General features: G+C 42.4%; 2 protein-coding genes across 11 annotated transcripts; one reads left to right on the forward strand and one right to left on the reverse strand.

Annotated features, from left to right (window-relative positions):
- Window positions 1-49,508: 49,508 nt before the first annotated feature.
- Window positions 49,509-148,505, reverse strand: Ktn1 (kinectin 1). Of its 10 annotated transcripts, none has more exons than XM_057786781.1 (44): window positions 148,196-148,505; window positions 127,473-128,025; window positions 124,019-124,156; window positions 118,372-118,542; window positions 116,620-116,750; window positions 112,054-112,170; window positions 109,959-110,099; window positions 108,822-108,928; window positions 107,354-107,486; window positions 105,945-106,032; window positions 102,043-102,209; window positions 101,445-101,513; window positions 100,010-100,047; window positions 98,775-98,865; window positions 98,349-98,417; window positions 97,852-97,889; window positions 97,659-97,740; window positions 97,053-97,121; window positions 93,041-93,075; window positions 92,541-92,631; window positions 91,895-91,963; window positions 90,814-90,851; window positions 89,785-89,875; window positions 89,583-89,651; window positions 88,294-88,331; window positions 87,612-87,702; window positions 87,466-87,534; window positions 86,735-86,772; window positions 83,528-83,618; window positions 81,234-81,302; window positions 79,320-79,354; window positions 76,862-76,952; window positions 74,606-74,692; window positions 71,201-71,290; window positions 65,151-65,231; window positions 64,523-64,612; window positions 64,303-64,395; window positions 63,127-63,198; window positions 62,821-62,904; window positions 62,579-62,662; window positions 54,887-54,970; window positions 52,630-52,725; window positions 51,911-52,027; window positions 49,509-49,785 (listed from the first exon to the last, which is right to left on the reverse strand). In XM_057786781.1, exons 2-43 carry the CDS (start codon window positions 127,993-127,995, stop codon window positions 51,923-51,925), a joined length of 4,053 nt encoding a protein of 1,350 aa, XP_057642764.1. In that variant the 5' UTR covers window positions 127,996-128,025; window positions 148,196-148,505; the 3' UTR covers window positions 49,509-49,785; window positions 51,911-51,922. The 10 variants fall into 10 exon arrangements, with proteins under 10 accessions (XP_057642764.1, XP_057642758.1, XP_057642767.1 ...); XM_057786775.1 differs by lacking the exon at window positions 148,196-148,505 and adding an exon at window positions 147,562-147,703; XM_057786784.1 differs by lacking the exons at window positions 118,372-118,542; window positions 148,196-148,505 and adding an exon at window positions 147,562-147,704.
- A 59,221-nt stretch (window positions 148,506-207,726) lies between these two features.
- LOC130885037 (rho GDP-dissociation inhibitor 1-like) lies at window positions 207,727-208,575 on the forward strand. The gene has a single exon (XM_057786414.1). The coding sequence runs from the start codon at window positions 207,756-207,758 to the stop codon at window positions 208,368-208,370; it is 615 nt and encodes a 204-aa protein (XP_057642397.1). The 5' UTR covers window positions 207,727-207,755; the 3' UTR covers window positions 208,371-208,575.
- The last annotated feature ends 12,744 nt before the right edge of the window (window positions 208,576-221,319 follow it).

Genomic DNA, 221,319 nt, shown 5'->3' on the forward strand with positions numbered 1-221,319 from the left:
TACGGACGGAGCCATCTCCTGGTACCCACTAAAGCGTTCAGAGAAGCAACATAGAAATAAATAACCAGTAGCTTTAACTAAACTGTAGAAATTGCAAATCTATGCCCTACAGCAGACAGCAGTCCTAGATGGGTCCATTCATGTGAATTCTTTTAAATTCAAGGACATGATGTCTACAGTGTCACCTGCTCCAGATCAGGGAGGAAGGGGTGAAGCTTTACAATACTTTTAAAAAATTCTGAAAAAAAATTGTACATGGGACCCATAAATATATTTATAAAAGGACTACAATAAGAATGTTTTACTCTAAGATGTAAAATAATTCAATATTAAGAAATATGGAGGGCAGGGAGATGGCACAGTCAGTAAAGTGCTTGCAGTGCAATCATGGGACTGAGTTTGTTTCTTTCTAACCCACAGAAAATGCTGGGTACTATGGCATGCACCCATACTTCCACTAGGGGGGGAGAGACAAGGGCATCCCTGAAGTTCACTGGCCGGTCTAGCTCAATCAGTGAGCTCCAAGTTCACTGAGAGATTCAGATTCAAAAATTAAGATGGAGAGTGATTGAGAAAAAAAAAAAAAAAACAGTGTCAAACTCTATCCTTCATATGCACCTATACACACACACACACACACACACACACGAACACATAGATGCCTACACCCATGTCGCATACACTCATGCGTGACCCCCCCAAAAAAATATTCATGTAGGACCCTGTGTTATTAAATCAAAAGAGAAAAATCAAGTGGTCAGATAAATACATGTTTAAAGGAGAATGTAAGACACAGTACTCAATCTTCATAAAAACCCTTAGAGAGATAGGAGGATATGATATGGGAATTTGAGGTTATATCTATAAATGATAAACATTGAGAAAGACAAAGGGCTAAATCTGTGCATCTCAGTTGAGATGGGAGTCTTCCTGCTGACACCAGAAAGATGGAAAACCCCGCCTCCTCCCCTGCTGCCTGAGAGCGTTGTGGTGACTGATGCACTTGGCTGGGGGTCAGATATGAGCACTAGCCACTGTACAGAACTGTGTCAGCTGTCATTCTGGGTTCTCCCATAGACCAACGTGGTGCCAGCTAAAATCTTCATGACCTAAGCTTCCTCTATAGGTCTGTGCCTGTCACAGCCTAATAATCAGCACAGTTGTGACCTGGGGAAAGTTAATCTCATGCCCTTGACACTCTGTTAGCCCGACATTCCCCTAGCCCATCCTCCCAGAAACTCCTGGCCCCAGCCTACCTTCTCAGGACTAAGTTCTCCGGCTGGCCAGGTAGATATATAAAGCATATTTGCTTTATAACATACAGCTTTCGTGAAGACAAAATGTCTTGCTTTATAGGAGCGAATGGATGAAGGAATTTTCAGTTGATGGTGCTCATACATGAGAATTTCTGACCTAGCTGGGCACTTAGAAGCCCTCTAGTTACCAGTACTTCCTGTGCGGACAGGCTTTTCTGCATCCATCTGAAGTCTGGTTGTTGTTGTTCATTTATTGATATTACACCTTGTGTTTGCCTCAGAAATACATGTAATCTATAATAAGCAAGAAAAAAATTACCAAAATCAAATAGCACAGGACACTGAGCTTGCTGGAAGCAAAGGCAGGAAACAAAATGTATTTCCCAGCATTAAATGCATGCTAGGTACACACATGTGCACACACACCTCACAAGCATGCCCAGCATTAAATGCCTGCTGGGGTACACACATGTGCACACACCTCGCAAGCATGCCTCAAGTGTTCCTTCTTCATGCTAAATTACATGATAAGAAACCTTCCATGGGGATAAAGAATTTGCTTACACATTCAAGTCCCTTTCTTTCTTTCTTTCTTTCTTTTTTTTTTTTTTTTTTTTTTTTTTTTTTTTTTTTTGGTTGTGGTGGTGGGGGATGATATTGCATCAGAGATGCAATGACTTGCAGAATACAAAGACAGAGACACAAGCTGGCTGAGCTTGGCCCCTGAATGAATGGAGGGTGAATCAGTTCATAGGCCCAAAGCACTGTAGAGCCTGAATGGGGAGGCTCCATGATGCACTCTTCATTGATTCTATTCATAGGCTAAACACAAAACTTTTTATTCTTCTGTGCTGAGGCCAATGAGACATGAGTTCCGAGACTAAGTCGAATTCTAGTGCCTCTTGTTAGAAAGCACCGTTTGTCCTTTCAGGGTCATGTGCCACCATTTTTCTTATCCATTACTGATGCAGCATCAAACTATTCTGCAGGGCTGGAAATAATTCATGCAATGGATCTTCTTTAACAAACCCATCCTCTCTCTCTCCTTTAGGTAGTTCAAGACAGGAAACTTCTGTGAGGTGTGTATGTGTGCATGTGTGTGTGTGTGTACATACACACAGACATTTGTGTATGTGTGTGTATAATACATCCATACACATACATATAAATACACATGAATGAATGTCAGCGTTCCTAACAGTCCATTGAGATTCACGTTAGCTTCATCATAGCTAAGGAAACCTTGACTCTATTTAATAAGCTTCCCAACCCATATTCTCACTGACAGGCAGAGCCCATCACAGCAACTAGAAGGGGATAAGTCCTCAAACATTAGGTCCTCAAAAAATTTACACTTTTGAAAGATTGTTAAGCACCAGACAGCCTTCATGTATGTTAGAAATGAAATGAAGTGTGTGTTTGTTGGTTTATGTTTAAGGCTAGGGATATAGCTTAGTGGTAGAGTACTTCCCTGGTGTGTGCAAGACTTTGGGTCTGAGTGTAAGCACTGGAAAATATCAAATCAATTCTAAACTGTGTTACACACTTCCATTTTAGCTCCTTAGGTTCACAGATTGTTGAGCTTACAGATTAGCATTTGTAGCTAGTCTGTATTGATATTATATCATTAAGTGTCTGCAAAGAGACCCAATACAGGAGAGAATGGAAGTGAAAAAGACAAAACCCACTGTGGTGACGTGAGTGAAAATCATTCCCACAGGCTCATAGGGAGTGGTGCTATTGGGAGGGGAGCCCTTGCTGGAGTAGGTGCAGCCTTATTGGAGCAAGTGTGACCGTGGGAGTGGCTTTGAGGTTCCAGATGCTTGGGACAGGCCCAGTGTGGTGGTTTGAATAGGAATGATCATCATAATTCATGTGTTTGGGGGCTGGAGAGATGGCTCAGTGGTTAAGAGCATTGCCTGATCTTCCAAAGGTCCTGAGTTCAATTCCCACCAACCACATGGTGGCTCACAACCATCTGTAATGAGGTCTGGTGCCCTCTTCTGGCCTGCAGGCATACACACAGACAGAACATTTTGTGGGAATGCAAACTTGTGCAACCACTTTGGAAATCAGTGTGGCGATTTCTCAGGAAATTCGGGATCAACCTACCCCAAGATCCAGTAATACCACTATTGGGAATATACCCAAGAGATGCCCCATCAAATGACAAAAGTATCTGTTCAACTATGTTCATAGCAGCATTGTTTGTAATAGCCAAAACCTGGAAACAACCTAGATGCCCTTCAATGGAGGAATGGATGAAGAAAGTGTGGAATATATACATATTAGAGTACTACTCAGCGGTAAAAAACAATGACTTCTCGAATTTTGCGTGCAAATGGATGGAAATAGAAAACACTATCCTGAGTGAGGTATCCCAGACCCAAAAAGAGGAACATGGGATGTACTCACTCATGGTTTCTAGCCATAAATAAAGGACATTGAACATATAATTTGTGATCCTAAAGAAGCTAAATAAGAAAGTGAACCCAAAGAAAATCGTATAGTCATCCGCCTGGAGAGGGGAAGTAGACAAGATTGCCGGGCAAAAACGGGGAACTTGCAGGTGAGGTGGCATGGGGCAAAGGGGAAATGGGATGAGAAACATGAGAAGGGGAGGATGGGAGGAGCTCGGGGGATTGGGATGGTTGGGATATAGGAAGGGTGGATACGGGAGCAGCGAAGTATATATCCTAACTAAGGGAGCCATCTTAGGGTTGGCAAGAGACTTGACTCTTGAGGGGTTCGCAGGTGTCCAGGGAGATGTCCCCAGCTGGTACCTTGGGCAACTGAGGAGAGGGAACCTGAAATGACCCTATCCTATACTGATGAATGTCTTACATATCACCTTAGAACCTTCATCTGGCGATGGATCGAGGTAGAGACAGAGACTCAATTTGGAGCAACGGTCTGAGATCTTAAGGTCCAAATGAGGAGCAGAAGGAGGGAGAACATGAGCAAGGAAATCAGGACTACGAGGGATGCACCCACCCACTGTGACAGTGGATCTGATTTATTGGGAGCCCACCAAGGCCAGCTGGTCTGGGACTGAATAAGCATGGGTTGAAACTGGACTCTCTGAGCATGGCGGACAATGAAGGCTGATGAGAAGCCAAGGACAATGGCACTAGGTTTCGATCCTAATACATGAACTGGCTTTGTGGGAGCTTAGCCCGTTTAGACGCTTACCTTCCTGGACGTAGATAGAAGACCTTCGTCTTCCCGCAGGGCAGAGAATTTGGACTGCTCTTCAGTATTGAAAGGGAGGGGGAATGGTGTGGGGGGGTGGAGAAGAGGAGTGGGGATAGGGGGAGGGGAGTGGGGGAGGGGGCAATATTTGGGAGGAGGGGAGGGAAATGGGAAAAGGGGAGCAGGTGGAAATATTAATTAAAAAAGAATAAAAAAAAGAAAAAAATAATAATTCATGTGTTTGAATGCTTGGCCCATAGGGAATGGCACTACTAGGAGGTGTGGCCTTGTTGGAGGAAGTGTGTCACTGTGGGAATGGGCTTTGGAGAATCATAAGCTCAAACTACACCCAGTATGGCACACAGTCTCCTTCTGCTAGCTGTAGATGTAGAACTCTCAGCTCCTTCTCTAGCACCATGTCTGCCTTCATTTGCTGTCAGGCTTCTCACCATGACAGTAATGAACTAAACCTCTGAAACTGTCAGCCAATTGAATGTTCTCCTTTATACAAGTTGCTGTAGTCATGGTGTCTGTAATGAGTCTTTTTCTGTCCCATAAGCCAGTTCCCAAATAATGACATGGAGACTTCCTATTAATTCTGAAAGCTCAGCCTATAGCTTAGGCTTATTCCTAACTAGCTCTTATAATTTAAGTGAACCCATTTATATTAATCTATGTTCTATCATTTGGCATTACCTCTCTTCTATCTTGCACCTCCTGTTTCCTCTCCATGTATCCTGATGTCTCCGGTATAACTAGATTACCCCCCTCTTTCTTTCTCTCCCCAGAAACTCTACCTATACCTCCTACCTAGCTATTTTCTGCTCAACTTTTTATTACACCAATCACAGCAATACATCTTTACACAGTGAACAAGTATCCCACAACATTTCCACCTTTGGTCTAAAGAAAAAGGAAAGGTTTTTAACCCTAACAGAGTAAAACTATATGCAATAAGAAAAATTAACATGTAAGAATAATATTAACAATGTCCAGTCTATCTATATTTGGCAAATTCAGAGAAATTATTTCATTATCTATCCTATATTGCTGAGACACCTAATTTTCTTTTTACCCTAACTTGTATTACCAACCCCACACTATCTTTTTAGACCTCAAAACATTTTCTTAAGCAACTTAAGCTGTTATGTCTGTAGGTGCATTTCATTTGTATTTTAATAAATAAAGCTTGCCTGAAAATCAGAAAGTAAAAGAGCCCCACTGGTTAGCCTTACAGACCAGGCAATGGTAGCACATGCCTTTAATCCCAGTAGCCACATTAGTTGCCATAGAAACCAGGTGGTACATGCTTTTAATCCCTGTGGTGCACACCTTTAAATCCAGCCCTAGAGAGGAATATAAGATGGGAGGAGACAGCTTTCAGACTCAGTCTCATTCTGAGATTCTTGGAGGCAGGATTGCCATTTCAGACTGAGATAGAGGTAAGGGCCAGTGGCTGGCTGTTTTGCTTTTCTGACCTTCAGGTTGAACCCCAATTTCTATCTCTGAGCTTTTATTAACTATGCTTCCTATGTCTCTCAACATTGTAAACTTTATATCTCCTATGTAATGTAAGGTGTTTTTCTGAATTTGGTAACAAGGAAAACTGTAAAAGTATAACTATCTGGTGTTCAATCTCAGTAGAGACTTGAGAAGGATAAACTATTACCTGAGTAAACAGTAAATGCAGAGCAAGCAACTCCCAAAACTACAGAAATGGCAGAAACAACTGGCTGCCTGAACAGTCACTCAAGGTTTCTCTGCAGCATTGGGGCATCCATTCTTGGCCTACAGGCCTAGAATATCTGACAGATTTTTTTGTGTGTGAAGCAGGAAATTTTTGAAGTATTATCTCACCTTGTCTTGGAAAAGTTTGGCAGTTGCTTTTCTATGTGCCCTACTGTCCAGTTTAGACAACATACTGTCAGCAGTTGAGGCAAGGGCAGCTTCTTTCATAGTTGTAAACTTTGCCACAATAAAAGCAAACTCCATATGGAGGTTTTTGATGCCCATCATCTTTTATGAAGAAGACTGATGTTGCCAGGAACAGACATGTCTCACTGTCATGAAAAGCCTTGGATTATTAAAACATCTTAAATGTCATATCTTGTAGGTCTCTGAAATGTTTGAAGACCATCTATCTGTCTAAAATATATCTCTGCTTACCTTAAAAATAAACATAACATTATTATAAGTTTGATTGTTATCCATGACTAACTACTAACTAGTGTTTCTTTTTGCTAACCTAAATAGTTTTTAAGAACTAAAACTTTACATTACATTTTTAAATAAGCTGCATAAGTACCATGTTTTAAACAAGAGTAGAAGTATATATAGTAAAATAAAAATAACCTTAAATTTGTATCGATATACAAAAATCTATACCAATATAAAATATTTTAGACTAGTAGTTGTTTTTTAGTTAAAAATAGACTCCACAATCTACCCTTTTATCCCATCATTTCTATATCCCCCCTTTTTTCCCTTGAGAAAGAGATTCCTGAATATAATCTTCTTTGTCCAACTTTTTTCTGGCCATGAACAATAACAATTTTTAACCAATCCCTTAAATGATGACAAACATTCATAACCTACCAAATGACCAAAAATCACATATCTCACCTCTTGGGAATATGGGCATAGTATTTCTCTAGATTGCTTCCTGTTCTCTAGAGCAGATAGTATCTTTAAAGGATCCTGATAATGTTGAGATAATGGTCAAGTCCTGGGAGAGCCAGCTGTATTTTTTTCTGTTCAGTCTCTGTGTGATGGGAAAGCATAGAGCTTTTCTGAAGGCTTGGCTACATAGTCTATAAGGCTGGACCATCTCAGCTAGCAGTTTTGAAATTGTTATTGATGCAGAATTTTGAGGAAACTGCAAAAGAGGCATTTTGAGAGACTGGATCACCTGGCCTACTTGTTTTTATTAGTGGCTGGTCCTTTTTTCTGAAAACACATACACTTTTAAAGGTAACATGTGTGTCTGCATTGACACAAATATGGAATGTTCAGTGTGAACACATATGTTAGTTAAGATGATTTTTTGTTTGCTTTTATGTTTGAGCAAGTAAAAGCCATCTGTTAACTTTACCAAACCACTATCCATGCCATAGGAAAGGATAGCATATAATAATACATCATAGGACTCTGTAATCAGCAAGATTTATCACAGATCATCCAGTCTCAGAGCTGTTCCCACAGCAGAGGAGCAGCATTTATATCATCTGTCCTCTAATCTTTCCTGGTTTCTTTTTTCATGTCAGTAGCCAAGATTTTAAGGAGGTCTCCCTCGATCAAATCTGATCTTCATTAATTTTAAAGAGAACCATAACTCTCTTTCCTACGGAAACGGAGTCATAACCTCTCCCCTAATAGAACGCATTTTTTGACTTCCATTCTGAAGTGAAAACATTCTTGAAACATATAGGTTGGTTTAATCTAACAATTTTGATAATCCAATGTCTCTCAGCAGCCATTTTTTTTGTACATGAGCATTTTAAAAATTTAAAATCAACAAAGCACCATACAAGATCCACATGCCTTGTGTATTTCCCATACTTACATGGCTTATTCTTTTTATATTACTTTACTTTTTCTTTAAAGACTTTATTATTTTTAAACTATTTTTCTACGACTGTTTATACCCTTTTTATTTAGCCTCTGTGTACATTGTTCAACACAGTGTAGCCCGTTCGGAGGTTTTATTGGCCTGGACCTGGCTTTTATTTATTTATTTTTGCATGTCTCTTATGACCACATGAGATAAATCTTAAGCAGCTAGGCTACCATCATGCATCTACACTTAGCATGTGGCCCTCTGGCAGCTGGCTCTGCCCCACTCAGTTCTTGAGAGTCTAGTCTCGTGTTAGTAGGTACTGCCCCAGAGATGCATTTGCTCACTTCAGCTCAGGGAATGTGTTGTGTCTGCCTGAAGTGGGAGTTTGTGTCCAGTGCCAGCTGTTCCACTGCTCAGTCATACAGCAGAGCCTCTTAAAAGATCCCCAACTCTGTACACTGAGCCACCCCAGGAGTTCTCACCCTCCATGTTCAGACGTTTTTTTTTAACTTTCTCTGGTCTTATATGGGTGCCACGTTGGATGTCCATTTGGAACAAGTCTCTTTCTGTCATGCTAGCCAGCTCCCAAGTAATGACATGGAGACTTCTCATTAACTATGAAAGCTCAGCCTATAGCTTAGGCTTGTTCCTCACTCACTATTATAACTTAAATTAACCTATTATATTACTCTGTGTTCCCTCATGTGGCATCACCTCTTTTCCATTTGCACCACCTGTTTCCCTGTGTCTCCCGGCATCTCCTATGCACCTAGATTCTCCACTTCTTCCACAATGGAGCTTAAATCCTGTGATTAAGGAGATAAACAGACTAAGAAATGAAATAAAAGGAGTGATGGTCTCAGGGAAATACCCCCAAGCAGCTAAGCTTCCAACTTGTGAGAAGAAATTAAAGAACAGCTTAAATTCAGACATGGTGATACACACATTTAACCCCAGCACTCAAGAGACAGAGGCAAAGAGATCTCTGAGTAAAAGACAAGCCTGGTCTACAGAGCAAGTTCCAAGACATCCAAGCTTAGGCAGTCAAGGAAACCATCAATACTAGAAAACTGATGAAGATGTACTTGAACAAGGGACCCATGTTCCAGTCACAGCAAGCAGCAGAACTTGGCAGCTTTAGTCATGAGGTTCTGGTTTTAGAATCAAGGATAGAAGAAGTGGATTATGGAATCTCAATCCATGACTAAGGAGAGAGGCTGAGGCCAGTTTGTGTCCCTGCACGGAGGCCCAGAGAGGCCACTGTGCAAGCTGTGAAGTTGAAGTATGGATTTCCTTCGGAGACCCCAACATGTTAGAGATGCCAGAGCTCCAGAGCTGTGGGATGCCTGCTGAGGAAAGATACTAACAGGGGGTGGAACCAGCCCAAGAGAGAGAAGTGTGTTGCAGTCAACAAAGCTGAAAGGACTTGGAGATCTGAAGAGTGTTTTGACATCAGACATGGAGATGCAGAGTTTGAGGTTTGCCCAGCTGGTTTTCAGTCTTGCTTTGGTCCAGCATTTCCTCACTATGCTCCCTTTCCTCCATTGTGGAATAGTAAATGTATACCTTGTGCCATTGTATGTTGGAAGTATGTGATCTGGGTTTTTTAAATTTTATTTTACAGGGGATTATAGTTAAGAGATTGCATGAATGCTACTTTTAAACATTGTTGAGACTGTGGTAGACTATGGGGACTTTTGACGATGAACAGAAGGCATTTCGCATTGTTATGGTTTCAAACCTATGGAGGCCTTGGAGTGGTAGGTACTGTTTTGTATAGGAATGGCTCCCATAGACTCGTGTGTTTGACTGCTTGACCCATAGAGAGTGGCACTATTAGGAAACGTGGCCTTGTTAGAGGAGGTGTGTTACTGTGGGGGCAAGCTTTGAGGTCTCATATGCTCAGGCTATGCCCAGTGTGGCACACAGTCTCTTGTTGCCCACAGATTAAGATACAGAACTCTCAGCTCCTTCTCCAGCACCATGTCTGCCTGCATGTTGCCATGCTTCTTACCATAATGATAATGGACTAAACCTCTGAAACTGTAAGCCAGCCCCAGTTAAATGTTTTCCTTTGTAAGAGTTGCCATGGTCCTGGTGTCTCTTCACAGCAATAGAAACCCTAACTAAGACATATGGTGCTTCTCTCTTCCTGCTACTTGCCAATCCAGATGTAGAACTCTAAGCTACCTATTCAGCACCATGCCTGTCTGCATGGCACCATGCTTCCTGTCATGACAATAATGGGTCACACCTCTGAAACTGTAAGCCAGTCCCAACTAAATGTTTTCCCTTTATAAGAGTTGACATGGTCATGGTGTCTCCTCACAGCAATAGAAACCCTAACTAAGATGTGGTGGCGCAAATGAATGTAGACAGATTATATAGATATATACAGCTTTAATAAGGAAATAAACTTACAGGACCAAAGGTTCCCGCGGTGTACCGGAAAAGCGGAGCAAAAGAAAAGCGCTGCTGGGCTCACGCCCGGCAGATTTATCCGTAAACATTAGCCCGAGGCGAACACGCCCCCAATGGGTGGGGCTATGTCCCTACATCTCCCCCTTTTGTCTAAATAAGATAGAACCAAACCAAATACAACTATATACAATAATAACAAATAATAAATATAACAAACAATATTGAGAACAAAACTTTTGCTAAACATTCTATCTCAAGGAGTCTAAATAACATAGAGAGTAACTACAATTATATAATCTTCAACTCCATCAAAGATCTGAGAAGGGAATAAATATTACTTAACAATCGAGAGATATCCAAAAATGTGCAACAATTGACAGAGACAACTGACTACCTGGGCAATCACCCAAAGTCTCGTTTGCAATGTTGAGTCAACCAACTTTGGCTAAGGCCTAACATAACTGGCATACCATTATTAAAGGCAAGGAACTTTCTTAGGACTATCCTACCCTGTCTTGGCAAGATAAGACAATCCTGTTTCATCCACTTAGGGATATTCTGTATCTTTGTCAGAAGTTGAGGTATGGGCTTTTCTTAACCCAAAGGCCAGTTCTGCCAAGAAGACAAGCTCCCAGTGGAGTGTCTTTGGTGCTCAACGTTCTCTCGGGAGTAGAGTGGTGTTGCCAGGAGTAATTGTGTCTCTTTGGCATAGAAATTTTAGGTTAGATTAAAGGCCATTTTCTACAGCTCTTCGAAGAGGCTGAAGATCATACTATCTATACTAAATATAATCTCTATGTAACTAAAAGACCTGATAAACTTAAAAATAAATATGACAAACATATAATTCTCAATACCTATCTAACTTTGAAGACTAAAAGAATAAACAACTGTGCAATATATGAAGACAATGATCTTCAACTGTAAACAATGTCATAGTATCAGAGGTAGAAATGTACAATGTAATATGGTAGATGTATCAATACAATATAGACAAAGTTATAAGCATACTCATACAAAAATAGAGGTAGGAACACTCACATTCAATATTCAACATATCAGTATACAAGAAACAGTACCAGTACAATTTTCTATAAACAGTAATTCACAAATACCAATCATCCCAAAAAACCAGTTACCCCCTTCTTTTCCTCTTCTTCTTTTTTTTTTTTTTTTTTTTTTCAAAAAAAAATATCACCCCATCCCCTCAACCCTAAACCAACCATTAAAAGATGTCCCCAACCCTGAGGGCAAACTCTGTTGGGAGAGGGGATGTCGTCCTCTAAGATTGCTTCTAGCTGACATGGGGGCGACGTTCTTCTTAGGGGGTCCTGTGAAAGCAAATGATGGTAAAATTCCCAAATTAACCTTTGACCTAAGAAAATTATAACTAGTCTCAGAGCGTTTTGAGAAGGTCCGACCAGAGTGTTGTCAAAAATGTGCACCATTCAAAATTGTCTCTTGTAGTTGGTACCAAAAAACAGGTCTAATATTAGCGCTTTAAAAAAAAAAAATTCATGACGTCATAAAAACCAGATGGAGTTGATGTTGTGGGGCCCCATCTTCATCCTGGAAACTTCAAAGATTACTGTAGGAAAATTTGTTGCTTGTTATGGGAAATGTAAACATTAACAACAAGGACATATACTGACATATAAAGAAAGACACAGATATGAGGAAAAGCAAAGAAAGTTTAAGACATATATATATATATATATATATAAATTAATACTTACAGAACAAGTCCCTCCATCAGTAATTAAATATTAGGGGTACCTTAAATTCTTTGAAGATGGATATTTTCCTGTGGAGATAAGAAGAGAACCCTACCCCCAACCTATCTGTATTACTTACCATCAGTATGATTGCCATCCATGTGATTGAATTGTTATTTATCTTTCCCAACTGGCTTCTCTTCATCAAAACGAACCTTTATCAATTTTGTTGGAATCCACAATTTTTCCTCACCTGTGGAGACAAGAGCAAATCCCCTTCCCCAACGCAGCACATCTCCTGGCTTCCATTGTGTGGTCAGCACGTCCTTGAAATAAACTGGTTGATTTAGTTCAGTAGACTTTTCCATTATCCAATGTCTTTCTGCAGCCGATGTTCCCTTCTCATTAGCGTTGAGGAAATTCAAGGTTAACAAAGCATTATGTAACCTATTTCTGGGGGTGTTTTCCACCCCTTTCTGTTTGTTCAACATATCCTTTATAGTTCGATTTGATCTTTCTATGACTGCTTGACCTGTAGGATTGTATGGTATACCTGTAACATGCTTGATATTGTAATAATCAAAAAACCGTTTCATTTTCCTAGAGACATAAGCAGGACCATTATCTGTCTTTATTTGTGTAGGTATACCCATGATAGCCATGACTTCTAATAAATGAGTGATAACTGAATCAGCTTTTTCTGAACTTAAGGCCGTTGCCCACTGAAAGCCTGAATACGTGTCAATGGTGTGATGAACATATTTTAATTTGCCAAATTCTGCAAAGTGGAACACATCCATCTGCCAGATTTCATTCCTTTGGGTGCCCTTTGGATTAGCCCCTGCAGGCAGTGGCGTTTGGTTATAGAAAGAGCAAGTAGGGCATTTCTTTACAATCTCCCTAGCTTGTTGCCATGTAATAGAAAACTCTTTCTTCAAACCTTTGCTATTAACATGATGTTTTTTATGAAATTCAGAGGCTTGTAGCACACTACCAATCAATAATTGATCAATTTCTGCATTACCTTGTGCTAGAGGACCTGGCAGACCCGTATGGGATCGGATGTGTGTTATGTACATAGGGCAAAGCCTGTTCCTAATCAAATCTTGCACCTGGATAAACAAAGAGGTTAGTTCTGTATCATCAGGTATAAATTCAGCAGTTTCAATATGTAAAATAACTCTTTCTGCATATTGTGAATCAGTAACTATATTAATAGGTTCTTTAAAATCCCTTAGCACCATAAGAATGGTATATAATTCTGCCTTCTGGACAGAATCATAAGGACTTTGTTCCACCTTACCCAAGTCTTCTGATTTGTAACCTGCCTTCCCTGATTTATTGGCATCAGTATAGAACGTACGGGCTCCAGTTATTGGAGTATCACGGACGATTCGAGGAAGGATCCAAGAAGTTCTCTTTATGAAGTTAAGCCTCTTGCTTTTTGGATAGTTGTTATTAATGTCTCCCAAGAAATTAGCACAAGCTCTTTGCCATGGTTCATTATCTTCCCATAATTTCTTTAGTTCATCAGCAGTGAAAGGCACTATAATTTCTGCTGGGTCTATGCCTGCTAGTTGACGAAGTCTCAACTTGCCTTTTATAATTAACTCAGAGACTTTTTCTACATAAGTTTTCAGTTTCTTACTTGGTTTATGTGGTAAAAAGATCCATTCCAAGATAATATCATCTCTCTGCATTAAAATTCCTGTAGGGGAAATTTTTGATGGTAGTATGACGAGAATACAGTCGAGCTCTGGATTTACCCTGTCCACATGTGCCTGTTGTAATTTTTCCTCAATCATCGTCAGTTCCTTTTCTGCTTCAGCTGTTAATTCTCTGGGACTGTTTAAATCTTTGTCACCATCCAAGGTTCTGTTCAAATGAATTATTAGATCAGGTGTTATCCCAATAGCTGACCGTAGACTGGAAATGTCCCCTAATAGTCTTTGAAAGTCATTAAGAGTCCGTAGGCGATCTCTCCGAATTTGTGCCTTTTGTGTCTTAATTTTTTGTAAACCTATTTTATAACCTAAATAATTAACAGAATCTCCCTTCTGAATCTTTTCAGGAGCAATTTGCAATCCCCATTTTGGTAAAAGTATTTTTATTTCTTCAAACAGTCTGTTCAAGGTATCCATGTTTGAATCGGATAACAAAATGTCGTCCATGTAATGATATACTATCGATTTGGGAAATTTCTTGCGTATTATTTGCAATGGTTGATTCACAAAATATTGGCACAGGGAGGGGCTATTTAACATACCCTGGGGGAGGACGGCCCAGTGGTACCTCCTCGAAGGTTGAGAATTATTATAAGTAGGCACTGTGAAGGCAAATTTTTCTCTATCTTCTTTTTGTAAAGGTATAGTGAAAAAACAATCCTTTAAATCAATAACTATGAGAGGCCATCCTTTTGGCAATAAAGAGGGCAAAGGAATTCCAGATTGCAGAGGGCCCATAGGTTGAATAACCTTGTTGATAGCCCTGAGATCTGTCACCATTCTCCATTTACCTGATTTTTTCTTAACCACAAATACAGGAGAATTCCAAGGGCTGGTAGATTCTTCTATATGTCCAGCATCTAATTGCTCTTGTACCAACTGTTCTAAAGCCTGTAACTTTTCCTCAGCTAAAGGCCATTGCTTTGTCCATATTGGTTTCTCAGTCAACCATTTTAAAGGCAAGGCTGTTGGTATCTCTGAAGGGACATCAATTGCTTGTTCTTGTACAGCCCGAATGGCCGGTTTTCTCCGTTTGTAATATCTTTTAATATTATCCCCAGAAATATAGGCTCTAGAAGTAGCAGGAATGTTAATTTGGGTATTCCATTGTTGTAATAGGTCACGACCCCATAAATTCATTGCAATATTGGCTACATATGGCCTTAATTTTCCTATTTGTCCCTCTGGACCTATACATTCAACCCATCTCGTGCTCTGCCTTACTCGAGATAGGGTTCCAATTCCCAGGAGCTGAACATTTACATTCTGAAGAGGCCAATATGGATGCCAAGATTCTGGGGTAATGATACTTACATCTGCACCTGTGTCCAGCAGGCCAGTAATAAAAATGCCATTTACACACACTCTCAGCTTTGGTCTTTGGTCATTTATAGAAGTTTGCCAAAATACACGGAACTCATCTTTCTGATCATTATTGCTTGTAACAGTAGGCATGGGGCTTTCTAATTGTCCTGACGAGTCATGTTCTCCGTAGTAACTGGAAATGACTGAACCATGTTTGCCATGGGGGCCTGTGAGGCCCCCCCTCTCACGTTTCCCGTCTGTATCAGGTTGCCTTGTCTATCTCTTGTAGACCTGCACTCATTCGTCCAGTGTCTGCCCTTTCCACATCTTCTACATAAACCTGAAGGCTGAGTCCTCCTATTTCTGTTATTTCTAGAAGATGCATTATTATTATTTCTGAAAATCCGTTGTCTACAATTCCTTTTCATATGACCCATTTTGCCACAATTAAAACATTTGGTATTCTGATGTCTCCTTTTACCATTGGAAATTGCTTCTTCTACCCATGCTTCAGTGCCATAGTCAAATGTATCAACATCTAGTGTATGCAAGACCCATTCTTCTAATGGCGCTGATCTGAGCTTTAAAGGTCCCAAAATCCTTTTGCATTCCACATTTGCATTTTCATAAGCCAAAGTCTCGATCATTATACGTCTTGCTTCTGGGTCAGATATCCCTATTTGTACAGCTTTAGTTATTCTTTGTAAAAAGTCACTAAAGGGTTCTCTCTGACCCTGTTTAACTCTGACAAATGATTCCATCCTCTGTCCTGGGTCTTGCACCCTGTCCCAAGCCCTTAAGGCTGCTGTAGTACACACGGAGAGTATGTTTTCATCCAAATTAGCTTGTTCCTGAGGCTCAGAAAATAGCCCCTCTCCCAAAATTTGATCTATGGAAATCTCAATTCCCTTTGCTCTTTCCTGCTGTTCTAAAAGTCTAGCCTCTTGCCTGAATAAGCATTTCCATTTCAATTGCGTTCCACTCTCAAGGACAGCAGAGCTCAGTTGAAACCAGTCAGAGGGCGTGACTTTATTCGTGGTGGCCCAAGATCTTAGCATCTCTTTAACAAAAGAGGCATTCATTCCAAAAGTCATTACAGCCTGTTTAATTTCTTTGAGATCATTCATACGGACAGGTTCCCATGTATCTTCCTTGATGACCCTAGGGTTTCTGGAACCAACTACTTTCTCAGTTGTTACAACTGGAAAGGCAGGTAGAACTGTAGGTAGAGCTTTGTGGGAATTGTCCCGGAGGGATTTACCCACAGATTTAGTTAAAATATGCCTTTCTACCTCTTGCTCTTCTTCCTCAGAATTTAGAAATTCCTCAATCTTTTCAATTCTATTCACCATTGCCTTCTTTAATGTCTGAATCTCCTGTCCAGAATTATGTTCTAAAGCCTTCATCGAGGATTCTAAAGTATGAAGTTTGTCCATTAGAGATAATGTCTCATCTTTGGACATAAGTTTTATAGCATATACCGTGCCTTCTTGTATAGATAATCTTTCTGTCAATCTGTCATAAGCTTTAGACAAAATCCGATTGTCACATTCAGCAGTTTTGATTCTCTCAGTTAATGTTTCTGTTCCTACTGAAAGGGACTGAAGCTTACGATCCAAATCAGCTGTTCCTTCTTCCACAGTAATGAATTTCTCCTTAATATCAGCCGTTAATGTTTCAGAAAGGGACTGAAGCTTACGATCCAAATCAGCTGTTCCCTCTTCCACAGTAATGAATTTCTCCTTAACATCAGCCTGTACCTCTTCTAAATTTTTTTCAGTTTGTCGAGTTGTGTTAAACAAAGATCTGTTCCCTGCCTGGAGAACTTCAAACTGATTTTTGAGAAGATTGTTGTCATTCTCAATTGTTTTTAAACGTTCAACCTCGTCTCGTAAAGACTTTATCATATTTCTATTATCAAACCATACAGTACCAAGGAAAACTACGAATCCCAGAAAGATCCATATCTGTGGGCTGACAGACACTTCTTGTAAAATCTCCCACATGGTACAACTGAAAAGGCTGTTAAAGTCTTGAATGGTAATGTTTTCAGACATTTTTCTTATTTATAAAAGAAAATTATGTACCTGTAATGAAGTTTTCCTGCCAGTGGTGGCTAAAGAAATGCACCTGAGTCCACGTGGTCTAAGCCAGAGCCGGTCTGAAACAATTAACTCAAAACAAAAATTATTGTACTGCCTGTTAAGGGAAGGGGTTTGGTGGCTTTTACTTCAAAACCGCGGGTGCTTCACTTAAATCAGGCAGTGAGGGTTTGGAAGAAGCAGGGAGCTATTAACTGCTCTGTGGGGGGTCGCTGCTCTGCGACTGTAGTGGCCTGGAGTGGGGGGAAGGGAAAGCGAGCAGGGAGCGCGCTGTAAATCGCCTTCCTGAGCTCAGGCAACTAGCCGGGAAAGGTGGAGCTTGCGCCCCCCCTGTGCCGGGTCGGGGGCAAAATAGCCCGACGTTGGGACGCCAAATGTGGTGGCGCAAATGAATGTAGACAGATTATATAGATATATACAGCTTTAATAAGGAAATAAACTTACAGGACCAAAGGTTCCCGCGGTGTACCGGAAAAGCGGAGCAAAAGAAAAGCGCTGCTGGGCTCACGCCCGGCAGATTTATCCGTAAACATTAGCCCGAGGCGAACACGCCCCCAATGGGTGGGGCTATGTCCCTACACTAAGACACCCATCTTCATGTTCTAATTTGTAAGACTGAACACGCAGCCCCACTGAAAATACTTCAGGGTTTTTCTAAGGTTCCCTTAACATACTTTGGTAACTGCTGATTCTAAATGAAGTTTAAAAAGTTACTACTTTGAAAAGAAGATGCTTGGGTTACAGAAAGTTGCATTCTAAATACTGAGCCAAGTGGCAGTAGGAACCCCAGTGTCTGCTTCAAAGAACTTAGAATTGATTTGTGTGTAGTGGTAGATTATACTGCATCACTGTTTGATACACTTGCTACCTGTCTTGCCACATATTTCTTGCTGGACTTTCACGGACACACTCCCATTGGAAGACTAAACTCTTCCCAAATCAGTGTGTTTGGTAATCTGACTCACTGGCTTGTGGAATGGGAAAGAAGGACAAATGGCACTTTTGAGCAAAGGTCGTTACAGAGTTTCCCCCAAGACTGAAGCATTCCATCCTGCATGGAGGCTCCTTAAGTAGGAAGGGAAATGACTCAACACAGCTCCAGGAAGTCCCTGAAACTGACCAGATTCTCTAGACCTAAGATGATTGTATGAGTTGATAGCAGACAACCTGACACACTATCATGTCCAATAAAGGCTGTTTTCCCTGCTCCTTCATCTCCCTAGCTCTCCCTAAGAGTTGGGATACTGATCTTGGCTCTATGTAGTAGGTTTCCAGTTACTTCTATAAAATTTAGTATACATCTTGCACTCATCAAGTGATTATTGAATGCCATTATCCATATTTTATAAATAAGATATGCAATGAGAGACTGAATAACTTCCAAAAGTCCTAATATTGGCACATGTATATTTATCTCATTTTTAATATTTTATGATGTTCAACAATATTGACTTATTACAATTTACCTCGGCATTAGCATTTTGATGGCTATTTTCAAGTTATGTTTTTATCTTTACCACAAACAAGAAATACCCTCATAAAACCATTTTTATATACTACGAAGTCTAACTACATCTGAGCATAAATTCTTGGAATTGAATTGCAAGGTCAATGAGTATAGCAATTCAAATTCCAGTTGGTATTATCAAAGAGTCTTTGCAGAAGTATCCTCCTGCCCCTGCAGCATGAGGTTACCCTTTGCACCATAATCCTGAACCTTCCCCAACTTGTGCCTCCAGACCAGTTCCCTGGTGCAGCCCACGGGGCACTGTTTTAGCCGGGCTGTTAGGTAGAGGGGCCCTTTGGTTCATCCCTGCTGAGTTAAAAACTTCTTTCTCTGCATGTTTCTTTGGATGAGGTGACCGGAAGTGGGTTTTGTTCTGCTCTGAGTTGCCCAGGAATAAATCATCTATCTCAAAGGTAACTTGTATATTGATCCAGAAACATTGCAGTAATGTAGCTTTTTCATTGATTGTTTGATAATGCATTATTTCATTTTTATCTACTCTAATCTAACTCAGACTTTAAAAAAAAAAAGGTAGGTAACTCCAAGCACATAATTTAGCTCATTGGAAGGCATTTTGCTGGCCAGTTCACATTAGCTCACAGGGTGACCCTATGAACCTCCAGTTCATTCAGAAACACTGCAGGGATGGCGCCTCTAACCTGCTTCATTTTTGTTTAATATTTGGGCAAGAAACTAAAGGAGTGCCTGGTTTGAAGCAAATTGCCTCTCATATCATCTTGGAATAGGGCAAAATCAAGTCTGCAGCATCTTCCAGTGGAGGGAACACACACTGGCAGCAGTGCCTGGAATCACTGCCCGTGCCTCTTAGCCAGCTTCCAACAGTCAGTGAATTAATAACCATCAGCTGGGACTCAGAAAGGCCCAACAGCCAGGGCGCCATTCTGGGGCTGCTGGCCTGATGTTAAAATATTTATTGATGATAACCGGGTGACAGATATGCATGAGCTGAACTAGAAAGAAATCCAATCTGCCTTCACACGCGAAGCCGCATCCTTGGCAGGATCCTCCTCAGGCCACAGAGCTGGAGGACAAAAGACCCTGAGGAACTTGACAATGAGGAAGTTGGGCAATGGTTAGTTTTCTGGTTGGAAAGACAAATCATTTGCTTCATGTGCTTTTGTCTGCCTCTTTTACCAGATTGTCAACTGAAGAGAGAGAATTTGGAACTCAGTCTTCTGCCTCCTCATGTTCTGCATCAATCCCCTCCTCCCAAAAATAGCCAAGTGCTACCATGCACCGGGTGTTCGATTGGCCTACAGGTCACTAAGATTTGGAAGCCAACATCTGCCAGGCCCACAGGAGACATGTAGATCAATGGAATAGGATAAGGGACTCAAAATACGTCTGCACAGCTATAGCCACTGAACTCTTGATGTCAGCATCAAAACCATGCAGTAAAGGAAAGTCTCTTTCACAAATAGTGCAGATTACTGGAATCCACATGCAGGAGACTGAAATTAGACCCATAGCTCTCACCTTGCACAAAAATCAGTTCAATGGATCGGACACTTTAGCATAAGACTTGGAGCTTTAAAACTATCAAAGGAAACTATAGGCAGCAACTTGAGTGTAGACGCAGGCAAGGGTTTCTGAACAGTAATCTAGCAAAGAATACCATCACTGGGAGGATTGCCGGAAATTAAAAAGCTCCAACACAACAAACGAAATAATTGAGTGAAAAAGTGGCCTACATAATGGAAAAATCGTTGTTAGCTATACACTAGATCGACGATTAATATCTAGGGTATATAAAGAACTTCAAAAAATGAACCTCACCGGGCGGTGGTGGCATACGCCTTTAATCCCAGCACTCAGGAGGTAGAGGCAGGCGGATCTCTGTGAGTTCAAGACCAGTCTGGTCTACAGAGCTAGTTCCAGGACAGGCTCCAAAGCCACAGAGAAACCCTGTCTCGAAAAACCAAAAAAAAAAAAAAAAAAAAAAAAAAGAGTGGGGATAATACTTAGGCTACAACCAAGAAGTAAGGCAAAAGTGGTACACAATAAAGCACTAGACAACAGAAAAAAATCCAAAAAACAAAAACAACAACAACAAAAACAAAAACAACAACAAAAAATGAACCTCAAAAATCCAAAGCTGCTTACCTATAAACAGATTAAAGAGTAGACAGGTCTCAGAAGAAGAAATACAAATGGACAACCAATATTTCTGAAAGTCTTCACTAGGGGAATGCAAATTAAACGTACCTTGAGATTCCATCTCATTCTTGTCAAAATGGCCATCAAAAAAACAAACGGCAACGAACACTGGCAAGGATGTTGGGAGAGAGTAGCTCACATACACCCCTTCTTCGGTGTATGTAGACACTGGTGCAGTCACTATGGGAACCGGTGTGGAAGTGTCTCTAAAACACCGTAACAAGCACTGCCATATGACCTAGCTATATCACTGCTGGGCACACGCCCAAAGGACTTTGAGTCCCACCATAGTGATCCTGCCCATCCATGTGCATTGCTGCTCTGGTCACAACAGCTAAGAAATGGAACCAGCCTAGGTATCAATAGAACGGGTACTGAAAATGCGGTGCGTATACACAATGGGATTTTATTTAACCATAAAGAAACCATGGCATTTACAGGAAGGTTGGTTGAACAGGAAATCACATTAAGCAAAATGAGCCAGACTCATAAAGAGAAATAATCTCCCTTGTATTCAGAACCTAGAACCTAGATTTAAATTAATGTGTGCATGCATGCATGTGCATGTGTGATGTGTGTGTGTACACATGCGTTTGTGCATGTGAGTGTGTGCGTGTGTACTTATGTGCATGTGTGCATGTGTGTATATGCACGTGTATGTGCATGCGTGTGTGCGCATGTGTGTATGCATGTGTGTACAGGTGTGCATGCGTGTACTTATGTGCATGTGTGCATGCATGTGTGTGTGCGTGCATGTGTGTGTGTGGTGATGAAATGAGAAAGGAAATCATGGCAGGGTAAAGGAGGGAGGAAGAGAAACAAAGCAATATGTGTACATGAAACAGAAAAGGTCTGTGTGTTGGGATGAAGAGGCCCAGCAACGTGCCCAGGAGACAGGGAAGGTGTCGAGGGAGGGCACAACCTGGAACAAAGCATAAATGGAGATGCCACAGTGAAACTTGTTACTTTGTATGCTAACGTAAAACAAATTAATTTTAGAAAATACTTAAACACTAACAAAAAAAATCTTCCAAGCTCGGCTGCAGTAACAACTCCAGCATTGGAGTGAAAGCGTGAAGGCTCCCATCATTGCTCCGTAGGTCCATCTCGGGCATGGGTGTCAGTCAAGGATGCAGCCTGAGGTCAAAGGTCATGCTCTGTGGGTCCATCTCGGGCACAGGTGTTGGTCAAGGACACAGTCTGGGGTCAAAGGTCATGCTCTGTAGGTCCATCTCAGGCATGAGTGTCAGTCACGGACACAGTATGAGCTCAAAGGTCATGCTCTGTGGGTCCATCTCAGCCATGGGTGTCAGTCAAGGGCGCAGTCTGAGGTCAAAGTCAGTGGGGCTTCAGAAGTACTCGCAGAAGTGTTCTGGCCTGGAAGCCTACAGGGCTGGTGGCTTCTCTGAGTCAGGCTGAAGGTAGGGTCTGAATTGCAACACCGCTTCCCTTATGAACTTGAACTATTTGCTAAAATTCTTAGAGGTTGAGTCTTATCTTAAAAATGGGAATAAAATTATTTACTCACCAAGCTGCCCTGAAGAATAAATGACGTGATAAATATATAGATCCAAGCACAGAAGGGCCTCAGTAAAAAACAGGACTTGGCTTTGCGCTGTGTTCAAAGCTTCCATGGAAGTTGAGCCTAGTGGTGCACGCCTTTAATCCAACACTCTGGAGACAGATATAGGAGGATCTCTGTGAGCTGGAGATCAGCCTGGTCTGCAGAGCGAGTTCCAGGACAGACAGGGCTGCATAGTGTGAGTCTGTTTCAAAAAATCCAATAAAAAAGCTTCCGTGGAGCTCAATGGGCTGACGAGGGCTCTGCTTTTCCTTGTCTCCTTCATTTCACACAAGGATGCTGGAAGTGTGCACCGACAGTGTGGACATGCACCTCAGCACACTCACTGTCACAGGCCGTGCTTTCTACACAGGACGGTAAGCTGCGAGTGACTCATGAATCAACACCAAGGCTGCTCCTTGGTTCTGAAGATGCAGCAGCCGACTCTACGTCCATGACAATCCTCCAAGGCATTCTGTATGAGAGGAAAGAAGGAAGAAGAATGTGCTGTGTCCAACAGGAATCAGTAGATTATCAGGTAGACCTGCCGGCAGACATTTGCTGTCCCAGCTCTCCAGAGGCCAGCCTGTACTGTATCCTGAGACCCTTTCTCAGGGGGGATAGGTGACAGTATTAGTTACTTTTCTCACTGTTCTGACCTGACTGACAGTGATGTAAAGGATGATGGCTAACATTCTGCAAGCCTTTGAAGGATCATCTACCTCATCTGAGCTGCTCTTCCGGAATAATAATTTTGTACACTGTAAAAATGTGCTACTGATTGGTCTAATAAAAAGCTGAATGGCCAAAGGGTAGGCAGGATGTCCAGGTCCACAGGACTCTGGGAAGGAGAAGGCAGATAAACCAGGAGACGCAGAGCAAGCAGGATGGGCAATTCGGTGTGACAGGACGGTGTGACAGGACGGTGTGACAGGATGATGGTGTGACAGGATGGTGTGACAGGATGATGGTGTGATAGGACGACGTGTGACAGGACGACAGTGTGACAGAATGGTGTGACAGGACAACAGTGTGACAGAACGGTGTGAAAGGATGGTGTGACAGGATGACGGTGTGACAGGACAACAGTGTGACAGGACAACAGTGTGACAGGATGACAGTGTGACAGGACGACAGTGTGACAGAATGGTGTGACAGGACAACAGTGTGACAGGATGACAGTGTGACAGGGCAACAATGTGACAGGATGGTGTGACAGGACGACAGTGTGACAGGACAACAGTGTGACAGGATGACAGTGTGACAGGACAACAGTGTGACAGAATGGTGTGACAGGACAACAGTGTGACAGGACAACAGTGTGACAGGATGACAGTGTGACAGGACGACAGTGTGACAGAATGGTGTGACAGGACAACAGTGTGACAGGATGACAGTGTGACAGGGCAACAATGTGACAGGACGGTGTGACAGGACGACAGTGTGACAGGACGACAGTGTGACAGGACGACAGTGTGACAGGACGACAGTGTGACAGGACGGTGTGATAGGATGACAGTGTGACAGGATGATGGTGTGACAGGACAACAGTGTGACAAAACGGTGTGACAGGACGGTGTGACAGGATGATGGTGTGACAGGACGACAGTGTGACAGGACAACAGTGTGACAGGACAACAGTGTGACAGGATGACAGTGTGACAGGGCAACAATGTGACAGGACAGTGTGACAGGACGACAGTGTGACAGGACAACAGTGTGACAGGACAACAGTGTGACAGGATGACAGTGTGACAGGACGACAGTGTGACAGGACGACAGTGTGATAGGATGACAGTGTGACAGGATGATGGTGTGACAGGACAACAGTGTGACAAAACGGTGTGACAGGATGGTGTGACAGGATGATGGTGTGACAGGACGACAGTGTGACAGGACAACAGTGTGACAGGATGACAGTGTGACAGGGCAACAATGTGACAGGACAGTGTGACAGGACGACAGTGTGACAGGATGGTGTGACAGGATGACAGTGTGACAGGACGACAGTGTGACAGGACAACAGTGTGACAGGATGACAGTGTGACAGGGCAACAATGTGACAGGACAGTGTGACAGGATGACAGTGTGACAGGACGGTGTGACAGGATGACAGTGTGACAGGACAGTGTGACAGGACAACAGTGTGACAAGACGGTGTGACAGGACAACAGTGTGACAGGATGGTGTGACAGGACAACAGTGTGACAGGATGGTGTGACAGGACAACAGTGTGACAGGACGGTGTGACAGGACAACAGTGTGACAGGACGACAGTGTGACAGGACGGTGTGACAGGACAGTGTGGCAGGACTGTGTGACATGACTGCAGTATGACAGCACTCTTCTTAGCTTCTGTTCAAACTGCTTGCTTCAAATTGCATACTTCTGTAAAGACACGCGCAGCTGCTGAGCCAGACACCAAGATGTGGTTTCCACCTTTTAAAACCCCATGTTCTGGGAACTTGGGTCTATACCCAGGTCCCTGAACCCTGGGTGAGGTCACACCACCTGGAGTAAAGACTTTCAGTGACTACACAGTGTCCGAGTGGACGTCTCTGGTGGGCTCCCTGTAACAGCAGAAACAGGATCGAGGCTGACTGTTTATGAGGAAGCCTGTGTTCTTAGCTTCCTCAGTACGGCTGTCACACAGTCTGTATTCTGGAATCTTAGTGAATGGAAAAGGCATGTTATGAAATGCAATTGGCCCACGGTTTAAAAGGTTGTACTAGGAACTGTCTGTTCATTCAGATGTACTGTTTCACCCCTATCCAGGGCCACACTCAGCATCTCTCTAGCAATAACAACTAACTCAGAGATATGCACTTGAACAAGTAAAGACAGACCAGGAAAACAGGGCAGATTCTAACCCATGGCTGCAGCTTGGTGAATGTGATGGGAAACCATCACCAGCTGAAAACTGGTACTTAACAACATCCCTTTCATCACGAGGGTCATTATCTCATGTCAGCACTTTAACACAAGATACTCCTGCCAGTCTGCACATCTTAAACCTCATTACAGCACTGCCTTCTTCTGGACCAAGGTCTGAACACTATGGAAATGTCCAGAGAGAAGCACAGAGGGATAGGAGACACCCTGCAGGTGGAGTAGAGACTCCATCCTGTCCCACAGTTGCTATCAGTGTTAAAGGACCAAGGAATGGAAGACACAATTTAGTACATCTTATTTTAACACACACTAAAAAGGATTTTAATTCTGTATTTATATATTTGTCAAGAAGGACCCAGTAGCTTACACAAGCCCCAAGATGTCAAGGCTATATTCTGTCAAGCAAAACAAATCTCTTCACAGGTGAAAAACATATTTAATGTAATGTAATTCTCTGTGTGTTTTAGATGCAAAACCATTAACAGTTACTCAAGGGTGAAGTAATAGAACTTTCTGGGTTCCCCCTTCCTGAATTCTCAGAAATATTTGCAATTAAATGGGATGGAACTTGTTAGAGTAAGCCCATAAGCCATTTCTTTTTTATTTGTTTGTTTACTATGTATGCCATGTTCTGGCTGCATGTATGTCTGTATACCGTAAGACGACACCAGATCTCATTCTAGAGGGCTGTGAGCTACCATGTGGTTGCTGGGAACCAAACTCAGTACCTTTGGAAGAGCAGTCAGTGTCTTAACCCCTGAACAATCTTTCCAGCCCCCCATAAGCCATTTTTAACCATGTGGCTGTATTTTTTCTCTCTCGCATGACAACGTGAACAGTTTTGTCATCATAAAGAATGTCACTACTGGCAAACAGAGACCGCAGGGCTGACGGCAGCTCTCCAGGGCAGTCCCTTTGCTGTTGCGCGAATAATATTTGAAGCTGACCACCTTTCAATGACAAGAGGCTTGCGATGGTTTTAGAGATTGACAGTGTCCATCAGGGTGGGAATGGCTGTGAAGATGAGATGGTATTGTGAGACAGGAAGCCAGAGACCCTAGGAAGGGAGGTGTTGCTTCTTTATAACAGCTAAGAACTTTCTAGACAGACTCGGTGCCTGTCTGGGGCAGTACCCCAGGCAGTACCCCACCACCCGCTGCCACACTAGAGTGGAAGCTTCTTACGCATCAGCATCTAAGATAAGCTGTCGACCATAGCAGCTAGAATCCCGCGCAGGCCTGCCAGCCAACAACAACATGGGACCTACTAGCTGCCCTGCCTCCCTAGCTATGCTTGTAGAGAAAGCCTCAGTAACCAGCGAGGTTCGTGAGTAGACTGTGGACCCACTAGGACTCAGGGGTATGGAGAACTCTTGCAGGAGGTAGAGGCATATCCAAACTCATAAGCCCTACACTAATTATGTAAGTCACCAAAGCTCCCAATTTGCTGTCAATGCCCTTCAAGGCATCCCCGGTACCAGAGAGTCAGGTGACACACGGAGCTCCAACAACTTTTGACCGTTACGGATCCTTGGTTCGGAAGTGATGGAAGAAACTTCTGCTTGTGTCCAGAGCAGGTTTGTAGCTTCCAAGAAGTCACCCTTCTGCTTCCTGTGCTGTTTTGAGCTAGGGCAGAGGCTGTGGTGGGAATGGGTGCCTCTGTCACCGCCATACACATGTTCTCCATGCCCGTATAGAACAGAGCTTGTCCCTTTCTTCTAAGGAGCAACTAGTTCAACATCAAACAGCTTTGTAGAGACAAGCACTGGGGTTGGTGATACCCCAAAGGCTTTTGTGAAACCAAGGTCTCTACCTAGACTTTAACAGTGTCATGTTCTGGATGGCATCTTTACATTACAACTACCGTTAGAGCTTTTCACTGTTCTGTGGGTGCAGAGTGCTCTGGAAGGTCCTGCAGAGCACCGCCAAGAGAAGGGGGAGAGAGAAGGTCAAAAGGATGGGGACCCGTACCACCCCATCCCTCTAACTTCTCTGTTGAATACGCAGGACTGTGGGCTTCCACCTGGGGAGATGGCAGCTAAAGTTGTTCGAAAACTCGCTGTCCCAGGAGCTGCCTGAGAGTTGGGGAAATGGACTTGTATTGAGTGTGACCTAAGACGGAGAAGAGCTCTCTTATGGAAATGCCTTGGGTGTCCTTTGTGAAGAACTTTCTTTTCTCATCACTGATCCTGGGTACTCTACCAGCACCCCAGCTCTCCCGTGTGCCCTGTCAGAACCCTTACCCATTAACCCACCTGAAAAGGAAAAGAAACAGGAAGGAAGTCAGAGAGAAAAGAGAACATATATGTCAGAAAACCACCAAAATTGGGACACCGAAAAAAAAAAAAAACTATCTGTCCCTTGCTTTCTGGGACTTACCCAGTCTCCATGGCTGAAGGGATGACCCAGCCCAGCTATTACAAACACACACAGAGTGGAGCAAAGCTGGAGGAAGGGGTCAAGGAGATGCTGTGTCTGCATTTAGAGGGCCTTTGGGGACCATCAACTCCTAGTTCCGCTGTCTACTAAGGCAGAGAAACCAGACCCGGGCTGAGTAATCCGTAGTTAATTCTGGACGCAGCTCCCGACAAAACAGCAGCCAGACACCCTGGCACCAAAGATATGACCAAGAAAATGTTGAGGACACGTCTCTGTTTACAAGTCTGTGGTCCCCAAAGAACCCTTTAATAAAAAGTCTTCGATTCCAGATGCATCGGTTTGCTTTAACCTTGGTTGTCCCTGGAAATAGACATGTGCCTGCATCCCTAAAGCAGAGAAGTGGTAACCACCATGGAGGAAGGGAATTCTCCTTCCAAAAGAATCAGACTCCGGGTCCTAAAAGAATCCTCTTCATTCTAGAAACCTCTGCATGGGAACCATTCTGTCCCCAAGGCTCCCAAATCTATCCCGTCTCCTTTAGAAATCAGACAAAGGCAGAAAGTTAAACAATCCAGAGGGCCAAACTGGCATTAGGGTTGGCAAGTAGATGGAAAAAGAGACCCAGGGCTTGGGCAGTGGAGCCTCGGAACTCAGCCTGCTTCTGAGAAGCTCTTTCATGTAGAAACTGAGGTTTAAGTCTCAGACACCCTGGGTCATCACTGTTTTCTATCCCTTTCACACCTTCTACTGCTCAGCGGGTGCCTCTCAGACTGGGGTTTTTTAGGAGACCCCACAGAGGTCATGGCTTCCAGAGATGCTCTGTTCAGAGGGCCTGATCCCCACACAGCTCCTTGGAACTGACTGATTGATATTTTCAGGTGGACTGTGTACTGTGGTTCACTTGCTCTGATCATCAGGACCTTTTCTGTCTCGCCTCTTGTCATCATTCCCCATCTTGCTCGGACCATCAAAGACCTATTCCCACCCAACCTAAGGTACCCTAAAGTCATATATGAATCCTTCTTCCCCAAATAAAGCAATTTCTTTCATACAATTGCAAAGGCTTGGAGAGGAGGTTCCACAGCTTGGTTACAGGACTCTTCTCTGTGATATTTGCAGAAGAATTTGGGGACATTTTCTAAACTCCAAAGGCATGTACTGGGTTTTTAAGATTTATGAATTCATAAGATCTTGGGTTATGTCACTGAGATCTGAAATATAGGCCTCTGGTAACCCCATGGCTTCTCACAATGCGATTGCTCCATAGCCAGGGGCCAGTAGACGGCCAAATGCCTAGCTAAGAGGGGACAGTGTCATCATGTTCTACTCTTCACATTCCTCTAGCCCAGTAGGTTCAAAGTTCTAATTTTCATTTCTCTCTGTTGACAAAAATACTCAGCTGTCTGGAACTCATCTGGGAAGAATCTTGCAGGAACTTGGCAGTCACATCAGAGCAAAGCAACTCAGAGCGATTAGAATGGAAAGTTATGGCCATAATTTTCTAATACCACCAATTCACAGCAGGGATTTGAGGTCCCAGGAGACTGAGTCACCATTTAGCATATTAGGATGGAAAAACACAAAGCTCAGCCAAAGGAATGTGGATAGACTCAATACAATGCCATGTGAAGGCCGAGGGCATGCCTCCAAGTGCACAGACAAAGAAGAAAAAGTGAGGCTACCAAACCAGCACTGGGTAAGCAAGGGATGAAAGACAGTATCATGATTTTTTACTACTGGGTTCTCCATCCCACACAACTGGCCATGAAGAGAGTAGAAAAAAAGGCCCCATGAAGAGGTCATCCCTCATCCTTGAGCTCTACTGAGCTCTGCTGTTTAGCCAGCCTTGTCTTAAACTGAAATGTATAGAACACAATAGAGTTGAGACAAAACTTCACTCTAAACACTAAAGCCCATGCCAGTGATCCCCACTCTGGATTCCTTAGAAACACAGGGACATACAGTAGCAGGACAGGGAGAGGGGGTGTCAGGCTAGGAAGGGAGTTAGTGCGCTTGGATACTGTGATGTGCTGTCCACTATTTCCAAACAAGTCTCAAGGAGGTGCAGCTATTTCTTGATGAGTACACTTGCTTGGCCACACAGGTCATCACTGGCCAGACTGTAGAGAAGAAAGAAGCATCATCTGATTAATCTATCCAAGGGAAGACTGGAGAGAAAATGTATTTACCCATCTTCAGTCTTGTTGAGTAATTGATAAGGGATTCCCCACTGTATGCTGTGAATATGTTTTATTACCATTGGTAAATGAATAAAGCTGTTTCCAGTCAATGGCTTAGCAGAGCAAAGCCGGATGGGAAATCCAAACAAAGATATAGAGAGAAAGTAGGCAGAGTCAAGGAGACACCATGTAGCTGCTGAAGGAGAAAGATGCCAGAATAGAACCTTTCCCGGTAAGCCACAGCTCCGTGACAACACACAAATTAATAGAAATGGGTTAATTTAAGATGTAAGAGTTAGTTAATAAGAATCCTGAACTAATAAGCCAAACAGTGTTGTAAGGGATAGAGTTTCTGAGTGATTATTCAGTCTGGGCAGCTGGGAAATGAAACAACAGTCTCTGCCAACAGGTTATTTCTGAGTTGCATCAAATAACCCATTGCCCTAGAGAAGCCAGGATCCCACACCCTGTGGTATGATGTTCAATCATGTCCAGAAGGTAGCAGAAGCAGAGACTCTAAATGTTCGCCTCAGGCATCAGCTTTACATCAGAGCCTTGCCAGAATCAATATTCAAGACCGAGACTGTGCAGTCCTTGGAGACTTAAGGGAAGGCAAGAGAACAAAGGCACCTGAGATGTGTCCGAGAAAATGACAGGATACTTGGTGAAAGGAAACCATTTCCCCTCAATCCCAGACAGTTATTGTCAACATAGTTGTCTTCAGCTTTTAACCCATCAACGGGATGGACAGAATCTGAAGATTAGGGACCAAAGGGTCCTTATGTGTCTGCCTCTCTAAGTGGCTGATGCTTGCTTGTCTGTTACTGAGATAAGCACCAATTTAAGCAACAAAGGAGTTCACTTCAGCTTCCCATTCCAGGCAACAATCCATTAGTGAGAGATACTGGAGCAGGAACTCAAGGCAGGAACCTGGAGGGGAGACCGTGGTCTTTGCCATCGCCATCACCCATTAGCTCAGGTGACTGGGAACAAACTGAGGCTGGCCATTAGGTGAGGATGGATGGAAAGGAACCCACTGTAAAACATCCTCTGCCCTTGTCTTCAGTAGGAATCCAAGAGAACAGGGAGCCATAAAGGGCGAGTCTCACAATCCTGAGAAACCAAGCAATCCAAGCAGGCAAAAGCACCTTGGTCTGAATACTGCCATTTTGACCTCAGGCTCCATTTTACCTGCAGGGTGAAATAGAGTTCAGGTTCCCAAGCCCTAGGGGAGCTGAGGACTTCCCAATGCCTGACCAGTCTCCTCCCTAAACCACAGGAATAGTCGGTATGCATATTTAGTTCTTTAGGAACATCATGGCTGCTCCTAACAACTGAAGGAAGAGATGAATTTGATTGGTTGAACTGAAAGGCGTGCATATCAGCTGACAATGATGGAACATTCGAGGAAGCCCTTAACATCTAAGTCCTGATTGGTGAAAATTGTAACTATAACTTGGCAACAACTATTTGTGGGTTTTGTGCTTATGAACCCCCACTTCTGCCCCTGCTCAGGGCTGTGAGAACAAGGCTTCTGAGTCCTTATCCTGCAGCCCTGATCCATCAGTAACCTGCTAATGTGATGAGTTATCAAAATCTTTGGAACCCATGGGTGTTGTCTCTCATAGTTACTGAGGACTAGGGGTAAGAATATACATAAATAATGAATTATGTTTTGTTTATTTTTAATTTTTCCTTTATTAACTAAACTGTGATTTTGAGTATGGATATACTACTGTGATTTCCTCAATTTTCCTTACACTGTTCTGATAATGGCTTAGACAATAGTTATTGAATGCCTTGCTGATCTCTTGTAATCTGGGACTTTTATACTACTGACTTTTTGTGTAACTATATCATTTATCCTAACCCTCTCCTCCCTCCAAACCCTCTCATATACCTCTCCTTGCTCTCTTTCAAATTCAAGGCCTTTTTTTTTTTCATTTATTGTTGCTATAGGCATAAATGTATATACGTATTTTTTCTAAATACAACCTACTCAGTCGGTGTAACTGTACATGTAGGTATATTATAGGGACGGACCATGTGGTGTTGGGTATAACTACATGAGGTATGTTTTAGGGACAGACCATTTGGTGTTGGGTATAACTGTACATGTAGGTATGTTTCAGGGACGGACCATGTGCTGTTGGGTATAGTTGTACATGTAGGTATGTTTTAGGGATGGACCATGTGGTGTTGGGTAACCAGTTGCCATGCTTTTCCCGAGGAAGATGGTTTCCACCACTCCCAGCATTCACTCCTTAGTTGCCTGCATGTCTTTGTGCAGGGTTGCCCCCATGGGCTTTTCTTTATCCACTTTGGCCGGTCTGTTGTTGTTGTCTTTGTTCAGGTCATGTGTGAGCAGCTGTGTGGTTGAAGCATTATGTGTGTAGCTTCTGATATTATTATGAGACACACTCTCATAGCAGGCTCACCAATCCCTCTGACACAACCTTTCCGGCCCTTCTTCCTTAATGTTTCCTGAGCCTTAGGTGTGGGAGTGTTCTGTAGGTGTTCCCATTGGGACTGTGTTCCACAACTTCGCATATTGATGGGTTGTGATTTACCAATGACTTTTTGAAATGTCTAGGTCAGCTGTTTTTCAGAATATCCCTTCATTTGGATTTCTGTAATTGTTTCTTCTCTGTTAGGTTCAGATTTGCATTTGGGGCAGGAATATTATGTAGGCAGTGTTGTATCCACACACAGCCACCACGGAAGTGAAGTCTGGTCATTTAAGTAAGCAGTGTTTGCCAGATTTCACCAGCACCAAAGGGCACCTTTTCTTGTGTACTTAGTAAGCTTCTATGAGACAATACTTTGAGACTGAATATGCTCTTCTAAACAGCCTTTCACTCAGTGACTTTAGTATGTACTAAAATTCTTTCCTGAATTATTATAGAGATGACTGAAATAGCACTTTTCAATTCTACCATTCCTTTGTATTGATTAACTGCCATTCTTCTATTAAAAAAAAAAAAGTGGTGGGGGGTGCCTTCCAGGGACTGATGGCTCAGTGGCTGCGACCACTGGCTGCTCTTACAGAGGACCAAAATTCAGTCCAGTACCCACAAGGTGCTTCACAATTGGCGGGAAATATAGTTCCCGGGGATTCAGCACCCTCCTCTGGCTTCTGTGTGCACATGTGGTGCACACAAATCTGTGCAGGTAAAATACCCATACACATAAAATAAGAATACCTATTTTTTGAAGAAGTTGTTCCATTCTCTCTTTCCTTTTATTTTGTATAAGTATGAACTGAGAGTTTTGTTTGCTTGGCCAAAAGAACACCTTAAGTAAATCCTATATCCTTCAGTTTTGAGCACAGTATAGTGGATCTTAAAATAGAAGGAAGAGCTTGAAGAAATAAACAGAAAGGACCTTGAAGGACTGATAACAGAAAGAGCTATAAAAATGACAAGCCAACAGAGACTCACCCTTGGCCAAGCCATGGTCGACATACATACGGTATCTACCGGTGGCTTAAGAATACCATCTGCAGCCGGGCGGTGGTTGTGCACACCTTTAATACAGCGCTCGGGAGGCAGAGGCAGGCGGATCTCTGTGAGTTCAAGGCCAACCTGGTCTATAAGAGCTAGTTCCAGGACAGGCTCCAAAGCTACAGAGAAACCCTGTCTTGAAAAACCAAAAAACACCAAAAAGAATCCTATGCCTGGCAAATAATCCAGAAAGCTATGGGAAGCAAGCACAACTATTACTACTGGATTCTCAGATGTTGTTCTAGCTTTTTTTCTGTTGCTGATAAAAAACATTCTGACCAAAAGCATCTTAGGGAGGAAAGGGTTTGTTTCAGTTACAGTCCATCAGGAGGAATTCAAACAGGAACCTGGATACAGGAACCATAGTGATGTCCTTCTGTATATGTGTTGCTTTTATTGATTAATGAATAAAGCTACTTTGGCCTATGGCAGGGCAGAACATAGCCAGGCTGCAAGAGAGATAGAGAGAGAGTAGGCAGAGTCGAAGAGATGCCATGTAGCTGCTGAAGGAGAAAGATGCTGCCAGAATCATACCTGTAGGCCACAGCCTCATGGTAATACACAGATGAATAGAAATGGGTTAATTTAAGGTGTAAGAGTTAGTTAATAAGAAGTCTGACATAATAGGCCAAACAGTGTTGCAATTAATATAGTTCCTATGTGATTATTTGGGTCTGGGAAGCCAGGAATGAAAGAGCAGGCTCCGGAAAGGGTACCACCTACAGTGGGCTGAGCTCGCCCCCTTCAACAGTCCCCCCAGAGACACAGCCACAGGCCAATCTGATTTAGGCAGTATCTCAGATGAGGCTTCCTACTTAGAGCTGCTATAGCTGTGGTGACACCATGACCAAAGCAAGGCGAGGACAGGGTTTATTTCACTCACATTTCCACACCACTGCTCATCACTGAACAGTCAAGACGGGAACTCAAGCAAGGCAGGAACCTGGAGGTAGGAGCTGACGCAGAGGCCCTGAAGGAATGCTGTGTACTGGCTTGCTCAATCTGCTTTCTTATAGAACCCAGAACCACCAGCCCAGGGATGACCCCATCCACAATAGGCTGAGACCTCCCCCATTTATTGCCAATTAAGAAAATGCCTTACAGCTGGATCTTCAGGGGCATTTTCTCAATAGAGATTCCCTCTTTCAGATGGCTCTAGCTTGTGTCAAGCTGACATAAAACTAGAAGCATTCCTTCAGGTGACTCTGGGCTTTGTCAAACTGACAATTAAACCTAACTAGGATAATTGTCTGGAAAGAGCAGGGGTTTTCAAGAGAAATCTGGGGCCACTATGCAAGCCGACCTCTGCTAGCCCTGATGTAAGAGAGGCAACCAAGAGGGAGCTGGGCCCTGCAGTTCATGGAGGCTCAAGCAAACTGACTCACTTCACTGAAATAAAAAAAGGAAAAAAAAAGAGAAAAAGAACAGTCATGCTTCCCTTGGGCAGCCTGTTAGGGATTAGATACCAGTGTTCCCCAGATTCTAACTCCCGGTGTGATGTGTTAAGAGGTATAGGCCTTGGGCTGGGTGTGATGGCCTTGGGACTGGGTGTGGTGGCACATACCTTTAATCCCAGCACTTGTAAGGCAGAGGGAGATGGATCTCTGAGTTTGAGGCCATCCTGATCTACACAGTAAGTTCCAGGACAGCTAAAACTACATAGAAAGAACCCGTCTCAAATAACAAAACAAAACAAAAGAGGAGAAGTGTGGGCTCTGGGAGACGCACAGGCCATGAAAGTCAAGCCCTTATCAGTGCGATTGGTAGCCAAGCAAAAGGGGCCAACTGCCATCTTGCTTTCTTTTTTAGCACAGGAAGAGAAGTGGGCAGGCACCTACCTTCATGGACACAAGAAGCAGGCCAGCTGCAACCCAAAAGAGGCCCTCACCAGGCCCTAGCCAGGCCTGCCCCAATCTCAGGTGTCTCACGCCCAGAACACAGTCCTGGTGTTTATACCTGTCCACAGAATGGCCCTAAGAGCAATAGCAGGCCAGACATGCTGTGTGGCTTTAGTCCAGGAAAACCACAGAGAAGCCACTGAGGCTGCGATGGGGGTGTCACGCTTACCTGGGGGAGTGGAGCATTCCCTGCAGTGAGGGCATGGTCACAGAACTTTTGAAGAATGGAGAAAAGAGACTGTGGCCAACCACAAGAACAACTGAGCCAAGAGACAGCAAATCAGTGCTACAAAGTAAGCAGCCCTTTCCCATCAGGGGAGCAGGTCAGCCTCTAGTTACGACCTCTCCTGGCATGGCAGGGGTCTGCCATACCTCACGGCTAACTAGGCATGAGCTGGTTGGTATCACAGGCCTGGAACACGGCCTGGCAGTTCTTTCCACCAGGTAGAATGGAAATGAAAACAGATGTGGAATTTCAAAACAATAGAATGAGAAAAGAATGAATCACCACAGGAAGAGAAGTGGGGATGAAATGACCTGGAATCATCCAAAATAGAATACACAGTATCCAGACAGGCTAAGCTCAGAGACCCCATGCGAGCCACCACTTGGAACCTTGCAGGACTGTTGCTCAGATGGCAACGGAGTGGAATGGAGACTGAGGCACCCCAGAGAAAGACGAAATGGCCACGGGTAGCGCTCCATAGGGAGACAGGCAAAAAGTCAGAGAATAGGAAGGCTGCAGATCTAAAACACTGAAGACAGTGGAAGATGCCTTTGTGTGACCAAAGCTCTAACCTTGATAAGGAGAGCAGCAGCCCTGAAAACAAACCTCTGCTCCCCTATGCTAAGTTCCTAAGCATTATTTTCAAGAAAACTATTTTCCAAGACCAAGTTTGCTTATATGCATTGTCTCTTACCTCCCCCTAGTGTCTGAACACGGGAATGTTGGAGGCATTAGAAGTTAAAGGACCCTAGGACGGTGATGCAGCTGGTGGCGGTAAGAAGGCTTCTTTTCGCTCCTGTGGTGTTGTAGAACCCTGGGTGTGCTTCTGCAGGTAACCCCGTGTATCTGGGCAGCTCTGGAGAACAGGAAACACTCTCCCACCAACACATCTCACTTGGGCACTGCTTTAGACTCAGGCTCCTTCGGTCTTTTGATATCAGAAACCAATGTTATCATCTCCAAATTGACACTTGAGAACTGTGTGATCAAGTTCCAAGAAAAAAATGACAAACATGGGGCTGGGAAGATGGCTTCATCATTTAAGGGCACTTTCTACTTTACAAAGGACCCTAGCTTGGTTCCCAACACTCACACCAGGTGTTCCAGCTCCAAGGGATCTGTGCCCTTGTCTAGCCCCTGAGGTGCAGGCATGTGCATGGTATACATACATACTGCGGTAGTTTGGATGAAATCGACCCCCCACAAGCCCATAGGAAGTGGCACTATTAGAAGGTGTGGCCTTGTTGGAGGAAGCATGCCACAGTGGGGGTGGGTTTTGAGGTCCCTTTGCTCAAGCTTTGCTCAGTGTGACAGTCAGTTCACTTCCCATCGCCTTGGGATCAGGACGTAGACTCCTCAGCTCCTCCTCCAGCACCATGTCTGCCTGTGTGCTGCCATGCCCCACCATGACGATAATGGACTAAGCCTCTAAACTGCAAGCCACCCAGTTAAATGTTTTCCTTATAAGAGTTGCTGTGGTCATGGTGTTTCTTCACATTAGAAACCTTATACATACATATACACACATATTTATCTTACACATATTCATACATATTTCACATACACTTACACATATAAGGCACATACACATTTTTAAACGGCAAACAAAACCTGTTAGGATTTATTTGCATGTGTATATGGTGTGGTGTGTGTACTTGCTACTTTTAGTGTGTGCAGGTGTGTGTGGGTGCACGTGCGGCCAGAGGTGGACATCAGGTGTCCGTTTTTTGTTTTTGTTTGTTTTTGTTTTGATCACTCTCCACCTTTTGTGTTATGGCTGTTAATTTATGAGTATGGACATTTTTCCTGTATGTGACTCTGAACCGTGTGACTGCCCTTGAAGGCCAGAGAAGAACACTGAGTTAGACAGTCCTAAGCCAGCCATGTGAGTGCTGAGACTTGAACCTGGGCCCTCTGGGAGAGCAGCCAGGGTTCTGAACGAGTCCAGCTCTCCAGTTCTTCCATCTTCAGTCTTTGAGACAGGTCCTCTCACTGAATTTGAACCTCATCAATTGGCCTAGGTTGGTATAGTGCTTTTGTTTGTTTAACTTTTTATTGTTTGTGAGTTTCACACTGTTCACCCCATTCCCACTCATCTCCGCATCCCTCCATATCTTCCCTCTGCCCTTGCAACCTTCCCCCCAAAGAAAACAATATTAATCAATTAAAATTCAATTAAGACAAACAAAAATCTAGCCGTGGAAGCGAGGGTGTGTCACGGTGTTTCACACAGTCCCGTCCCCCCCCCGCCCCCCCATCAGCCCAAACAGTTTTCCTTGCAAGCGTTCACTGCGATGAGTCATTGGTCCGGCTCCAGGCCTCTGGCTTCTGCTGCACCATCTGTACTGGGTCCTCACTGGGACTCCTCTTGAGTATCCCGTTGTTGCCCTGTGTCTTGGAGATCTGTAGGACTGGCCCCTTCAGTCAGCTCCAGCGGTTTTTAGACGAGGCAGATATTGGGGTGGATCAACTCAAAGCCCTGGATCTGGGCCCTGGTGAGGGGCAGGATCAGCTCACCCGCTCTAATGCTCTTGGAGCCAGCTCACCCCATCAACAGGATCAGCTCCATCGTGCAGGGCCCACTATCCTGAGTGCTGTAGCCAGTGAGGGGCAGGGCCATCTCTCCACCTAACACAGGTAAGTGAGTGGCATCTCTCCCACCTAACACAGGTAGTGAGGCACATCTCTCCACCTAACAAAGGTAGTGAGGGGCATCTCTCCCATGCCCACACATCACCACCCAGCTGACGAGGGGTGAGACCATTCTGCACAGCTCCCTGATATCAATATGGGCAGCCTAGGCAGGAATATCCACATGGCCGTTGATGGTAACGTGGGCCACGGATATTGATCCAGACCCCCGCTGCTGCAGGGTCATGGACCCGGACATGGCTCTTAGTGGCAGCACAAGCCAGGGCAACTCCATGGCCTCAGGTGGCAGCATAGGCTAGCACATCAGGCTATCCCTTATCACCCTCTCATCTCCAGCTCCACCTCTCCTCATAGTGCATAAACCCTTCTTCTTCTCCTCTCCCATCTCTCTAACACATACTTGCTTATTAAAGTGGCACCCATGGGCCATGAGGTGTAGATAGAGGGCCTCTCCGGTGTCATCTGCTCTGCTCAAGCCAGATGGCTGTGGGTGGGAGCCTCTCAGGTGGTGTAGTGTCCTTGCTCCATTCAAGTTTTCAGTTCTATGTGTGGAACCCACTCTCACTAGTGTAGAGTATTAGAAAAAACAGCCCATCAACTTAAAAGCTTGTCTTACCTGGGCTCACCCTCACAGCAACGCCCAGAATAGTGTGCCCCATGTCTCGCCTCGTGTGTGGCGGGCTTTCTTCACTGAGCTCTGCCTGAACGTTCCCCCTGGCTTTCTTGTCTTCAGCTCAGGATAGCTGTGATGCTCTGTTCCTTCTGATTAGCAGGCTTCCAGATGAGTGTGAGGCAGGAAGGTCCTTCTGAATGCAGATGCACGCGCACACTGCCCAGATGAGCGTGAGGCACGAAGGTCCTTCTGAATGCAGATGCACGCACACACTGCCCAGATGAGCGTCTGTGCAGCGATACTACGCACTGGGTGACAGAGGAAGAGGAGATGGCTACATCTGGCAACCTTATGCACCTGAACCCCGATTCTACCTCCTACTGGTTGGTAGGTGTTAATCTCCTCCTAAAAATGAGCACATAATCGGGCCACCCCACAAAAAAAGAAATCAAGATTAAAGCAACACTTGACCCCCTGAGGACCTCAGTAAAGAGGGGTTTTGTCACTGTCCCCAGTGATCCGGTAAAGGAGTGGCCTCCCCTCTGCTGTGTCACATGCCTGGCCCTGCAGCATCCTTTGCTCTCTTGTGGCTGATGGCCCTCCATCACAATTCCTGTTATCTAGCTGTTGGGCTTCATTAACTGTAGAAATCTGCTAGGCACAACCCTCTCGAGACTTCTACTGTGCCCCCAGAGTGGCGTTCAATTCTTCATATTAAACCTGAACACATCTGACTCTTTTTTTTCTGACCCCAAGCCTCCTAGGACTCGTTGAAAACTATAATCAAAGCCGTATAAGCAGTTGGCACAAACCAACAAAGAGCAGGCTGCCTCTAATTCTGTTTCTCTGAAGCTCACTTAAATAGTCTTTCTTTCCAGGAATAGAGAAGGATGCTAACATCTTGAAGTTACTCTGCACACTCCCACCAGCTGGACTCCCCGCTCCTGTGAATTTTTACCTTCTTCTCTCCATAACCTTCACACTTCCCTACTATCCTATCTTGTCTTGGATAGACGGTCGGAAGATGCTTCTTCCTTCTCTACAGTCCGGCCAGCGATGACCTGTGTGACTAAGCAGGCCTACTCTACCACAGGACGAGCATTCTGTACACATGTACTCTAACACGGGACGAGCGTTCTGTACACACTGCACTCTAGCACGGGATGAGCATTCTGTACACACTGCACTCTACCACAGGACGGGCATTCTGTACACACTGCACTCTACCACAGGACGGGCATTCTGTACACACTGCACTCTAGCACGGGACGAGAATTCTGTACACACTGCACTGTAGCATGGGACGGGCATTCTGTACACACTGCACTCTAGCACGAGATGAGCATTCTGTACACAGTGCACTCTAGTGCGGGACGAGCATTCTGTACACGGTGTACTCTATCACAGGACGAGCATTCTGTACACATGTACTCTAGCACGGGACGAGCATTCTGTACACAGTGCACTCTAGCGCGGGACAGGCATTCTGTACATGGTGCACTCTACCAAAGGACGGGCATTCTGTACACACTGCACTCTACCACAGGACAGGCATTCTGTACACGGTGCACTCTAGCACGGGATGAGCATTCTGTACACACTGCACTCTACCACAGGACGGGCATTCTGTACACACTGCACTCTAGCACGGGACGAGAATTCTGTACACACTGCACTGTAGCATGGAACAGGCATTCTGTACACACTGCACTCTAGCACGGGATGAGCATTCTGTACACAGTGCACTCTAGCGCGGGACGAGCATTCTGTACACATGTACTCTAGCACGGGACGAGCATTCTGTACACAGTGCACTCTAGCGCGGGACAGGCATTCTGTACATGGTGCACTCTACCAAAGGACGGGCATTCTGTACACACTGCACTCTAGCACGGGGCGAGCATTCTGTACACAGTGCACTCTACCACAGGACGGGCATTCTGTACACGGTGCACTCTAGCATGGGATGAGCATTCTGTACACACTGCACTCTACCACAGGACGGGCATTCTGTACACACTGCACTCTAAGAGCACGGGACGAGCATTCTGTACACACTGCACTCTAAGAGCACGGGACGGGCATTCTGTACACACTGCACTGTAGCTTGGGACAGGCATTCTGTACACGGTGCACTGTAGCACGGGACGAGCATTCTGTACACACTGCACTCTAGCACGGGACGGGCATTCTGTACACACTGCACTCTACCACAGGACGGGCATTCTGTACACACTGCACTCTAGCACGGGACGAGCATTCTGTACACATTGCACTCTCCTGCTGTTCACTCTGCAGATGACAGAGAAACTCACAGGGCTGAAGGGCTTGCCCCAGTCATAAGCTAGTGGATTCCCAAACCCACCTCACTTTCAAGATCTGACAGCAATCTCCATCCTGTAGTGTCCTCCTTTACTGGCCTCACCCATCCATTTCTCTGATTGGAGGCTGGTTCCCTCTGGCCTGGATTCTCAGTTGCTACTGTCTCTCTGCTGGGCCCCCCATTCCTCCCCATCCCCACATTCACTCATTGAACAAAGTACCAGGAAGTTGTTAGTACGCTCTTAGGATCCAGGCTCAGCAGTAGACTTTGGGGGTCACCGAGATGAGTAAAATTGTCTTTGGCGCCAAGGTACTCACAGAATTAGAAAATCTAAGACAGCTGAAAAGAAACGAGTACCATCAGTGACCCTGGATGGAGAGCTGTGCTAAGTGTGAAACAAACCGCAAAGATTGTTTTTCTAGTGTGGCATGGCAGGACTTGACCAGAGTGGAAATCACTGTGGTGTTTTAGTGGGTTTTTTTTTTTTTCATTTTTCTTTTGCATACCCTGAAGTCTGGAGGTAAGCTGTTTCTAAGATGGGACATTTTCAATGGCTGATTATCCTGCAGATTTTGGCCCTTTCCTTCCTGGACACAGGATGGCTGTTGCATCTCTAGTGGCCCTTCTTTCTTCAGAGTTTTCTATCGTCACTTAACTGTCTTTGAATTCCTCCTCCCTCTTTCTGCATTTAAAGGACTCTTATAATTTCATTGCCCACCTCACCCCCACCCCGATAATCCAGAATAATCTGTCAAACACCTCAATTCTACCCACAACTTTATTTCCTCCTCAGAGATTATAACACACATATCTCTGGGGCCATTATTCTGTCTGCTATACTAAAAGCCAGGAAACACTCTTCTACCCTGGGCTGGCCAAAGGAATGCCCACCATCGCCTGGAGAATCTTCCTGGGGCTGGAGCTGACACTCAGCATGGCTGAATACCAGGGATGATGCCCACCATTGCCTGGAGAATCTTCCTGGGGCTGGAGCTGACACTCAGCACGGCTGAGCACCAGTGTATGCATCCCACACATGCTGTTGACAGCTGTTATCCAGGAGCAAGATGGAAACCTCCAGAACAAGAAGGTGCTCCCAGGCCACATCCCTCCTACACTTTGTGCTGACACAGCTTGGTCAGTGCAGCAACTTCGGAGAAAGCTCTAAGACCCAGCTCTCTGTTGGCGCATGTGTGGGCGAGCTAGCCCCGAAGATGTAAACATGGAAGAGTTGTCCCCATTTCTCACTGGGAGACCAAACTGACAGCTGCTCAAGCCCAGACCCAGAGTTAGGACTTGCTCCACCCCTACATCTACCCCACCTATGACCTGCTGGAACACGTGAAGGAACCTGACCCGCAGACCCAAAGCTGCAGGGTCTCCAGAAAACAGGGCAGCAACAGGAAGAGTCCTAGTGAGGGCCCAGCATCGACAGTGTAGTAGAAACCAGAGGCCTTGAAGCAGACCAATGACTGCAATAAGCACTTATAAGATACCTGGAAGAAGGGGGTTTCGGCATGACTAAGTCACACTGCAGCTTCCATGACAAGATTTTTTTAACTTTTCCCCTTTATTTCTTTCCTTTTTTCTCTTCAATTTTGTTTTATTGGGGGGGGGTGTAACAGGGGTAGAGGGCAGATGCAAAGACACATAATGTAAAAGACACATAGAATAAATAAATTAAAAAAAAAAGATTCCAGATCTACCTTCCAGTGAACAATGGAAGGCATACGTAGAGCTAACATGCAGCAACACTGGCAGCAAGGGCCTGGCATTGGGGCAGTAGGCATGGAGGATGCTCCACGAGGCTGGTGAGCTCACTGGTCTGAGCTGGAGGCTTTGACGGTGTGCAGCTGAGCCAGCCACCACCTGTGGATGTCATCTGGTGTACCACAGGCCAAGCCATACCCAGTCACACCTGAAAACCCAAAGGCCTTTGGCTAACTGGGCTCTGGGGAGCATCAAAGGCCAGACTTGTGAATAAAACCTAATTCACTAAGGACTTCCAGATACCCCCCAACACTTAAAGAGCCTAAGACATCAAATTACACTTGCTCTTCCTTCTCCTGGACTCTATCCCATGTGGACCCGTCTAGACTAGCCAACAATCACAGGGAAGGGCACTGGCTCTATCCCAGGATACAACAGTCCCAGCCTCCAACCCTCGTGCTCACCATATGCGCTAGCTCACCTTTCACCTAAATGCTCTGGCCAGGAGTCCTCTGGCCAGCTCCAGGTGGAAGCAGGTAGACAGGATCCCATGAGACAGGGTGGGAGTCAGGTGCGTTCATCAAGTGTGCTATGACACAGACCACTCAAATACTGAAAATCAAAGACGGTGGCTGTCATAAAGATGGTGGGAAAAGAATCTGCCATTCAGACTCTGTGCTGCCCAACTGTGCCTGGCTGCCAAAGCTCCCGCTGTTCTGTCAATTACTTAGGCTTCCTTAGGAAGTTCATGAGGGTCCATTTCCCCTCAAGCCCGTGTGCCTGGCATCTGACAGTCAGGATCAGTGGAACGATACTGAAACCCTAGTAGTTAGTTCTACCGTGGAGCTGGTGTCTGCGTGGTCAAGAAGTGGGTGTTGGGACTTGAAGTAGGAAGGGGAGCGGAAATGACACATTAGTGCACGGACTCGTGATGCAGGCAAGCATGGGGAAGGCTTAGTAGCCCAGGCCACTGCTTGCCTTATGCTCTAGACATCATTTTTCGTCATCATTTATGCCCCAGCAATGCTTAACACACATGGGCAGCACGTTTATGGCGGTTCTCCAGTTGTTCCTGTCCTGGGCAGTCCTAGATGCTTGGGTTATTGTCGTACCCAAGGTTCCACAGTCTTCCTTTATACTGAGTGACTATCCAGCATTTTTTTTGGGGGGGGCCTTCCTCTTCGCCTTATCCTGTGCACTCCTCCAAGCTGTGCTCTTCAGGTATCTGCTGTTACTCATTCTCATAGCATGGTCAAAGTATCTCAAGCACCGTTGCTGTATCCTATAGTTTACTTCTGTAGATGGAGATGTTTCTTATCTCTTCATGTGACGCCTAGAATCCTCCTGAGACATGCCATCTCAAGCACATTCAGCCACTGTTCCGAGGAGCATTGTACTGTGCAGGTTTCAGACAAGTGTCTCATATACTTGTAACTTTGTTGTTGTTGATATGCAATAGTGCACTCAACAACCTTGGACTCCATGGGAAAGGAGAAACAGTACACCCCTCTCCAAACAAAGCAAGCAGGTCACTCCAAGCTGTAGCTCCCTTCTTAGAAATCCTTTTAGTAACTCCCCTTTTGTGGTCAAACAAAGCCTAAAACATTCCCGAAACTGGGGATAGTAAGCTGGGTGAGGGTACACGCACAATAAGGCAACATGAACTTTAGGAGAATGCATATTTACCATCTTATGCCTATGCGTAACAGGCCATGAATTCCCTCAGCGATGGCCTGGGATTAAGTCGTGTTAGCTGGGTTTGGTCACAGTGTTTACCATAGCAACAGAATGCAAATAAGAATATATTCAAACATTCATTCCCAAAGTGGGCCAGCCGATTATAATATACAGTGTACATAGTACAATACACTCAGAAATATAGAACTATATTTATTACCGGGAGTCAAAGAAACCAGACAAAGCTGTACCTGCTATATGATTCCATATATACATTTGAGAAAGTTCAAAGTAACCTCAGTGACAGAAGCATATGAGCTGCTGGGAACAAGGAAGCAGAGACACAGAAATGTTTTGCAGTTAATGCTTTTGTTCATTTTCTCAGCCGTAGTGCTATAGTGTAGGGATACAGCAAGATGTATCCAACGGTATACATGTACCACACAGACCGCTGTTAAACAAGCCATAAGGTCTCTGAGTGCGCTCCCATGTTGCTGACGAAAGCAATCTAGATCAATCTGTGAAGTCACAGAACAAGCAAACTCCTATTTATTTCCTGTGGAATGCAAACTAACCAGTGAGCGAACCTCCTGAGGACCCAGAACTGAGCATGTGCACACACCACAAACTAGCTTCAGCCCTGGGCAGACAGCCTTAAGTCTGCTGCTAAACTACAAATGGCACAAAGACCTACACACATTCTCAAAGCATACAAAGATACTGTTAGGGTATGTGCAGCTCTCTGGATACATGACAACATGGATTACATGTTCACATGACATAGTTCAAGTACAGGCGTGTTGTTTAAGTCAAATAAACATGCTAATAACTGATAAATGAGGAGGCTGTTTTGCTTCTTATTTCCTATAGTGTCAAGTGCCGTTTTAATATATTCAAAGACAACAAATCCTTACATATCAAAACTTGTAACAAAGTAGTCCAGAGAAAAACAGCTTAAAATTAATTTATTTAAAACAAATTTTACACAAAAGTTGTCAAAGAGCAAAATGAAAATTATAAAAATACAAAACAAGATACACTTTTTAAAGTATGGATAATTGCCAGCTGCCATCAAAAAACTACAGGAAAGAAACAGGATGCAGAAACAGTGGCTCTCGAATTTTTTGGTCTGAGAATTCCTTCAGATTTAAGAATCTATTTTGTATCAATATTTAATGTACTAAAATTAAAACCAAAAAATTATTAAAAACCTTTTTTTCATATAACATGGCTGATCATGCTTTTCCGTTCCCCTGATTTCTTCCAAATCCTCCCCATCTCTCCACCCACCCAACTCCACACCCTCTCTTAAAAAAAAAAAGTCCCACCAAAACACAGAAACCAAAATATACAAGCAAAAGATCAGTAAGACAAAAAACACCCAAACAAAGCAAACTAAGAACACCACTGAGCTCATTTTATGATGCTACTCCTGGGCATGAAACCTACCCTGAGGTGTAGTTTATATACTCAGTGAGACGCCATTGGAGAAAGGTAGTTTTTCCTTTGCCAGTGGGTATCAAGTGCAGATTGCTTCTTGGTTAGGGGTGGGAGCCGTGTCCACCTCCCCCTAGCAGTGCTGCGACTCCATCTGGCGAGAACTGGCGCATGCCGCCGCCAGTCTCTGAGTCTCTACGTGCATCAGTCCGGACATGTCTGGAAGACAGTTTCCTTGGAGTAACACAAGTGTCACGGTGAAAAGGGCAGATGGTGGCTTATGAAATTGGTTTTGACCTTCAAGGCCCCTGGTGCCGCACTTGGGAGAACCACTGAGGTAGGAAGAAGACGAGGAAGGCACAATGGCACCAGGAACAAACTTCTTTTAAATTGACCTTTCCTACACAACCTTAAATTTTCTCTAGCTACAATTACATACACATCATTACAGAGATGTGTATGTAGATATGTATATGTTCACATGTCAGACACAGGCCAGAAGGCTTAGGCTCAGGACTGGCTCTCCTGAGAAGCCAAGCCCAGGTGTTCACATCTACAAGGAAGAGGGTGACAGAAGTCTATCCCTCGCCTACCTCAATATAACCTGGTGAAAAATAAAACATGCACTCCAAGTAAGTGCTTTTAAGCCAGTTAGTACACAATAAATTGGAGCATATTGCTAGATAATAGAACTCTACCAACGAACGTGAAATTATTCCAGGGAAGCAGAAAGCAAAACCTGAGTGAAATGAGAAACACCTACGAACCAGTCTGTCATCACCTAAATTTAAGTCTTCTTAGCCAATCTCCACCTCGCCCTGTATTTTACACAAACCCTGACCTTGCCAGCCCAGCTCTGGTAAGAAAGACTGTTCTTTCCTTCCTACACTCTCTTGTCTTCTGTGAGGAGCCAGATAATGGAATCTCTTTCAGGAGGGTGCTACCGGCAGCCTTCTCCTGGTGGTCTCTGCTCCTCTAGTGTATACACAACAACCACCTTCCACTGCTGGACATGACAAAAACCACTTACGCGGGATTTATTGTGGACAATGGTTTCAGTCTATAATTGGGTGAATTCATTGACTGGGGAATATTAAGCCAAAGTGAATGTGTGCTGGAGGTAAGAACCTTTATGATACACCTCCTGCTGGAGGCTAGAACCTTTATGATACACCACCTGCTGGAGGCTAGAACCTTTATGATACACCCCCTGCTGGAGGCTAGAACCTTTATGATACACCACCTGCTGGAGGCTAGAACCTTTATGATACACCCCCTGCTGGAGGCTAGAACCTTTATGATACACCACCTGCTGGAGGCTAGAACCTTTATGATACACCCCCTGCTGGAGGCTAGAACCTTTATGATACACCACCTGCTGGAGGCTAGAACCTTTATGATACACCCCCTGCTGGAGGCTAGAACCTTTATGATGATACACCACCTGCTGGAGGCTAGAACCTTTATGATACACCCCCTGCTGGAGGCTAGAACCTTTATGATACACCCCCTGCTGGAGGCTAGAACCTTTATGATACACCACCTGCTGGAGGCTAGAACCTTTATGATACACCACCTGCTGGAGGCTAGAACCTTTATGATACACCACCTGCTGGAGGCTAGAACCTTTATGATACACCACCTGCTGGAGGCTAGAACCTTTATGATACACCACCTGCTGGAGGCTAGAACCTTTATGATACATCACCTGCTGGAGGCTAGAACCTTTATGATGATACACCACCTGCTGGAGGCTAGAACCTTTATGATACACCCCCTGCTGGAGGCTAGAACCTTTATGATACACCCCCTGCTGGAGGCTAGAACCTTTATGATACACCCCCTGCTGGAGGCTAGAACCTTTATGATACACCCCCTGCTGGAGGCTAGAACCTTTATGATACACCCCCTGCTGGAGGCTAGAACCTTTATGATACACCACCTGCTGGAGGCTAGAACCTTTATGATACACCACCTGCTGGAGGCTAGAACCTTTATGATACACCCCCTGTCACTAGGGCCACCAGCTGGGGACAAGTCTTCAACACACAGACCTCCCTCACTTGTGAAAACTCGAGAGCGCTGAAGCCTAGGCTTTTACATAGTGTCACTGACTTCTAGGAAACTGATGCGCTTTCTCACACCAAGGGAAATGGGCTGCTTCATGGGCATTCCCACCCACCCCTTCCATACCTCGCCATTCTCTTTTGGAGTATCGACAAATCTGCTCCCAAACACATACGTTGTAAGACAGTGGAAAGATGAGCTCCCTAGGTCTGTGTGTTGAAGCCTATTACTCCAGAAGCTATTCCCAAAACACAGTTCATTTCCTGTTGCCGGCAGATTAAGATGTAGGACTCTCAGCCCCTTCTCCAGCCCCATGTCTGCCTACATGCCGCCATGCTTCTCACCAGGAAGATAATGGACGAAACGTCTGAAACTGCAAGCCAGCCCAATTAGATGTTTTCCTTTATAAGAGCTGTCATAGCCTCAGTGTCTCTTCACAGCATAGAAACCCTAGCTAAGATAGGCGTACACCACTAGACCTACTTCGAAATAAAACAGAAAGAACATGAAGTGCAAAGCCTCTGTGTGGGAGAAGCATGACTGCTTTGTCCAAGAAAACAGTAATAAGGGCTGGAAGGATATCTTAGCGGTTAAGAGAACTTCTGCTCTTCCAGGAGACCTTGATTCCCAGCACCTACATGGCAGCTCACAAATCTTTAATCTCCAATTCTAGCAGACTCAGTATCTCCTGCCCTCCATAGGCACTATACACATGTGTTACACATACATGCATGGAAGCAAATCACTCATGCACAAAAAATAAAAAGCAATTTTTAAAAAAGAAACACCAATAATACTAAAAAGTACTTTAATGCTCGATGGTACAAGATAGTTGTCAATTGTTATTGCCATCTGAAGAAAACGGTGCCCGCCCCTCTCTCTCTCTCTCTCTCTCTCTCTCTCTCTCTCTCTCTCTCTCTCTCTCTCACACACACACACCCCTTCCAACAGCAAAGAGAATGCATGACAATATGACAGAGTCTTTGGACAGGAAAATTCCCCAGATGTTGCTTTAAAACAATAGTAGTGATGGTAAAATAAAGCAGAGGCACCCTCCCCCATGGTGGGTGGGACCTGCATGCCTGCACCTTCCTTGTCTTCACCCACACCGTGGTACCTACAGCCCTGTCCCACAGAGGACACAAAGGTCTAGACAGGACTTGTCTTGTTTGGTGGCTGCAATTAGAAACTGCATTCTAAATGATCCCAAGTGCTAATGACACTGTTAAACTCAATGAGAATCAGAGTGGGTCGTGTCTGAATAATAAATGTCCCTTTATTTGCTGAGTACATTAGCAACAAAAGTGTTTCCTGGAGCTGATGTCAGTGGCAGTTACTTCCCAAATGTTGAGTAAAGCAGTGAACAACATCAGTATTAAAATGTTGAATTTCATGTTGTCTACACCACTTTGATCTTCTGAACAACTGAGCAAAACAAGGTAAACGATGACATTTATTTTATATTTAGGAATGGAAAGGTCTAATTATTCAAACAGTTTTATTATAAAACTAAACTCTGGAGGTGTCTACAGAGTTGGCTTTTTAAAGTGTTTTCTCTTTAAGTCAGTAGTCTAACAAGGGTTAGAAAAGACAAAACTGTTCAGTGTCTGACAAAGTAGAAAGGGTGAAACATAAATAAGGCTTTAATTTGGCAAAATATAATACAACGCCTTCTGTTAACTTCTAAGGAGTAATTTCCCAAAGACTTCACTCTGTAAAAGATAAGAAAGCAATCCATTTAGAACACAGGGAGAAGAGACCCCATGCTGTATCCCATGCATGTTTCGTGAGATCCAGAGCAGTTCCCCCTGATGGTAATCCAAATGAGAGTCTCAGGATTCAGAAGACTTGTAGGTGTGTCTCAAAAAGAGAACAACCCTGAGAAGTCATCTTACTGCTGCTGGTCAGGACAATGCAAACCTAGGGCACCAGTGCTGAGCAGACTGAACGCATGAACCACAACATAAGCACAAACACGGGCTGGATCAGGAAGTAGTAGCCAATCTCAGGACATTTTTTTAAAGCCCTTTTCATAGCACCATATCTGCATACTTGCATCTTTTGCCCATATTTCCAATACTTATACCACTCACTATATGCAAAGAAAAGCTTCAGCAAATTATAATGATGTTGGCAAAGTAGTTTTAGATAGAAGTTATTCTAGAGTAGATAAAGAAATTTTAGCACGGAAAGAAAAACAGAATGAGAAAAATGACTTATTAGGAATTCTTGTTAATAAGTGAAATAGAAACTTAAAATTTCAAGGTAATGATGGTGCACACCTTTAATCCCAACCCTCGGGAGGCAAAGACAGGCAAACCTCTGTTAAATTCGAGGCTAGCCTGCTACATACAGTGAGTTCCAGAACAGTCAGAGCTATACAGAGAAACCCTGTCTCAAAAAAGTGAAAGAAACAAACAAAAGTTTCATTTAAACAAGCAAACAAAAAACTTCAACTGATGATATATATGCAGGAGAAAAGATTAAAGAAAGGACTGTGGCCATGCAGAAACAGAGCAGTGAGGCTGAAAGCACAGGAAGAAGAGGTGAAATGCAGGATGCTCCCTAGAAACAGAAAGCAAAGCTGTCTGCCGTCTGGGAGAGCAAAGCGCCTGAAACATGACTTGAGAAGACGGAAAAGGAGCTTACGCTGTCAGGAGTGAGCACTGAGGCGGTTCAGTGTGCTCAGTCTTCTGAGTGGGGGTTAGCATTTCTAAGAGTATGAGCGTAGGCAGGCTAGAGGGTAAGTCTCCTGAATAGAAAGTGTGACCAGCATGCCTGCCACATCACAAGATAAGTCTGTCAACTTTTTCACACACCTAACCCACCTGTGGGATGTTATGGTAGGGGTCTGAGTGGCAGCTTGAGTTGCCCCTTTATATGGACAGGGTGTCACCATTATTTTGGAGCAAACAGTCCCAAAAGAAGACTATCTGAAATATTCTATGTATATTCAAATGCTCTTCCCTAGGCAGTATGATTTAAATCATTTAAAGAAATCAAAACACTGATAACAAAGCCTCCTCCATTCACCAGCAGGAATACAAGGCATTCTCAAATGCTGCTAAAGCTAAGCTTCTACAGTTATGTAAGCAACAAGAGCGCATACCATGATCTAATGATGGATTTATTATTTCTCCCAAAGCAAAACTCTCACTTAAAGTATAAAAAAGTAAATTTCTTGGATTATCTACAAAAGCAAACTCAAACAAAGCACCAACTTGGTGTGGTGGTGCTTCTGTAATTCCAGATCAGTGGGGGCCTAGCCTCACACTGCCTGAGCAAGTCACCACAAAACAAGAAACAAACAGAACAAAACATGCCAAACCCCCTTCCATCTATAGAAACTATGGAAATCTGATGCCGCCCTCTTTAGGTATACAATAAATGCTGTGTACACATTACATGTTTCAAAGTAAGGATGGCTTCATTTTCAGTCCAGCACTGAGAAAACAAAGCCAAAAGCACCACAAGTCATAAAGGGAGGGAAATATCACAGAGACACTTGCCCTGACCTAGGATCAGAATCCACTAATGGCAACTGAAGGCATCACGACAACAGACGGGCAGCCAAGGCAGGCAGCCAAGTCACAGAGAAGAGGCTCGACAGAAGGCTGAATAACCACACTAAGATGCTTTTCCTCTAGACCAAAAGACTTCAAAATATACAATGAGAGAAACAAACAAGAAAGGTCACAGCTAAAGCTGGAAACCGACAGGGATGGAAAGGGATCTTCTCTACAGGGAAGGAGAACTAATCTGATGGAGAGTACATTTAGAAGTACTTCTCCCCCACTATGGTGTTCATAAAGAAGCAGCAGGATTTAGTGTCCATACCCGCAGCCAGGATCATTTCTCCTTCGTGAGCTGCTGATTGACTTCCTGAAGCAGCTGCTGTAACTGGATCACAGTCTGATTGAGACTCACAGACATTGTCTCTTTCTCAGGAGCCTCCTGAAAACACAAAAACAAGAGATGATATTTTAAAAAATATAAATGTGGAAAATCTGAACATTTATTTAAAGAATTAGCAATAGTAAAAATTGAACAGAAAAATGCTTGCTGATTAGTGGGACACACTATCTGGCACAGAAGAAACTATGCTGCTTAAAATACCGACCACAGAGGAAAATCTAGTCTGTGCATACTGGAAATAATGTATTTTTTCTTTCCAGAAGACAAAAAAATTATGTTAAAAAAAAAAATAAAAAAGAAAAGCCACCTGTCCACAAAAGAGAGCATGCCTCCAACAGCTCCAACCACAACGCCACACAGCGGGCTCTGACTGGGTGCCAGAGCTGCCTCTCTTCAAGGTTGTGCCCTCTGACAACCCTAGGGCAGGTAGTGCTGCCATTTTCTTCTATTGAAGCAGAGCAACTAGGGCATTTCCCCTAGACCACATAGGGTGTTAATAAGAAACATTTGATCCTTGAGTCTTCCCCCACTCAAACATGGCAGCACAGCTTGGAGTCAAAGACTGGTCTTGCACATGTCTGTTCTTCAAAACATCCACAGGGCAACTGGCCTAGAAAGCTGGGGCTACAGGAAATACACACCACTTCTGGGGAGACAGCACTGTTCCCGATCACGGCATTGTCTCCTGCAGCTTTCAGTGAGATTTTCGAGTGGATAATGTTCAGTGACTGCTGAGCCTGTAACAAACCAACAGGGAACATAGACATCAAAACACACAGAACAAAGAACCCAATGTGTAGTGTACAAAATTAAAGCTCCTCACAGTGTGCAATGTAAAACTTTCCTCACAAAAATGAAAATAACTACATCTCCAACAAGCTAAAAAAAACGTATATTCACACTTTCAATAATTCAAATACAGGAACTGTATAAAGAAATCAAAACACTGATATTCAGGTTTAGTCTAGATTACAAGTCCGCCAAATCCAACCCACTATCTGCTTTCTACAGCTCACATTTAAGAATAAGTTTTACGTTTTAATTAATTCTGAGATAGCCTGATAGCTCGGATAAGGCTCATGTTGAACTAAGGACGCTCTAACCCTGCTGCCCAAGTAGCTGAGTCATGTCCATGCGCCACCACACCTGGAGTTCTGTGTCTCTAATGTTTCTAGTTTTCACTTCCGAATGAAACACGTAAGAATATCACATGAAGACCACTAATCCTAAACTGAGTTTGCTGACTCCTGGTCTGAATCCTTCTTTGAACATAAAACACATTTAGAGAAAACTAGCAGAAAATGTCCCGTGAATGGTCTCCACCATACTTTACGTTTTCAACTGTAGGTTTTCCAGAGTGTTTTGTTAACTCTTTCAGTCTGTAATATCAATGTGCATTCCAATTCCAAAGGAGTATCCAATGGGGCAGAGGCAGGCAGCCGCCACCTGACCTCGCCATTTCATCAGCACACATACTATGGCCTATCTACGTCTCTAAGCACCTGCTTTAGTATCCTGAAAGTTCTGTCTGAAAAACTGCATTGCCAGGCTAAAATTTTATCTTTTATATTTTGATTCATAGGCCAAAACTTAAAATTTAACAGACCAAATTAAATTAAGAGTTTGTACTTTCTCTGGGCATGGTGGCACACACCTTTAACCCTAGCTCAGGAGGCAGTTGGAGGGCAGTTGGTCTACACAGAGAGTTACAGACCAACCAAGGCTACACAGCAGACTCTATCTCAGAGCAAAACAAAACAGAGCTTGCACTTTAACACAAACTTCCTGAATTCCCAGTTAACATTTCATCTGCATTTAAGTAATCTGAAATATTTCAAGTATTTCTCAATTCTTAGTTTTCTGTATTAATAACAATAAGCATTAAGTTTGAAAAACAAAAACTTTTTCGTATTCTTATGAAATGATACGGCATGATACTTAAATAAGAAACTTTTAAAAGATCTGTTAGCATATTAATATTTAAATGTTTAGCAGTTCCAGTAATTGGTGCAAGTATCAAAATTTAAGTTGTGCGAATACTTGATTCTGCAATTCCAAGAAAGTGACAGAGGCAATTTTTCTGATATATATACAATCTCCCATAAATACCAGCATAGTTCTCGCCATCTTTGTTTTAAAGCTTACATGTTAAGACAACTACACACGTCAGAGTGACAAATCACCTGGAACCAAATGAAGAGCAAGAAACAACCCAAAAATCCTCAATTTGAGTATGAGAATAAGAAAAACATTTGTGTTCAACCTGGTGGCACACACCTGCAATCCAGCTGTCCCTGAGTTCAAGGCCAGCCTCAGATACAAAATGAGGCCCTGTCTCAGGAGAAAATGGAAGGAAAGGCAAATGCTGGCACAAAGAACTGAATGAAAGGAACAAACTTCTGAAACTACAGATGTGTACACTTCTTCATAAGCAAACAAATGTACTTTGTAAAAGACAATGGCAAACAAATCTTATTTTAGAACTTTGGAGGGCTGGAGAGGTGGCTCAGCAGCTAGGAGCAGGGGCTGCTCTTCCAGAGGACATGAGTCTAGTTTACAGCATGGTCATGAAGCTCACAGCCATGTGCAATCCAGTTACAGGGGTCCAAGGCACTCTTCTGGTCTCCAGAGGTACCAAGTACCCATGTGATAAGCAGACATACATGCCAACAAAACAGTTATACACATCAAATAGTAATTCTAAGGAATTTTTCAAAACTAAAGAAACAAAAAGTAAAAACTTTAACATCAAATGGGGAAGTATGTGAAAGTTTTTCCCCTATGCACCAGAAGCCTAAACTTCTAAGGACCCAAAAGGACAAGAGCAGTTTTCCAGTGTCTGCTCAGGAGGCGTGCACAGCATAGGCAGGGCAGTTTCCTGGCCAGGCAGTGTCTTACCTTATGCAAATCATCAGCCACCTTCTTTCTCTCACTTTGTTCATTCTGAAGTTTTGCGCGTGTTTCATTTAGTTGTGTCTTCAACTGTAGAAACACAGGAACAGAATAATTAACTTAATTTGCATACTAATTTGCTTAGTATGAATACAGAATGAGCTCTTAACAGCCCTTCTCCAAGTGGATTAGCTAAGAGCCGACCAAAGGCACAGAAGAACTGGCAGCAGAGGTCCCATCTGCAGAGCAGAACCTGAGAGAAGCTACAGAGTGAACTAGAGTTTAGTGTAGAAACCGTCAAGCCCAAACCACAGCCAGAGGCTAGGAAAGTGCCTTTGAAGAGAGTTACTGATCATAGTTATTGAAATTATTCCAAACTAAAAGGAGAAGAGGAAATTTTCAATTGGCTTTAAAACACTCCTTTAATGTAAAGTTCTTTAAAAAGTCTGTTGTGAAATAACCTTTTTGTACAATGTGAAGATGTGTCCCTCAGAGTGGTTCAATACAGAGCTGAATGGCACAGAGGATTCTGGGAAAAAGCAGGGTGGAGTCACCAGCCAGATGCAGAAGAAGCAGGACATGCAGCAAGAGAGGTAACATACAAGCCACACGACAGGATGTAGATTAGTAGAAATTGGCTAACTTAAGTTACAAAGGCTAGCTAGAAACGAGTCTGAACTATAGGCCGAGCTTTCCTAGTTAATAGTAAGTCTCTGAGCCACACAGGGAGCCGCTACAAAGAGTCCCACTAGAAACAGCATCCAACATGAAGGCATATATTTCCACATGAAACTTAAAAAGGTTCTAACACACACAAACAGAGCCAAATGAAGCTTCCTAGTTCCTCAGTCTCTCATTCGGCCATGGTATAGAGACATGCCCCCTAGCCACTGTCTGCATCTCCCAGTCACTGCCTGTGGACACCGTACCAAGAGCTAAACTGCACAGTGGTTTAAGATTTTGCTTGTGCAAACAGAAAAGGTTACAGATAAAAGCACGCTAAGACAGGGGGGAAAAAACCTCTAAACAGGTTATAGTGTATTTAAAATGTGCATAGGCTTAAGAAAGAAAAGTAAATGGGTATAGACAGTCAAAGTAAAAAATAGTTTATATATAATAAGATAAAAGCTTTTAAGAAAAAGATAAAATATAAAAAGGAAAGCCACATAAAGATGAAAAATACACAGAGAGTCTGGATCCTGTATGGTACTGTATTGACTTTAAATTTTTTGATTGCTAATGAGTAAACAACAGCTGCTGAGAGACACTGGAATATAAAAACTATTAAATTAAAGCAGCCTATATATTTTTAAAATGTCTTTACTTCAAAATGGAATTCAAAAAAATATTTACATTGGAGAAGAGACTAAACCTTTGTTTCTACAGAAAACAAAAGAGTGTGGATTCACTGAAGGTTGATAAAGATCAGATTTGATTGGGGAAGACTCTCTGAAAATACTTGCTACAGACTAAGAGAAATCCAGCTTTAACTGTAAGACAGGTGACACGTATTCCACCTACTCAGACATAGAAGAATCACTTTTCCCTTCTGCACACTGCACAGTCCACACTTGTGTTAATGTACATACGTACATTACCCTTGAAAATTCAGGTCAGGTATGTTTTAAGATCAAGGGGGCAGACTTCAATGAGAACAGGTGACTAAGGTGATCCAGCCTTAGAATGCCTCTGCTGAAGGCTCCCCAGAGTTCTGCATACAGAACTTCAAGACTGCTGGCTGAGATGATCCAGCCTCACAAACTATTTTAGCCAAGACATAACCATTATCTTAAGTTTTCTCAGGGTCCCCCAAAGATTCCAGAACCCCCAGAAAACAGGAAATAGTCTAGAGAACACAATGCCCATATTCCCAAGAGATGGGGCAGGTGGTCTTTGGTCATTCAGTGGGTTATGGATGCTTGTCATGGTTTAGTGGGACTGATTTCAAATTATTATTGGTCATGGTCAGATAAAAAAAAAAAAAAAAAAAAAAAACCTGAAAAAGGCGACTCAGGGACCTCTTTCTGGAGAGAAGAAGTGATGTGGGAGGTCCCTCCATATGCTGTGAATGTTTTATATTGGTTAACAAAGAAGCTGCTTTGGTCTATAGAAGGGCAGAATACAGCTAGGCAGGAAATCCAAGAAGAGAGACAGGGAGAAAGAAGGCATAGTCGGGGAGACACCAGCAGTGGCCAGAGGACTAAGACACCAGAACATTACTGGTAAGCCATGGGGAACATGGCAATATATAGATAATTAGAAGTTAGTTTATTTATATGTAGAGTTAGCCAGTAATAAGCTTGAGCCATTGACCAAATTATAATATTAAGCCTCCAAATGATTATTCCATAAGTGACTGTGGGGACTGGCGGGCAGAAGAGAAACCGATCTAGTGGATCTAATGCAACAGAGAAAAGACTTCCAACTACAAAAGGGGGGTTATGATATAGATATGATGAGGGATAATATATAGATGATATAGATATGATGGGGGATATGATATAGATATGATGGGGATCAAATATAGATATGATATAGATATGATGGGGGATAAAATATAGATATGATATATATGTTGGGGATAAAATATAGATATGATATCGATATGATGGGGATAAAATATAGATATAGATATGATGGGGGATATGATATAAATATGATGAGGATAAAATATAAATATGATATAGATATGGGGATAAAATATAGATATGATATAGATATGATGGGGGATAAAATGTAGATATGATATAGATAGGATGGGATAAAAGGGTGGATTGCTGAGTCTACTTTTGAACACCCACTAGTCTCAAATATCTTACATCGATAAATATTTTGGTATATTAATACAAATTTAAAGTTATTTTGGGGGGCTGGTGAGATGACTCAGTGGTCAAGAGCACTGACTGCTCCCCCAGAGGACCTGGGTTCAATTCCTAGCACCCACATGGTGGCTAGCAGCTGTCTGTAACTCCAGTTCCAGAGAATCTGACATCGTTATTCCAATGCGCATGAAATAAAATTAAATAAAGTTTTTTTAAAAAGTTATTTTTGTTAGAACAGATTGCAAATACATTTCTGGTCTTGTTTAGGGCATTGTACCTATGCAGCTCATTTAACAATTTAATGTAAATTTCTAGTCACTGAAAGTTATTATTATAAACTATTTAGGATAATAAAAAATTGCAGGTTAGTAGTTAGCCATCTATAACTTGTAGTCATGTCAGGTATGTTTTCAAGGTCAAACAGAGATATATTTTAGATAGATGATCTTCAAACACTTCAAAGACTGACAAAACATGGCATTTAAAATGTTTGGTTAAAATAGGGCTTTTCATGACAATGAGACAGGTCTGCTCATGGTAGCACCGATTTACTCCAGAGAAGATGGTAGGCATCAAAGAAACTCCACATGGAGTTTGCTTTCAATGTGGCAAGGCTAGCCATTTGGGCAAGAAACTGCACTTGTCCTGACTGCTGACCATATGCTGTCCAAACTATAAAATCAGTATACAAAGGAAAAAGACTTTGGAGCTTTGCCAAGATAAGGCAGGTCAATCCGTGAAATCTCCTGTTTCATAGAAAAGTCTGCCAGACATTCTGCAGGACACACAGGAATGCAGCTGCTGAACTCTGGCAAAACATGGTGTGACGGTCCTTCAAAATTCCTGCTTCACAGAAAAGTCTGTCAGATATTCTAGGCCTGTAGGCCAAGATGGATTCCCCAGCATTGCTGAGAAATCTTGAGGTGACTGTCCAGCTGTTCTTAGTCACCTTGAGGTGTGTGTCTCTGTCGTTTCTTAGTTTTGAAAGTGGCTTGCACTACCCAACTCTTTCACGGATTTGAAGAGTCTATGTAGTAATAGTATAGTTTCCTTAGTTTGACAGAAGGTAAATTAGGTACAGAGTTTTGGGCTCATCAAGATAGAATAAATAATGGCATTATTTTCTTCTAATATGCCAGATACAAACGGACTGGACATTGTAAATGTAATTCTTACTTGATAATTGTTCTTATTGTATATAGTTTCATTTGTTAAAGCTAATATCTTTCTTTTCTATTTATTTATTCATTCATTTTTTTGTTTTGTTTTTTCTTTGTTGTTGCTTTTAAAAACAGGGTTTCTCAGTTTAACAGCTCTGTATGACCTGGAACTCGCTTTGTAGACCAGGCTGACCTCAAACTCACAGAGATCCACCTGCCTCTGCCTCCCAAGTGTTGAGATTAAAGTGCCACCCAGTCTGATAATTATTCTTATTGTATATAGTTTTACTACGTTAGAGTTAAAATCTTTCCTTTTTATTTAGACAAAAAGAGGGAAATGCTGTGAAATAATCTTTTTGTACACTGTAAAGATGTGTCGCTCAGATTGGTTTAATAAAAAGCTAAATGGCCAATAGAATAGCTAGGCAGGATTTTCAGGGGATAAATGACACTGGGAAGAAGCAGGGTGGAGTCGCCAGCGAGATGCAGAGGAAGCAGGATGTACAGGAGGAGAGGTAACAGCCACAAGCAACATAGAAGGATGTAGATAAACAGAAATGGGTTAATTTAAGTTCTAAGAGCTGGGCGGTGGTGGCGCACGCCTTTAATCCCAGCGCTTGGGAGGCAGAGGCAGGCTGATCTCTGTGAGTTCGAGACCAGCCTGGTCTACAAGAGCTAGTTCCAGGACAGGCTCCAAAAACCACAGAGAAACCCTGTCTCGAAAAACCAAAAAAAAAAAAAAAAAAAAAAAAAAAGTAAGTTCTAAGACCTAGGAACAACCCTAAGCTATAGCTGAGCTTTCATAAATAATAGTGAGTCTCTGTGTCATTTACTGGGGAGCCAGTGGCCCGATGAAAAACTCCAAATACAAAAGTCAGTTGGGGTACTGAAGAGTTAGCTATGTTTAAGAGAACATGCTGCTCCTAGAGAGGACCTTGGTTTGATGCTCAGCACCCATATACTGACTTTAACTCCAATTCTAGGAGATCCAATGCCTCTTCTGGCCTCCACACGTACTAAACATTCATGTGGTTCAAAGACATACATGCAGACAAAATAACCATACACATAAAATAGTAAGCCTAAATTCTTTTAAGAGAGTCAATTGTTTATAATGTTAAGACAACAAACAGTTTAAGAAACTTTGAAAACAGTCGTAAACATTCTAGCCTAAACTGCACCAGAAAGAAATGCCAAGGAGCTACAGAGATGCTCGGTGGCTAGAATACTGGCAGCTCTTCTAGTTCTGAGGACCCACATACGGCGGCTCACAGCCATTCCTAACTCCAGACCCAGTGGGTCAGATGCCCTCTTCTGGCCTTGATGGGCACTAGACATACATAGAATGTATGGACATACAAGCAGGAAAAACACTTGTAGACATAAAATAAACTGTTTTTTAAAAAGTTTAAGTCTTGAGATAGAATGCTCAACAGCCAACTTGTCAAAAACAGGCTGTATATAAACCCAGTATCCATGTATAAAATTCAATAGAAAGGAAATCATCCATATTGCCTCAAAAGTTAATGCCAGGCATGGTGACGTACACCTTTAATCCCAGCATTTGGGAGGCAGAGGCAGACAGATCTCTGAGTTTGAGGCCACCCTGGTCTACAGAGTGAGTTCTAGGACACCCAGGGCTACACAGAAATCCTGTCTCAAAAATGGAAAGAAAAAAAATTACTGATTTTGCCTCCAAGCCACAGGCATGACTTTCCAAACACCTCTGGAGACTAAACAAGAATAACAAGTAAGTAACAAGCAAACAAATACACTGACATTTAAAATGGAATGGGGAATTTCCACTTGGACAATTTATTTGGGGAACCAAATTTGAATGCCTAAAGCTATTTGCTTTTCTTACTTAACCGAGAGCTCAGTTCTCTTTGGCAGAGAAGGTCACCTTTTGGCACAAGAACACAACAATGTGTATATATATGGCCAAGCAAACTCATTTTATTTTAAAATAAGGCAACTATTACAATCACTTAAAATGGAAGGAACCTTCTAAACCACATTATAGGCTTACCACGGTGACATACTACAGACCTGGGAGGTGTAAAATACAGCAAATAACATGCATAAAACTAGTCTTATATTGCAATGGAAATGGGTCTACTTAAAACAAGGGATTGGTAAGTGAAACAAATTTTAAAAATAGGGGTGGGTGGGTGTGTGGGTGCGCCCACATATGCACATACATACACATATACATAGTACTCTGTATTTACTTCTCATACAACTCTTAGAAACTAATTCTAATAAATCACTGGCATGCATCCTGGGTGCCATGGTGCACACCTGTAAGTCTCAGTAAATCACAATGCTCTGCAAGCGGGGGCAGGCAGAGTGCTGACAGTTCAAGGCTAGCCTGGATTATGTGGCCAAGAACGCCAATTAGGAACAAACAACCAGGTAGAGGAAACTAGGGAAGACAGGGAAGGGTAGGGAGGAAGAGAACGGTGAGAGGTATGTATGAAGATGCTATGCTGAAACACAATATTAAGCGTTAACTTAAAAACTTTTAACAGTAAAAAGAAACGCATTCACTAACATAACTGCGGTGACAAAGAGCGCCCAGGAATGAGAGTAAATGAGGTGGGAGGTTCTCCTTGTACATGTGCAGAGCTAAATGAAACAATCTGGAGTAAAGAGAAACTTACTGTATTCTTCCTAAAGTATGCTCAGATACTTTAAAAAATTAATATGCAAAATTTTACATCACAGGTAAATACAATGATTAGCTATAAAACAGAACAAGACAGCTGTTTCCACCTAACAGCTCAGCATGTCAACAATCAGTACAAATTCCTAAAACTTTAACAACAGGAATGCAAAGAACTTCATGTCTTAACACATTTAGCTGCAGCTAGGCCTGGTAGCACAGTCCCCACTCTTGGGAGGCTGAGATGACCTGGACTATTAAAATCTCTCAGCTACCTTAGACAATTTAGCAAGACCCTTTATCAAAATAAAAAGGGGAGAGGGGCTGAGGATATACTTCAAAGATAGAATGCCTGACTATTATGCATGAGGTCCTAGGTTTAATTCCTAGAACCACAAGAAAGAAAAACAAGGGAAGGAGGGAATCAGTCAGTCATTTTAGGTTATTATGTGCTAGACAATATATTGATAATGAATACTGGCTCATATCTGTAATCCCAGCTAAAAGACTGAGACAGAAGGATTACTGTGAGTACAAGATCAGTCTACGTAATAAATAGTCCCTGTCTCAAAAGAACAAACAGAAAGAACAAATAAATTACTTTTAAAAGTTCTGAAATTTACTTTTAAAACAACTAGTCAGAAGCTTAGGTTGGGTCACTCCCTTGAATGAAGAACACGTATCTGTAAACTTTCACCAGTTTCCTACGGGTCAGACACTTAGGAAGCCCAGTTACCTGTGAGAGTTTGAGAAAACAATCCTTGCTACTCCTCCAATCTTTTGTTTCTTTATTCACCAAAAAGTAACACATTGTTTGAGAAATTAGAATAGAAAAGGCAGGAAACTTTGAAATATAGCTGAAAGCCAAACATGCCATTATTAGGAGCTAAGAAAAGAAGAACCATCTTCAGAGACATCAGAAGAGGAAGACTGGCTTCCACTGAACAGAAGTGCCAAGCTAAAGGTGTTAGCCAGGAGTCTGGTGGGGTCACCACCCCAGCACGCGTGTCTCCAGAGCCCACCGGCGCTCAGAGGAAGGCCAGCTGCTTACCAAGTTAAGCTCCTCATTCTGTCTTACTGCTTCAGAATATGAGCCATCAAGCTTTCTCTGCAACTCAGTCAACAGATCTTTCAGCTGCAATGAAGTTTAAAGTTTAAGATTGATCGCCATGACGACCCATACTTGGTAGCTACCTGGAAGCTCTTCTACACACAACTTAAATGGAAATAAAACACTCTGTCTCTACTTAATTTGAATTGAAAAGCACTTTAAAGAACTTCTGTCACACGTACCTCTCTGACCTCTGTCACATAAGTTGACCGTTCAACCTCTGCCTTCTCTAGCTCCATTTCCAAGTGTTCTCGTTCTCTTCTCAGCTGTCACACAAAACAAGGAAGTCAATACATTGAAATTTTCCTTCCATAATGGGAGGTTAGGATACTCAGGAATTTAAAACTGTATTAACTCAAACTACTCAAGAGAATAAAAACATAACTATATCATTAGATATAAAAGTAGCCTTAAAATAGATAGTTGGGCAACCCAAAATGATAAAAATGGGTTCACAGGTTACAAGTGTTAACTATCAAATAACATACATTTTCCATATCTTGGTTTTCTCTTCTTAGTCGCTCCAGCTCTTGCTCTGAGGACGTAAAGGAGGATTGCATCTGAAACATGAGACAGCGTAAGAGAGCCACTGGGGACAGGGGCACCCCACTCTCACCACAAGAGTGGACTGCACAGGCTCCCACTCTCACACGGGTGTCCATATTCTGAACTGGGACATGGTATCATCTACAAATGTGCTATCCTAGATCACAGGGTAGAAATTCTAGCTTAGAGGTTTTTTTTTAAGTTTTGCTTTTTAAATTTTCACTTATTTTATTTGGGGGAGGGGCAAATATAAGGCACTGTGCATCTGAGGTCAGAGGACAACTTGCAGGAATCAGTTCTCTCCTTCCATGTGGGGTCCTGAGGATGGAAGCAGGTTGTCAGGTTTGGCAGCTGCCTTTACCTACGAACCTTTCGCCAGCCCCACTTAGAGGTTTCAAAATGCACCCCATACTGAACTGTCAATTAAAGTTCTTAAAAATAAGAGCCTCACTCACATACACTTCATTTCAATAATGCTCAGAACCTACCTATTTATATGATCCTGTATTAAGAGCCAGCTAGTATCACTTAATTTTGTTAACATTAATAGCTAATCACTATATGCAATCCCCAAAGGTGTGTTTTGGTTTTTCAAGACAGGGTTTTTCTGTAGTTCTTGAGCCTCCTGAAATTTACTCTGTAGACCAGGCTAGTTCCAGCACAGGCTCCAAAGCTAGAGAGAACAACCTACAGCCTGCTTGCAGCTTGCACACGCAAGGTACCTCATGCATTTGTTTCTTCACTACACCCGTGAAAATAGCAGAAAAGATAAGACTACCAAGAAAAAAACAAAAAATGAACAGAAGAATGACTCAGTCTTTTCTTAAATACAATATGCTATGGATAGAGCACTATTTGAAGACTAATTCTGAATCTGGGCTACTTGACTTTGTGTCGTGTGTGGTACCATCACTTTCAAGGCACTGTGCCTGCTACCCCGCCCGTTGGTCACTCCGGTGAGTGGTTTTCACACAGAAGAATCAGAATCAGCCAGGGCTACTTCACATGATCCCTACCCCACCATGGTATAAGGCATAGCTGATATATCACAGCTCCCAGAGGGCACTAGTGGGGACCCCACTGCTCGGCACAGCTGCTCTAAGCTTGTCCTTAAATACCTGCTTAATTGTCCTCCGTGACTCGTCAGCTTTAACCTTCCATTTACTTTCTTCTTGTTCCACACTTCGCTGCAGCTTCTGTAAGATCCCTTCCTGTAGACAAAAGCAGAATTAGTCTGAAAAAATCATATTATAGTGTCAAGATAAAATCACATAGGCCAGGAGAAATACATCAACGACTTACACATAAAATTAAAATGTAATTCAAGCCATTTCCTACCGTTTCTGCAAGGACGGACTTGTACTTTTCACACTCTAGCTGCAGCAGTGTGTGCATTTCGTCAGCTTCTTTCAACCTGTGCTCCAAAACCTGCAGAGAAAAACAATGACAACTAGGAGGGTCACACTTTATATTAGTTTCAATATCTGATGACATAATAATCGGGCAGAAATGACTTATGACAGGATATTACATTTCAACCTTCGTAAGCAGCAATGCACGCTGATGACCTTTTGGTCACATGATGTCCATCTGTGACATTTACAGCAAGGATGTACTCTTCATACACGTGGGAACAACTAAGGAGACCCATAAATAAACACTACAATGCTTATGCCACACAGTAGGTCTGCACTTTCTGTGGTCAAGGCTAAGAAGGAAGCCAGTTTCTGAGTGCAGCTGAAGTTATCTGGGGTGCTTCAGAAGCCAGTGAGACTGGCTACGTATCTCAGCTGATCTTTACTTTCAAAAATTAAACTAAAAAGAAATAACAGTAATTAAACATTTGGTTTTAAAACTGAAGGAACCACATTCTTTTCACTACCCAGCTAATCTTTTCATCACGCCAGCTTTACTGAGAACAAGGTCTGACCATCCACCTCGCAGTCTGTTTATCTCCTGAACTGACCTTGACCGTCTCCGCATCCGATGTCCCAGCCACACTTGCCTTTGCCCTCTTTTCAAAGCCACGTAACCATTCACTGTAACTCTGTGGGGAGAAAGGTCCAGGTCATCAATTTCCAAAAAAGTCTGATTATTAAAAGAAATATTCAAGCATCTAAAAGCACCAAATTAGACCATTATAAAAGAAAGCTACATACACTGTCATTATACATATATCAGAGGAGGATATAACTTTCACAGATTGAACATAATCCAGTTTTTAAAAATAAACATCATCAACAACAAAAAACACTAAGCCAAATGATGCCACATGCCTATAGCTACATAGCCTAGAAAGCATGAACAGGAAGATACTGAGTTCAAGGCCAACCTGGGATGCTTGTGAGTTTCAAGCCAACCTAGGCTATATAGAAAAACTATAACAAAGGAGAGAGGGAGGGAGGGAAAAAGGGAAGGAGGGAAAGAAAAAAATTGAAACAGGGCCTCAATATGTTGCCTAGCTAAGCTTGAACTCACAAAGAATTCTCCTGCCTCTGCCTCCCAAGTGCTACGATTAAAGACAGATGCCACCATGGCCAGCAATAAATAAGTAAATAAATAATTTAATGTTCACTAAAAATTAAATACGCACACATTACTATAAAATAAAATGTTTTTTATCCACACCAAGTTCTTCACACTGAATTTTGTAAGCGATGGCAACGGACCTCAGCTCAGAACTCATGTCATGCTCTATTGTCCGGAAAAGTATGCATGAGCAAAAAGCTGCTGAGCTTACTCTCTAAAAAACTCAAAATCTAGAATGAGCAACTTTTCAAAAACTTTTCCAGGTGAAACAATTCTTAAAGCGAAGTAGAATTCAAAAATACAAAGTCTAATGAAAGGGGTTCTGTCCAGAGGATTTCAGATTCTTTGAAGGTATTCTAAAGTTCACCTTCAAATTAAAAAACAAAACATGCATTAGAAGCACATTTTAAATCATAATGGGGATGATACACACACATTTATTTAACACCAACAAAAAATCGGTTTCTGTTTATAGGTCAAGTAAAGAAAACAATACATTTATTATTGTTTTAGCCATTATCTGAAACTTTAGAAAAAAATATAAATTTCTGAAGCTTGTTAACAGAACTTTAAACTGTGATAACAAGTGTCTAATATTGTAAAATCAAGTTTCTTCTTACATTTTTGGTTTAGTTTAATTGATAAAGGAAACGAATAGAATGTTTATTAACTCTGTAATATGAAGCTTTCATTTCTATAGCTGAAAAGGGGCATTCTAGAAGGACTACATAAGAAAAGTGAGTGGTGCTGACGTCACCCCACGCTGCAATGCTTTCGTGGTCTGTCGATGTCAAAAGCCACTATCCATTTAAAAGAATGGCATTCTCACAATACAAGCTCAAACCACAACAGTGTACAGTAGCAAACTGGAATCCAACATAAATTAAAACAAAATAAAACAGTTCCCTATCTGGATCTACTTTATACAATGGCAATAGCAAGCAATAAAAAAAAAAAAAAAAAAAAAAAAAAAAACCTCTAGTTATGCTAATTTATCCTAATAATAATGAGGTTTATGGTAATTCTGTTTTTGTTTTCTCGTGTATCCAGTCCTGGCTAGTCTGTCATATAGACCAGGATGGCCTACCTCTCCTTCCTGGAATTAGACGTGTGAGCCACCATGTCTGGCAAAATTAAGTAGTTCTTTTAAAAAACTAGAATACAAAACTCTTTTAACTAGCACATGAAAAGTTTAATATATATTTTAAAATACAGACAACATGAAGCAAGTTTCATCTTTTAACAAGAATGTGAACAAAACACAAAGAACATCGTAATGTCTGATGGTGATTTAGATTTACTTATTGAATACCAATAAATAATGTCATTAAGATGAATTTAACCAGGCATAATGGCACATACTTATAATCCCAGGTCAGGATTCGGAGACAGAAGGATCAAGGCCAGCCTGAGCTGCATGTGTGACAAGACCATAGCCCCAAACCCGCGAGCAAGCAGTAGCAGAACAAACAATAAGTCTGTTAATATGAAAAGAAAAACTCTGGGGCTGGAGAGACAGCTCAGTGGCTAAGAACTGGCTGTTCTACCAGAAGACCTGGCTGGGTTCAATTCCCAGGACCCACATGGCAGCTCACAGCTGTCTGTAACTCCAGTTCCAAGGTCCCTCATACAGACACACATGCAGGCAAAACACCAATATACATAAATATCTTTTTAATTAGAAAAAAAAGTGATGTCTACAATTTTTGAAGAATAGAAATTGCAGGTCTTCAGCATTCTTGGCTCATGAAATATTGTCAAATAAGTAAATCCACCAATAAAACATAAAGTAGAAACAAAAACAGATTATGGCCACAGAAGAAAAGGAATGTATAAGCAGCCCCTTCCCCTAGGTGATCTGTCTAATAAAAGACCTTTCTTCAGTTCTGTGCACCCTCCCCACAGCTACAGAGGAAACAGGAATCTTCCCTCCTTGTGTGAATTAACAGTAGGGTGCATGTACACAGACCCTAAAGAGAGAAAGCAGCTAACGTTCTACTACTCATACAGTGCACCCCTGAACCCACCTAGAGGAAGGGGCCATTCCACGCTTGAAGCTCTAACTGTATGCAATAAATGAGGACCATCTTGCTACAGCATAAGGCACAGCAGCTACCAAAGGCCATCACAGACAGCCTGAGGAAGCTCCATTAAACCAGGCAAGCAGATGTTACAGACCTGAGTTCCGACTACCCACCTTGAAATACTGACCCTGGATCAGATAAGCCTCTAATGGGTGCCAATTTATTAGTTAATACAAAGGGCAGAGGACACACTAGCACTGGACATTCAGTCAGCTAAATCCAAACTACCAGAAACTACCTGTTACTACTGTAACAGGACACTTCTAAGCTAAAAATGAAAAAGGTGAAAAAGCAGTACAATTGCAGAGAATCAGCCAGCCGAAAACACCAATCACATGTTAATCTTATTTGAGTTCTATATTTTATATCTTATATTCGATTGGCATGAGCAATGTATATGAAAATTAGGGAAATGACTAAATATGTAAAATTAATATTTATTTTTTAAATAAAATAATTCTCATCTCTTAGGACTATGTGTTAAAATATTTGCTGATAAAATGCTCTAATGCTTGAGCTCCTTCTGAGTGATCTAACACAGAGGCTCTCTGCTGTGGAATAATGCTCTTGTACACTGTAAAGATTTGTCTCTCATATTGGTTTAATAAAACTCTGATTGGCCAGAAACCAGACAGGAACTATAGGTAGGACAAACAGACTAGAAGAATTCTGGAAAGAGGAAAGGCAGAGAGTCAGTCACCAGCCAGACACAGAGGAAGCAAGATGAGAATGCCTTACTGAGAAAAGGTACCAAACCACATGCTAAACATAGCCAAGAATTATGAGTTAATTTAAGTTGTAAGAGCTAGTTAATAATAAGCCTGAGCTAACAAGTCAAACAGTTTATAGTTAATATAAGCCTTTGTTTGTTTCTTTGGGACCGTACGGCTAAGGGACCAGGAGGGACATAAACTTTATGCTACAAAAGGCACCCAAACATTTAGCAAGAATTTCCACATAAAGCCTGAGAAAGCTTAAAAAAAGGATTCTGGACAAACAAGAACAGAGTCAAGCACAGTTTCTTGGTATTCTTACTCCAATAGCCTCTGTTTACTAGCAGCAAGCAGAGGCATGGCTCCTTAAAGCCTTCCTGACTCAGCATTAGCAAAAATCACATGGCAGATCTTCTAAGAGGCCCTACCACCAAACACTTAAATGGTGTTTATAAACCATATGAAGCAGCAAGCTTCTTGGTGATGGCATGGAACTAGAAACTCCACAGAGTTGTGGCAATAAATGTGGCTCCTACCAGAACCTCCACCATGAAGCTACACTCTCAAAAAGGTAAGGAGTAGGGTGAATCTAGACATCAAAGAGGCAGCTTTAATCCTAACCTATTGCTTAGCAGATTAAAGACTCACGTGGTCAGAAAAAGATAGAAATATGCAATAAAGATAGATTCAGATGAAAAATACCTCTCAACAGTTTACAACAATTAAAAATATATGTAGGTTTGGGAGAGAAAAGAAAAAGGACAGAGAAAGTATTCTAAAAAGAAATAAAGTAGTTGGGTGTGGTGACACATGGCTTTAATTCCAGTACTTGGGAGGCAGAAGCAGGCAGGTCTCTGTGAGTTCAAGGTATGGTGGCACACACCTTTAATCCCCTCAACACTTGGGAGGCAAAGGTAGACAGATCTCTGTGAGACTGAAGCCAGCCTGGTCTACAGCATGAATTCCTGGACAGCCAAAGATACACAGAGAAACCCTGTCTCAAAAAACCAAATAAATAAATAAATAAATAAATAAAAAATAAAAGAAATGGAGTAAAAAGAAAAAGCCACGTAAAGATGGAAAATACACTGAGAATTGGGATACTGTATGTTACGATGATGTTCTTGAATTGTTTGACTGCTGAGGAAGGAGCAACAGCTGCTAAAAGACATATGATTATAAATGCTGCTGGATTAATACAACCTATATATTTTGAATATACCTTGACTTCAAAAATTAAGTCAAAAGATATGTTACTTTGGAGAAGAGGTTTTGCTTTTGTTTCCACAGAAAATGGGAGGCTGTGGATTCATTCTAGGTTAAGAAAAATAAGGTTTGATCAAGGAAGATCCCCTGAGAAATCTGATAGAGCAGATGACCCAGGTGATCCAACGTTCCAGAGCACCTCTGCTGCAGTTTCCTCTGAGGTCTACACCCAGAACAGCCTCGAAACTGCTGACTGAGATGATCCAGCCTCACAGAAGACTCCAGTCAGGACTTGATCATAAATCCTAAACTTCCTTTGGGTCCCCATAAGAATATCAGTGCCCCCAATCAGCAGGAAGTAATCTAGAAAACTACACGCACATTCTCAAAAAAATGGATTTTGGATGTTTGTCTTTGTTTCAAGTATTGGTTATAAGTTGTTATGGATAATGGTCAGGAAAACAAAGCTAAACAAAGGAGATTAAATTCAGAGTTCTTGTTTTGAACAGAAAAAATGGGGAACTGATGTGGGATAATGCTCTTGTACACTGTGTCATGAGTATTGGCCAATAGTAAGACAGAAAATATAGGTGGGGTGAGCAGATTAAGAGAATTCCAGGAAGAAGATAGGTGTAGAGTCAGTCACCTGCCAGACACAGAGGAAACAAGATGAGAATGCCTTACTAAGAAAATGTACCAAGCCATGTGTTCTCAACATGTAAGTCACAAGCCCTCAGCCAAATCTTCATCTCAAAAAAATATTCACATTACAATACATAGCAGTAGCAAAATTATAGTTATGAAGTAACAAGGAAATAATTTTATGGCTGGGACACCACAGCATGAGGAACTGTATTTACTGAAGGGCGACACAGCAATGGGAAGGCTGAGAATTCTGATAATGGGAAGTCTAAAGCCACTCATGTATTAACATGAGCGTGCACAGTGACTCCCAAAGTGAGTCGGTCCTGGGACTGTTATCCCATTGCCTACACTTTTTTATTAAAAATTTAAGAAGGCCTATCTCACCATTTTAGCAACTTCAGGGACATTCCCTATCTTCTCTGCCCTCAAATACTTGCTGCTGTCTGAGCAAGCTACTTTCCTGTCCTACTAGAACCATGTTCAACCTCACACCTGGAGTGAAGAATAGATGAAAATCATGGTCGCAGGGTGGAATACATTAAAGGACAGCTGTTAAACTAAGAAGTAGTCACTTTATTGTTGATTTTGTTTTCCATTCAGAAAAAAACTCTTTTCCAAACACATCTAAAGCCATTCAATTTGATAAAATACAACAGAAGTTTCAGGCACAGACAGATGAGCTTTGAGCCAAGTTACTTGGAAGTGCACCTGTCTGGTAAGTCACAGGGACATTGAGCGGTTCAGCACGCTAACAAATCAAACTCAGAAATGAAATGCTGATACTGACAACTTCCTACATAATTAACGATAAATGTTTAAAAGCAACAGATTCATCTTACCAAATTAGAAGGGACAGACACCATTGGAAATAATCTTTGGAGAAGTTCTTTGGCCTCTAGCTCAACGGCTTCCACATGCTGTTGTCTTTCCTAGAGAGAAGACACACCGGTTCAGACTTACATGGTTATACAATTTTCAAGGGGGTGGGAGGAGCTATGACCTTTGAAACTCTAATGAAGAAAAAAGTCAATTTTTAAAACTTACTTTAATATTAAAAAATATAATTTTTGTCACTTTAAGGAAGTAAGTAAAACATACTTCCTTATAGAGACAAAATCTGCAGAATCTCTAAAACATCCTAAATATTAAATAATACCTTGAGTTAATCAAGCCAAAGCAGTAACTGACAATATGGATTGTCTTTGGTATTAGAAATAAAGTGCTTTGCCCCTCCAGGAACACTTCACACACATCCCTTCCTATCAACTAAACCTCACAGATGACTTTACCAAGACAAACGTACTTGGGAGAAATAAATGAGGCTTAGCGACCAGTAAAGGTTACCGAAAAGAGCAGTGACACTATCCTGTCCTGTTAAACAAAAGGGAAAAATAAATTGTGATGGGAAGTAAGAATGGGGGAGGGGCGGGGCTAATTAGAAACATTAATAAGAATACTTTTGATGCACAGTGGGCAGCAAATTTCAACTATTACTAATGTTTAATCTAAATTTCTTGAATTCTTATTCTTACTCCAATTATAAACTCAGAATCATGGTTTGTCAAAATTAGGGAAACAATCTGATCACACACACATATCTCTTCAAATCTAATGTTCAAACTATTTCTGTAAGATTCAAAAGCAAACAAACAGAGAAAGACACTATAAACCTATAAAAATGTAACCAAAGCCAACAAAATCATTCCACACACTATTGGAGTCTAGGAAATGACAAGAGGGGAGCAAGCAGCACCTCAACCATCTCTCAGCTCTTTGAAATCTGTCCCTGACTTAAGACAATTTAAGAAAATGTTAACCTAAATTATCACAACAGAAACTAGAAATTTCATATTCTATGCACACTAAAAGGTGCTGTACTATTAAAGATTAGTAGTAATGTTCTAGAATAGCTGTTTTACCAAGTATTTTCAATAATTTAGAGAAGTCCAAAAACTTGTACGTATATACCTAACTGCACAAAGTAAGGTATATGAAATAGCAATTAAAGAAAACAATTGCTATTCCAGAGATAATTAAGGTGACTGATCTCATCTGACTACAGGTAACATGAAATAGAAGAATCCTGAACCACAGAGGGAGAAAGATTAGCTTGTAATCAACAGCCACCATGCAAACTATTCTACAGAGAATGTTTTAGTTACAAAGTTTTCATTTGATATAAATATGGTTGTAAATAGCAATTTCCATTCAATGCTTGAAAAGGATCTAATTTTAGAAACTGAATTATTTCTTTAGAACCTCTATTGATCAGAATATACAAAGTATCTTTTATGTAAGTCTGTCATTTACAGTTTCTAACAAGTATTTATTACTATAAAAGTAACTCTAGGCTAGGTGTGGTAGCTCAATAACTAAATAAAACTCCAGAAGCTGGTATGATAGAGTTTGCCTGCAATCTCCAAACCTGGGAAGCTGAAGCAGAAGGATCTCAAGTGTCAGGCCAGCATGGACTTCATACTGAGACCCAATCAAAAAGGAAGGAGGGAGGGAGGGAGGGAGGGAGGGAGGGAGGGAGGGAGGGAGGGAGGGAGGGAGGGAGGGAGGGAAGGAAGGAAGGAAGGAAGGAAGGAAGGAAGGAAGGAAGGAAGGAAGGAAGGAAGGAAGGAAGGAAGGAAGGAAGGACGGGAGGAAGGACGGGAGGGAGGGAGGGAGGGAGGGAGGGAGGGAGGGAGGGAGGGAGGGAGGAAGGAAGGAAGGAAGGAAGGAAGGAAGGAAGGAAGGAAGGAAGGAAGGAAGGAAACTAAACATCTACAGGCACAGCTACACAAAGAAAGCCTGCTTCAAAATAAATAAATAAATAAAAATCTAAGAACAGTGAGCTATCCTTCATTTTGATTTTATTTCTAGCACCTAAAAACACTAAAGGTGCTTTATGTAGTCACATCATAATATGTGGCACTTAGTAAATCGGCATCACTTTACATCCATGCTATGAACGGACTCAATTCTGTTAAGGAAAGACTGGAGTCTATTCCCCATAAATCATTAGCATCAAGCCAGCATGCACATACTGGAGTTCCCTCTGTGCATTAGAAGATGCAGCAATGCCTTGTGCAGGAAATGCATGAAGAAGACATTAGCTCTAAATAGTGAAAAACCCGTACTAGAAAGTCCCCTTTGTGACAGGTGACTGAACAACAGGAACCCTTCACAATTAAACTGCACCTGTGTGGCTAGAGCCTGAGTCTCTGGCCTAAATCCCTCTTGCAGTAATAGCTGCCAGCTCTCTCAACCTAAAACCGAATGAAAATTTTCACCAGTTTAAGTACCACATAAGCATAAATCTGCTGCACTAAAGGACATAAATATATATAAAATTAGCAAATCATAAAATTGTGCTGCTACTAAGAAATTGTTTCAAATATCCAAAAGACTTTGTAATTAAAACACAATAGATTACCTTGGCACACAAACACTTTCAGAATGTGGAAACATATGCGATCATACAGGGGCATTAATTAACCTGGCTTCATGTTGCATTCATACTCAGTTGTCCCGCTGTCTATTACTCCACTATTAGGACGCTTCTCCCTAGTGGACAGACAAGGCTCAAGAAGAATGTCCTTTGTTGTTTTGGAAATGAAGGGAACATTTTTGTCGGAAGTATTTTATATACTCATCAAGAGAATTCTCCATTCATACTAATAGTCCATACTTCACAGGACATGTGGGCCACAACTGCCCAGCCACTTCAAAATAGAGAGTTTTAAGTCCCTCTCTTCTGAGCAATCATCCCCAGGAAATACTTGGAATTGAAACTTTTTCTGTACTATTTAAGATTTTGCTGTTTCCTTCCTTGCCTGAATCCTCCTGGTATGCTCAGACACCCCACTTTACTATGCACCACAGACACATGGTAGGTTTCTAAGTCTGTTCCATTCATTTACATCAACTTCTCTGATTGAGGGACTTCATCAAAGTTCTCTTAACTACACCAGTGGCACACAGCATCTGACGAGGAAGGTCTGCACACACAGCAGGAGTCTGGACTCTACCGCTTACAGCTATGCTCACCAACACACCAACAAGGTCGCCCAACAGACCAGACTGGCAGAAGTTAAGGTCTCAAGGAGCAGACAGATGAAAGCAGAGATGGTGATGACGATGACAATGTGGATAAGGAGAGACTGTGTTTAAAGTGCAGTGAAAGGAAAGTTCTGCTCTGATCTAGACAGGCTGCAGACTTTCTCTGTGCACAGGCATGTCTGGGAGTTAATTACAACCTTGGAAGTCTTGTTCACTTTGTCCTGCAGCATTTTTTCAGTTGATGCCAATGCTTCCATTGCTTCCCAGTTTTTCTCCCGAAGCTCCTAATCATTTTTAGAAAGAATGATTTCAGTTTATCCATTATTGAAAGATTTCTCCTTTAACTTCATAAATATTTTGCACTGCATTTAAATGCTTGTTACTGCAAAATTATTTCAATGGAAAAATGTGTATATTAGCTAAAACAAAAGTAATGTTTAGAAGTTTGAATGAGAAAATAAAGATGCCCACTTCTCATGTTTTAGTATGCAACACCAAATACGCCAGTTTTTAAGAACAATTAACTGTACAAATGTGACAAAGAAGAAAGCATTTGAAGGTAAACACACCAACCACAATTGCAGGCATTAGAGCTAAGGACAGAGCAAATACAGAGTACTGGAAAATACTTCTGTAACTTGAAAATGAAGTCCAACATCACCCGCAGGACTGTAAACTGCCGCATAACACTTTTTTCCTCTAACTCTATTTTAAATAAAACTGGTACATTTCCAGTCTTCCTAGGAATAGCGAAGTAACCCTCTGTGTTCTATATCTTGGCACGGTCAAACATGGACCCCACATGCAATCAGACACAACTGTACTAGCCAGATGACTGAAGTAAATGAGGCAGAGAAACGATAAAACACATTCCGTTAAGGAGAAACGGAGGCCATTTAAACACAAGCTCTGAAAGAAAGCATTTCCTTAGCAAACACAAATAAAAACGATATGCTATAAATCATCTTCAGAATTAGGAATAAACAAAAGTTAAAAGCCAACAATTATCATTTATTGCAAATTTAGATGCCAAATACTGCATATTTAGCAGTCAACAAATTCTAATTAATCCTTATAATAATTTATGAGATTTTTATTCCCATTTTATAGATGGGAAACTACAGCTCAAAGTTAAGAAATTTGGCCTATGTGTGGAGCAAATGAGCAGCAGAACTGGAGCGGGCTGATGCTGCACCCTGCTGGCCTAGGAAGTCCACAGGTTTGAAATCCAGACCTGCAGAGCTGCTGTTGCGATGGCAAATAAACTAAACTCCATTATTGTGTCCTCCTTATTTCAGAATCCCGGCAATAAAGCAGTTACAATGCTAGAAATATAGTGCACCATTCATGCCAAATCCTGTGGCTAAGTAACGCTGTTAGTGATCAACAGTACATAGCACACAAAGAGCGGTCACATGCCTAATCTTGACAAACTCAGGGTACAAGAAAATGCCAACTTGTTAGCAATTCAACACAAACTTTGAAAGATTTAACTTACATTAAAAATACATTTATTATCGATATTCTCCTATCATCTAAGAACATCTTGATCCTGCTTACAATCAGCAAGCATATTCTCGTGTGGAACACTTCTCCAGCAGGAATACTCACAGCTACAAGTTACTGCCTTCGGGAAGAGGGGACCTGTCTGCTCAGTAAAGGACCAGGACGTATAATCGGAAAGAACTACTCATTTCCACTTTGTTGTTGCTTTGCTGTTTGGTTTTTCTAGACAAGGTTTCTCTGTTGCTTTGGAGCCTGTCCTGGAACTAGCTCTTGCAGACCAGGCTGGCTTGGAACTCACAGAGATTCGCCCATCTCTGCCTCACGAGTGCTTGGATTAAAGGCATGTACCACCACCACCCAGCACTTTTTTTTTTTTTTTTTTTTGGTAATCATTCCCATTTTAGTAGACATACATTCAGTTCTAAGACCACTAGCAAACTTAATTACCAATATTTTCACTGCCTCTCACTCGAAATAAAAAGAGCAGTCAAGGTAGGCTTTGCAAGCTGAATTACAAAGATTGAACTAATAATTCTTTTAGTCGATCATAAAAAACTCAAAAATAACAACAAAAGTTTAACCTTGTTTAAGTAAAAGGAAATACCTTTGTTTTTAAAATAACAAGTTTGAAAGATTTATTTTTCTAAGCAAAGGTTTTAATACAAAAATCAACCAATTTGTGTTTTTTTTTTTTAAAAAAAAAAAAAAAGCTCCATTCTGGTATTTTTTGGTATTAAAATTCATCGTTTTACTACTAAAATTGTTTTCCAATAAAATGATTGCTCTAATAACATCCCCAAAGAAATCAAAAGGGCTTTTCACACAAAGATCAAGACATCTAAAAAGAAAAAACAATTGACACACACACACACAAAAAAAAAACCTCTGCCATTTCAACACTAACGCTCTATAATGGAAAAGTCTGTTGTTCATGAATAGTAACTTACATTGTTTTTCTTCCTCTGATGTTCAACAGCATTCTTCAAAGAATCTAACTCATTGCGAAGATCAGTTAATTCTTTTTCCTTTTCTGAAATTCTAAATCAGAATGTGAATATATTTTAGATAAACAACATCTAAAATAAACAGTAACACAACTTACATATTAAACAATAATACCATTCAGATACCTACATTTCAATATTTTTAATACAAAAGAAAAACAGGTAATACTGTGAAAAATGTGATTTTAGATCAGTTACTGATCTAAGTAAAATAAAGAACCAATCCTATGAATTCTTAATTTCAAAACTGATTTTTGGGGCTAGAGATGTAACTCCCCAAGCAGCAAAGGGCTTGCACCAAGCACACATAAGGCCCTGGGTTCAATCCCACATATGACCCACATGTGTGACTGTGCAGCACCTGCAATACCAGCACTTGGGTAGCAGAGCCAGAAAGACCGGAAGCTCAAGGTTACCCGCACTGAGCTGCACCCGCCTGAGCTGTAGAAATGTCTTAATGGGAGCTGGGGGTGAGTTTGAGACAAAGGAGTCTTTAAAAGCATTTTACTTTAAGCGATGAAATCAGTTATGACTAATTAGCTCATTAAACCAACAACATTATATTAAAGTAACCCGGTATCTATTGCTATTTTTACCCAATCTTAGGATTCATGGTTTTGATTTTGCTTGTTGTTCTCCTGGTCCTGCCTTAGTTATTTCCCAGAAATGCAGAAACAAAGACAAAATTTCAGAATTTACTTGTGTTATACTGCAGCAGAATATCTAATTACAAACAACTTTCTTAAGACTAAAGTGTTGACCAACAACCAACTTGGTCCTGGAGCTTAAAAGCTGTTTGTTATACTTTGGACATGAAGTTACTTCCTCAAAAAGACTCATGTGATGGGAGTTTGGCCCCACATGGTGGTGCTATTTTGAAAGGGTCTGTTAGACCCATATGGGAAAAGAGTATCACCAGCAGTGGCCACTGAAAAGTTTACCTTGTTCCCAGTCCAGATCCTCTGAGGTGGGGTTCTTAACATCCTCTTCTCCCATTATAGCCCAGCATCAGTAGAGCTAAGGATGATGGACTATCAAGTATCTTGGTCGCAGTAACAAGTCTGACTAATAAAGTAATACTATTGGTTTTGGTTTAGGGGTGGGTTTTTTTGGGGGGGGAAGGGAGGAAGAGCTAAGACAAAATCTAACTATGTTGCCAAGATCGGTCCAACACTCACTGATCAAGTAATCCACCTGCCTCATCATGCCAATAGCTGGGATTAAGGTGTGCACCACTGTGTCAGTAATTAAAATACGGGCTAGAGTGATAGATAGGTCAGTGGTTAAGAGTACTTGTTGCTCTTGCTGAGGACACAGCTTCAGTTCCCAGCACCCACATCAGGCCACTCACATCCACTCTGAGGTTTCAGGGAATCCAACATCCTTTTCTGACCTCCATGAAACACAGACAGACAAGCAGCCAAACACACATACATATAAACAAGAATAAACCCATGTGTACACAAAACAGAGTAACAGCATGAAACTGGATTTGGTATGGTTCCTGAAGCCCAAAATACTAACAGCTCGTTAGAGAAAATGTCTGCAGGCTCTTTCCTTCATAAAGTTGAACTCAAGGCTCGGTTAAACAACTAACAACTAGCCTACTAAATGGGCAACTTTGCAAATAAGTCAAGATGAGAAAACATTTAGACTATTATCATTTATTGATATACTTAAAATGGTTCATATTTAGCATTTTCAAACAAACTGTAAGCAGAAATGTTTTTTTGTTTTGTTTTGTTTTGGTTTGTTTTGGTTTTGGTTTTTTGGGACAGGGTTTCTCTGTGGTTTTGGAGTCTGTCCTGGAACTAGCTCTGTAGACCAGGCTGGTCTCGAACTCACAGAGATCCGCCTGCCTCTGCCTCCCAAGTGCTGGGATTAAAGGCGTGCGCCACCACCGCCCGGCCCAGAAATGACTTTCAATTATTATCCTCTTAGATAAACAAAGAGCAATAAGAAAGAGTGTTCCAGTATCTTAAAAACAACAAACAAATAAACAAGACTCTTTCAAAGAGAACTGCAACCACTCTAACAACTCTGAGTTCATAAAAGCCCAAAGTCTGCACCATGGGTCCAGAGTGGGCCAAGGAAGAACAAGCAGAAGAGCTAAGGGCTGCGCTGACCTGAGGAAATCCTGCAGAGTGCAGCTCCGCCCCATCTGAGTTCTCTGAATGTCTACAGAAGACAAGAGTAAGAAAGCAAGCACAAAAACCTCCCTCCACAAAACTGGAAGGGAGACATACCTCAAAAGGTGCTTTAGATAGAAAGCCCTAACTGCCCACAAGCCAGAAGTCCAGAGCATTTAGACAATCATGAAATTACATTAAATTCCTTGTCTAAAGGTAATTCAGCATTTAACTGTGTAACACACCAAACTTTGAATAAATGCATTACTTACACGGTTTGTAATTCTTCCTGAGAGGGAAAAGATGCCTATTAAAATAATTAAATATTAGTTCAAAATAAAGCTATTAAAAGAATTAAATATTAGTTCAAAATAAAGCTTTCTAGAACATAACAAAATTAAATATTCTATTATGCCAGCATCCCAATCAAGAGGTTTTAATAAAAGCATATACAAACTTATAAAGTGTACTGAGTGGTAAGTTTCATTATCATTCCATAAAGGGTTTACTTTGTATAGCACCAAGGTACTTTTTATATTGGCTCCTAAAACTAAATAAAATCAACAACGACAACAAAAATTTAAAAAGCTGATTCTTCTCACATCCAGTAAAAAAGTGACTGTATATAACACGCGAAGGAAACACAGTATGCTGACTAGTCTTCTCAAACTCCGCCCCAGTTTGTCAACAGGGACTCAGACTGTCTCTGATCTACCCATGCATATTCAGAGAACAATGGGTGGCACACATGAGGAAGGGCTTAGGACTTTCTCAGTGGTGGTACACGAGCCTGGCATGCACAAGGTCCCTAGGTTCAACCTCCAAAATGCCAAAAAAAAAAAGTGTGCATATCATATATATCTTCTTAAAATACCTTATGTTTATTCTTACCAAACAGTATTATATATTAAAGAGCATATTAATGCTAGCCCATTACTTATAACATCTATCTTATATATCTATCAGTTTCTTTCCAATTATTGATGTTTTGTTTAAGGAGAAAAAGATAGAAGTACACTTAGATTTCAACACACCTGGGCCTAGACATTAGCTGACTTCCTAAGAAAAGCATTCTGTAAGATTGGAGCATATGCAGGCACATTAGCATGTGTGTATATAACAAGAGTTGTAACACTGATCAGAGCATACACATGAGTATAATAAAGCTGGAACACTGACCAGAGTCACACATGCACACGTGTGTATATTATAACGGAACTGGAACACTCATCAATGCATACACACACATACATGTTTATATAAGAGCTGTAACATTAATTAGCACACACACACGTGTGTGTATATATACATACATAAATATATAAATATAATAGAGCTGTAAATATAATAGAGCTGGCCAGGGCACACACATACGTATTATTTTATATATGTGTGTGTGTGTGTGTGTGTGTGTGTGTGTGTGTGTGTGTGTGTGTGTGTACATACACGTGTATATATATATACACATATATATATTAGAGCTATAACTGGTCAGGGTACACACATACGTGTTTAATATATGTATGTATGTATACATGTGTGTGTGTATATATATATATATATAAGAACTATAACTGGTCAGGGCACACACATACGTGCATATTATTATATATATAAAATAGAGCTGTAACTGATCAGGGCTCAGACATACATGTGCGTGTATATATATTATATGTGTGTGTGTCTGTGTCCTGACCAGTTATAGCTCATATATATAACTGATCAGGGCACACACATACGTGTATATTATTATATATAAATATAATAGAGCTGGTCAGGGCACACACATACATGTATATTATTATATATATATAAAATAGAGCTGTAATTGGTCAGGGTACACACATATGTGTATATTATAATAGAGCTGTAACACTGATTAGAACACACATGCATACATATATATGTATATAACAGAGTTGGACCACTGATCAAAGCATATATGCACACATATATATTATAATAGAGTTAAAACAATGGTCACACCTGCACACACACGTATACAGCAGAGCTAGAACACTAATCAGAGAACACACACATATGTATATAACAGAGCTGGAACACTGATCAGAGAACACACGTGTATGTATAGTAACATTACTTTTATTCTCCATGAACATGTAAAAACAAGAGTAACTGGAAACAGCTACCATATAGGAAAAGGTGAGACTTGGAATAATCCCTACCTGTTGGTGGTTCTGTTGAGTAAGCTGTTCAACTTGGGATTTAAATAATTTATTTTCATCTTGTACTTCCTATAAACAAAAATTAAACATGAATACCTAGACAGAGATTTTTATTTTTCTATAAGGTTTTAAAATGTCATACAGTCTAGGAAAACTCCAAAACAGTAACAATTTTAAAAAGATGGAAAAGGCCAAATTAAAAAGCACTACTAGCTGGGCAGTGTTGACGCACTCCTTTAATCCTAGCACTCAGGCAGCAGAGGCAGGAGGATCTCTGTGAGTTTGAGGCCAGCCTGGTTTACAAGAGCTAGTTCCAGGACAGCTAGGGCTGTTAAACAGAGAAACCCTGTCTCGAAAAACCAAAAAAAGCACCACTAAATTAAAATACAGTAACTTTATTTAGTTCTAGCCTTGGAAGGGGTATGTTTCAGTAGAATAAACTGACCCGACCCCTTTAAGACTCTAGAATAGGGTGACATGCATCTGCCAGGGCAAGGCTCTCAAGCACCTCACTGCAGCATTGTTACAGGCTCTTCTGTCTTCTAGTAATATAAACAGACTCCAGACAGGGGCAGCGACAACCTGAGATGCCTGCTGCTACCGTTATAAAATCCCGTGGGGAACACTGCAGTGCTGACAGACAGTTTACTGCACAGTTAGCTTCCCTTCCTAAGGTTAGAACGCTATTCTCACCACTCAGTGCAGTAATTTACATGAACTAAAATTCTACTTATTAAAAGGAAACACAAAAGTGTTCAAAAATCACAAAATGAGAGTGCTTTCTTCCTGTGACTTAAAACAGGAACTGCTTATATTTCAATGCATAAACACTCTCAAATTTAGAAGAGAGGATGGGAGTCAAAGATAGTCAAACCGCACATAATAACAAAACATTCATTTTCAATTTTTAATATTATATAAAAAAGATCTTAAAGTTAGGTTCTTTTTTAAGTCATCCCAGAAGAACAATTGTGGAACAAAATTAAAAGATCAATTAACATACACATGACTTAAACATACTAAATCTAAAGCCATTTAAAATGATCCTTCTTTTTAAGTATGACATCATGTCTACACCTTTTGCCAATGCTGGACATGAAGGGGAAACAGTCCTGTTGGCAAGAGTGTAGCTTTTTTTTTTTTTAAAAGATTTATTTATTATGTACACAGTGTTCAGCCTCCATGTATGCCAGAAGAGGATACCAGATCTCATTACAGATGGTTGTGAGCCACCATGTGGTTGCTGGGAATTGAACTCAGGACCTCCAGAAGAGCAGTCAGTGCTCTTAACCTCTGAGCCATCTCTCCAGCCCAAGAGTGTAGCTTAAGTAAGAACACATTCAAGGAGCATTTCACCGTGGCCTAATAAAACTGAACATAATTGTACTTAGTGAGAGAGGGCTTGTGACGGAACAACAGCTCCACCTAGAGCACAAACATGGACCAGGCTGCTCCAAGGTACTGCAGGCTGCTACAGACTCACTGCCCCTTCAGGATAATGTCTGTGGCTACTTTGAGTAGTAACTACATAGAAAGTGCAAACTGAGTTTCTCTTTAAACTACTAATCGCTCTGAAAACAAAGTAAACTTATTTAAACCATTAACACAAAATGTTACTTCTAGGAAAGTATAAGACAAATAGTATTCAAAATACGTTTGCAACAATAGCTAATGAAGTATACTTGTAACTAGAGAACAACCCTAAATGTTCAGGTATCTTCATCAGCTGTGATTGCTTATACAGTACATAATGAACAAACTCACTAAAGGTAAAGGGCAGCTGGGCATGCTGACTCACATGCCTTTAATTCCAATACTCCAGCTCAGAGGCAAGAGGAGGACCACAAGTTAGAGGCTAGCCAGGGTTTCATAGAAAGTTCAAGGCCAGGCTGAGACACTGTCTCAAAAAGAAAAAAAAAAAAACAGGAAGTTCGAGGCCAGCCTGGTCTACAAGAGCTAGTTCCAGGACAGGAACCAAAAGCTACGGAGAAACCCTGTCTCGAAAAAAATCCAAAAACGAAACAAAACAAAAAAAAAAAAAACTTTAAAAATCAAAAACTAGTGATGTAGGTAAGTATATATGGAGCATTTGTCTTACATGTACAAGGCCTTAGATTCCCTGGATTTGGTCAATATGAAACAAAACAAACTGTTAAAAAATCAAGAAAGGCATTTCTATGACAAGTCTTAACACTGGAACTTAAACTAAGCACTTTCTCAAAAGACAGAACCAGCCCACAACCTGAACAATCAAAGAACTCATCTACTAATTAATTTTAAGTACTCACACTTACCTGTAACAGCTTTGATTTGTTGGAAAGATCACTCTCTGTATCTTTTAATATAGCTTCTATTCTCTTAATTTCATTTTCCTTTTCTTTCAACCTAGAATTTTTTACAAGGACCTTATTTAGTACTGTACAAAGAAAAACCAGACTCTGCTATCGTCCCTGAGAAAAAGACAGCACAATCAATGTCTACCAGCCATTTCTGTATTCTATCTACTTAGGATTTGTTTTAAAAGACAGTATTTCCAAGAGCTTTATATTTCCTCGTCAAAAACAATCTAAAACAACATACTTTATTCTAATACCTCTTAAGTAAATACGGCATTGCACAAGAGAAAAAACTAAAATGCTAAATACAAAACATTTCAGCTACTTACTATAAAAAAATATCTTAGCCACAATTCATTAACCCTAGAAGTTAGAAAACACTCAATCCTTGTACTAAAGATATATACATGTTTAATTTGATACTTCTACTTCTTTCAACTTTATAGTTTATTTCTAAAGATGGAGTGAAGGGTAGGTAGGTATACACACGCCACGGCACACACTAAAAGCCAGGAAATAACTGACAGGAGTCAATTCTCTCCCACCGGGTGTGGGGCACGGTGCCCTGTGTGACTATGTACCACAGTACCAAGAAGTCAGTTTCTCTCTCAACCAGAGTTTTAGGCTTCGGAGCAAGCACCTTTACCCAGTGAGCCTTCCCTCACACACGTAAGGCTTCAATTTCGCCCAAGCCAATTCTACCTGCCCTTTTCATTGTAAACAACAGAGTTCTCTCAACACCTAACACCACTAAGGGATGTGTCCATTTTCTCAGGGCTAGAACCTATTTATCCTTTTCAGTACCTCCAGTGTCTAAAGACATATAAGACTCTTCAAGTATTTGCTGAGTAGAACACTACTTTTATCCTTTACTAATTTAGAAAGTGTCAAGAAATTATAGGTATTTACAAAAAAAATGACACAAAGGCATACATAAACAGTAAAATTTTAAAAAATGGAAAGAAAGCCAGACATATGGGCACATGCGTGCATTCAAGAGGCTGGGGTAAGAAGACTACAAGAACATTCAAGGCCAGCCTGGGCTACAAAGGAAACCTTGTTTCCTGAATGAAAAAGGAAAAAAAAGAAAGAAAAAGGTGGAGGAAGAGAAGAGGGGAGGGGAGGAATAAAAACAAAGTAAGAAAAAGGAAAAAAAGGAATGGATGGTGGAAAGGCAGGGCTAGTCTTAGATGCATTCCCCTAAGTGAAGTCAATCTCAGAAGGCCGTGTGTACTGTATGGCTCCAACCAGGTCCCTCCCTCTGGAGAAGGTAAACTACAGAGGAAGGCAGTACGCGCACACGCCAGGTTTCAAGGGAGATATGGGTTGGAGAGTGAATGGGGAGGGGAGAAGGAGGGAGGGATGAAAAGGTTAACAAGAGGGATCCTTGAAGGAGAGGAAAACTTGCCCTGCATGACACAGTGATGATGCATTGTTCTTAAACATTTGCTGAGAGCTAATGGAAAACACAGTGTTCTGCTGCTAACAACCATAGCTTTTTGTTCAGTGGTGGTAAGGGGTATACTGCATCAATGTAGATATGTTAGTAACAGGAGGAAACGGAGTGGTGATATGGAAACGAGACTTCTCAATCTTTTCTGGAGATCTAAAAGGGCTTCTCCCCAAATAAAGTCTATTATTTACCAAAAGAAAGGTCAAGAACCAGGTCTACTGTACACACCTATAGGTCCCAGAACTTAGGAGGCAGAGGCAGGGAGATCGTCTAAGCCCCAGGCCACTCAACGCTACACAGTGGGACCCTGTCTTAAAAAGGTAATAACAGGGCAGGTCAAGAAAAATTAAGGATAAAAATAATCCTAAAACTATATACTTTAGTGATTATATATACACTGCAAGAGGCCATAAATGTATCTCTAAGCTCCTACTAGCAGATGAGAGAAAAATATCCTGATGGCTACTCAGTCTATAAATACATACACAATCATGATGCCCAGAAAAGTCAGTCCCTTGTATTCAAAACACAACCTGCAATCTTCATAATCTTAAAGACACTGTTCAAAGAAGGCTCTTCTTAAACAAATGTCAATCAATGCTGACGGATATCCTGCCAAAGAAAAAGTTCTCAAAAGTAATCCTCCTCAGGCCAATGAGACGGCCCATCAAACAAGTGGAGGCACTTGACACCAAGCCTGACAACCTCAATTCGATTCACAACAACATGGCTGAGGGAGAAAACTGATTCCCGTAAGTTGTCCCTCTAGCCTACATACAAGCGCCATGGCTCACAAAACCACATGTACACATACAATGAATGTTTAAAGTGATTCTCCAAAAACGTGGGACCTAGTTTTAATTCTTTAGTTTGTGGTGTAGTTTAAGAAAAACAACTTTGAGCTGGGCGGTGGTAGTGCACACCTATAATCTCAGCACTCGTGAGGCAGAGGCAGGCGGATCTCTGTGCGTTTGAAGCCAGTGTGGTCTGCAAGAGCTAGTTCCAGGACAGGCTCCAAAGCTACACAGGGACACCTTGTCTCAAAAACAAAGAAAAGAAAAGAAAAGAGAAGAGAAGAGAAGAGAAGGAAGGAAGGAAGGAAGGAAGGAAGGAAGGAAGGAAGGAAGGAAGGAAGGAAGGAAGGAAGGAAACATTTATTGGGTGTGATGGTGATCTACTGAGTAAGTCTGAAGCCAGCCTGGGCAACAAAGTAAGACTCTGTCTCAAAAAAATAATGACTTTTGCAGGATAAAAACAATGCTATAATAATACTATTCTGGTATGAACACCTAAGAAGGCAGATCTCTATGATCTAAGTGGTGGTGATATTTTTATTATTGAGCATGGAACTAGCTTGACAAGATCCATGCTTCCTAAAAGCAAGTACAATTATGATATGGCCACGATCGGTTATGGCTAGGATTATCTACTGAATAAATGGAAATCAACTGATTTCCTCTTTATAATAACTGAACAATTTGTTTGTGGAAAAAGTCTATATTTGCAGCAAGAATCCTGGAGAAAATGGGCAAGTCTTTAGGTGTTCTTAAACATTTAAAGGGTCTCTGCTTTACCACTCAGCAAGCAGGAATTTCTCTTATCTGTCTCTAGACTATAATTAATACTTGACCATGAAATCAGAGACCCATAAAAATTAATTTTAAGCACATTCTGGCACACCTCATCAAAGTACTAGCTAAAAGCATACTTACATATTTTCAAGTTCTTCAAACCGTGGTGTTGAACACACCTAAGAAACAGATTTACCTTTTAATGCTAGCATCAAAACAAATCATCATCAAAACAAATGCATGCCGACATTATACCCAACTATAAAATAAAAATATAATCATGCTAAATTTAAGATTAGGTTGTTTATTAAAAAATGAAATGCTTTTTATCCCTTTCTATAGATTTTTGAAACAGGAGCTCACTATGTAGCCCAGGATGGCTTTAAGCCCACAGTGACCCTTTTACTTCAGCTTTCCAGGGGATGGGCTCACAGGTATAAGCCAACAAGCCTAGGAGGATTGAGTTTTCCTGATCACACTTTCAAAAATCTTTCAAAAAGTATTTTTTTAAAGCAGGTGGTGGCAGTGCAGGCCTTTAATCCCAGCACTTGGGAGGCAGAGTCAAGAGGATCTCTGAGTTGGAAGCCAGCCTGGTCTACAGAGTAAGTTCCGGGATCCTAGATTAGTGTACCAAATAAGCAGCACAATTAAACATAAGCCTGAAGTCTATCTGACAAAGAAAGGAAAAAGAAATGCTTACACTATTAGCTTGACAAATCAGGCAATTAAACTTGGCTTGACAGTAATAAAAGTTAACAAAAGCAATAACTGAACTATGGCACAACACACAAACTGAGGTCTTCCCTCTTACTTTCTAGAGTGTTACATGGGATGGACACTGCTTCTGAAGCACACTCTTGTTTATACTGTACCTCTGACAAAGCAGGCAGCGCCACCTCCTGAACATGAGCCTTTAAAGATTTGTTTTCTTCTTGAAGATCCTTAAAAAGAATAGATATGAATTGATACTCAACTATCAGAGAAAGGGTTGCTCTCACTGCTGTTTGCAGCTTCTCACCTGTATCCATTTCCCTCTATCTGTCAGGTCTCTGTCTTTGTCTTCTAACGCAGCCTTCATGGTGTTCACCTCTTCTTCCTTGCCTCTTAATCTGGCAAGTTATTAAGAGGGACAAGTAAAAATTTTACATGATCTTAAATACCCAGGTGTTTTTGTAGTCCACGTCCACTGTCCTATTGTAGAAATAAATATTTCTACAAACCATTTTAATATAAAGGAATACAAGATTTGAGATACAAAATTAAAAAGTGTAAGATAAGCAAAGTCAAGCTATCACTGAAGAGAGAACGGAGGAATGAATGGAGCTCTACTCTTGCCCACACCGTCCATCCCATCTAGGCAGTATCAGGAAACTCACACAGCTTAGCAAACCAGCTCAGGTGTCAACTCCATGCCAGTTTTACATGGTAATTAAAATATGCAAGAAGCAACATCTCCATTTAAAGTATACTACGATTATAACTCCAAAGAATAGGGATTCTCATACCACCACCTCTTTCCCACAAAAAAATAGTAGCTGTTAAAATGTGATGAGAACCAAAGACTTACAAAAGACAAAAACAAAAATCCTAAGGACTTCTGAAAAAACTCAGTATTTTCCAGAACAATGAAATCAAATTATAAAAAAGCTACAATTTTCATTAAATTTAACTTCTAGAAAAATAAGATAAATGTTACTCACAAGTTCTGAAGCTCCTGAACTTGAGAGGTGACAGATAACTAAAATACAAAGGACAGAAAAAGCAATTCAAAATTCTTTCTCTAAACTAATCAAGCTTTGTGTTGTCAATCTTTATAATGTGTATACTTCAAAATACAAATTCCAAGCTAAATTGTCCATGCCAAAATGAGATGAGTTTACATTTCACCTCTTCTAGTTCCAGTGACAGTTAAACTAACAAAGTAAGTAATAACAGGGCAGGGCCAGAGTAACGGTGATTATCATAAATAGCACACTGCACAGAGGTTAAAGAAGTATTGCCACAGTTAAGAACATGAGTCTTCCCATCTCCACACACTTCCATGCAGTATCAGAATTTTCCAGCCTGGTCCTCAGGAACATTTGCTCTATAGCGCTCTGTGTTTTCCTTAATTTCTTACTATTTATGTATGTTATTTGTTTATGATTGAAATGTGCATGCATCCACAAATGTGCAAGAGGCAGAGGTCAACATGGTGAATCTACACTCATCTACTGCTCTTCACGTCATGTTCTGACACTTGGATCTGGTTAACCTGACTGGCCAGGGAGGTCCTAAGATCTTTCTGTTTCTATCCTCCAGCTATGTACTGCCATGCTCAGCTTCTACAGAAAAGCTGGAGATCTGAATTCTAATCCTGTGCTGGTACAATGAGCACTTTACCCTCCCCAGCCCTGGGCTTCCTTTCTAGAAAGTCCCTGGCAATCTAACACTGTATCCCACTCACTCACGGCCTTGATTCAGATGTCAGCTCCTCAGGAGCCCCTCATGAAGGTTCAGTCACAAAACACTATCTCCAATACTAGCATGGGGCTTTGACAGGCTGTTGCATTAATCCAAAGGATAAACAAATCATCTCTTCCACACAATCTCATCATTTTAATGAAGACTTATCAGATTAAATTTAATAAAACCCATCCACCAAGTAAAGTCTACTTCTTAGAATCTCCAAGGAAACTCACTTTTTTTTTTTTTGCTACATTCAGAGGATGAATACACATTCTATAACAACACATTCTGGTCCATGCAGTTTGTTTTACCAGTGTTCTGTATTTTGCATTTTTTAAACGGATTAAATGAAACATTAATACAGAGAACTTGTTCTAGAAGACGGCCTTAGTAAAAGGTTTTAAAAAGGAATATAAATAAATATACTTGTAGTAAGCTATTAAAGGGCTTTTCTGAATAGCAAGAAGAACCAAATTTAAAGTAGCTCATATATAACATAGGCACTACTGAGTCTGTCATGCTGTGGCTCTGGGATTTTTACCTGGTGAGCCTTTTCAAGCTGGGCATTTCCTATTTCTTCTTTTAGAACCTCTATTTCCTGTTTCAAAGCCTTGACAATGATAAAACAGACAAGATTGGACAATGGAAAACACACTGAAGTTGACAACATATAAACACATGGAATCAAATGGTATTAACTCGAGTTGAACAGAAAGCCCAGACACTGTTCTCTCTCCTAATACCTGAACAGTTTTCTCCTTATTAGCAACTTTGAGAAGTTCAACTTCTAGAAGCTCTTCCACAGACTTGATCTGTCCATCTTTCTCATGGATCCTTAAACAAACAAATCAAATATTAACTTGACTAGAAACGGCTGAGACCCACCAAATAAGCATAAAAACAGCACCATGGCATGAGAACTCTCCAAGCCAACTCCTTCACTGAAAGTGAAACAGTACCCAACTTCACAGACAAGCAGAGAAAATACTTAACACTCCTTTCAGGAAGAATGTAATCAACAGCTACTAGAAATCTGTGCATGCAAGAAGATGGTGGTGTGCTTCAAAATACACAGGACACCCACCATGTGTGCCATTAAAATCCCAACACCAGGGAGGATCAAGCTCCATCCAAGGACATGGGCTTATAGGACTTTGAGCTTACTACACAATATGACTGTATCTCTGTGCAACATAAGCTCATCTGTAATAGCTTCTGCTAAACACGGAAAATTAACAATTGATGTCACATAAAAAAAAGAATCAATCATGAAAATGGATTTTAAAAAAGATGAAATCTTTCAATTTGGATAGCACTGCTAATCTCCCTTAGTTCACTGATAGAAATTCTAGAATGCAGGTTCAACTGAGTCAGGAGTGGTGCATACACTATCTCAGTCCTCAGGAAGGTAACAGAAAAAATGCAGGAGTTAAGACACCAGGCCCAAGTAGTAGGGAAAACCCCAGCCAGATTGAACTAGAAAGGGAGAGAGGGGGAAAAATAGGGGGAAGTAGGGGGGAGTAATGTATGTCACTTATAGAAAATAATGCAGGTAGGTAGGTAGGTAGGCAGGCAGGCAGGCAGGCAGAGAGATAGGGAGGGAGGGAGGGAGGGAGGGAGGGAGGGAGGGAGGGAGGGAGGGAGGGAGGGAGGGAGGGAGGGAGGGAGAGATGTAATAATGTATGTCAACTATTACAAATAAATAAAACTCCATTTAATAGCACTAAGAAAATTAAGTTAAAAAAAAAATTTATAACAATGTTATCACTTACACTCTCCTAAGCTCTTCAACTAGAGACACAAAAGAAACCTAGAAATAGAAAGATGCATAATTTAGTAACTTTTAAAATCATGAGTGAGTCAGAGAAATATACATAATCCCTAAATTTGTTATTATACAAATTCAAATCAAAAAGGAAAAAGAAAGCCCAGAAATTCTAGATTTTCTTAACATAATGGTAAAAGTGAGGAACATTTTGAAAATAGGCAGATTTGAGCGTGGCCCAGAAGAATAATCATTAGATAAATGCTTATTACTAAGTAATTCTAACCAGGTGAAAAAATTACACCTAAGAAATTGTCTTTTTGCTGAAATTGTCTTTTTGCTGTCATTAGACTTGATTTATATGTGTAGTCAAAACCCTTTATTGTTGTATTAAAAAAAAAAAAAAGAAAAGAAAATGGCCAGCAAGATGGCTCAGAGGGTAAATGCTTGTCACCCAAGCCTGATGATGTACATGAATGTGGATGGAGAGAGCACTTCCACTTCCTAAGTTGTCCTCTGACCTCCACAAGCGATCCCTGGTACATTTGTACCTTCATATATCCTACAAACAGCAACACCACCAATAATAATAAAATTTTTTAAATAAAAAAAAAAAGTTGGGCTGGAGGGATGGCTCAAAAGTTGAAAGCACTTGCTATTCTTTCAGAGAACCCAAGTTCAGTATCTAGCACTCACATAGCTGCTCACAACCATCTCAAAACTCCAGACCCAGGACATCTGATGCCCTCTACTGACCTCTAAGGGGCACTGCCTGCACGTGATGCATGGACACACATACAAGCAAAACACTCATACACATAAAATATAAGTAAATTTAACTAGATAAAGAAAAAATTGAAATCCTATTTGGAGTAGTTCATAGAGTGCCTACCTAGCATGCAGACAGTTTTCAATAAACAGCAGCTTCTATTACCACTCAAGTCACTAATGATTCATTGATTAAAAGTTTAATTGAAAAATTCAGCCTTGGAAAAGAAACAACTAGGTGTTGCAATTCAAGCACCAGCTGTGCCTGCTATAAGGAGAAATGTGTAGATCAACAGTATGCATTACACAATATGAATTACCTGGTCACTCTGCTTGGCCTTTAATTCTTGAACTTCTTTCGTCAGGGTTGAGTTTTCTGTTCTTATGGCCTGTTTTCAAAACCATAAGCACAACATACTTTTTTATTCTTAAAACACTCGCTAGTTCAAAATAAGCTAGTCCATTCTTCCTCTTCTACCCTTTTCCCTATAACCTGATAGTCAACCATTCTGAAATTCAGTTATCACCACATACATTTCCACTGAAGTGCCAACACCCTCAAAGACCCAGAGTGCCATTTCTCAGCTAAGCCACAGCAGTTATAAATCCAATTACATCTTTTAATTTACTTTCCCAAAGTTCCGTGTTAATTTAATAAGGGGCAGTGAGCATGGAGCAGTTGTACTTGACTTGCTCACCCCACAGCCAGTCACAGACTTAGGATGTCTGCTGGTTATATTCTGAACACGGGTGCCAGAGGAACACACACTACAAACTGTAGTGACAGCATCTATCTAACTGAGTAGGTGAAAACTACAATCATCTACCCATTTTCAGTTTCTAAAGAACTACCATTTAAATTAAATGAAATTTTTCCTGAACTTGTAACATACAGCACACAATCAGAGAAACCCTCCTCCACACTGACAAAATGACACAAGGAAAACAAGCTGGAAAATTATTTACATTCAGCTCCTCCTCTTTCGTGGCCACCTGAATGAGTCCAGTTTCAAGTAATTCTTCTACCGTCTTTAACTTTTCATCTTTTTCTTGAATGCTGAAATTATAAATTTAAAACATATGTATGAACTACTTGATCAAGGTAAATATCATTCCTAAGTATTTTACATAGATCAGCCCCTCTGTCCCTCATTCATTATGAACTTTTAATTCTAGAAAGATTTCTGAGGATCTCAATCATGGTGTTAAGGTGGACTCCTCACCAATAATTAAAACATGCTCAGGTAATATATGGATGACAACAGCCTGAACAAGTCAATCCATATCACATGACACCCACAAACATACCATACAGTAACCCTGACTAAACCACAGTCCAAAACACTCTTTTCTACCACAAAACACAAATAGAACTTTAAGAACCTAGATTATTACAGCTAACTATTTTGTCACCACAAATTTGGTAGGAATGAGTCACCAAAGTAATGAAAAAGTTAAACTCTTACCATTTTTCCATTTGTTCCATAATATCTTTATTAGGCTAAAAACAAAAACAACAAAAAGGCTTAATTCTACCAAGTTTGCATAAGATAAAATTAGTTTACAATTCACAATCCCAGAGAACCTAGGCAACAAAGAGGATCCTGAGAGAGACATACATGGATCTAATCTACATGGGAAGTAGAAAAAGACAAGATCTCCTGAGTAAACTGGGAGCATGGGGACCATGAGAGAGGGTAGACTGGAAAGGAAAAGGGAGAGGGAGAGGAAGAGAGGGGAGCAGAGAAAACTATATAGCTCAATAAAAATAATTCTTAAAAAAGAAGATTAATTTAGAAAAAGATTCTGTGGAAATACTTCAGGATTCTAAGTAATTCCAAAATTTAGTCCTTCTTTGAGGACTAAATTTAACAATTACAAATTTTTTAATCAAAAGAGCAGAAAAAAAAAACATCTAGGTCCAGGATACAAAAGGAGGACGTGGCTCTAGCAACTTAAGGGTAATTTTCAGTCACTAAGTGACAATGGAAAGATTTCCTCAAATATAAAAAAATTTAGGCATTTAAAGGCTAAAGTCACAAGAGGCTGTTTCCTTTTTTGTTGTTGTTTTTTGGGTTTTTGTTTGCTTGTTTGGTTGGCTTGGTTTGGTTTGGTTTTTTTGAGACAGGGTTTCTCTGTAGTTTTCAGGCCTGTCCTTGAACTGGCTCTTGTAGACCAGGCTGGCCTCAAACTCATAGAGATCCACCTGCCTCTGTCTCCTGCGTGCTGGAATTAAAGGCATGCGCCACCACCGTTAGGCGTGGCCTTTCCTTTTTCAAGTGTTTTATCCCAACCAACACTGAAGTCTAACACAAATTCAATTGCATAAATCTTGTTTATAATCAGTGGGTTTTGAACAAGTAGACAGATATAATAAAAGTTACCAGACCACAACAGAGACTATATTAAAAAGTGCATGTGCACCGCAGGAGCAGTACACAATACATCTCCTTATAAAGCATGGAAAACATGACATTAAAACTGGTCATACGCACTTGACTTTTCAGTTCTAGAACCCAGCATGTGCTCACCTACAAATGTCTGGGGTTACTAATATACATATGGAAGCAAAGCTTTCTCCCTCCACATTCTCACTCAGGCAATTTAGTATCTGGCCAAACAGGTCTGGAGTTTTCTATCCATACCTCATTAAACAATCTTCTAATTCTGTTCATTTCCGATTTCTTAAGTCTATCTCATTATATTCATTTTCAAAAATAAAACTAATGTTCCATTGCAAAATCTGAGGCCTAATATTCCACCTCTTCTATACTTTTACATCATTCCCTTCTCTTTGGTGCCTAAATGCAGGTCCTCATCTTTACTCATCCTGGACACAACAATGCCCTAAATTCTGTCTGTACTTCATAAAAATTGTTTTGTTATCTGCAAAGGAAAGGTGCCCCAATGATGAAAAATTGTTCCATTATGAAAAAAAGGAGAGGAGAAATTCCCAGATTACATCAGTGTGAGAGCGTAGAAACAACTCTGACAGAGGTTACTTTTTAAAGACTTAAAACTCTCATGAAAAGTCTTTAATCCGCATTTGTATCAATGAACCCCACCTTACAAAACAGACAACACTATAAAGCCCAGCTTACCTGTGCCTTAACTATTTAGTTGTCCTAGGCTCTCACTGGATCCTACTGCTTCTCTGACTCCTACCTTCAGACACCTCACTTCCATCACTGTGAGTTCTCTCACACGTAGTGTAAATGTTTGTCCATCCTTGCAAGGATCTTCATGGTTACATCGGGTTCACAAGCCTTACACAGTGAACAAAGCTTTTCCTAATTAGGGCCTAGCAAGTCTTTCTCTAGCCCCACCCCTATTCTCTGCACTCACACAGCATCTCGCATGTTCCTGCTGTATACACCAGCATGCTGCTGAGAGGTTTTCTCCCAGCCACGGCCCCTCACTGTTCCGCAAACTCCTGGCTAAGCTGTCCCATGTTACCTTTCCACTCTTCAAATGAAATCTTACTGTAAACCTAGACACAGCTCAATAATTTAACTCACCATGCTTTTCTTCTATACACAGCTATCTGCACATTAGGTCATAGCCTCAAGCCAAGAATCAAGTTCCAACCACCTTCAGAGCCTCAGCACAGACACAAATATCTAGTGTACACTCAACAAACACTCAATGAGCTCAACTTCCCTTAATAAAACCATAATTAGTTAAGGACGCTGGTTCTTTGGTTCAAATACTGACCAACATTTTTATTTTACTACATTCTTTATCATCCTAATCCAGTCCTATTACTTGCTCCAGCACGATAAACCTAAACCTTCAATAATTCAGTATGATCATGAATAGGTGTCAGGCAAAGAAAAGCAATTTCCCATGATTTTTACTTAGTAACCCTGATCACAACTCTTTAAAACCTTCTGGAGCAAAAATAAAGGCATGCTGCTGCTCGGCTATCACATCTGTAAGCACGCCCAGCCACCCTAGGCATTAGCTAGTGACCCGCAAACCTGCACACACTCAGCCTCCCTCTCCTCAGTGTCTGAGCACACTCCCGTACCTGGGCCTCTGGCCTTTGCCTTCCTACACCTGAAGAAACAACATGGCAATGTTACCAGCTTCTCCTTCAATAAGTTCAACCTCTTCCTCCAGAATAAAACCATCGGCAAGAGAGCGGGAAATCTTACATCACAAACTCGTTCTCTCTTAACTGTCATTTGGAATTCTAACTGCTGGACAGGAAGGGGGAGGTTAAAGAAAGGTGGAAATGAAAAGAAAATTAAGGATACTTACTTTTCTTATTTCACAGTCAGTGAAAATGGAAAGGCAACTGCAAGGTGCTGAAGAGTAAGGCTGGAGGACGGCCCAGAAGTGAGAGTTCAACCCCTGGGGCCCACATGCTGGAGAATTGATTCCTCAACTACACTGCAAGCTGTTCTCTGTGTGTACGCACTAGATACATGTTTAAAGCAAACGACAAGCTGTCCTGACTTGTGAAGACAAAGTTTTAAAATAAGCATACATGTCACTCATGGATGGGTAGAAAACACTTTTATCTGCTGAGCTATCTAGCCAGCTCCTAGAACACTTTGTACAATTATAACTTGAGGGGTTTATGTGAGAAAGAGGTGAAAGCAACACCATGGAAGCAGCAGAGAAAAGACACCACTAGAGGTTGGTTTATGAAGCAGTGTCATTATTTAGGAAGACAGATATTGGTAAGTTAGATGATTGGGAGCGTGTGTGTGTGTGTGTGTGTGTGTGTGTGTGTGTGTACATACATATGTTACTTTTTAAGAATATGTGGTGTATATATTGTAAAAGGAACATGTGTGTGTGTATTCCTTATCATCCTAATTGCTACTATATACATATGTACATACACACGTGTACACACACATACACACACATTTTAAACAAAAAGAAATGACTCGGATGTGGCCTATATGCCAAAAAATGAGACTACGCAATATATTTAAGTTTTGTCATTCAATTCTAAGAGATCGTTTAGTACAACAATGGTGTGAAAGACTAAGTGAAAGGACAAAGAAATGTTTGCCGCCGGGCGGTGGTGGCGCACGCCTTTAATCCCAGCACTCGGGAGGCAGAGGCAGGCGGACCTCTGTGAGTTCGAGGCCAGCCTGGTCTACAAGAGCTAGTTCCAGGACAGGCTCCAAAACCACAGAGAAACCCTGTCTCGAAAAACCAAAAAAAGAAATGTTTGTAATTTCAAAATGCTCCAAAGTTTCAAACCCACACTCCTTTTGAGAAAACATATTGCCTGTATGAAAAGATTAAGGTTCCAAAAACAGACTTTTCTTTCTTTTTGTAAAATACTTAATGAAAATATTAACATTTGCTTCATCTCAGAGACACAAAACTTTAATTTTGAAACCTGGTAAGCACAAAGTGTGCAGGTGCAATGGGAAGACACATCTAACTTTCAGCACAATTTCTCCAGCAGTTGGCTTCTCACTAGACCTTCTTACACTACATGGAAACCCTCACCTGTTGAGAAACAGCAGCCTGTAGCTTCTGAACTTCCAACTGTAATGCTTTGTTCTGGTCGTTCAGAATCTGGAGGGATAAAACCCAATTTACTTTTTGAGAAAGAGAAAGGCAGTAATCATTTGAATTGAGATTTTCAACAAGCAACCACATACTGTTCAGAGCAATGCTGCAATTACATACTAAGACAAGAATTATGGGCTAGGGGCTGGAGAGATGGCTCAGTGATTAAGAGCATTGCCTGTTCTTCCAAAAGTCCTGAATTCAATTCCCAGCAACCACATGGTAGCTCACAACCATCTGTAATGAGGTCTGGTGCCCTCTTCTGGCCTGCAGACATACACACAGACAGAATATTGTATGCATAATAAATAAATAAATATTTAAAAAAAAAAAAAGAATTATGGGCTAATGTAAGTTATAAGAATTAGTTAATAAAAAGCCTGAGCTAATGGGCCAATCAAAAAAAAAAATTACTGTCACCAAATAAACTAAGGAAATAATGTTTCCAAATGGCTGTGTTAATAAATAGCATTTTTAGTCATTATAACTAAACTCATAAGAAGTTGTTCTGAGAAAGTTGAGTTCACAAGCTTAATCGCACACCTTAAATTCCTCCATTTTGCTTGCAATCTGACGCTGCAGCTGCTCCTCAAGCACTCGTATTTTGTCATCCTTCACATAGATGCTACAAGGAGAAGAGCAGCAATTACCACCAGCGCAGCCGATCAGCCTCAGCTGAAGCGGCGTGGCACATGGACGTGAGCACCAGTTTCTCTGCACAGAATGCAGCACTCACCTCTTCTTCATCTTCTCTACCTCATGCACTGCAGCGGCCTATTTGCAGAATAAAGGGAAAACCTTATCATTTCTGAGAAAACTATAAAACTATTCATCTATCCATTCAAAAACTGTATTTCCATACAATTGAGTTAAAGATAACAAAACTATGTGCTTCTTTGTCTTATTATTGTCTATTAGTTTTTACTTCTCAGAGGTCAATTTTTCCTAATAAAAAGTTTCACTTTTATACATTAAAAGGAAAACACTAAGCAAGCAGTACATTAAGACTGTTTTAACAATCTCTTCTATCTCAGAAATGATGAATTCACTGTATCATATGAACATTCCAATATGAATAGGTGACATCTAGGTGGTCTGTCAGAGGATCCCCGCCAAACATAAGTAAACCATTATAGACAGTATTTATACACAGAAGGCTGGGCTCACAGCCTCAAACAAACAAGAAAAGGCAAATCAAAATTCTGCAGAGGTAAATAATCAAAACCAATCTACCTGCTCATTAGCCAGGGACTGCAATTTCTGCACTTCAGCTTTTAATAAGAAATTCATATTCTGTATATCCTAGAGCAAGAGAAAAGTACACACTATTAAAAGAGTTTGATAGAATTTAAACTTGTGGCAGCATATCTGTCCTACTTTAAGTGTTAGGCAAAAGTCTCAAATTACAAATTTCCTAAAACAAAAAGAAAAATCATCAATTTCTGTTACTTGCCAACTTTCTGAAATTGTTATGAAATGCATCATCTGAGTAAAACCTTTTGGGTTTTTCCTCTTAGAGATAAAGTATTTATAGCTCAGAAATAAGAAGCACTTTGTGATGCATTCCAGAGCCTTTGTCATCCTTTATATAACAGATACTGACCACAGTCTTCAATCTGAGTCCTATAAAATACCACAGCAGAAGCTGAGTTACTGTACCTTGAGCTCCTCCTCTTTGCTTGCTAAGTGGTCATGTTCACTTGCTAACGAATCTTCAGTCTGCTTTAGCTGCTTGTCCTTTTCTGCAATCCTTCAAAAAGAAAATACATTTGTGCTTTTAATAAGCATTACCAAAGGACTGAGAATTACCTAGAAAGAATAATTTTAACTAAGTTTCACATAACTGTAGCTTCTCTTTCTACACTCTTAGTCTACGAGTAACTGTCACAAAGCATAGCACCCTAAAATATCAAGTGTGTGTGCACGCACGTGCATGTGTGACAGAAGACAATGTGTGTGTGTGCGTGACAGAAGACTGTGTGTGCGCATGCGCATGAGTGCATGCATGACAGAAGACAATGTGTGTGCATGTGTAAGACAGTGTGTGTGTGTACGTGCGTGCATGACAGAAGACAGTGTGTGTATGTACGCGTGTGTGCCTCAGAGGACAGTGTGTGCACGTGTGTACGTGACAGAAGACAGTGTGTGTGTCTGAGTGCATGTGTGACAGAAGATTGTGTCTGTGTGTGTGACAGAAGACAGTGTGTGGGTGCATGCGCGTGTGACAGAAGACAATGTATGTGCGCATGCGGGTGTGGCAGAAGACAACTTGCGAAAGTCTGCTTCCTCCTTCCAGCATGTGAGATCAGAGGATAAAATCTGGGCCATCAGACTTGACAGTGAGAGCCTTTTTGTGAAGGTATTCCTGCAGTCCAAAATAGACCTTTTTCATAGCAGGATGATGGCTCACACCTGTACTCAAGAGGCTAAGGCAGGAGGATCAGCACAAACTCATCACAAACACACAGATGGATACATAGAAAGATCCACTGTTTTATACATGAAGACGTCTGGCATCAAACCCAGATTAGAGATCTCTGCAAACTGTATCTGTAGTTATGCACCAGACAACAACGCACATCCTGGTGTGCAGGCTACTGTCACAGGGCTAGTGCAGAAGAGCTGCAACAAGAACTAACTCCGTTCCACTACTCTGAAAACACAATTGCCTCTTCCACATAATCACCAATATCCCAAATGAAGGAACATTTGCCTGGCTCTTTCTACAATAACAACAAACACATGCAATGTTTGGAGACTAACAGAAAAGAGCAAATAGAGTTTAGAGTAATTTTTCAAACAGATCAGAGTATGAAGTTGATTCTGAACTGTATGAAACAAGTATGTTAGTCACTATAACACAATTATAGGAGAAGTGTGGAATGCAGGCTTACACTTTATGTAACTCTTCTGCTAGAACTGAAGCGGAGGTCTGAGAAAGAAAAACATTATCAACATAAGAGCAATTGAGAAAAAGCTTAAAAGCTGTACAATAATAATCACAACGGAGCTTTTAATAAAAACAAGAAATTAACATATAAAGTTGTTAAAGACATATCTGGCCTACGGTGAGTAGCCATCATTCTGAAAGCACATCTGATCCCCAACAGCCAGTATTAAGAAATTACACACCACGTCACGGACTATTAAGATTTCAGCAAGTGGGCAGGCCTGGGAACTATGAAAGTGACACGCAACAAGCACATAAGGCGCAGGTCCATTCACAAAGGCCATCGCTACCCCTGTGCATCTCTTCCTCAGCAACGCCTCCTGAAATGATTAGGACAATGGCGAGGAAGCACGTGCTCCCCTGCCCCTGCTAACGGCTCTCAGCACTCGCCAACATTTCCGACCAGCTGATGATAAAGATCTCAATCCAACCTCAGTGAATTTTAAACTATCACCTCTAAAAGAAAGCAATTCAGAAAAATACGTTTATGTGCAAAAAACTTTGGAGTTTGAACTCTAAAAGACACTTTTAATCACTTTTAACATAAGAGTCAAATTTCTTTTTTAAAGATTGGTTTTTATTTTGAATATTGTAAGGTTGGGGGGGGCACGGACACATGCGCTCAGATGATGGAGGGGGCCATTAAGTCCCCTGGAGTTGGTGTTACAGGCAGTTGTGAATTGCCTGATACAGGTGCTGGTGACTGAACTCTGATCCTCTCGAACAGCAGCAGGCACATTCTACTGCTGAGCCACCTCTCCAGCCCAAGACTCAAATTTCAAGTATTTGTTGCTACAAATAATTTTGATAATTTAAAAGTTGAACTGAAATTTATAGTATGTGTGTTTGTGGAAACTTTTACTTTTTCTAAATGTTCTATCGTTTATATTCCAAAGCTGATCTATCAATCAATCAAAGCATGGGGCAATGAGTCAAATCACAGGTCTTACCATACCATAAAAAAACAAAAACAAAAACCTGTGCAATGTTTACCATTAACTAAACTGAAGCACACATTTTATATACATTTTGGGAGCTGTAGCTAACCCAGCTGCCCTCTGTCATCTGGAGATTCTTAAGGCTCAGTTACTGTGCTGTGGCAGTCCCTACTCTGGGCTCCACTTGGCTCTCTTTTGCTTTGTGACTGAGTTGGGAGCATTTTTCCAGGGGAGAGTGCTTTCACCTAATCCTTCTAATTATACAGATTTGGGGTTCTTAGTGCTTCCCAAGCAATAAGTGTCTGAAACGCAGGCCATTACATACTGATTCAATGACTGTTCTCCCAACTACTGAAGTCTGCACTACACAGGCGTTCAGATAATTGTTCAAACAGCTGGAGAGCTAGGATTAACGGTAAGCAAGGAAAAGTGCACCATTACCTGGGCAGCTATCTGGGAATGAAACTGCTGAATCTGAGCTTTCAAAGCCTCATTTTGTTCCAAAATATCCTTTTCATCAACAGAAAAAAAAAGAGGGGACAAATGTGTTATTAATAAATATCCACGTGCACATGAACACAATGATTTGCATGTTCTTGGTTTATCTTTAAACTGTCTTTATTTAAAGCAGTTGAGCATTTCATTTTGTTAATTTACAAGGGAGACATCTAGGCTGTTTTACTGTCCCTGATACTATCACAAGAAGTCCTAAGGAAGTGGATAAGCTCGCCTTTAAACAAATGCTCAAAGATTAAATGTTAATTATTTACTATTATTTAGAATTAAGACATATCACATTTATCCTAATTCCATTTTCTTAATTCCATTGAGACAAAAGTTCATTTGAATATAATGTATTCATATAAGTTTTATATTTTCTTTTTTGCGATTTTTAAATTGAAATATAATTACACCATTCTCCCAACCTCTCCAATGGCTTCTCTCCCTCTCTCACAAATTCATGATCCTTCTTTATTACTGTTACACATGTAAACAAATAAATACACCCCCTTATTTTTAAATAAAGAAAAACAAATACCTGAACTTGAATTTGCAAAGACTCTTCTTTGCTCACCCTCTTTTGCTCTGACTCCATTAACTGCATTAGTCTTTGCTCCAACTGTTGTTTTGATACCAAGGTGTCTGTGAGTTTACTATGCAGACTCTGGACTTCATTTTCTTTGGCCACAAATTTACTTTGTAAATCTGTAGCAAACAAAAATACTACATCTTACAAAATGCCTTCCTTTGACCCCTTCCATCCCTGGTATGTGTCACCTTCTCTGGAGCGCTTGCATGGACCTTCCCCTTCCCCTCTGCAGTCTCAGCAGACTGTCCTTCCCTGTGTAACACTAGCCACCCTGTCTAATTCCTGCTGTTCTTCTGGGTCAGAGATTGGCTTGCCTCTATAGCCAAAGCTGTACCCAAAGACGTAGCACAAAGCTCAGTAAACATTAAGCGGAATATAAAATTCTTAAATGATTCTACCAGTTCTTAAAAGTACTCTTATTTCCCCCAGAGATATATGAAGAATTATGCTAGCAAATTCATGTAAATTCCTTGAACTTTGCTACACAGAAAGACACCAAGGAAATCTACTATGTAAAAGCTGACATTTAAAATGCCATTTAAATAATTTGAAATGAAAGGTAACTTTTCTGTTTGCTTTTCATCCTCCCCACAGATAACACCCCCCAAAAAAAAAAAATCAAAAAAATTACATATAAGCCATCCTAATGCAAAATCACAATAAATGAGGACAAAGTAAATTTAAAGACAACCACTAATTTGTCAGAGAAGAGGAAGGGAAACACCCTAAATCAAAAAGATCAATGAGAGGAGATAGCAGGCAGCATGAGAAGCATCAGCCTTTCTGATGGACAAACAAGCCCACAGGTGGAAGGAGCATTGACACAGACAGAAACATGCAGCATGAGCGTGTGCCTCCACTAAGAAAGGTAAGTTCTCACATCTATAAAACAGTAACTCAGAAAATTAAAATATAATGGACATATCTGGGATTATTACTCAAGATATTTACTACCACCAGTTAAAGCATTAAGTTCATGATGTCAAAATTCTGTAGATGAAATTATTGCTGACTTACAACTCATCACAAAAAGGTCTAGAATGAACAGAATAACTGAGCCTCCAGTCAAACCAATCCAATACGGTAAAGATGCTTTCAGATTACTGAAGGCCAATGCGCTTCCAGGCATACTCATATGCAGCTAGTGAAAACTAAGATTTATTCAATGAAAGAAGGAGACCGTGGAAGTGACACAGACTCCAAACAGAATGGAGAGAGGACGCAGTCTTAGGAAGGCAGCTGTGGAGGAATTTGAAAGTAACAAGCACTACAGAAGACCGACCTCCAGAAAGGACCATGAGGAAAATGTAACCCAACTCCCTGCCTCTAGCACCTAAGATGTTGAGGGGCAGTGGATTAAAAAAATATTTAACATTAGACAAAAATTTTAAAATAAAATAGCATCAAGCAAGGGCAAAGCAAAGTAATAATAAGCTTCATGAAATAAACAAATGAGTTTTAACAAATATCCTACATCACATCCCATTACTGTCATGCTGACGAAAACATGAATCCTGATGTCATGAAAATCCATCGGCGGTACAGGACAATGAGATACAAGGGGAGGAGTGAGATTAAGACTTTACTTTCTGTAACAAGTCAGTTTCTGCCGAGAGGAAGCACTTCTTTATTGTTGCTTTACTCACTATAGCAAAGAATCAAAACCAACTCAGATGTCCATCATGGCACATACACACACATGCACAAGGGGTTTTTTGGTGTTGAATAAATGCATATAAATGTATTTGATAGTGAAAGTGTAAACAGAGCTCCTCAGCTCTGGAATAACTACTCTGAGTTCACTGAAATATAAAACTGCATCTGTTTGATTTACAAGGTTTTTTTTATAATAAGGTTTATTTTAAAAACGAAACACCATGGGGCTGGAGAGATGGCTCAGATGTTAAGAGCACTGACTGCTCTTCCAGAGGTCTTGAGTTCAATTCCCAGCAACCACATGGTGGCTCACAGCCATCTGTAATGGGGTCTGATGCCCTCTTCTGGCCTGCAGGCATGGAGGCTGAACACTGTGTACATAATAAGTAAATAAATAAATAAATAAATAAATAAATAAATAAATAAACCAAGTTTAAAAAAAAAAAAGAATACTAAGGATCAGGATTACATTTGTTTAAAAATATGGAGTAAAATACTGAGACTCTAACGGCAATATCAGTTAGAGCACAACAGTTAAACAAAAATAGGAGGTAAATCACAAAAAGTAAAAGAGCATAGTTATGGGGCTGAGGGTGGCTCAGGAGTTAGGAGCACTTGTGGCTCTTACAGAGGACCAGGTTTGGTTTCCAGCACACAGCAGCTCACAATCATTTATAACTCCAGCTCCAGGGGATCCCATGCCTTCTTCTGACCTTTTTGGACACTAAGCATGCATGTACATGATACGCATACATACATATATATATATATATATATACATACATATATACATACATACATGCATGCATGCATGCAAAATACTCACATACATACAATAAAAAAGATAAACCTATGAAAATCTTTAAATAGAGTGCCATTTTACTCTATAGCTATTTGGTTTATACTGGCAGCCTTCTTAGCAAGATTCCTGTGTTTTAATGATAAAATGTTAAATTTTTAAGTAAGTATCTTCACAGAAATACCAACTTTCTATAAAAGTAGAAGTCTTAAAGTACCTTGTGTATACTCAGAGGAAAACAGAGCTGACAAGTCAGAACTCTTATCTACCCTATGTGGAGCCATATTCAAGCACGAAAGATATGCTAGCTAGTTTTCATGTCAAATCTAACAAAGATGGAATCACCTAGGAAAAAGAAATCTTAATCAAACAACTGTTTCCAGAGGACTGGCTTGTGGACAAACCCATAGGGTATTTTCTTGTTTGATGATTCATATGGAAAGGCCCAGGGTGGTGCCCCCATGGGGCTGGTGGTTCTGGGTGCTATAAGAAGGTAGAATGAGACGAGGTGGTGGTGGCGACACATATCTTTAATCCCAGCACAGGAGGCAGAGGCAGGCCATCCTGTCTACAAAGCAAGTTCCAGGATAGCCAGCCATACACAGAGAAACCCTGTCTCGAAAAACCAAAACAAAGATGAAAAGACGTCATGAGAAGCAAGCAAGTAAGCAGTGTTCATCCATGGCCTTTGCATCAGTTCTTGCCTTAAATTCCTACCCTGACTGCCCCACATGATAGACTACAGCTCTAAGATGATATAAACCTTTTCCTCCCCAAGCTGACTTTGGTCACAGCAACAAAACCCTAACTAAGACAAAAGGCAATGGCAGGACTAAAAACAGCAGACATGGGGGCTGGAGAGATGGCTCAGTGGTTAAGAGCACTGGCTGCTCTTCCAGAGGATCTGAGTTCAATTCCCAGCAACCACATGGTGGCTCACAACCATCTGTAATGAGATCTGGCGCCCTCTTCTGGCGTGTGAGCATACATGGAGGCAGAATGTTGTATACATAAGAAATAAATAAATCTTTAAAAAAAAGAAAAAAAGAAAAAAAACAGCAGACATGAATGCATCAAATTATGGATGAGAAGACAAAGTTAACAACTACTAAGGTAGACAGATTCAAGAAAGCAACTTGTTTCTTCACAAGTCTAAGAATCCTGACAAGACCAAAGGCAAACCACAGAAAAAACGGATGTCATGACCACGCTTTTCTGCCCTATCAGGTGCTCATTCTCCTGCAGACAAGGCTACAAGGTTGCTCATTTTAAAATACCTAAGAAATACTGAAAAGATAAGACAATCCAAAAGGACAAAACCTAATATTATTCGGCTCTACTAAATGACAATAACCCTTCTCCGTGGGCAGACAAGACAGGAGTTCCCAGTATGTACCTTGCTGTGCAGCCTCGTGCTCTGCCGTTCTCTTCCTGATGTAGCTCTGAACTTCTTCCCACCTTCTCTCAGCTTCTTGTAGTTGAGCCTTGATATTTAAAGAGAGAAAGAAAAAAGGGGGAAAAGAAAGTCAACACAAACAGACAAGATTTCAATTGTAAAACAGTGGGGGCATCCGTTATGCACATCCAGCGTCTCCTCCAACATCGCAGACAGAGGCTGCTGCTATGTCCTCATCCCATCCACCTGCACAACCTACCACAAGCTTTTAGGAGACAAGCTAGAACCTTTATTGCTAAATCTCAATATTAAAATTCCTATTTAGAAATATACATATGACAAAAATTAAGATTATTAATTGTAATGTCATGTCTTATTTATTCATATCTATAGAGAACACATTCCCTCATCCACGTCAGCAGTAAATCCCCCAGGAAACCCAGTATTAAAGGAAAGATCATTTTCACAAAGGGTTCATCAAAACACACACACAAAAAAAAAAAAAAGAAAGAAAAGAAAAGGCCGGGCGGTGGTGGTGCACGCCTTTAATCCCAGCACTCGGGAGGCAGAGGCAGGCGGATCTCTGGGAGTTCGAGGCCAGCCTGGTCTACAAGAGCTAGTTCCGGGACAGGCACCCTGTCTCAAAAAAAAAAAAAGGAATCAAATTATACAACTTCTAAAGGTAATTATATAACCGTCTGGAACCAGCCTCTGGGTGTTCAATATGGATGAAGGATCTAACAGTGAGATTGCATATAGCCTCTATAAATTGAACTATACATATTTTTTAAAGTCTTTTTTCTCAGTAAAAGGAGGAATGGGCAGCTGTCATGTGACACGAGAGAAGGACTCTGCTCGGCCTTCAGCCAGCCGCGACCTCCACAACTCCTGAGAGGGCAAGCACCTTCGCACACAGACCATCATTCCGGGATCAGGAAAACAGTAAGATTTTGTGCACCATGGGCTCAAGTGCAAACCCCTGGAGTACTTTAGTGCCGTGTTCAAAAGAAGGGAAAACGAACTATTACAACACTGGGGGAATTCCAATGCTGGGAGGGGTTCTATCGAAATCGATGAGGAATTCAAGTTATAGATGATCAAAGTAATGCTAAAGGTTCTTTTCTAAAAATAGTTTTTGCCTTACATGTGTAGACTCTAACCACCTTATACAAAACAAAATTCTACCCTTATGCGTATAACACGATTTCATTTTTAATTATCTTCAGTATTTAGCTTCAATCCAGGCCTACATTCTTTTATCAAGATAAAACTTTGAAGAAGTAGAGCCCTACAGCGTGGGTCTCATTAAACTCCATCCTAAGTTTCTGAACTCCACATACACATTCATGTTATGAAGCTGAACATCGATAACACTGACAAAATGGAATAAAGAGGCAGGGTGGTGTCACCTTCAGCTGGGTAGCAGCTTGCTCTGCGTTCTTCTTCTGAACTCCCTCCTGCTGCAGCTTCCCTGTCTTCTCATTCAGCTCGCTCACCAGCCTCCCACAGTCCTGGCGCAGTTTATTTAGCTCAGCAGACTGCCTGAAAACAGTGGCTAGATTAGGGGCTTTGCATTGTTACACACAATGAACTCACAAGAACAACACATTCTATGCTAGTTGTGCTGAGCTAGCACCCCACTTACGGGCAAATGTAAAGGAAAGTGACTAAGTGGGAATACTGTTCCCCTAAGTGTACTAGTGTACTCCTAAATAATTCAGATCAAAATGGCAAACTCTAAAAGGAAGGCTACAGAGCAGAAAGGATAGCCAAGAGGGTAAGAGCTACACAGCCCAACCACCTGAGTTCCGTCCCCAGATTCCATGGTGGCAGGAGCCATTTTGTGAACGCCATACACACAGTCCATGGAACACAGGACAGGAAACTCATGCTGTGGCATATACTTAACAATAACAAAATAACCTTAAATTTGAAAATCACCATAAAATATTTTTAAAAACAGAAAACCAAAAACTCAGGAACATGAACAGACAATGTAAAAAGCTTCCTAAAATGGAGGTTGGAGAGAAAGACCAGAGGTTAAGAGCACTTGTTGCTTTTGAAAAAGGCCCAGGTTTAGTTCCCATCACCCACATTGGTTCAAAACCATCCTTAATTCTAGTTTTAGGGAATCCAACACCCTTTTCTGACCTTTCATAGGCAGCAAGCATACATGTGGTACACAGAGGCAGAAACTCATAAACTAAATTAAATCTTTAAAAAAAAAAAATCACCTTCCAAATACCAATATCACTGTAACAGGACTTGTCCTATTGTCAGGAAGAAGAGAGCATTTTGAATTCTGATGAATAAGCTTTTACTTCGTTACTGAAAAAACTCACCAGTCAGATAGCTTACTTTGGGTCAGGCGGTGGTGGCACACACCTTTAATCCCAGCACTTAGGAGGCAGAGACAGGGTGATCTCTGTGAGTTTAAAGCCAGTCTGGTCTACAGAGCGAGTTCCAGTACAGGCTCCAACGCTACACAGAGAAACCCTGTCTCCAAAAAAAAAGTGTTTACTTTGTGTAAAACTACTAGACTCTCTAAGAAATGGTTTCTCCACTCTGGGCCCCTAGATCACAATCTGTATAGAGGCGGGAGGACCAGGACTACACTTTTAAATTAGTGATGGAAGTCAGGAGTGCTGGACCGCAAACAGACGGCTCCAGCACGTGTGAGCTGATCCACAGCAACAGCGATGCTGGGGGCTGCAGCTGCACAGAGGCTTACAAGAGCCAGGGCCCTTCACGCAGAGAAACAGTTGTTCTGAGAACAAGTTTAGAAGCAAATGGAACAAGTCTAACCAGTTATATCAAGCATCCTTTTGATGACAGAAGAGCTTGCCATTTAGTGGAGAAGGAGAACTGGAGACATACTTGCTTTCCAGCTGGCTGGCGGTGTTGCTGACAGCGTCCCTCAGTATACCGTTTTCCTGCTTCAGATGAGCTATCTCTGCTTCCATTTGCTCCCGAACTTGCTGAAACTATTTTAAAATATAAGATTTAGAAAACCAAGAACAAAGCCACCGTTAAGAGAAATTCTATCATAGTAAAAGAGTAAAAAGCATTAAGAAAATGAAATCCAAACCATCCTTTTCAGGTCAGTATGAAGACAAAGAAAAAACTGCTTAGCAATGAATGGAAAGTAAGTACAAACTGCCCAGCTCAGACCTAAGCCAAGCGACAGATACTCTCACACCTTGAAATAAGAAACAAGCATACATCAAGTTTCAAAAACATGACTTCTCACACCCAACACAGAAGCACTTGGGTGCTCTTGTAGGGGACCCAAGAAGATCCCCAGCACTTGCAAGGCAGTTCTCAACTATTTGCAATTCCAGGGGATCCCATTCTCTCTTCTGACCTTTGAGGCCACTAGTCATGCATGTGGTACATATATATTAAATGCAGGCAAACATTCATACACATAAAATACTAAAATAGATATTTTTAAAAAGATCACATTTTAAAAAAACAAACTATGACTATCTTCAGGCATAGGGGAACCCTTTAAGTAGGTCCATACTTATTTCTATATCTTTTCTTCATTCCAACCTTGGCTCTCAACTCTTTAAAACTGCATTTCTCACAAGGTTCTGGGTTCCCAAAATAGAGCCAATGAATGGTCTGAGCTGGGAATAAAGAATTACACCAAGTAACTCTTACAGCCTTTCCCCATTCCTTCAGTCTCTCTTGACAAAGTTAATTCAGAAGACTCAACACAGTCTGAATACCGTGTCTAAAAACTCTTCTCTCTACCATCAGTACTCTGTCCACCTTCCCTCCTCCACTGCGGCAAAGCAGCCGATGCTCACCTCTACTGCAATGGAGTATTTCCCTATCAGGTTCCAGCCTTCCTACTTATCTCCATACAAATCACTTACTTACTTTAGCATGAAGAGTGAGTTTAACTCGCCACTCTATGTCAATGGCCCACCCCGTGCAAGGCACTTAAAAGTTTATGAATTAAATGGACAGAAATATTTCCTCTTACTTTCAAAGACTTCAACATACCTTCATCTGCATCTGCTGAGCATCCTGGTAACTGACGTGCATTTTGTTTTGAAATATATTATGTTCCTTTTCTAGTGTTCCAATCCGATCTTTCATCCTTGCTATAACTACACTGCTTCTTTCTTTCTCTGTCATCATTTCCTAGAATAGCAAATCAGAAAAGAAATTTATGAAGAACTTGTTATGAAAAAGGTATTATAACACTATCAAAGATGCAATGTTTTAAGAGTATCTAAGTCATGAATGCTCAATCAGAGCTTGGGTACAAAGCAGAGTTGGGATTAAAAGCCAAGAAACCAGGAGTCTTCTGTATCTCCCCATTCTTCCAACTCCTTCATAGTACAGACACTCATTAGTTTGCTTCTATTTCAAATGCACTTTCTGATTTACTAATTAAAGATTGTAAACCTAAAATAAACCCTAAAAAAAATAATTTAAGGCAAAATAGTGATTGTTTGTAACTCTCCTTTGGAGTTCAGTGAAAGACCGGGAAGGATACTAGAAGGGGAAACCAAGAGAGGCCTCTCTTTGGACAGTGTATGTCTACAGCAGAAAAGAGACGTGAAAACTGCTCAGCAAGGAAGCAAAAGCAAGTTTAGTTACCTGAAGGTATGACTAAAAGAAACTGGCAGAACTAAAGTTTTCATAAAATCTATGAAGCTAGTTATATACTTCACTTCATTTTTCAGACTTATATTTAAAAGCTGTTATATCAACATACAATATGCATAAAAAATTCTTTTTAAAGAACTACACTAAGCCGGGAGGGAGGTGGTGCCGCACACTTTTAATACCAGCACTTGGGAGGCAGGTGAGACTCTGAATTTGAGGCCAAGCTCGTCTAAGTTCCAGGACAGCCAGAGCTGTTACACAGAGAACCCTGTCTCAAAAAAAAAAAAAAGATTTACACTTAATGTATTTACACAAAAGCACCATACTACAGCCAGGTATGTGGCGCACACACATTTATAATCCCAGCATCTGGAAGTGGAGTCAGGAGATCAAGACTTCAAGGTTATTCTCAGCTATAGAGCCAGTTTTAGCTAACTGCCCAAAAATAAAACAAAAAAAAAAAAAGTACTGCACTTTATTTAAGTCCACATAAAATATGGTGTTCAAAAGCATTAATAAGTTTTATTTAAAGGTAATTAAGTCAGATTTATTTTTTCACCAGCTATTTAACTGATGTGGGATGCCCCTCTGTAAGCTATGAATATGTTTTATTACCAGTGGTTAATAAAGGTGCTGCTTTAACATGTAACAGGGAAAAATATAGGTAGGTGGGAAAACTAAACTGAACGCAGGGAGAAAGCAGGCAGAGTCAGGCAGACTCCACGTAGCTGCCAAAGGAGACGCCACAAGTCAGTCCCCAAAGAAATAAAACATGTAGAAAATGAGGCACTGTCATGGCCACATGGCAATACATAGATTAATAGAAATGGGTTAATTTAAGATGTAAGAGCTAGTTAGGAATATGCCTGAGTCATTGGCCAAACAGTGTTGTAATTAATATAGTTTCTGCGTGATTATTCGGCTCGGGTGTCTGGGAAAGGAAAAAGCAGTCTGTTCACATGTACACATCCCGAGTATACAGGATGATTAGTCACTAAAAATAGCTCAGTGGGATGGAGAAATAATTAGCCATTAAAGGCTGGGCTCATAACCAAAATGTCAAAAAGTAACTTATCTATTTTTTTAAACTTAAATCAACAGTATTAAATGATATTCACATCAAACTATATTAAAGCTCAATATAAGGAAGCAGGCTTACAGACTCTGTGCTTCCACTGACTTCTCATTAGTCAGAAGCACACAAAGGCTTTACACTGTCAAGTGGGTGGTGAAGAGATGGCACACGCCGAGTGGGGGCGCATGCCTTTAATCCCAGCACTCGGGAGGCAGAGGCGGGCAGATTTCTGGGAGTTCAAGGCCAGCCTGGTCTATAAGACCTAGTTCCAGGACAGGCTCCAAAGCAACAGAGAAACCTTATATGTGTGTGTGTGTGGGGGGGAGTACATCAAGGATCGCGGGTGCTCTTTAAGATCTCACTGCTCCTGACTCAGGAAGCTCAGCCCTTAACTAAGAATGTCTTCACCTGCGTTAACTGCTTACAGCGCTCCTTTGTGGCAGCAGCGTCCTCTTTCACAGCAGAGAGCAGCCTTTCTTTTTCCTGAAGCTGATGCACAAGAGAACTCAATTCTCCTTTATTCGACTGTAATTGAAAATCAATACAGAATGAGTAAGTTAACATGACCCACTGAAAACTGAGAGTGAGCTATCTGGCATCAGAGCCCTTGGGTCAATGGGAAGGACAACATCTAAAATAGAATGACTTCTAAATACCAGTCAGTCACTCCAATAGTGCATATTCTAACACAGTGCATACCCTAAAAATAGTAGAGTACAATTAGAGCGGAAACATATTTTAACAAAGAAGTATACACTTACAAGCCCAAAAGTCAAAAACAGCAATTTCCCTCCTTATTTTTCCAGAAGATTAAGAGACTATGAAATCAAATGTGACCTCTCACCATAAAGCAATCATGTGCCATCCCAAAGCCTAACAAAGAAAAGACAGGATGTAGGAATATTATTTTAGGGTTTGTGACTTTTGTTATGCTGCATTTGTTTAACTCTGTGAAGCTGTGATTCTTTGCCTGTCTAAAACACCTGATGGTCTAATAAAGAGCGGAATGGTCAATAGCAAGGCAGGAGCAAGGACAGGCAGGGCTGGTGGGCAGAGAGGATCAATAGGAGAAATCTGAAAGAGAAAAGGAGCAATGAGGAGGAGGACTTCAGGGCCAGTCACCCAAACACACAGCCAGATGTGGAAAGAACTAGGAAAGAAAAGGTATAGAGAGATGGAAAAAGATAAAAGCCCCAAGGCCAAAGATAGAGGAGATAATTTAAGAGAAGCTGGCAAGAAACAAGCAAAGCTAAGGCCAGGCATTCAAAACTAAGAATAAGCCTCTGTGTGTGATTTATTGGGGAGCTGGGTGGTGGGCCCCCAAAATGCCAAAAAACTAAAATGCCAACTACAACAGACGGAGCAGTGCAGATCAAACACAGTGCTCAACAACTCTCATCACAACACGCCCAGATGCCACCAGTGCCCAGTTCTCTGACATCAACAGGCACCATTCCCAATAGAGGAAAAAAAAAGCAAAACCAGAATGTCCCATTTGACATGAGGAAGAAATTTATATCGTAGTTCTTTTTAAAAAGATAATTGAATATGTAAATGAAGAAAATGTTAATTTTACTTTTTATTTATTTCTATCAGCACTGGACACTGAACCTGAATGCCAGTGTGTCCTTTTCTGCCTGTTTACAACCAGACCACCAAACAATGTTACTTTTATTTCCACTCTGAGTTTTTACCATCAAATGTTCTCCTTAATAACTACTTAACTTCTAGCTAGGCCTACCTAAACTAAAAAAAAAAAAAAAAATCAAAGGTACTCTGACTTGTCATTCAGTCTTTAAGACTTCAAAAGTGCTTCATATAAAATAACTATCTTCATAAGTCAGCAGCAACATCCTTAATAAGACAGACACTTAAAAGCACTTGATTGTAACTTTAAGGACAGTAATTTTAAACAGCTAGGTAGTAATGTCACCTGAAATCACTCATGTGCTACAAACTTCCCACATCCCACAAATAACTAAAACCTCTTCAGAAACATTTACCCATCTACAATAAAAATGAATGAAAGAACAAATTCTTTAACCAAGAATGCCAAGAAAGCTGAACAGTGGTGGTGCACACTTTTGATCAACACTCAAGAGGCTGAGACAGGTGGATCTCCAAGTTTGAGGCCAGCCTGGTCTACAAAGTGAGTTCCAGGACAGCCGGGGTTACACTGAGAAACCCTGTCAGGAAAAACAAAAAACTAAAAGAATACCAAAAAGTTCACTGCAATGGAACAATCTGAGTTTAGATTCAAAGTAACTTATATTTGTTGATTGTCTTAAACACGTCACTTACACTAGACTACTGTTAGCACAACCACACAGTCTAGGTAGCATACTACATGTATGTATTATGTATGTATGTTTGTATGTAGCTAGCACACTAAAATGTAAGATGTCAGATTTGCTAGATGCACTGTTCACATACCCAGAAGTACCGACAGGTTTGCAAGGCTGTAACAAGAAACCCTCCATAGTTTCTGACAGAACAGCACTCGATTATTAGCACTCAAGTTAGGCACACATGAGAAAGTGACACTGGCAAGGAGGGAAGAGACTGCTGTGCTGGAAGAGTCAAAGAGCTGGTTCAAGTACCATGCAATGGGTGCTAAGAAAAATGTCACTAAACACAACTACAAAGAAAAAAGATGCATAAATCTCACTCTGAAGGGGAAACAGAGCAGACAATGCTAGTGGAAGGGGCTGGAAGGGAGAGTGGGGATGGGAACAGGAGGGACCAGGTAAGGGAAGGATGGAGGGAGAGAGCACTGGGAGAGAACTGGAATCAGGAATCCAGGCAAGACTTCTAATGGAGGGACTGGGACGCCAACGCAGCCACAAGCCCTTTAACCTACAATTTGTCCTGCCTGCAAGATGTGGTAAACAAAGCACAGAAATTGTGGGAATGGCCTACTAATGACTGGCCCACCTGGAGGCCCATACCCTGAGAGGGAACCCACCCCTGAGGGCCAGGGCCCAGAGACTGGACAGCCCAGAGACCTAGGATAGAACCAAACACAACTGGAGGGAAAAAAAAGTCAATGAAATGATTCCTAATGATATTCTGCTATACTCCCAGATTGATGCCTAGCCCAACTGTTGTCAAAGTGGCTTTCACCCAGCAACTGATGGAAACAGATGCAGAGATCCAAAGCCAAACATTAAGTGGAACTCAGGGAATTCTGTGGAAGATGGGGTTAAGGGCACCACAAGAAAACCCACAGGACCAACTAACCTGGGCTCACAGAGACTGAACCAACCATCGGGAAGCCTGCACGGGACTGACTTTGGCCCTCTGCATGTGTGTTACGACTTGGCCTTCTCATGAGACTCCTAAGAGTGAGAGTAGGAGCCGCCTCTGACTCTGCTGCCTGCTTCAGGCAGATTCCTCCTACCAGACTGCCTCATCCAGCCTCGAGAGAAGAGGTGCCTAGTCTCACTGCAACCTGACATACAATGGTTGGCTGATATCCATGGGAGGGGGTGGGTGGGAGGAGAAGCTAAAGTGGAAACTTTGGGATGTAAAAACAAACAAACATTCTCAAGGAAAATAAAGTTTAAAAAATCATAAATTTCAAAAACAACAAAGGAGAAACACTGCAGGGGAAAATAAGAAATAAAAAAGTCATTTTAAAAAAGTGTACTAGTCTACATGCAGAAAAAAGTAAAAATGGGGTTTTTAAACGATGAGTAAATAACCTGGTTTTCCTCTTGAAGACAACCTCATAGATACACAGAAAAACAGACGAAAGGTCTAAGAAAATACTATCTAGATGATGCAGGTGACAGGGGATAACGCCCACTGGCATGGTCTTCCAGATAAAACCCAAGTGGGTTTAAAAGCCAGCTAAGTAGGTAGATGTGTGAGTGTACATGACTGAAAGTAAGGAAAACTAAGTCAACCACAGGACACTGAACCCCAGAACGCCAGGTCATCTTTGATACAAGTTAATAGCTGCAAACCTGCCACTTCTTCCGTATGACACAGCATATACAACAGTATAGTGAGCATGGACCATAAACGCAATGTTAGTTGCAAGGGTTTTGTTTTGAAGGTTTTTTATTTTTACATTTTTTGTTAGTCGCAGCAGTGTAGATTGTCTAAGTTGGGGAGGGGCATTACACAAAAGTGTAGAGGTCATCAGATGATACTTCTCAGGACGGTCATCAACCTTGTTTGTTTGAGGCAGGGTCTCTCCCTTAGTCCTAGGGCTCAAAGACTCAGCTGGGCTGGCCAGCTGGCAAACTAGTGAGCACAGCAAATCCTCCAAAGGGACCTCCTGTCTCTGGCTCCCCGGCACTAAGCCTGTAAGGACATGCCACACATTCAGTACTTAACATGAGTCCTAGCGATGAGAGACTGGGCACTAACCATTTATTAAATGATCGTGGTTTCCATGTACCCAGGGATGGGTTCTAGAATCACACTCAGACTCTCACGCTTGTGCATCAGCACTTTACAGACTAAGACACCTGCCCAGCTCAAAACCATGTATTCTTGAAGAGAAACGAGAGAGAGAGAGAGAGAGAGAGAGAGAGAGAGAGAGAGAGAGAGAGAGATGTTCTAGCACTGAAAGAAAGGTCCTAGGGTCTTTCCAATGTGAAATCTTGGATCACAAAAGTATTATCTATTTTCTATCTAGAAATCACCTGCGCTGACTTCATCAGGACTTCTAGTTAAAGCAAAGCAGGATCCAACTTAGGTAAGAGCCAAGTGACTTCAAAGTCATAAAGATCTTGCCTATTTTTAAGCAGTTGGCTTTTGTGAAAGCAGCAGATGACTCAAAGGTTGCTTGACTTAAACAAGTGCATAAATTATGCATAAATTAGAATAGATATATGAAATGATTTCTAAAGCATTCCTGAACATTTAGATGTGACTATAAGGGCATTAAAAACAGAAGTATCAAATAATTACTATAGCACTTCTCATTTGGAAAACTGTGCCATAAAACAAAGCTATGTTTACCTGCTTTAAAGCATCTTTTACGGCACCAGACTTCTCCTTCAGCAGGTCTACAACACAAAGAGCCTCATCATCAGAAAACACCATGGTCTTCAGGGACAGAAGGAAATCTTTAAACTTCACTTCAGCATTTTCTTAATCAAAAAACAAAAGGAGGAGAAAGTTAGCAGTAGAGATCCAACCCAAGCAATACTATGAGCAAAGGTAAACATAAAAAAATTCCTGACCCAAAAAGTCAATAACCACAAGAAAATGGACTTTTCAGGTCAAGTAACAATAGATACTTTAATCAAGAGGGAAAGCAAGTGTTTATCACCTGCACCTAGGAAAAGTTACATCAGCTAAAAGTTTTCCCAGACTGCAGGATACTAAATTGCCAGTATGTTCTCGCTTTTTATTCTATTTATTTATTTGTTTATTCAGGAGGGGAGCAAACATGAGCAATTCAGAAGACAACTTGCTTGAGATTCTATCCTTCCACCATGTTTGAATCCCAAGGCTTGAACTCAGGTCACCAGGCTTGACAAACAAACACCTTTACCTAGAGGAATTCCACTAGTTCTACCTCACTTTTAAAAACATTTAGGCATTAAGTATGCGCTAGCACCTGCACCAGGTCTAGTCACAGTATCCTCATTTAGTATACTCCAGCATCTGTACCAGACATAGTCACAGTATCCTCATTTAGTATACTCCAGCATCTGTACCAGGCATAGTCACAGTATCCTCATTTAGTATACTCCAGCATCTGTACCAGACTTAGTCACAGTATCCTCATTTAGTATACTCCAGCATCTGTACCAGGTCTAGTCACAGTATCCTCATTTAATACAGGCCAGCATCTGTACCAGGCATAGTCACAGTATCCTCATTTAGTATACTCCAGCATCTGTACCAGGCATAGTCACAGTATCCTCATTTAGTATACTCCAGCATCTGTACCAGGCATAGTCACAGTATCCTCATTTAGTATACTCCAGCATCTGTACCAGGCATAGTCACAGTATCCTCATTTAGTATACTCCAGCATCTGTACCAGGCATAGTCACAGTATCCTCATTTAGTATACTCCAGCATCTGTACCAGGCATAGTCACAGTATCCTCATTTAACTCTAATAGCTGTGACTTTGTAAACCAAATTCCACTGATGAGAAATAAGTCTAGGATAATTATAAGAAGGCAATCTACATCTAAAGAGATCTAATATATACAAATATATATTAAAACACTGTATGCAGTAATGTCTCCTGGATTCGCCTGTTCTAATTTCCCTAGGACTCCGTGTTAAGCAATAAATTCCCTTTCTTCAAGGAACTTCTACCCGAGACCCAAAGCAACCAGTCTAAGTCTTTTACACATCAGCTGCACTACTTGTTTAAAATAATAATTGTGCGCATATATGTAATGAAGAGTACATGAAAACTCTGCATACAATAAACAAGCATATCCATGTCCTTAGAACACAAATTTCCTTTCAATTTTAATAAATGGTAAAGTTGTGTGTATACCAAAGAACTGTGGGAACAAATTCCTCTGACTTATTCACACTAAATGTTTCGTTGGCATGCAAAAAAGTCTCTCAAGAAAAAGATGGTCAGATACTTAAAAGTTAAAAAATCCTGAACTAGATAGAAGTCTTTTACTTCAATGGTTGTTAGTCTTTTCCAATTTTCTGAGCCTATAAGAAAATGCACACCAGTCCAAGTCTCAAAATCCTAATTTTATAATGTAACAGAGCACATTTCTCATACTACCTTTGTCAGTTTCAATCTTCAGCTTCTTAGGTCCAGATTTATGGATCCCTTCCACATGGTCTGGTTTAACCATATCAATAATTTCTCTCTTGTCCATCACAAGATTTGAGTTAGCATTATCCATCGAAGGAATGGAAGTAGTTGCATGAATAAGGGGCTCATCTACCAAGACTGCAATTTAAGTCATAAGATCATAATTACTAAGTTGTTATAACAGAGTAAACAATACACAGCACAAGTAAATTTAACTGCAAATGTAGTGATTCTAAAATCTTTACTATTAGCTCAATTTTGTTTCAAATTCCCACTTCATCATTTAATATGACTTTGAGAGTAACACCTTAAAATTCTTAAGTCATTCAAGTCATCTTAAAACGGGGGATATCAGTCAGGCGGTGGTGGCACACGCCTTTAATTCCAGTACTCAGGAGGCAGAGGCAGGAGGATCTCTGTGAGTTCGAGGCCAGCCAGGAAAGGCTCCAAAGCTACAGAGAAACCCTGTCTTGGAAGGAAGGAAGGAAGGAAGGAAGGAAGGAAGGAAGGAAGGAAGGAAGGAAGGAAGGAAGGAAGGAAGGAAGGAAGGAAGGAAGGAAGGAAGGAAGGAAGGCAGGAAGGAAGGAAGACAAATAAAAGGGGGAGGAGGGATGACATCTTCTCTGATAATACTGAAAACTTTTACATCTACCCTTTAGCTAACTCTTGTTTAATCTTGTTTAATCTTTCTAAGGTTGTTTTCTGAGGTGAGATCTCACTGTATAGCCCAGGATAACCCTGAATGCGGGATCCTCACGCCTCAAGCTTCTAAGAGATGAAATTATAAATGTACCACAATGCCAACCACTTCTGTCGGAGCAGAAGCTAACCTTTTCCATCATTAGTGCTCTTGGGCAGTTCATTTTTATCTACAGTGATGAATTACTCTTATAAAAGGCACTGACCTCACTATCGAGCCCAGGGTGGCTCTAATGATTCCCTAGGCAGTATGCACGTCCGTGCCCTGGTTTCAGTAGTGCTGGGGATTAAACCCGTAACGTTCTGCATACTTGCCAACCCAGAAGTGAATGAAGTTTCTTTCCTATGCTAGGTAGGAAATCAGTCATTTATGTTTACAGATAGCTTCTCATTGATGGAGGAAGGTCATTGGTTAATTAATGAAGAAACTGCCAAGGCCCATTTGATAGGCCAACCCTTAGGTGGGTGGAGTAAACAGACAGAATGCTGGGAGAAAGAAGCAGAGTCAGGGAGTCGCCATGATTCTCCCACTCCAGACAGACGCAGGTTAAGATCTTTCCTGGTAAGCCAGCTCGTGGTACTACACAGAATATTAGAAATGGTTTAGATCAATATGTAAGAGCTAGCCAATAAGAGGCTGGAACTAATGGGCCAGGCAGTGATTAAAAGAATACAGTTTCAGGCCGGGCGGTGGTGGCGCACGCCTTTAATCCCAGCACTTGGGAGGCAGAGGCAGGCGGATCTCTGTGAGTTCGAGACCAGCCTGGTCTACAGAGCTAGTTCCAGGACAGGCTCCAAAACCACAGAGAAACCCTGTCTCGAAAAACCAAAAAAAAAAAAAAAAAAAAAGAATACAGTTTCCGTGTAATTATTTTGGGGCATAAGCTAGCCATGTGGGCGGCTGGGTGCCGGGGACACAGCCCTGCCGCTCATATTACAACAGAGTGGCGCCCAGTGTGCTAATGAACTCCACGTAAAACCTGAGAGGGCTTAAAAAGGACAGAAAGAGAATTTAAGACAGCTTTTTGCTGTTTCTGGGTTACGTGCCGCAAAGAAATTGTCCTGACTCAGCAACAGGAAAAAACTGGCTGTTTTAAAATGCCGGCTTTCTGGGCTGTGGCGCCATTGCGATCTCTGTCTGGCTCCTGCAGGAGACAGAGTTTTTGAATGGAGCATTTGGAGTGAAGTGCTACGGCTTGCTTGATGGCAATGTGGACTGCTGTGTGCCTGGAACTGTGTGTGACTCAGGGGCACCAAATGGTTCTGATGCAGGAGCAGCTCAGCTCTGCCATGCTGAACTATGCTGGTCTCAGGCAGGAACTACCGTAATTACCATAACAACAGGGCAGTTAAGGTTTAGACTGAGAAGGACATAGGTGGTACCGTATTACCGTATTACCTGTACATGGTGCAACTTAAGTTTTTAAGAAGTGCTTAACATTTTAAGAAATGCTCCTGGATAGTAAAAAAATTACAGATTCACAATAGAACTGATTCAGACACTGTTGGATGAATGTACGTAGGCTTGAGAGAGAGAAAAAATATATATATAAAGAATAAAGTTAATGTCTTAAAAAAGGGTAAAGTCTTTAAAGAGACAGAGTACAGATAGTTATAGATTAAAAGAAATAAAGAAAAATAAGCCACGTAAAAATGGAAAATTCACAGAGTCTGGATTCTTTGTATTATTGTGTTTTCTTTAAAATTTTTGACTGTAAAGGAGCTAACTGCAGAGAGACATTTCATTATATGGGCTGCCAAGCTAAACCAGAATGGATATAAGGGTATTATGATTTCAGAATTTGGGTCTAAGGATATGATGCTTTGGAGAGGGTCTTCTTTTGTTTTCACAGAGGATGAGACTCTGTGGATTGCGTCTATCCCAATGTGGTATGATAGACCACGCCCTCCTGAAAGGTTACTGTGAACACCCTCAAAAAATTACTTCACTCAACTGCCAACTGAGATGACCCTGACAGAGATTATACCATTAACGACGCCCCCATTCAGCAGGAAGCAGTTTGGAGAAAAAAACTGCGCCCATGTTCCCAAATATTGTTTATAAATGTTCTTTTACATTTAAAGGGGGATATGATATAGATATGAATAATTTGCATTGGTATAGATTTTAAGGTCAATTTTGTTATATGTATATGTATTTCTGATCTTGATTAAGGTATTGTGATTGTGTAGTTCATTTAAAAATGTAATGTATAATTAGGAAATATAGGTTGCTACTGGATAATCATCAATAATAGTCAAGCTTGTAGTCATGTTAGTTAGATTTTCTAGATGTGCATAGATATATTTCAATTAGGCATTCTTCATATCTTTCAAAGACTACAGAACATGGCATTTAATGTTTTAATAATTTAGGGCTTTTTATGAAAATGAGACACATCTGCTCCTGGCAGCACCAATCTACTTCAAGAGGCAGATGGGCACCGAAGAGGCTCCTTAAGGAGTTTGATAGCCATTTGGGCAAGAAACTGCTCTTGCCTGGACTGTTGCATAAACTGGACACAGAGAACCCGCAGAAAGAGGACTGCTGAACTTGCCTAAAGGTGAGATGGCTTTTCGGGGTTCCTGACTCCTAAAAGAGTCTGCGAGACATTCTGCAGGACACAGCAAAAAGTGACTGAACTGTCTTTGGAATTTTCCTGCTTCATGGAAATGTCTGCTGAAAACTATGGGCCTGTAGGCTGAAGATGGATGCCCCAACGGTACAGAGGAACTTTGGGTGACTGTCCAGGCAGCGAGATGTCTCTGTGATTTCTAGCATTTTGTAAGTTGCTTACTTCTCATTTACTTAGGTAATATATCCTTCTGGAGTCTTTGATGGAGTTGAAGAATGGTTAGTTAGTTGTAGTTATAGTTTTCCTTAGTTATGATAAAGATAAAATAGATGTAAATATTGTAATTTTTACTTGATAACTGTTTTGTTATATGTAATTTTGCTGTTAAAGTTAAAGCCTTCTTTTTTTTGTTTAAACAGAAAAAGGGGAAATGATGGAGGAAGGTCATTGGTTAATTAATAAAGAAACTGCCTAGGCCCATTTGATAGGCCAACCCTTAGGTGGGTGGAGTAAACAGACAGAATGCTGGGAGAAAGAAGCAGAGTCAGGGAGTCGCCATGATTCTCCCACTCCAGACAGACGCAGGTTGAGATCTTTCCTGGTAAGCCAGCTCGTGGTACTACACAGAATATTAGAAATGGGTTAGATCAATATGTAAGAGCTAGCCAATAAGAGGCTGGAACTAATGGGCCAGGCAGTGATTAAAAGAATACAGTTTCCGTGTAATTATTTTGGGGCATAAGCTAGCCATGCGGGCGGCTGGGTGCCGGGGACACAGCCCTGCCGCTCCTATTACAACATCTCATTTTAAGGTCATATACTTAATTTCTATGGCACACCCTACTATATGTATCAAGACTAGAAAAAGGGCTAGTGTGCATGTCTTTAATCCCAGCACTCAGGAGGCACAGACAGAATCTTGACTTTGAGGACAACCTGGTCTACACAGTGTGTTCCAGAAAAGACAAGGTTATACAGAAAGGTCCTGTCTTGGGGAGGGGGATGGTGGTGGTGAGATGAAGGGTAGCCTGATAATCTTAGTCCCAAACTTTATGAGAATCTCAGCAAAGAATCTGACTAGTTACTACCTTGTTTAGAGAAAACAAGTATTTGTACCCAGATGAAAACCTTGATACATTCCGGTACAATCCAACTTTCAGGGCACGAGGATGATCTCAGTGGCCATGCACTTCTGGCATGCGTAAGGCCTGGGTTTGCTCTTATACAGCCTTCCCCATAAGAACTTTGTATTAATAATTCTTATTTCTTATTTTAAGTTAGTGAAGTTTAACTGTATCAAAATATCCAGGTAATATTGTCTCATAACTTATGTGTGAAACATAATTTTAATGTACATGAAATTTCATCATTTCTCTTTCCAAACACTGTCTTCTAGCACTAAGTAATATGACAGCCTAATACCATTTGTAAACACTGCTGTGTGATCACCATAAACCTGATAATCAAGCTTTCTCTGGAATGTTCTGCAATCTAAGATTGCTTTGTCACTTCTAATTGGATGCCTACCATAAACCCGTGCAAATTTGTAGGACAGAATAAGAAATGCAAGGTAACATTAGGTCTAATACATGTGGATTATAATTTTCAAACGGTATTAAAAAGCATGAAAATTGCACGTATTCTCTCATCTGCAAAAACTAACTACCTTGAAAACAGAAGCATGACTATGCAGGAAGAGCAGAGCCCAGAGGAGGAAGGAGAGGCACTGGGAAGGAAAGATGGTAAGGCTCAAAATGACATATGTGTGAACACCTCACAGCACACATGTCACATTAAAGCCCATTCCTGGAGCTGGAGATGCAGCTCGGTTAACACAGTGCTCATCTAGCACACAAAAGCCCCGGGTTCAATTCTCAGCACCACACAGAATCCAGTCGAGTAAGGTGAACTTAGCACTGGGGAGCTGCAGACAGGAGAATCAAAGGTCAAAAGTCCCCCGAAACTTCACATGAGTCAGCAGACAACCTGAACATGAGGCAGTCTCAAAACAAATAAATAACTTTAAAAAATTGTTAGTATATCCAATTAACAGGTTAATAATTGTAACAAAAATAAAATGTTTGGAAAAAAATTTAAGTATAAATATTTGGGGAATATTTTTACTCCATATAGCTCGTACATACTGTTATTTTTCAAAACCAAAAATGATTACTTAAACACAAGCATTCTTAGCACATCTGTAAAGCAAGTCAAGCTATATGGTGAAAATCACTTTAGACTCGCACTACAATTCCAGTGGCTACAACACACGAGCAGTCTCCGGAGCTACAACCCACACTTCTCTACAGTTAGCATTCCTAAGAATCAGCACATCTCACCATTTTCTGTCTTTTGCTTCTTTGACACACCTTTCTTCTTTCCCAGCCCACCTTCCGGTTTAGTCTCGTGAGGGAACAGTGACATGTCTTGCTTTTTTGAAGGTGTCATCAGTATTTCCACATTTTTATCTTGGTCATCTTCAGTAAACGTAAGTGGGAGAAAAATCATAGCAAACAATGAACACAGCAGAAAACAAGAAATTATTAAAAATTCCCAGCATGCTTTACCACAAAAAGCTTAATCTCATATTCAATCTCTCTTACCAAAACTTTTCCTTCCGACTTTCTTTCTCTCCAATATCAAACCCTTACTACACGAGCCCTTTCTTCTCACTTCAGAGCCATTCCCAGCCCTTCCCACCCCACAGTACGGTCAACTATAATTTGAAAGATGAAAATCTTCCCTGCCACTGCCAATTTCCACCTTCCATATCCATTCCCATGGACAAAATAACAGCCTGTGCTTTCTTTCTACAGACCACTAACTGCACCTTAATTTTTATCTCTCCCATTCCAATAAAGGATTAACTAAAATCTGACTCCCAAATTTTACTACAATTAAAAAAAATTAAGCTCCCCAATTCTCTTCTTACTTTCCTTTCCGAGTGTCCTTTGTGAACTGCTTCAAAGGAACACCTCACATGCTGGTGTTCGTCACACTGAACGACTATGCTCACGACTTCAACCACTACCTTCACACTCCGGCATCTAAGCCTGCACTGTGCCTGCGTGGAGACACAGCGACAGCATTCTCCTCCCTTCTCACCTCCACGCTCTCCAAACTCCTTCCCTCAGGGCTAGGAAACACGTGCCTACTCACAAACTGGAAACGTTTCTTTATTCTCTGAGGACCACCCCATGCTGCAGTACCACAACCATGAACGTTTGTATCGACCACAGTGACAGCTGGTCACAAACACACAAGTGGCTGTGCTCAAAATAGTCTTATGGGGCCTGAGGCCTAGCTGATAATTTCTACATTTCTCCAAGTATCATCCTTTGATTCTTTTCTGTAATCATTTAAAACAAAAAAAATCTATTCTTGCAACAAAAGTCAAGATGACTTAGCTCACAGACTTAAGCCTGCTAAACCTATTCTAACTTAGACTCTCAATCAGCTTTGAGCCTATCTTCTTTAACACCACACACACACTTCTACATAAGGTTGGTCATTCTCTACATTCGTGCCTTTTGGCACTACCACAATCTGGTCCCATGACCTAGCTCTGGAATAATGTCTGAACAGTCTTTCTGCCCATGTGAAAATGCCTCTGAAATCTGTTCTTAGAAATTCTGTCCAAGAATTATAAAATTTAAATCTAATCAGTAACTAGAGAGATAGCTCAGCAGTTATGAATTCTGCAAAGGACCTGGTTCAAATACCAGGAGCTGCATCATGGTAGCTCACAATCATCTGTAAAACTTTAGTTCCAGAAAATCTGACACAGTTCAGGCACCAGGAACGCAACTAGCACACAAATATACATGTAAGCAAACACTCAGATACATGTAAAATAAATTCTTAAAAATATGCATATAGGGAGCTGGAGAGATGGCTCAGTGGTTAAGAGCATTGCCTGCTCTTCCAAAGGTCCTGAGTTCAATTCCCAGCAACCACATGGTGGTTCACAACCATCTGTAATGAGGTCTGGTGCCCTCTTCTGGACTACAGGCATACATGCAGACAGAATATTGTATACATAATAAAAATAAATAAATATAAAAAATATGCATATAGTTCTTTAAATATACTTACATTATATAAATCAAATGCAATCTAACATTGCTCAACTCACTGTTCCCCTACAATGTACATGAAAGATAGATTCATTGATGGATGGATGATGGATGGATGATAGCAAAATTAAAAAACTGACTATATTAACCTGACTGAAAGCTCTAACAGTAATTAATGTAAGCCCTACTTTCTGGGGTGTTTACAAAAAACATCACTACCTAAGTATTGTGACCACCTCGACTTTGTCCACTGCACTTTCAACAGTACTCTATACTCACAGCCAGGCGGTGGTGGCAAACACCTTTAATCCCAGTATTCAGGGAGGGAGAGGCAGGCGGATCTCTATGATTTTGAGGCCAGCCTGATCTACAAAGCAAATTCCATGACAGCCAAAGATACAGAGAAACTCTATCTCAAAAAAACAAAACAACAACAACAAAAGAAAGAAAGAAAAGAAAAGAAAAATACTCTATATTCATGTATCTCTCCTAGGCCCTGAGAAGCAGCTTTCTGTCAAAGTAGGGAAAGACCTTCCTCCATAAACTCTTCACCCATAAATACCGTTATTTGTAGGTATTACTATTGCTGACTTCTGTATTTCTTCTACATTATTTCTTCCATACTTCTTCCCGGCTCACACATTCTCCTTCCTAAGGCATGTAGTGCTTCCTATTATTTCTCTAGTACCATATGTAGTCATAGCTGCAAGCAAGTCCTTTAAGTCCAACCTAACCATTAACACCATAAATAAGGCTACACAAAGAATTTCGGTCCCTTCATACAATGCCAGCTCTCTGCAACTGCACACATCAATCGCCATTTCTCAGGAACTGTTCACTGTACACTCGTTCTGACACCCATGGGGGGCAGTTCTAGAAAATACCACCAATACCAAAGCCTGAGTGCTCAGCCCCCCTACAGAAAATGACATGTATTTCACTACAGCTCATGAACTTCTCCTGTATACTTTAAAGCTCTCTAGATTACTTATAATAATACATTATAAAAAGTGGACATTATGTAAATAGTTGTAGCATATTATCTAGGGAATGATGTCAATTTTAAATTAATACCCATACTGAAAATGGGCACCCTTTGAGATATTTTCACAGAAACAATCTTTTTTCAAGTATTTTGTATCCAATGATTATATAGATACATATATGTGCGTGCATATTTGTATATGTGTGTATACATATATATACACACATACACAAATATGTACTTATATACACAATCACAACTAGCCAGCACTTTCTCAAGCTTTTAAAGTAATGCCTGGCACTGCATGTTCCAGGGGCCCGCCTTGGAAGTCCTGAGACCCAGATCACCTGATCTTGTTCTGCCATCATGACCTCTTATTCTAGTGTCTACAGCTGGCATATGACTCATCTCTGCAGGCCCAGTGCCTCCAGATACGGAATTGTTTGAAAGCTGAATCAGAAGTGAAAAGCAATGTTTCACCTTTCCAACCCTTATCACACTGATTACAAAGTGTTCACTGAAATGTCACTGTGAGTAACTACAAGCCCTTAAGTCCCCCAATTCAGGTGTATCCATTCTCAGTGAGTCTTTACATAGTTCTGGATGTTTAAAGTGTTTCTTTAATCACTGCTAATTTCTATTGGCAATTCCTGTTAGCCAAAGCAAACAGGTGAACAATCTGTTTCAGACTCACTAAATGCAATCATGCAATGAGTTAAAAAGATTATGTACCGCTTCCATTTTTAGACTTCTTCTGCCCTGCTTTCTTCTTCGAGGCAGCTGCTTCGGGAGGTGGGGCCGGCGGCTTTGTAACTAGGACGGGCTCTACTTTTTTGCCCGGAGTCTTTGATGCATCACTTTCTTTGATGATCTGTTCCTCAAGTGAAGGTTTTTGTTTCTTTTCCTTCTTCTTTCTTTCCCTAACACTGCTGGAAGTTTCAAACATATTCAAAGGAGCAGGTACAAACTGCTCATCTTCCACAACCGAAGCGTCAGATAATTTAAAGTCCCGAGGTACGTTCTCAGAATCAGATTCATGAATGGTCCCATTCTGGATTTCTTTCTTTTTATTCTTTTTCTTTTCTGCCTTCTTTTTATCTGTCTTTGTAGAAATCAGCTTTTGTTCTCTTTTTTGTTTTGCAAGAACTTCATCATATAATGTTTCTTTCATGAAAAGCCAGAAGAAAAGAAAAATGACAGTAATAACCACCGAAGGGATAAGGAAAACAAAATATGTTGACTCATAAAACTCCATGGTGTTTCTCTTAGCGTGAACCTGGGAAATCTAAATGGGGGAGGCAAAAAAAGACATGGAAAAATCCTAGTCAGTTAGAAAAAAAACCTTATAACAACCTGCCCATTCAATTAGCATCTCAAATCCAATCTGATCTACAAACATAGCCCAAAACAATAAGCAATAAAAACATGGGTTCTACAACTGAACTATACTAAGAAAGGGAAATGGGTGGTGACCAAAGAATGGAGGTGTCCTTTCCTTCTCAAACCACATGACAAGACCCTAAAAGGGAGAGGAGGGGGAGGGTAGTTCTCCACTGCCCTCCCTCCAACAGGGTAGGAGGGGAAAGACAAATCAGGAGAAATACTGCTAGGAATTCAACCCAGAACACCCCAAATACATGTATACCATTTACTGCTGTGGACTAATCCTTTGGCACACTGTAAAGATATGCTGCTCTCACTGGTTTAATAAAGAGCTAGGCAGGAAGAGGTTAGGCGGGCGAGTCAGACTGTTCTGAACGCTGTTCCTGAAGACGAAGGACAGAGCCGACAGCCAGACAGAATGGAGGAGATGAGGTGACAAGCCACTAGCCATGTGGCAGCACATAAATTAATAAACATGTATTAATTCAAGTTGTAAGGGCTAGTTAATAACAAGCATAAGCTTTTGGCCAAGTACTTACAATTAATACTAAGTCTCCAGGTGATTACTTGGGAGCTGGCAGGCAGGACAGAATATTCCACCTATAATACACTATACCTCCAGCCTCGCTTTGGGTACTTATTTTAATACTTAGAATCCCCCATTTCAGTATATAATATATACTACTTACTACATGTGAAAATAAAGATATATTAGCAATAACCAACATACAAACGTCATTAAAAGTACAAAACTCTGAGAGACCGGCCGTGGTGGCACACACTTTTAATCTCAGCACTCGAAAGGCAGAGACAGATGGATCAAGGCCAGCTTGGTCTACAGAGTGAGTTCCAAGACAGCCAGGGTTACAAAGAGAAACCCTGTCTTGAAGAAATAAAAAATTATAAAAGGAAAATTATAAAAGGAAAAGATAGGTGTGATTAAGACAACTGCTAACAAATGTATTCCTCTAACAACCAGTCTCATGATACGATGAGACACAGCAAGAAAATGGAAACTGAAGCTAAAAAAAAAAAAAAATCACAATGATGTGATGTGGTATTGACATTACAAGCACAAAGAAGATGCTTTTCTCAAATCCTCTGATCTTACTCCATGGATGACACAAGTCACTGTGCACTGCCAGTCTTCTACAAGGCTCTACCTCAGCATCAGCGCCTGACACCGCTATCTGATGACCGGTGCTGCGTGAAGGAGTACTCTCATTACCTGGCCACATCTGCCTTGAACACAGACATCATAGGCCTCACCTCCTGGAGTTTTTGCAGAACTTAAACTGAAAGTAAAAGTGATGTGGGAGTTTAGATTCTAGATATCAGTATTCCCATATATATGTCTATGCTACATTTATTCTGTTTTTGTAGCTTTTGAGCCTGTCCTGGAACTCACTCTGTAGACCAGACTGGCCTTAAACTCAGATCTGCCTGCCTCTGCCTCCCAAGTGCTGGGATTAAAGGTGAGCCACCATCAACTGGCTGTTACATGTATTCTTATGTTACCTCCACTATGTTGTAAAAAACGGAGCATGTGTAACACAGATATGATTACTATGACACGCTTATAATAAAGCAAATTGAAGCAAGCTAATCTTTGTATTTTTTAAAAAAATTTATCTTCTAGTGTGTGTATGTGCGCGCGCGCGCGCACACACACACACACACACCCCTGAATGTAGGTGTCCTCAAAGGCCAGAAGCACTGGAGTTCCTGGAGCTAGGATTACAGTCTGCCACCTGACTTGAGACCCAAACTCAGGTCCTCTACAAGAGCAGCACATGTTCTTAACCACAGAGCCATCTCCCCAATCCCAACTTTTGTACATTTAATGTAAAATAAATTTTAGAATATTTAAGCTTTTTAATTGATGGTCTTAAAGATGATTCAAGAAGTCAAATTCTGGGGGCTGGAGAGATGACTCAGAAGTTAAGAGCACTGACTGCTCTTCTGGAGGTCCTGAGTTTAATTCCCAACAACCACATGGTGGCTCACAATCATCTATAATGAGATCTGGTGCCTTCTTCTGGCCTGCAGGCATACATGGAGGCTGAACACTGTGTACATAATAAATAAAAAAAAGAAAAAAAGAAATTCTGAGGGTGAAAATGGATCTACTGGTAGGCCTAACAGTCACAAAGCCCTGGGTTTGACCTCCAGCACCTCATAAAAACCAAGCTTGGTAGTACAAGTCCCTAAGCCCAGCACTCTAAAGATAGAGCAGGAGCATCTTACATCCCAGGTTACCTCCAACTACATAGTGAACTCAAAACTAGCCTATTATAGCTGAGATCTTTCTCTTAATTGAAGCAATCAATTAATATGTAAATGTGTTGTTTTTAAAGGGGATGGTCTGGGGATGTAAACAGTGGACAGAGTGTTTGCCTACCATACACAGAACAGTTTGATTCCCCTCATGAACTGGGTATAGTGACACATGACTCTAGAATCCCGGAGTCAGGGCTGGTGCCAGGACAATAAGAAGTTCAAGTTCCCTCACACCAAGTTAGGCCAAAGAAGAAAAGAGCAAACACACAAACAAATTCTTCCTAAATGTAGAATCATTGTTCTTAGTTACTTTAGAACTTTGGTTTACCGAAATTTTTACAAACTTACAAATATTACCAGACAAAATAAAGGTGTCCAATGTGATGATGCACACCTACAATCCCAGCATTTGGGAGACAGAGGTAGAAGGATCAAGAATTGAAACCCAATTTGGGCAGTGGCGGTGCACACCTTTAATCCTACCACTCAGGAGGTGGGCAGAACTCTTTGTGAGTTCAAGGCCAGCCTGGTCTACAGAGTCAGTTCCAGGACAGGCTCCAAAGCTGCATAGTGAAATGGTCTTGGGGACTGGGGGAGAGTTGAAACCCAACCTGAGCTACATGAGATCCTCCCTGAACATATATTAGTAAAAGAGCCATTTGTCTGTGTTAATTGCCAAGCCAAACAGAATAACTGTACATGCTAATCATAAACAGCTTTAAGCTTATTAAAATCAACTTTGTCTTTCAATTAATTTATAGCTCATTTTAAAACCAGCATTCTTAATTCAAGTTACACCAGCAATGACACACATCTAAGTTGAAATAGAACCTGAAAACAAAATAGTTCAACAGGCACAACAAAGATTAATCTTTCTGGGCTGGAGAGATGGCTCAGTGGTTAAGAGCATTGCCTGCTCTTCCAAAGGTTCTGAGTTCAATTCCCAGCAACCACATGGTGGCTCACAACCATCTGTAATGAGGTCTGGTGCCCTCTTCTGGCCTTCGGCATACACACAGATAGACTACTGTATACATAATAAATAATAAATAAATATTAAAAAAAAAGATTAATCTTTCTGACTAAAAGTCACATTTCCACAAGCATTTTACTACAATAACATCTCATAAGTTTAAGGGGGGAGGGAATCACATAGTAACTGTTTAAAATTGTTCCCCCTAACACCTCATCTAGTTTGTGAGTCAATTAAACATTGTTTGCTGTGCCGGCCTGTGTTCAACTGAAATGTTCTTAAAGATTGGTGTTTGGTGTTTTATTTTTTTAAAGTATCCACAGGATATACAACTGTACTGGGCCACTGAGAGAAGAAAAATGAACTGGTACACATTTCAAACTTTTGCTTATCAGCAGACAGACACTAAAAGAGCAAGCTAAACCTATACACCTATACACACATAGGCTTCCAGAGTCTTCCTCTGTGATCACGCTGACCAACTTCATTCAGATAGAAAGGAAGAGCAGCAAATGCTCATGGAAAGAGCCCAATGTCAGAGCACAGAGCCTGAAACATTGTCCTCAGAGTTCTGCTCAGTTTCGATGGTCGTTTGCAGAGCCCACAGAGCTGAAGGAACGGTGCTGCCTTCTTTGGATTTTCACGGACTCCCTCGAGACTTTCGCTTGAACTCCTGTGGATCTCATCTGTATGTGGAGGACCCTGACCACACTGTCAGGACACATAGCGGCATCACATACAAACTGCAGACGCCGAACACTCAGCCTCAAAACCAACTCAAAGTATATCTATAAGAACTACAAGTACGGGGCTGGAGATGGCTCAGAGGTTAAGAACACTGGCTGTTCTTCCAAAGGTCCTGAGTTCAATTCCCAGCAACCACATAATGGCTCATAATCATCTGTAATGGGGTCTGGTGCCCTCTTCTGGCACAGAGGTGTACATGCAGGAGGAACATTGTATACATAATAAATAAATCTTTTTAAAAAAAAAAGAACTACAAGTACTTGGGGGTGGCTCAGTTGGTAGAGTGCTTGCTGGCACGAGATTCAATCCTTAGAACCATTTAAACTGGATGTGCTGGTACAAATTCAAAGCCAGCTTGGGTGACACAAGACTCTATCTAAAAAAGATAAAACAACAACTACAAATGCTGCTGTGACTCTTGGTTAAATTCAGTTCTACTGAAGTCAGAAATCATGTCTTTAATCCCAACACTTGGGAGGCAGAAGCAGGGGGATCTCAGAGTTCGAGGCCAGCCTGGTCTACAGAATGAGTCCAGGACACAGAGAAAACCTGTCTCAAAGAAAGGGCAGGGGATAGTGTTTCATAAATCAGACAGAGTAGCACATCTTTAATCCCAGCACTCGGGAGACAGAGGCAAGTGGATCTTGAGTTCAAGGTCTGGGTACATAATGAGTTCCAGGACAGCCAGAGCAACACAGTGAAACCCACCCTGTCTTGGGCACAGGATTTGGGGGTTTGGGGGGCGATGTGTTACATATAATAAATTCAGTAACTAAAACTGGTGATAGAGGAATGTCAGAATCACCTGCCTTGAAATATTGAGCTTTGCCTTAAAAAAGGTTACAAAATGTTCAATTCCATATTCGTAACAGGTAAAATAAGTGCTTAATACATAAGCATGGATTATATCCATTACTACACCTCAAGCTCAAATTGTATCTGCAGACAACAGGGTTACACATTAAGGGGAAAAGATGACAATGAAAGCCTAGGAACAAAATAAAAAGTGAACTCAAAAAAAGTGAACTAAATAATGAATTTTCCACGTGAAGAGGTAATGGGAAAGGGGTTGGGACAAAGTTAATTTAGCTGTAGTTGACAGAAACACTACCATTAAAATTTTCTAAGCCCACAGTATGCAATTCATTATGTTTGACCTGGTAACAGAGACTAGACAGACTTGGCAAAATGACCGACGTAACCTCTCCCTTCAGGTAGAAAGTACTAATCACCTTTCTAAACTCAAAGCACAGTCCACACACAACTGTCGTCTATATTTTACTCAAGCTAAATCCTTCACCAAAGTGATGAGATATACCTAGTGTTTCTTTTCTACAAAAAAAAAAAAGTATCCCCACTAATGTTTACAAATAATTCCCAGGACTTTCAAGGGAAAACATACATCTCTGCACAAAAACCTTGTTCTAAAATAAGAATCAAAGATTTCAACCCTGAAGTTCATTTAAAGAATTCCAAAAATATTAACAATATAGATGATAGAATTACTCAATGGTAAAGAATGTGCCTGGCATGTGTGACTTCCACAGCACTCCAAACAGAAAAAATGGAGGGTAAGTTCACATGCTGTATTTCAGAGCACATATCATGAGTTACCTGGGAATCACCTTGCTGTTAAATGTGACTGAAGCCTACTCCTGCAGGCTGACACAGCAAGATCACCAGTCAAGACGCCAGCCTACACCACACAGGGAGACCTGGCCCTAAGACATTTAAGTCTAAAAATAATTTTAAGAATTCCTATCAAACCACTTAACTGGCAAGAGTATATGTGTGTATACACACACAGAGAAATGTGTATTTCACTGTTTTCAACGGGAAAACAAATTATTTCAATGTGGAATATCTACAGAAATATTACACAACAGAGTTAAGACTGCAATATAGAAAAAGACATAAAAGATCATTTATATTGAACATAACAGTTACATAAACCAAGACTATGAATAAAAAAAATCATTACATTTTTAAATAGAATGAAATCATAAATAGCTAAATTTCTTTCACATTAAAACAGAAATTTAAGTAATCACTTTTTTATTGTTTTTCGAGATAAGGTTTTTTTCTGTGTGGTCCTGACTGCCCTGGAACTGGCTCTGTAGACCAGGCTGGCCTCACACTCAAGATTCACCTGCCTGTTTCCTTTGGTTCTCAAACAAAGACAGGGTTTCTAGGTATAACAGCCTGAGCTGTTCTAAAACTAGATATATAGACCAGGGTGGCTTTCAACACAGACACAGAAAGATCCAAAAAAAAAAAAGTGGTTCCTTTTTTTGGGGGGAGGGGGGTTCGAGACAGGGTTTCACTGTGTAGTCCTAGCTGTCCTGGAACTCGCTTTGTAGACCAGGTTGGCCTCGAACTCAGAGATCCACCTGCCTCTGCCTCCCGGGTGATGGGATTAAAGGTGTGCCCCCACCCACCACTGCGAGCCAAAGCAGTGGTTCTTGAACAACCCTTTCATAGGGATCGCATATCAGATATTTATATTACCATTCAAAACTAGTAAAATTAGTTATGAAGTAGCAACAAAAATAATTTTATGGTTGAGGGGGTCACCACAACCTGAGGAACTGTATTAAAGAAGGTTGAAAACGACCTCCACTAGGGATTAAAGACGTGATCCCAAGTCCTGGGATCAACTTTGTGTGAGTTTTTTCTCTTTTAAATGGATTCAATCTTGTATAGTCCAGGGTTGCCTTGAACTAACAGAGATCCCTCTGCCTCTGTCCCCAAGACATGGGATTAAAGCTGTGTGCCACCACTCCCTGGCCTCTGGTGGCTTAGCTTTGCACTCTGATGTTCAGGCAAGCTTTATTTGTTAAAACATAAACAAAATATAACTACAAGGAACTTAAAATTCCTTAACTATACAGCAGTGGCATGGGGACAACGAAATGAATACAGCTTTGGAAAATGTGCATGTCAGCACTTAGCCCACAGCATGCTCTTCAATGGACAAAGTAGTTAGCAAGAGCTGTGAGGTCTACACTGAGCAAGTTTATTACTACATCCTGGTAAAACAAGCTAGAATCTGATCACCGAGCCTAAATACTCTGCATTCCAAACAGATCACCACTGTATCATGCTTCCAGTCCTTAAGACTACAATACCTAATTTTATATTGCTTTTTTTAAGCCAAATGCATTTTTTTTTTTAGAAAAATGGTTCGTTTATAGGCAGTATGCCATAGTGACAAGCAATATGTATTACTGGTGGCCAAAATATCCAAAAGCAACACTCAGAAAAAGGAACATTGCTAGAGCTATCACAATGCCTGGTTTCAGCTTAAACTACAGAGGCCCAGCAACAAATACAGCATGGTACTGGCATAAAAATAACCATGAAGCCAATTTAAACATTCAGAAACAAACCCAATCATGTATGGCCAACCGTCAACAGAAGTGCAAAACACATACTGGAGAAAAGGCAGCCTCCTTCTGTGCTAGGAAAACCAGACATGCACATGCAGAAGACTGAAGCTAGAGTCATCTCTCTCACCCTACCTGGAAATCCACTCACAACAAATCAAGAGCCTGGAACCCTGAAACTGCCAGCAGAGAACACGTCAAGATATAGGCACAGGCAATGACTATGCATTAATTACCCCAACAGCTCAGGAAGGACTAGGAAGTGACCAACGAGATTGCATCAAACTACGGAGCAAAGGAAACAGTGGAAAAAAACATCTAAAAAACCTCAAGGAAATCTCTACAGACCACTCATCTGACAGAGGACTAATATCTAGGACTTGGTCAATCACTTAAAAAAATTACACCAAAAGATGGGGGAGGGATATAATATAAACTATTTGATATAATATAAACTATTTGAAAATTTGTATGAGGGACTCTAGAAAGATAAAAATAGAACTATCATAGCCTGCTATACCACTCCCTAAGTAAATACTAAAGGAATCAAAACAGCACACAGTAAAGTTGCGTATACATCCATGTCTACTGCAACAATATTCATAACAGTCAAGTTTATGGAATCACTCAGATGTCCACCAACTAAGAAAATGTAGCACATACCAGTAGAGAATTCTTTCAGCCATAAAGAAGAAAATCATCTTGTCTGCAGGACAGACAGAACTAGAGACAATCATGTTAGCAGAATAAAACCAGACACAGAAAGGCAAGTATCAATTATTTTCTCCTATGTAGAATAGAGGAAGAAAAACACATGAGATATAGAAAGGGCACTACCAGGAAGAAGGGCATTACTGGGAAGGACACAGGGACAGATGAGGCATGAATATAATCCATGCATGACAATGTCACAGTGATAAACGCTGTGCTATGACAAATAGGATAGACACTAGAATCGTTTTGGAAAAAGGAACTTCAACTGAGAAAATACTCACAACCAGATAGGCCTGTAGGCAAGCCCATGGGGGTTGGTGATCATGTATGCAATGAAGAAGGCAGCTTGAACAAGCTATAAGGAGCAAGTAGCCAACAGCACTCCTCCATGGCCTCTGCATTAGTTCTTACCTCTGGGCTCCTGCCTTCAGGTTTCTGCCACAATTTCTAATCTGATTTCCCTGGATGATGGACTATAATCTGTAAAATGAAACTGTCATGTTCCTAAAGACACCAGGACAAGTCTCAGTACCTGGGGCTCCTCCCAGCACTTCTCACCCCGCCCCCACCCTAAACCTCTCCAGCCACTGGGGATTGGGCTTCCTTTCCCTTCCCCCAGACTCTGATCCCTCTGTAAGGCAGCCATTTTGGCTACATGCCCTCTTGGCTCCCATGCACTCTCTTGGCCCCTTGGTTCCTTTCTCACTCTCCCTTCCCAAAGCCTGGTTTAGTCTGCTGGCCATGGTCAGTCTGGACCCTTCCAGATGCCTCTACAATAAAAAGCCTCTCAATACATCTACAATAAAAAGCCTCCTCAACCACACTCGGGAGAGGCCCATTCAAAACTGTCCTACCCACACTTGAGACTGGTCATGGTATTTACTCCAGCAGAAGTAAATGAACAAAAAGCAGTCAATAGGAAAAAGTGACTTAACAAATAGGAATTAGGATTTCTGCAAAATAAAAAGCAATCAAAAATTTAAAACTAATAAATGATTAAAAATAGTTTCAAAGGCCTGGGTATGGTGGCACAAGCCTATAACACCATACGTGGAGGGCTAATTCAGGCAGACAGACAGTTTGAGGCCAGCCTGGAATAGAAAGTATGATGGAAGTCAAGGACATCCATTAACATGCCTTCAGTTAGATTAGAGGAGAGAGACAGTAATGGAATACAACCACTTACAAGATAAGGTCACCTTGTAAATTAAGAGGAGCCCAAAATAACTATGTATTTTGCAAGATTCCATAAATGAAAAAAATCACTTTACACACACATAGACAAAGAATAAAAGTAAATATTTTCTTTTAGTAATTAAAAAAAAAAAGTCGGGCGGTGGTGGCGCACACCTTTAATCCCAGCACTTGGGAGGCAGAGGCAGGTGGATCTCTGTGAGTTCAAGGCCAGCCTGGACTACAAAAGCTAGTTCCAGGATAGGCTCCAAAGCTATAGTGAAACCCTGTTTCAAAAAATAATAATAATTTAAAAAAAAAACACTAAACCAGGTATGGCAGAGCACTCCTAATTCCAGTGCTCAAAGCACAGGGAGGCTCATCTCTGTGACTTCAAAGCCAGCATGATCTACACACTGACTTTTAGATCAGACAGGGCTATACAGTAAGACCCTGTCTCAAAAACAAGCTAACTCAAGGAAATCCAAAGAGATTATTGAAAGTTATTTCTAATCAGTAGAGCAAAGACAAGATAAAAACATCCAGGGCGGATGGTGGTGGCACACACCTTTAATCCCAGCACTCGGGAGGCAGAAGCAGGTGGATCTCTGTGAGTTCGAGGCCAGTCTGGTCTACAAGAGTGAATTCCAGGACAGGCTCCAAAGCTACAGAGAAACCCTGTCAAAAAAAAAAAAATCAGAGCCAGAGAGATTTCTTAGATGAAAGTCAGATGTCTGTGGTGGCTTCAGTGAGACATGTCCCCGAGAGGCTCAGGTACCTGGTGACGCTGTGGAAACTTACGAACCAGGGCTCTGCTAGACAAGCAGAGCACTAGAGGCCTTGCCCAGCTTCCGGCTCTCCTAGCTTCCTGTATACACAGGGGTGTGATCTCCCGCTTCCTGCAGCCATACCTTCCCTTCAGAACCCACTCCACCTTTTCTTCCCTAACTTGTTTTTGGTATTTTTTTGTTTGTTTGGTTTTTTTTGGTTTTTTGTTTTTTTGGGTTTTTTTTTGGTCAAGGTATTTTACCAATACATAAGTACCTGACACCACCCAAGCCTGCCCACTTCAAGTCTGATTCCTTGATTCCCTGGTGGAAGGACATATAATTCCAGTCAGTTTCTTTCTTTTGCTTTTTTTTGGTTTTTCGTTTGTTTGTTTATTTGTTTTTGGATTGGGGGGCTTCTTTTGGTTTTGATTTTTTCAAGACAGGGTTTCTCTGTGTAACAGGCCTGGCTGTCCTGGAATTTGCTCTGTAGACCAGGCTGGCCTCCCAAGTGCTGGAATTAAAGGCATGTACCACCACAGCCCAGCGTAATGTTTTCTGACCTCTGCTCATGCACTGTGGCACATGCGTACCCACACATACACATCGTAACATTCTAAATAAATCCAAAGTTTTATACGTAGAAAGTAAAGTACTCAAAACCTGATAAAATAATGAGTTGCTTTTCTGTAAGCTAAAGGTTTACAAATACACTACATTTGCCAGTACGAGGTCTTTAAAAAAAAACTGATATAAACATTTGTGAAAGATAAATAACATGCACTGGAGAGAAGGCTCAGCAGTTAAGTGCACCAACTGCTCTTCCAGAGGACCCAGGTTCAACTCTCAGCACTCATGGCTGCTAACATCAGTCTATAACTACAAGATCTGACACCCTCACACAGACATACATGTAGGCAAAAGACTAATGCAAGTAAAATAAAAATAATTTTTTAAAAAATGTAATTAACACAAAAGACAATATAAACGAAGCAGTAACCTTACCTGAAATGACTATCAAAATGCAAAATTTTACCTAAAACCATATTCTACTCACCACACTGGCTTGTAGGCATTTTCTTCCCCCTCCCCGCTTTCTGGTTTCTGTGCTGAGTCTCAGGCAGGCACCACACCATGCCCACACGGCCACATATGTATTTCCCAAGCCACCTCAGTAACACTAAGGTAAGCAAACTGAAACACTGTAACATCTTTTTTAGTTGGGCAAGCAGAGCAAAAAAAAAACCAGGTGCCATAAGAATGGGACTCACTTCACTGGCCCAGCAACACTATACACAAATGGGTTTATTGTGGGCTAGAGGTCAGGAAACCATCAAAAAATTACATTTGAAAGTATTATCACCTTTCACTAGTGTTGGTAAATTTTTAAAGGCATGGACTGGGGAGAAAACTTTCACAATTACTAGTTTGAGTACAATTAATTCAATCACAAGAGAACTTTGGGAAAGGCATAACCAAAGTATAAAAATAAGGCTGGCAAGATAGTCAGTGGATAAAGGGGCCTGCCACCAAGCCTGACAACCTGAGTTCAATCCCCAGGACCCACATAATTAAAGAGGAAAACTGACTCCAGAAAGTTTTTCTCTGGCCTCCACACACCTGCATACACATGTACACACACACACACAGACACACACACACAAATTTAGTAAGTACAAAAATAATGCATCCTATTTCCTGGTGGTTCATGCTATGGACACACTCCCTCAGGTGGGCAAACTCAAAGGTGCTCACTGATTAGTGCTTACGATCTAATCTGTAGTCTACACTTGAATTCTGACTTTAATGTCAGTCCACAGCAAACTCCCAGCAGCCTATGTAAGGGAAGCAGAGCTGGAAAGCCTGCACACAGTGGACTCCAGCACAGCTGTGCGAAGAGCACACAGAGCAAGTGCTCCTCAGACTGAGCTAGGCAGCAAGTCCTGACAAGGGGCTGGCCTGAGATGTTTACAATCTCACATTCCATATGGGCGTTGGGTTTGATATTTCAAATCACTTAACTATCTATACTTTTAAAAGAATTTTATATAATTAATAAAGCAAAACATGGATACAATCCTTAAAACAGCCCTACACTGCAGGGAACTACTAAGGAATCTAGTAAGCAAATACAACTTAGAGCTGAAAAACTATTTTTTTTTTTTGTTTTTGTTTTGTTTTTGTTTTTGTTTTTCGAGACAGGGTTTCTCTGTAGTTTTGGAGCCTGTCCTGGAACTAGCTCTTGTAGACCAGGCTGGTCTCGAACTCACAGAGATCCACCTGCCTCTGCCTCCCGAGTGCTGGGATTAAAGGCGTGCGCCACCACCGCCCGGCTTAGAGCTGAAAAACTAAAAACGTGACACAGTGCAGAGTTTGCAGAGAAAGAAACCATCAAATGAAAGAAGAAATCACAAAGTCAACTTCAGGAACAGAACTATGAGAAAGCACAGAAACTTTGGAAGAAAAATGCAAGAATATCCTCATACTCTTGATCTTAATACAATCTCAGGATACAATATATAAATCACCAAGGGAAATAATGATAAATTAAAACTAAGCTAGTTTTAATACAGTCAACATAAAAAAATGATAATAAATCAAAATGCAGCAGAAGTTATTTGTAATACATAATTGGCCATGAATTAGTTTTCAGGTCATACAGTCAGAAAGAAAGAGCCAATAGAAAAATCAACAGCCATGTGTTAAGAAACCGAGACAAGCCAGGCGGTGGTGGCGCTCGCCTTTAATCCCAGCACTTGGGAGGCAGAGGCAGGCGGATCTCTGTGAGTTCGAGACCAGCATGGTATACAAGAGCTAGTTCCAGGACAGGCTCCAAAACCACAGAGAAACCCTGTCTCGAAAAACCAAAAAAAAAAAGAAAAAGAAAAAGAAAAAAAAAGAAACCGAGACAAGAATGTCCAACAACATACAGAAAGCTACAGACAGGAACAATGATGTAGCTGGTCTCTAAAGTCAGCAAGCAGGGAGGTCCTGAGTACAAGGTCAGTCTGAGCAACCTGTCACAGAAAGAAAAAGCAATCATACAAAAGTTAAGTACCATGACTACAAGGTTTAAGTGGAAAAGGGAAGCTTCAAATAAATTCATACAAAAAGAGTCCCACTTACAGAAACAAAAGGAACAAAACAAAAAAAAATGGCTTAGGAACAAAACATATATGCAAGTTTTAAAAAAGGCAAAGGGCAGCTTGGTAGTGGTGGCACACCCCTTAATCCCAGCATTTGGGAGGCAGAGGCAGGTGGCTCTCTGTGAGTTCAAGGCCAGCATGGTCTAAGAGTGAGTTCCAGGACAAGCTCTAAAGCTACACAGAGAAAAATGCAGAACAATGGATTTGAGTGACTGCGGTAGGCAGTGATGACCAGGTGATGGAGCCAGCAAACTCTTCAGACCCTAACATTCACTGTCTCTATTGTGTCACATGAGAATGTAATTAAGAATTGGGAGATAAGGAACTTACATCAAACCCTAATATTAATACAGCCTAAGACCTGCAGGTTTCCTTCCAACCTCTCGCTTCTTACTGTTCACTTGACAGCTCATTTGGTTCCGACATTTTCCAATGAGCATGTAGCATAACAGTGTACATCCTAAGAGACAATGTGCTCATTGAATCTCAGAAAAGTACTGATCATTACAAATTTACTCGGATCAAAAGAAATGTATGGGGGAATGTAACTTCCCCAGCTTGCTAAGTCCCTGGATTCAGTCACCAGTACCCACTCAGAAATGGAAAACCAGTTAAATAAAGAAATGTGGGCAAACAACATTCTCCTTGCTGTCTTGACCTCTCCTGATGCACCAGCATTTCCCTCTCCTGCAGAAATACATGGCTAATGACTGCCAAAAGCTACCTGTAGGAAATCAAATTCAAGACCTTTTGAAGGACTAGAAAACTCCAGGATTTTGAACTTCCCACTATCAACATTTCCATTCTATTTTAAAGAAATCATTACAAATTTTAGACATCACACATCTTTAGTCCCAGCACTCAGGAGGCAGAGGCTGGTGAATCCCTAAGTTCCAGGCCTGGTCTATAGAGTAAGTTCCAGGACAGCAGAGCTACACAGAGAAACCCTGCCTTAAAAAGGAAAAAAAAAGTTAGAGACAACAAAGTCATAGCCACTGCTTTTAGAATATTCTAAATAAAAAGATATGCATATAAATTAATGTTAAATGCTTTGAGTACAAATATTTAACGTGTCTCTGGTCTTTTTCTGAGACAGGATCTCATTAAGCAGCTCCAGCTGTTCTCGAACTCAGTATGTAGACTAAGCTGTCCTCAAACTCACAGAAATCCACTTGCTTGCTCTCCCCCAGACCTAGAGTGCTGGAATTAAAGGTACGTGCCACTTCATCTGACTAAAGTGCGTAAAGTATGATGGAGGTGGGTCTTGTATTAATCTGTTGCTTTAATTGGTTAATTAATAAAAAAACTGCCTAGACCCATTTGATAGGCCAACCCTTAGGTGGGTGGAGTAGACAGAACAGAATGCTGGGAGAAAGAAGCCGAGTCAGTGAGTCGCCATGATTCTCTCACTCCAGACAGACACAGGTTAAGATCTTTCCTGGTAAGTCAGCTCGTGGTACTACACAGAATATTAGAAATGGGTTAGATCAATATGTAAGAGCTAACCAATAAGAGGCTGGAGCTAATGGGCCAAGCAGTGTTTAAAAGAATACAGTTTCCGTGTAATTATTTCGGGTAAAGCTAAAGCTAGCCAGGTGGCAGGAAGCGACCCGCTGCTCCTATTACAACAAAAGTAAGTATTTTAAGTCCTTGTTTTAATCCATTTTTTAAGTTAACCAAGGTCATCTTATACAGAGTGGCACTCAATCTCCACCGCAGTGTAACATTACTGAGTCCCCACACCACTCTCTTCTGTCCCCTGAAAGCTCCTAGGAAAGAAACAAACTAAAAGCCACAGGTATCCATCAAAGAAAGGAACTGCAGGATAGAGGCTTAATTAATTCATTTGACAAATTCTTACTTAGCACCTATTATAGCCAGGCAATGCCTTAAACACTTAGGTTAAACAAAGGAGTATCAGTTGTTAATGGCATCTAGTTATAATCCCCTACTGGGGAGAAGACAGGAAGGTTGAAAATTCAAACCAACCTAGGTTACATAGCCTAGACTACATAGCAAGTTCAAGGTCAGCAGGAGCTATGATGATTTCCTCCCAAAATAAATACATACATAAACAAGCAAAATAAATAAAATACCTGTTCTGTTAAAAGTTGTATTATAGTACGTGTTTGAGGGTAGAAGAAATAAACCCAATTAACAGGGAAATTATACAGCATGCTAGAAGGCACAAGGGCTTAAAGAGAAACGTAGCATAGTACAAAAACCAGAACACAGCACAGAGACTACAAGTAGGGGGTATCGTTTTAAATAAAATCAGCATTAAAAATGACACTTGAATAGCAAAGGAAGTAAGAGAGTAAGTCACAAAAATATCCTACGGGGAAAGTGATAGAAGGGTAATAGGGTAATAGATTACCTACAGACCAGTTAAATTGAGGCAACGAGGGAATGGAGAGGGCAAGCCCAGATTGTGCAAGACCTTCCAGGCTGTAAGGGCTACTTCTGAAAAGTGATATGCTCTGCTGCTGCAAAGACTGAGGAGCTAGAACTGACACAAGGAGGCCAGTTAGGAGGACAACTTCAGCTGTCTAAGCCAGAGGCTAGTTCCTTGGATTGGGCCATTAGCAAAGCAGAGCGACTGGATTCTCATCGTGTTATTAGGACAAGAAATATCAGAGCATGTCAAGCATCAAACAGATAAGCGGAGATAACGCCAACAATTTTTGCCAGACCGTTGGATGGATGGCATCAGTTGTAAAGGGGTTCAAGCATTGGAGGAAGCAGATAGAGAAGAAACAGGGAAGCTCAGTTTGAGTGGAAAGACCTAGCACTGTCTGAAGTGCAGAGGGAAATCACACTAGATATATAAACAGATATTTGAGCCATGACACTGGATGAGACTGCCAGAAAAACATAAAGAGAAAAATGAATCAAGGATTGGACATATCCTTTTACAGGAAGACCAATAAAGAAAAAGTGCACATTAGTGAGATGGAACCTAATACGCAGAGAATCCTGGAAGAAAGGAGTACAAACAATTACAATTAGTGAACAAATCACTTGGCTGAAATCAGACAACGTGTAGTTAAAAGTTCTCAATTCTTCTGTAGTAGTTAAATGATGGAGAGCTAGGTGCACAGATGAGCAATACAACACTTGCCTACCATATATGGGGCACGGGGTCAGTCCTCAGTGTTGGGGGGGCATAAATGATATGCACAGCAGTAAAACACAGCTTTTTAAAGAGCTGAGCGATTCCTATTCCTTTTCTGGGAATGTTATATTTCCAATCAGAATCACTACCAAAATTATCTTTTTTATTGAAAGTTTGTCTGGTTCTTTGTATATAAAAGCAATTAAAAGCCCACAAGAGTCAGATGTACTGCTCTAGAGGCAGCTGCAGAGACAAGGATCTCTGAGTTCAAGGCCAACCAGGGCTATACAATGAATACCTTTCTTTTTGTTGTTGTTGTTGTTTTTGTTTGTTTTAGTACCAAAGTGTTACATTACTTTATTTTATAAACTTTAATTTTAAAAATTGCAAATAAGAACATCAAACACCAAAATTCACCAGACCCAAAGTATATACAACTTAATGAGCTTCTATACAGTTAGGATTGATATTCAAAATGGAAGTTGTGAAGCTACACATTAATTTTACACTTTCAGTATCATATATATTTTATATGCCTATCTACCATCAAAAATAAAAAAAAAATCCTTGACAGAATTAGAACTAGAGAAGCAACTGGCCTCATAACCTCAATCATAACTCATGTCAATCACCTGCACTATCCTTCCTCATTCCCATATTTAGTCTTCCTTGTTCTCTTGCCTTCATGTTGTATGTACATACATGTACACTGTTTCACATATGGATTAGGTATTATAGGCCAGACTACACTTACGAGAGAGAACATTCAGTTATTCCTTTCTAGGATTGTATGGCCTTAATTACTAGTATATATTCCAAGTCTATCAATTTTCCTGCAAATTTTTGACAACATTTCTCCTTAGAGCTGGGCAGCATTCTATTTTATACAGAGACCTATTTTTCATTATTCACTCACTGTTGATAGACAAGTAGGTTGATTCCAATTCTTTGCTATAGTGAATAAACATGGGGGTACTACTACTCTATGGTAGAGACTAGACCCTTTAACAAACTCAGGGTACAACTATCTCTATGGTAGAGACTAGACAGACCCTTTAACAAACTCAGGGTACTACTATCTCTATGGTAGAGACTAGACCCTTTCTTTTAAAGGTGGATGAGGCGACAGTGTTAAAACTAAAGCTCACAACCTTTTTTATTTTTATTTTGGAAACAGGGTCTTACCATGTGACCTTAGTGGGCACCTGTCTCTGGCTTGGGCTGGGATTAAAGACCCCATCATACCCAACAGTACTTTTTCAAAGTGAAAAGGATTAAAAGCAACTTATTACACTGTCAGCTCTTTCAAAGACACTGTAGGCACCAATCCATTCACCTGACAAACACTTGTAAATTATGACTTTTCTCTTCCAGACTTTAGAGATAGCGGAGTTAAGCAAACTCTTCGGTTCATGGCACCTTTATTAAATTTCTATGTATAGTTCATACTTTTAGACCAATTTCCCCCAGGCACTTACACAAAAATTACATCTTTTTTATCAGAACACCCCAAATAATGTTCCTAAGAACTGAAGCAGCATGAAATAAAATGCAGGCTGTTTATAAATAAGCAATCATCGTCACCTCTAGACAGTTGCTTCTAGTCTCTATGCATACTTCAGATTTGCCTTCAAAGTTCTTTCCAAGCACACAAGCACCTACAAGGTTATTGGCAAACACCTAAACGACCATGAGTAGTGTGGCCATTTCCTGCACTTCCTTACTACCCGTAAGTCAGATTCCTAAACCAAACCGTCCTGGAACCATTACGTTTACTACCAAGTAGTGAAAAACCTTTTTAATCAAAATTTTGCTATAAAAAAAAAGCATAGAGCCGGGCAGTGGTGGAGCACGCCTTTAATCCCAGCACTTGGGAGGCAGAGGCAGGCGGATCTCTGTGAGTTTGAGGCCAGCCTGGTCTACAAAGGGAGTTCCAGGACAGGCTCCAAAGCTACAGAGAAACCCTGTCTCGAAAAAAAAGCATAGAAGTAACAATACATATCCCAGGACCAGAGCTATCATTCCAAAGTACAGTGTCTGTCAGGCATTCTCAAGATTTTTGGTTCATCCCAAAGCACCCCTCCCTGCAAAAACAATAATACGTCCTCCAAATGTTTCAAGGAAAATTCCAGCTAAAAGCTGACCAACAACCAATCTTAATGTTAAGCCTCAGAATATGTCTCTACTCTTTAGGTGTTTAGAAAAACCTAACGAAAGAAAATCAAAACTTACAAACTAGCAAGTCTGTGAACTGCTTGAGTGGAGAGGGTTTGGGATAGATTTTGATTTTGTTTATCGGGTTCTGTTTGTTTAGGGGGAACTACAACAGAGGAGACATGGGGGTGATTACAACAGACAGCTAATACCTAGGGAGGACACAGAAATAACCCAATGCAATAAAAAAAGAAACTAATGCCTCTTCATAATGCTGACAATGAATCGAGAAAGGATAAACCGGGTAGCCTTTATGACATTGAAGCGTTTAAGACATTTGAGGCATTTTTTTCCAATAGGTCCCGTTATATTTGAAGTTTCAGTGTGTCTCTCAGTAAAGTAGAATACCTTATTCTCTAAACGCATCTGATATTTAAGACACTTTATGTCTACTGAGGGCAACAAAATTAAGAGATGCTTCTAATTCAAAGTAGGCATGGGAAAGAAACCTACATAATTTAAGCCCAGCTATTTCGAGTAAAGTCCATTTTTAAAAGGCATGGGGGAGGGGCTTATTTATCAAATATAAACAGTTCTTGCGGGTCATACAAAATACAGGTCAGCCAGAATGCTCCAGCTCAGCCCAAGGGAAGAGTATCTCAAGTCTCAAGCCACAGTGGAGCCGCTGTTGCCGCTGCTCTCTGGGTGAGGTGGGCAAACATTCAAACCACCCTAAGTCATCTGCTAATTACACAACGCAGTGTCTAGTCCACCTTTGGGGTGTTCCCTTTTCCCTGCGTGTGGGGTGTAAATTTCTCACAACACCCTATAACTCTGAACTGTTCAGCCGTGGCTTTTGGAGATAGGCTTACTCCAGTAGCTGCTTGGGAATCCGCGCGTAGCAGAGGCCCCGCTGTTAGAACCCCGGTTTCCTCCTCCTCCCCCCAGGACCGGCTGACACTAGCAACAGCCCACTTTCCAACCTGATCGCGGTGCAGCCGGACAAAGGAGGGGACGCTGCTCCCCTCGAGTCCCGGTCTGGGGTGGCCGGACTCTGTTCCCTCACCCTCCGAACGTGGCCCGGTCCGGGACGCCCCACATCCCATTGTTGGGACTGAGGCGGACACACCCCTGGGAGGGAGGGGAACTTCCCGGGTTTCCCCCTACTCGGCGCACCGGGCGGTGGGAGGGGCCGCGCTCCGGGACCGGCGGGAGGAGAGCGGCTCCGGCGTGGCGTAACGCGTGGCCCGGCCGCGGCCCAGGGCGCCCGGGGCGAGGCGCTCCCTCCGTCCACCGTCCTCAGAGCCTTAATCCGCCCGCCCTCCCGGGGGCCCGCGGGCACGGCTAAAAATAGGCTCCACGGTCACCCCGCGGCCCGAGCGGCCCGACCTCGCCCTCGGGAGGCGGCCCCGGAGCGCCGGCGGTGGCGGAGCACGGGTCGGGCCTCGCGGCCCCGGGGAGGCCGAGGCGGAACCCCGGAATCCGACCCCGCAGGCGGAACCAGAGCGGGCCGGCGGCGGCGCGGCCTGGGCGGACGCTGCAGACTGCGACCCCCGGGCCGAGGCCTACCAGGCGGACGCGCCCGAGCGCACGGAGCCCCCGCGCCCCGCTCCTCACCCTGCACAGCCGAGAACCGGGCCGGGACCAGCGGCGCGGGCTCCACCGCCGGGTCAGCGCACTCCAGGCCCCGCCGCAGCAGCTCAGGTGCCGTCGCGCCGCCCCGCAGGAAACGGGCGGCTTCGGGGCGGGGCGGCTCCGCACGTCCGGGCGTCGCGGCCAGAGCGGCCCGGAGATCGGCCTCTTAAAGGGACAGGCCCGCGCGGCCGGCGACCTCGAGACGCCCCGCCGCCCTGCGGAGACGGCGCCCCTCAGCCTGGAAGACTATGGAATCCCTTCATCGACTCAGCGCTACTCTTCCTCCCCGCCCCCCCAGTCGGCCATGGTCTCACGTGACCCTCGCACAAGCGTACCACTTGGCCCCGACACCGGATAATTCCTTTTAACCGAACTCAAAGTTGCTAGAAATCACGCGCACTCACACTCAGCTGGGTGTGAGTTATTCTCAGAAATTGAAAAAAAAAAAAAAAAAAGCTGAACTCTGCCTTTGCTGAGTATCTATAGAGTTCTCTCTAAATTCTCTTTGGGGCACCGAGAGAAAGATGAAGCACCGACCTAAATAGTGTGCGAACACTGTGAGGTGCAGTGTCTGCTGGCTCGTGGTCATTCCTTAAGCCGGGGGAAATAACGAGAACGCGCAGCGCGAAGAGGGATTGACTTTAGAATCCCTGCTTCTCTCTGCCGTAAGGATGGAAGTGGGGTGTTGATTTTTAGTGGTTATTTTGTATCACTTTTCTCAGAGAATGGGGGTCACTACCCAGAACGTATCTTCCAAATACTCTACGCTATTCTCAAAAGTTACCAAATGATTGACACACTTCTGGAGTGCGGGTAGAGATACAGGAATCAGACACATCACCTACATCCTGACCAGGGACATTCCTTAAGGATTTTAGCTGCAGATAGGTCTCAATATTAACAGAATATCCTCATTATAGGCTAGTTCAAAGAATACTGTGCATCTGTATTCAGATGAGTTCTGTCCAAGTTTTCCAGAGCACCTCCAAAGCAGAAATAAAAACTAAAGCAGAGGCGGCGGCAGCCTGATGAGCTACTGAGAATTCTGCCCTGATCTAGTCAACGCTTTCTCCACGGCGAAAATCTATCAGATTTTAACCCAAGGAGCCTGCTCTCCCTATTTTCTCATAAGTATTACTCAGCCCTCAGCGGCTCCAAGACCCACAAAATACTATTTCTAAGCTGCTGTCTCCTGAGCCTGTGAATGCCAGAAGATCCGTCTTGGTTGAGAATGAAGCCATTAGTGGCTTAATACAAAGGGGGACTGTATCATTTCTGTGATGGAATTTAAAGGTTCTTGAACAGCTTACAAACAACTCTAACTACACAAAAAAAGGGAAGAAGAAAAAATACGTTTCCAGGTAGAATTAATTTTTTCTATCTGACTTTAGGAAAAGGGCACCATTATTTTACACACGATTAATACTTAGGTGCATTTGTTAGACAGTAAAATGGTCTTTAGGGAAACGGTTCTCTAAAAGTACTGCTGCTTATGGTCGATAAAAAAAATATAAATGCACCAGCCACTTTATCTTCTCTGGATGAACTTTGACTTTTCAAAGGGAAATGGCTGGATGCTTCATTCTTTGTAAGCTTTCTAATTGCTCACATCAAAACCAAAAGAGTGCCGGGCAGCGGTAGTGCACACCTTTAATCCCAGCACTCAGGAGGCGGATCTCTGTGAGTTCGAGCCCAGCCTGGTCTACAAGAGCTAGTTCCAGGACAGGCTCCAAAGCTACAGAGAAACCCTGTCTCGGAAAAAAAAACAAAATAAATAAAACCAAAAGAGTTACATGTTACAGGTGGCGATCCCTGTTGGGACTTAAGATTGACCCTCTTAAGTTTTGAAGTATAGTAAAATGTAACGTAATTAACTGTAATTAACACATATAATTAGCCTAAGTTATAAGTAACTTTGCTGCTTACTACCCTCCAATGTTGCCAGAAACCACAACTAACTTGCTAAAAAGGATTAGCACTCAGCATTAAAATAACCAAGAAATTAAACCTTATTGAAAACTGTAAGGTATAATGTAGTTACCTAAAGAGTATTTTTCCTAGCCCTTATTTGACAAAAGTCCAGTTTACTGCTTTAAGTATGGAGCAATTTCTATCTTCCTGGATTCTGAAAAAGATTTTAAGAGATGGAATATACAGACAGAGGAGGAGACGCCTGCTATTCCTGCAACATATGAATAAGAGAAGATTATATCTCCTAACTCCATCAGCTCAGGGGAGACAGAGATGGACATACATGCGAGGCAGGGCACAGACCTGGGAGGGAGGATTCCAGGCCCACCTTCACTTGAACAGTGAAGTAAGAAGGTTCTTAGAAACTTCAGCTGCACATCTACAAGTAACCAGCTCTTAAAAGAGTTGAGCCGTGCAATGCTGGGGCACGCCTCTAAACCCAGCACTTGGGAGACAGATGCAGGTGAATGTCTATGAGTTTGAGGCCAGCCTGGTCAAAAAGCGAGTTCAAGGATAGCTGGGGCTACTCAGAGAAACTGTCTTGAGAAACACACACACACATACAGGGACTAGTGTACAGGTGGGAACCTGCGTTGTGCCCCTTGTACAGGTAATCTTTTCAAACATGTGGCATGCAAGGGCTTGCATTACAGAGAGGGTCACTCAGGATGTATGTTCCCATTCTTGAATCTGGGCGGGCTCTAATAGCTGTAACTAATCAAAGGCAGCAGAACTGACATTATGCCAAGTTTCAGGCCCGTATCGTTCCACTCACTGTCTCTTAGAGCCACTAATCTTAGAGCTCTAAGTTCCCTCTTAAGAAATCCCACTCCGTTGCTGAAGGGACTACTTCAAGAGACCCTGAGATTGGATGAAGAGGGAAATAGCTCAACTGGACCTCCAGTCTTTCCGGTAACTGTCCCCTCCAAGGTGCCACATTGATGAATGAGTGTGCCAACTGCCACCATACACAGCTGGTTGAGTAGTTTTGAAAAGCTACCTTTGGGTACTTCTATCTATTGTTTAGGAAATGTCACACTTTTGAGAAGAAGTAAGCAGATTCCAAGCTCCATTGCAAGTCATTATTCTGTGAAGGCTACAGAATAATCTTTCTAGACGACAAGTCCCATGACTCGGAGCTCTGGCTGTCAGCCCTCTGGCATCCTGAGGTTCTCACTCCTTCAGCATGCCCTCCTGGCTCTGGTTCCTATGCTCTCGCTCTCTCTGTCAGTCATGTGAGAGGTGCTCACCTGGCAGTGTGTTCTCTCTACCCATTTGATACCCGTCCTGTGGCAATTTGCCCCTGCGCCCACAGCTAGATCCTGCAGGACTCCTTAGCAAAGTGACCAGTGATATTTCTGGGGACAGCCATGCAGCTCGTACAGTTCATCTGGTACAGATTGTTTCTTGAACAGCTCCTTTTTCTTTGACCTCCGTCACATGAGTTTTCTGAAATACAAGATGTCATGCTTCTGAGAGGGGAGCCCATTTCCCATCAGAAAGAGTCATGTCACAGCTAAGACCTGAAGTATTTAACAGAAGTAGCTGACGTGACTGAGTGGTGGGAAACGACTGCTAAGGACACAGATCAGGAGATGAGCAAGAGACAAGGTGGCTTGCAACACTGGAGTGCTGCTCTCCACGGAGCAAGACAGGCTCTAGAGAGCCACCAGCTGCAGGCAGAGCAGGAAAGCCCACAGAGTTCTAAAGTGCATTATGGGAGCAGAAACAGAAAAGAAAGGGAGCTGCCTCTTCTCATTGTTCTCATTGCTCTCTCTCTCTCTCTCTCTCTCTCTCTCTCTCTCTCTCTCTCACACACACACACACACACACACACACACACACACACACACTGCCCTCTATTATTTGCAGATTTCAAGACCTCCATTCCAATGAGAGGAAGGCAGCTACTGGGAGACATCTATCTACTTGGACAGAAACTAGAGGCCTCCATCTTGCCTTTTTTGTTTCTAAAAGCAGCAAACAACACAGAAGGTGGGTGCTCTTCTGATTTGGGGGTCATGGCTCTTTGTTAGCAAGATCTGATTTCTGATCAGGTCTCTCATGATGGGGCAATCAGCACACACCCATGTGTTGACTGTGTCTGAGACTTTCTCTGCTCTGTCACGGAATCATATTCCAGGGAATCTTTCAATCCTAGGAAAACTGGAACTGTTGATCTTCCATCTTATTTTCCCCAAGCATCAAAAATATAGAATACATTTGCTTTCAAATGGTTCTTCCATATGTCAGGCAGACTCTGTCTGTCCCTACATTTCAAAGTTCATCCTTGCCGACACTCAAACTTCTTTTGTAGCCCAGGGAGAAAATGTTAAAAGATAAAACTGGATTGCCATCTTTACTTGGTTACTCTGTTCACAGACATCTTTGGTGGCTTGAATTCATTTAATTACAGCAACTTGATGGGAAAGTGCTGAAGAATACACAGTTCAGCTCATTTCAGCTCTTTTCTAATATCTCTCTGTATGTGTGTATATGTATGCACACACATGCACATTTCTATGTACCAGGGTAGAAGATGAACACTCACGCACACAGGCCAGAGAATGATTTCAGGAGTCCTTCATCAATCGTGCCTCCGCCTGATTTTTTGAGACAGGCTCCCTTACTGAACCTGGATCCCAACATTTGACTAGACAGCCTGGCCAACAAACCCAGAATTCATCTGTTTGGGTCCCCCCAACCCTGGGGCCACAGGTGTGTGCTCCTGGAGACCCAAACTCAGGGCCTCGCGCTTGTGTTGTGAACGCTCTAGCCACTGAACGATCCTCCCAGTCCCAGTGTCTTCCAGTCCCATCATGATCTTGACTTTTTTCTGTAAATTTTCTTCATATAATTTTTTTCAGTACTACGGGATTGTAGAGAGCATCCCAAACTCAGACACACAGGTTCATGCATAATTACTCCACTGTTAAACTCGATTCCTTGCCTTTTGGTTTACATATTGTCGAGCTACTCAGTCATTCCGGCAGATACAACAGGACACTTGCATCTCTCACCCAGCAGGCCATGGATTTCTGCTTGGACAACACTGGTGACCTGTGACTCATCCTCAGTGTTCTTCTCCAGCATCTCACTGGCTATCACTGCTCTCGGAGAGCTTGTTCGAAAGGGGCCTCCACCTTCTAGGCTGTACATCAGTGTCATTCCCTGGTGTGCCATGGCAATGACATCTGTGACTGTCAGAAGATAAGCTTTCAGATGGGCTCGGATGACTGCACCAAACACAGAGGAAGATTCGGTTCATTTCAGGGGAGAAACAACTGGGGTAGATCAATGCTTCCCCGGTAAACTCAAGCAAATAACAGCTTAAGTCAATCGCTCATCTCGAGTTATGTTCTTACAGATTGGTTCTCTAATTTTCCTAGGACAACAATAAAGAACAGCAGGTCCTGCAGAAACAACTGGGTGTGGCTTTTCAATGCTAACCCAGTTTGCTTAGAAACTCAACCCAGTTTGAGAGAGTCTGTCTCCCAAGAAAAGGGCCTGGGAGAAAAGAGCTCATGATTTTTTTATTATTATTAAAAATCTTATTATTTTATATGTTTAGCCTTTTATTTGTGGGCAGTGGGGTGGCCATGAGGCAAGTCAGTTCCTACTGGTTCCCGACTTTGCATAGAAACTGAGATTATAGAAGCACAAAGGCTAACAGCAACAATGTCCTCTTCAGTATCTGACCAGACAATGGGGAATAGAAATTAAAACTGCTCAGCGGCAGATCTAAAGCTGACCCAGGAGAGTTCTGGGAATACTCGTGCTAGAAATCACTTAGGATAGAAAAGGAAAAAGAACAGAAAGAAGCAAGTGTCTCAGTTTAAAAGGCTTTTGTTGTTGTTTTGCTTTGAACCAGCAGCTAAAGCTTAGGAAAAACCAAAAACAACCCTTCCTGTTTAAATGGCCCTAGACATTTTCCAACTTCTTTTCACACTCTTGTGCTTGATTTCACCACCTTGAGAGTCTGCTACGGCTGCAAGAAACCTTCAATGGCTTTGGAGCAAAATGGAAGTCCAGAACAGAGTTGTAAGATCTGATTAAGAAGTCAGTAGAAACCGGGCTGTGGTGGCGCACGCCTTTAACCCCAGCACTCCGGAGGCAGAGGCAGGCGGATCTCTGGGAGTTCGAGGCCAGCCTGGTATACAGAGCTAGTTCCAGGACAGGAACCAAAAACTACGGAGAAACCCTGTCTCGAAAAATCAAAAAAAAAAAAAAAAAAAAAAAAGAAGTCAGTAGAAAGGTTAGAGAGATGGTTCAGTGAAGATGGTACAGTGGTTAAGGGCACTGTCTGCTCTTCAAGAGGACCTGGGTTTCGCCATAACCTTTTGGTTCCTGTCCTGGAACTAGCTCTTCTAGACCAGGCTGGCCTCTAGCTCACAGAGATTCGCCTGCCTCTGCCTCCCGAGCGCTTGCACCCCTCTTTCTAAACTAGTTTTGCTGTGTCATCTCTGATATTTCTGCCAGGTCTACCATTACAGACTCTAAATCTGGAGGCCCACGGTAAATCATCTCAGAGCTGATAGTTTCTAACGTAGACAGGAAATGAAAACTTTTGCACCTAGCGCTCAAACTGCTTTTGCGAATGGCAGGCTGTGGCGGCTTGAATTACAATGTTCTCTGGGGGGTTCACTTTATGAAAAACCTTAGGCACTTTGAAAAGTTCACAAAATTCTTTCGCTTGACTTTGAACATCCATTTGAAGTCTTTTTTATAACCCGGAATAAACAGAATCCAGCCATGAATCCAGTGCCTTCCACCAGTAATTTGGAAAATCAGATTCAGACCCAGACAATGGAAACCGACATCCTCCGAACCATTCAGGATCCAGGATTGCCTGTCCGTCCACTGGGATCTCTCCTGGCCCCAGCAAGCCCAGAGCTCCTGCTCCAGGCGCTTGACTCTGAGACGTGTCTTAAGGGAAAATCCAGAACACTCTTCTGCACATGCTCACAAGCACTTCAGAACATTCCAGAACCGCCTCATGAGGAAATTCCACAGAAGCATTTGTTCACAGAACAGCTCAGGTATGCCCTTTAGGTCTCGGCTTAAAGCCTCTTCTGCCATTTCCTCCCAGTTTCTCTCAGACGTCTCTCAAACCCTAACCCTGGGCTTTCAGTCTTCTCGCGTTATCCTTTATCATATTGCGACGGGCATTCGACTCCCTGGGAAGTCCTGTTCCCAAGAGTGTGCCTGTGGTTGGAAAGATTAAAGAACAGTTTGTGTTGGGGTTTGTGGCTTTGGTCATAGCGTGCCTTCCTGCCGCTCAAGCTGCCCATTTCAATTCAAATTAATCAGTGCCTCCCGGGTCGTACATGCCAACACGCTGGCCGAAGCGCGGCTGCCTCCCATCCATCACGGCCTGGCTTACCCAAGTTCCAGGTCAGTATTCCCTGATTACATTCCACGACCTTGCTGTTGCTCCTAGCCATTCATCACACAACAATTGTTGCCGTTAGCCGTCTTTCTCACATGACTAGTCCTGCAAAGTACGCCAAAGAAGAATGCCACTGGAGCTGGCACCACGCCAGGCTGCTGCCCAGGATTCATAAGTGGCCCTAAGTGTCATACATAGGTGAAGGCCACGGATAAAAAATGATCTATGCTGAAAGTATATGCCGTTCTCAAGCCAGACTCTTTCCTCGGGAAGTCAGAAGTGTCCTTGATTGCTGTTGTGAGCTGTAGTGTGAGTACCCCAGGCTCCCGACTGCCGCCTCAGGAGCTGCTGCCTGCTTGAGAAACTGTTATAGCTTTGTCTAGTTATAAATCTGCATGAGTTAAAAAGTTGAGTGATTAGAACGAATAACTGCAGTTTCTCCTGCTCTCTCTGCTTACTACGCTTGGGCTGAACCCTCTGGCCATAAATTTATTCTTCAATCAATATTTGCAGAGTGTTCCAGGCACTGAAGACAGGAATCTATTTTCTTTACCGGTAAGTCTGGTCACAGTCAACTAGAAACTACTTTGCCCCAACACTGGGCTGCTACCAAAACAATTGACATTCACCCCTTCCCACACACACCCCAGAGAAAAAACCATGGACCTGTGTACCTAGGCAGGTAGATCTCCAGATTGCCGTTTTGACCTCTCTCCCCCAGAGTGGCAGAGAAAAGGAGATTTGGCTAGAGGCTTCCTTATCCTTGAATCCCTTTCTCCCAGGAACTTTGAGTATTCCCGCAAGAATCTTTAATTCTAGTACTCCAGAGGCGGAAGTCACAGATCTTTAAATTCAAGCCCAGCCTGGTCTACAGAGCAAGTTCCAGGACAGCCAAGGCTACACAGAGAAATCCTGTCTCAAAAAAAAAAAAAAAATCAAACATATAAATAAAAGTGTAACAAGTGGGAAAATGAAAAATACATATACCTATTAAATTTGCAAAATAATAAATCAGTCAAAATTTAAAAAGTGAAATTTAACTGTACCGAACCTTTTCTTTTGGGCCACTAATCAGCTCCCAAATCATGACACAGAGACTTATTGGTTTTGAATGTTCAGCCTAGCCTAAGTTCATTTCTTTATACAGTTAAAGTAATATTTCGTATTATAGACAAATGTAATACCATCTTTGCCTAGTTAAAATAATATTCCACAATAGTAAACCGAGCAAATTGGCTACTTCACTGAGAAATGGTTGATGTTTCGGAGCTCAGGTCACACTGGAAGGCTACTAAGCTTTGTAAGCTTTCATCCAATTAAGTTGTATTGCTCTTGTCTAGTTTCTGGGTAAATCTTACTAATACATACTCCTTCACAAAATGTTTGCTTAGAAACCCATAAATATTTGGGGGTATCTAGAATGTTTCAAGAGTCCAAATAAATGATAGAGTAAATACTTCACTAATTTTTTCTCTTTGTAGATTTTTGGTACATTCTCATCTAGTTGAATCCAGAGTATGGATTATACATCTCTCAACAGGGTTTCTCTGTGTAGCCCCATCTTTCCTGGAACTTGCTCTGTAGGCCACGCTGGCCTTGAACTCAGAGATCTGCCTACCTCTGCCTTCCTAGTGCTGGGATTAAAAACATGCACCACCATGCCTGGTTTAATACTTCTTAAAAATGTATATCAGTGTTTTGTTTGGTGTACATCTGTACACCACATGCATGCCCAGTGTTCCCAGAGGCCAGAAGAGGGCATATGTTGTGGGAGCTGCGGGCAGCATTCCTGCCCGGCTCCCGGCCGCCTGGCTAGCTTATGCCCCCAAATTACAACACACAAACTGTATTTTTTTTAAACATTTATTTATTTATTTATTATGTATACAATATTCTGTTTGTGTGCATGTCTGCAGGCCAGAAGAGGGCACCAGACCTCATTACAGATGGTTGTGAGCCACCATGTGGTTGCCGAGAATTGAACTCAGGACCTTTGGAAGAGCAGGCAATGCTCTCAACCACTGAGCCATCTCTCCAGCCCCAAACTGTATTCTTTTAAACACTGCCTGGCCCATTATATCTAGCCTCTTCTAGGCTAATTCTCACGTATTAATTTAGTCCATTTCTAATAATCTGCGTAGCACCAGTAGGTGTACTTATCAGGAAAGATTCAACATGTCTGACCTGGCGGCTGGCTGCATCACGTCTGGCTCTGAGAAGAGCTGCCCTGCATCTGAACTCACTTCCTCTTTCTCCCAGCATTCTGTTCTGTTTACTCCACCCACCTAAAGGCTGGCCAGTCAAATGGGCCAAGGCAATTTCTTTATTAGCCAATGACCTTCCTCCATCAGGCATAGATTCCATGAATCTGAATGTGGTTGTGATCCACCATGTGGGTTCTCAGATTAAAATCTGAGTTCTCTGGAAAAGCAGTAAGTACTGTCAACTGCTCACCCATCTACCCTGGCCCTTGGGCTAGATATTCTTTAAGGGAGGTGCTCTGTAGCAAGCTTTCTTTCCGCCAATAACCAGCTCCCAAATCATAACACAGAGGCTTATTATTTGTTGTGGGATATTTTACTCTTTTGGCTTTTTTTTTGGGGGGGGGGGGGTTCCACCAGGATCCAAGTAATACTCACACACAAAGTCTTATCTTAATTATAAATGCTTGACCTTAGGCTGGCTTGTTTCTAGCCAGCTTTTCTTTGCTTTTCTTTTTTCTTTTGTTGTTGTTGTTTTTGTTTTGTTTCTCGAGACAGGGTCTCTCTGTAGTTTTGAAGCCTGTCCTGGAACTAGCTCTTGTAGATCAGGCTAGCCTCAAGCTCACAGAGATCCACCTGTCTCTGCCTCCCAAGTGCTGGGATTAAAGGTGTGTGCCACCACTGCCCAGCTACCTAGGACTTTTCAATATAGGATCACACTTATGCACACAAGCTGCATCAGGCAGGACACAACTGGCTCGTACCATGGACAATTCCAGTGAGTTGTTTTCCAGAGGTGGAGAGGAGCTGTAGGAAGAGCACAGGCTGGTCCCCAGGGCTCTCACCAACAACAGGTGAGTGGTCACATCCCTTCCTTACGCCCAAAAGGAAAAGGACCTAGAGGGCTTGGTGCGAGGCCCAGTGGTTAGAACACATCTACTTGTATGAAGCTCCATTCCATTTTCAGCACTGAATAAAAAAATCTCAATCACAAAACAAGAACTGGTTCTGAGGATGAAGAAAAGAGGACTTTGCTGAGGAGGTCACCTTGAGAACAGGACCATGGCCAGTGAGGAAGGACTAATGCTTTAGCCCCAGTCCTTCCCTGTCTTCTGCTGCCTGGGACCAACCAGAAGCCAGGTGGCAAAAGAAGCAATGAGAATAATTCAGGTAACCAAAGAATAAGAGATGAGAGTAGAAAGTAGACATTGGTGAATCAACAGTTGCTTTAAAAAGATGTTAGTGTGGCCCTATTGCCCTATTTATAAAACCATAACATTGGAGTGAACCTAAATGACCCAAACTACAGGGAAATTTTAATAATGTAAAGAATTCAAGGTAGGGACTGGAGAGATGGCTCAGAGATTAAGAGTACTGGCTGCTCTTTCAGAGGTCCTGAGTTCAATTCCCAGCAACCACATGGTGGCTTACAACCATCTATGAGATCTGGTTCCCTCTTCTGGCAGGCAGGCCTACATGCAGGCAGAACATTTTATACATAATAAATTAATTAATTAAAAAAATTCTACTAAAAAAAAAGAATCCAAGGTAGCCAGGCAGTGGTGGTACACACCTTTAATCCCAGCACTCAGGCAGCAGAGGCAGGTGGAACTCTGTGAGTTCGAGGCCAGCCTTATCTACAGAGTGAGTTCCGGGACAGGTTCTAAAGCTACACAGGGAAACCCTGTCTTTAAAAAAAAAAAAAAGAAAGAAAAGAAAAAAAAAAGTAAGTGAATGTTGTGTGGCCATTCTGTTGCAAGAGAGCTTGCAAGATTTGCATAAATCAATTTCCCTGTCTTTTAAAAAAATATGCATGCATAAATATGTAGTTTGCATACACACAGAGAGAATAAATGAATGTAATATCTTAAAATCATAAAATAAACAACAATAGCCAAAGAGTCATTAAGCCAAGAAAATGCTGAAGAATTTTTAAAGCCAGCACTCGGGAGGCGGAGGCAGGTGGATCTCTGTGAGTTCAAGGTCAGCCTGGTCTACAAAAGCTATTTTGAGGACAGGCACCAAAGCTACAGAGAAACCCTGTCTTGGAAAAAAAAAAGAATTTTTAAAATGGCAGCTAGGCCGGTTGTGGTGGTGCACGCCGGTAGGATTTGCTGAAGGAGGCAGAGGCAGGAGGATCACGAGTTCGAGGCCAGCCTGGGCTACACATTTGCCGGGCGGTGGTGGCGCACGCCTTTAATCCCAGCACTCGGGAGGCAGAGGCAGGCGGATCTCTGTGAGTTCGAGACCAGCCTGGTCTACAAGAGCTAGTTCCAGGACAGGCTCCAAAACCACAGAGAAACCCTGTCTCGAAAAACCAAAAAAAAAAAAAAAAAAAAAAATGGCAGCTAGAAGGAATAGCCCCAATCTTCTTACACATAACAAAGAAAAACCAAGGAAGAAGCTTCTAAAAGGGAGGAGACAGCCAGAGACCCTGCTGAGAAGGGTGTGGCAGCAGGTCCTTGTGATGCTTGATCGTGGGAACCTGCCTTCTGGCTGCTCTGGAGGATACCAAATGAAGCAACCTACATGGAAGGATCTCACTGGAGACTGTGCTTGGGAGCCAACTGAGCAGTCAGTCATTGTGGGGGAGCTGCTAATTGCAGAACCTGGAAGGCAGCCCCAGGAAACCTTTCTCCTACTACAGTGTCATGCCAGATCCCTGGACTGAGACAGAGAAACGCAGGGCCAGCTGACAGCGGGAACATATACACACCATTCATCTCAGTTGTGCAGAGCAGACATGAGATTGGGTGCAGAAAGGCAGTAAACTGAAAAGTAACCCATATTCTAAATCCTAGTATCTTGAGCATTGCGTAGGAATATATATAAATGTGTGTATGCTGTTATAAACTTGTTTTTGCATTATGATGCAACATAATTGCTATATTAAATGTCCTACATGACAAGAATTCATTATACATTAATATTTTTATTATTGACTATTACATTGTGTATGCTATTTATCATACTTGCCTTATTATTCCTTTTTTCTTTATTCTTTTGTTTGTTTCTTTGTTTTTTGAGACATGGTTTCTCTGTGTAGCTTTAGTCCTGGCTGTCCTGGAATAATTTCTTATTTCAGTAAGAATCCGAACAGTAAATCATGATTCAGGCATTACGCTGGCCTGCCCTGTTATCTGGCAGGATGCACCCAAGCAGTACCATGGTCAGCCCAGGGTCCTAGTCTGTAAGCAGGTGCTAACGGTCCCTTTAAGAAATAAGCCCCACCTATGCCAGCTCTCTCCCGCTTTTCTTCTGAAAAGGCGAGCAGGTCTTTGCTTGTCTCCCGCTCTCCTCCCACTCTCCTTTTCACTTCCCTCCCTCCCTCCTTCTCCCTCTCGCTTCTCTCCTTCTCTCTCTCTCTGTCCTCCCCATTACCTTCTCTCAATAAACTCCACATTCAAACTCTGTGTGCGTGGGGTATTGTCTCCCGTCCTCCATGAAACCTCTGCCTCTCACCCACCAAGGTGCACCTGGTGCTGTATTCATAACTTTGGTGCTGTATTCATAACTTTGGTGCTGTATTCATAACTTTGGTGCTGTGACTCAGATGTTATGAACATGGCCAGAGTTGGAACCTTAGCAGGTGAGGGCTGGTGGGAGACAAATATGCTGGACAGACAGAGCTTGAATGTGGAGTTTTGTAAAACACAACATCTGGGTGGTACGTGAGCTGGGAACCAGGCTTGAGATTTAAACATACACACACACACACACACACACACACACATGGGGACACTGATCATCTTTGATACAAGAATGCCAACTTTTGCCGGGCGGTGGTGGCACACCCCTTTAATCCCAGCACTTGGGAAGGAGAGGTGGGCAGATCTCTGTGAGTTCAGGGTCAGCCTGGTCTATAGCAAGTGCCAGGACAGGCTCCTAGTCTGTATGCAGGGGCAAAAAAAAAAAAAAAAAGAAAGAAAAGAAAATCTCTGTGTAGCTGAGAAACCCTGTCTTGAAAAAACACTTTTCATATTAAGTTATAAAAAGTTGACTTGGAGCAATGATTCTGTTAAACTGATAAAATGCACCTTTTTGAGTATTTGTTGAATTTTTTGTTGTTTGTTTTGTTTTTTGTCTTTTGAGATAGGGTTTCTCTGCATAATAAATCCTGGCTGTCCTGGAACTCACTCTGTAGACCACGGTGGTCTTGAACTCAGAGATCTGCCTGCCTTTTCCTTCCAACTGCTGGGATTAAAGACGTGCGCCACCACGACCTGGCCTACTTGGCGACCTTCGTTTTCATGAGGAAAGCATTTTGGCAAACACACTCACACCCACACAAGCGTGTACAAGCAGGCACACACACACAAAGCATTTTTGTTTTGTGTCCTTCTCAACAATGCGTGAAAAAGATTGTACTTTAGGTATCTGATCTGGTAGCAAAGTCAAACAAAGTCAGATACCACAATGAATCCAGGAAGAATTTCTCTGAAAGGCAGGTAGCCCAACCAGGAAACTGCCTGCAAAAGATGCTGTGTACCCCATACTAGCTTTTCACAAAAACAGCACATAGGATTTGGGAATAAGTAACCTTTATTTGCAGAACAATGTTAGGCTTACAGAAAATAAATCAAAATACAAAGTTCCTGTATTCCTCCTGTCCCCAGGTACACAATTCTCACTGTCAGCATAGCACGTTTGTTAAAGATTTTGCTGGGTAGCGGTGGCGCACGCCTTTAACACAGCACTCAGGAGGCAGAGGCAGGTGGATCTCTGTGAATTCGAGGCCAGCCTGGTCTACAGAGTGAGTTCTCCAAAGCTACAGAGAAACCCTGTCTCGAACAAACAAACAAACAAACAAACAAAAAATGTCAGGGCACTTCATGGTTAACAGCACAGTTACCTGGCTTTGGATTCTGTACTATGTGAAAAAGAGAAAGTGGCCTGAGCATGGATAATATGCATGTATTTATTCCCTCTGTTTCTGCTTGTGTATGAGAGCAGCCGCTTCAAGTCCCTATTGCCTTGACTTCCCTGCTATGGTGTACTATCCCCAACAATTGAACATCAAAATAATCCCTTTCTCCCAGAGTTGTTTTTGTCCAAGTATTTCATTAAAGCAACAGGAAATAAAATTTAGACATAATAAAATTGTATGCTGATGTTGCTGAGACCTAATGCAAGAAACAAATTCATTTACAAAAATTGTAGCTGGGCGGTGATAGTACATACCTTTAATCTCAGCATTCGGGAGGCAGAGACAAGTGGATCTCTCTGTGAGTTCGAGGCCAGCCTGGTATACAAGGGCGAATTCCAGGACAGCCAGGGCTGTTACACAGAGAAACCCTGTCTTGCAATACACACACACACACACACCACATATATATATATATATATACATACATATATATGTGTGTATATATATATATATATATATATATATATATATATATGAAAAAAGCAATTCTGGCTAGCTTTATACACACAAACTACCAAAGTTGAAATTAGCAGGGGAGATCAGTGATTAGGTAAGATGGGCAATGCCTTAAGAGGGAAAAAAGCAAGCCATGCAGACCATAGGACTTGGCATTATCTGTGATTTCAAGAGCCCCCTACTGATCCTGAATTGCCCCTCCCCACAAATTTATAATTAAATACAATGTTGCTGCTGCCTCTCATCAGTTATGAATAAGAAAGAACAGGTGAGGAGCTAGCTGAGTTGATAAAGCACTTGCCACTCAAGTGAGACTGGAGCACAGATCTCCAGTGCCCACACAGAGTCAGGCAGGTGTAGTAGTTACCAATAACCCCAGTGCTCAGGAAATGCAGACACAGCATCCCTGAGGTGAGCCGGCTAGTAAGGCTTGCCAATTAGCAAACTCCAGGTTCAGTAACAGACCCGGCCTCAGTAAATAAACTGGAGAGCAACTGAGAGAGAAACTTGTATTCGGCAAGGTTCTCTAGAGTAACTGTAATAGTCTGTCCTGTCCCTTTAAGAGACAAGCCCCGCCCACTCTCCCCATAAGCAGATCTTCCTTCTCTTCCAGCCTGAGTTCCTTTTGTTTCCATCTCTCTCCCAAAGAGGCATCTTCTGCCTCTCTCTCTTCTCTCCACTTCTCCCCTTTCCACCCCCCCCTGCTTCCATTTCTCTGTGTGTGTGTGTCTCTGCTCTTCCCCCTTCTCCCCTTTCCCCCTTTCCTTTTCTCCTCCATAACCCACTAAATAAATATCCAACCTCACTCTGCATGGCATGTGCCTACTCATCTCTGTCTCTCACCCACCACACAGCTCCCTGCGTGTCCCACAGGCCACTCAGGGAACCGCAGCATTTCTCATGGCCCACTGCCCGCCACAGCCACTCTGGGAATGGTGCCGTTTTATTTTTACCATAACAGTAACAGAACTTAACAGCACACACACACACCTATCTATAATGTATATAACACATATATAATGTATCTATTACATTATATTATATGCATTATATATTTCTTCCTTCTTCCGTGTTCTTTATATAGGTTGCCAGCAGAAGGTGTGGTCCAGATTGAAGATGGATCTTCCCAGCTCAAAGATCCAGATTAGAAGCAGGTCTTCCCACTTCAAATGATTTAATCAAGAAAGAATTCCTCACAGGTTTTCACAGTCATTAGGGTTTTAGTTAATGCCGGATGTAGTCAGGCTGACAAACCAAGAATAGTCATCACGTCCTCACAATGACCAACACCCACCTCTGGTCTCCACACGCACATGCATGTGAAAACATGCACACACACCACACACATACACGTATGTAAAAGAGAAGAAAAGTGATATGGCCTGATGGTGTGCGCATAGGTGAGTGAGTCCGACCTATGAGAGAGAAGAATGAAGGACACAAGTACTCAGTGTGGAACACGCTGAATTAGCTGCAGTCCTTGGGCTTGACACCGGAACCACACAAAAAAACAAAAGGCACTTTACCCCGTGCTGTTCCCAGAAGAGCCACACCCATGTTAAACATTCCAGGAAGCCTGAGGAAGGTTAGGGTTGGGAGCCACATCATCTAGGGTGATCTTTATTTCCCTTCATAACCATTCATTGCCACCTCTGCATGGGAACTAGCATCCTCCTGACATCAGGTCAATGCCTTTGAAATGTTCAGACCCCCAGCTCCCAGCAAGCCTAAGGCTAAGAATGTCATCAAATAGAGCATCAGAAACATCATGGAGGTTTTCCTGTTTGCTGTGACTGTCTGCTTGATGCTCCCACTGATAGAGTTTAAAAGTACCTTGCTTTATGACTTTCCTGTTTTAATAGTACAAAAAAGAAAGCATGAAGTGCTGTCACATTGGATATGGTATTTGGGCCAACATATATCTGTGTTCTCTGACCTTGACACTCACACTCATATTTGACTTTGGAGTAGACCATCTCTGGACTCCCTTTGAGGGGAGAGCTAAGCTCTTGTCAGCAACCTTCGCATTCTCATTCTCTGGCAAACATCCCCTCTGGGTGCAGATCTAAGTTCACGAATCATTTGTTTTAGCATTTCTTACAAGGTGATTCTCTGGCACCATATTTCTTCATTTTTTGCTTATCTAAGAGTCACCTTCCCCCTTTCCCTTTGAGACAGAATCTCACTGTGTAGTCCTGGCTGTCCTGGAAGTCACTCTGTTCACCAGGATGACCTTGAACTCACAGAAATCTCTCCTGAATGTGGGATTAAGGGATACTCCGTGAATGATGCTTGGTTACACTTCCCATCTTAATATCCTCTGAGTTTGGGTTTCTGATGTTAGCTTGGAGTTACCACTGCTAACCCCTTTCTCTTCTAATATTCTGTTACCTATCTGTTCCATCTTCTGTAGTTGTCCCACAGTTGTTAGTTAGCATTTTCTCCCTTTTCTTAGTTTTTCTTTTCTGTTCTTCAGTTTTACAAGTTTCTGATGTGTTTGTCTGTGCGTGTGTGTGTGTGCATGCATGTCTGTGCATATGTATGTGTGAGCTTGCATACAAATATATGGGTGGTGTATATGTTTGCATGGGTGTGAACATGTGTATATGTTGGTGTGTGGGTGGACACCAGAGGTCCTTTTTGGGTATCACGCTCTATTTTATCCTTTGAGACAGGGTCTCTCATTGGGCCTAGAGCTCCCTGATTTGGCTAGACTGCTGACCAATGAGCTTCAGGCTCTGCCTGTCTTTGCCCTTCAGCACTAGGGTTCCAGGTCTGCATCTCCATGAGGATGGTGGGGATCCAAATTCAAGTCCCCATACTTGGGCAGCAGATACTTCACACACTGAGCTGCTGTGGAATATTATTTTAAGATGTGTTACATTTGTTTATACTGCATTTGTTTAATGATACAGAGATGTTTTTGCATTCTTTTATTTTGCATTTGCTCAACTCTGTGAAACTGTGTTACTTTGCCTGTCTAAAACACCTGTGTTACTTTGCCTGTCTAAAACACCAACAAAGAGACGAACAGCCAATAGCAAAGCAGCAGAAAGGATAGGTGGGGCTGGCAGGCAGAGAGAATAAATAGGAGGAGAAATCTGGGAGGGAGATCAAGGAGCGAGAAAAGAAGGGGCCACTCAACTACACAGCCAGACACGGAATAAGAAGGAAAGAAAAGAAAAGATATACAGAAACAGAGGAAGGTAAAAGTCCAAAAGCAAAAGATAAATGGGATGAGTTAAGAAAAACTGGCTAGAAACAAGCCACACTAAGGCCAGGCATTCACAAGTAAGAATAAGCCTTTGTGTATATTTATTTGGGAGCTGGGTGGCAGGCCCCTATAAAGAGCAAAGAATAAAAACAGCCAGCTACACTGAGCCATCTCCCCAGCCTCAGTTTTACAAGCTCCTACTGTCACGCCTCCATCTCAGAAAGCCTTCCTCTGTTTCCCATCTACTAGTGAGCCCAAAAGGGGGGTTTTCGCCTCTGTGACAGTAGTTTTTTTTTCTTCTATTTCATGGTTATTTTTATTTTCTTAGAGTTTCTGTCTCTCTACATACATTATTCATCTGTTCTGTAATACGTCTACATTTATCATTTATCACTAAAGCCCTTAGCATATTAGTTATAGTTTTAAAAATTCCTGGGTTGATAATTCCAACATCCTTGTCATTTTCTGACCCTGGTTCAGACTCTTATTCCATCTTCAAACTGTGCTCCTTTGAGTGTGACTTATAAATTTTTGTAGTTAGGTGGACGTGACCTGGCAAAGGACCTGCTGAGCACAGGCCATTAATGGAGTGATGGGGTGGGGGGGAGGTGGAGCTTAACAATCGTGAGGTCTCCATCTTTTTATGAGCCTGTCCCCTTGGATTGTGAAGTTTACCCATGTAATGGTCCGTCCTGTCCCTTTAAGAGACAAGCCCCACCCACTGCCTCCCTCTGTCCACTGAGGCAAGGGATCTTCTTTCCACTTCCAGCCTGAGCTCCTTCTTTTCCTGTTTCTCTCCTGAAGAAGCAGCTTCTGCCTCACTCCCTTCTCCCCACTTTTCCCCTCTCCCTTCTTTGGCTCTCTCTCTCTCTCTCTCTCTCTCTCTCTCTCTCTCTCTCTCTCTCTCTCTGCTCTTCCCCCTTCTCCCCTTCTCTCCTTCTCCCTTTCCCCTCCATAATCCACTAAATAAATATCCATGCCTCACTCTGCATGGTGTGCACCTGCCATGGCTCCGGTCTCTGTCTCTCACCCTCTGTGTGGCTCGCTGCCTGGGACCGGCTACCTTCGTGGCCGGCCGTGGTCTGATGCCTGCTGCCCACTGCTGCCACTTGAGGAAGGGCACTATTTTATTTTTACCACCACAACCACTGCTTTTCCATTTTTCCCCTTTGGTAGGGCATGGGTGAAGCTGGGCTGCTCATCCCAGGAAATTCAGCCTCAAAGGTCCCCAGAGAAGGCTATACTGAGAAGAAATGGCCTGACACATTTCCAGCCCCCCAGAGAGGAGATGAGAAAGACAGACCAGAAACCCACAGGTCTGTTTTTTAGGGGTAGTTTAAGTACCCTGTGGGAGTGTTCTTGAACATCTCTGGGGAAGGAGTAATCATTTGGTGGGCTTTCTGAAATGTGGCAGGGTTTGGAGAGAGATGGGGAGGGGGCTTCCACTCAGTCTCGCTCAGGTCAGCTTGACCAGGTCTGTGCTGGGGTGTGTGCCTAGGCTACTCGGAACTGAGGGAAACAAGCCTGTGCGTGGGAATGGGGCAGGAAGGGGAGGGTGGAGCAAGCTGCCTCGCATTTGGCAGTCCTAGGTGACTTTGGAGTATTTGAAAACATTATTAACCAGTCTTTGGCAGTACCAATTATTCTTTCTCTACAGACAAGACTCGAGTTTCATCTATAGTTTAATGTAACTCTGTTGACTCTGAGTGACTCTGTCACTCAAAACCTCTGCCTTGAGATGATCACTGGATCCAAAATTGAGAAAGACGTGTGTGTGTGTGTGTGTGTGTGTGTGTGTCTGTGTCTGTGTCTGTGTTTGTGTGTGTGTTGGGGTTTTGGGTCGTCCTCAGGCCCTTTCCACTTTTTTTTTTTTTTTTTTTTTTTTGAGACGGGGTCTCTTGCTGGCCTGGAGCTTTGCAAAATAGGTGAGGCTCTCACACTTGACAACTTGACAGCTTCTAAGGATCCACCTGTTTCCATCCGCTCCCCCACCCTACCATTGCTGGCATTACAGGCGTGTATTGGGATACGTGGCCTTTTATGGGGCTCAAGGGAGCTGGACTCAGGTCCTCTCACTAAGAAGGCAAGCGCTTTACTAGCTAAGCTATTCCCTTAACCTGAAATGGACAATAAATTTTTTATTATTATTGTTTTATGTGTATGGGTGTAATGCCTGCATGTATGTCTGTGAACCATGTCCATCCCTTGACCTTCAGAGGTCAAAAGAGGGCATTGGATCCCCATGAACTGGAATTACAGATGGCTGTGAACTGCCAGGTGAGTGTTAGGAATCAATCTTCCCTCTTCTGGAGCTTCTGGAGAAAGACAATCCCCAGCCTCCCCCCACACATACACAGGATTTCTCTGTGTAGCCCTGGCTGTCCTGGAACTAACTCTGTAGACCAGGCTGACTTCAGACTCAGAGATCCTCCTGCCTCTGTCTCCCGAGTGCTGGGATTAAAGGTACAAGCCAGCTCCATCAAGCAGCTCCACGCAGATTTTTTAAAGCAGAGGGAACTTTATAATGCAGTGAAATGATAATGGTGGAGATGGGAGGCTGCAGGAAATGCATGGCATCCTGGGTATTGGAAACACTGGGGCTCCTGGGAGCCTCAGGGTGGAGGGACAGTATTTGTAAAGCCTCCAAGGCCACAGTGTGTAGGACAGGAGTCCAAGAGCAGGGTGGTTCACCTGAGTCCTTCATTTACAGTCTGTTAAGGCCAAGGTCAAGTTGGGAGGGTTCTGTTTCTTTCTGGAGTGTAGAGGAAGGAAGCTGCATCCTTTTCATTCAGGCTGTTGGTAGAATTCAGCCTGATGCAGGCTCGAGGTGCAAGCTCTGTCTCCTTGCTGACTGTCCATCAAGAGTGACTGACTTGTCTAGAGATCGCCTGTAGGATCTGTTTCCCTTCTACCTCCATCTCCAAAGCCAGCCAGCATTTCCCGTGCTTCTGGTCTCTTGACTGACCAGCCCAGGACAGGGCTCCACTTAGAGGGCTCAAGTGACTGGAGTAGGCTCATCCGCACAGCCCAAGCTCATCTCCTCAAGGCCAGGTGCCCAACCTCAATGCATACACAAAGTCACTCCCCCCCCACACCCCCGATAGAGTGAGATGGTGTTTACAAATGTTGCCATCTTTTCAGAGGGTCGTTCTTAGTAACCATCTTCTACGATGGGGACTGCTTCTCACTAACAACCCCTTACTGCAACAAAAGAACTATTGAGGGGCCTGGAGAGAAGACCTAGTAGTTAAGAGCACTTACTGCTTAGGCAGAGGACCCTAGTTCTGTTCCCAGCATCTACATCCTGTAGGCTATTTCATTTTCCAACTGTTCAGACCCAAATAATCACACAGAAACTATATTAATTACAACACTGTTTGGCCTATTAGCTCAGGATTCTTATTAACTAACACATCTTAAATTAAGCCATTTCTATTAATCTATGTATCACCATGAAGCTGTGGCCTACTGGTAAGGTCTGGTGTCTTTCTCCCTCGGCAGCTACATGGCACCTCTCTGATTCCACCTTCTTTCTCTCTAGATCTCTGTTCGGATTTCCCACCTGGCTTTACTCTACTAAAGCCATTGACCAAAACAGCTTCTTTAATAACCAATGGTAATAAAACATATTCATAATATACAGAGGGAATCCTACATCATGATCCATCACATCTGATCTCCTCCTGCATGTGAAGAAGGTGTACATACCCACATAACACACACACACACACAATTAAAATTTAAATGCATATTCTCAGTCTGTGATTGTTTTGAACTCACCTTAAGGGCAGGTTCTGAAGAACTGTGTTCCCTTCATCACCCCCACAAAGGCAAGTTTCCCTATCTGAGTGTTTCACACTCTCACTCTTTTCCTAACCTGAGAGTTTCTTTTCTTGTTAAGACAAGGTGTTTGTATTCTTTCTCGGGTCTCCTGTAATGCTATGTAGAAGGGCAACCTTGGTTGTCGGCTTGATCGAATTAAATAGTGAATAACTGGTTAGTAAAGTTCCCTTCTGGGTGTGCCTGTGAGGCCACTTCCAGGGATGGTTGAATCATGAGGAGAGAACTGACCTTGCAAGTTGTCCCTTGACAGCCACAAGCAGACCATATTATACATATACATACAAAAAAATCAATATAAGTTTAAAAAAGGAAGGAAGAGAGGGAGGGAGGGAGGAAAGGAGGGAAGGAAGCAGGGAAAGAAGGAAGAAAGGGAGGGAGGGAGTGACGAAGGGAGGGAGGGAGGAAGCAAAGGGAGGAAGGAAGCAGGGAAAGAAGGAAGGAAGGAAGGAAGGAAGAAAGGGAGGGAGGGAGGGAGGGAGGGAGGGAGGGAGGGAGGGAGGGAGGGAGGGAGGTAGAGATGATCCCTTGATAGACTCCTCATATGATGGCATTCTTGGAAGGTGGTGGGAACTAGGGACCAGGGCTAAGTTGATAGAAATAGGTTACTGAGAGTGTGTCCTCGGGGACTCCGTAGTGCCCTGGTTTCTTCTTATGCTCTTTTCTCTGCTTCTTGGCAGCAGCGATGTGAATTACTTTCCTCCACAGCCTCCCTGCCATGGTGGATGGAATCCTCTGAAACTATGAGACAAATTAACCCTTTCCCCTCGCTAAGTTGTTTCTGTCTGGGCTCTTGCCACACTCATATGAAAATAATGAACTCAGACATGCTCCGAGTGCTACTCTTGATTTATATATATAGTTTGCCAACTACCAAAGAGCTAACTTCTCCTCTGACAGAAACAGATATTCTCTGACTGATATCTGTGGAAAAAAAAATCATTGCTTTTCAGATCAGGACTTGTTTTATACCCTTTTTGACGTTTAACACAGCCATTGCCATGTTACTAAATACAGAAGTGTTCTTAAAATTTTTTTAAATGCACATACAGTAAAAGTGTACCCTCTTTGATATCCAGTTTCGTTGACTTGGACAGATGAAGCGTATGTGTGAGCACCGTCATCAAGAACTTTAATAGTTTATCTCATCGCTACCCTGAAAAAATTCATGGGTCTGTCACTGGCGACCATGCCCAACACTGGCATGCACCAGGCTGCTCTCTAGCCCTGCAATTCTGTCTTCTTTAAAATGCCATAGGAGTAAAATTGTGCACCATGCCCTTTGCAGTTTGGAGGCACCTGAGGTCCATCCAAACTGTGTGTACGCTGGTAGTTCATTCCTGTAGCTCGCCGAGTACTATTGTACTGTGTAAGATGTTAATTTTATTTGGTTTCAATAACAAATGACTCCAATTTAGTGGCTTAAAGCACTCAAAGTTCTCAAGGCCACAAATTTCAAATCAGTTTTAATAGACCCCAAACAGGGCCTCTGGAGGCTTTAGAGATGAACCTATTTCCAACTTCTTTCAGCCACTGGTGGCTGCTAGCATTCCTTGGCTATGGCTATATCATTGCCTCTGTAGTCAGTGCCTCTTCTTCTATCTGGAGCCCTTTGCCCTTCTTTATAAAGACACCTGTGCATGTCTCACACCTCAAGACCCTTAATCATGTCGGGAGTCTATCTTTTTCCTTTTGCATTAATTTAACACTCCCAGGTCCCAAGTCCTAGCACACGGGTGCTGTCTGGGGCCAATATTTAGTCTTCCACTGAATATGCTATTCATTATTTATTCTTCTACCCCCTGAAGGATATTTTGATGTGGCAGTTTGGGATCTTTAAATAATGAACTGCTCTAAGACTGGAGAGATGACTCAGCAGCAGGTAAGGAGCCTCCCACTAAGCCCAAGAACTAATTTTGTTCCCAACAGTAGGAGAAACCATATTATACATATACATACAGACAAGTAAGTACAAGTTAAGGAAGGAAGGAAGGAAGGAAGGAAGGAAGGAAGGAAGGAAGGAAGGAAGGAAGGAAGGAAGAGAAGGAAGGACGAGAAGGAGGAGAAGCGGGTTTCAGACTTTCCTAAAGGGTGACTCCATTCGCATTCCCCTCAGCACCATGAGCGTCCCTTGTCACCTGTGCAGTCACCAGCTGTGCAGTCACCAGCTGTGCAGTCTCTTTTCCGTGGCAGTCTCTCCAGGGTGTTTACGTGGCTCACTGACCTTCCTTTATGCTACTTCTTAGCTGCTGGTGACCAGCCAAGCAGGGCCTCTTGTCCATGTGCTGAGATCTTACTGTGACATCATTTCACCCCTCTCTGAATGTGCTTTAGGGACAATTTAGAAATAACCAGGTGGTGGTGTGGTGGTGGCTCAGACCTTCAATCCCAGCATTTGAGAGGCAGAGGCCTGAATTAGTGGCCCACCCAGTCTATAGCACAAGTTCCAGAATAACCAGAACTACATAGTGAGATTCTGTCTTGAAAACCCAAAAAATAAAATAAAAATTTAAAGAATATTCATGCAATAGTCTCAATATGCACAGTTATCACAAGGCGATTGGGGAAATTGGTTTTTCTTAAGTGTGTCTATATATTTTTTTTCCAGAAGCTGAGTGAAGAGTGACATTCTTTAAAGTAATTTATTTTATGTGCTTTGGTGTTTTGTCTACGTATGTATATATGAGGATGCTGGATCCCCTAGAACTGGAGTCACAGACAGTTGTGAGCTGCCATGTGGGTGCTGGGAATTGAACTCAGGACCTTTGGAAGAGTAGCCGTGCTCTTAACCACTGAGCCATCTCTCGAGCACCCAAGGGTGACATTCCTTGTAGCGGGCCCGAAGTCCTCATGCTCATGGACAAGCACTAGGGAAATCAGGAATATTAAACACACAGGGTCGTCTCTTCCAGGGGAGAGCTGCATAGCCTGTTTTCCACCCAAAAGGACGAGTATGGATATGGCTAGTAGCCTGGTGACCGCTGTGCTATCTGGAGGATCAGGCTATGCTAGCACCCCTAAGCTCTTATAAACAGGACCAGAGGTGGTGAGTAGCTTGGTGACCTTTGTGCTTTCTATTTGACCAAGTGACCAAGACTACACTAAATTCTCCCCAGGCCCTTAAGAAAGAAGATGTAGTATATGAGTGTAGTGCCTCAATGGGCCAGAAGAGGGCATCAGATCCCTGGTACTACAGTTAGAGGCAGTTGTGAGGTGCTGGGCGTGGGGGTGTTGGGAACTGAACGAGGGTCCTCTGCAAGTGCGGCAAATGCTCTTAGCGGCTGAGCGGTTTCTCAAATACCAGTATTAGTGTGTTACTTACATATGATACCTTGTTTAATGGTTCTTCTATTCAAAACATTTTAACTGTTATACAAAGTATTCATTTGTATTTCTCCCTAAAGGAAGACTTACATATCCAATGACTACCTTTGTATTTCTGTTCCATACTTCAAACCTCCCTCTGGCTTGAATATGCATATTGAACATTTCGCCTTGGAAGAACCTCAAAGCAAACGTGTCTGAACCTGATCTCCCCACTACACCCCAGTCAAGCCTGTTATTTTTCCTACATTCCCTTTCTCTGGAATTGGCCCACCACCTACTCAGAAATGCAAGAAGCTGGTAGTCATCTGGGTTCTACTCTCTCCCCTCCTTCCCACGACCCAGCAAGCACCTGCTTCCTTTAGATTGTGGCTTCCTCATTCCTGCTGCCCCTCCCAGTCCATGCCTGGCTCTGCTTTTCTCGGGGCCCTTTTTTTCTTTGCTGAGGCAAAAGCACACTTTCAGATCCAAGTTGTTGTGGAATATTATTTTAAGATGTGTTACATTTGTTTATGCTGTGGAGCTGTGGAACCTTTTTTTTTTTTTTTTTTTCGAGACAAGGTTTCTCTGTAGCTTTGAAGCCTGTCCTGGAACTAGCTCTTAGACCAGGCTGGCCCCAGCTCACAGAGATCCACCTGCCTCTGCCTCCCGAGTGCTGGGATTAAAGGCGTGCACCACCACCGCCCGGCAGGAACTTTTGTTTTAATGATGTAAAGATGGGTTGCTTTTGTTTATGCTGCATTTGTTTAACTCTGTGAAGCTGTATTACCTTGCCTGTCTAAAACACCTGATGGTCTAATAAAGAGCTGAATGGCCAATAGCAAGGCAGGAGAGAGGATGGGCGGGGTGACATGCAGAGAGACTAGATGGAGAAAAAGAAATAATCGAGGATGAAGGAAAGGAGAGAGGATATCAGGAACAGTCACCCAACCACATAGCAAGTCACGGAGAAAGAAGTAAAGAACGGTATACAGGAAGACGAAAGCCCAGAGGAAAAGGCAGACGGGATAATTTAAGAAAAGCTGGCTAGAAACAAGCCAAGCTAAGGTCGGGCATTCCTAAGAAAGAACACGCCTTCATGTGGTTTATGTGGGAGTTGGGTGGTGAGGCCTCCAAAATGCAAAGAGTAAAAACAACCAATTAAACCAAGTTTAATTTTTAGAACTTTTATTGAAATACATTCAACATAATATGCAGTTGAGCGTAGAGAATAATAAAGACTATGTTTTCATTTAGTAAAACTCTTTTCTTACAATTTATGATTTAGATCTGTTGGTCTACTTTATGGATGTTTTTCCTCTGGGCAGGTGTATTAACCACACGCACACCTGTAGGAGCCCCTGCAACTGGTAGTTTTGGGGCTGCCATGTGGTTGCTGGAAATCAAACCCAGGTCTTCTGCAAGAGCAACAAATGCTCTTAACCGCTGAGCCATCTATCCAGCCCCTCATTCAGTAAAACTTAACATTATCATATTTGCCGTTTTACTTAAGGAGCTCTGTGTGTGTTTTACATATGTGTATGTGTTATATATACATATAACCGTAACTAGCCCATCCTCGTCCTCTCTCTTTCCCCCAGAGTACTTTCATGAAATGAGTATTATCCTCTTCCTATTATAGACATTTGCGAAAACATAAACAACAGAAAACACTGCTATGCAGGATTTCGGCTTTGCTAAATGATGTCATGCCTATACAAAACCCCCGCTACCTGCTTTCCTGACTTTGCTAAATGATGTCATGCCATATACAAACCCCCACTACCTGCTTTCCTGACTTTGCTAAATGATGTCATGCCTACACAAAACCCCCACAACCTGCTTTCCTGTTTGCTAAATGATGTCATGCCTATACAAAACCCCGCTACCTGCTTTCCTGTTTGCTAAATGATGTCATGCCTATACAAAACCCCGCTCCCTGCCTCCCCGACTTTATTTTCCCACTGACACATGTTGCCGCAGTTCTCTCATTTCATCCACCAGCTGGTGTTTTATCATGAGACGTACAATGATTTATTGATTTACTCTCTGCTGAAGGATGCTTTGGTGTCTTGCTAAAACAAACTGTGCAGCGTTGTTCCCTGAGCAGATGTTTAAGAGTTCTCTAGACTGTATTCTCTGGAGTGGCATTACTTTCCAGCTCTCCTGAGCCCAGGAGATAAGTGGTTTCCTGCCTCCTTCTCGCTAATCTGTGCAGCTGCTGCTGAGGCCTTTTTATAAAATGCAAATCCAACCCATGTCATGCCCCTGCTTAAGTGCCTTCCGGGAAACTAGCCTACCATTCCTCAGTGACACACAGGAGGCCAGGTGCTCTTCCCCTCAGCTCTCCACACTGAGACTCACAGAGCCCCATCCTTCACAACTACCTGCACCTCAACAGCCCCACAGACATTAGAGGCTGCCTCAAGCCTCTTGCACATTCTTTTCTCTTTCCAGGAACTCCCTAAGCTCTCCCTGCGCCTCCACACCCACTACCTGGAATCAGCTCCATTGTTCCACGTCCTCCGATGACTTTACCTCAGCTGCACCACTCACTAACTTGGACAATCTGGAAACTTCTGAGAATGGCTTCCTCAACTTTAGTAACAACACCAGCCTCATATGCTATCATCAGGATAAATCTAATTTTTAACACGGACTTTGATGATTGAGTTTGATCCTTAACCTCTATTTATAGTGTATGATGGGTCTACATTTTACATACATAAAATCATATTGTTTTTATAATTCTCTATGCTTTAGACAAAAATATAGAGCTATATAATTCAGTTTATGGAGAAAAAGGAAAGCATATTGCATTTTATGTAGTGTTTAGTAATAATTTGTTGTTCTGTGTCATGCGGGAGAATTGCCAAGGAAAGAGGGCCGCTCCCAGATGTAATTCAGGCTCTGTGATGGCAGACGAAGCAGTCGAACCTTGAACAGCACTGCTGAAGCATATATACTGATTGCTATTCAAAGGTTGTGTTTTGGGTAAAAGAAGTTCCTCATATCAAAGCCCCTGATCTAATCTCTATGTTTCCTGAAGGAAAACATCACAGCCCTGTAATATTAGTGTTATAATCTGCTGACCTGGTCTGTCACCTGGGTATCCAAGCCCCACCCACTCCCAACCTCCCCCTTCTGCCCACCTCCTCTCCAGACATGGCACAGTTCAACACCACAAATCCTGGATAGGAGTAAAGCACCCAGCTACCTCAGGATATGGCCAGCACCCAGCTATCTCAGGCCCCCCCCCAAGAAAGACTTTGACATCCACAAATAGGCAGGAAGCAGTCTTGAGAATCTGCAGTCCCAGTTCCTTTCAACCTGCTATGCCTAATTCCCCGCCTTTTTATTATAAGAAAAAGATGGGAATGTTGTAATCTGCTGGCCTGGTCTGTCACCTGGGTACTCTGCCCCTTTAAGAGACAAGCCCTGCCCACCCCAACTTCCCCCTTCTGCCCACTTTCTCTCCAGTCCATTCTCATTCTCTCTCTCTCTCTCTCTCTCTCTCTCTCTCTCTCTCTCTCTCTCTCTCTCTCTCTCTCTCCTCCCCCACTTCTCCCCTTCCCTTCCCCCTTCATAACCCACTGCATAAACTCTATATTCCAGTTCTCTCCGCATGGCAAATCTGTCTCTTATCTACTGTCCGTCATGCCCCTGTCCACCCCCCCATCACTGTCTCTCACCAGCCTCAGGTGACCTGCTGCTGCCCCTTGTGGATCCAGCCTCGAGTCACTCTCCATTGGTGCTGTGACCTTGGCAGGCTATCCCTTCAGCTGCGGACAGCTAGGGATCCTGTAATCTTTTAACTTTTCTTCTATACAGCTGCTTTTCCAACCAATAGCACTGGAATTCTACATCCATCATCAAACGGCAGGCTCCTCCCACACATCTGGCCATGCCTCCATGAGTGCACAATCACTCAGCAGTGGTCCCGTGTCGTCGTCCCCTACCCCGCCCCCCGCATAAAAACAGCCCAGTACTGGTCAACCGCTTGTCCATGTGGCTTAAAGCCCCTCACTCAGGCCTCAGATTCCACGTGACAACATAGGGCCCACCTGTTCTCACAACCCCTAGACTTTTCAGTCAGCTTGAGTCGCGGTCCATGTTGAACTTCAAGGATGCTGGCAGTCAGTCTCTGGATCTTGCCTTACTCATGGAGACTGTGTCAACGCCCCCTCAGATTGCAAGCTATTTAACTGCATCATCAGTTTGCATCCTGCCAGTGATCGTGAGTTGGAAATGCAGCCGACTTTTTCTGTTTTTCTATCTGCTTTTCATTCCCAGCGTGTAATCACACCCATGCTAAACTGTCTCATGGGCTCGGCTCCAGCTCCCAGCTTGGCGGCATTATGGGCACTCTGTTCCCCTCTCCCCTCCCCCACTGCCTCTCACCGCAGTGGCAGAATCTGTCTCTCTTCCATTCATGGGGCCTTATTTCTGCCACTGCTGCACTGCAAGCAAAAATCCTAAACCTGGACCTTCTACCAGCCCACTCCCCAACTTTCCATCAGTGGGCTGGGACAGTTGGTAAGATCACCTTTCCCATGAGCAGGGTTCTCGGGCTCTGCCCTAGCACTGTACTCACTGAGTGGTGCATTCGTTTCTTGGGCCCACAGCCCCTCGAATCTGTGGATCATTTTCGGGATATTGTGTCTCTTGGGCAACTACCCTTTCTCGGACCCGTTATCTTGTGGACAAATGGATGACGGCCTGAGCCAGTTGTTTATTTTTCTGCCTCCCCGGTGGGAAACAGACTGACATTTCTAACTCCTCCCAGTGAACTGTTAAATTTGAAGAGTTACACCATGTGGACAACCATGGCTGCTGCCATTTTCTTTGAGCTTAAAAAAGAGGAGCCAGCCGGGCGGTGGTGGCACATGCCTTTAATCCCAGCACTCGGGAGGCAGAGACAGGCGGATCTTTGTGAGTTCGAGACCAGCGTGGTCTACAAGAGCTAGTTCCAGGACAGGCTCCATAGCTACAGAGAAACCCTGTCTCGAAAAACAAAAAACAAACAAACAAAAAAAGAGGAGCCAGAGACTAGTGAGGTCTCTCCCCTAGCCAAAGAGTGATGGCAGCAGGTTCTCCACATGAGGTCCCGCCCCTAGCCAGCTGCATGACCTGTCACTTTTATATGTGCTCCAACCCTGCTTTAAAATAATAAGCTGTTCTCCACTATTGTCAGTTCCACCACTAAGCTTCTATTGCAAAGTTTTTTCTTCTTTGTCTTTCACAAGTATAAAACTCACCTGAAAAGTTAAAAACCAATACAGTCAAACTTGGACTAAGATCTCCAGGCAGATTCTATGCTGTAGTTATAACTTATCTGTATCCCATAAACAGCTCTCAAGTGCTCAGAGATCTGGTGAATGTGGCATTTAAATGTTTAACTATTAAAAGACTTTTCATAGCAGAGAGAGGTTGACCCCTAGCAGCAGCACTCTTTCCTCCAAAGAAGACAGAAGACGGATGGGTACAGGACAACATCCATGGCAGTTTGCTTCATCAAGTGAAAACACTATCCACTGGGCAGAACTGCCTTTATCTAAACTGGAGATCTCCAGGTATGGACAAAGCATCGAGTGGACTTGACTGCCTAGCTGCTCAGGTCAAGGTTGTTATGTTCTCCTACACATTTCCTAATCTACAGGATCTCATAAAACCTGGCAGGCCCCGCACTGAACAGCAAAAGGTAATGAGCATGGAGGACCCCGAGGAGAGGCTCTAGGTAGACAACCAAGTAAGTTCTCTGTCTTTTTTAAATCAATAACTCCTCAAGTAAAACTTTATCATCCTCGAAAATCTCTGTTGCAGTTTGAAAGTGGAGAGGTCTTGTCAGTTTAAAAGGACAACCTCACCAAACAAATTTCAGTATAACTTCATTTTTTTATTGATTTTTGTTGAGCTCTACATTTTTCTCTGCTCCCCTCCCTGCCTCTCCCCTCCTCCCTTCAACCCTCCCCCAAGGTCCCCAATGCTCCCAATTTACTCAGGTGATCTTGCCTTTTTCTACTTACTATGTAGATTAAATCTAAGTTTCTCTTAATGTCCTCATTGTTGTCTAAGTTCTCTGGGATTGTGGTTTGTAGGCTGGCTTTCTTTGCTTTATGTTTAAAAAACACCTATGAGTGAGTACATGTGATAATTGTCTTTCTGGGTCTGGGTTACCTCGCTCAAAATAATGTTTTCTAGCTCCATCCATTTTGTTGCAAAATTCAAGCTCTCTTTATTTTTTCTGCTGTGTAGTACTCCATCATATAAATATACCACATTTTTTATCCATTCTTCGGTGGAGGGGCATTTAGGTTGTTTCCAGGCTCTGGCTATGACAAACAAAGCTGCTATGAACATAGTTGAGCACGTGGCCCAATTGAGCATCCTTTGGGATTGAACGAGACTCCTAGGACAGAGAGAGCCTGAGGAAACAAGCTCCACCAGGAGCAGAAGCCAGGAGCAAATCCAGCCCTGGGAGCCAACCCAGTCCTGGGACACTGGCAGACCAGGACTGAACCAATGACCTAACTCAAAGTCTGCGACCTCCACTGGAACTGGAGTGGGACTGAACCAGTTACCCAAGACACAGAGAGAACAAGCTCCACCAGGAGCAGAAGCCAGGAGTAAACCCAGTCCCGAGACATGGATGGATCACGATTGAACCAGTGACCAGATCCAGAGTCAGCGATCGCCACCAGAACAGGTCTAACTCCAAGCCAGGGACTTCTGCAAGAGGAGATCCAGACCAAGATTTACAGAAACAGATCAAAGCCATCAGCCTAGGCCAAAGTAGGCCTGAGCCAGCAAACTCCAAGGAAGCATACCAAAGCACAGGAACACTGAGCTATCTCCAGGAACAGGAGTAACCAACAGGGTAACTAGAACTGTGACACTGACTATACCATGAGGAAAACCATCTTAGCTTTGGATTCACTGGCACCTAGAAGATTATTCATCAGAATCTCAGACAGCCCCAACCACACCTATTAGAGGAAAAGATGAGTAGAAAAGATAAGATCACACACTACACCACAAAGAGCAACACAATACCAGTAAAACCTAAAGACCCTACAAAAGTAAGACCTGAACAACCAAATATGGATGAACCAGAAGAAAATGATCTAAAAATAACCTTAAGAGAATGTTTGAAATTCTTAAAGACGAAATGAGAAATTACCTTAAAGAAATGGAGGAAAAAAACAAAGAACTGGAAGATATCAGCAAATCACTTAAAGAAAACCAAGAAAAAGAACTCAAACTCAAAATAAAAGAAACTATTCAGGACTTGAAAACTGAGATAGAAAAAAAATAAATAAAACACAAGCCGAAGGAATTATAAAAACAGAAATCATGAGAAAAAGAGCAGGAACCACAAACGCAAGCATGAACAACAGAATACAAGAAATAGAAGAGAGAATCTCAAGTACTGAAGATACAATAGAGGAAATAGACTCATCAGTTAAAGAGCATCCTTTGGATATATACCCCAAAGTGGTATTACTGGGTCTTTTTTTGTTGTTTTTGTTTTTGTTTTTCGAGACAAGGTTTTTCTGTAGCTTTGGAGCCTGTCCTGGCACTAGCTCTTGTAGACCAGGCTGACCTCGAACTCACAGAGATCCGCCTGTCTCTGCCTCCCGAGTGCTGGGATTAAAGGCGTGGGCCACCACTACCCGGCTTACCGGGTCTTAAGGAAGGTTGTTTCCCAATTTCTTAGAAATCACCACACTGACATCCAAAGGGGATTGTACCAGCTTGCATTCCCACCAGTGATGCAGAAGTGTTCCCTTTTCCCCACAACCTCTCCAGCATAAGTTGTCATCAGTGTTTTTGATTTTGGCCATTCTTACAAGTGTAAGACGGAATCTCAGAGTTGTTTTGATTGGCATTTCTCTGTCTTTCATCCATTTTAGATTCCTCTGTTGAGAGTTCTCTGTTTAGGTCTATACTCCATTTTTTTTATTGGATTATGTGTTCTTTTAGTGACCAGTTTCTTGGGTTCTTTGTGTATTTTGGAGATCAGACCTCTGTCTGATATGGGGTTAGTGAAGATCTTTCCCCATTCTCTGGACTGTTGTTTTGTCTTGTTGACCATGTCCTTTGCTTTACAGAGGATTTTTGGTTTCAGGAGGTCCCATTTATTGTTTCTCTTAGTGTCCATGCTGCTGGGGTTATATTTAGAAAGTGGTCTCCTGTGCCAATGCGTTCAAGTTTATTTCCCACTTTCTAAGGTTTACGGTGGCTGGCTTTATGTTGAGGTCTTTGATCCATTTGGACTTGAGTTTTGTGCATAATGATAGATATGGGTCTATTTTCATTCTTCTACATGTTGATATCTAGTTATGCCAGCACCACTTGTTAAGTATGCTTTCTTTTTTTCCATTTGATATTTTTTGCTTCTTTGTCAAAAATCAGGTGTTCAAAGATGTGTGTGCAGAGGTTCCAGGTTCCTGCCTATTCCCTTTGATGTCCCAAACAAATGCCCAGACCTGAAGGCATAAGTCACAAACAATCCCACACCAGTTTGGAATTATGATTAACAGAATGGTTATTTATTTAAAGGGGGAAAACTTACAGATCACCATCACAGACAACAGCCCTCTGCACAATCAGCAAAGGAGCCTAGTCGCCAGAAGCAGAGCTGGAAGCCAGCAGCGAGCAAGGGCAGTTGCTGCATTTTTAAAGAAAGAGAGACCACGCCCCAATGGGCTGGTATCTCAGCAGCTATTGGCTGAAGGAGCGGAAGGAGCTCCTGCAACACAGACCCACAGAGGTCCTGGCTCAGGCCTACTCTCTCTGAGGTCCCGGACTCACACATGGCCCTACCGAAATCTCTGGTTCCTTCCTATTCCCTCAGAGGCCCCGGTTCACTCACACCCAGACTGGCAGAGGTCCTGGCTCAGGCCTAGTTCCTGGGAGGTCCTAGACTCACGCCCAGACCCCCCAGGGTCCTGGCTTAGGTCTACTCCCTTAAATGTCCCAGATTTACGTCTGGACCCTCAGCCGTCTCTGGCTCTGGCTCACTTGCTCAGTGGTTACTCTCCTGTACCTGATCCGGTGGCGATCACTGACTCTGGGTCAGGTTGCTGGCTCAGTGTGTCCCTGGACTGGTTGGCTTCAGGGCTGGATTTGCTCCTGGCTTCTGCTCCCAGTGGAGCTTGTCTCCTCAGGCCCTCTCTGTCTCACTCCTATCTCAGTCTAACATCTTAATATGTTCTAAATAAAAGGTGTTTTAAGTTATAAAAATGCAAGTTATAGAGGTGGGAGGACAAGTACACTATCAAATTTATCTCTCACGCTGTAGCATGGAGGGTTCTGTTTGTTGTGTTTCTGTCCTGCCCGGTTCCCCTCAACTGTTTGGACCCAAAGAAAATCACACATAGATCACTCTAAGTTATAAAGCTGATTGGCCCATTAGCTCTAGCCTCTCACTGGCTAACTCTCACATCTTGATTAACCCATTTTTCTGATCTATATTAGCCATGTGGCTCAGTACCTTTTTCAGTGGGGCAGATCACATCCTGCTGCTTCGGTGGTCTGGGAAGGAGTGGGAGGAATCAACTTCCTCCTTCCCAGAATTCTTCTGTTTTCATTACATCATTTCTGCTTCCTGTCTGTTTTTCCCGCCTATACTTCCTGCCTGGCCAATCAGCATTTATTTAAAACAGAATACAGACAATTCTCCCGCACCATCACGCTACCTTCCATAGTCTTAAAGATGCTTTTCATAGTGCAAAAACATCTGTCACAGTCATTCTGGTATAAATATGCAGCTGTTTATACAATGTATATGTCTAAAACTTTTGTTTTCACAAACTCAAAGTGAGTTCCGGGGGGGGGGCAAATTAAAGAATCTACCTTAAACAGGTTAGATACACCCCTCTCAACTCCCTGATCCTGAAAAAAAATTTCTTTTCTTCCTAAACATAACTTTGTCCTCTGCTCTGCCAATACCTTGTCAGGTTCAAGAGACACCGGACAGTTCCACACCATAAATCCTGAATAGGAGTAAGGCACCCAGCCACCCCAGAATGTGACCAGCACCCAGCTATCTTAGGCCCTCCAAGAAATACCTCGACACCCACAAATAAGCAGGAAGCAGTTTTGAGAATCTGCCATCTCAATTCCTCCAACCTGGTATTCCTAATCCCCTACCTTTTTTATATTTTTTAAAAAAGATGGTAATGTTGTAATCTGCTGGCCTGGTGAGTCTCTTGGGTGCCCTGTCCCTTTAGGAGACAAGCCCCACCCACTTCCAACCTCCCCCCCTTCTGCCCACCTTCTCTTTCTCTCCAGCCTGCTTGCTAGCTCTCTCTCTCTCTCTCTCTCTCTCTCTCTCTCTCTCTCTCTCTCTGTGTCCTTATTCTGAACTTAGACTCAACTCTCCAGGAAGATTCTATACTGTAGTTATAACTTATCTATACCCAATAAACAGCCCTCAACTGCTCAAAGATCTGGGGAATATGACACTTATATGTTTAATTATTAAGAAACTTTTCATAGCAGAGAGATAGGTTCTTGAAAAGCAGCTTCTGCCTCTCTCTCTCTTCTCCCCCATGTCTTTCCTCCCCCCTTTTCCCCTTTCCTTTTCTCTTCCATAACCCACTGAATAAACTCTATACCCCAGTGGTCTCTTGTAGTGATGAGGCGAGCAAGCCTGCTTTTCATCCCACATGGTTCCCGCACAGCTAGCTTAGCCCCGGAAATAACAACACACAAACTATATTCATTTAAACACTGCCTGGCCCATTAGTTCCAGACTCTTCAAACTCTTATTGCCTAATTCTCACATCTTGATGAACCCATTTCTAATAATCTGTGTAGTACCACAAAGTGGTGTCTTACCAGGAAGATTCTAACCTGCGCCCATCTCGGAGAGGAGAGCTATGGGGTCTGCCTCACTGTCTTCTTCCTCCCAGCATTTTGTTCTGTCTTCCCTGCCTACCTATGTTCTGATCTATCCAGCCAAGCAGTTTTCTTTATTAATTAACCAATGAAACAACAGATAGATAGAAGACCCACCTACATCAGCCTCTGCATGTTGTATCTGTCTGTCTCGCACCCACCTCTGCCTCCCCTACAGCTGTCTCCCACCACTGTCTCTCATGGGTCCAGCCTTGGGTTATTTACCTCTTTATGAATGATAACAATTAGTCCTTATTGTGTACTGTTTTCAGTATCCAAAAATCAAGACACTCTAGAGATGCCAGGATTGTCTTGTGACCAAAGTCATGCAAAGGATGGAAAACTCCTTCAGAAAAACCACTAAATAAATCACTGTTTTCTTCAAGGTCTAAGCACCTCCAACAGCTAGTGTTTACCCTAGTTATAGTGACTCTACTACATTTTCCTTCTACAATAATTATTAGCTATTATTCATTTATCTACTGAAGGATTTCTCACAGGTGCAGAGAGGCATTTCCGTAGTTAAGAGCACTTGCTGCTTGCATAAGAGGCCCCGATTCAGTTCCCAGAAGAAGTGAGAAGCCATGTCAGATGCTTCAGAGCCACCACCTGTAACTCCAGTTCCAGAGGCTCCAGGATGGTCTTCTGGCCTCCACAGGTGCTACATGCCTGTGGTGCCCATATAGATAAGCAGGCACACACTCTCAAAATAAACAAAAGTGTTTTAAAATGATCTTATTCACATGACTTCTTTCTGTTGTCAGCTATTTCTTCCTCGGCTCTTTCCCTCTACTAGCCGAATGTATTCTAAGGCTCAGACCACATCTAATTCACAAGCTCATCACCAGCACAGGGCCAGGAATAGAAAAGGTACATTTTAATAATAAATGCTGAGTGAATGGATGGATGTTCCCCAGGACACTCTGATACAAGAGCTAGGTGGAAGGAAATGTTAAAGGAGGAGAGGAGAGAGGGAGGAAAGAAGGGTAGGGGAGAGGAGAAAGGAACGAGGTGGGGAGGGGAGAATGAAGAAGGTTGGGGTGGAGCACAGTGGTAGAGCACTCACCTATCATGATCCCCAGTACTAAAAACTATAAGAATAAATTCATACTTTGTCACAAATAGTATTATATTGCCACAGAAAAATGCAACTGTTTTTGTTTTTCTGTCAAAACTTTGCTACAGCAGTTTGATTTCTCAGAGTTGGTAGGGGTTTGCGCAAGGCTGTCTAGAAATAGTGCTAAAAGAATTTATTTTGCACTAAGTGGTGGCCTGGGAAAGAGTTTGCTTAACAGAACAAGTGCTTCTGGTTCTTCCAGCTACCTTGTGGACTTAGCATCTCAATGAGGCATAACATACCTCTAATCTCACTAAAATCAACGGTGCAGTTTCTGAAATCAGAAGGGTGACATCCACTGGTAGATAGTGCTTCTGACATAGAAGGCCCCATGCCTGAACCCGAGGTGCAGGTTGGGATACCAGGGCTGTAATAGAAGCGCAGGAGCACCTTTGTTCTGTCCCACCCAACTAGCTTAATCCTCAAAATAACCACAGAAATATACATATAACATATAACAAGATTGACCTTAAATTGGTATCAATAAACCAAGATTCATATCAATGCAAATTATTCATATCTATATCATATCCCCCTTTAAATGTAAAAGAACATTTATAAACAATATTTGGGAATATGGGTGCAGTTTGTTCTCTCCAAACTGCTTCATGCTGAATGGGGGCGCTGGTCTTTCATGGTATAACCTGTCTGCTAAGTTCATCTCAGTCGGTAGTTGAGCAAAGTAAATTTTTGAGGGTGTTCACAGCAACCTTTCAGGAGGGCGTGGTCTATCATACCATATTGGGATAGAAGCAATCCACAGGGTCTCATCCTCTGTGAAAACAAAAGAAGGACTTTTCCAAAGCATCATAACATTAGATCCAAATTTTGAAGTCAAGGTATTTTCAAAGTATCTATCTTGGATTAGTTCAGCAGCATTTATAAACAAATATCTTTTAGCAGCTGTTGCTTCTTCCTCAGCATTCAAACAATTCAAAGAGAGCATAATAATATACAGTATCAAGATTCTCTGTGTATTTTCCATCTTTATGTGGTTTTACTTTAACCTCTATTTCTTTTATTTTTACATTTACTTTTTGAGACAGGTTCTCTGTATATCTTTGTCCTGGAATAACTCTGTAGACCAGGCTGTCCTTGAACTCTCAGAGATCTCTGCCTCTCAGGCATTGGGATTAAAGGTGTGTGCTACCACACCTTGAAGAGGTCAATCTACCTCTGCCCCTTGAAGTCACAGAGGTCAATCTACCTCTGCCACCCAAGTGTTGGGATTAAAAGTGTATACTACCACACCCAACTACTCTCTTTCTTTCTTTTTTTTAACTTCATCTATCAAAATAAATTGTTCTTTTACTTTTATAACAGAGGTGCATGTGATTGATACAAACAGACCTGGATTTGGACCCTCTCTCTTTGGCTTTGTAGTTGCGTGAATGAAGGAACTTCGTGGGAGCTCCCCACCTGTAGAATGCACATCAGAGCAGAACTTCTCCCAGGGGGCTACTGTGAATCGAAATGCCAAGAGCTATACAACGTTTAGCGTGATGGCTCACACCAATGCTTATTATGACACCAAACACCCAGAAAGAGTAGCACGTTGAGGTAAAGTGGTATTGAGTCATGTGTCTCAGGTCATTCTCCTGGGCTGTGAGAAAACACCCCAACAAAAAGCAATTCAAGAGAAAGGGTTTATTTCATCTCACTGTTCAAGGGGTACAGTCCACCATGGCAGGGGAGTCAAGGCAACAGGAGCTTGCCATGGCTGGTCACATGACATCCACAGTCAGGAAGCAGACAAGGATTACTTCTAGTTCCAGAGTGTTCTATCTTCACTACATACAGTCTAGCATCCCCATTCAGGGAATGGTCCTACCCACGTTAAGATGGGTTTTCCCCCAGCCTGTTCTACAAGAGCTAGTTCCTGGACAGGCTCCAAAGCTACAGAGAAGCCCTGTCTCGAGAAGCCAACCAAACAAAAAAAAAGATGGGATTTCCCACACCAATTCACATAATCAAGATAATCCTTCACAGCCATTGTCAGAGGTTCATCTCAACCTAAATATCCCTCAAGAGGGTGACCAAAGGTTAAGCTCCTAGGTGGCTGTGGACTCGATCAGGTTAACAATTAACACTATTACATCATATTTAAGTCAGGTGATAGCAAATCATGAGGTTGTCCTTGTGTTCTTCCCCACTGTTCTGAACTGGGATATGCAACCTTGTAACAACAGCAAAGCTGGTGGGGGTGGACCATGGTCCCTGTGGTGAATGTCTGGGCCATGTCCTGGCTCTCCTTTCTGGAGTGTCTTCTCAAAGGATGGGGTACTAGAATGGCATGCCAGTGCCGAATACTCAGACTTCAGAAGAGAATGCCAAGGGAAAGGGACAAATGACTGACTTGTAATTTTCAAGTTTTCTGTGTCTCTGGAAATCAGCTGGATTCTGCTTGCCTCCTTTACTGTGTACCAGCCAGTTCAAAATGAAAAGCTTGTGCTGTAATTTTAAAATTAAGCACATCCCAGAGACTCCTCACACGGGGCTCTTGGCAGTGGTTAGCATACAATCCGTGAGTGAAATCACTGAAATGGTTTTGGGAAGATCTATTCGTCGGTGCTGTAAGGTCTAAGGGCTGCTGAGCTGATGAAGGAGGCAATGAAAGACCAAAAGGCATGGTGGGTCACATTCAGCTCACTGTCTCACCGGCATTGTGGAGCAGGGATGTGTTTTCTTGATGAGGTTTTGCATGCTGACCTAGTACTCCTATTCATACACTGAAGGGTCAGAAAAGCAATGCATCCAGACATTAAATATATGAACCTTTGGAGACCACGCTCATTCTAACCAGCACAGTGACCTTTACAGGGTGAAGTCACACGGGTTCTGGATGGATGTGTATTGAGAATCACAATTTAAATAACTATGCATTTTGCTTCAGAACTTGGCTCTGTGTTGCCTCCTCTGTGAAGTGGATCCCGACAACCAGCCTCAGCCACCACTCCTTCCTAGAGTCTGCCAAGACTCTTTGCTGAATTCACTGTGCGTTATTGTGGGTCAGCAAAGCTTGTCTCTGGGTGAGTTGCTTCACTTCCACAGGTCTGCTCCCCTCTTTATTTATTTATTTTGCCTGCACGTATGTCCACGCATACCTGGTGTCCAAAAAGGCCTGGAACAGATAGTTGTGAGCCACCATGTGGGCACTGGAACCAAACCTGGGTCCTCTGGAAGAGGATTCTTAACCTCTGAACCATCTCTCTGACCCCCATTCTCTTTTAAAAGATTCATTATTGGTTTTTTTGTTGTTGTTGTTCCAGACTGGGCCTCATGATATAGCCCTGGCTGTTTTGGAACTCACTCTGTAGACCAGGCTAGTCTTGAATTCACAGAGATCCATTTGCTTCTGTCTCCTAAGTGCTGGGATTAAAGACGTGTGCCCTATGCATTGTGTGACTTATTATTTTTAATTGTGTGTGTGAGAGAGAGAGAGGAGAGAGAGAGAGAGAGAGAGAGAGAGAGAGAGAGAGAGAGAGAATGAGAGAGAGAGAGAGAGAGAGAGAGAGAGAGAGAGAGAGAGAGACAACTCTAGAGGAACAGAACTAATAGAATGATTTTATTTTAAGGGAATTTATTAGAATGGCTTAGCAGTTATGATTCAACTAATCCAACAATGGCTGTCTACCAACAGAATGTCCTAGAATTCATGAGGCTGGATGCCTAGCTGGTCTGCAGTGTACCCCAGAACCCAAAGAAGTGAAGGAATGAACTCGCCAGTGAGAGCGAGGGCCAGCAGACAGAGAGAGTACTTCCTTCTTCCATGTCCTTTATGTAGGCTGCTATCAAAAGGCGTGGTCCAAATTAGGGGTCGATCTTCCCATTGTTTGGATGGAAGTATCACCTCAGCTCCCTAACACCCCTTTATACAAAGAGTCGGAATATTTAGTTGGGGGTTTCACCCCAGCCCCCTGCCACCCATTTTGAAATATTGGGTGGAAAATTCCATTTCAAAGCCCCCTCTCCTGGGAGTTGCCTCAGTCCAAACTGCACCTCAGAGAAAGCCTGCCAAATGGGGACCTCTCCCCAGGGAGGGTCAAGACCACTCCCACAGGCTATTTAAACTGTTCCCCCCCCCCCCCCCGAGAGAGCAAATATGTGATCTCCCCTTTTCCCTCTCCGGTGATCATTCCGGTTCTCCCCCCCCCCCCCCACGTTTTCCCGGAGGTCACCACTAAATCTGGGCTCTTTCTAATTCTGTCTGATTTGATCTACTTTGGATTATTGTGTCAGCAGAGAGGTTTGCCAGTAGGAAAATACTTAACACCCATCTCAAAAGATCATGATTAAAAGTGGGTCTTCTCAGTTCAAATGATTTAATTAAGAAAAATCCCCCACAGGTGTACTCAGCAGCCTGGGTTTTAGTTAATTCCAGAGGTAGTCAAGGTGACAACCAAGAATAGCTATCACAAGTCCACTCCTTGTCAATTTGACACATAACCATATTTCTTTATGCCATGCTTAATTTCCAAATGAAAACAACAACCAAGTCATATTTATGTCTAACATGCTATAACTATTGCAAGTACAATTGCAAATGCTTTTATATTTAACCAGGTCATAATCACACCTAAGATGATATAACTATCCCTCATACAACTATGGACACAATATAAATTTTAGAATAGGTGGCAATGTCCCTTTAGGGACATTATTTTAGTATCGATGAAATGTTATTGTGTCTCTTGGCAGGAGCACTTCCCACTCTGGAATCAAAACTTCTAGGCCAGCAAAACTTAAAGTCATAGGAACAGGAAGCAAAAGTTTTCCTAGTGAGTCACTGGTAGTGATAGAGAAACCATTCCCTCTTCCACTCCTTGGTTCCTGGACCCATAGATCCTGGCTCTGAAAGAAACCATACCAGATACTGGAAGCTGACCAAAGTAAACACCACCTTCTGGAGAGCGCTGCCCCAGCCCTCCATGCTGCTGCCACATCATTGGCTTTTAACTCTCTTCAGAAGGTCATTCTATCTTTCTATCAGGCCAGCTGCTTCAGGATGGTGGCGAACGTGGTAAGATCTGTGGATTCCATGGTTTTTGGTCCACTGACATGCTTCTTTGACTATGGAGTTCTTTTGTCAGAATTAATACTATGTGGAATACCATGATGGTGGATAAGGCCTTCTGTAAGCCCACAGGTGGTGGTTTTGGCAGTATTACATGTAGGAGAGGCAAATCCATAAGCAGAATAAGTATCTACAACAGTAAGGACAAACCATTGTCCTTTCCTGGAGAAAGTGGTTCAATGTAGTGAACCTGCCACCAAGTTGTTGGCTGATCATTCTGGGAAACAGTGCCTATCTGGGGCCCATGTTAGTCTCAGCTGTTGGCAGACTGGGCACTCAGCAGCAGCTGTAGTCATGTTAGTCTTGGTGAGTGGACATCCATGTTGTTGAGTCAATGTATAACCCCATCTCTGCCATCATGGCCATTTTGTCCATGGGCCCATTGGGCAATGCCAGGATGGCTGAGGAAAGAGGCTGAATGTCCACAGAATGAGCCATCCTAGCTACTTGATTACTGAACTCTTTCTCCTCAGCTGAAGTCACCTTTTGATGAGCATTTACATGAGGCACAAGTATCTTCACATCTTTTGCCCATATGGAGAGATCTATCCACACACTTCTTCCCCAGATGTCTTTTGCACCAATTTTTCAATCATGCTCTTTCCAAGTCCCTGACCGTTCAGCAAATCCATTAGCTACAGCCCATGAATCCATAAGCAATTGCTCATTAATGGTAATCATACAGAGGAAAATCCCACATCACCTCCCCTTTTCTGTTTAAAAGAGGAAAGTTTTAGCCAGGCAGTGGTGGTGCATGACTTTAATTCCAGCACTCAGGAGGCAGAGGTGAGTGGATTTCTGTGAGTTCGAGGCCAACCTGGTCTACAAGAGCTAGTTCTAGGACAGGCTCCAAAGCTACAGAGAAACCCTGTCTTAAAAAAAAAAAGGAAGGTTTTAACTTTAACATACTAAAATTACATATAACAAAACAGATATCAAGCCAGAATTATAGTTACAATATTTATATCTACTTTATCTTTTATCATAACTAAGGAAAACTATAACTATAATTATAAATTCTTTAACTCCACCAAAGACTCCAAAAGGATATAATATTACCTAAGTAAACAGAAAGTGCATTGTAAGCAACTTACAGATCTCTAGCATTGACAGAGACTTGCTGCCTGGACAATCACCCAGAGTTCTTCTGTTCCTCTTCACCCCACAGGCCCATAGTATCCAGCAGACTTTTCCACAAAGGAGGAAATTTCAGTCACTTTCTTATGTGTCATGAAGAATGTCTAACAGACTCTTTCAGGAACACTGAAAGATCGTCTCACCTTTAGGCAAGTTCATCAGTCATTTCTCTGCGGGTCCTGCATATCCAGTTCATCAAGCAGTCCAGGCAAGAGCAGTTTCTTGCTCAAATGGCTAACCAACTCCATAAGGAGCCTCTCCGATGCCCATCTTCCTCTTGAAGTAGATTGGAGCTGCCAGGAGTGTCTCATTGTCATGATAAATCCTAAATTCTTTTTTAAAAAATATTTATTTATCTATTATGTATACAATATTCTGTCTGTGTGTATATCTGCAGGCTAGAAGAGGGTGCCAGACCTCATTACAGATGGTTGTGAGCCACTATGTGGTTGCCGGGAATTGAACTCAGGACCTTTGGAAAAGCAGGCAATGCTCTTAACCACTGAGCCATCTCTCCAGCCCCGCTAAATTCTTTTTTTAAAAAAAATTTATTTATTTATTTATTTATTTATTTATTTATTTATTTATTATGTATACAATGTTCTGTCTGTGTGTATTCCTGAAGGCCAGAAGAGGGCACCAGACCTCATTACAGATGGTTGTGAGCCACCATGTGGTTGCTGGGAATTGAACTCAGGATCTTTGGAAGAGCAGGCAATGCTCTTAACCACTGAGCCATCTCTCCAGCCCCCTCCCCCCCGCTAAATTCTTAAAACATTTAAATGCCATATTCTGTAGTCTTTGAAAGGTTTGAAGAATACCTATCCATGTGAAATACATCTCTGTACATCTAGAAAATCTAACTAACATGACCACAAGCTTGACTATTATAGATGATTACCTATTAGCCTATATTTCTTTATTATGCATTACAGTTTTAAATGAGCAGGACAAACACAATACCTTAATCGAGAGCAAAAATATACATATAACAAAATTGACCTTAAGTTTGTATCAATAAGCCAAGATCCATACCAATGCAAATCTCTATAGCAACCATAGGTATCTGGGCCACTTCATGTAACTTGCTTGTGTGTTCAGGACCTGCTTGGGCCTAACCATGTACATACTACCTCCATTTGATAATGGATTCCTGCTGTGCAAATCTACTTTTATGCTTGGTGGCTCGTTTAATAGCCAGGTCATGATGTAAATGTGATTTAAACCTATCAGAACTTAAGTGTTCTAGGCTAATTCCTGGGGTGAGGAGACCATGCTGGGGAGTCAGGTCTCACTCAGAGCCCAGGGAAGAGCTGTTGTCTGCCCTGAGAGTTCCCTGGATGTGCTGAGAGTGGGAAATGCCCCGGAAGCTCTCTCCTACCCTGAATCTGATGATTGATGTGGCTCTGTCTCCACCCACAGCAGTCAACACTATGCTGATAAATAGTGCTTCCCAGTTACAATACACTTTCAAAACAAGGCATTCTTCATTGGAGCAACTCTCTGACAGGAGATGTTCACACAGATGGAAAACCACAGGGATAGTCCAAAGAAAAAGTGGGACTTGTAAAATTTTAATTCTTGCCTTAAGTTTTATGTGAAATCAAACCATTTTTCTGGGAAAATTCCAATTCAGCAGGGAAGTTGAGCTTAAACAATTACTGAGTGAACAAGAATTTGGTGAATTTTGATCTCAAGAAGACCTTCAAGCAATGTGTAAACCTACCTCCATATTCTTGTTGTAAAAATCCCTGTCTGGAAACTGACAACCCAGGGCAGACTTAATCAAAACCGTGTCGTTGGCACTCAGGGAAAAGACAAGGCCGCACCACGCAAAACTGCCACCGAATCAAAAACTTCCCGATCTCTGCCATCCCTATGAGCTCAGGTTAGTTGATTGTTTGATCCTACTCCTCAAACTGGGTCGCTTTGCCCAGCCATAATACACGTGAGATGCTCAGTCTTATTGCAACTTGATATGCCATGTTTGGTTGAAACTCATGGGAGACCTGGCCTTTCCTGGATGGGGATGGAAGAGGAGGGGATTGGAGGGTGGGAAGGGAGATTGGGGGGAAGTACTGGGAGTGGAGGGCAGAGGAGGGAAGGCTTTGGCCAGGATGTGAATAAATAGATGAATAAAAAAATTGGGAAAACAAAACAAAACTGTCCTGTCCTAACATGGCTTTGGAGGCCTCGTCGCATTCATGCAGATTCTTGGTTTTCAGGCATTTCCTACGTCAAAAACCTGCCTCCAGCCGGGCGGTAGTGGCGCACGCCTTTAATCCCAGCACTTGGGAGGCAGAGGCAGGCGGATCTCTGTGAGTTCGAGACCAGCCTGGTCTACAGAGCTAGTTCCAGGACAGGCTCCAAAACCACAGAGAAACCCTGTCTCGAAAAACAAAAACAACAAAACAAAACAAAACAAAAAAACCCAAAAAACCCTGCCTCCAGCATTCAGCAGTCATGGACTCCTCTGCAAGCACTTCTAGGCAGCTGCTATAAGCTGAATCTGCGCGGTAAAATGCACACACATCTGCATTAACCAACACAGGAACTAATCCGGTATACTTGAGCAAGTATCCTCTGGTCTTCTGCATCCCAGGTAAGTACTTACTATTGTAATTTATTTTAAAACACCATGAAGAGAAGTCATGTCATACAACAAGGCTCACATGGGAGGTTTATTGGAAGAGGAGAGAGAAGGGGCAGAAAAGGGGACAGATAAGGGGGCAGAGAGGGGGGTAGAGACTGGTACCCAGAGACAAGAGTGGCGGGAGAGAAAGAAAGAGGGAGGGAAGGAGGGAGGGAGGAAGAGAGAAAGAAGAGAGAGGGGGAGATGGGAGGTGGGCAAAGCCCACCTTTTAATAGGGAACACAGTGTGTGCGCGCAGGAGGTGCTTAGTGGCTGCTGCTGAGGAGGTATCCTGTCAGGAACCCAGGGGCAGGCCAGTACAGATGTCTGAATACTAACACTTACACCCCTCCTGCTCTAAGCCCCAATCCTGTTTTCTCCCCAAATCAGCTCTTCCTTTCATGGAGAGGAAGGAGCGCCCCCTAGTGAAACAACCTTTCCTAACATTCCTTCAACTCTGCAGTTCTATCTATAGCTTTTTTGTTAATTTCTGGTAACTGTTTCTTCGATTTATGAAGAATCATGTGATATTCTGATACATGTATATATTGTATAATAATAAAATAATTGCACTGAACACAGCTGTCACCTCAAACATTCATCATTTATTTTTGGTGAAACATTTACACTCGTCTAGAATTTTGAAATATCCATGGTTATCAACTATAGTTATCCTAGGGTACAGTAAATAATAGAACCAGGCCGGGCGGTGGTGGCGCACGCCTTTAATCCCAGCACTCGGGAGGCAGAGGCAGGTGGATCTCTGTGAGTTCAAGGCCAGCCTGGTCTACAAGAACTAGTTCCAGGACAGGCCCCAAAGCTACAGAGAAACCTTGTCTTGAAAAACTTATATATATATATACATACATACACACATATATGTATACATACATACATATACACATATACACACATACACATACATGCATATACACACATATGTATATACATACATACACACATATATGTATATATACACACATATATGTGTATATATACACATATATATGTATGTATATACATATACACACACATATATATTTCCTTTTGATCTTGTTGATCAGCCATCTCTATTTTTCTTGCCGGAGTCCAAGCCTAAAGGTGGCATGACTGTACTTGAGAGGCTGAGGCCTGGGGCCCAGGACCTAGAGGTTTAAGCTATTGTTTAGAAGCTGCAAACAAACAAACAAACAAAACACAAAAAAACTTTACTTGTTCTAGAATTTTTATTTGCATGGTGTGTGCACACGTGCGTGTTCATGCGGAGGTGCTGGTGCAGGTATGTATATGTTCTTGCATGAGGAGGCCACAGGTGGATGTTAGGGTTTTCCTCTGTTGCCCTTCACTGTGTTTTTTGAGACAGGGTCTCTTCATAGCCTGGAGCTCCCAGACTCAGCTAGCCTGGCCAGCAAAACCCAGCGACTCTCCTGATTCCACATCCCTTGTGCTGGGACAACAGAGGCATTCCTGGCTTTTACGTTAGTGCTGGGAATTGAGTTCAAGACCTCACACTTGTGTTTGTTCTTTGTTTTGTTTTGTTGTTGTTTTTTTGAGACGGGATTTCTCTGTGGGTAAAGGACAATCAAGGGTTCATCCCTCAACAAGACATTTATATCACCTCCTCATAACTCAGGGGACATTGTGGAAGAGGAAGTGGAAAGACAAGAGCCCCCGGCTAGGGAGAAGGGTTGAAAACACCATCTTCTAAGCATTGACATGACAAGGTCCTCACAGCAGCTCTGCCCACTAACGCTGGGTGCACATAAGTCTGGTCCTCCTAACAGCCAAGCTGTGGGAGAGGGGAGGGACTCGTGGGGCCCTACCGCTGCCGACTAGCAGATTTAAGGAGAAGGGGAGGCGTAGTATCCACTTGTGTGCCCACAGGTGAGCCTGTGATATTTAGTTCCAAACTCAGGGTGACAAAGGCCCTGGTTAAGCTCTCTGGGACTTAAATAAAACTAGTACATGTAGGAAAGAGATGTGTAGGGAAGACGGGAACTGGAGAAGGGAGCCGGAGAGGGGGGCCGGAAAGGGGGGCCGGAGAGGGGGACCGGAGAGGGGGCCGGCAGACACGCACGGGAGGGAATAAGGAATGGGAGAAGTGGGAGAAGAACCAGAACACACACAGCATAGATGAAACTGTCAAGGAACAAAATTTATTAATAAGTTAACCCCAAAAAATAAGATAAGAAAGAAGTTTAAAAAAAAACAGTTTTTATTTCTTGCAGTTCCCTAATGTTTGCTATTTTCCCTATTGTTTGTTATTTTTTCTGCTTTTTTCCTCTTTTTTTTTTTTTGGCAAAGTGAAAATGGAGGCCAGCAGAATATTATAAATTCCCACACAAAAAGAAGTCAGATTCAAAGCAGCTAAGAGGCATAATATCAATGTGAAATGGTGTGTATAGGGCATGATGATGGGCCATGTGGAGAGTGAGGGTCTATCCCCTGGGCCAGGCTCAGGATGCTCCGTTACTGAGTGGGGATAACAAGAATGCTGACCAGCTTGGGGTGTAGCTCAGTGACAGAACACTTACCCAGCATGCATGAGGCCACAGCACTGAGAGGATGGGGAGGTACTTACACCCAGCTTCTCTGTAACACTTCCATGAGTCCAGACATGTGACGCAGTACTAAGGATGCTAGCAATTAGCTCTTATTCCATGGAACCATGGCAATCTTTCATCCCTAGCGACGAGCAACTTAAGGTGTTAGATAAACTGATGTTCACCAAAACAACTGAAAGACACCCATTAAAAATCCAAAGACTCCAAACCACTCACAAAGACAGTCACTAACCTTTTCTTTCGAAACTTTCACTTGAAATGGTTTCAAACTTAGAGAAAGCTACAAAGATCAAAGTAGAAGGAGCATTCACTAAGTTTTTACCCAAATTTGCTTAACAATAGCATGGTATCCCTTTGCTTTGTCACTTGAGCTACAGAGCACTGCAAATTGGTCTCTGCTTATTACTGGTAACTGAATTTTGTTTGTTTCAGGGTTTTGAGACTGGGTATCATGTAGCCCAGGCTGGCTTGAATTTACTAGGTAGCTGAGGCTTGTCTAGAATTGACCCTCTTGCCTCTTGCCAAGTACTGAGATTGAAGGCATGGGCCACAATGCCTAGATTATTCGTGACTCATGATTTACTAATTTTCCGTTGCTAAGAAACAATTTACCACACATTTATCAATTTACAACACTGTCAACTCCTAGGCTCTCAATTTTATAGAGCCCAGGTTTAAGACAATGTAACTAGGATCTCTGCTAAAGGTAAAGCCAAAGTCTGGCTGTGGTGGCGCAAGCCTTTATAGTCCCAGCACTCGGGAGGCAGAGGCATGTTGATCTCTGTGAATTTGAGGCCAGCCTGGTGTACAGATCTAGTTCCAGGACAGCTAGGGTTGTTACATAGAGAAACCTTGTCTTGAAAAACAAAACAAAAAAATCAAAGCTGGGCCTTTCTAATCACAGAAGGAAACGTTCAATGACCTCAGCACCAGGGAAACACAAATCTAAAGCACACCGAGCTAGGTATGGTGTCATATGCCTTTAACAACAGCAGTGAGAGGTGGATTGCTGTGAGTTCCAGGTCCGCCTAGTCGATGTATCAAGTTCCAAGTGAGTCATAGCTATGTAGTATGACCCTGTCTCAAATTGACAGACCAACAAAATCCCAAGTAGCTTGAGATTTTGCCTCACCCTAGTCAGATTGGTTATAATTAGAAGAACAAGCAACAAATGCTGCTAGGGGTTCTTGGGTGTGGGTTATATATCGTTGCTAAATTAACCCAGTATGGAGTCACTATGAAATCAGTATGGAGTCAGTATGCTATCAGTATGGAGTCCTCAGAAAATTAAAAATAGAATTCACATACGATCCAGCTATAGCATTCCTGTGCTGAAGAAACAGAGGCTCCAGTGACAGAAATACCTGCATATCCATGCAGTATTCACAGCAGCCAGGTTATAGCATTGACCTATGTGGTGGTCTGAAAGAAAGTGGTCACAAGAGGGAGTCCCTATTAGGAAGTAAGGCCCTCTGGAGTAGGTGTGGCCTTGTTGGAGGAAGTGTGTCACTGCAGGGGCAGGCTTTGAGGTCTCCTTTGCTCAAACTATGTTCTGTGGAGTACACAGCTGCTTCTGCTGCCTGTGGATCCAGATGTAGAACTCTCAGCTCCTTCTCCAGCACCGTGTCTGCCTGCATGCCACCATGCCCTGCCATGATGATAAAGGACTAAACCTCTGAACTTTAAGCCAGCCCCAGTGAAATGTTTTCCTTGATAAGAGTTTCCATGGTCATGGTGTCTCTTCACAGCATCCTAACTAAAACAGCCTAGTTGCCTGTCAGTGATGAATAAATAGGGGAAAAAAAGCACACACACACACACACACACACACGGCATCCTTTGGCTACAAAGAAGAGCAAAATCATCTTATACACAGAACTGGAGAACTAATGTTCGGTGTAACAAACCAGTTGCAAAAATCTCTATCAAACTGGGAAGGCACTGACAGGCCAAAGAGTCGCATGTGACTGGCAGAAGTTTGGACTCCTTAGAGTCTCTGCAAGGAGAAATGTCCACATTCGTGAACCAATACATTTACTGAAGTTACTTATAGAAGTATGGGTGACTGAGGAAGTCTCCTGGGCGATCACTGAAGAGTCCAACCCGCAGACTTGTGAGAAGCTGCCAAGTGGGTAACGGTCATGTCAAGGCTGGAGAAGACAGTCACAGAAGAAAACGAGACACAAAAACTCGAGTATGACATGTTTTCCATACGTGGAGCCTCGGAAAGACAGAACTGACAGGAAAGAAAAAGGGGATGCCCAGAGAGGAAAGCAGATGGGGAGGGGGCATGTGAGGGTGCTTGCAATCTAAGAATACCATATGTATATACCAAACGCCTAATGAAACTGTCTTAGTGTCCTAGCAGTGAAGAGACACCATGACCACAGCAGCTCTTATAGAGGAAAACATTTAATTGGGACTGGCTTATAGTTCAGAAGTTCAGCCGGGCGGCGCACACCTTTAATCCCAGCACTCGGGAGGCAGAGGCAGGAGGATCTCTGTGAGTTCGAGACCAGCCTGGTCTACAGAGCTGGTTCCAGGACAGGCTCTAAAGCCACAGAGAAACCCTGTCTCGAAAAACCAAAAAAAAAAAAAAAAAAAAAAAAAAAAGAAGTTCAGTTCATTATCATGGTGGGCAGTGTGGCGGCATGTAGGCAGACCTAATGCTGGAGAAGTAACTGAGTTCTACAGCTATATCCACAGGCAGCAGGAAGAGAAGCTACTAGACCTGCCATGAATTAATTGACTCCCAGTGACACTCTTCCTCCAACAAGGCCACGCCTCCTAATCCTTCCAAATAGTACTACCCCCTTAGCATTCAAATCTATGAGGCTCTGGGGCCTCTAAACCAACACAGAAACCCAGAATTTTGTACAGTGGGCTAGACAATAATACAGAGAGATTAGAGATTGGTCTTTCTGGAAGCTCTATGAAGAAGCCACTTCAAAGATCATCCCTTATTGATGGACAAATTTAATTTCTTATAACCATAGAGCAGAGATGCCCATTTCCTTATCAGCAATCAAATGTAGTCCAATCTCAGGCCACAAAAGTTACCCAGATTTCCTGTACAAGGCCCCATCTATCTTCAAAGCCAGCAGCGAAGAATCTTCCCCATGGCAAGGTCACTTCACACTCTGAAATCTCTCCCAAAGAGCAGCTGGTTCTTCAGAGCTCAGCAGGTAAGTCCAGCCTTAGCCAGAATACTGTCTTTCCTAGCAATGGACTTGGAATTGTAATTACATCTGCAACACCCAAGAGTAAGTGGATTTGGGTCTGAATAAACGGGAGATGCGTGAATGTTTGGTTCGCTGGGACAAGAATTTGGGATGTCCCTCAGCATTCTGCTTGTCATGTATGATGAGATGTGGTTACAGATCTGTTTTAGAGCTGGAAAGATAGCTCAGGAGCTCAGAGTGCTTGATGCTCTTTCAGAGGATAGGAGTCTCTTTCCAGAACCCATATGGGAGCTTTTAACAACCACATGCAATTTCAGATACAAGGATCTGATACCCTCTTCTGGACTCCTCAGGTACCCACTTGCCCAGGCACAGCCAGGCATGCATGCATGCAAGGACACAGAAAGGGAGCAGGAGCCGGGCGGTGGTGGCGCACGCCTTTAATCCCAGCACTCGGGAGGCAGAGGCTGGCGGATCTCTGTGAGTTCGAGGCCAGCCTGGTCTACAAGAGCTAGTTCCAGGACAGGAACCAAAAGCTACGGAGAAACCCTGTCTCGAAAAATAAAAAAAAAGAAAAGAAAAGAAAAGAAAAGAAAGAGAAAGAAAGGAAGGAAGGAAGGAAGGAAGGAAGGAAGGAAGAAAGAAAGAAAGAAAGAAAGAAAGAAAGAAAGAAAGAAAGAAAGAAAGAAAGAAAGAAAGGGGGCAGGATAGAAACAATAGAATAAATGCAATCTGTTTTAGTTAGTTTGGGATGCCATAACAAACTACCACAAACTGGGCAGTTTAAACAACAGACATTTCCTGCTTCCTACTTCTGGAGGCTGGAAATTCAAGATCCAGAAACGTACAGGCTTGGTCTCTCGCTCCTTTCCTTGCTGCTCGCTCCTTTTCTTTTTCTTTTTTCTTTTTTTTGCTTTTTCGAGACAGGGTTTCTCTGTGGCTTTGGAGCCTGTCCTGGAACTAGCTCTGTAGACCAGGCTGGTTTTGAACTCACAGAGATCTGCCTGCCTCTGCCTCCCAAGTGCTGGGATTAAAGGCATGCACCACCATTGCCCAGCCTGCTTGCTCCTTTTCTTGCGGCTCTTCTCAGGGTTTTTTTTTTTTTTTTTTTTTTTTCTGCATCTGCACAATTCTGGTGTCCTAGGCTGCTATTCTTTTTTGTTTGTTTGCTTTTTTCAAGACAGGGTTTCTCTGTAGTTTTACAGCTTGTCCTGGAACTAGCTCTGTATTCCAGGCTGGCCTCGAACTCACAGAGATCAGCCTGCCTCTACCTCCCTAGTGCTGGGATTAAAGGCGTGCGCCACCACCGCCTGGCTTTAGCTTGCTATTCTTATGATGAGACCAGATATATTGAATTGGAGCTTGCACCTGTGACCTTTGGGTGCCAAGCAGCTTAAGTGCAATTATGAGCACAATTACTGATCTCCCAGGCTGCTACTGAGCCTGCCACTCAGTAGGCTGTCTCATTTAGCATACACTATTAAATTAAATCACACACCATTATATAAAATTTCAGCTTTGTCAAAAGATTCCCTTTATCCTGATTAGAAATGGTGATGCTTAGAGCCGTCTGATTCTAGCACATGCTTCCCAGGCTCCATTCTTAGGATGGATAGATTGCTTCATTAAACCAAGATCTACTGAGCAAATAAACTTGCTACAAAGATGCAAGGATGAATAATTAAAATTTCTCCTCTGAAGCAATAGAACCAAGTAGGAAAGATATTCTTTTTAAGTCTCCAAGTCCATTTTGAAATATTTCGCACAAATGTGTCTGTTTATAGAGCCGTTCAGCACAGTTAGGCTCTTATGAAAGCCAAGGCATTGGAATTGATGATCTCAAGGAAGAGAACTCTTCTCTAGGTATTTGCTTTTGCCTCATCTTCTTGAGTCGTTTGGATCCTAACTATGGAACAATATACAGTTCTATATGTGGCTGTAGGTAAATTCTGTTATTGGTGAAAATCTACTGAGTTATGAAGGTGAAAAACAATGACAGAAATATCACATCTGGGTGGGTGAGAGACTCAGTGGCTTGTCCCCCAAGCAGGACACTCTGAATTCGATCCCCGAGCTCCTTCCACATGCTGGCAAGAGAGAATCTACTCTTGAAAACTGTCCTTGGAACATCACATGTGCTCTGTAGCATGACATGGACACTCCAGTGAACCTAACAAGTGTAGTAAGAATATGATTTCTGAGAATTTGAGTGTGGTGGTGAACTCTGTAATCCTAGCACTCAGGGGCTGGAAGGTAACAGTTTGAGGCTGGCCCGAGCTACATGAGAAGCAGAAAAAAAGGCAGGGGAAGAAACAAAAAGAGAAAGGAAGGGAGAACAGAAAAGGAAAGGAACCCAGAAGAGAATGCGCAGACTTTTCTCACTGCACATCCTGTCGGTTTCTGTCTCCTTATGCGGTCGCTGCACTCCTGCTGCCCGTCAGACTGGTGGCAGGCCCTGTCTCGTCACGCTGCCTGTGCTGGATAAATGAAAGGCCTTCGCTCTCTGCACACACTGGGATCCACCAAAGCTCCTTCCTCGTGCTTGCCGTGTGACACCAAGGAACCGTGTTTCACAATATTCTGGAATTGTGCCTCAACTACAGTAAGCGCGCTTGTTTTTAAAGTGAGGGACAGTTCTGGGTGCGTAGCTTATGTTTTAAACTTGACAATTTCAGATAATGGTATAGAGAGGAGGATTTCAAATTGCCATATTCTTTTTAAGTTCCTAATGGATTATAACTAATGACGGTCTGGTTACCTATAAAAGGAAGCACAAGTTCTTGGTCCCCTAAGAGGAACTAAGAGTTCAAGACTAACAGACACATTCTTGAAGGATTGTGTTGTTTATAACAAAGCACTGAAGTTGTTAAAAAATGGTACTTAGGACTGGGTAAACACAAAAGATATAAAAATAGGTTTGATTTGCAAACTCCTTCAGATTTTTGGTTTCTGTTTTGAGACAGAGTTTTTGTGTTTTAAAACTTAACTTTAGTTATGAAATGTTAGAAAATGTTGTTTTAGCACAGTGAGGTTTACAGTTACTAGGGACCATATTACTTTGTTTTTTTTTTTTTGTTTTTTGTTTTTTTTTTTGAATCTTTTTTTTTCTTGCTGATTTTTTTATTAATTAATTAATTTAATTATTAAAGATTTCTGCCTCTTCCCCGCCACCACCTCCCATTCCCTCCCCCTCCCCCAATCAAGTCTGACCATATTACTTTGTATTTCACAAGGAAAAGCCTCCCCCTAGCAAGTGGCTAAGGCAAAGCTTATGAAATACATGAATAAATTGGTGTTGAATTTATTTGTGGTGTTATAACTTCCTTGGTTGGCATGTTTGTTCAAATAGTTTCCACTACAAATCTGGCCTGCAAACTGGATCTGAGGAAAACAGCTCTGAATGCCAGGAACAGATTATGACCCAAAGGTAAGACCCTCAGTGACCATTTCAACCTTTCCATCCTCTGCACATGGAGGTTTTCTATCCTGACAGCACCTGCAGCTGCTTTTAAAATAATCACTCAGTCCGGGCGGTGGTGGCGCATGCCTTTAATCCCAGCACTCGGGAGGCAGAGGCAGGCGGATCTCTGTGAGTTCGAGACCAGCCTGGTCTACAAGAGCTAGTTCCAGGACAGGCTCCAAAACCACAGAGAAACTCTGTCTCGAAAAACCAAAAAAAAAAAAAAAAAATCACTCAGAGGCTTAATATTACTTATAAATGCTTGGCCCATGGCTCGGGCTTATTATTAGCTAGCTCTTACATTTAAAGTATCCCATATTTTTATCCATACTTTGCTATGTGGTACACGGCTTGTTCTCTTATGTATTTTGGTTTGTTTTGTTTTTATGCCTTGCTTCCTCGGTGGTGAGCTGGCATCTCCCAGACTCTGTCTTTCTTCTCCTGTATCTCTGCTTGGATTTTCAGCCTGGTTTTATCCTGTCTTGCCATAGGCCAAACCAGCTTTATTTATCAATTAACGAAAGCAACACATACTCACTGTGTACATTCTATAACAATGCTCAACACATACAGTGTATGGAAAGATGTCCTATGACAATCCTCAGTTTTAAAGCATTGGTAACTCAGAAGTGGTTTTTTTTTTTTTTTTTTTTTTTTGGTTTTTGAAGACAGGGTTTCTCTGTAGCTTTGGAACCTGTCCTGGAACTAGCTCTTGTAGACCAGGCTAGCCTCGAACTCACAACAATCTACCTGCCTCTGTCTCCCGAGTGCTGGGATTAAAAGCGTGTGCCACCAACACCCGGCTTAAATACCTCATTTTTCATTTTGAAGTTATAAAAACATTCATTCTCAGTCCTGAATAAAGCAATAACTGAACAACTAGATCTTTCCGAGCCGGGCGGTGGTGGCGCACGCCTTTAATCCCAGCACTCGGGAGGCAGAGGCAGGCGGATCTCTGTGAGTTCGAGACCAGCCTGGTCTACAAGAGCTAGTTCCAGGACAGGCTCCAAAACCACAGAGAAACCCTGTCTCGAAAAACCAAAAAAAAAAAAAAAAAAAAAAACAAAAAACAAAAAAAAAAAAACAAAAAACAGATCTTTCCTTGTTATTCAGAAATATTTTCACGATGCCTATTTTCAGGCCAGCAGAACACTGGATTTCTTGAATTGTCATCATAGATGTAAAAATGTTGTTTTTGTTAGCCCGGCAGTGGTGTCTTTAATCCCAGCATTCCAGAGGCAGAGGCAGGAGGATCTCTGTAAATTCAAGGTCAACCTGGTCAACGAGAGCTAGCTGCAGGACAGCCAGGGCTGTTACACAGAGAAACCCTGTCTCGTCCCTCCCCCTTAAATGTTGCTTTTGTTTTTGTTTTTTTTAGACAAGGTCTCACCAGATAGCCCAGACTGCGCTTGAACTTGGACTTCTGCTCAGCCACCAAGTGTTGGAATCACAGGTCTGGGTCACCGTGTCTGGCTGCAAATACTTTCTTCAATACTGCTCCATGTAGCTGACACTTGTGTGTTTTCCCGCTTAGAGTTTCTTTTATCCAAAAAGCCTAGCTTGCCCAAAGTGTAAGAAAATCTGTTCCCTATGTCTCGCCAAGGGCAGGCATGCCGTCTTCGTTGGCTTGCTTGCTTACAGGATTTGGATTTGTTAATCCAATCAGCATTTAATGGTATACCAAGTCTGTACTTTATAGAAGAAGGCAGGGCTTGAAGCTCAGCCCTCTGCCACATATGTAGCTCTGGGAAAGCATCTATCCGCACAGGAGCCAAAAGGTATGAGGAAGAAGTTTCCATGCTACCCCACAGGCAACTCACTATGTAAGAAAGGAAATATTGTGTGAAATCTCATAGTAGGAGCAGAATATTGGTCTTTGCCAAACAGACTTACACATACTGCTGAGCTATAGCCCACATTTTATGGTCCTACTGTTAGTGTAAGGTTAAAGGAACTTAGCCGCACTATTGGAAATTGTTTTTAAACTTTATTTTTTAAAAAACCCTGTTGTCATAACAAGATGTGGTAAGCCTAGGGACATTACTGTGAACTTTTCTCAGTGCAGATAAGAGGGTAGAACTTTCTGAGCAGGACATTTCTGGATTTGTGCAGGAAGAAGGATTCCTCTTTCCTGGATCTCCGCAAGGAAGTCCTGGCCTGGTGCTCGCTCTTTCACCATAAAGCTGGTAGGAGAGTCGGTGCAGTGGGTGCTGTCCCTGGGTCAGACGGAGAGCAAGCCGTTCTGAACGATGATACCAGTTTCTCCTTACCTGCAGAGGACCAGTCGTTCATTTCTTCCTGTGGTCACGGGCTGCCAACATACTTACTTATGTCTCCCAAACTGATTGACAAAACTTACATTGTTTATATTTATACTTTCTTGATTTGTTAGTGAGATTAAACATCTTTTCCATCTCTTCATAGGCATGTAAAGTACATATTATATCTTTTGCCCACTATCCTATCCTAGAGATTGTTAATAGCTTTTTAGCTTTAGCTTTCTTTCTTTCTTTCTTTCTTTCTTTCTTTCTTTCTTTCTTTCTTTCTTTCTTCTTTCTTTGAGACAGGGTTTCTCTGTGTAACACAGTCCCACAGTCCTAGCTGTCCTGGAACTAGCTCTGTAGTGGATTAAAGGCATGTGCCACCACTACCTGGCCTATTAATAGCTTTTTGTATCTTACGTATTTTGAAATTTTATGTTGCAAATATTTTGCCATATTGTTATTTATAATTTTTAAAGGAGGCTTTAAAAACATAATTTAAAATTGTTGGTACATAGACAATTGATCCATTTTTCCTTTTAATCTTTGAAAGTTTGGAATCTTTCTGGGGAAGATTCCCGTTATAGCACATGATATAAATATTGACCTCCAATATTTTTTCTGGTCTTTTTAGGTCTTTCATTGTATTGAGAAAGAATAGTGACTTTTTGATTTGTCTAAAGCATGCTCTGTGTGAAGGGAGTGTCCTGTACCTCTGCTACCCAGGGGTAGCCACTGGTCACTATGGCTGTTGAACACTGGTAATATTTAATTTAATTGTATAGAGCAGGTCTAGAATCTTATTTCAATGTAAGATAAGTTTTTTTTAAACCATCAGTCAATCTTCAAATAACACTTACTGAAGAATATACTCCAGCTGCATGCTCTTGATTCTTCACATGAGTTCTTCGTGTGTGTCTAAATGAGCCTCTGGGCCTTTCGCTCTACTTGTCTATGGATCTCTGATCCCAGAAACCTCCACTCCTAAGTAACAATAGGCCAACTGTGCAAGATACATGCAGCAATGTTTATTTCAGCACTGTTTAAAGATGGGAAACATTTACATGTTTAGTAAGAGGGTGTTGATTTAAGTCACAAAGTGAAATTGTCTTAGCTGTATACATATTGGGCTGGAAGAGGTATCATGGCATGGGTCTTAGTCAGTATTTTATAGCTGTAAAGAGACACCAAGGCGACAGCAATTCTTATACAGAAAGGCATTTAACTGGGGCTTGCTTATGGTTTCAGAGGTTTAGTCCATTGTCATCATGGTGTAAAGTTTGGATGCAGAGAAGTAGCTGAGAGTTCTACATTTGGCTCCACAGACAGCAGGAAGAAAGAGACTATGGTTTGGAATGGGCCTTTTGAAACCCCAAAGCCTAGCTCTGGTGATGCAATTTCCTCCAACAGGGCCACACCTCCTAATCCTTCCATATAGTGTTATTCCCTAGTGACAAAGAAGTATTCACATCTCTGAGCCTATTGGGACCATTCTCTCTCTTTTTTTTCTTTTTTCTTTTGGTTTTTCAAGACAGGCTTTCCCTGTAGCTTTGGGGCCTGTCCTGGAATTAGATCTTGTAGAACAGGCTGGCCTTGAACTCACAGAGATCTGCCTGCCTCTGCCTCCTGAGTGCTGGGATTAAAGGCGTGCGCCACCACCGCCCAGCCTATTGGGAGCATTCTCATTCAAGCCATCACTTTCTGCTCCTTGGTCCCTATAGGTTTGTAGCAATATCATAATGCAAAATGGATTTAGTCCAACTTCAAAAATCCCCATAATCTATTAGTCTAAACAATGTTTAAAAGTCCAAAGTTCAGGGAAGTGACCGTGGGAGCGGCGGGCTGTGGACGACATTCGTCACTTGGTACGGGAGGGGTCGAGCCTCCGGTGTCCCAGAATAGCGGTGAGCATGGCAGAACAGGAGCCCACTGCTGAGCAGCTTGCCCAGATAGCGGCCGAGAATGAGGAAGATGAGCACTCTGTCAACTACAAGCCCCCAGCCCAGAAGAGCATCCAAGAGATCCAGGAACTGGACAAGGATGATGAGAGCCTTTGGAAGTACAAGGAGGCCCTGCTGGGCCGAGTGGCTGTCTCTGCAGACCCCAATGTCCCCAACGTCATTGTGACCCGCCTGACTTTGGTGTGCAGCTCCTACCCAGGCCCTCTGGAACTGGACCTGACAGGTGATCTGGAGAGCTTCAAGAAACAGTCATTTGTGTTGAAGGAAGGTGTGGAGTACCGGATAAAAATCTCTTTCCGGGTGAACAGAGAGATCGTGTCAGGCATGAAGTACATCCAGCACACATACAGGAAAGGGGTCAAAATTGACAAGACTGACTACATGGTCGGGAGCTACGGACCCCGGGCTGAGGAGTACGAGTTCCTCACACCCATGGAGGAGGCCCCCAAAGGCATGCTGGCACGGGGCAGTTACAACATCAAGTCCCGCTTCACAGACGACGACAAGACTGACCACCTGTCCTGGGAGTGGAACCTCACCATCAAAAAGGAATGGAAGGACTGAGTTCCAGCTGTAAGGCGGGCAGGGCGATGGACAGACAGAAGGACCGACATGCCCCACCTCAAACCCCTACCCACCCCAAACCAAAGTGCTGACAGGACCCTCCCTCACCATTCCTCCCTGGTCCTCTCAGGCAGGCAGCTCTTCTGTCTGCCCCTCCTCCACCTCCTGCCTGCAGGCCCCTGTGGTCTCCAGTGTCACATTGCTGCTTCTGTGTGCGGTGGGGGAGGGGCCCAGGCCTCCAATCTGCTGTGTCCCTCCAGGTTCCCTCTGTCTTCCCTTCCTCAGGCCCTGGCTTCTAGAATGGAATGGAACACTGGGTTGCCCAGCCCACTTGTCTCTGCCCCAGCTGAGCTAGGTTGCTCGGCGTGGGCAGGGTTGGGCTGTCTGTCCTTTAGCCCCACCACTCCCTGGCCAGGTCATCCATCACTGTCAGTCACTGTCTAACCATGATGCCTTAACATGTGGAACGTGTACTGGGGGCCGTCGCTAACTCTTAACTCCTCTGTCTGCATGAGCATGTGGTCTCCCCTGTCCTTGCCTTGTCTGCCATCCCCATCCTGGTGACCCACCCACGGAGGCCTGGGGTGCTGCTGTTGCTTCCTGCAGGCCTGGCCAGCTCTTCCCCCTCCCCGTGGCCAGGGTTGGGGGTGGCTCCAGTAGCTAGGGGAGGGTCAATTGCCAAAACTCAATGCCTCCAGCTCCATCTAGGAGGCAGGATAGGGTGCCTCATTCCTCTGCCTTCTCTGTCCTTAGAGGCAGCACTCGAAGCCCCTGTCCCAACAGAGAGCCCCTGAGGGACAAAGACAGGCGAGCCTTACTTGTCTCACCTGGGCCCTAGGGCCTGAACCTCGTGCCTGGGCTGTCAGTATTTATTGCCTACATCTGGGCCAGCTGGCCTGATGCCTCTGCCCTGGCTCTTGGTGCCACCATCCCTGGGCAGGCCCTCCCTGGACCCAGCCAAGACAAACGTGGGACCAAGTGCACACAGTTGGGAGCTGTCTCCTGTGCCTCCCCTACCCCTCCCCAGTCCCCTGTGTGGAGTCTGCCAGGCCTAAGCCTCAACAGGCAGAGGAGCCTGTCCCTGCTTCTCTTCTGACTGGGAAATAAACACCCCTGAAGGAGAAAAAAAAAAAAAAAAGTCCAAAGTTCAGCCTGGTGGTGGTGGCATACACTTTTTTTTTAATTTATTTATTATGTGTGCAATATTCTGTCTGTGTGTATGCCTGCTGGCCAGAAGAGGGCACCAGACCTCATTACAGATGGTTGGGAGCCACCATGTGGTTGCTGGGAATTGAACTCAGGACCTTTGGAAGAGCAGGCAATGTTCTTAACTGCTGAGCCATCTCTCCAGCCCTGGCACGCACCTTTAATCCCAGCACTTGGGAGGCAAGGGCAGGTGGATCTCTGTGAGTTCGAGGCCAACCTGATCTACAAGAGCTAGTTCCAGGACAGGCTCCAAAGCCACAGAGAAACCCTGTTTCAAAAAACCAAATAATAATAATAATACAAAAATCCAAAGTTCAAAGACTCTTTGAGACTCAAGGCAATCTCTTAGCTATTACCCCTGTAAAATAAAAATAAAAAAGCAGATCACATACTTCCAACATACAATGGCACAAAATATTACATTCCCACTCCACAATGGAAGAAAGGGAGAACAGTGAGGAAAAGTAGACCAAAGCAAGACCTGGAACTAGGAAAGCAAACTCCAAACTCTGTGTCTCCGTGCCTGATGTCAAAGTGCTCTTCAGATTCCCAACTTCTTTCTGTTATAGCTAGTCTTCATAGGACTTAAACATTATCTGAATTTTCCCAGGGTCCCCAAGGATGCTGTCACCCCCAAAATAGGAAGCAGTCTAGAGCACACATTGCCCACATCCCAAGCGGTGGTGTGGGTGGTTTTTAGTCATTTGGTGGGTTATGGATGTTTGTCATCATTTAGTGGGGATATAGGAATATAGGATAAAGAGACAGCTATCCATCTCAAATATTTTACATCAGTATGGATTTTTGTATATTGATACAAATTTAAGGTTATTTTTGTTATACCTTATATATGTTTCTACTCTTGTTTAAGGTGTTATACCTATGCAGCTCATTTAAAAATGTAATATAAAGTTCTGTGTTGTAGAAGGAGGCTGCTTGTTCGTTCCCAGCTGCCCAGACACCCAAAATAATCATTCAGAAACTATATTATTTAAATTACTGTTTGGCCAATCACTTAAGCATATTGCTAGCTAGCACTTACATTTTTAGTTATTTCTGTTATTTTATATTTTACCATGAGGCTCATGGTCTACTGGCAAAGTTCCAGCTGATAGCACGTGCCTTTTCTCTCTGACGGCTCCATGGCATCTCACTGATTTTGCCTACTTTCTCCCAGCATTCAGTTTATCTTTTCCCACCTAGCTGTATTCTGCTAAGCCACTGGCTGAAACAGCTTCTTTGTCCATTAACCAATAAAAGTAACACATCCAAAAGGACCTCCCACACTAGCTGTAGCCCTTGAAAGTCATTACAAACAGTTTAGCATAGTTAAGAAAATGCAGGTTATTAGTTAGTCATCTATAACAATCAAACTTATAGTCCAATAGCTATGTTTTCAAAGTTAAATAGATATATTTTAGATAGATAGGTGATCTTCAAATGCTTCAGAGACACACATAATATGGCATGTAAGATGTTTAATAACTTAAGACTTTTCAAAACAGTGAGACATGTCTGTTCCTGGCAACACCAATCTACTTCGTAAAAGGATGGTGGGCATTGAAGAACCTCCATATGGATTTCGTTCCATTGTGGAAAAGGTAGCCCTTTGGGCAAAAAAAAACTGCCCTTACCTCAAGTGTTGACAATATGCTATTCAAACTGGACAAGTAGGACATGAAGGAAAAAGACTGCTGAACTTTGCCAAGGCAAGGTGGGAAATCCTTCAAAATTCCTGCTTCACAAAAAAGTCTATCAGATATTCTAGGCCTGTGGACCAAAGATGTATACCCCAACATTGTAGAGGAATTGGGTGACTGTCCAGGTAGTCAACTGTCTCTGTGGTTTCTGTAGTTTTGAAAGTTGCTCTGCACTTTCTGTTTACTCAGTGAATATATCCTTCTTGGGTCTCTGATGGAGTTAGCGATGACATATTTGTAATTATAGTTTTCCTCTTTACCAAATTCAGAAGAGAAACTTACTTAAGAGAAGTTTATAAGGTCAAGAAACATAAAAGCTTAAATTATTTATCCAAGAAAATGTTTTGAGGTCCAAAAGGATAATTTTGGATTGGTAATAAAAGTTAGGATAGAAAGCAAATTAGGTACACAACTTTGGAGCCACCACGATAGAATAGGTAAAGGAGAATTTCCCCCTGAATTTGCTAAACGCAAATGGACTAGATATTGTAAATGTAATTATTACTTAATAATTTTTAAAAGGTTTATTTGTTTGTTTTAATGTTCTATGTGCATGTATACATGCATGCCAGAAGAGGGCACACTTTAGGTGATTGTAAGCCACCATGTGGTTGTTGGGAATTGATCTCAAGACCTCTGGAAGGACAGCCAGTGATCTTAATTTCTAAGCCATCTTTCCAGAGCCTTGGTAAGTGTTCTTTTTGTTTGTTTGTTTGTTTGTTTTTCAAGATAGAGTTTCTCTGTAGCTTTGTAGTTTTCTCTGTCCTGGAACTAGCTCCTGTAGACCAGGCTGGCCTCAAACTCACAGAGATCCGCCTGCCTCTGCCTCCTGAGTGCTGGGATTAAAGGTGTGCGCCACCACTGCAGGGCTGATAATTGTTCTTGTTGTCTACAGTTTTACTGTGTTAAAGTTAAAACCTTTCCTTTTCATTAGATAAAGGGGGAAAGGTTGTGGAATATTAGTTTCACTATGTAAAAAGGTGTTGTATTTATTTATGTTGTGGAAACTAGTTTAACTCTGTAAAGATATGTTGTAATCTATGCTCAAGAGAAACAGAAGGAGACAAAAAGAAGGAAAAGAGACACCAGGGAGATGCCAGGGACCAGCTAGACAGACAGGGGGAGTAGGAAAGTAGAACATACAGAATAAAAGAAAGGTAAAAAGCTCTGAGGAAAACATAGAAGAGAAACAGGTCAATTTAGGTTAAAAGAACTGAGGCTACCAGGTGGTGGTGGCACACACCTTTCATCCCAGCACTTGGGAGGCAGAGGCAGGCAGATCTCTGTGAATTTGAGGCCAGCCTGGGTTACAAGGGCTAGTTCCAGGACAGACTTGAAAGCTGCAGAGAATCCTTGTCTTGAAAAACCAAAAAAAAGAAAGAAAGAAAGAAAGAAAGAAAGAAAGAAAGAAAAGAGAAAAGAAAAAAAGCAAAAAAGAGCAGAGGCTAAGGCTGAACATTCATAGTAAGTCTCCATGTCTTTATTTTGGAGCTGTTTGGCAGACCAAGAAAATGCCAACTACACCTTTTGTCTTTGTTGGCTGCAACACACTTCTTTCTCTTTTCTGTTCCACACTCCGTTAGCAGCTTTTCTTGGCAGGTAGCCCATGACTCTGGCATCTCCAACAAAAATCCAGGCTTCATCTTCACAGCTTTGTGAAATAGTCTTTCTGTCATCATGCAGGGACAGACCTGACACATACCTGACCTCAGTGGCTTTTCTTAACCATCGAGGGAGATTCTGTAATACCTTTCTTGTGTCCTTGACTCTAAAGCTAGAATCATGTGGCCAAAGCTACCGCATTCTGCTGCTTTCTGCACCTGAAGCTTGCTCCCCTGGCTCAGTGACATCCACATCGTCTTTCTATATTGATTATTTTCTTCACAACTTACACAAGTTGTAAACTTAGCTGGGTGCATTCTTGCCCTGTGGTCACCACTCCCTTTATCCCATGCAGCATCAGGATTTTCTTTAAACTTTGCATCTCCTTGAGCACTGGACTTTTTCAATTCCATTTCCTGATGCCCCCTTTTCCTCAAACTGTACATTTTGTATTTTTCCTTGATTAGTTTGCTCCTTTTCTTTTCTTCCTTTTTACTTTTTTTTTTTTCGAGACAGGGTTTCTCTGTAGCTTTGGAGCCTATCCTGGAACTAGCTCTTGTAGACCAGGCTGGCCTCGAACTCACAGAGATCCACCTGCCTCTGCCTCCCGAGTGCTGGGATTAAAGGCGTGCACCACCACAACCTATCTGCTCCTTTTCTTTATAGATTTGTGTAAGAGTGACCACTGATAACCACATATAACAGAGTCAAATACTAGGCTGTTTGAAATCACCTCTGTTAATGCCATTAATCCAAAACTCTTCAGTTTAGCCCGAGGCAGAGCATTTAGACAAGGGCAGAAAGTAGCCATGTTTTTTGCCAATGTATCTCAAGAACATTCTCTAGGCCACTTAACTGGTATTATTCTCCTCTAAGACCTTTAGAGCCAGGCTGTCATAATCTCCATTGCTCTCAGTACCACTGTCCTCCATGATGCTTCTATGAGTATGGCCCCTTGAGCCCTCATCGAAAGGTTCAGAGTCCCGGAGTTCACATTCTGCCGTCATCAGCATGATCATGCCTGACACAGTAACACCCCAGTAGTCATGTTTATTTCAGAATCTTCGTGGAGCTGAGGCTGTGACAGCAGGGCTGCCTTCTCTGTAGTCCTGGCCTAAGGGGACAGTCTAGCCTTCCGAGCTTCTTTAATTCTAACTGCTCATCCTCACAGCCAGGCTGGCTCCTTGTTCTCAGCTCAGTCCTCAGAGAGGACAGCTCAGGCCTCAGTGCACAGCTCCACACTCTCCGAGATTTAGCTTAGGCAATGCTTTCTTCCCCTTCCTAACTGCAATTACTTTGTTTCTGCCCTCCATACCAATTTGCTTATTGACTATAGTATCTGCTCAGTGTGCAGCTCCAAACCTCCCTTGTGCAATACATATCACCTCTCAAGTATTCGTTTTTCCAACCTGGAGGTATTTTGCAGACTCACAGTACATGTTCCATATTTTTTTTAATTATTTATTTTTAGTTTTTGTGCGTTGGTGTTTTGCTTGCATGTGTATCTGTGTGATGGTGTCAGATCCCTTGAGGCTGGAGTTACAGACAGTTGTGAGCAGCCATGTCAGTGTTGGAAATTGAACCTGGGTCCCGGGAAGTAAGTCAGTGCCCTTAAGTGCTGAGCCATCTCTCCAGCCGTATTTATTACTTCTTTTCGTGACTCAGCAGTTATGAACCTGGCCTTATTTATAAGAAGGTAAGTCCACAGGGGGGTGTTGTGCATCTTCACATCTGGAAAAGTTGTGTTGACAGGTAGATTCTACTATCTCACTTCATAAGATGTCAAGCTATGAGCACGCTTTGCTTTGCTTTCTGAATAGCTTTTCCTCCATAGCAAGGTTATTTTTGCTATATTGGGGAAATTAAAAATAGAAGGGAGAGTGTTATCACCCATAGGTCTCTCCCTGCAAGCCCACAGATTTGACTGCTTGACCATCAGGGAGTGGCACGATTTGACAGGGATTAGGAGGTGTGGCCTTGTTGGAGGAAATATGTCACTGGGAGTAGGCTTTGGGGTTTCAAATGTTCAAGCCAGGCCCAGTGTCTCTCTCTGTGTCTTCCTGTTGCCTGTGAATCCAGATGTAGAGCTCTCAGCTCCTTCTCCAGCGCCATGTTTGCCTGCATACTGCCATGTGTCCCACCATGAGGATAATGGACTAAACCTCTGAACTGTAAACCAGCCCCAACTAAATGTTTTCCTTTATAAGAGCAGAGTGGTTATGGTGTCTCTTAACAGCAATAGAACAATAACTAAGCTGGACAGTGGTGGCGCGTGCCTTTACTCCCAGCACTTGGGAGGCAGAGGCAGGTGGATCTCTGTGAGTTCGAGGCCATCCTGGTCTACAGAGTAAGTTCCAGGATAGGCTCTAAAACTACAGAGGGGAAAAAAACTACAGAGAAACCCTGTCTCTATAAAAACAAAAACAAACAACAAAAAAGAACAATAGCTAAAACAGTCCCTATTCCTAAAACTCCACTCATGTGCTCTATTATTTGATGTGTTGCCATCCTGCTTTTATCAATCATTACCATTCATGCAGCTTAATTTACTGCTTCAAAGTCTCCAAGGAGGCTTTTTAATAAAGCTTCACCCACCATCAACTGGCAATCATTGTGAAGTGATTATGATTGATATAACTCAAAGGCAGGGGTTGGCAAACGTTATCTGTAAAGGACCAAACACTAAATAGTTAGGCTCTGTGGCCTCAAAGGTCTCTGTTGGAACTGTCATCATATAGAGGACTGGGCTTTGAATTGTTAATTATTTGACTATGAGTCACAGGATAGGACTTTTTTTCTTGATTTTTTTGAAACAGGGTTTCGCTGTTTAGCTCTGGCTGTCCTGGAACTCACTCTGGAGAACAGGCTGGTCTTGAACTTACAGAGATCTGCCTGCCTCTGTCTCCCGGGTGCTGGGATTAAAGGTGTGCACCACCACCGCCCGGCACCTGACAGTACTCTTTTATTTTCTCCCAATCACTTAAAGACGTAGAAGTCATTCTTAGGTCACAAGCTGACACACACAGTCAGCACAATGGCTTTGCCGGATGTCTTGCCTTTCCTAACTCCCATTCACATAGGTGACTGAATACAACTTCTCCCTCCATTGTAAAATGTTTCTGTGTTCCTCCTGGACGCCCCATTCCTCCCGGAACTGTAAAGGAGTGTCTTGCCCTGGGGTTAGCTTTGGTCTGCAAGCTGGTCACCGGTTCTCTAAGAGTGAGAAGCCTGCTCCAGATAAACATACACAAAGCCAGAGGCAGGTTCCTTGTTGTAGCATTGTACTTACAGTATCCCTATCTCACTGTTTGGTTGAAATAAAACTGCTCTCTTTGGAAACGAAAACTTTAGTACTCTAAACTCAGAGACTCTGGGGGGGGGGGGTTCTGCTCTGCTCAAAGGCAGAGTTTCTCTTATCTCTCAGTAACTTATCTTCCTGGCCACTGCCAACTTTCAGGATGGAGATCTACAAATGAAACTCCCTAGCCAGGAATAAATACTATCTTCCATTAGCAGGCAAAAAAAAAAAAAAAAAAAAAAAAAAAAAAAAAAAAGTTAACACATTAGACTTACAAGGAGTCCCTCATTATTCAAGAATTTTTAAAATAGGAGTCAAATAACAAACTTAATCACTTAAGAGTGAACTGAGCTGCTGGGCAGTGATGGTGCACGCCTTCAATCCCAGCACTCAGGAGGCAGAAGCAGGCGGATCTCTGTGAGTTCAAGGTCAGCCTGGTTACAGAGGGAGTTCCAGGACAGCTACACAGAGAAACCCTGTCTGAACTGAAGTGTTTGGGCTTTGGTACATTCAGGGCTTTGAAGTGTGACTGTGACTCTACTCTGTTCTGAACCTTTTCCATTGCTCTACATAAATCCCGTAGCACTGCACAGTCCCCCATGCTTTCCAGCAGCCTCAAGCCTTCGTTGTCTTCACTGTACAGTCTGCGCTGCCCCCTGCCGCGATCCCAGCCTGCGCTGCACACCTGCCCTGATTCCAGCCTGCACTGCACACCTGCCGCGATCCCGGCCTGCGCTGCACACCTGCCCTTGATTCCAGTCTGCGCTGCAACCTGCCTTGATTTCAGCCTGCGCTGCACACCTGCCGCGCTCTGGGCCTGCGCTGCCACCTGCCGCAATCCCAGCCTGCTCTGCACACCTGCCCTGATTCCAGCCTGCTCTGCACACTTGCCGCGATCCCGGCCTTGCGCTGCACACCTGCCGCTATTCCAGTCTGCTCTGTACACCTGCCCTTGATTCCAGCTTGCTCTGTACACCTGCTTTTGTTTCTCTGAAGGATCACCCAAGTGGAGTCGCTGGATTGTGTGGTGATTCCTTAATTTTTGAGGAGCACCCACATCAGTAACTGAACCCAGCTCACGTTCCGTCCAGCAGTGCAGAGAGTGCTGACCTCCACACCCTGATGTCAGCTGTGTTTTCCTTTAATAAAAGCCTTGCAGCTCATCCGTGAATTCTGGCTGATCCTCTTTTTTGATCTTCTCTCTCATTAGGATGGCAGCTTAGCCAGATAATCACTCTCAGATTTCCTTCTCTCTTCCTTTCTAACTCCAAATCTCTGAACAGTCTGATGACTCCAGATATTTCAAATTATTCACACACTAACAGGTGGTTGTTTTTGCTTTGGTTTTTTTTTTTTTTTTTTTTTTTTTGGTTTTTCGAGACAGGGTTTCTCTGTGGCTGTGGAGCCTGTCCTGGAACTAGCTCTGTAGACCAGGCTGGTCTCGAACTCACAGAGATCCGCCTGCCTCTGCCTCCCAAGTGCTGGGATTAAAGGCGTGCGCCACCACCGCCCAGCCTGCTTTGTTTTTTTTTCCAAGACAGGGTTTCTCTGTGATTTTGGAGCCTGTCCTGGAACTAGCTCTTGTAGACCAGGCTGGTCTCAAACTCACAGAGATCCGCCTGCCTCTGCCTCCCGAGTGCTGGGATTAAAGGCGTGCGCCACCACCGCCCGGCCGCCTTAGTTTGTTTTTGAAGCAGGGACAGCTACATAGCTCAGGATGGCTTTGAACTTAAGAACCTCCTTCTCCAGCCTCCCAAATGATAGATTATAGGCTTACATAACCACACTTGTTGCTAAGGGTTTTTATTGTTTCTTCCATTAATCTCCTTTCTTCTTTGCTTTCTGTCCCCCAATATGTCAGATACCAATTTTTAATTAGCAAAGCCCTGCATTCACACAAGAACGGTCTATAACCCTCCCTGGAGTATGCCCTACCTTCTTTGGAAGGTGGAGAGGATAGTGGTTGAGGGCTGTTGGTGAGAGATGACTAGGGAATGATATTTCTCGTGTCTAATCTGTTTTCAGTGCTAAAAATCCATGTCAGTCATGTCATAGTTACTGACTGCTGACACCTAAGACTAAGAAAGACAAGGGTGTAAATTTTTCCTCTAAATACTAATATGTGTTGAAATCAAAACTCGGGGCTCAGATGGCTCAGAGGTTAAGAGCACGGTCTGCTCTTCCAGAGGTCTTGAGTTCAATTCCCAGCAACCACATGGTGGCTCACCATCATCTTAATGAAATCTGGTGTCCTCTTCTGGCCTGAAGGCATACATGCAGACAGAACACTGTATACATAATAAATAAATAAATAAATCTTAAAAAAAGAGAAAATATTGGAAACTCTTAAAACTGCTGTACCTTGTCTAAAACTAGGGAAAGAAGACATTAACCAGCAATGGGTGGATCCAAAGAAGTTGTTTTTGCTGATAGCTGTGTGTACCAGTGTTGACAACAGCGCCCTCAGGCACGTGGCAACACACTTGACTAATATTCCATTCATATTTCTACTGAGCCCTGTGTGACTGAAGATGCAGCCCACAGGGTGGGAATACCAAAGGAATGTCTGCTCTCGGGCACGGGTTTGGGGAGACTGTGGAGACTGTGGCTATAGTGTCCCCCTCAATTATTTTCTTCACTGGAAAGAAAGGCCAGTTATCAGGGACAGCTAAAGAGCTGTCATATGGAAACTGTCAGAAAATTGGGCGTGGAGCTGGGTGGTGGTGGCACATGCCTTTCATCCCAGTACTGGGAGACAGAAGCAGGTGGATCTCTGTGAGTTCAAGGCCGGCCTGTCCACAAGAGCTGCCCCAAAGCTACCCTGTCTTGAAGAAAAACAAACAAACAAAACCCAAAACAACAAAAGAAAACTGGGCGGGGTGTCACATCCTTGGAATCCCAGCACTGGGGAGGCAGGCACAGGTGCATCTAGTCTGTCTGCCCCGGGCTCTTTAGCTTGACCATTTCCAAAACAAATGGCCATGGTAGTTAAACATTACATTCTATTTTGGAGCCGGCGGTGGTGGTGCACGACTTTAATCCCAGCACTCGGGAGGCAGAGGCAGTTGGATCTCTGTGAGTTCGAGGCCAGCCTGGTCTACAAGAGCTAGTTCCAGGACAGGAACCAAAAAAAAACAAAACAAAACAAAAAAAAAAACCAAACAAACTACGGAGAAACCCTGTCTCTAAAAATCCAAAAAAAAAAAAAAAAAAAAAAAAAAAAAAAAAAAAAAAAGAAAGAAAGAAAGAAAGAAATTGTTGGCACTGTTCTTATGTTAAAGATTTCTTGAATTTCTTTATAGGTGCCAAAGATGGTTCTGAGATCTACAAAGCATTTGAAAACCTGTGCTTATTCTAAAAAGGTTTAGGCAAGCTTGAGCAAATCCTCAGGCTGCTCGAATCACAGTGGTTCGGACAGGCGCACAGCAGACAGAGTGTGGGCTTTCTCCACACAGTTTTGTAGTCATCTCCTATGTTTTCTATTGGCCACCAGAGGTTGTTATTTTCTACTAGTGTGCTAAGAGGATTGTGGGTTTTGTTTGTTTGTTTTGTGTGTGCCTTGTTTTAGAAACAAGGTCTGCTGTGTAGCTCAAAGCGCACTTATCTAGTTCTGTGTGAACAACCATACAGAAGAAATGGCAATTTCTTGCTCAAAATGACTCATGAGTTATTTAATTATAAAAGAATAAACTTATTTTAGAATTTGAACTATTCCAGGCCTTTCAAGACTGAGGAGTTAAATCAACACTTTATTTTTTTTTTATTTTTTATTTTTTTTGGTTTTTCGAGACAGGGTTTCTCTGTAGCTTTGGGGCCTATCCTGGAATTCCCTTTGTAGACCAGGCTGGCCTCGAACTCACAGAGATCCGCCTGCCTCTGCCTCCCTAGTGCTGGGATTAAAGGCGTGCGCCACCACTGCCTGGCTCCAACACTTTATTTTTAAACATGTAATACATTAAAAAGTGTTCTCTGAAGACAGGAATACAGAAAACTGCATATCTGGGTACTGTCCGTAATATCACAGCTATCAGTAGAAATCATGTATAATATTTTGCCTTCTAAAGTACAGAAGAGACAGTATGCCGACCCTTTAGTAACACATATTGCAAGTCCTCTTGGGAGAGCCAACGAAAATATCCCAACCCTTAAAATTGTGGTTTGAAATGGCCATATAAAATTGTTTATTTTAAAATCTTAAACTTTCAGGAACCATTCAAGCTTAGAGAAGTCTATTTAGAAAACGATACAGGGAATTTGGTTTTTTAAATTACTTCCAAACCTACCTGAAAGCATTTAAACAGACCCTGGAGAAGGGGCAAAGAGTTCAGACCAGAGACCTTGCTGCGTTGTAGTCACTGACATTTGACGGCCAGCATGGGAAGCTTGGCAGGTAAGGGACTTGTGTGATTCAGGCTCTAGGCAGACTTCAGTCCCAAACTGGAGTATGTGGAAAACATAACTTGGTACCCAGGAGGTAGCTCTGAGTGCTGGGATGTGTGACATGGGGGAGAAAGCCCAGCTGGAGAGCAGTCAGAGCTACTGAAGCATCTTTGAGAATCCCTGGTCCAGCTGACCTACAACCTCGATTCGATTCGCTGTTCCCCTCTGGTTTAGAGGCACAGCCAACACGCTGATAAAAACCTCTGCCCTCTGAAGAAACTTGGAGGACATCCTAACAAATGAGCTTTGATTCTCTGAGGTCACGACCCAGGGGGAGGGAAGGACAAGAGACATTAGAATTCAGTTTTCTGTTTGTGCTGGTGATACATGCCTGTAATTCCCTCACTCAGGGCCCTTCCACGGGAGGATGGGGACTCCAGGCAAGTGGAGGTTTAAAAAGGCAGTTTTCAAAAATATACAACTTTGATTTGCACCTTCCGTTTGGTTTTAATTGATGTGTAAAGTGTTAGGCTGCTATGGAGGTTTTTGATTAACCCTCCGGAGTTATGGACGCACAGCAATTATATCCACGAACCCCGACCAAGTCAGGCAGAGGTGTTAAAGGATTTTCTTAAAATGCCACAGCTATTAAGGAGGAAGGTGAGTCAAACTTCAGCTTGTTCCGAGATCCAGTGCTCTCCCAAATTTGCTTGTTGCAGTTTTAGTCAAAAACCTAAAAGTAACCACTTTCATGAAATGAATT

This window comes from Chionomys nivalis, chromosome 12, assembly GCF_950005125.1.
Source record: "Chionomys nivalis chromosome 12, mChiNiv1.1, whole genome shotgun sequence".
In the NCBI taxonomy this organism is placed as follows: domain Eukaryota; kingdom Metazoa; phylum Chordata; class Mammalia; order Rodentia; family Cricetidae; genus Chionomys; species Chionomys nivalis.

Excerpts from the sequence above, each read along its gene's own strand:
- Ktn1 (XM_057786775.1), bottom strand. The coding sequence starts at position 147,684 with ATGGGATGTGGGGCGTCCCGGACCGGGCCACGTTCGGAGGGTGAGGGA. Across the intron at positions 89,876-90,813 it reads GTTGAAGAGCTTAGGAGAGT|GATCCATGAGAAAGATGGAC; the intron begins GTAAGTGATAAC and ends TGTTTGTTTAAG. Across the intron at positions 81,303-83,527 it reads ACAAATCAAAGCTGTTACAG|GAAGTACAAGATGAAAATAA; the intron begins GTAAGTGTGAGT and ends TTTTGTTTATAG.
- LOC130885037 (XM_057786414.1), top strand. The coding sequence starts at position 207,756 with ATGGCAGAACAGGAGCCCACTGCTGAGCAGCTTGCCCAGATAGCGGCC.